The sequence below is a fragment of the Phocoena phocoena genome, chromosome 8, assembly GCF_963924675.1.
Source record: "Phocoena phocoena chromosome 8, mPhoPho1.1, whole genome shotgun sequence".
Lineage (NCBI taxonomy): Eukaryota > Metazoa > Chordata > Mammalia > Artiodactyla > Phocoenidae > Phocoena > Phocoena phocoena.
The window spans coordinates 40476663-40765020 of record NC_089226.1 but is presented as its reverse complement, the minus strand read 5'-3'; the positions used below and the strand labels follow the sequence as shown (position 1 = coordinate 40765020).

At 42.0% G+C, this 288358-nt stretch overlaps 4 protein-coding genes, 10 non-coding genes and 3 pseudogenes across 16 annotated transcripts; 8 read left to right on the top strand and 9 right to left on the bottom strand.

Moving 5' to 3' along the window:
• Positions 1-53576: 53576 nt before the first annotated feature.
• Positions 53577-56604, top strand: LOC136126913 (germ cell-less protein-like 1 pseudogene; annotated as a pseudogene).
• A 60719-nt stretch (positions 56605-117323) lies between these two features.
• On the top strand, positions 117324-120061 carry LOC136126912 (elongation factor 1-alpha, oocyte form-like; annotated as a pseudogene).
• A 38233-nt stretch (positions 120062-158294) lies between these two features.
• Positions 158295-158971, top strand: LOC136127554 (BOS complex subunit TMEM147 pseudogene; annotated as a pseudogene).
• An 8903-nt stretch (positions 158972-167874) lies between these two features.
• CEP295 (centrosomal protein 295) lies at positions 167875-210412 on the top strand. The gene is made up of 29 exons (XM_065882792.1): positions 167875-168003; positions 169125-169325; positions 170481-170605; positions 171313-171406; positions 173690-173785; positions 182371-182511; positions 184916-185099; positions 185312-185479; positions 186987-187208; positions 189463-189555; positions 189704-189807; positions 191885-192022; positions 192438-192535; positions 192793-196270; positions 197337-197505; positions 197642-197785; positions 201859-202011; positions 203806-203909; positions 204405-204501; positions 204883-205131; positions 205938-206059; positions 206954-207131; positions 207735-208333; positions 209144-209284; positions 209551-209644; positions 209769-209933; positions 210007-210106; positions 210187-210286; positions 210374-210412. The coding sequence occupies exons 1-29, from the start codon at positions 167887-167889 to the stop codon at positions 210410-210412; spliced, it is 7713 nt and encodes a 2570-aa protein (XP_065738864.1). The 5' UTR covers positions 167875-167886.
• On the top strand, positions 204033-204112 carry LOC136127689 (small nucleolar RNA U2-19). Its single transcript, XR_010656147.1, has one exon. It is a non-coding gene; the product is annotated as a small nucleolar RNA U2-19 (small nucleolar RNA).
• On the top strand, positions 204246-204317 carry LOC136127688 (small nucleolar RNA U2-30). Its single transcript, XR_010656146.1, has one exon. It is a non-coding gene; the product is annotated as a small nucleolar RNA U2-30 (small nucleolar RNA).
• Positions 210413-210647: 235 nt separating the features above from the next.
• Positions 210648-210774, bottom strand: LOC136127679 (small nucleolar RNA SNORA25). Its single transcript, XR_010656139.1, has one exon. It is a non-coding gene; the product is annotated as a small nucleolar RNA SNORA25 (small nucleolar RNA).
• Positions 210775-211102: 328 nt separating this feature from the next.
• LOC136127685 (small nucleolar RNA SNORA32) lies at positions 211103-211223 on the bottom strand. Its single transcript, XR_010656143.1, has one exon. It is a non-coding gene; the product is annotated as a small nucleolar RNA SNORA32 (small nucleolar RNA).
• Positions 211224-211489: 266 nt separating this feature from the next.
• On the bottom strand, positions 211490-211562 carry LOC136127675 (small nucleolar RNA Z40). The gene has a single exon (XR_010656135.1). It is a non-coding gene; the product is annotated as a small nucleolar RNA Z40 (small nucleolar RNA).
• Positions 211563-211806: 244 nt separating this feature from the next.
• LOC136127681 (small nucleolar RNA SNORA1) lies at positions 211807-211941 on the bottom strand. The gene has a single exon (XR_010656140.1). It is a non-coding gene; the product is annotated as a small nucleolar RNA SNORA1 (small nucleolar RNA).
• A 248-nt stretch (positions 211942-212189) lies between these two features.
• On the bottom strand, positions 212190-212327 carry LOC136127676 (small nucleolar RNA SNORA8). Its single transcript, XR_010656136.1, has one exon. It is a non-coding gene; the product is annotated as a small nucleolar RNA SNORA8 (small nucleolar RNA).
• Positions 212328-212882: 555 nt separating this feature from the next.
• On the bottom strand, positions 212883-212954 carry LOC136127698 (small nucleolar RNA SNORD5). The gene has a single exon (XR_010656154.1). It is a non-coding gene; the product is annotated as a small nucleolar RNA SNORD5 (small nucleolar RNA).
• A 151-nt stretch (positions 212955-213105) lies between these two features.
• LOC136127686 (small nucleolar RNA SNORA18) lies at positions 213106-213236 on the bottom strand. Its single transcript, XR_010656144.1, has one exon. It is a non-coding gene; the product is annotated as a small nucleolar RNA SNORA18 (small nucleolar RNA).
• A 2785-nt stretch (positions 213237-216021) lies between these two features.
• Positions 216022-216148, bottom strand: LOC136127691 (small nucleolar RNA SNORA40). The gene has a single exon (XR_010656149.1). It is a non-coding gene; the product is annotated as a small nucleolar RNA SNORA40 (small nucleolar RNA).
• Positions 216149-216601: 453 nt separating this feature from the next.
• On the bottom strand, positions 216602-219978 carry TAF1D (TATA-box binding protein associated factor, RNA polymerase I subunit D). The gene is made up of 5 exons (XM_065883032.1): positions 219815-219978; positions 218668-219046; positions 217680-217855; positions 217277-217334; positions 216602-216882 (listed from the first exon to the last, which is right to left on the bottom strand). Exons 1-5 carry the CDS (start codon positions 219871-219873, stop codon positions 216736-216738), a joined length of 819 nt encoding a protein of 272 aa, XP_065739104.1. The 5' UTR covers positions 219874-219978; the 3' UTR covers positions 216602-216735.
• A 7226-nt stretch (positions 219979-227204) lies between these two features.
• Positions 227205-246868, top strand: C8H11orf54 (chromosome 8 C11orf54 homolog). Of its 3 annotated transcripts, XM_065882093.1 has the most exons (8): positions 227205-227259; positions 235123-235221; positions 239465-239538; positions 239722-239823; positions 240926-241102; positions 242550-242699; positions 245644-245760; positions 246695-246868. In XM_065882093.1, the coding sequence occupies exons 1-8, from the start codon at positions 227205-227207 to the stop codon at positions 246866-246868; spliced, it is 948 nt and encodes a 315-aa protein (XP_065738165.1). The 3 variants fall into 3 exon arrangements, with proteins under 3 accessions (XP_065738165.1, XP_065738167.1, XP_065738166.1); XM_065882095.1 differs by lacking the exon at positions 240926-241102; XM_065882094.1 differs by lacking the exon at positions 242550-242699.
• Positions 246869-254277: 7409 nt separating this feature from the next.
• On the top strand, positions 254278-277816 carry MED17 (mediator complex subunit 17). Its single transcript, XM_065882316.1, has 12 exons — positions 254278-254527; positions 256937-257103; positions 257834-258053; positions 260927-261063; positions 261154-261238; positions 261586-261738; positions 263462-263592; positions 264455-264639; positions 267381-267518; positions 270709-270826; positions 276251-276410; positions 277605-277816. Exons 1-12 carry the CDS (start codon positions 254278-254280, stop codon positions 277814-277816), a joined length of 1956 nt encoding a protein of 651 aa, XP_065738388.1.
• Positions 277817-288358: the final 10542 nt, after the last annotated feature.

Here is a 288358-nt window from a genome sequence, read left to right as displayed (position 1 = left end):
TTCTCTGCAGAGACTGACGGGCTAACGCACTCAGCCCCCGGAGGGGTCCCGTGTAAGGGAAAGGAGTGGGCAGGAGGCACGGACCCGGCCGCTGCCTCGTTAGCACGGCTACAACCCACCCGGGGTTTTCTTCCTTCTCCTTTTTTTTTTAAGAGATCTACGTGTCTCTCTTTTTATTTATTTATTATTATTATTATTATTTTTGGCTGCATTGGGTCTTCGTTGCTGCGCACGGGCTCTAGTTGTGGTGAGCGAGGGCTACCCTTCTTTGCACTGCGCGGGCTTCTCATTGCAGCGGCTTCTCTTGTAGCGGAGCACGGGCTCTAGGCACTCGGGCTTCAGTAGCTGTGGAGCACGGGCTCAGTAGTTGTGGCTCGCGGGCTCAAGAGCACAGGCTCAGTAGTTGTGGCACACGGGCTTAGTAGCTTTGCAGCACGTGGGATCTTCCCGGACCAGGGCTCAAACCCATGTCCCCTGCATTGGCAGGCAGATTCTTAACCACTGCGCCACCAGGGGAGTCCTCTTTTTATTTATTTATTTGGTTGTGCCGGGTCTCTTAGTTGCGACAGGCAGGCTCCTAGTTGCAGCTCGCGGACTCCTCAGTTGTGGCTCGCCGGCTGCCTAGTTGCGGCATGTGGGCTCCTTAGTTGTGTCATGCGAACTCTTAGTTGTGGCATGCATATGGGATCTAGTTCCCTGACCAGGGATCAAACCCGGGCCTCCTGCATTCGGAGTGCAGAGTCTTAAACACTGCACCACTGGGGAAGTCCCTCTTCTCCTTTAATTTAATCAAACACTTCTCTCGCCCTCGCTACCTGCCAGGCACAGTTCTTCGTGCTCTACAAATATTCTTTGTTGTCGCTGGCTCCCCTGGCCGCACGTGGTTATGGTGGCTTCTAAAAGGAATCTGAGAAGTGGGAGTTTTTGATACTTTTCTCAAAGGTCTAACCTAAACCTAGATGACTGAAATCACCCCCATTTCTCTAGTTCCAACATTTTGCTTCTCTCTCTGAGCTGAGTCCACTTCACTGTCTCCTTCCACAGACCAGAGACAAAGGTTGGTATTTACGACCACTTACAGGGTGCCAAGCTCTTCCTCCCTTGTCTCACCTGATGCTCATGGCAAGCCCTCTTTACAGAAGAGGGAAAAGGCTGAGGGGAGGGGGGAGGGCAGGCAGCTCTCTGGACTAACTCCCCGCTGGTGATCAGCTGAGCCTAGTAGCGAGGCCCAGCCCAGCCGAAGAAGGGGGGCCGCACACTCCCTGCTGCACCCACATTGAAGAGCCTCACTGGAGAGCGACTCTTGTGTGTTGGCACTGGAAAAGCCACCCTTGGCAAGGACACATATGGGCTGGCCCTCCAAAGATTTTTTTACCTGTGGTGAAGTTCACATAACATAAATTAGCCACGGTAAACTGTTCGATTCAGTGGCATTTAGGACATTCACAGTGCCATGCAACTACCACCTCTATCTAGTTCCAAAACATTCTCATCACCCCAAAAGAAAACTTGTACCATTAAATGGTCAATCCCCACGCTCCCCTTGCCCCAGCCCCTAGCAACAACCTGCTTCCTCTTTGTCTATGGATTTACCTACTCTGGATATTTCATATAAATGGGATCATACAACACGTGGCCTTTTGTGGCTTCTTTCACCTACAGCATAACATTTTCCAGGTTTATCCATGTTGCAGTATCTTCCTGTACTCCATTCCCTTGCATGGCTGAGTAACAGTCCATTGTATGGATATACCATAGTTGGTTTACCCATCTATCCACTGATGGACATCGGGGTTGTATCCATTTGGGTATTGTCAACAGTGCTGCTATGGACATTTGTATAAAGATTTGAATCTCTGTTTTCAATTCTTTCACACATATACCGAGGGTAGAACTATTGTATCCTACGGTAATTCTACATTTAACTTTTTGAGGAACCCTTTAAAATATTTTGAAAATATGAAATACTACAAAAAGCCAAAAGGACACTGAAAGCAAAATGCAAAACCTCAGTGAGATCAAAGAAGTTTTTTTAAAAAATGTTTTTCTAGTCTCACCCCTTCTTTCCATAAGTTCAAATCTGGGCAGAAGGAACCCAAACGGTACACTTCTTTTTAAAAGGCCAAAAACACTAAGAAGAGAAAGTTAAGAAATGCAATTCTAGCAAATAACTAACAAGGGTTGCAGTGTCTCCACAATATTTTTAACAACAAAATCACACCTAAGCCAAGGGTCCACTCAAAACCACGAGGTGGGCTCTGAGACTTCTAAACCAAAGAAAACAGCTGAGAGGACCCAGCACAGGCCCTAAACTGGGAAAGCTTCCTGTTATCAGGGAAGACTGGATTCTCTGCTCTGGCTCTCATTTTTAGTAAAACCATTTTTCTTTTGGGAAAGACAAACCCTTGGTGCCAAAAAAAAAAAACCCCAGCACCCTTTAAAAAACCATCTTGCCACATCATTTGTCATCATAAAAATGCAAACTAAAACAACAGGATTCTACTACACACCTATTAAAACGGCCAAAACCCAGAACACTGATAATAACACCAAATGCTAGCGAGGATGTGGGACCATAGGAACTCTCATTCACTGCCGGTGGAAATATAAAGCAGTTTGGATTGGAAGACAGCTTGGCAGTTTCTAACAAAACTACACACATTCTACCAGCAATCCAGCAATCACATTGCTTGGCGTTCACCCAAAAGATGTGAAACTTATGTCCATACAAAACCTGCACTTGGATGATTATAACAGCTCTATTCATGACTGCCAAAAATTGGGAGCCACCAAGACGTCCTTCAGTAGGTGAATGGATAAACTGTGATACATCCAGACGATGGAGTATTATTCAGCTCTAAAAATATATCAGCTATCAAGCCATGGACAGACATGAAGGAACTTTAAGTTCATATTACTAAGTGAAAGAAGCCAATCTGAGATGGCTACATACTGTATATTCCAACCATACGACATTGTAGGAAAGGTAAAACTATGGAGATGGTAAAAAGATCAGTGGTTGGGCTTCCCTGGTGGCGCAGTGGTTGCGAGTCCGCCTGCCGATGCAGGGGACACGGGTTCGTGCCCCGGTCCGGGAGGATCCCACATGCCACGGAGCAGCTGGGCCCGTGAGCCATGGCTGCTGAGTCTGCGCGTCTGGAGCCTGTGCTCCGCAACGGGAGAGTCCACAACAGTGAGAGGCCTGCGTACCACAAAAAAAAAAAAAAAGATCAGTGGTTGCCAGGGGTTAGTGGGGAAGGAAGGACGAACAGGCAGAGCACAGAGGATTTTCAGGGCAATGAAAACATTCTGTATGATACCATAATGATGGATACATGTCATTACTCATTTGTCCAAACCCAGTGAATGTACAGCACCAAGAGTGGATCCTAAGGGAAACTATGAACTCTGGGCAACTATGATGTGTCAACCTAGGGTCGTCAATTGTAACCACCGTGCCACTCTGGTGGGGGAGGCTGATAATGGGGGGATTACGTATGTGGTGGAGACAGGCAGGTAGAATGTGGGAAATCACTGTGCCTCCTGCTCAAGATTGCTGTGAACCAGAAACTGCGCTAAAAAGGTAAAGTCTTGTCCCTTAAAGTAATATTTCGAATCAGCTCTAAACCATGAGCACCACTTTAAGAATGACTCGCTTGAAACTTAGTCTGGGACCAAGGGAGAGTGAAGCGAGCCTGAGAAGCAGCCCAGGGTGCACATATACCCTCTCTCTACATCTGCTTCCAGAAGCTTTTATGAGGCTGATAATCACCAATGATTTTAGCTGGGAGGACAGTAGCAAGATGGGAACGCAGAGGGACTGTACCAAAAGAGGACACGTCGACACCTTTAAGTTAAGTGAAGAAGAAAATAGCTCTCTGAAGGCACAGTTAGCTAACCACAAATGACAAAACCGACTCTTCTGATACAAGCAAGACACCGACATGACTGGGACGGCTGGCAAGTCAGGAAACAGGCAGGCGTGCTGGTAGCATTCGCTGGGCAGGTGTTCGATTAGGAAGCGGGCTGACAACAACTCAATTAATTCACTGTGCACGCCTGTCCCAGAGAACACAAAGATACACCTGAAATACCAGCGGCAGGCCAGAGATTAACTCCACAGCTCCACTTTTGGCAAAAGCAGAGTCTAGCAAAGATGCAGTTGCAAAAGATAAAATCACACCCAGATTAGTTCTAGTAAGCCCTTTGAAGTTTGAACTAAACCCAGGAAGGAAACAAAGCGAGAAGGTAGCTTATTATGAATCAAACAAGTCATGCTTTTCTTGTGAGTGGCTTTCCCTGGTTGCTTCAGATACAGGCAGCCCTGGTGCTTGGACAGGGGAATGTGATAAAGACAAACACAGACATGATTTTAAAACCAACAGCAAAGGGATGGGATCGCCCTTATCTGTAACAACCCTTACATGCAAGGCTCTGTCAAACTGAGACTTGAGAACTCCAGCCCACCAGGCATACGTATGGTCTGAATACACTGGAAGGAATATAGAAAAGCACAAGGAGTCATTTGACAGAAGCTAGGGGAAGAGATATTTGCTGAGAATATAAAATCTAGGAAAGAAAAACAAAGGTTATCAGCTGGCAGAGAGCTACAGTTCCTTCACAGAAAGTGGGATTCTCCTGGCAACCAGCATCACATCACTTGGACCCAAGAAAAAACAGAATGCTTGGCATGCAAAGCCAAGTATTAGAGCTAGAAGGAGTGTGAGGCATCCGTGCCACTCCTTTGTTTTAGAGAAAACAATACCGAGGTACAGAGAGGTTCAGCAACATATCCAGGACCAACTGTTAACAATGGCAAAGCCAGGTCTATAATCCTGGTCTCCTGGAAGGTCTTCCTCTAAACAATATTCATGACGACGATGATGATGACGACGACGACGACGATAGCACCCATGTGCTGAAGAGTTTACGTGCAGACATTACAATGAGGGCTTTACATATATTATCCCATTCAGTCCTCAACAAACTATAAGGCAGTAGTACTATCATTAGCCCATTTCACAGATGAGGTACAGAGAGGTTAAGCTACTTGCCCAAAGTCACACAGCTTGTTAGAAGCACAGGCAGATCTGCAACAGCATAGATGAACCTGGATAGCATTATGTTAAGTGAAATAATCCTGACACAGAGAAACAAATACTGTATGATCTCACTGATATGTGGAATCTAAAAAAGTCAAAACTCATAGAGAAGCAGAGAACAGAATGGTGCTTGCTGGGGGAGCGGGGAGACAAGGAGATGATGGTCAAAGAGTACAAACTTTCAGTTATAAGATGAATAAATTCTAGGAGTGTAATGTACAACATGGAGACTAATTAATAATACTGTGTTGTATGTTTAAAATTTGCTACGTAGATCTTAAACGTTCTCGCCACACACACAGAAAAGTGGTAACTGTGTGAGGAGATGGATGTGTCAATGTACCTAATTGTGACGATCATTTCACAATGTATATGTATATCAAATCATCTCACTGTATTCTTTAAAAATATACACTTTTTATTTGTTAATTATGCCGTAATGAAGCAGGAAAAAATGAGAGGGAAAAAAGGCTACACAGGCAGGATGGAAATCTAGGTCTAGCTGAAATCCGTGCTCTTAACATTTATATTTGACTGCTTCCAAGCAAGGGAGGAAGTCACATTTTCAACTAAAGTATACACCAGAAACTTTCTTTCACCGGATAATTTTTAGTGTCTATCACCTTTCCCTCCAAGACACAAAAAAAAAAAACCAATTAGCACTAAGGGATATAAAGAACAAAAATATTTTTAACTATGGGGAGAAAGAAGGCTCAAGACTCTCCAGCCTAGACAACAGAACTGATCAGACTCAGACCTGAAAAATTAGAAGCTGAAGCCAAAATCGCGTCCCTTTGGGATTTTGCCCAGTGTCTTCAACAAGTCACAGATTTACTTTCACATAGTTAACTCTGACTGGACGGTGGTGCTGCCAGGCCCAGGTGGCGATTTCAGAAATCAGTAGGTACCAGATCTTGGAGCTTCGAATATGACAAAGTGAGAGAGTGGCATGGACATATATACACTACGAAACGTAAAACAGATAGCTAGTGGGAAGCAGCCGCATAGCACAGGGAGATCAGCTCGGTGCTTTGTGACCGCCTGGAGGGGTGGGATAGCGAGGGTGGGAGGGAGGGAGACGCAAGAGGGAAGAGATATGGGAACATATGTATATGTATAACTGATTCACTGTGTTATAAAGCAGAAACTAACACACCATTGTAAAGCAGTTATACTCCAATAAAGATTTAAAAACATTACAAAATCACCAGTTTAATCATATACATGGCTATGTTCAGTTTCAGAAAACAGTTACTTTTTGAAAATTGTGGTTTAAAAAAATAACACTGAGTTGAAACTGATGCTTTTTGATTAAATAAAAAGCACCTGACTTTTCTAAGAAATGCCATTATATTCTCAGGTTTTACAACAATAGTGCCATCCCATTGTATGCGGAAGATGCTTTGTTCTCTCGAAACTATGAAACCAGAACATCTCCCTGCACAGACACCTGCTCCACTGCAACAACCACGTCCTTTTACTACACAACCAAACCACAGGGTTGGGCTGCTAGTTCCGTTCAAGATCCACAACCATCACAGAACTGGAGCCCCAAAAAGGGGCCACCTGCAGTAGGTCCAGCGTGAGTCACTTAATCTCTTAATATGAATCATAGAAACAAGAGGAGCAGATAAGGCTTCCTGCCACTCAACGGATGCCAAGCAGTGTACTAAAGGCCCTCAGCTCAAGTTCTCTTCTCATCCTCACCATACTCTGCGGCAGGTGCCCTCGTTACTACACCCAGCTTAAAGACAGAGAAGGTAAAGCTTAGTAAGAGAAGCTAAGAGAGTGACCCAGGGCCACACACCTGGGCGCTGCACACACAATACGAACCCAGGTTGCTCGGACTTCAGAGCCGAGCTCTAAACTATCACACACTGGGTGGCTCTCTGCTCTCCTCACACACACACAGCCCAGGAAGAACCACCACCGTCATCTCTTCCTGAGGAGAGCGCAGGGCGGGTTCTGACTTCTTCCAGTCTGAAGGGAAAATTCTAACGAGTTCTCCCAGACAGACCAACTGACCAACTATGTACCCAGCACTGGGTTAAGGATGGTGGGAGCATAAAAAGGAAGAGAAAGCAGATCCCTACCCCCAAGGACTTTACCATCTAACCTATACTGATCTAAACGAATCCCCATCTCTCTAGGGCATTTTTGGCCATGAAATGTATTTCCAGTCAGAAATGTATTTCCATCACAATCTGGGACACATTCACATACACTAAGCCTTATCATGTGTGACGCAGTGATATTTTTAATTCTTTCCTTTTTTTTTAAATTGAAGTACAGTTGATTTACAATATTACAGTTTCAGGTCTACAACATAATGATTCGATAGTTTTATAGATTATACTCCATTGAAAATTATTATAAAATATTGGCTATATTCCCTGTGTTGTACAGAATATCCTTGTTGCTTATTAATTTTATACATAGCAGCTTGTATCTCTTAATCTCCTACCCCTAGGTCCCTTTCCTTTTTTTTTTTTAATGTGTCAACCCACTAAACTGATTCTGTGACTATGGATTCTGGATGACAGCTTGAAAAGTCCTGCTCTAGAATGCCCTATTAACTCTAAGTTTTTTTTTTTTTTAAGGCAAAAAATACCAGAAAGTTCTCCCTTACATCTAATTTAAGTTTCTTGGGCTGTCAGGTTAATTAAATATGTATGGCTGGATATGCCTCCAGGGCAGAGGCAGCAGTGTGTCAGGTTAGTTAAGGGCCTGGGATCTGGAATCTGTAGACCTGCATTCAAATGGTGACCGACCTGCCTGCGTATTAGCTGGGTGACTCCTCCAGATCTTGGCCTATAAAATAGGAGATAATACTACTCACCCCTTGGGCTTGTTATAAGACACCTGCCTGGTACCTGGTTCCACGTTCCTCAACAGAGGTGCTATGGGCATGGAGTGGGGAAGGGAGACAAGCCTCTTCTGTAGGACTGGCCTGAACATCAGAGGACTGTCAGCCTCTCTGGGCCCACACAGCTCCCAACGCCCCCTGGTGGTTGACAGCCAATTCTGCAAAATAAACGGCTGCAGTTGACGACTCCCCCGACAGCCTCTCCACCATGTCAAGTGATCCCAACGCCTTCAAATCTTTTCTGTAGGTAACTGCTGTGTCCCACATGAAAGCATGACATGTAAGCTGTAACAGGGCCGAGGCCAAGTGCCTGCCCCTGCAGAGCTTGCCGTCAAGCTGGGCAGATGGAAAGGTAAACAGGTGACTGTAACCCACTGTGCCAGACGGTGTAACTGAAGCCCAGGAGCCCAAGGAGAGAGCAGCTCATGCTGAAAAGTCCACTCCACAATCCTATTTATAATTATTTTAATAGAAAAAAACAAAGCTAACAAATTGCTCATGTATTAAGAATTAGAAACCACCACCACCAAGCCAAGACTCAAGCCTGGAAGAAAAGCATCCTTGTCTGCACCCACAGCAACATCAGGACAGTCACAACTCCAGGGCTGCCCCCCGATGAGACGATAAGTTCCTTAGGCTGGACGTAAGGTGAACTGCTCAAGGTCACATGACAAGTATTCACAAAATTGGAATCCCCAATGATCGAAAATTGCTGACCACTCTTCCAGTTCCTCTGGAACTTGCTCTATACTTGTCTAGAATCAAACTTACAAGAGGTAGGGAGGGTGAGCAGGATGAAAGGCCTCCCATTAGATGGTCAAAAATGTGAGACTGAATCTGCTAGATGCTTAAGTAGGCCTTCTGAGAGGCAAGTCCAGAGGCCGCAAATTTAGACTTTAAAAATCATCTCTAGGAACTTCAAGATGGCGGAAGAGTAAGACGCGGAGATCACCTTCCTCCACACAAATACATCAGAAATACATCTACATGTGGAACAATTCCTACAGACACCTACTGAACGCTGGCAGAAGACCTCAGACCTCCCAAGAGGCAAGAAACTCCCCATGTACCTGGGTAGGGCAAAAGAAAAAAGAAAAAACAGAGACAAAAGAATAGGGACGGGACCTGCACCAGTGGGAGGGAGCTGTGAAGGAGGAAAGGTTTCCACACACTAGGAAGCCCCTTCGCGGGCGGAGACTGCGGGTGGCGGAGGGGGGAAGCTTCGGAGCCACGAAGGAGAGCACAGCAACAGGGGTGCAGAGGGCAAGGCAGAGAGATTCCCGCACAGAGGATCAGGGCCGACCGGCACTCACCAGCCCGAGAGGCTTGTCTGCTCACCCGCCGGGGCGGGCGGGGCTGGGAGCTGAGGCTCGGGCTTCGGAGGTCATATTCCAGGGAGAGGACTGGGGTTGGCGGCGTGAACACAGCCTGAAGGGGGCTAGTGCGCCACGGCTGGCCATGAGGGAGTCCGGGAAAAAGTCAGGAGTTGCCAAAGAGGCAAGAGACTTTTTCTTCCCTCTTTGTTTCCTGGTGCGCGAGGAGGGGGATTAAGAGCGCGGCTTAAAGGAGCTCCAGAGACGGGCACAAGCCGCGGCTATCAGCGCGGACCCCAGAGACGGGCATGAGACGCTAAGGCTGCTGCTGCCGCCACCAAGAAGCCTGTGTGCGAGCACAGGTCACTATCCACACCTCCCTTACGGGGAGCCTGTGCAGCCCGCCACTGCCAGGGTCCCGGGATCCAGGGACAACTTCCCCGGGAGAACGCACAGCACGCCTCAGGCTGCTGCAACATCACGCCGTCCTCTGCCACCGCAGGCTCGCCCCGCACTCCGTGCCCCTCCCTCCACCCGGCCTGAGTGAGCCAGAGCGCCCGAATCAGCTGCTCCTTTAGCCCGTCCTGTCTGAGCGAAGAACAGACGCCCTCAGGCGACCTACATGCAGAGGCGGGTCCAGTTCCAAAGCTGAACCCCGGGAGCTGTGCGAACAAAGAAGAGACAGGGAAATCTCCGCTAACAAACTCAGGAGCAGCGGATTAAATCTCCACAATCAATATGATGTACCTGCATCTGTGGAATACATGAATAGACAACGAATCAACCCAAATTGAGGAGGTGGACTTTGGGAGCAACGATATATATTTTTTTTTTCCCTTTTTCTCTTTTTGTGAGTGTGTATGTGTATGTTTCTGTATGTGATTTTGTCTGTATAGCTTTGCTTTCACCATTTGTCCTAGGGTTGTCTCGGTCCGTTTATTTTTACTTAAAACAATTTTTTTTAATAATTATTTTTTATTTTAATAACTTTATTTTATTTTATTTTATCTTCTTTCTTTCTTTCTTTCTTTTTTTCTCTCCCTTTTATTCTGAGCCATGTGGAGGACAGGCTCTTGGTGCTCCAGCCAGGCGTCAGGGCTGTGCCACTGAGGTGGGAGAGCCAAGTTCAGGACACTGGTCCACAAGAGACCTCCCAGCTCCACATAATATCAAATGGCGAAAATCTCCCAGGGATCTCCATCTCAATGCCAAGACCCAGCTCCACTCAATGACCAGCAAGCTACAGGGCAGGACACCCTATGCCAAACAACTAGCAAGACAGGAACACAACGCCACCCATTAGCAGAGAGGCTGCCTAAAATCATAATAAGGCCACAGACACCCCAAAATACACCACCAGACATGGACCTGCCCACCAGAAAGGTAAGATCCAGCCTCATCCACCAGAACACAGGCACTAGTCCCCTCCACCAGGAAGCCTACACAACCCACTAAAACAACCGTAGCCACTGGGGACAGACACCAAAAACAACAAAAGCTACGAACCTGCAACCTGCAAAAAGGAGACCCCAAACACAGTAAGTTAAGCAAAATGAGGAGACAGAGAAACACAGCGCAGATGAAGGAGCAAGATAAAAACCCACCAGACCTAACAAATTAAGAGGAAATAGGCAGTCTACCTGAAAAAGAATTCAGAATAATAATAGTAAAGATGATCCAAAATCTTGGAAATAGAATGGAGAAATTACAAGAAACATTTAACAAGGACCTAGAAGAACTAAAGAGTAAACAAACAATGATGAACAACACAATAAATGAAGTGAAAAATTGTCTAGAAGGGATCAATAGCAAAATAACTGAGGCAGAAGAACAGATAAGTGACCTGGAAGATAAAATAGTGGAAATAACTACTGCAGAGCAGAATAAAGAACAAAGAATGAAAAGAATTGATGACAGTCTCAGAGACCTCTGGGACAACATTTGAATTATAGGGGTCCCAGAAGAAGAAGAGAAAAAGAAAGGGACTGAGAAAATATTTGAAGAGATTATAGTTGTAAACTTCCCTAATACGGGAAAGGAAATAGTTAAGTCCAGGAAGCAGAGAGAGTCCCATGCAGGTTAAATCCAAAGAGAAACACACCAAGACACATATTAATCACTATCAAAAATTAAATACAAAGAACAAATATTAAAAGCAGCAAGGGAAAAACAAAAAATAACACATAAGGGAATCCCCATAAGGTTAACAGCTGATCTTTCTGCAGAAACTCTGCAAGCCAGAAGGGAGGGCAGGACATATTTAAAGTGATGAAGGAGAAAAAACTACAACCAAGATTACTCTACCCACCCAGCAAGGATCTCATTCAGATTTGACGGAGAAATTAAAAGCCGTACAGACAAGCAAAAGCCAAGAGAATTCAGCACCACCGAACCAGCTTTACAACAAATGCTAAAGGAACTTCTCTAGGCAGGAAACACAAGGGAAGGAAAAGACCTACAATAATAAACCCAAAACAATTAAGAAAGTGATAATAGGAACATACATATCAATAATTACCTTAACTGTAAATGGATTAAATGCTCCAACCAAAAGACATAGACTGGCTGAATGGATACAAAAAAAAGACCCGTATATATGCTGCCCTCAAGAGACCCACTTCAGACCTAGAGACACATACAGACTGAAAGTAAGTGGATGGAAAAAGATATTCCATGCAAATGGAAACCAAAAGAAAGCTGGAGTAGCAATTCTCATATCAGACAAAATAGACTATAAAATAAGGACTATTAGAAGAGACAAAGAAGGACACTACATAATGATCAAGGGATTGATCCAAGAAGAAGATATAACAATTGTAAATATTTATGCACCCAACATAGGAGCACCTCAATACATAAGGCAAATACTAACAGCCATAAAAGGGGAAATCGACAGTAACACATTCATAGTAGGGGACTTTAACACCCCACTTTCACCCATGGACAGATCATCCAAAATGAAAATAAATAAGGAAACACAAGCTTTAAATGATACATTAAACAAGATGGACTTAATTGATATTTACAGGACATTACATCCAAAAACAACAGAATACACATTTTTCTCAAGTGCTCATGGAACATTCTCCAGGATAGATCTTATCTTGGGTCACATATCAAGCCTTGGTAAATTTAAGAAAATTGAAACCATATCAAGTATCTTCTCCAACCACAACGCTATGAGACTAGATATCAATTACAGGACAAAATCTGTAAGAAATACAAACACATGGAGGCTAAACAACACACTACTTAATAACCAAGAGATCACTGAAGAAATCAAACAGGAAATCGAAAGAATACCTAGAAACAAATGACAATGAAAACACAACGACCCAAAACCTATGGGATGTAGCAAAAGCAGTTCTAAGAGGGAAGTTTACAGCTATACAAGCCTACCTTAAGAAACAAGAAACATCTCAAATAAACAACCTAACCTTACACCTAAAGCAATTAGAGAAAGAAGAACAAAAAAACCCCAGAGTTAGCAGAAGGAAAGAAATCATAAAGATCAGATCAGAAATAAATGAAAAAGAAATGAAGGAAACGATAGCAAAGATCAATAAAACTAAAAGCTGGTTCTTTGAGAAGATAAAGTTGATAAACCAATAGCCAGACTTATGAAGAAAAAAAGGGAGAAGACTCAAATCAATAGAATTAGAAATGAAAAAGCAGAAGTAACAACTGACACTGCAGAAATACAAAGGATCATGAGAGACTACTACAAGCAACTATATGCCAATAAAATGGACAACGTGGAAGAAATGGACAAATTCTTAGAAATGCACAACCTTCCGAGACTGAACCAGGAAGAAATAGAAAATATGAACAGACCAGTCACAAGCACTGAAATTGAAACTGGATTAAAAATCTTCCAACAAACAAAAGCCCAGGACCAAATGGCTTCACAGGCGAATTCTATCAAACATTTAGAGAAGAGCTAACATCTATCCTTCTCAAACTCTTCCAAAATATAGCAGAGGGAGGAACACTCCCAAACTCATTCTACGAGGCCACCATCACTCTGATACCAAAACTAGGCAAAGATGTCACAAAGAAAGAAAACTACAGGCCAATATCACTGTGAACATAGATGCAAAAATCCTCAACGCAATACTAGCAAACAGAATCCAACAGCACATTAAAGGTGCATACACTATGATCAAGGGGGGTTTATCCCAGGAATGCAAGGATTCTTCAATACATGCAAATCAATCAACGTGTTACACCACATTAACAAATTGAAGGAGAAAAGCCATATGATCATCTCAATAGATGCAGAAAAAGCTTTTGACAAAATTCAACACCCATTTATGATAAAACCCCCAGAAAGTAGGCACAGAGGGAACTTTCCTCAACATGATAAAGGCCATATATGACAAACCCACAGCCAACATCGTCCTCAATGGTGAAAAACTGAAACCATTTCCACTAAGATCAGGAATAAGACAAGGTTGCCCACTCTCACCACTATTATTCAACATAGTTTTGGAACTTTTAGCCACAGCAATCAGAGAAGAAAAATAAATAAAAGGAATCCAAATCGGAAAAGAAGAAGTAAAGCTGTCACTGTTTGCAGATGACATGATACTATACATACAGACACCTAATGATGCTACCAGAAAACTACTAGAGCTAATCGATGAATTTGGTAAAGTAGCAGCATACAAAATTAATGCACAGAAATCTCTTGCATTCCTATACACTAATGATGAAAACCATGAAAGAGAAATTAAGAAAACACTCCCATTTACTTGCAACAAAAAGAATAAAATATCTAGGAATAAACCTACCTAAGGAGACAAAAGACCTGTATGCAGAAAATTATAAGACACTGATGAAAGAAATTAAAGATGATACCAACAGATGGAGAGATATACCATGTTCTTGGATTGGAAGATTCAACATTGTGAAAATGACTCTACTACCCAAAGCAATCTACAGGTTCAATGGTCAAACGACCACTGGCATTTTTCACAGAACTAGAACAAAAAATTTCACAATTTGTATGGAGACACAAAAGACCCCGAATAGCCAAAAAAATCTTGAGAAAGAAAAACGGAGCTGGAGGAATCAGGCTCCCTGACTTCAGATTATACTACAAAGCTACAGTAATCAAGACAGTATGGTACTGGCACCAAAACAGAAATATAGATCAATGGAAAAGGATAGAAAGCCCAGAGATAAACCCACGTACATATGGTCACCTTATCTTTGATAAAGAAGGCAAGAATATACAGTGGAGAAAAGACAGCCTCTTCAATAAGTGGTGCTGGGAAAACTGGACAGCTATATGTAAAAGAATGAAATCAGAATACTCCCTAACACCATACACAAAAATAAACTCAAGATGGATTAGAGACCTAAATGTATTAGGTCAAGATGGATTAGAGACACCATCAAACTCTTAGAGGAAAACATAGGCAGAATACTCTATGACATAAATCACAGCAAAATCCTTTTTGACCCACCTCCTAGAGAAATGGAAATAAAACCAAAAATAAACAAATGGGACCTAAGGAAACTTAAAATCTTTTGCACAGCAAAGGGAAGAAACCATAAACAAGACGAAAGACAACCCTCAGAATGGGAGAAAATATTTTCAAGTGAAGCAAATGACAAAGGATTAATCTCCAAAATATACAAGTAGCTCATGCAGCTCAACGTTAAAAAAACAAACAAACAATCCAAAAATGGGCAGAAGACCTACATAGACATTTCTCCAAAGAAGATATACAGATTGCCAACAAACACATGAAAGAATGTTCAACATCATTAATCATTAGAGAAATGCAAATCAAAACTACAATGAGAAATCATCTTACACCCATCAGAATGGCCATGATCAAAAAATCTAGAAACAATAAATGCTGGAGAGGGTGTGGAGAAAAGGGAACCCTCTTGTACTGTTGGTGGGAATGTAAATTGATACAGCCGCTATGGAGAACAGTATGGAGGTTCCTTAGAAAACTAAAAATAGAACTACCATATGACCCAGCAATCCCACTATTGGGTGTATACCCTGAGAAAACCATAATTCAAAAAGATTCATGTACCGAAATGTTCACTGCAGCTCTATTTACAATAGCCAGGACATGGAAGCAACCTAAGTGTCCATCGACAGATGAATGGATAAAGAAGATGTGGCACATATATACAATGGAATATTACTCGGCCATAAAAAGGAACGAAACTGAGTTATTTGTAGTGAGGTGGATGGACTTAGAGGCTCTCATACAGAGTGACGTAAGTCAGAAAGAGAAAAACAAATACCGTATGCTAACACATATATATGGAATGTAAAAAAAGAAGAAAAAATGGTCAGAAGAACCTAGGGGCAAGATGGGAAGAAAGATGCAGACCTACTAGAGAATGGACTTGAGGATACGGGGAGGTGGAAGGGTAAGATGGGCCAAAGTGAGAGAGTGACATGGACATATATACACTACCAAACGTAAAATATAGCTAGTAGGAAGCAGCCGCATAGCACAGGGAGATCAGCTCAGCGCTTTGTGACCACCTAGAGGGGTGGGATAGAGAGGGTGGGAGGGAGGGAGATGCAAGAGGGAAGAGATATGGGGACATATGTATAACTGATTCACTCTGTTATAAAGCAGAAACTAACACACCATCATAAAGCAATTATACTCTAATAAAGATGTTTAAAAAAATCATCTCAAGATAATTATACAGTCATTGCATGTGTGTAGGCTAAAAGTATTAATGTGTCCAGTGTGTAAATTTTAAATACCTGTTTCTAAAATCCTGTTTCAGCATTTCTTCATTTTTTAAAATACTGGGCCTGGGCACTTGAGAGTGGCCATGTGGTTATGAATAAGGACTCCTCAGAGCTCTGGTCCCAGCAAATGAAGCAAACATCAGCTACCCCACTCCAAAACCAAAAAGAATAGGAAAATCTTGGAAAAATTCTAGCTAAAATTAGGGTTCTTTAGGGTCCTTATGGTTCATCCTCTCCCTCTTGCTTTGGAGGAGGGAGTTTACAGGAGAGGTCAGTTACTAAGGCTCTTAGGGAGGGGACAGTTTCCCAGGCCTCTGCTCCTATAGCTGAGGGCTGATTTCTCCAAGTCATGCTGGTTTAAAATAAAGACAGAACATGTGTAGAACATGTGTTTAATATTATAATAGATTGCTTATGGTGTCACATAGTTTCTATATCTGCTCAGAATTCTGTAAGAATGAGATCCAATAATTGCCTTACTGGTTGCTTCTGAATTGAATTTCAGGTCTAGAATGCCATTTTCTTTTCTCTTTTTTTAACAGTGTCATTTTCTACATAATGAAGGTAAATTAAAACTCAAATTAACTATAAAATAAAATAAAGACAGAAAATAATAACCTGTTCATTGAGTTCTGGGTGATTTCATGTACACTGTGTCATTTACATCTCACCCAGCTCTTTTAGATATTATTATTATGCCCAATTTATAGGATACAGACTCAGAGGTTAAGTAAAAAGCTAGAAAATGGCTGGGAGGGAAACTAGGTTGGGTCCAGCATCCAACTAGGATGCTGCCCCCAAGCCCCACTGCATACCTGCCAGCGGGGACAGCACTTGAAGGGGGCATGATTTCACTTTCAGAAGACAACTGATTTTATTTTTATTTATTTATCTTTTTAAATTTAGTTATCTATTTATTTTGGCTGTGTTGGGTCTTCGTTGCTGCCCTAGTTGCTGCGAGCAGGGGGCTACTCTTTGTGACGGTGCTCGGGCTTCTCATTGCGGTGGTTTCTCTTTGTTGCGGAGCATGGGCTCTAGTTGCACGGGCTTCAGCAGTTGTGGCGCGTGGGCTCAGTAGTTGTGGTTCACAGGCTCTAGAGCGCAGGCTCAGTAGTTGTGGCACACGGGCTTAGTTGCTCCGCGGCATGTGGGATCTTCCCGGACCAGGGCTCGAACCCGTGTCCCCTGCCTTGGCAGGCGGATTCTTAAGCACTGCGCCACCAGGGAAGTCCCCAGACAACTGATTTTAAATAAACGCCTCCTCTGATGTGTCCAAAACTTTCAGAGGAGGCTATGGCGTATGCTACCTCAAAGTCTCAGGTCTGTGACGTCCCTTAAGAATCCCTGTCCGTGAACTGGGGGTGATGAAGTCTCGCTGGGAACATCAGGTGAGGCCATGTCTGTGCAAAGCACCCAAAACTCCAACACATCTACAAATATAAACAACCTCGAGCAGCGGCATTACTGCCGGGACTCTGTAAGCAGCTTGGGGGAAGAAACTGCAGAGCAAGACAAAGCAAACGCATACCCCAAAGCTTGTATTTCCTTCTCAAAAATGTAGGGAAAGAACAGAGTACTGAAGATAGAGGGATATTCAGGTGGACAGCCCGTGCACGCAGGGGAGGAGGTTTAAATGACTCCATCACCACCTACATTTTCTCATGGACCTCACCCCCTCACCGCGCTCACCCAAGGTCTTAGGCAAGAACACCTAGAGCAAAAGAGTGAAACGGGAGACAAATCCAACAAAGAGTAAAAATTCTGAGGATTCTGTGGTCCAGTTATTTCAGAGTGATAGCCTAAAACATACCTCCATTTGCACCCAGAAGCCCCCTTGAGTTGGGGGGTCTGCATCCTCAACACCCACGGCTGGCCCCTCCTGGGAGGAAGGTCACACCTTGCCTCACAACAGGCCCAGGAGCTGCTACCACACTCCCTACTCCCAACTGGGCACGTCTTCCATTCCCAGGGCTCCCAAGACCAGTGTGGCGTGGTACAAAAGGCCAGACTCTGGTCAGAAGGACCTGGGTTCAAATCTCTGGCCCTGTTACTTACACACCGGGTCTGTTGGCAAGTTACTGCATCACTCTGGTTCTGTTTCTTGACCTACAAAACGGGGACAGTAATCCCCATTTTCCAAAGTTGTTGTGAGGATTAAAAAAAATCATGTACCTAAAAGGTTCAATCAGCAACTAGCAGCTCTTACTAATATAAACAGAAGCCAACCGGCTCTGGGTACTACCTAAATTTCATTCTTTAAAAGAAAAAGATTTCATGAAGTTAGTGAGGACCGACCATTTTCAGAAAATTCAAGGAAGCAGCATGGGAAAACTACACTCCCCTGGCTTCTGGAAGGTTTCTGAAACCTCTCCACCACCGGCGCACCTACAGGAACGGAGAAGTGGCTGGCATGTCTCCCTACCTCCAGACTCTTCACACTTTATAAATATACAACACGACTGACCAGAGAATGCCCGTTGCCAACCTCCTGGGCAAACAAGTCCAACAGGATTTGATCCGGAAATTAAACGTCCAGGCAGCCCAGCCACGCTCAGTTCAAAATAGATCTCCGTGACCTACTTAGTCTTCTAGTACCATTCCCAAAGCCAAAACCAAGCAGGCGGTGAGATGGGACCACTGACTTCCGCAGGGCCCTACACAGAATCCTTGGCTTTCCTGTCATTTGAAATGTGCACTGAAACAGTGATGGCTCAAAAAATTATCTTGGGGGTAGCCAGACAGAAGCCCTAGCTTTAAAACAGCTGATTCAAGTGGTTGTTAAAAAGCAAAGAGTCCCAAAGTCATGCTGACAATTCACCCCCCTGACCAGCCCCTATGATGCATTTTCATTCATTTAGACAAAGGGCTACCACCTCTCTTGACAGTTGCTTTGCAAGCTACCTATCCCTCACCCTCCCAGATGTTTCTGGAGTAGCTGCGTCTTCTCCAGGACACAGTGGGCTCTTTGAGAGCTGAGACCCTGTCTTCTTTATTGCGATAGTCCACAGTGTCTTGCATAGCACGGTGTCTTGGTGCAGGAAGAAGCAAGCACTGCATCCACCGTAAGATGGTGAGAGCCTTCCCTCACCAGCAACAATCCTCCAGGCCCCACCCACTCCTGTGTTTGTCTCCTCAAGATTAGGGAATAGAAACAGACAGACTGGTACTTGCTGTAAAGACGAGGAAGACAGACAAAACTAGGGAAAGTTGCTGCATAGTTTCAACCACCATGTGGCTACAAAATGACCTCCTCCGTTACAATTCATGTCACTAGAGGGATGTGAGTCTTGGGGAGGTTGGGGGGGGGGGGGCGTGGACCAAGGACCTTGGCAGAGTCACATGCCAGTAAAATCCCAGAGCATGCCAACATACAGGCAGGCAATGGGACCCTATATATCACCAACTAAGCAATGGTGGAGGAAGCACGCTGATGGCCCCAACCAAAGAAAACAAGCCAAAGCAAACCTGCCACTCTTCACATCCAAATCCTCCCTTCTCAAGTCTCCGGGGTCAGCCACAGACACTCCTCCCCCCACCACTGAGCACTCAAAATTCCCATCCTAGACATTTCCTTGGTAGACCTTTAGTTTACTTAGCGCTTTTCCCCCATCATGACATTTAATCCTCTGCAATCACGGGAGGCAAGCACAACAAGCATTTTTATCACCCACTTAGAAATACGGAAATTGAGGCCAAAGCATGTCAACCACGTGGTAAAATCAGGACTACAGCACAGAACTTCTAACTCCAAGTGCAATGCCCTTTCTCTAAAATCACCCCACACCGTGCGCCCAGACCTGAGAAAGCCGGGTATCTAAGCTCTAGGCCACTGCTCCTTCCACTGTCCCCCACGGCTGAGCACCTGCTAGAGACAGAACTCTTAACACACAGGCCTCGCCCCCCTGCCACCCCATGTACACACACGCTTCCACGGTTCGAACAAAGACAAACAGGATTACAGAAATCATCAACCCTGGTGTCACTTATGTCAGTCACTCGTGCCCCGAGCCAGGCTCACCACGCTCCTCCCTGTAAAAACGCAAAGCCCAACCCTAGAGCTGTCAAAGGAGACACACACACGAGACACACACAGGTTTTCTGCGATCAAGCGACGATCATGGGGCAGGGTAAGTAATCACAGACTCCAACAGCCACAAACCAGAGATCCCAGACCTCCGAGTATCATCGCCCTGCATCCACATCCCGCCTCTGGAACTCCTTACTCTCTGTGACCTTAAGCAGCTGTGTTTCTCCAAATCTCAGCTTCCTCATTTATAAAATAAGGAGTTTAAAGAAAGGACCTCACGGTGAATGTACTTCATGCCACAGAGCTTAAAAATGGTTAAAAAGGTACGTTTTGTAGATTTCACCACAATAAAATAAAATATGTCAGCATTTGTATTTTTTTTAAAAAGAGAACTTTACAGGTTCATAGTGAGGATCAAATAAGAGTGTAATGGCAAGTTCTGACAGTGTATAGCACATACTGGATCCTAATAAACAGCTATTTATTATTTGTAGCAATTTTGATAGCTTTTATTATCTAGACAATACATGGAAAATGGAAACTGCCGAAAAACAGAAAGATAAAAAACCTCCTGTAATACCAAAATCCAGACACAACCACTGAAATTAAATTCTTTGTAGTGTTTTTCTAATGCAGAGGCATTTCTTAAATTTGGAATATATAGACAACTTTGTCGTCATGATCCGTTCTTTTCTGCCTTACCAATAATTGCAAAAACAACTCTCATGACAACATCCAGAAATACAGGCACTTTGTTTAGCACAAGGATCAAAAGTTGCATGAAACTTGAGACGGGAACAAGGAGCTCACGCTGAACAGCTGGGGACACCTGCCCCCGGAGCCAGGAGGGGGGTTCACATCAAACCCCCCCACCTGTTCCTCCTTCCGCCTCAACGCTCACCCAGAAAGCAAGACCCTGGGGGTCTGGCCAAGCAGGACAAGGGCCGCAGGGAAGCTCCTGGAAGCTCCGCATGTGCCAGGCTCCCACTGCCCTCAGGGAGCTCCCACCGTAGGTGCAGGCAAATCACCCCAGGACCTGTGCAAAGGGCTGCGAGGAGCACAAGGAAGGAGACATGTGTGACGACCATGTCATCCAACCCCTAGGTTAAAGATGCCCCAAGGCTGCAGGGATGAGACCAGTCTCGCTGCGGGGCCAGGAGACTGAGCTCTCAGGGTCCTGAGCTAACTCACAGATGCCCAGTTTAAAAAACCAAAACCAAAACCAAACAAACAAACAAAAATCAGGGCCCATATCCTGTACTTATGTACAAGCACTTCTTTACCAAGTGCTTGAGAGCCGTCAGCACAGAGACAAAGGCCACCTGGGCACAGGACAAGTAGCCTGTTCTGCGAGAACCCTTGGGGCCCTGCCTGGCTCCCACTCTTGGGCATGGCCTCTCTGCCTCTAATGCGGAATCGAGGCCAGACTCTACAGACTCCTGGGGACGCTACCTGATTCAAAGTTTCCTGTAGCGTCTGGCAAACAAGGAAGCTCTTCTGCTGTGCTGGGGAAGCACCCTCAGAAAAGACTCTGGAGAGGAACTACAGTCCCACAAAACACACTCTAACGCTCGTCTCTAGCCCGGCACAGTCTGCCTCACTTTCATTTCGCGTGGGTGTGTGTTTTGCCGGGAGGCAGGGGTTAATGAGTGACTGGTGCCCAAAGGCAGCTCCTGAAATCCTACAGAGGAGCAGCTGCTCCCAGCGCTGGGGAATTCTATTTCCATCTCTGCTTACACGTAATTATCTTCTAAAGCGGTGCTCCCCGGAGGGGCGGCGGCGCCAGGGGCCTCCCGGATCACCTCGCTGGACGGGCTGCTCCTGGCACCACCCTCGCAGGCGGAGACCGGGAAGAGCGCCTGAAATCAAGGCCACCCGTGGCCCGCTCCTCCGGAGCCCCAATCACAAACATGCCAGGCCCTTTCCTTTGGAGGCCTAGGGAGGAAATTAAATGTGAGCCAGATAAGGAGATTCCCTTCAGCTCTGACGCCAGGGAATCCAAAGTTATGATTCCCCCCAGGACCACGCAAACCAAACTGGCCCCGGACCATGGGGCCAGCCACACCTGGGGTGCCTTCTTCTCTGTAATGACGGCGCTCGCATCGCAGGCCTGAATGTTTTTATAGCAAATGTGAATGAGAATGTGAAACTCTGCAGGCCAGTGACAAAGTGGGTGGCAGAGAGGGCCCCGGGCCGAGTGAGTGCAGTGACTGCCCAACAGGTTCCTGGGCTCTCCACAGGTGCTTCTGCAAGTCCCTCCCTGCCCTGTATTTTCCAGGCCAAGTGAGGCCGCTGCCCGAGGCGGCTGACTCACCTCTTTTCACGGCATAGTGACTTGACCCACAGAAGGATGCGGGGAGCTGAGCGCACTGAGCTTGCACTGACCTCGCACTGACCTCAGCACTTTCTAAGTCTGCCAGGTTGAGGAACACCTTCACCGTGGGCACAGCGCTCACCAGATGGCCCGGGGCTGGCGGGAAGGCGCAGCTCCCACCAGGGCTGCCACGCGTGCCGGGCTTCCCAGCAGCCCTGGCCACCCCCAGCCTTGTCTACTTTCTCTTCTTCATGCTTGTGGTTTCAGTGTGGGGAAGCGGGTGGGTGGAAAGGCATCCAGAAGGAACAGAGAACCGACTGGAAAGGGCGGTGGATCAAGGGTCAACAGAGCACTGACGTTTCAAAAAGAAACTGCCGAGTAACAATCACTGCAAAACATCTAGGCGCACGGACGAGGCGCTGCAATGGCCATCTGAACTTGGAAAAATCCTTGACGAGCTGGTCCACACGCCAACGCTGCTGTCGGCATGCTCGCAGACTCAACAGTGGCTCCCATCTCGCAGGGAGCAAGAGGCCAAAGCCTCACAAACACACACACACGACTTCCACGTCACTGTCCCCATACCAGCCTGGCAGGCGCACATGCCCACCTCAAGGCCTCCGTGTTTGCTGTTCCCTCGGCCTGGACCACATCCCCTCCATACCTCAGCTTCTCCACCCCTCACCCCTCCTCCACGTGGAAGCTCAAACACTACCTGCTCAGCAAGGCCTGCCTGCACCACCTTTCAGCACCTCACCGACCCCCTGCCCCAGGCACTGCCCGGACTTTTCAGCAGCCATTACTACCTCGCATACCGTTCTGGGTCGGACAGCGTCCCCTCAAATCCACGTCCACCTGGAACCTCAGAATGTGACCTCATTTGCAGAGAGGGTCTTCCCAGAAGTACATAGTTAGGATGAGGACACACTGGAGGGGGGTGGGCCCTCATAAGAAAAGAGGGGCCACAGACACGGGAAAGAGGCCGTGTGGTAAGGGAGGCAAGAGAGCAGAGCTGTGCAGCCACAAGATCCAGGCACCAAGCACGCCGGCACCACCAGACGCTGGGGCAGAAGCAGGGAGCAGGTCCTCCCTCAGAGCCCCAGGGCGCAAGGGGGTAAGGTCCTGAGGTTTACGCCATCCGGTTTGTGGTCCTTTGTCACAGCGCCCTAAGAAACTAGGACACGTACCATCAACTATAACCAGCTACTGTCTGCTGCCCCTCAGGAGAAAATAAGCTCCAGGAGAAGAAGATTTTGACATCCTTTGCTTGGTGCAAAACGCCCGACACATAGAATAGCATCCAGCTGAATAAAAAAATGTATTTGCTGAACAGCTCTTGAGTGAACAAAGACAAGCCTAGAAGGGAGACAGGGGTGCTATACCCACCCCACAAGAGGGCAAAACCGAGGGGCTAACGTCCCAGCTCTGCTCAGAGACAGCAGAGCCAGGACCAGAACTGAACTGGGACCCAGCCTGCTCCTTTGAGAAGTAACCCTGAGCAACTCCAGGTGCCGAGCAAACAGCTGCTATATGCAGCACTCCGTGAGCACGCGTGTGGAGCGGAGGGCAGACAGGGCAGGCTCCAGGCTCACCTGTCCTCGGCAGGGCCGTGACCCCGAACCACGGAGCTCACCGGCTCTCAGGGTCCGCATCTGCAAATTGAGGGTGGATCACAAGCCAGGTCGACCTGCTCTCCAAGGAGCAAGCAAGGCTTGTTTTAATCTGCGCCGCTTCTGCGAGGCCCTCTCAGACCCCGGGAGCCAAGGTGACGTCTCCGTGCCACTGATGCACACTTAGGGCAGCACCTCCGGCACGCACCACGCGCTACTCTGAAACCTCTCTCACACCGCAGGCCACTTGATCTTGCTTTCGTAGTTCACTTCCACACACACTACTGGACTCACATCTTGGGCCTCTGCACCTGGCATTCTGTAAGCCCTGCAGTCTGCCCAGGCCCTGCCTGTGTCCTCGCCAGCCAGCTCTGGTCCTCCCAGGCCCGCAGACACCAGGCTCCTCCACCAAGCTCCACTCCCAGGAGTGAGGTTTCCTTTTGCCCACCTGCGCCTGGGTGGCCTGGGCGTCTCTGGAGCCTTGAGTACAGTCCTCCCCACACTCAACCCCAGGTCTCTCCAGTTTGGGTAAAAACCATCAGCAAACAAACCAGGGACTTCAAACGAACCTGCCGTTGTACGTGCACGTGCGCACGGTCGGGGGTATGAAACAAGCACAGACAGCATCCCAGGGCCAGCACTGTTAGGGCTGTGACTAGGCAGAAGGTAAAGCGTGAGCCAGGCAGACCCAGGCGTGAGCCCCAGCCCTGCCCCGCTGTGGGTTACACTTCCGTTACCTTCCCTGCACTTGAGCGACCTCAGCTCACAGCGAACTCAGTAGCAGCAGACAGCAGGCTCTGCAAAGCGCCCAACACCGTGCGCTTCTCTTTTCCTGCATCTTGAAATGGGCAGCACGTGGCCCGTTTACCCTGCTTGGAGAGCAGGGTAAGCAGCCTCAACCTCCCAGGGCTTGGAGACCTGGTCCCACCTCTGCTCTGAACGACCAGGCCCGTAGCCGCACCTCAGCTCTCAGGGCCTGGCTCGGCCTCCTCAAAAACAAAAGGGAGAGGCAGCACGAAGGATCCCCAGCACCCAATCTACTTAAGAAAAGGGAAGGCCTCTGCACTGGGGCCTCGGTGTCTCACAGCAGGGCTGGTGTCGGAAGAGGACATCAAATGTGCTCTCCTGCCCAACCTGCCACCTTCGCCAGCTACCCTCCCACAACCCCAGCTGATCCAGGTCTGCCTCTGCCCTCCTTGACATTCGTTACTAGAGGACGTGCATTTTTACATTTACCAAATGTAACGCTCATTCATGCATTTAAAAAACACTTATTAAGGACAGGAGGACACAAATAAGCGTAGTAGTTGCTTACAACTAGGTAATATGCTCAGAGCTTTACAAACATTACTCTCTGAATCCCCGGAACAACCCTGTGAGGTGGGTACTGATATTATTCCTGGTTTACAGGTGAGGAAACCGAGGCCCAGGGAGAAAGGATAACCGTGCTTAAGTCACACAGCCATAAACGACGGAGTGGGAGCTGGAAACGATCCTAGAGTCTCTTCACCACCCCGGGCTGCCCCTCCGTCACTCCTTCTCCCTGGCCCTCTTGGAACCACAGGTAAAGGACGCTGTCATTCAGTAAGTCAGAGCCTCCCAAAACCCACTGGGCTGCTCAGCCTGCAGGGACGGCCCAGGTGATGGCCTCCAGATGTGTCCTCTACCAGATCAGGCCCCTGGAACACCTTCTAAGGAACCCTGCTCAGAGACAAACCATCACAATATTCCCATAACAAACCAGGGAAGTGGGGCACGGATCACCACACTGCTGGAAGGAAAGCCCCACCACACGCAGAATCGCGCTTCACTACATGCATGGAGGCTATTTCAGAAGCAAGAGAGTCTGATTTTCCATCATGTGATCCTTATACGTTCCCCCCAGTTCAGCTCACCAGCCTGGAATCCCTGCCTTGGCTGTGCAGAACAGAACTGGTATCAACGTGCTGCTTATAAGCACTTGCTTGCTCGGGGAGAGGCTCGCAGAAAGACTCTGGCAGGTTACACCAAAATTATAGTGCTCTATTACAGTGCCCAGCCTCTGGGAAAAGCGGAGAGAACGTGAAACCAGGAGCGCTGGCTTCCAGGGCCACGTTGCCACCCCGGGCGGCAGGACACCCTGAGCAGAGCCTTGGTCCTCGGGGGCTCAGCTCCCTCATCCTCCATGGTTATGATAGACACCTCCCCCCGCCCCAATTAAGATCCGGAAGCCAAACGAGTCTCATAGCCATACCAGTGATGGATGAAATGCCTACTAAACACTGTCCATTTCGATCACCTAGCAGAATGGCAGCCTGTGGGAAAATGGGCAGTCTCATACACTATTGGTAGTTTAAACCAGTACAACCCTGGCGAGCACAGTGTGGGGACTTGCTGTAACAGCTTAAATGAGTAGAACCTGTGGCATACTGATTCCACCCTTAGAGAAACACACGCACGTGTGCATAACAGCATGTATGTATGGAGATATAATAGCAAAACTCATGAGTCACTTTATATGCCTATCAATGGGGGACTGACTCATAAATTACGATATATCTATACTATAAAATGTTTTGTAGACAAATTAAAAGAGAGAAGAACTACATGCAAGAAAAGATCTACAAGATCCATTATGTGAAAAGATAAAATAATGAAACGATATATATCACGCAATCAGATTTATGCTTACAAAAGGAACAAAACTGTACGTGTTTGCGTCTGCACAGGCTGATGGAAATTACAATTAGTTAGTGCTGAGGACCCAGCAGGGAGGCGGCACATGGGGGAAGGGTGCCAGAGGAAGGAGGACTCTACATCGGCTGTTCACTTCTCCACTATTTGGATGGGAGGGTGAGGTGCAAGAGCATCATATATTCATGTATCCCCTATATCATCTAGAAAAAAGCCATCGAACTGATTTAAAAATAGCACCACAGCCACCGAAACAGGGTTTCGTGTTCTGGTGTGAAACTGACAGAGCAATCTGGACAAGTTTCGGTGCCATACTCCAAGGTCTTCCCAAGAGTGACTGATAAAGTTCAAGTGCAGTCTCTAAGCCACAGATGACAAGACTGGATCGGGATCAACAGGGAAGAAGGGAAATCCCGGGTGCAAGGAAAACTTTGGGGTAAGCTCTGTGGAAGCTGCAAACCTGTCCTGCCCTGAACCCGCTTGGCTCCAGGACGCACTTTTCTGAGACTCTCCTCCCTCTCACCTCCATAGGATGAGAAGAAAGTAAAAACCAGATGAAGAGAGAATTCCCTTTCCCGTAGCAGAGAGGAGGCCACCTGCTGTCGCCAGCAGAGCTGCTCCCAGGCGAAGCCAAAGGAAAAGCCCGGCCAAACTCCACCTTCCCGACAAAGGCACTGCGTGTCAGGCTCCCGGGGCTGCAGGGACAGCCAAGGCTGGCAGCCTGAAGCCCACCCATTCGAGTCCCTCCACTTCAGCAAACAACCAGGCCAGCCTCTATTCACATTCAACAGTAAAATCCAAACTGAACCAGGATACAAATCAGAGGGTTCTTCCAACAGAACAGCAACAAGGTGGGATGAGGAGAGATAAATCAGTGGTATCCTGGATAAACATATAGCTACTATTTCTGCTTGTCCATAGTAACACTTCTGTAAATTCAAACATTTGATAAATACCTTTTTTGGCTTCCTAGTAATAATTAAAACAAACACGCAGCCCAAACACGCACACGCAGCTAAACATGGAGCAAAAAGGAAAACAGAGGGGCTGTGCTTAGGACATGCTGCTCAGGAGGCAGCCTGACAGTTGACATCTCCACACAAAACGCTCTCCTCCCATTAAATAGGTACCCTGTTAGTGCGCCACACTCACTGGGCATTTCAACAGTCCACGGCTGGGGGCTACCCACAGGTCAAGGAAAAGAAGTCCCATCTCGGAGGGAAAGGGGTGACCATCGAACAGTAGGGGAGCGGAGTCCTTGTGCAGTGACTCACCGCAGAGATGGCCGTGACTGCGGACACCAGGAAGCAAGCAGACCAATAGAGTAACTCTCAGCCTCCTCTCCATGAGGACGCAGCCCAAGCAAAGCCAGAACCCGACCAACTGGCCAGAGCCCAGCAAGAACAAACTATCTGAAGGGCACGGCTATTATGCACTCTGGAAAACGGACGCCTGGCAAGTTTCTTACAGACTCTGGCACTGACTAGGGGAGAGGGCACGGCACCAGCACACTTCTGATGCGGCAGTGGTGCATCCTATGATGGGGACAAGCGGACGCTAGCAACCAGGACCAACCGTGTCCCCTCGCTCTGACTCCGGTTCTCCTGAGTATGGCTCAGCTCCCCACCGAGGCTGCACCCTTCGGGGGAGGGTGTTCTCCCCTGCTTGCAGGGCTGGCCACCACTGAGAACTCGCCCACCTCCACTCCCCGTTCCCGACCAGCCCCTGCATGCTTGGTGACCACAAGTCACCCCCGCCTAGAGGCAGATCAGCCCTTGGGGAACAGCCCGAACTGAGGACCACAGCCACTGTGGTCCACTGGGTCCACCAGGGAACTGTGGGGTGCCGACTGCACCCCAGGGAGACTTCCTCCTTTGGGGGCTTTTCCCCTTCAACAGTTTCACTCTACGTTTGAATGTTCAAACCAGCACTTCTCCGAATGGGGTCTGAGAACCTGACTTCCATCCTGAGATGCTCCAGGAAAGGCAGAAACTAAGGCCAGGGAGGGTGGGCAAAGACAGGGGAAGGCGCTTTGGGGTTTTCCTCAGGCATCTTTCTCTGGCTGTCATGAGAGACCAAAGGAGGCAAATTTGAGTTTCTCCAGAGATGCTTGCAGTCTACAGACAGTATCTCCACTACCCAGCCTGTGAGGATGAGAGGGGCGACAGGGAAGGGGTGAGGAGAGAAAAGAGGGCTTGACTGCTCGTCTCTCAACCCCAGTCCAGAGCACTGAGCACCATCCATGCTGGCCCGTTCCCTCTGCTGCATCACCCCTGCCACCATATTAACGTCTTGAGTTCAAGCCCTCATCCTCTCTCATGCCCATTACCCCGATGGCCTTGTCTCTCTTCAGGGCATTTCATAGTCCACACAGCCTACGGAGCCAGCCTTCTAAACCCCAGCCTCCGGACGGAGTCCAACCCTGGCAGGGTGGGCGCGACTTCTGCCTGCCCAGGCTATGCCGTCACAGAGATCACAGCTGCCGCTCGGACTGTGACACATGCCACCCCGCCCCCAACTATGAGGATGCACAGGCTTCTGTTTCCTCATCTGTGCAATGGGAATAACAGGATTGCCCTCCAGAGCTTCTACGGGGGTTAATCCAAGCTGAGGAGAGCCCGGCTCTCCAAGAATGACCACGACTCTCCCTGTCCCCAAGCTGGCTCCAGACTCTCTGCTCTTCACCACCTCGCGGTGCTACCTCCTCGCAACGAATGAATACGAGTAAACGCAGAAGAAGGCATATCTGAGATCTAAAAATGAAGGGGCATACACATTAGGCTACCAAGATGCAGAGGACACCAAAATTAACTCATTATCAAAATAATGTGAAAGGAATGAAGGGATGGGAAGAGAAGGAAACATTACTTTGGAGGAACTGCTTTTAAAATAGACAGCTCTGTGATTTTTTTTTTCAAAGACTTCATTTTTTTTCCAAAGATTTAGGAAGATTACATTTCAAAAGCTCACAAAGGAGACCCTTCTGGGTTTTTTAAAAAAAACTATTTCTTAATTAATACCTTCAGAGGACTAACAAGTACTTTTATAGACTGACTGAATCTTAATAAAATTCTCAAAGAAATTCTGGCATCAGTCACAACAAACACCCTCCTGGAATTTAATTTCCTTTTCCGCATACAACTTACTATGGCAACTCATTTATGATGCCACCACAACCAGTCAAAATCTGCTTGGAGCATAAAAACTTCCAAGCCCCACAAGACAGCCTATAGCACTCGATACAAATTGGCCCCATATTTAGCCAAATCCTACATCTAAAAGAGACTTCCCCCACACCAAACTGTCCAGGTTTTACTGGCAAAGTCAACTCTTCCATCTCCTTCCCAGCCCACATCTGCACTGCCCTCCCACCTTATACTATAGCTCTAACAGTGCCTCCTACCAGCTCGAAGTCCCCAAACTCAGTATCTTTTCCCTGTCCCACAAAATGAATAAAAGAGGAGAGAAGGGCACACAATGGGCAAAGGGGAAACTAGCTACATCCATCTTCAGCCTCCTACCAAAGACGTGTCCCTTCTGGCTTCTGGCTTGTTTCAAGTCCCTCCTTTTAGATGACGGTAGGTCCTAGAATATTCACTGCATGTGCTGAGGATGGGGTGGGCAGCTAAAAGCTAAAAGAATTATTTATAAGTACAAAAATGTACTTTACAAGCCTTTCTCCCTCGAGGACAATTCCTACTGGAAGACTTAATCCCATTATCCCAAGTGCCCATGGGCGAGGAGAGAGAAAGGGCTGGATGCCAACCGTCACTGAGCACCCACTGCAACTCACAAGTGCATCTCATTTAATGCAAGGCAGATACTATCATCCTGATTTTACACACGGGGAAATCGGGCTCAGAGGGATCAGGCGATGGGCTCAGCATGTACACCAGGCCCATCAGACATCAAGACTCACGGACTCATAAGCTTTACCCTAAGCACCTGGGTGTCCCCAGTTGCTTAGGGTAAAACACTGTCCTAGGTTGGAGGGCGCTTTACAAGTTTCCATATTGCTTTCCATATACGAGATCTCATTCAATATCACAGCCCTGTAGGATAGTTAAGAATTACTTTTCCACTATTGTAAAACACTGTTTGGTTTCAAAGATCATCAGTAACTTGTGAAAGCCAGTGGTAGCACTTAGAGTTGTACCCTGTCTCAGCTTTGTTTCCTCACCTCACAGTCCCTGATCAATGGCAGGGGCTCAAATGACAACTGTTATTAGCAACATGATTTTTATTAATTTAACAGCCCTCAGCTAAAGTAAAATTTATACACACACACACACACACACACACACACACACACACACATATAAACTACAGATATTTTAAAGATTCAACTTAATTACCTGTTAGAGAGGATATAATTTTACCACTACCTCAAACTTAAGAGATAACCACTAACTGTAGCTGCCAAGAAACAGACAGAAAAGGATTACTGAACATGATGTGGTCAAACCCAATACGGATCTTGACAGCTACTAACGGAAGAGAACACGACAGGAGCATTCAGTTATGATAAAACACACAAAAAATCCTCCTCTCCCTCCAGCATCATGGCTTGATCATGAATGTGCTGTTTGACCCAACCATGTCATTTCAGCTCTGTGGTGACCCTCAGCATCCAAAACGAGATGGCCGGCAAGTGACACAGATGCTCTAGTGAGAGGTCGCCCAGGAGGTCTAGGGAATACGGGTGGGGCAGATACATTATTACCTTGAGCTATTTTTAATGTGCTACATCTAATGCACTGTTTGCCTCACTTAATTTTACTCACTTGGAAAGAAACCTGGGAAGTTCAGAAATGCCAGATGCAACAGGGATCAGCTCCCCACTTCTCAAGCTAGAACGGAAACGATGACAGAAGTGTGTTGGTACAAGGATGGCAGCATCAGTCAAACAGGAGGGAAATCTAGGCTACTATGGCAATGAGAGATACTGGGGAGGTTCTTCGAGAAAGGCTGAGCCAAGACCCATCCAACTGAGCATCTACTCCAGGCTTGAAGGTTCAAACAAAAGAATAAAATTCAGGTCCACAGATGAAACATACGCAATTTTTTTAAGCACAGTTAACAGCTTTATGGTAATGACAGCTGGACAGCCATGTACACTAACCGCCTGCATGAGAGTAATATCCATACTGTAAATCTAATACCAATTATTATTAGTTTTGGGGTTTGTTTTACTTTAGGCAGCCTTTCTTGCTTCTTAGCTGTGTTCAGTCCACCCTAATTTCTTTGTAATAGGCTGAGTTTGATTTTGTGTGGCCGATCTCGACTTACAAGGAAAAAGATGTCAGTCTCCCTTAGACACCTTCTCCTGCGCCATCAGACTGTCTAGCTCTTTATTTATACGCTATTTTGCAGATAAGGAAACTGAGTTCCAGAGAGGGGAAGTGATGCATCCAAGGCCATAATCCTTGCTAATATATCTAGGACTAGCACAAGGGCTCAAGGCCTACAATGTAGATCTCCAGCTCTATCACTGTTGCAAATGACCTGGCATACTTGTGTCGTGAATACGAAGTTTATTTGGAAGGGGAAGAAAAAAAAAAAAAAAAGCTAACATGAGTCATCTCCTTTGTCAAGGGGCACCACACAGATTGTTCTAATAAATCATCCAGCATCTCCAGAACCACTTGTTTCTGAAATAGCCAACCTCAGTCCCAGAGAATAAAAGGCCATGTCTTACGCCCCTTCAGGATACCCACGACCCTGTGAGCAGACGCGCTGCAGGGCTTTGGGGATCTGCTAGCCCAGCCCAGGGAATCCAGACGTTGCCGGTACTGGAGAGGGAATGGGGTGGGTGGGTGGCTAGGGGAGGGTCAGAGTTGCGTTTTCTCCCGGCAACAGTTATGATTTCATGCAGCCCAATCTTACTCCCCTGGGAACATCTAAATATCCCATCCACTCAGGGGTCCCTCCTCAACTTCCCCAGGACAAAAGCACTGCAGTCTGGGAGGTGAATCTGGCAGACCGGGAGGGACGGTATTTGACCCAAGCCTTAGAGGAAGCACCGCTCCGCTCCCTCCTCCACCAGTTACTGGAACTCCCCACCGGATCTTCAGACGCCAAGAGGCGTCCCCCACTCTGAGCCCGACCCCTCTTTCAGCGTCTGCCCCAACAGAGGCGCGAGGAGGCAAAGCCCACTGCCCATCGCTCTACCCCGCCACCCACTCGCCTCCGGTCCCCCCAGTGGCTGCCCCCCGTGGGCCTCCCTCCCTCCTCACTCGCGGGGTCTCCGCCGGACACTTGCCTGCTCCAGCCCGAGAATCTGAGCGCACCCCTTCCTCTCCGCCCGCAGAGGACCCGCGTCTCCCGCCTCCGGCCCAGACCCCCTTCTCCCCGCGTCCCTCCGCGCCCCGGGTGTCAGCCGTGCACCCGCACTTCCCTCCCGGCCCGTTGGGGCTCTGTCCGCCCCAACTTTTCCCGGCCGCGGCGCCGGCCCCGCAGCGGCGGGGATCCCGCGTCCCGCGCCGCGAATGGCGCGCGGGCTCGTGTCCCCTCGGCCCCGGCCCGCCCCGCCGGCACGAGTTGCGCTCGGGACTCGCTCGGCGCCCGGGCCTCGGCAGTCCGCCCGGCGCAGAGGAGGAGCCGGCGTGGCGGGAACCGCGCTGTCCCGGCGCCGGCACCCCCGCCCGGTGCCCGGTGCCCGCCCGCGCCGCTCCCTGCCCACTTGCCCGCCCGCGCCGCCGCCGCTCACCTCCTCCCGCGCCGCCGCCGCCACTGCCGGGAAGACGTGGCAGTGGCCGCCGCTCGAGCTCCCCGCCTCGCCTCTTCTCTCGGCGTCCGCGCGGGCGGCTCCGGCGCGCCGGACCGCAGCGCCAGGCGCCCTCTGCCGCCGGGAAGGCGAATCCTCTCGCCCTAACCCTAACTCGCCGGCCGCCCCCGCGCCAAGGCTCGCTCCCAGCCCGGTTACGCTCTGCTGGAGACCCTCCCTTGTGGCGGCCCCGGCCGCGCCGCTGCCTCCGGGGAGCCTGCCCTGACCAGCCAGCCTCTCGGCGCCCTTCCTCCGTGCCCCACCTGGGCCGATACATTTCCTGCTTCTCTAAATCTGAATGCCTCGCCTACGAAAAAGTAAAATAGGGTTGGGGAACAAACACCACGTCTCTCGTGTTCGTCATTCTCTCTCCTAGGGCTAGGTTAGCGCCCTGCCTGGAATATCCAAGGGCGCAACAAATACTTCTTGAAGCAGTGAAAGGGTGAATGAATGAGTAGAGATTTTGGCCGCTCTCCACCCACGTAGGCTTCTAAACCTCCAGAGGACAGATATCCCCACCTGAATTTTTTGTTGTTGTTGTAAATTACACACACACACACACACACACACACACTTGAGCAGCGTTGCATGAATAAATAGGATTCACAATTCCCCACCTCAGACTAGCACCAAAGTTGCACAAGGCCCGCAGCTCAAAGTTGCTCAGGGCCTTTAGTCAAACAGACCTAGGTTTTACATAGATCTACCACTTAAAAGCTGGGAACTCTCGGGAAAGCTAATCTCCCTGGGCAGTTACCTCATCTATCAATTAAGAGTAATAAAATCTACTTCACAGAGTTGTCGTGAGGATTAATTGAGATCCCGCACTCTGTGTAAAGCACTTTGCTCAACCCCTCCACCCCACCTATACTGTATCTAAGTGGTAGCCACTGTTACTATTATTACTAACCTAGTAGGTAATAAAAACTATAGGCAAAAAGTAAAATGATGGCTACCTTTTCATCTGGGGACACCTTAATACCCTTGTATGTGGGGTACTGTCACCTACCCAAGAGAGCCAGCCCCGGGAGCAAGGCCTTCCCCACCCCGAAGAATTAATGGGTCTTGGGTTTTAAGACCAGTTATGAGCTGGTCTTAAGAGCTGTAGAACTGGCTCTCCTGTAGGTTTTCCCCCTGGGTTTCGGTGGCCAATCTCTTAATGAACAAGTGTTTATTTTATTGCGACGGCAGTCAATGTTTAAGGGCCCCTGCGGTCTACAGATTCTTCCTGTTTTCTCCTTGCCCTCTCTCAACACCTTGAGGCCGTCTTTTCATTTTTAACAGTCTCCTTCCTGCTCTGCACATAAAACAGCAGTGAGTGCAATGAAGTGGCATCAGACAGGACTGGGCTGGAATCCCAGCCCATCCGCCTTGGGCTTTCTGCACCTCAGTCCCCTCAATTGTAAATTGTGGAGAATGGTGCTTATCTGTGACATTGAGAGAATTGGTGATCCAGTCTGTGAGTGAAGTCCCTGGAACATATAGGTGTTTAATAAAAGGCAACTATCGATTCATTTATTTAACAAGCATTTAGGGAGCATCCACTGAGTGTTGTAGGTGCTGGAAGTGTGAGGGAAACAAACATTGGTGAGGTACGATTCTTGCCCTCAAAGGAGTCTGAGGTCTAGTGGATGAGACAGGCACCCACATGCTAGGGCAGAGGGGTTGGAAGGATATACATGCTGCTAATATGAAATTAGCAAGCCTCAGTTCCAAATTGGGGCAGTGTTTCTGCAATATACATTGCTTTAATTCATTATAATTGTAAATGCCATTTTCCTCTAAATATATACATAACTTTCTAAGACCACTGCAAAAAATTAATGAATAATTTTGTGAGGCAAACAGAACCATTTGCTGTAGGGTTCAGTCCCTTAATAAGGTGACTCCAAATGCTTTCTTATACTAGAAATAACATGTACATTGTGTGTGAGAGTACCAGAATTTATAAGTTAAAGTTGCATATCTTGCAATGCATATCTAAGAGGGAAAGTCCACATAGTGTGGACCTCTAATGTATCACACTGCCTACCCATGCCCAGGACGTAGCCCCCTCCCATATTAACCCTGGGCTTGGCCACACAACGTGTTTTGGCCACTGGGACATCAACAAACATGGCAAACGCAGGGATGTTTGATGAGCACGTGTGCCTCGCTCCTTGCCTTCTTGAAACACTGTGAAGAAAGTGAAGAAATCTGGTCCAACCTCCTTAAAAATGAAAGACTCAGGCAGAGAGAGGCTCACCATCCCAGCTGTAGCAAACCCCAGCCAACCCACCAGCTGAATGTAGCCACATGAGTGAGCCTAGGCGTGACTAGCCAAAATGACCCAGGCAACCCAACAGTTGTGAGAAATAAAATGGTGGTTGCTTTAATCCACTAAGTGCTGGCAGCAATAGATAACTGAGAGACACATCACACACAGGCGTTTCGACAGGTGCAAGGTCTCGGTGAAATTCAGCCAAGAGTCAATACTCTCACTAGTGTTTTCTGTCATGAAGCATTCAATTGAAGTGAATGTGTCTCCACTTAGCAGAGTATCACACTTTAAGTCATTCCTTCTTTCAAAGTTCTTCATTAAATGGCTACTGAGCCTAGTACCGGTTGAAATCCTTTTGCAGCCAACGGGACAATAAGCTGGCAAAATCAGCTTAAAAACCACGTTAAACATTATAACTCCTTGGAGCACAGCAGGTGTTACAGAGGTTGGGTATTTATCCCTCTCTCTCTCTCTCTTTTTTTTTTTTGGCTGCATCGGGTCTTAGTTGCAGCGTGTGGGATCTTTTGTTGCGGGGCGCGGGCTCTTCGTTGCGGGCGTGGGCTTCTCTCTAGTTGTGCGCAGACTCCAGAGCGTGTGGGCTCTGTAGTTTGCGGCACGTGGGCTCTCTCGTTGAGGCATGTGAGCTCAGTAGTTGTGGCGTGCAGGCTCAGTTTCCCCGTGGCATGTGGGATCTCAGCTCCCCTACCAGGGATGGAACCCGCATCCCCTGAACTGGAAGGTGGATTCTTCACCACTGGACCACCAGGGAAGTCCTTATCTCTCTATTTTATAATAATCTTCTTGATGATGGACACCTTGTCCAATTTGACATGGTTTGACTATAGATCATGAACATCAGAGAAGGAAGGGAAGTTAGATCTGCTAATCTACCACCTCATTTTATAGATAAAGACACTGGGGCTAAGTGAGATTAGGAAAGTCTTACAAATTCCTAGGGTCCTGGAACTGGCTCAGAGCAAAACTGAGATGACCAACTCAAAGATCTTTACACTGTTTCTTGGATTGGATTGTTCGGTGGGTTGTTTTTTCTTTGTGACATTGGTTGCTACCAAAAATATCCTCCCCATGCTCAAAAGAGCTTTACAACTTTCCTTTACATTTAGGATAAAATCCAAAGTCTTCATCTTGCCCCACAGGGTCTGGTGCAGCTAGCCCTCCAGAGGCATTCATTTGGCAAACCCATCCCTCAGAACACTCTGCCCACTCCAATTTTTTTTCTGTCCTTGCATCACTCCACACAAGATTCCAAGCCCTGAATGAAAGCCAGCTTGACCTGGCTTGGTCACATGACCTAGCTTGATCACAACCCCAACCCGAGAAGAATGGGGCTCCCCAAATGAAATCCCCCAAAATTAATCATCAGGTGTTGTTACCAAAAGAAGAGAAAGTGGATGGAAGGTGACCAAAGCCAATGAATGTCCACTGTGTTATCTCTCAGGCCTCAGCTTAAATGTCATTTTCTCAGGGAAGCTTTTCTTAACTACTCCATCTGTGATACTCTTTCATGACACTCCTGATTTTTCACTGTTCTCATCACATTTTATAAATATATATTTATTTGTTTGTTTGTTTCTGTCATGGTCTCCCTCCATGAGAGAAGGGACTGTGCTTGTTTACCCATTACTATATCCCCAACACCTGGTGTGGAGCCTAGGGCATAATCGGCTCTCAATATTTATTAAATGAATGAATGAATGAATAATACGGGCCTTATGATTCTTCTGACTCAGTCCGCATGACATTAGCTTTGTAAGAATGGTGAAAAAAACAAAGAGAACATGAGGGTATAGGTCTGTGGAAGACACACCTTTTTGTGACACTGTGGAGACGACAGGAACTCACACTCAGGATGAAGGAGGAAACACTACCTTGTGCGTTAGATGTGCCATGTTGCGCTGGGCTGTGCCAGTCTTGAGAAATAAATTATAGAAGCAGTGAAGTAAGAAAGGGGAGGTCTAGAATGGTGAAGGCAGCGTGCCTCAGAGTGTGTTTGCAGAAGTAGGAAGCCTCAAAGCTAAAACTGGGTTCGTGGCCTGGCTGCAGCTGCCAGGAGCACAGGTTAGCCGTGTATGTTCATAAAATTGCTCCCTCGGCCCCTTCCGTACCCGGCTGTGTAGCCTCTACAGCAGGGTTCCAGGCTCATCTGCTGACGGCCGCAGGTCCTTGGAGATGTTTTTACTACTCAGGGGCAAAACAAGATCTTATTAGAGCAATGTAAAGCTAAATGCATTCTATTTTTGTATCAATGAATATGAGATTTGTGATAGCTTGGGGTTTTGTTTTCAGCCATTTTTCAGCAAAATAAAAAGTTGGCAATCTCAGTACCCCCCCCAAACGTCTTTGTAATGTTACAGGGCCATGCAATCTGAAAGCCTTGGACGTTACTACCTTACAATCTCAGAGACCTGGGTGACCCCCGCAAAGGCTCAGCGGACTCAATAGACCATCACTCATTCAACTGTTGTTGTTTGAATCGTGCCTCTGTTTCCTTTCCTGCCTGTCGCCTACATGGCAGACACATTAGCTGGTTAGAATGTACAGCCTAAGGAGGCTTCACTCCCAGGACCACGTCTGTGGCCGTGGGTCAGGAGGAGATTGGTGGTGGCTCCGGAGATGTCCGGTCAGGAATGAGGCTCTGGGCTTGGGGTCTGGTCAATGACAGAGCACGTGTGTAGGTGCGTGTGCACGTGTGTATGTATGCATGCAGGCATGTAGGTGTGTGCTTGTGACCAAGGGAGTCCTTCTTAGGTCACCAACACTGTTCCAACAGAGGGGGGCTACTTACTCCTAAGAGGAGATATTGTTTTTAATCCCTGTGTTACAAAGGGGAAAACTGAGACCTAGCACACTTAAGTAATTCACCTAAAGCCCAACTGAATACAGACGTCAAACAGTTAACACCTTTGGCAATGTTTCCCTCCGCAGGTACACAACTGGTGTTAAAGTTAAATCCGATAAGAATTCCCAGAAGCTGACATTCTGGAAAGACTCTTCTAGAACTAGAAAAGGGGTGAAATTTATCTTCCCTAAACTGAGGAAAATACCCAATTTCTTGTATTTGACAAGTGGTGTAGCATTAAGTCCCATACATTTACATTTCCACCAGAAGCTAGCCTACCCATTTCATACACTTAGCTGGAATTTGAATTCCTCAGAGAAGACTACTGCATAAGTATCAAGTATTATAATAAAAATGTCTTCGGGGCTTCCCTGGTGGCACAGTGGTTGACAGTCCGCCTGCCGATGCAGGGGACACGGGTTCGTGCCCCGGTCCGGGAGGATCCCACATGCGGCGGAGCGGCTAGGCCCGTGAGCCATGGCCGCTGAGCCTGCGCGTCCAGAGCCTGTGCTCCACAACGGGAGAGGCCACAACAGTGAGAGGCCCACGTACCGCAAAAAAAAAAAAAAAAAAAGTCTTTTTCTCACTGGTAGTAATATCATACATATATACTTTTTTAAAAAAATAAAGACTTGAAACCAAATTTTATACCTATTCAATTCTACAGTAAAGGGAGACTTGCCCATTTTTATAAAGCTGTAAAATCCCATATAAGGAAAGTTTTAGGATCTCTGTTTTCATTTGTACAAAGACATTGGAGCAGTAATGAAAAGTTCAACCAAGATCTTCATGCTCACTGCTTCTGGGTTTCTGAAATTTAAGTCTTCAGCTAAAGAATGTAAAGGAATCCCTACTCCACCCCACCGCTAGCAACCAAAGCAAACTCTCAAGCCAGCAACACCAGTGGATTCTTTCAACTTAATTTCTTCACAACTTTCTCCCTGCTGACAAGTGTTAAGTTTCTATTTCAACAGAAGTAAGAGCTTCATTAACTTGCCTGTCTTCATGGTCATCTAATTCCGTTCAGTGTTTCATGGCATTTTGGGGGGGGGGGGCTCGGGAAAGTAAGAGCACAGTAACACACAACTCCCCAGAGCCCCGTTAAAGGCAGAACGGTTGGAATGGTTGGCGTGGGTGGAACAGAGCAGGAGACCCCACCTTTTTTGCATAGGTTGTAAGTATTTCACCACAGGTTTTCAATTCCAAACCAAAAAGCAATGTTTCTTAACTACCTTAACTCTCAGACTCCTAACCCTTAAGATGTTCATCAATGACTCATATACCAGCTGCCCCTGTGGTCTGGCACATTTTTTAACATCAAATGGCATTTCCTATCAACTGTGCGCTTGTCCTCAAAGGAGCTTCATCATCATCAGAAAGCACTGATGCGGTTTCTAGCCTATACTTAACTCTCCCATCACTCCACGCGTATTTCCTGAGCACTTCGTATGCGCAGGCACTGCTGTTGAGTTTTGTGAATGCAGAGGCAAGCAAAAAATACACAGTCCTTTCCCTCCCTAGAAAAGCTCACAGACCAGTGGAGAGAAAAATAAACATGTAATTTCAAATGATTTTAAGTGTTTTGAAGAAAAAGAACAAGGCACCTTGAGAAAGTTTAATAACAGGAACTAATTCTAAAGTGAGAGGTCTGGGAGGACCTTTCTGGAAGTGACCTTAAAGCAGAGACCTGCGAGATGAATGGGGGGTGGCTCCATGGGGAGCCCATGGTGGGGGTACGTGGTCCTCCTCAACCAGGGATTCTGTATTTCTTGGATGCTGGCCAGGACAAGGAGTGCAACTCCACGGTACCTCATTGCTTTCAGAGTGGGGTCCTGGGAGACCTGTGGCCTCACAGGTACAGACACAGGACAGGGATGGTCTTCCTTCACTACTCAACCCACACTCTGCTCTCTCAACTCCTGATTCCCGGTGGCGGCACTTGGGTGAGCACATCAAGTGAGGATCACTTAGGTTACCAGTCCAGGTGAGTGGTTTACCTGGTTCCTGTGTGTGTGCAGCCTCTACACCTAAGCTGTAAGCTCTTGGAGAGCAGGTGACTCTGTTTTATTCTCCTTGCACGATGCTCACAGTGCCTAGAAAAGAGCTCGACTCGTAGCTGCTGTTCAGTGAACACCTGCTTAATTGAACTGGATTTCATCTCAGCGTTTACTTGTGTGGTAAACATCTGATATGAAAGAAGAGCCACACTAGACAAAGTAAGTATGCTTTAGAAGAGCAGAGATTAAGAGAAAATGGCGGGCTTCCCTGGTGGCGCAGTGGTTGAGAGTCCGCCTGCCGATACTGGGGACACGGGTTCGTGCCCCGGTCCGGGAGGATCCCACGTGCCGCGGAGCGGCTGGGCCCGTGAGCCATGGCCGCTGGGCCTGTGCGTCCGGACCCTGTGCTCCGCAACGGGAGAGGCCATAGAGGTGAGAGGCCTGCGTACCGGAAAAAGAAAATGGCATGAAGAGTATAGGAATGGAAGCACTTTCTGAAGCTTCAGGAAATCTGGCCTGTATGGCTTTGATTGACTCTGAGAGACCACAGTTCCCTGGTTCTAAGACTCAGCTGTAAGATGCAACGCTGATTTGATTGAACAACAGTTTACTTCTCTGGGCATTGGGAGGAGAGAGCTGCTTTCAGTGTATACACATATTGAGAGCGATATCAACATGTTCCCAAAAAGTATGTCTTATAATAATAATTTTAAAAATCAGTACTCATCATGAGTTTTCATGGGACTTAAAATTTATCTTCTCTCTTGCCTGCCTTATAGCCACGGTAATTTTTTTTCTTTTCTGTTTTCTTCCTTTCTTTTTTGATAATAGTGCCTCAAATTCCTCTGAGAAATTATTCTTCCTCACTAGATACAGTCTGCTGAGGTATTTGATCAAGGTGCCCAGCTCTCCTCTAGTGCAGAGACGGGCACGTGACCTGAGCTAGGCCCACTCAGACATTGGAACAATGATCAAGGGTTGAAAACCTGGCCCCAGATGGAACTTACTTATTCTAGATATGGGATACAGATAAGACTGTCCAGAAGCTTCTGCTACAGAGGTCCTCTAAAACTGCCTGGCTCCAGAGTTAGTTTCTGTTATTTACAGCTAAGAAATGCTAAATCATACACTGCCCTTGACTGCTGTGCTGGTACATGTAGAATTGGAGTTCTTAACCGGGGGTCCATGGTTGGAAATGGTCCATGGATGTCCATTAGGAGTTCCACAAATATGATATAATTTTTATACCTGTAGATAATGCATTTTGGAGGTGAGATGGCCTACAGATAGCTTTCATTAGATTCTCAAAGAATCCGTGGCTGAAAATAGGTTAGAAACCGCTGATTCCAGAACAAGGATTCTTAAGCAAAGTCTGTGGATAAATCTGGTTGGGGGAAAATGATAGCTTTGCTTTCACTAGCTTCCATGCATGTTCCTTTCCATTATGAATATAAGCAACAAACCACAGTATTATTAGCAATATCTGTGACTTTGGCATCAATAGAACTCAGATGTTTTCATATCACATTATAGTGTTGCAGATATCTCAAAATATAATTTACACCTCTCACTACTTTAAAATTACAGTGTTCTTAGATCCACAGCTAGGTTTCATTAGTCAATGTATTAACAAGGTATACATAACACTTGATCACCAAATACTTTAATATTTTATAACCCATGTGCCACAACTACTGAGCCTGCGCTCAAGAGCCCGAAGCCACTACTACTGAGCCCACATGCCACAACTACTGAAACCCAAGCGCCTAGAGCCCATGCTCCGCAGCAAGAGAAGACACTGCAATGAGAAGCCCACGCATCGCAACAAAGAGTAGCCCCCACTCGCTGCAACTAGAGAAAGCCCGTGCGCAGCAATGAAGACCCAATGCAGCCAAAAATAAATTAATTAAATAAATAATTTTTTTTTAAAAATCGATAAGTAAGAGGAAACTCCATTATAAAGTCACCTGGGAATTCAAGGGCCTACTTAGAGGAATGAAGAAAAAAGATCCCTCTCACTTCACACCAGTTAGAATGGGCATCATCAGAAAATCTACAAACAACAAATGCTGGAGAGGGTGTGGAGAAAAGGGAACCCTCTTACCCTGTTGGTGGGAATGTAAATTGATACAGCCACTATGGAGAACAGTATGGAGGTTCCTTAAAAAACTAAAAATAGAATTACCATATGACCCAGCAATCCCACTACTAGGCATATACCCCGAGAAAACCATAATTCAAAAAGACTCATGTACCCCAATGTTCATTGCAGCACTATTTACCATAGCCAGGTCATGGAAGCAACCTAAATGCCCATCGACAGACGAATGGATAAAGAAGATGTGTTACCTGCATACAACGCAATATCACTCAGCCATAAAAAGGAATGAAATTGGGCCATTTGTAGAGATGTGGATGGACCTAGAGACTGTCATGCAGAGTGAAGCAAGTAAGAAAGAGAAAAATAAATATCGTATATTAACGCATATATGTGGAACCTAGAAAAATGGTACAGATGAACCAGTTTGCAAGGCAGAAATTGAGACACAGATGTAGAGAACAAACGTATGGACACCAAGGGGGACAAGCAGGGGTTGGTGGTGGTGGGATGAATTGGGAGATTGGGATTGACATGTATACACTAATATGTATAAAATAGATAACTAATAAGAACCTGCTGTATAAAAAATAAATTAAATTTTAAAAAACATAAATAATAAATTGGGATTGACATATATACACTAATGTGTATAAAATAGATAACTAATAAGAACCTGCTGTAGAAAAAATAAATAAATAAAATTTAATTTAAAAAATAAAATAAAATAAATAATAAAGAGAAAAAAGATCCCAAAGTTTTATGTTATTTTGTTTCCTCTCTCCCTTCCCCCCACAGGCCCCCCGAGTTGTTCACGTACACTACAATGTTAGCTCACTTATGAAATTGCTGATGTGTGCTTTAGCCTACACATTAAATTCCAGTTTGCACTTATGCATATTAAAACACACCACTAAATACTCATCTGACAAGCTGTATTTTAAACCTCAAACAAGATTTTATTGTGCCTGGATGCATTTTAATACACCTGCTGAATTTCTGCTGGAGTGAAAAACGGCTGGCAGTGATGACTGATAAGGGAGGAGGGTCTCTCCTGTCCTATCCCTCACATGCTGCTTCCGCTTGGGGGAACTGGGGGTTGGCAGCCCCTACCGCCTGAGAGCTCTAGAGAGCTTTCGGGAAAAGATTTCCAACATGATCTGATGGCCTCAAGCAGGGTCTGAGAGATCACTGAAAGGCTTCCCATTCCGGTAACTCCAGGACCTCAGTGTCTCCCATTAGAGTTCTCGGTCTCTGCCAGCCTCCGTCAGAGCAGACGGGGATTAACCTTTCACAAGCCCCTCTCACATCCTTCATAATTCCCTCTCTGTCTGGGTTTTGAAATCCTTCTCCTGCTCAGCAGCCCTTGTGTCTCCACACAGCCTGCGGGATAATGCCCAAGCATCTCAGCCCAGCACTGCCGTTTTTTGAGGCCCCGGACAGTGGTGAGTGCTGGGTTAGGGTTTCCCATCAAGTGCCTTAAATGATGCTTATAAGCATCATGGTCTTTTCACGGCCATTTGGAGATGAGGAAATTAGGCTCAAGGTCATTCAAAGTCGCACACTGGTCAAGCCCGCCCCACATTTCCCTGCCACCTTCCTTTCCATCCTTCCTCGGCCATTTCTGTACTCAGCTTCAGCCAGGCTTCTCCTCACCGTCCCCTGACTGTGTCACAAGGGACCTCCACCCAGAATGGCTCTCCCTTCTAGGTCCCAAATCCCCCCATTCCTCAGGGTATGGCTCCCCCTTCTCCAAGAAGCTTTCTCAGCCCCCAGTGCTCCGGCCTCCTCTGAATCCCCGTTTATTACACCACCCACTGCTCACTGACCATGTGCAGGGATCGCCTGGCAGAGAGGCTGTATCTTGCCCCCCTGCCGCCCCCAACCCCCATCCCCTTCAGCAAAAATCCTCTCTGAGCGCAGGGACTGTGTCCTTTTCCTCTTTGTATTTACTGCAGTACCTGATAGGATTGAGAGATGGAAAGTGCTTGATTCTCTCAATCAGCAGGAGATCGATTTTTTTCAGGCCAAAGCATGGAGCCTATTTCCCAGCTTCTGTACCTCTCCTTCCTCCCGGGGAAGCCTGACAAGGTTCCAAGTCATTCTACGCAGCCTGCCCCGCACAGGTGAGCCCGGCCTCGCTTAGGGCTTTTTTCCTGTTCTACCACCTCTTCCAGAGGCAGCCTGTTTCCTTTGTAGCTGGAAGATGAAAAGCGTTCTTTTTCCCCTTTACATGTCTAATGACATCATCCTTCTCAGGCGGGGACATTGGGAAATTCATGGCAAATGAAGTATGGCTGCTTATTCAGAGAATAGCAGGTTGTGCCCTGTCTCCCGGTGACCGAAGGCTGCTGAGGAGGTGGTGTGTGGATCGTGTTGGCAGGAAGAAAGGGTTCCGTAGCATTAAGCACCCACAGGAGAGGACAGGGGCCTTGGGATGGGGGAATTGGATGAAAGCCATAGCTGCCTGTATCATGTGATTTCAGTGATGCTGTAAGACCCCAAGGGTCCCCTACCATGTTCCTTTGAGCTTGTGATGGTTTCTTCGTTCCTTCTGTGTTCAAAATTCCTATCATTTCACTTCTTCTCTGTTTTAGATCATGTGGCTTCTTCCCTTCTACACTGTCTTGCCTCTTAGATGCACATGTTAGGAAGATTAATTAGGGGTGGGGTGGGTATGGGTGACACTGGGAAGATGGGCCCAGCTGGTGAAGGGTAAGAAACACCAGAATGAGTAGGCTTCACCCAATTTCTGCAGAGGACTAGTTGTCACTTTGGGGACACTTTGACAGGTACAGGCAGTCAGAAAAGCAGAACAGGTAAGTCAGGAGTAGGGTAGGAGAGTGAGGAAGTATCTACGAGGGAAAGGGCATAAGGTGAGTGAGAGGAGGACACGTAAAGCATTTGACTCAGGTCAGCCTGACCAGCTCCCTGAGATGGGGCCAGGCCAAGCTGGCCCAGCAACAAACTATGGAAATCCAGCCCGCAAAATGACAGGCCGAAGATGAGCGTTTAGACGGGCAGCAGGTATCAGGTGGAACCAGAGAGATGTAGGAGCACCCAGCCAAAAGCTACAAGCAGGCAGGAAGCCAGAATGAGTGACGTCATAGGTCCCCCGCCCCCCAGGACAAATCTCCAACCCGGCTGTTGCAGGAAGAGGAGAGACGCGGAGGGGTGGCCTTAAAAAGCAAGCAGCCCCTGCAGTAGGGGGACTGGAAGACTAAGCAGTTTCTCCAGAGAGAAATCACCGTGAATCAGGGACGCGGCCGAAGCACATCCTGCTGTATGAGAATAACAAGGTCTTCAAAGATAGATGTGCTGGTTTTTTAATTGTGGCAGGATACACAGAACATAACATTTATCCTTTTAACTGATTTAAAGTGTCCAATTCAGTAGCATTAATTACATTAACAGTGCTGTGCCACCAGCACTACTGTCGAGTTCCAGAACATTTTCATCACCCTCAACAGAAACCCCATACCCATTAGGCAGTCACTCACATTCCACCTGCCCACCAGGTCCTGGCTGCCACTCATCTGCTTTCTGTTTCTCTGCATTTGTCTATTCAGGACATTTTATATAAATGGAATCATACAACAGGTAACCTTTTGTGTCTGGCTTCTTTCACTTGGCATAATGGTTTCAGGTTTCATCCATGGAGTAACCTGTGATGGTTAATTTCATGTGTTAACTTGACTGGGCCATGGGGTGCCCAGATATTTGGTCAAACATTAATTCTGGGTGTGTCTGTGAAGGTGTTTCTGGATGAGATGAACATCTGAATTGGTAGACAGAGTAAAGCTGATTGCCCTCCCCAGGGAGGGTGGGCCTCATCCAATCCATTGAGGGGCTGAGGAGAACAAAAATGCCGAGCAAGGGAAAATTTGTTCTCTATCTCTCTGCCTGTTTTCAAGCATGAACTTGGACTTAGACTGGAGCTTACACCATCGGCTCTCCTAGTTCTCAGGCCTTTGGACTTGGACTGGAACTATACCATTGGCTCTCCTGAGTATTGGCTTGCAGGCTGAAGATCTTGGGACTTATTAGCCTCCATAACCATGTGAGCTAATCCCTTATTATGTATGCATAGTATATTAATATATTTTATATGTCTCCTATTGGTAGGAGATATATAGGTATACCAATATTAACATATTTAATATATATTATAATATAGGTGTTTTATATATATATATACACACACACATACATATATACATATCTCCTATTGGTTCTGTTTCTTTGGAGAATCCTAATACATAACATGTATCAGTACTTCACTTTTTTAATGACTGCATACTATTCCATTGTACGGATATGCCACATTTTGTTAATCCATTCACCAGTTGATGGGCATTTGGGTTGTTTCCACCATGCACCAGATTTTGAATCCTGGTTAAGTCAAGTCACTTAACCTCTCTAGGCACCTGTTTCATCACATGTGGCTTTCTTATGAAGCGTAAGTGAGATAAAGCATGTAGGAGCCTGACATAGATAGGGCAATCCATAACTTGTTTTCCTTACCTGGCATCAGGACCCAGATCAGTGGGCCCAACAGCAGAGCTAACCTGCAATGGATCTGGGTTCCTTAAGTTCCCCCTCAAACCAGAACTGGACCCCAGAGTCGGGGCAGAGGGGACACCTGCAGGTAGAGGACAAGAGGTCTTCGTTGTGAGGGAAGGAAATTGGACCCTCTCTTGCCCTCCTGCCTCTCCCTAGCGCACACACTTAGGGAATGGAGGTTCTGAATCAGGGCCCCAAAACATGTGTATGCCTCTGTTTCACAGCGTCTTAGGCCAATAAATATCGTGAGGAAATATCTCACACTTAAACTGTTAGAAATGCCACACATTTTGCAAATGTTTGAAAGATAAGGCACACACTGCCATCATATCCTATCGGAGAAATAAGTACTCTTCAGGCTTATTTGCAACTGTTGTTCAGATTATTCTATAGCATGCACTCACAGTACATAAAACTTGTGAAAAAATAACACCTATCATTCCCTAAATCACAGTAATTTCAGAAAGTTACATTTACATTCACTTTTTTTTTATGTTCTGTAACTGTAAATGTCGCTCTCCTAGATGTCATAAAAGGCAACTTGAAAAGTGAGTTTAAATGCACTGAGTCTTCTGTGCTAAAGGCACACAGACAGAATAGCTTACTCCACATTCATACATGACCAATTCAATGGCCAACCTAAAAGCACTGACCTGAGTCTCAGGAGGCCCTGCATGCATGCTCCCGTGGGGCTGTGGACATGCCCCTTAACTGCTCAGAGCCCCAGTTTCCTCACCTGTGCCATCCATTCACTCAGCAGCACTCTCTGAGGACCACAGTGAGCCACCCACTGGCCAGGCTCTGGGGTCACAGAAAAGAGTAAGACCTATACCACTTACTCTCAGAAACCCACAGTCAAGCAGGGAAGTAGCTAACACACTCAATGCCTTACTATGTGCCAGGGGTTGTTCTTGCATTTCATACATATTAGCTCATAAGATCCTTCCAACAACCCTACAAGTGGATAGTATTATTCATACTATTATTACCTTCATTTCACAAATGAGGAAACTAAAGCACAGGGTGGTTCAGTAACTTACCTGGCTAGTCAAGAGCAAACACAGGTAGTCTGGTTTAAGAGACCACCCTGCAGCCACTATAGAAAACAGTATGGAGGTTCCTTAAAAAATGAAAAATGGAACTACCATATGATCCAGCAATTCTACTCTTGGGTATAGATCCAGAAAAAATAAAGACACTAATTTGAAAAGATTGATGCAGCGCTATTTACAATAGCCAAGACATGGAAGCAACACAAGTGCCCATCAACACACAACTGGATTAAGAAGATGTGGTACATATACACAATGGAATATTACTCAGCCATAAAAAAGAATAATATACTGCCATTTGCAGCAAATTGGATGGACCTACAGAATATTATCCTCGGTGAAATAAGTCTGACAAAGAAAGACAAATATCAATACTATATGATATCACTTATATGTGGAATCTAAAAACTAATGCAGATAAATGTATATGCAAAACAGAAAGAGATTCACAGATATAGAAAACAAACTCCTGGTGAACAAAGGGGAAAGGGAAGGGGGGAGGGGCAAATTAGGGCCATGAGATCAACAGATATTATTATATATAGAAAATAGGTAAGCAACAAGGATTTACTGTACAGTACAGGGAATTATACCCATTATCTTATAATAACCTATAATGAAATATAAGCTGCAAAAATATTGAATCACTAATGCTGCACATCTGAAAGTCACACAATATTGTAAATCAACTAAACTTCAATTTAAAAAAGAGACTACTATGTTACTCACCACAGATTGTGCCGAGTGCATATTCACGTAATAGACTTCAGTGCGAATGACACAGGAGCACAGAGCAGAGCAATGGGTTTCATCTGAATGAAAGTAAGGAAGGCATCAGACATGACTATGTATCTTGGCCAAGGAAAATGAGTAGGATCTCAGCCAGCAGGGATAGGGGAAAGAAACCATCAGGGGCAAAAATCTGGAGGTGGCAAGCATGTGACATAGTCAGGGAATGTGAAAAAAGCCCTGGTGAAAAGAGCAAGGCTAGGGCTTCCCTGGTGGCACAGTGGTTGAGAGTCCGCCTGCCAATGCAGGGGACACGGGTTCGTGCCCCGGTCCGGGAAGATCCCACATGCCGTGGAGCGGCTGGGCCCATAAGTCATGGCTGCTGAGCCTGCGCGTCCGGAGCCTGTGCTCCGCAACGGGAGAGGCCACAAGAGTGAGAGGCCCGCATACCACCCTTCTGGTTCTTAATGCTGTGCCTTACCTACAATTTGTATCTACAGTCCTTCATTCAAGGACAGACAATGCTTGTCTATACATTAACAGTCACACTGGGGTTAAAGAAGCATATGCCTCTCTATCGCACCACCCAGATTTCCTTTAACCAGTTCATATGATGTGTTGTATATTTCAGCTTGCATATTTTGAACATCTGCCATTTACTGAGCAAACACTTTGAACATTACCTCAATGCCCAGCATCCTCTTCATTCTTACTACACCACAGGCCTCATGTCTTGCCCACAGGCTCTGCTTTCTCTAATCCATGTTCCCTCACCTGTGTGGCATTGATCTAATCACTCTGATTTCCTAAGCTCTCTCCCACTTCCACGGCCAACCATGCTTCCAGCACAAAGTTCGTCCTCTTTAGCATGGTATTCAGCACCCTTCTCCATGGTTTGTGGTCTAACCTTCAACCTAATCTCCTGCCACTCCTCACCCCTCCATCGTTAACCCTCTATCCCAAGGCCCAGCCCACACCAAACCACTCCCCAACAAAAGAGCACGTACCAGCTGACTTTCTGACAGCCCCAGACAGCTCTCACTCCTTCCTCTCACAGTTCTCTGCTCTTAACTGCGTGGCAGTACTCACCTGATCATCCAGTTACATCTGAAACCCTTAGGTATGCTTCCCCAAGGTTCACCTGACCTGCTTTTTGTATGGCTACTCAGGCAACAAATGCATGCCTATCTAGTGACCATACTAAAACCAGGCATGTTAAGTTACAAATATTGACATGGTTAGGTGGTCACTACTTACAAAGAAATGTATAGGATTTTTTTAGAATTTATTACTTAATATTCTTAAGATATCATTCACCAAATACATATTGAGCTTACCAGGGGGGAATGTGGGGAGGGATAAATGGGGGATTGGGATTGACATCTACAGACTACTATATATAAAATAGATGACTAATAAGGACCTGCTATACAGCAAAGTGAACTCTACTCAATAGTCTGTAATGACCTATATGAGAAAAGAATCTAAAAAAGAGTGGATATATATATATGTAAAACTGATTCACTGTGCTGTACAGCAGAAAGTAACACAACATTGTAAGTCAACTATACTCCAATAAAAATTTTTTAAAATACATATTGAGCACTTCCTCTGTTCCTTGCACACACTAGGTATTGGTGACCGAGTAGCGGGCAAGACTGATGAGGAAACTGCCATAAAGAGCTTACAGAATATTCTATGTGGAGAGACCAATCACAAAGTAATAAAATTGAAACTGTGATTAAAAATCTCCCAACAAACAAAAGTCCAGGACCAGATGGCTTTACAGGTGAATTCTATCAAACATTTAGAGAAGAGCTAACACCTACCCTTCTCAAACTCTTCCAAAAAAATTGCAGAGGAAGGAATACTCGCAAACTCAATCTACAAGTCCACCACCACCCTGATACCAAAACCAGACAAAGATACAACAAAAAAAGAAAATTACAGAACAATATCACTAATGACTATAGACGGAAAAATCCTCAACAAAATACCAGCAAACAGAATCCAACAACACATTAAAAGGATCATACACCATGACCAAGTGGGATTTATCCCAGTGATGCAAGTATTCTTCAATATACACAAGTCAATCAATGTGATTCTCCATATTAACAAAATGAAGAAGAAAAACCATATGATCATCTTAATAGATGCAGAAAAATCTTTTGACAAAGTTCAACACCCATTTATGATAAAAACTCTCTAGAAAGTGGGCATAGAGGAAACCTGCCTCAACATAATAAAGGCCATATACAACAAACCCAAAGCAAACATCATTCTCAATGGTGAAACACTGAAAGCATTTCCTCTAAGATCAGGAACAAGACAAGGATGTCCACTCTCACCACTATTATTCAGCATAGTTTTGGAAGTCCTAGCCATGGCAATCAGAGAAGAAAAAGAAATAAAAGGAATACAAATTGGAAAAGAAGAAGTAAAACTGTCACTGTTTGCAGATGACATGACACTATACATAGAGAATCCTAAAGATGCCACCAGAAAACTACTAGAGCTAATCGATGAATTTGGTAAAGTTGTAGGATACAAAATTAATGCACAGAAATCTCTTGCATACCTATATGCTAAAAATGAAAGATCAGAAAGAGAAATTAAGGAAACAATCCCATTCACCACTGCAACAAAAAGAATAAAATACCTGGGAATAAAACTACCTAAGGAGGTAAAAGACCTGTACTCAGAAAACTATAAGACACTGATGAAAGAAATCAAAGACAACACAAACAGATGGAGAGATATACCATGTTCTTGGACTGGAAGAATCAATATTGTGAAATGACTATACTACCCAAAGCAATCTACAGATTTGATGCAATCCCTATCAAATTACCAACAGCATTTTTTACAGAACTAGAACAAAAATATTAAAATTTGTATGGAGACACAAAAGACCCCAAATAGCCAAAGCAATCTTGGGGAAAAAAAAACAGAGCTGGAGGAATTAGACTCCCTGACTTAAGACTATACTACAAAGCTACAGTAACCAAGAGAGTATGGTACTGGCACAAAAACAGAAATATAGATAAATGGAACAGGATAGAAAGCCCAGAGATAAACCCATGCACCTATGGTCACCTAATCTATGACAAAGGAGACAAGGATATACAATGGAGAGAAGACAGTGTGTTCAATAAGTGGTCCTGGGAAAACTGGACAGCTACATGTAAAAGAATGGAATTAGAACACTCCCTAACACCGTACACAAAAATAAACTCAAAATGGATGAGAGTCCTAAATGTAAGACTGGACACTATAAATCTCTTATAGGAAAACATAGGAAGAACTCTCTTTGACATAAATCACAGCAAGATCTTTTTTGACCCACCTCCTAGAGTAATGGAAATAAAAAAAAATTAAACAAATGGGACCTAATGAAACTTAAAAGCTTTTGCACAGCAAAGGAAACTATAAACAAGACAAAAAGACAACCCTCAGAATGGGAGAAAATATTTGCAAACAAAGCAACGGACAAAGGATTAATCTCCAAAATATATAAACAGCTCATGCAGCTCAGTATCAAAAAAACAAACAACCCGATCAAAAAGTGGGCAGAAGACCTAAATAGACATTTTTCCAAAGAAGACATACAGATGGCCAAGAGGCACATGAAAAGCTGCTCAACATCACTAATTACTAGAGAAATGCAAATCAAAACTACAGTGAGTTAGTTATTACCTCACACCAGTCAGAATGGCCATCATCAGAAAATCTGCAAACAACAAATGCTGGAGAGGGTGTGGAGAAAAGAGAACCCTCTTGCACTGTTTGTGGGATGTAAATTGATACAGCCACTATGGAGAACAGTATGGAGGTTCCTTAAAAAACTAAAAATAGAATTACCATATGACCCAGTAATCTCACTACTGGGTATATACCCTGAGAAAACCATAATTCAAAGGCACACGCACCCCAGTGTTCATTGCAGCACTATTTACAATAGCCAGGTCATGGAAGCAACCTAAATGCCCATCGACAGACAAATGGATAAAGAAGATGTGGTACATATATACAATGGAATATTACTCAGCCATAAAAAGGAATGAAATTGGGTCATTTGTAGAGACGTGGATGGACCTAGAGACTGTCATACAGGGTGAAATAAGTCAGAAAGAAAAACAAATATCGTATATTAATGCATACATGTGGAATCTAGAAAAAGGGTACAAATGAACCAGTTTGCAGGGCAGAAATAGAGATACAGATGTAGAGAACAAACATATGGGCACCAAGGGGGCAAAACATTGGGGGGGGGGTGGGATGTATTGGGAGATAGGGTTGACATATATATACACTAATATGTATAAAATAGATAACTAATAAGAACCTGCTGTATTAAAAAAACTAAAATTCAAAAAAAAATGTTCGCCTGCGGTCCGGGCGCGCGGCGCAGGCAGACGCGGGGAGCAGGGCAGAGGATGGAGGCAGCAGCGCCCTCTGCAACGGTCCGGGCTGCACGTGAGAAGGTGGCAGTGTAGGCACGCAGGCCACATGGAGGCCGGCGGTGGCGGCCGGGCCATGACGGGAAACCGCCTTCGTCGGGCTCACTGAGGTGCGCTCTCTGAAGTCCCTGCGAGCCATGACCCATGCGCTCGCTGAGCAGCCGAGTGCTGCGCCACCAGGGGCAAGCCTGAGCCCAGCAGGAGCCGGGCTCTGGGGTTGGGGGCTCGGCCCGGAGGCCGGAGACTGGTGGCGACGCGGCCGCGCACGGCTTCTGTTACTGTCCGGGCAGCCGCAAGCGCAAGCGGAGCAGCGGGGCCTTCTGCTGCTGTCACCCCGGTTCCGAGACAGACGAGGATGAGCAGGAAGGGGATGGGCAGCAGCGACTCCTCAACACCCCTCGGAGGAAAACACTGAAGAGTACATTCAAATATATTTATCAAACATTATTTTTAAATGGTGAAAACAGTGACATTAAGATTTGTGCTCTAGAAGAGTGGAGCTTACACAAAATGTATTTATGTCAATCTGGCTACTTTCCTAGTATGTTCAGTGGTTCATGGAAGGAGTCCAGCATGAATATTATTGAACTGGAGACTCCAGACCAGAATATTGATATAGAAGCACTGCAGGTGACATTTGGGTCATTGTAACGAGATGATGTCTTAATAAAGCCCAGTCGAGTTATTGCCATTTTGGCAGCAGCTTGTATGCTACAGTTGGATGGTTTAATACAGCAGTGTGATGAGACAATGAAGGAAACAATTAGTGTGAAAACCCGTATGTGGCTATTACACATCGGCAGGGACCTGTGGACTGGATTCTGTAAAGAAAAAGTGCCTTGAATGGCTTCTAAACAATTTGATGACTCACCAGAATGTTGAACATTTTAAAGAACTCAGTACAAATGTCATGAAACAACTCATTGGTTCATCTAACTTATTTGTGATGCAAGTGGAGATGGATGTATACACAGCCCTTAAAAATTGGATGTTCCTGGGATTCCATGGTGGTGCAGTGGTTGAGAGTCGGCCTGCCGATCCAGGGGACACGGGTTCGTGCCCTGGTCCGGGAAGATCCCACATGCCGCAAAGCGGCTGGGCCCATGAGCCATGGCCGCTGAGCCTGCACGTCCGGAGCCTGTGCTCTGCAACGGGAGAGGCCCCAACAGTGAGAGGCCCGCATACCACAAAAAAGAAAAAAAAAATATCCCCGGGCTGCTCATTGAAGAGAGATTAGAGCAGGACAAGAGTGGAAGCAGGGAGATGAGTTAGGAGGCCATTCTAAGAATCTGGACACGAGGTTACACAAGGTAAAATGTTTGAACACCCATCTCTTATTTTGATCTTAATACAATTCATGAAAAATGAAATTGTGGGACTTCCCTGGTGGCGCAGTGGTTGAGAATCCGCCTGCCAATGCAGGGGACTTGGGTTTGATCCCTGGTCCAGGAAGATCCCACATGCCACTGAGCAACTAAGCCCGTGCACCACGACTACTAAGCCTGAACTCTAGAGCCCGAAAGCCACAACTATTGAGCCCGTGTGCCACAACTACTGAAGCCTGCACGCCTAGAGCCCATGCTCCACAACAAAGAGAAGCCACTGCAGTGAGAAGCCCGTGCACCGCAATGAAGAGTAGCCCCTGCTCACCGCAACTAGAGAAAGCCCACACTCAGCAACGAAGACCCAACGCAGCCATAAATAAATAAATAAATTTATTTATTTTTTAATGAAATTGTATGTGCTTTCGAGTTGGCTACCCACTTTTGACAGAAAAGTTTGTGTCTTCTGATGTTCATCGCATTTAACGAAGAACAAATTTATGTTGTTCTCTCAAGAATGCCACTGAGGTGCCTTTCCAACACAAGCGACCAGTTCTGATCTCCAGGCACCACCTGGGTGTCCTACAGGTAAATTAAATTCTGACACTACCAACCTGGAGTTACCATCAGATCCCACAAGTTAAAGGGTTCAGTTGCACAAGACTGCCCTCACTTCAGACGCCAGTCACAAGTCCTGAGGCATCTGACAGACCGGCTAGAAGTTGGGAGTTCCCACCACCACCCCCTCAGGTTTGATACTTTGCTAAAACGGCTCACAGAACTCAGGAAGACAGTTCATTTGCTATATTATCAACTTATTATAAAGGCTAGAACTCAGGAACAGCCAAAGGGACGAGATGAAGAGGGCCTGAAAGTGAAGGGCAGTGCATGTAGCTTTCATGCCCTCTCTGGGGATGCCATCCTCCTAGTACCTCGATCTGTTCCCTGAACCAGAAGCTCTCCAAACCCTGTTATTTAGGGTTTTTTTTTTCCTGGATGATTCATCATGTAGGCATGATGGGTTATTGACTCAATCTCTAGCCTCTCTCCCCTCCCCGGAGGCTGGGGAATGAGGCTGAAATTTATAGGCTTCTAATCAAGATTTGGTCTTTCTGGCAACATGCCCCCATCCTGAAGCTATCTGGGGGCCCCACCAAGAGTACCTCATTAGAACAAAAAACATCCTAGCATCCTTATCACTCAGGAAATTCCAAAAGGATTTAGGAGCTCTGTGTCAGGAACTGGAAATAAAGACCAAATATATATTTCTGATTAAGCTACACCCACCACTGGACTAATTTAAGTATTTTATCTGATAATAACACTCTTTTTTATTGCATCTAAGGTAAAATATGTTAATAGTCTATAAAAAAACCTGCTCAGATCTGCTAGCGTGGCATATGTCATGCCAGGTAGACTTGGTTATTTTGTAATAACTCATCGACTTCCCTGGGTATTACCCTCATAGGACTGTTAGCTTCCGAAGAACAGACCTGATGATTTTTTATCTTTGCTTTGGCAAATGCTTAGCACAGTCCCTAGTACATAATAGGTCCTTGATAAATGTTTCCCAAATGCACCAATGAATACTATGTATTATGGACTGAATGTCTGCGTCCCCTTCCCAATTTGTATGTAGAAATCCTAACCCCCAATAGGATGGTATTAGGAGGTAGGGCCCTTGGGAGATGATTATGTCATGATTAGGTCTCATCCCTTATGGATGGGATCTGTGCCCTTATAAGAGGGGGAAACGGTCTCTCTCTGCGTACGCTCCCCAAGGAAAGCCATGTGAGGACATGACCAGGAAGAGGGCCCTCAACAAGGACCTGACCAGGCTGGCACCCTGATCTCCAACCTCCAGCCTGAGAAATAAATGCCTGTTATTTAAACCACCCAGCCTGTCGCATTTTTTACAGCAATACAAGTTGACGGAGACATTATGGAAGCATCTTGGTAAGAAATGGTCCCTTCCCTCAAGGAGCTTGTAATTCATTCAGGAAGAAAATAGAGACTTGAACACTTAAATAATCGTTCTTTTTGCAACCCTCACGGGAGAGAGATGCTGATATGTGGTTAAAGCTCTTAGATTTTGGAGTTAATCTGGTCTCTAAGCATACTCGCTGTGTGCCCCTTGGTGAGTTACTACACCTCTCTGTGCTTTCCCATCACTTTCTGTGAAGGGTGGCTGGGAGAAGTAGATAATCCACATAAAGTGCTTGGTTCAGTGCCTGGAACACAGAAAATGCTATCAATTTAAACCTCGAAGAGGGTATAACTTTTTGTGCTAACACAGATGTCAAGGCTAAAGCGTTTGTTTGGGTTAATAAGAAACAAGATTGATAATGAGACGGCAGAAAGCATGTGTGATTTGGCATCCCGTGAACCCCAGAGCCTTGATCTCAACCCACACAGAGGTATCCGGTCTTCAAAAGAGCAACTGGTGTTGGCAGCCCCCTCCAAGACACTGGGACCTTGGCTGGGTCCTCCACGGGTCCCTGTGGAGCATCAGCTTGGGAACGATCCAGGGCATGGCTGGAACCATCTCCAAGAAGCCAGTCTCTCTGCTTTGGGCTGGAGGGAGGTTTGGGTGGCCACGGCTGCCAATTTTGGCTAGGCGCTGGCCACGTGTTGACAGTGAGGCTCTGGGAAAATGTGACCTCTTATTTCACTCTATTCTGCACGGGCCTGTCTCCGGAGCGGGCTTTTGTCCCCCGCCATGGAGCTGGTGGAGAGCAATGAAGCAGTGGCTACTTCTCAGGCAGTTTGATTCACCAGCCTGGGTTCTACGCAGGTGACCAGTGCCAAGGAGGTTACCCCTGCCCACCTGGCATCCCACCCCTACCCCAGATGGAACATGGTGCCCTCCCAGCACTTCCCCCTAGCGGTCTTGGCAATCCCGAGGATTGAAAACACTTCAACAAGACTCAGAGACAATGGGGAATGCTTCCCCCTCACTCTCACCCCTAACCCCTTCCAAGCATCGCTATCAAAGGTATGACACACTTCAGAAAACCCAGATGGAGAAGCGCAACAGAAAACAAAGATGATGTGTCAAGCCCTTGACACATGAAATTCTTCAGAACTGCACTGAAAATGGTATCTGACACATTGCCGGAGCACGACATTTTTACATAAAACTAGGTATGATTACGGGGCAACGCGCCCATCATCTAATGCTTTTCTTTGCTGCCCAGCATCTAGTTCAATGACACAGTCTGCCGCTCTCCCTCTCAATCGCGTTTTACTTCTTTTCTCTATTTTTTTCAACGTATCATTTAAATTGGAATTTATCCTATATCTTATGTTTATTAGAGGGAGGCAGAAGATTATGGTGATGGAGTCTGTCTGGGTTGAAATCTCAGCCTCACCACTTCCTAACGGGTAACCTGGACCAAGTTCTGTAACCTCTCTGTTGCCTTACCTGTAAAAGTGGGGCTTTTATGAAGCACAGATGAGATCATACGTGTAAATTACTTAAGAGGAGTACCTGAAATGTAGGAAGCCCTCAGTGAATGTTTACCAATAATATTCTTCTTCCCAAAGCCTCTGACCAGTCATTCGTATCATTACCTCTTTTCCTTCTTTAGCTCCACTGATTACAAACATAACAGGCATTTGTTCATTCGGTTATCAGTCTTTTTAATGGAGGAGTTATGTATTTTAATGTATGATGATGATAAAATAATATTAAATAGGAGCAGTTAAACTTATTTAGTGTTTCCTGTGTGCTGGGCTCTATGCTCAGCTATTTAACACATATCATCTCATTTAATCCTCATAGTGAGTGGTTTCCAAAGGCTGGATGTGGACTAGTGCTGGCACAAGACTAAAGTTGTCATCAGTCTAAAATAAAGCCATTGGAAAACATTTTTCTTTAAAGATATCTTCATTTAAAGAAATTAATTCTTCCTATTCTTTTGGTGTTAAAATACTCTTTATTTTATGGTGAGGGTAGATGATCGTTTATTTTTTGGAACATTCCTACATGAAAAAATAAATGATCGACAACCGTGTATTAGTCACTAGACTGTTTTTGGTCCTTTGAATCCAATAGTCTAAAATCTGTTCCTCACTGCAATTCTGATGGGTAGATATTATTAGTCCCATTTTGCAATGGAGAAGCCAAGGCTCAGAGTGGTTATGGGACTGCCCAAGGTCACAGAGCTAGCAAAAGGCAGAGCCCAGAATCCTAGTTCTTAAGTCCTTAATAATAACATTTATGGAGTACCTACTGCATGCAGGACACACATCTCATTTCATTCTCATAGCTGCTCTGTGAGGAAGTGTGATTCCCCATTTTACAGAATGATGGAACTTGAGGAGTTTAGGAATTTGCCAAGGTCATAGAGTCTGAAAATATGAGAGCAGGATTGGAGCACAGAATTCTCTGAATCTGATTCCTGTTCTCTTTGCACCTACCATGAGCCAGACACCCTGAAGATAGGCCTATCACAAATAGGTAAAAAATGTGCTCCAGCCTCAGGGGTTTCCCAGTCTCAACAAGGAGACACTCAAACAACTTATCACAGTGCCGTGAGAGGCACTACATGAAGGTGTGTCCAAGACACTTTGAGAGCACTAATGAAGGAGAACTTTATTTTGAGGCCTTTGCAAACATTTCTGACAATATTGTAGTATCTTGCTATATTGTATTTTAAAGAAGCCCGTATGAAATGTAAGGTTTCATGTGACTACTTTTTATGAACAGTTGACAGGATATCTGTTTCATTACAAGCATATTTCTTTTTTTTTTTTTAAAGAAGATGTTGGGGGTAGGAGTTTATTAATTTATTTACTTATTTTTGCTGTGTTGGGTCTTCGTTTCTGTGCGAGGGCTTTCTCTAGTTGTGGCAAGCGGGGGCCACTCTTCATCGCGGTGCTCGGGCCTCTCACTATCGCGGCCTCTCTTGTTGCGGAGCACAAGCTCCAGACACACAGGCTCAGAAGTTGTGGCTCACGGGCCTAGTTGCTCTGCGGCATGTGGGATCCTCCCAGACCAGGGCTCGAACCCGTGTCCCCTGCATTGGCAGGCAGATTCTCAACCACTGCGCCACCAGGGAAGCCCTACAAGCATATTTCTTGTATTATAATATGTTGCCCTGATTAGTCCTTTGGTGAGGGTTTTCTGGGATCCCATTTTATTTTGAAGGTTGAAGGTGATTTTTTTTTTTTTAATAATAAAAAAGGCATGGAACACTTAAAATCCTGCAGCCTCTATCGTACCCTAAAGTGACAAAACATTTCTCCTTGTACCTTTAACTGTGCCAGTTTGGAACTTTGGCAAAAGACCAAAAAGAATTTCATTCTGCTCCCCTCCCCCAGCCCCAGCTCCACATTTAGATTTTTATTTAATAGTCTGTAAATAATGAAATAGGAAATACAAAGAGCAACTGAAGGTTAAATTACACCACGGCAAAAAAAAAAAAACATATAAAAGCTAAATTTCACTTTAAGCCCCAAAGAGGTAGCAGGTGAAATGTCTTCAGGACAAATCCTTCTCTCCAAATTGCACTGCAGAGGCTGAGTCAGGTGCTCTGAGCCCAAGGAACTCCCGCTGACGTCAATGCATACTTGGAAAACAGTCTATTAAAGCTACAGGCAGGCAGACAGATGGCCCTGACAGCAAATTCGTGTCCTTGGACTTTGGGAATTGCCAAATCCTAACCTTTTGAGAGGAATATATTTTCTGGCGTAACAGGGCACATGCCTCCACAACTTATAGTGTCCTTGAATCTTGTTTGTTCAAAGTTAAAGATTCTCTGGCCCAAGACCTAGAAGCTAGGCTTGCATCATCCTATTTTATTTTGTTTTATCCACTTCCCAGGGGTCTATTCACTCTTTAACAATTACATATTGAAGGACTTGCTATGAGCAAGGTCTAGACACATGGAAAAGCAAACAGAGACATGCATGGTCTAAGCCTGCATGGAGCCGCGTCTAGTTGAAAGCCAGACATTAAATCAATCAAATCAATCACACTAGTGAATGTGTAATACTGAATCCATAGACTCGGGAGTGAAATGATGCTCTTTAAGAGAGAGTAATCAGGGAACCTGACCTAGTTTGAGGAGTCAGGAGTGGGAGGCTGAGGAAGAGATTTCCAGGCAAAGGCTAGGATGCCGGAGGGCCTGAGAGACTGAAGAGCAGAGGCAGGTTGGTGGGAGGGGAGCTGAGAGCTGGGCAGGACTAGACCAGGCAGGGCCTTTAGGGCCTAGTTAAGGATTTGATCTTTATCCTAAATGTAATAGGTGCGTTCAAAACATTCTAAGATCAGGTTCATATCTGATCAGAAAGGCCTTTTGGAAAGATACCCCAGCAGCTGTGTAGAGGAGAGAAGGGGTGGGGGAGGATGTCAGATAGTAATGTAGGAAGACGAGTCAGAAGACCATTGTGGTGGTCCAGCCAAGACCTGATAGTGTCTTGGCTGGGAAGGTGGTAATGAAGATGGAGAGGAGAAAAGAGATAAAGTTAAATGTGACTGGATATAAGCTGAGGGAGAAAGAGGTGTTAAGGATGGTGCCTGGGCATCTAGCTTTCAGAGCTGGGTAGATGCTGGTGCCATTTGGTGAGATGGGGACCCTATAAAAGGACCAGGTGGTGAGGGAGAAGGCCACCTTTCAGTCTCAGCCACAGGAAATGTGCAGTGTCTGTGAGATAGCTTAGTCAGGATGACTAAGTCTGAGCATGGGACTGGAGACAGAAAGGCCAGAGCTGGAGACATAATCTTGGGAGTCACCAGGTAGTCATGGACATTTAAGATATGAATTCCTCCAAACCAGGAAAGTGTACAGCATTAGAAGAGAAAAGGGTTTGGGTGTGTCTTCAGGAATTTTACCATGTGGCTTGAAAGAAGAAGATTAGTGTAAAAAGGCCTGAGATGGATCTGCTGAAAAATAATTCTCTCTCTTGTATGGGCCCCATTCAAGACCTTTTATTAATAATTTGGTATTCTTTTAAAGAAAGCCCCCCAAATTGAAACTCCTTCCGGCTCCACAAAATCCAGTTGCACCTCTGGCATTCTTAGAGGTCGGAGGAAATTTAGGAATACAGGCGACCCACAAAACCAACAGGAGATAGTGTTTCATGCAGGAAGACTGGTTCCAATATCCAAAGCTGCTGAATGATTAGGTAAAATGATGGTCAGGTAGGTAGGAGGGCAGGACGTGAGGGAGAGCTGAGGACCCTTCCCAGGTTTCCAGCTTCTGTGATAGGGCAGGTGGTGGTGCCGAGGTAGCAGTTCAGAAAGAGGAACAGGACTGGCCCAGGCCTCTCTCAGGGCCACACGGAACTCCCTTTCCATCATGGAAATCACACATCAAGATCCCCATGGAGCTCAACCTCTTTTCTTGAAAACATTACCTTTTCCTTCAGCCATTCTCGTTAGTTTCTTCTGCACAAGCTCCACATTCAGAAACTGAAGCCTGCCTTCCGGTAAGGTCCATGCAGCCCTGAGGAGTGTACTCCATCGCCCAACTTCCTCATTCCAGACTCCAGCCCAGTGGTTCCCCACTGGAGCTGCCTTTCACAGCCTTGCTTACTTGTCAATTAAAAAAAAAACCATTTTCTGCTCATGTTCTTCTTCTAAGTCACATCTCCCCCTCTTATATTTGTGCCACTGGATTTTTTTTACCCCAATGCAGCACCTTACACTTGTCCTTGATAAATTTCAAACCTGTAGATTTAGTCCATCTCTGTAGTTTATGAAAGATGCTGTCCAGTCCTGATTCTTAATGTAATGTGTCTTCAGAGATATCTGTACTATACTGTGACATGGTCTCCAGTACGGCAGTCAGCAGAAGGCAGGCTAATGATTGGCAAGTCACATATTGTAGCTGGCAAATTATGAGAACCATGACTGCACAATATAACACGTTCTCTGCTTACACAGTTAGATTACACCTCGTTGAACATTTATGCTAGCATATATATTTTTTTTTTAACGTGTACGTTTATTTATTTATTGTCCGGGCCATGCAGCATGTGGGATCTTAGTTCGCCGACCAGGGATGGAACCCGGACCCCCTGCAGTGGAAGTGCAGAGTCTTAACCACTGGACTGCCAGGGAATTCCCTGCCATATATTTATTATCTCACTCATTTAAATTAGAGTTACAGGTATCAACATGGACAGATCATCATATAATGTTAAGACAAAACAACTTGCAGAATAATATGTGCAGTATTATATTTATTTATATAAATTTTTAAAATCTGTAAAAACACCATGCATTGTTTGTGAATTTGTACGTACATGGTATAAAAATATGCAAAGAAATGATAAACATCAAATTTAAGAGAGTGATTGCATTTTTGTTTTTTGCAGTACGCGGGCCTCTCACTGTTGTGGCCTCTCCCGTTGCAGAGCACAAGCTCTGGACACGCTGGCTCAGCGGCCGTGGCTCACAGGCCCAGCCGCTCCATGGCATGTGGGATCCTCCCGGACCGGGGCACGAACCCATGTCCCCTGCATCAGCAGGCGGACTCTCAACCACTGCGCCACCAGGGAAGCCCAGTGATTGCCTTTGAGGGGAAGGAAAGGGAAAGACATTGGGAAAGGGTCCTAGGAACCTTCAACTATATCTATAAAAGTTATTTTTAATTTTTTAACACATCTGAAGAAAATAGAGCAAAAATGCTAAGATTTGACAAGAATGGGTACCTGGGAGTTTATTGTATTATTCACTCTACACTTTCTGAGGTGCTTAAAATATTTCTAAACTTTTTTAAAGTTCACAATCAAGTGAGGAAATAATAAGTGATACAGGAGAGGCATTGACAAAAGATTATGGGAGGACAGGAGGAGGAAAAATTAATTTTAACAGGAGAATTTATGTTGCTAACTTCATCATCAATAGAAATATAGGCAATGTATGTGCCTGGTTCTTCTAATTTAATAAACATTTATTAAGCACCATCATGTTAGTTGTTAGAGGCACAGGTATGAATACAGCGGTCTGTAACAACAAATCATACCGTCTGAAAAGGGAACAATGGACCTAGAGGCTGTCACACAGAGTGAAGTCAGAAAGAGAAAAACGAATATCACATATTAACGCATATATGTGGAATCTAGAAAAATGGTATAGATGATCTTCTTTGCAAAGCAGAAATAGAGACACAGACGTATGGACGCCAAGGGGGAAGAGGGAACGGGATGAATTGGGAGATTGGGATTGACATATATATGCTCTTGATACTATGTATAAAATAGGTAACTAATGAGAACCTACTGTATAGCTCAGGGAACTCTACTCAATGCTCTGTGGTGAACTAAATGGGAAGAAAATCCCAAAAAAAGGGGCATATATGTATACATATAGCTGATTCACTTTGCTGTACGGTAGAAACTAACACAATATTGTAAAGCAACTATACTCCAATAAAAATTAATTTTAAAAAATTTAAAAGCAAATAAAAAGGGAACAGACTTCATAGACAGTGAAATGATAACCAGGCAATGTTATGTTACGGTTAAGTAAAAGGTTTCGAGACACCTATATCTGCCTGGGTAGGTGGGGGAAAGCTTCACAGAAGGGGAATCTCTAAGAAATAGAAAAAGATAAGAAGAGCGAGAGGGAAGAGCAAAAAACAGGTGAGAGGTACAGAATGTATTAAGATATGGAGTTGTGAAAGTTCCAGGTGACTAAAGGTGAGCCTGGAGAGAGTCTAGTTTGTGAATGGTTCTGCATGGTGTGCTGAATGCCTGTCTCTTGCCAATAATTATTTGTGGGATGAAGAGAGGGAGAGAGGAAAGTATGAAAGTGTATCTCAACCTGTAGACAAAGTGTAGCCAACGGAAGCTTTTCATAAAGGGAATGACAGGATATGATTAGATGGATGAGAAGGAAAACATTGGCTGGAGTTGAGGGGAGAGGAGTGGGGAAAAATGGAATGCTTTCACCTCGGCGCAGGAGAGAGATTGAGGACCCGAACTAAGACCAGGCAATAGAGAGTAAGAGGAGAGACTCATTTGAGAGAAATGTTTGAAGTCAAGGCAGGACAATTGAATAACTGATTAGTTGTAGGAGGTGACAAAAAGGAAGAGAAGGAAGAGGTTGAACACTTTTTTAAAAATTCCAGTTGACTGGTTAAATTAACTTTATAAAGTTATGCTTTACATAAAATTAAAATGTGCCAATTTTAAGTATATAGTTTTGATGTTTTGACAAATATATATACCCATATACACATATATAATATATATATAATATATACATAATATATAATATAATACATATATAATATACACACAACCAAGACATGAAGTATTTTCATCATCTCAAAAGTTCTCTTATGCCCTCGACAGTCAGTAAACAATTCCCCTACACCGCCCAACCCAGATAAACACTGATATGTTTTCTGTCCCTAGAACTTAGTTTTTTCTTTTCTAGAATTCCATATAGGTAGAATCTTACAGTATGCACTCTTTTTTGTGTGTGGTTTCTTTCACTCAGCATAATATTTTTGAAATTCATATAGAATACTTTCTTTGTCAGTAGTTTGTGCCTTTGTTTTGCTGAATAGTATTCTGTTGAGTGGAAGTACCAAATTCTATTTGTTTATATGTACCAATGGTCACCTGTTGATGGATGTTTTTGTTGGTTTCCATTTGGGGCTACCACAAATGAAGCTGTTATGTACACTTCTGTACAAGTCTCTGTGTGAAATGCGTTTTTATTTCTCGTCAGGGAAATAACTAGGAGTGAATTGCTAGAGCACATGGTAAATGTAAACTTAACTTTACAAGAAACTGCCAAACAATTCTCCAAAGTGTTTGCACCATTTTGTATTCCCACCAGCAATATACATTGCTCCATGTCCTTGCCAACACTTGCATTGTTGGCCTTTTCAATTTTAGACATTCTTGTGGATATGTAGTGGTATTTCACGGTGGTTTTAATTTTCATTTATTTGATGGCTAATGACGTTGAGAATTTTTTTCACATGCTTGCTCATTTGTATATATTCTTTTTTGAAGCGTCTGTTCTATCTTTTGGTTGTAAGAGTTCTTTATATACCTTGAGAGATTAGAAAGGTAGAGAAGGCATTAACTGAGATTAGGAGCTGTGGGGAAAGAGCTGGAAAAAGTGTTCTCAAGCCCAGGAGAGAGTGATCCAAAAACAGGTTGAATTTCAGGAAGTAGAGGTCCATCTAACAGTGTCAAATGTCACCAGAAGTTCAAGTGCAAAAAGACTGAAAAAATGGATGGTTGAGTTTTCAGCCATGGTTTTTAAAGTGTGGGTGACTGTCTGTTAGAAGTCAATTTAGTGGAGCTTCACCAGTATTTTTTTTAATGGAATAGAATGGAAAAGTGCATTGCAGTTACTAAGGTTAAGTGTAGTTTCATGAAATTTATTTTGTTATATATGTGCATTAGGTACTGGGTCACAGTGTAAAATACATATTTTACTTTGGATTATGGTAGAAGAAAATCTTGGAAGAAGAAGGGAGACCACAGAAGTCCTTTCCAACGTTATCCTGGTACAGGATGGTAGCAGAGGATATGGACTCAGTTGCCTCTGGGTTTAAGCCCTGGTGTCTTCCTCTTTGTTAGATCTTTGTATAATCTTGAATATTACGGAAACTCTCTAATTCTCACTTTCCTTAAGTATAGGTTGTGAATAATGATAATATTTACCCAAAGTGCTGTTGACACAGTTGCTTTTGTGCACACTGGGGAGCCCAGTGCCTCTCCCACAGGATGGACACAGCCAGTGGAGTCTCAGCTGGATTTCAGTCCCCAGCCCCTCTGCTAGGCTGCCTGGTATAAGACTAACCTGCACAAGCTTTTGCCCTATGAGGATTAAGTGGGGTTATACTTGTAGACCACTGTGCACAATGCTTGGAACAGAGCAAGCTCTCCATAACCATCGGCTGTTGTCGATACTGGCTGTTATTCTTGTTAGGGCAGAAGCCAGACCCCACTAGATTAAGGAGGTGGAGATAATGCATAGGGGCTTTCCTTAAAAAGACTGGTTGATGAACAGGGAATAGAGCCAATATTCTGTAATACCTATAAATGGAAAGTAATCTTTAAAAATTGTATAAAAAATTTTTAAAAAGAAAAAAAAGTCTGGTTGATGGAAACAACCCAATGTTCATCAACTAAAGAACAAACTGTGACACAATGGAATACTATTCAGTCATAAAAAAATGAAGTACTAATACATGCCACAAAGTGGATGAACCTAGCTAAGTGAAGGCAGCTAGTCACAAAAGGCCACAGACTGAATATGAAATATTCAGAATAGGCAAACCCATAGAGAGGACAAGCAGACTAGTGTTTGCCACGTGTGGGGGAAGAGGGAATGGGGAGTGACTACTTAATGGTGATGGAGTTTCCTTTTGGGGTGATGAAAATCTTCAGGACTTGGGTAGTGGTGATGCTTGCCCAGCATCGTGAATGAACTGAATGCTATTAAACTGTACACTTTGAAATGGTTAAAATGATACATTTTATATGTATTTTACCATAATTTTTTTTAAAAGCCTTGTTCAGGGCTTCCCTGGTGGCGCAGTGGTTGAGAGTCCGCCTGCTGATGCAGGGGACACGGGTTCGTGCCCCGGTCCGGGAAGATCCCACGTGCCACGGAGCGGCTGGGCCCGTGAGCCATGGCCGCTGAGCCTGCGCGTCCGGAGCCTGTGCTCCGCAACGGGAGAGGCCACAACAGTGAGAAGCCCGCGTACCGCAAAATAAATAAATAAATAAATAAAAGACAGCTGTAAAAGTCTTGTTCAACTTAAGGATGATTCATGGCTCTTTTATAATCTCCCCCCCAAGAAAAAAACAGTTTGGTTGGGAGCACAGTGAGAAAGATTAGCTCAAGAAGGGAATTTCTTGAACATAGAATGGAACACGAAGGTTGCAGCAGCCATTCAGAATGCAATACAGGGCTAGCGTGTCGTCTATGACGAGAAAAAAAGAGCTATTACCCAGACATCACTGGATCGTTTTTTTTTTTTTTTCAAGAGGGTAGACAGAATCGAATCCAGCAAGGAACCAGAACCTGTACCATCAACATCAGGCGTGAGTAAAATTACAGCCTGGCCTCCATCTCCTATTGCTGACGATACTTCAGCTCTACCATCTCCCACCTCCTCTCCCTCCTCCAGTCAGTAACTCTTCTTGCCTGTTCACTCGATGCCAGCCCCTGTATGCCAGCTGTTGTACTGCACTACTGTACTTTTCAAGGTACTGTACTGTGAGATTAAAGATGTTTTCTTAAAAAAAAATAAAAGGGAATTTCTGTGCAGCTCTAAAGCCTTCTTAAGGAGCTGTGTTACCTGCTGAGTGGTCCTAGGTGCCAACGCAGGACAATCTCCCTGATAGAAGGACCTGAAATAGCGAGGTGGGCACGGATGGATCCTTCGTGCCCTCATTAGATGTGGAGCGTATATTGTTGCTCTTTCTTAGGGAAAGAGGAATAATAGGACATATAATTAATAGTGATCCCCCATGACTGCCTCTCTGGCAGGTAGGTGCTTGGCTATGGCCCCGGGAGCTTGGAAACTAAATAACTCTTTATTATAAACTGATTTCTCAGTGAATGGGACTATTGGTATTAATAATTAGAGTTAATTCACTATTATGTACATTATTGAGTGGCATGACACTGTGTAGAATTTGGAGCACAAGATGATTTTTGTAGATGCTTTGCCTTGTGCTACAGATATTTGACTCCGCTCCAGTACATTTACTTTTTTGATTATGTCTGACTTGGGATAATTTGAAAATCATTTTGCAGTCCCAGAGGTGGGCCATGCAGGCATCCTTCTTCTGGCTTCTTTCTTCCCCCAAACATGCATGGCATTCCCCATTCTAAGAAATTTTAGCCTTAGACTAAAACCAGGGTTTTTTTTTTTTAATTCAGTAAATAGAATTATTGAGAGTGGGCTATGTTAGAATGATCATGGCAATAATTAACGTGTCTCAGTCTAATCTGCCATAAAACATTTTGGCAATATCTACTAGTCAATAATATTTAAATCTCCTTGTTATTCATTCAATTTTTGAGGCCATGTAGCACGTGTAGGAGATGCAGAAATAAATAAGATGTGATTATTTCTCTCTAGGAACCACTGGTATAGTAGAGGAAATAGGCATGGAAACAAATATTTGCTCTTAAATTTAATAAATATAAGGAAAAAGCAATCAACTCAATGTGGGGTTGAGGCCTTCAGTGAAGATATATATGAGCGCTATCTAAAAATATTGCCTCCTTGTAGCCCGAAGATATGATCCCACTTTCATTTAGGTAGATCCAACCCAATCTGAGATTAAAATTCACCTATCTTCAGTGTGCCACAGACTGTGTCTGTTTTAAACTATTGTTGATATTTTTGTTTTTTAATTTATTTTTAGTCTTATTGCATTAATAGTGTTGCTTTTATTGACACAGTCCAGCATCTCTCCATCAAGCTAAAAGAATGACAGGCAATAAAAAGCTTAATTGTTTTCCTAGCAAATGTCTCAGGCCCAAAGTTTATAAAAAGAGCTTTTGGCCATCTGCAAGAAGACGGATGATCACATCTAGATTCCAGTTGGGGACCCATGTGTTACCACCCCAGGCTCTTGAACTCTCTAATCAGTAGAAATTAATAAGGCCAGATGAGAATTTCGGGCAAGGCTTTATAGGGGCTATGCTACAGCACAAGGGACCAAAAACAAGAAGCAGGTGTTCTTTCTCGCTCCCCAACCAGGGGCAGTGGGGAGCTGGTCCCTTAAATGGGGAGAGGGTGGGGGGGATGGGTGGGTTGGGCAGGAGGTGTGGCTTAGGTGGTCTGCCCCCCCTCCATCATGGTGCTGTGTTCAGGGATCATGCACAATACCCTGCTTTTGCTCCCAGCACCTCAGAAATGGCAGTTGGTTTGTGGCCTTTTGGTATCCTATTGTTCATCATTGCCCCAACCATGCCTGCGTGCAGTTACCTTTAGGCCTTTATAGTTTCTTTGTATTCTGTTGCTTGAGGAGACTTTGTCCGGGTGCAAGCACTCTGGTAGAGTGTCCCAGGTCCCAGCCTGTCTCACACGCAGACTCATCCATGCAGGACTTTAGACATCACGGGTGGTGTGTGACGTTTGTTCTTGGCTGATGAGCTGCCTCCCTCTGTCCCTGACCTGTCTCAGGGTAGTACAGTCCGGGTACATTAGATCCAGGGCACTATGAGGACTTTGGTGACTAAGACATTAGTAGGATGATAAGTGTGATTATATCAAGAATGAAGGAATGATTCTCCTTTTATTCCTCCCTCCTTCTAGGCTATGTTTCTGGTTTAAAAAAAAATCTATGAGAGCAACAACAACAAAAAAAAACGACCCATGCATTTACTCACAGAAAATCCATCATGCAAAATGTTAGCTTGTGAGTAATTCTTCAGTCTTAACACATAATTACCAGCTTGTACTGGCCTGGTCTCTCACAGCCTTATGCAGTTCTTTAGATGCCATATTCATTTTCTACCTTCTGATTGCCTTGTCTTTTACCTCAATCTTGTTTTGATCACCTTTCATTATAAAGCACTTTTCCTTTCTTCTAAATAATGAGAAAGTTGTCAGGGGAAACCTGAGTTTTGCTATTTACTTAGCTGGAGCAGGGGCTCCCAGACAGGGAGGAAGGGATCTTCGGGGACAGGAACAGATCCCAGGCACATAAAGCAGCTATGGAAATAAGCAAAGGGCCTGAATGAAATCAGACTGGACCATATTTAAGAATTTACCAAAACACAAGTGTTTCACATCACTCAAAAATGTGTGTATGGGGCTTCCCTGGTGGCGCGGTGGTTGGGAGTCCGCCTGCCGATGCAGGGGACGCGGGTTCGTGCCCCGGTCCGGGAGGATCCCACGTGCCGCGGAGCGGCTGGGCCCGTGAGCCATGGCCGCTGGGCCTGCGCGTCCGGAGCCTGTGCTCCGCGGCGGGAGAGGCCGCAGCATTGAGAGGCCCGCGTAACGCAAAAAAAAAAAAAAAAAAAAAAAATGTGTGTATGTATGTATATATGTATGTGTATAGATATGCACATACATGTGTATAGTTTAACATGGATCTTGGCACACTTAAGTACATGGTAGCAATTAATTATAAGAAGCAAAAGAAGGCAGAGAAGGGAGAGAAGGGGGAAAAGGAGAACATTTTTCCAGGCAGGCAGAGTATGCTTTCAAAGACACTGGAAAATTTTGTTAATGGACTTGACTGTAAGGGAGAAAATGCTTGATTGGGAGGTATTTTCATGGGCCCTGAGCTGTATGAGAGTTGAGGAGTGCATCCATCTAAATGCCTGACCCTTAGGATCAGGAAAGCTAGTAGCTAATATAATCAAACAGTCCTTCGAGAATCAGTTCTGTTCACCAAGAGCTGCCCGGCTGGATCTGTTATTAGCATCACCATGTCAAGATCCTGGTCATAGACTCTCAGAGTTGGAAAGGACTTTAGAAATCACTGCATCCAATATTCCACCCAGATATAATAAAGAGTACTACCTCATAAGACTATCATGAGAATCAGTAAGTTAATATTTGCAAGGCAATTGGAATAATGTCTGACACATAATAAGGCCTCTACGAGTGTCAGTTAAATAAATAAACACCATCTGTTGAGTGCCCTCTAAGTGTGGCACCAGTCAAGGTGCCATATCATTCAACCCTCTCCCCAGCCCTTACTCCGTTTCATACACAAGGAAACTCAGCAAGATTAAGTGACTCATTCAATGCACAAGAAAGTTGTGTTGCTGGGATCCCAGCTCAACTTGATTTCAAAGTCCACATTGCTTTTATGGGAACCATGACGTTCCAGTGCCTTGGACTAGGAGTCCTCCTTGGGCCTGAACACTTCCACAGACAGAGAGCCCATCCTTCTGAGAGCCCGTTCTATAGATGGAAACAAACTCAATTGTTGAAGAAAAATTTAAAAAGTCTCCTCTGCATGGAGCTGAAGTTGACCTCTGGTAGTTTCTTCTCATTGGGCTCCGCAAAGAGAGTTTCTTATTCTTCCAGTCCACCGGCCTTCAGCTACGTGAGAACAGATATCAGGAGAGAGAACAAACCGAAGCCTGGAAATCACTCATCAAACCAGTTTCGCTGCACTATGTCTAAGTGACTGTTCTGGGGAGTTGGGTCAAAACTGGAAGAGAAGGATCTGAACGCCAGACCCTGTGAGCTTTCGTGTTTGCCTTCCAGAGACTCAGGTTTTCTGCAGCTGGTTAGACCTGTGGGCAGAGACTGGCGATTGCTGGTGTGATGCAATAGGGCAGGGAGAGGGGGATCCCTGAGGAGAAGGTTCCTGCCAGGTTTCATCTGCCACAAGCTTTAATGAAAGGGAGCCCTCGGTGGCCCAAGGGACTACTGGTGCTGTTGTGTTGGTGTCCAGTAGGGGTCCGCAGAGAGGACCAGGAGGCCGGTAGGCAAGCATTGGAAACACTCAAAGAAATGAGAGAATATTAGCCTGTGCTGGCTGCCAATAAGATAGGGGTTACAAACAGAAGTCTGGAGACCGACAGATTGGATCCCAAACCCAGCTCTAGCACCTAAATAACCATATGACCTCAGGTGTCTCTGCTTCCCCTCTGCCCCCAATTTCCTCCTCTAAAAAAGGAGATTGAAAAGAATGATTTCTACTTATACAATTTCTGTTAATGATTTACTGAGATAAATACACTTCAGGTATTTAGAAAAGTGCCTGGCATTCCATAGTACGCAATAAACGCTAGCTATTATTAGTTGAGAGTTTCTCATACATATAATTCTCACAGAGACATTGGGGCAGAAGTTATTAGCACCGCCTTTTGCAGCTGAAGCAACTAGGTTTAGAAAATTAGGTAAGTTGCCCAAGGTCACTGAGTTATAGACTAAGGAGTGCTGATTTGCTGTCTCCAAGGCCCTCTTTTCACCTACATTCATAACCAATAGGAAAGCTCACAGCCCAAGGAAATTAGCTCCACCAGGTCACGGGGGTGGAGTGTGGGGAAGACAGGGGAGATGGAAAACGAAGAGCATAACACTGGGGTGGAACCAGGGAGTTCAGTGAATAGAAGCCCAAATTAAAGTCTGATTAAAAGAAGAAGGCAAATTCAACAGCTTAGAAGAAACCATCGCAGAAGGTTTACTGGAGAGTATGCTGTGCAGATAACCAGTAACTTGTTCCAGAAAGAAAGCCTCCACCTTCCTAATGCCTTTATCCAGATGGGGATGTGGTCCCCATCCATTCAGTCTCCAGGCCCCAATATCCCACCCCTTTAATATAAGGAGTCCTTTAATAAGGTACTGAAAGGGGTCAGAATATGCCACTCCAAAATATGCCACTTTGGCATAAGGATTATTTTTGAGCTGAAGAAATTAAGAAGCAGCAAACATGGAAGGAGCTCTTTGCCCTCCCCCTATCTGCCTAAAAGCAGATTAAAAAGTTTCCTTTGGGAACATTTTCTCCTTCCTCTCTCTCGTACAAGGTGGAGAACAACCCTTACCAATGGAGATAGAAAGTCAGCCCCGAGATGGGTCTGCACAAACAAGTCTTACTAAAATAACACTTATCTTCCATTAGTTTTCCCTATATATTTACCTTCCCACAATTTACCGCTCCCAGAAGCCCAAACCCCTTTTCCTTTGTCTTGTCATTTTTCTACAAATATATCGCCCTTTGTTAAAATGGTATATAAGCCCCCAGGTCTAACCACCTCTTTGGGTCTTCATTTCTTTTCTGCGAAGGTCTCTATGCGCTAAAAATTAAAATATTAACATCAAATAAAATGGGTATGACTTTTCTTCTCTTAGTCTGTCTTTTGTCAGTTTAATTCTCAGGCCTCAGACACTATGATAAGAGGGTAGGGAAATAGTTTTTTTACTCCGATTTTTTACAGCTCGAAGCCTTTTATTCTGCAATCTGGGAGAGTTTAAAAGTAGATACCCTGGGGCTTCCCTGGTGGCGCAGTGGTTTAGAGTCTGCCTGCCAATGCAGGGGACATGGGTTCTAGCCCTGGTCTGGGAAGATCCCACATGCTGCGGAGCAACTGGGCCCGTGAGCCACAACTACTGAGCCTGTGCGGCTGGAGCCTGTGCTCTGCAACAAGAGAGGCAGCGATAGTGAGAGGCCCGCGCACCGCGATGAAGAGTGGCCCCCGCTCGCCGCAACTAGAGAAAGCCCTCGCACAGAAACGAAGACCCAACACAGCCAAAAATAAACATAAAAATAAATAAAATTAATTTAAAAAAAAAAAAAAAAAAAAAAAGTAGATACCCTGGGGAAGGCAACACATTGATTTACAGACCATACTCTTGGACTGTAAATATATTTATCTTGTTTATTGGTGAAACACCAGTACCTAGCCTGGCACTTAAAAGAATAGATAGATAGATAGATAGATAGATAGATAGATAGATAGATAGATAATGTTCCCGGTGAATTTGAGGTTCTTGATGTCTTGTCACAGAAAGAATTCAGTGAGAGGCAAAGTTATAGGTAAGAAGTGGATTTATTTAGAGAGAAACACACTCCACAGAGTGTGGGTCATCTCAGTAGGCGAGAGAGAGCCTTGAAATATGGCATGGCTAGTTTTTATGGGCTGGGTAATTTCATAGGCTAATGAGTGGGAGGATTATTGCAATTATTTGGGGAGGGGGTGGAGATTTCCAGGAACTGGGCCACCGCCCACTTTTTGGCCTTTTATGGTTGTCCTCAGAACTGTCATGGCGCTGGTGGGTGTGTCATGTAGATGCTAATGTATTACAATGAGTGTATAATGAGGCTCAAGGTCTACTGGAAGTCAGTCTTCTACCATCTTGGACCTAGTTGGTTAGAACCAGTTTTTGTCATGTCCTATGGCTATGTCATTCTTTTAAAGGTTGTGCCCTGTCCCCTTCCCTCGTGTTTCAGATGGATAGATATTCACTTGTAAGTAAATAAACAAATAAATAAGTAAATAAATAACTGATATCAAAATATTTTCTGAGAAAAGGTTTATTAATGCCTGACAGTAAGTGCTCAACAAATGAGGAAATTAAATGATGTTACAGGAAAGGCAAGTCATGAAAGCAAAGAAAATCAAGTTACCCAATTTCACAGTTTTATTGAATCAGTTTTATTATAGTTACTTTTAGCTGTTTGTGTAAGACTTGACATCTCTGGTTTCCAATTTTTTTAGGAAAAGAAAAGACAGTAATCACAAGGAAGTGGCACACTTGATTAGGGTTATTTAAAAGTAATAAAAATGTAGGCGTGTGTGTGTGTTTGTGTGTGTGTGTGTCTCCAAATATTTTTGGAACTAATTGGTAAGAGACAGTTTTAACAGCGTGCATAGATTGAATAGGCCTACCCTATTTTAAGACTCAATAAATGTCTGAGAAATTAGCTAAACAGAACTGAATATATAAATGGAACCGAATTCTGAAAGAGTTTTCAAGCAAAGGTAAACTTTGCCTTAGGACATAGTTCAGGCTGGTTCTCTGTACCTATTGTGTCGGCACATTATTTTGGTGCAGTTGAAGAGTTTATTTTATCCTGAGCTGAGAAGTAGCTTAATGCGTATTCGCATTGCTCAGAGTGGGGACCTCCTCTTGTTTTATTTAATGTTTTCTTCCTTTTCTTTCTTCTTTGTTTCTCTTCTGTTCCTTTTCCCTTTTATTCTTTTAAATCTATAACATTGCCTCAGTGGTTTTTCTCTGTTTATATGGACAAGATCTATATTAATGACAAAGAGCATTCATTCACTCACAATTAAAATTTTCTCAAAAGAACCGCCTTGGATTGTGGTTTCATTCTCATGGCTACTCCAGAGTTCTTCATTTCCCTTTCATCGGGGAAACATTTCCCCAGATTGCATTTGGATCCTAAAAGTTGCTAGATTTGTGTAAGTGATTTAAGATCAATCGGAAGTCAGACCACCTGAAAATACAGTATTTCCTTAATAACGTCTTAATATAGAAACACCTCAGCCACATCAGATTTTGTTGAGTGGATGAAAATAATGAGCAAGTAAATGATTGAGGAAAAGAATGAATGAAGTAAAAGAAAACATAGTGTTTTTCCATCTCTGTCACAAATGAAATATTCCTCATCAATATAATTTAAGGGGAGAAGGGATAAATTGGGATTAACATATACACACTACTATATATAAAATAGATGAGCAACAAGGACCTACTATATAGCACAGGGAACTATACTCAATATCTTGTAATAATGTATAATGGAAGAGAATGTAAAACAGAACATATATATATATATATAAAACTGAATCACTTTGCTGTACACCTGAAACCAACACAACATTGTAAATCAACTGTATTTCAATAAAAATTTTAAAAGTAAAATAAAATTTAAATGTGGGTCATAGTTCTCTGTGCTATAATATAGAAATACATGTGGGGATTATTGAAGCACTTCATCCTCTACATCAGAGACCCTAGATTGGCAGGTGTTGAGTTTGGACATCTGCTAGACATAGAGGACTATAGCTCTTCCTTCAGTTAGAATTAGAGCTGCCACTAGAAGCACCTTAATGGAACACGTTGCTTCTAATCTCCAGCTGGCTAAGACAGCACTCATTCAAGCCACTTAAAATTGGGTCCGATATAAGAATATATTGATTCTCAGTGAAGTCGTGAAGCTCTACTATAAGAAAAGTGCATGAGTTCAAGTTTGCTGATTTGAGTCCGTTTGTTTTACTTGCTCTGTATTTGATTTGCTTCAGAGTTTTTTGTTGTCTTGTTTTGAGGGACACACGTTTTTTGGTTGTTTTTTCTTCTTTGTCTTTATTCTAGGTCATCTACTTTTTGCAGCGAGTTGAGGCTGCTACCTAAGTGACTCTTGATTACTCTGCTATCTCCTGAGTTTCTTTGGGTCTTTTCAAGGGAGTGTATTTTGATATTACCAGAATTAGATGACTAGGATATTATATTCAAGAATCCCTGGGCTGAGATTTATAAATCCTAGATTCTAATACAAAATCACCTAATTCAGGGTCCGGAACTTGGCATACATTCAAAAAATATCAATTCACCTCCCTTGAGGACCATGCCCTTATCACCATGTGCAGAACTTATATGGCATTGTGGCCTATAACTTGGGATGTCTTGATGTTTTCTTTTTCTCCTTCCTGGGTTAAAAGTAAAATGGCTAAAAACATGCATAGAAAACGTGCACACACACACGCACACAAACACACACAAATAAATCCTCCTTAATTGAGGTCCCACTAAATTTGAGTTCATGGAACAGGGACATGACTAAAGTTTATTTCCAAAAGGTTACTTACTAGGGTAAACAAAGTTACGGGGAGAATATTGAAGATTAAGAAACGGGCTTAAAGACAGCCCTTTAGGAGCACCAACGTACTGCACACACAGTCGCTATGCTAATTACAAAGCATTGTCGGCTGCAGTCTGGGAACTGGCGCTTCCAGGACACCCACCTGGCAAAATTTGTACCCGGTTTGAGTTACCATTTGCATTTAGGTTTGAGTTACTAAGTGCATTTCTTGGAAAACATTCTATAAATCAGACACTTCTCTCCAGTTAGTCTCAATAAGCCAGGTTTGGCAGAGCAGCCCACAGGAAGGAATTTAACCAGAGCGATGCTGAGCATGCGCTTTCTTCATTTTTCCCTTTCATTTACAAAAGGAGAGGAATGCTGACCTTTTGATTTGCTTGATGTATTCGGTTGGCCAAAAAGTTCGTTCAGGTTTTTTCCGTGTAAGATGTTCTAGAAAAACCCGAACAAGGTTTTTGGCCAAACCAATATTTTTGAATGGTCTCCTAGCTGCTCTTCCAAAGATGCTGAGTCCCAGGATGGTCCTCCAATACAGCGATTAGTTCTTCCCCCTACTCCTTCTAAGCATGGCATCCTCCAAAAATAATTATCCTTATATAAATAAAGCAGGCTAGGTTTCCTGGTGCGCGAGGAGAGGGGATTAAGAGCGCCGCTTAAAGGAGCTCCAGAGACAGGCACAAGCCGCGGCTATCAGCGCGGACCCCAGAGACGCTAAGGCTGCTGCTGCCGCCACCAAGAAGCCTGTGTGCGAGCACAGGTCACTCTCCACACCTCCCCTCCCGGGAGCCTCTGCAGCCCGCCACTGCCAGGGTCCTGTGATCCAGGGACAACTTCCCCGGGAGAACGCATGGCGCGCCTCAGGCTGGTGCAACGTCACGCTGGCCTCTGCCGCCGCAGGCTCGCCCCGCATCGTACACCCCTCCCTCCCCGCGGCCTGAGTGAGCCAGAGTCCCCGAAGCACCTGCTCCTTTAACCCCGTCCTGTCTGAACGAACAGCAGACGCCTTCAGGCGACAAACACGCAGAGGCGGGGCCAAATCCACCCCGGGAGCTGTGCGAACAAAGAAGAGACAGGGAAATCTCCGCTAACAAACTCAGGAGCGGCAGATTAAATCTCCACAATCAACATGATGTACCTGCATCTGTGGAATACATGAATAGACAACGAATCATCCCAAATTGATGAGGTGGACTTTGAGAGCAACATTTATGATTTTTTCCCCTTTTCCTCTTTTTGTGAGTGTGTATGTGTATGCTTCTGTGTGAGATTTTGTCTGTATAGCTTTGCTTTCACCATTTGTCCTAGGGTTCTGTCTGTCCGTTATTTTTTTTACTTAAAAAATTTTTTTTCTTAATAATTATTTTTTATTTTAATAACTTTATTTTATTTTATTCTTTTTCTTTCTTTCTTTCTACTTTTTCTCTCTTTTATTCTGAGCCGTGTGGATGAAAGGCTCTTGGTGCTACAGCCAGGAGGAGTCAGTGCTGTGCCTCTGAGGTGGTACAGCCAACTTCAGGACACTGGTCCGCAAGAGACCTCACAGCACCATGAAATATCAAATGGCGAAAATCTCCCAGAGATCTCCATCTCAACACCAACACCCAGCTTCACTCAATGACCAGCAAGCTACAGTGCTGGACACCTTATGCCATACAACTAGCAAGACAGGAACACAACCCCACCCATTAGCAGAGAGGCTGCCTAAAATCATAATAAGTCCACAGACACCCCAAAACACACCACCAGATGTGGCCTGCCCACCAGAAAGACAAGATCCAGCCTCATCCACCAGAACACAGGCACTAGTCCCCTCCACCAGGAAGCCTACACAACACACTGAACCAACCTTAGCCACTGGGGGCGGACACCAAAAACAACGGGAACTAAAAACCTGCAGCCTGCAAAAAGGAGACCCCAAACACAGTAAGATAAGCAAACTGAGAAGACAGAAAAACACACAGCAGATGAAGGAGCAAGATAAAAACCCACCAGACTGGGGCTTCCTGGTGGCGCACTGGTTAAGAATCTGCCTGCCAATGCAGGGGACATGGATTCGAGCCCTGGTCCGGGAAGATCCCACATGCCATGGAGCAACTAAGCCCTTGTGCCACAACTACTGAGCCTGAGCTCTAGAGCTCACGTGCCACAACTACTGAGCCCATGTGCCTAGAGCCCGTGCTCTGCAACGAAGAGTAATCCCCGCTCACTGCAGCTAGAGAAAGCCTGCGTGCAGCAATGAAGACCCAACGCAGCCAAAAATAAATAAATAAAATAAATTTATTAGGGGCTTCCCTGGTGGTGCAGTGGTTGAGAGTCTGCCTGCCGATGCAGGGGACACGGGTTCGTGCCCCGGTCTGGGAAGATCCCACATGCCGCGGAGTGGAAAGGCCCGTGAGCCATGGCTGCTGAGCCTGCGCGTCCGGAGCTTGTGCTCCGCAACGGGAGAGGCCACGGCAGTGAGAGGCCCGCGTACCACAAAAAAAAAAAAAAAAAAAAAAAAACCCACCAGACTTAACAAATGAAGAGGAAATAGGCAGTCTACCTGAAAAAGAATTCAGAATAATGATAGTAAAGATGATCCAAAGTCTTGGAAATAGAATAAAGAAAATGCAAGAAACATTTAACAAGGACCTAGAAGAACTAAAGAGGAAACAAGCAACAATGAACAACACAATAAATGAAATTAAAAATACTCTAGAAGCGATCAATAACAGAATAACTGAGGCAGAAGAATGGATAAGTGACCTGGAAGATAAAATAGTGGAAATAACTACTGCAGTGCAGAATAAAGATAAAAGAATGATAAGAACTGAGGACATTCTCAGAGACCTCTGGGACAACATTAAATGCACCAACATTCAAATCATAGGGGTCCCAGAAGAAGAGAAAAAGAAAGGGATTGAGAAAATATTTGAAGAGATTATAGTTGAAAACTTCCCTAATATGGGAAAGGAAATAGTTAATCAAGTCCAGGAAGCACAGAGTCCCATACAGGATAAATCCAAGGATAAACACACCAAGACACATATTAATCAAACTGTCAAAAATTAAATACAAAGAAAACATATTAAAAGCAACAAGGGAAAAACAATAAATAACACATAAGGGAATCCCCATCAGGTTAACAGCTGATCTTTCAGCAGAAACTCTGCAAGCCAGAAGGGAGTGGCAGGACATATTTGAAGTGATGAAGGAGAAAAACCTACAACCAAGATTACTCTACCCAGCAAGGATCTCATTCAGATTTGATGGAGAAATTAAAACCTTTACAGACAAGCAAAAGCTGAGAGAGTTCAGCACCACCGAACCAGCTTTACAACAAATGCTAAAGGAACTTCTCTAGGCATGAAACACAAGAGAAGGAAAAGACCTACAATAACAAACCCAAAACAATTAAGAAAATGGTAATAAGAACATACATATCGATAATTACCTAAAATGTAAATGGATTAAATGCTCCCACCAAAAGATACAGACTGGCTGAATGATACAGAAACAAGACCCATATATATGCTGTCTACAAGAGACCTACTTCAGACCTAGGGACACATACAGACTGAAACTGAGGGGATGGAAAAAGATACTCCATGAAAATGGAAATCAAAAGGAAGCTGGAGTAGCAATTCTCATATCAGACAAAATAGACTATAAAATAAAGACTATTACAAGAGACAAAGAAGGACACTACATAATGATCAAGGGATCGATCCAAGAAGAAGATATAACAATTGTAAATATTTATGCACCCAACATAGGAGCACCTCAATATATAAGGCAAATACTAACAGCCATAAAAGGGGAAATCGACAGTAACACAATCATAGTAGGGGACTTTAACACCCCACTTTCACCAATGGACAGATCATCCAAAATGAAAATAAATAAGGAAACACAAGCTTTAAATGATACATTAAAGAAGATGGAATTAATTGATATTTATAGGACATTCCATTCAAAAACAACAGAATACACATTTTTCTCAAGTGCTCATGGAACATTCTCCAGGATAGATCATATCTTGGGTCACAAATCAAGCCTTGGTAAATTTAAGGAAATTGAAATTGTATCAAGTATCTTTTCCAACCACAATGCTATGAGATTAGATATCAATTACAGGAAAAGATCTGTAAAAAATACAAACACATGAATGCTAAACAATACACTACTTCATAACAAAGTGATCACTGAAGAAATCAAAGAGGAAACCAAAAACTACCTAGAGGGTTTCCCTGGTGGCGCAGTGGTTGAGAGTCCGCCTGCCGATTCAGGGGACACGGGTTCCTGCCCCGGTCCGGGAAGATCTCACATGCTGTGGAGCGGCTGGGCCCGTGAGCCATGGCCACTGGGCCGGTGCATCCGGAGCCTATGCTCCGCAACGGGAGAGACCGCAACAGTGAGAGGCCCGCATAGGGCAAAAAAAAAACCTAGAAACAAATGACAATAAAGACATGACGACCCAAAACCTATGGGATGCAGCAAAAGCATTTCTAAGAGGGAAGTTTATAGCAATACAATCCTACCTTAAGAAACATCTCGAATAAACAACCTAATCTTGTACCTAAAGCAATTAGAGAAAGAAGAGCAAAAAAACCCCAAAATTAGCAGAAGGAAAGAAATCATAAGGATCAGATCAGAAATAAATGAAAAATAAATGAAGGAAATGATAGCAAAGATCAATAAAACTAAAAGCTGGTTCTTTGAAAAGATAAACAAAATTGATAAACCACTAGCCAGACTCATCAAGAAAAAAAGGGAGAAGACTCAAATCAATAGAATTAGAAATGAAAAAGGAGAAGTAACAACTGACACTGCAGAAATACAAAGAATCATGAGAGATTACTGCAAGCAACTCTATGCCAATAAAATGGACAACCTGGAAGAAATGGACAACTTCTTAGAAATGCACAATGTTCTGAGACTGAACCAGGAAGAAATAGAAAATGTGAACAGACCAATCACAAGCACTGAAATTGAAACTGATTAAAATCTTCCAACAACAGGATAGAAAGCCCAGAGATAAACCCATGCACATATGGTCACCTTATCTTCGATAAAGGAGGCAGAAATGTACAGTGGAGAAAGGACAGCCTCTTCAATAAGTGGTGGTGGTAAAACTGGACAGGTACATGTAAAAGTATGAGATTAGATCACTCCCTAACACCATACACAAAAATAAGCTCAAAATGGATTAAAGATGTAAATGTAACGCCAGAAACTATCAAACTCTTAGAGGAAAACATAGGCAGAACACTCTATGACATAAATCACAGCAAGATCCTTTTTGACCCACTTCCTAGAGAAATGGAAATAAAAATAAACAAATGGGATCTAATGAAACTTCAAAGCTTTTGCACAGCAAAGGAAATCGTAAACAAGACCAAAAGACAACCCTCAGAATGGGAGAAAATATTTGCAAATGAAGCAACTGACAAAAGATTAATCTCCAAAATTTACAAGCTGCTCATGCAGCTCAATAACAAAAAGACAAAGAACCCAATCCAAAAATGGGCAGAAGACCTAAATAGACATTTCTCCAAAGAAATTATTCAGACTGCCAACAAACACATGAAAGAATGCTCAACATCATTAATCATTAGAGAAATGCAAATCAAAACTACAATGGGGCTTCCCTGGTGGCACAGTGGTTGGGAGTCCGCCTGCTGATGCGGGGGACACGGGTTCATGCCCCGGTCCGGGAGGATCCCACATGCCGCAGAGTGGCTGGGCCCATGAGCCATGGCCACTGAGCCTGTGCATCCGGAGCCTGTGCTCCGCAACGGGAGAGGCCGCGGCCGTGAGAGGCCCGTGTACCGCAAAAAAAAAAAAAAAAACTACACTGAGATATCATCTCACACCAGTCAGAATGGCCATCCTCCAAAAATCTAGAAACAATAAATGCTGGAGAGGATGTGGAGAAAAGGGAACACTCTTGCACTGCTGGTGGGAATGTGAATTGATACAGCCACTATGGAGAACAGTATGGAGGTTCCTTAAAAACCTACAAATAGAACTACCATATGACCCAGCAATCCCACTACTGGGCGTATACCCTGAGAAATCCATAATTCAAAAAGAGTTATGTACTAAAATGTTCATTGCAGCTCTATTTACAATAGCCAGGACATGGAAGCAACCTAAGTGTCCATCATCTGATGAATGGATAAAGAAGATATGGCACATATATACAGTGGAATATTACTCAGCCATAAAAAGAAACGAAATTGAGCTATTTGTGGTGAGGTGGTTAGACCTAGAGTCTGTCATACAGAGTGAAGTAAGTCAGAAAGAGAAAGACAAATACCGTATGCTAACACATATATATATGGAATTTAAGAAAGAAAATTGTCATGAAGAACCTAGGGGTAAGACAGGAATAAAGACACAGACCTACTAGAGAATGGACTTGAGGATATGGGGAGGGGGAAAGGTAAGCTGTGACAAAGCGAGAGTGAGGCATGGACATATATACACTACCAAACGTAAGGTAGATAGCTAGTGGGAAGCAGCTGCATAGCACAGGGAGATCAGCTCAGTGCTTTGTGACCACCAGGAGGGGTGGGATAGGGAGGGTGGGAGGGAGGGAGACGCAAAAGGGAAGAGATATGGGAACATATGTATATGTATAACTGATTCACTTTGTTATAAAGCAGAAACTAACACACCATTGTAAAGCAATTATACTCCAATAAAGTTTTTAAAAAATAAATAAATAAAGCAGGCTATATTTTAAGAATTTCTTATGTAGTTCAATTGACATAATGGATATACTGCAGGGGAGATGCATTTTAAAGTATTTTACCAGGAGAGTATTTCCCAAATCCCTAAGTCGTAAGAATAGAGACAGCAGTTTAGAAAGAGTCGAGCAGAAAGTCTCTATATGTGCATTTCATAAAATGGATTGGACTTCATGAATGTCGGTGTGGCAGGATAGTCACTCTGCTGTCCTGCCATTACCAAACAAGATGCTTGCTACAAAAAAGAAATATGCATGACCGGTGAGGATGTTGCGTTATTAATGACTGTGTTCTGCTCTCTGTAAAATACGTTATTGGAATGTTGTCACCTGCACTAAAAGATATGCACAAACTTTCTTACCTAAATTATCTTGCCAAAGACATTCGGAATATGCTAACTCCACAAATCTCCAAATAAAAAGCCAGTTTAACAAGCCCCCATGTCCTTAAATTTAATGTAGGAATAAAATACCAGAACACTGACGTCTATGGATGATTCTTCTCTAGTGAGTTGCAAGATATTTCTCTTTATTAATTGTTCCATGCAGTTAGTTTTAATAAGCAAAAGCCAAGCGACTTACATTTTTACTTTGTGAATGTATGATCAGCTTATGAGGTATTGTTAGTAGTAAAAATGCATGATGCTAATTAGTCTGAGGATAATGGGCATGACCTCTAGAGAAGGAGCCAGGATTTCCTCTGCTGGGAGCAGGGGAGGGGATATGTATGTGTGAAAAGAATACATGTGTCTTCTTTCTGACATTAACCTCTCCTTCCCCTGAGCTCTTGATTCCACCTTTCCAGGCTCTTTCAGGATTTTGTCCTTTTTAATATTGTCAGTCTCTCTTTTTTCCACTGGCTCCTCCTTCTCTATGTACAATTCTGGTCAAATCTGCCTTGGCTGGAGAACCTTTCATTGGTTCTCCATGCGGGTCAGATGGCTCCACTAACCTACATTCACATCCCTCATTTTTGTAACCTGCTGCTCATTTCTTCATGTCCAGAGATCTGCGTTTGTCTCTACCTATCCTTGGAAATTACACTATGCAAAAACACAAATGAGCTTCTAATCCCAAATCTCATGGCAGCTGTGGTGTGTCCTCAGTCTCCTGGCCTCTTTGGAGCATTGATATTGCTGGTGCTTCCTCCCTGAGACTCTACTTTCTCTGACCCTGGTGGCAGCCTGTGATCTTGGTTCTCAATTCCTTTCAATCTTGGAATGGTCCTTCTGTCCCTTTACTCTCCGAGTCCCCCTAGATGTGGGCACAGCCTGGATTAAGTCCTCTCTTCTTTCTCCACTCTCTTAGAACCCACGTATTCTCATGCCTTCCACAAATTCTTCTGCATGCAGGGCCATCCAATCTTTCTCCCTGCACTTTTGCCCAAGAGCCAGTCTAGTGTTTCCAGATGCTTGTTAGATAGTTCTACTTGCATCTCCTTCCAGGACCTCCAGTTCATCTAGAATTGGATTTGTCAGCTGTCCTCCAGACCAGCTCTTGCTTCTAATTTCCTTCTCTCTTTCTCTTAAGGATCCCCAGCAGCCTAGACAAGACACATTTTGACCTTAGTCTTCTATTTGGCCCCTTCATCCATCCAGTCACCATCCTGTCATTTTCTGCCTTAATGAGGCATTTCCCAAGTCCTCTGCTTATCCCTACTATTACCAACGGTGGCCAGTTTGGTTAAGCTGGAACTTAATCCATTCCCTATATGGTTCCAGGTGAGACTTGATCAAGAGAAGAATGTGGTGACCATGAGAATAAGATTCTTGGATTTCTAGCTAGAGGGAGGGCAACTGACTGGCCCCAGATGCTAGACTCTCAAATCTGTCACCATGTAAGCACCCAAGTCACACTTCCCATGGGCCACTCTCAGACAATGACTGAGCATGGCAGGGATACTAAAGCAGGCTTGTACTGTGAGATGGAACATTCCTCTGATGGACTTTCCTCTGATTTTGTTTAAGGACTTCCCAGTGGCTTTGCCAAACTCTCTTAGAACTATACTGATCCACCCAACCTTCCTTTCTTCCCTCTCTCCTTCACCCAGGGCCAGACCTCCTTCATGGTCTGATGGTTCTTTCAGCCTCCCTCCTACCCTGGCTCTCTCTCCATTTTCCTTCACAGATGGTTCCCTTAAAAAGTCTCTTGCAGGGACTTCTCTGGTGGCACAGTGTTTAAGAATCTGTCTGCCAATACAAGGGACACAGTTTCGATCCCTAGTCCAGGAAGATCCCACATGCCGCAGAGCAGCTAAGCCCACGTACCACAACTACTGAGCCTGCACTCTGGGGCCCGCGTACCACAACTGCTGAGCCCACGTGCCACAACTACTGAAGCCTGCGCACCTAGAGCCTGTGCTCCGCAACAGGAGAAACCACTGCAATGAGAAGCCCGCGCACCGCAACGAAGAGTAGCCCCCGCTCGACGCAGCTAGAGAAAGCCCGCGTGCAACAACGAAGACCCAACGCAGCCAGGAAAAAAAAAAAAAGTATCTTGCATTGTTAACCCCACTTTGGCTTCTACTTCCCAGAGGACCTAGAGTAATTCAAAGAATCTGAGCAAGTTTTGAAAGGTGAGGTGAATTAGCAGCCACTGCTCTCTGAAGGTCATAATGATGAGAAGTGAAGACAGACAGATGCAGAGGTGGTCTTTTGGAGGGGGGTTCTTTCTCATCTGGCTGTCTTGCTCTCATCTACTTCATGATTGGCTCTCTTTCCCAGCTGTTGGCCCTTATGACTAACAGTAGCCTGGGCTCACTACCAGACACATGGCTGGAAACCTACAGAAACAGTAGCTACACAGAGATGCAACTTCCCATAGAGATTTCTACCACCTCTCCTTTGTGGTCCCACCCTGGAGGCTACACATACCTATCCTCCAAACTGAAGCTCCAACTTTTCCACCTGTGCCAGTGCTTCAGGGAGACTAGTAAGTGGATTTTTCTCAAATGTTCCAACTCCCCCTTTCAGACGCTTACTTCCATGGCTTCTCTCATGATACTTAAGGTCTGTATCTATAACAAATCCTTATCCCATATATTCAGAGTGGATCTGCTTTCCTGATTGAACCCTGACTGATCCAGCAACCCACCAGTGCCTTTATCATCAAAACTCAAACCACAGCAATAATGGCCTAACTGCTTTCTCTCCCACCAATGCATCTTGACCATTGCTGCTATATATCTTTATCTTTACGCTCCAAAGATGAAAGGTAGCTCTCCATTGCCTATAAAATAAAATCTGCGGCTTTCCTGGTGGCACAGTGGTTGAGAGTCCGCCTGCCGATGCAGGGGACCCGGGTTCGTGCCCCGGTCGAGAAAGATCCCACATGTCACGGAGCGGCTGGGCCCGTGAGCCATGGCCACTGAGCCTGTGCGTCCAGAGCCTGTGCTCCGCAACGGGAGAGGCCACAGCAGTGAGAGGCCCGCGTACCGCAAAAAATAAATAAATAAAATCGGAAGCATCATCAGGATCCTCTCCACAAGCTAACTTTCCAAGTTTCTGTTCCTCATTCCCCCTGCATGAATTTTTCTCTTTTGCCAAATTGATCTACTCACTTCCCCCCAGTACTCCTTGTTTTTACTCATTCTACCTATTCTTGGCACCATATCCCATCTTTCTGTTTTCCTGATCCATTTCTGATCCATTTATTCAAATCCAATACATCCTAGAGAAGCCAGTTCAAAGCCCCACTGCCTCTGTGAAGACTTAGCTGGTAGAGATTGCTATTTCTACTAAGCAACTTCCTAAAGTAATTAGGGATGTCTCTTGACACTTCTCTTCTATCATATGTGCCAGAATGTTGATTTTGATAACCCTTTCTCCATTTGACACAAGATGAAATTCTAAGAAAGAATTTTTTTTTTTTTTTTTACGGTACGCGGGCCCCCCACCGCTATGGCCTCTCCCGTTGCAGAGCACAGGTTCTGGACGCGCAGGCCCAGCGGCCATGGCTCACGGGCCCAGCCGCTCCGCGGCATGCGGGATCCTGCCGGACTGGGACATGAACCCTCGTCCCCTGCCTCGGCAGGCGGACTCTCAACCACCGCGCCACCAGGGAAGCCCAAGAATTTCATTTTTAATAGACCTCAGTCACCGGTAAAATGGAAGTAAGTATCATATACTGTTGAAACGTACACTCAAATCAAATCAAATGTATTTCTTCAACATCTTTATTACAGTATAATTGCTTTACAATGGTGTGTTAGTTTCTGCTTCATAACAAAGTGAATCAGCTATACATATACATATATCCCCTCCCTCTTGCGTCTCCCTCCCTCCCACCCTGCCTATCCCACCCCTCTAGGTGGACACAAAGCACGGAGCTGATCTCCCTGTGCGATGTGGCTGCTTCTAGTTATATATTTTATTTATTTTTTTGCGGTACGCGGGCCTCTCACTGTTGTGGCCTCTCCCGTTGCGGAGCACAGGCTCCAGACGCGCAGGCTCAGCGGCCATGGCTCACGGGCCCAGCCGCTCCGCGGCATGCGGGATCCTCCCAGACCGGGGCACGAACCCGCGTCCCCTGCATCGGCAGGCGGACTCTCAACCGCTGCGCCACCAGGGAAGCCCTAGTTATATATTTTATGTTTGGTAGTGTATATATGTCCATGCCACTCTCTCACTTTGTCAGCTTAGCCTCCCCCGCCCCCCCCCCACAGTGTCTTGGTTCTAATGAACCTAGGAGCAGGACAGGCATAAAGATGCAGATGTAGAGAATGGACTAAAGTGTATTTCCATGTGGAGTTTTTTAAACCCCTATCTTATAAAGTGAACTGGATTCCCCTCCCCCTTGCTCAGTGCTGAGGGTGCAGCTAACACGGGGGGTCCGCAGGGCCAGCGTGGTCCTGGTGTTGGGGCTATGGATGAAGAGGCATCCTGCCTGGTTAGGAGACTGCTTACAGAGGGAGGGATGGAGAAATAAGTGAATATATTGGTGATGGTGGGGGAGGGGAAGACTGGAATAAACCCATGGTGTTTGGTTAGAATTGGAAATATTGGTCTGAACTTATATATTTACAAATGTAGAAATAGGGGTGTGTGTGTGTGTTGCAGATTGGGTTCTCTGGAAGCAAACACTAAGATGAAGATTGGAGTATAGGATATTTACTAGGGATCAAAACATGTGGAAGGAAACAACTTGGGCAGAAGAAGACGTTGAACTGCGATGCCGGCCCAGGGCAGTCTTGGTCACCTCCACTCTGGAGCACACAGGGCCTGTCAGATTTTTTCTCACTGCACCAAAATGACCAATCTGTATCCCTTTCTTCAATCAGTCATTAGATGCGGGCTGGCTGCCCAGGAGAGGGGTGATACTGGGCAAGACATTTCTCCGCAACAAGTCCTTCCTTGTAGGCGGATCTGAGTGGTACATTTTCATGTCTACCACAATGCATATGTGTATGTGTGTGCATGCATGTGGGTGTGTACATAGATTTCCTGGCTCTCTGAGAAGGCCTAGGAGCAATGAAATCCATTCTCTCAAAGGAACCGAGACTACTCAGAACATGGCTAATTCCACGGCTGATGCAGGGAAAGTATAAGATATACCTGGAACATTTTGTGCCATAAAGTAAGAAATTGATCCAAGAATGATGGGTCTGTCAGAAGAACATAGGCACCATCTTAAAAGGGCTCATCCTGGCCAAATCTGCAATATTTCAGTATCAAAATAAATAATGATAGTAACAAATTATAACTCATGGAATAAAATAGAGATCCATGAATCCACAAAATAAAAATAAAGAAATTGAGGGAAAGGGAAGGATCGACCTATTGTAGAATGACAACTGATAATTGTAAAGAGTTCACGGAACTGAACAATTTGGTGATTATAATAGGAACAATTGATCCAGCAAGATTCATCAATGGACGCTAAAACTAGTAGGTAAAATTTTCAGGAGGACATTTAAGTCTAGAAGTATCTCCCTATAAAATGCTTATTGATGACTTATTGTATAAGGTATAAAATGCTTACAGTTTACCTTTACAGTGGAGAAATCTGGTTAGATACTGTTTTACCACATAATAACAGAATGGAATATCTCTTTTATCATCTCTAGTGATGGGACAAATCACCATCGCGTGCCTCCTGGTATAATGCACTGAGAAGAATACAGCATCACTTCTGTGATATTCCTGCCACAAAGTGGATAAACTGAATCTAAACATGAACAAGTATCAGACAAACTTCAAATGAAGGACATTCTAAAAAGTAACTGGCCTGTACTCTTTTAAAAAAAATCATACCGTAGTCATGAAATACAAAAAGACAGAGGAAGTCAGCGGTGTATGGGAGCCAGCTGGTATTGGCTCAGACCCACTTTAGAAAATCAATTGCATGCATCTCTTCCTAACACTGCTGCTCAATGACAGTGATATCAAGCCGGTAACTTGAAATTGGCTAGAATGGGAATATGTACCCCATAAAAATTGGCAACCACTACAAATTAGGGCTTCTTTTTTCTCCCAGTGAGCCAGTTTAGCAGCACAGCCTGGAACTGTTCCCGATTGAAGGGGACAAAGGAGTCACGACAAGTAATGCAACATGTGATCCTGGGTTTGATCCTGGGACAGAAAAGGACATAATTGGGACGACCAGAGAAATCGACATGGGCTCTGAGGACTAGATGGGAGTAGTGTATGAGTGTTCATTTCCTGATTTTGATGACTGTACTGTCGTCATGTAGGAGAATGTCCTTGTTTTTAGGACATGTACAGTGAAGTATTAGAGAGTAATGAGGCATCATATCTGCAATTGATTCTCAAAGGTTCAAAAAAAAACCTGTATGTAAAAAAAAATATGGAAAGAGAGCCAATGACAAGGCAAATGTGGTAAACTGTTAATACCACATTAGGGAATTTGGGATTAGGGAACAGGGTGGAGGCTATATAGTTGTTCTTTTACTATTCGGGCTCTTTTCTGTAAATTTGTAATTATTTCCCCCCAAAATATTAAAGAACTGTATTTTAATCGAATGCTTTTTTTTTTTTTTCTTTTTCCGGTACGCGGGCCTCTCACTGCCGTGGCCTCTCCCGTTGGGGAGCACAGGCTCCAGACGCGCAGGCTCAGCGGCCATGGCTCACGGGCCCAGCCGCCCCGCGGTATGTGGGATCTCCCCGGACCGGGGCACGAACCCGTGTCCCCTGCATCGGCAGGCAGACTCTCAACCACTGCGCCACCAGGGAAGCCCCTCAAATGCTTTTAAGTCAGGCTGTGTCTCCCCTCTTTTGCTGCTGGGTCTGATGGGAGTTCAGCCCCTTTCACATCCCACAGAGTTGGAGAAATATTAAAGGAAAGATAGGAATGCATAAATCGCCGTTTGTGATCCCGTGTAACTAAACGCAATCTCTCCTGGGCTCTTACCCCCTTCTCCTGGTCTGTGGAGAAGTGGAGAAGCTTCTTTTTCACTTCTCAAAACTCAAGGATTCCTGGATACAGCAAGAATGTTACTTCACTGCTATTACAAACAATAAGGATGAGAACACAGTGAAAAGCAGAGCTTTTCCAAGGAAGTACTTTTCTGTTTGTTTTGTTATGAGCAAAATAGGTAGCAAGACATAGGTAGTGTAATGTCTGAACCCACATTACTAGGAATTAAATGCTGGGGTTTTTTTTTTTTAATGCGAAGAAGTTAGTTTTTTAAAAAATTAAGCATTGAACCTCTAATAAATTAATCTTAAATAATTCAGTTTAAAAATAATGATCAGGGATCACTTGGAAAGCAATGGGGTTTGTTTTAAAATTACCTCTTTTTTGATACAGATGAGCTCATTTACAAAACAGAAACAGATTCACAGACTTAGAGAACAAATTTATGGTTACAGAGGGGAGGGTGGGGAGGGATAGTTAGGGTGTGTGGGATTGACATGTACACACTGCTGTATTTAAAACGGCTAACCAACAAGGACCTACTGTAGAGCACAGGGAACTCTGCTCAATATTCTGTAACAACCTAAATGGGAAAAGAATTTGAAAAAGAATAGATACATGTATATGTATAACGGCATCACTTTGCCGTACACCTGAAACCAAAACAACATTGTTAATCAGCTATACTCTAATATAAAATAAAATGTTAAAAATAAAACAAAATTATCTCCTTTTTCCCCTCCTTCCTTCCTTCCTTCCTTCCATCCTTCCGTCCTTCTGTCCGTCCTTCTTCCCTTCCTTCTTTTGGTGGCAAATAAGCACTGTGTGTGTGTGTGTGTGTGTGTGTGTGTGTGTGTGTGTGTGTGACTTTCCCACGCAGACTCAGTGCTCCCTGATGGATTTCACCTTACACTTTTGTTACCCCCACAACACCTACGAGCAGTTCTAGATTTCCCATGTGTGACTGGGCCACTTAATGAGACAATAGCGGTTACTGCCAATGCTGAAAAAGACAGCAAGTCCCTTGCGGATAGTTATCTGAATTGTCATCATACTTGATCTGAGAGTCAGGACGGAACCGAGTCCTGACAAAGAGCCCACGCTGCTCCAACGGAGGTAAAGTTCCTCTCCACCTCTCCTGCTGTCACAAAGCAATTTACAGCGGAAGGCAGGGAGGGAAGGGGCTGGCTGTGAACCCATTTAGCAGCATTTTTCTCTTGGGCTGTTCAGATTTGTCTAAAGCTCTCAACTTGCCATTTTCAAGGGCCCTGCTGTGCTTCTCTTTAGGAAAGGTTAATAATGCCAATCAGGACTTCCTGTGCCTGTTTACTTGTGGTCAGGTGAGTTCCATCTCTTCCTTAAATTCTAAAAGAAGAAAGTTCAGGGCTGGTTACATGAGTAAGTAACAGGGTCTGCTGCACTGTAAGGGCAGTGGTGAGAAAACCACCAGTCATCTAAAGGGACCAAGGAAGGCCTGTCGGACCTGGATGCATGCTCTCTGATTCTGTCAGTGCCTCTTCCCAGCTGTGGGCCTGGATGTGAATAACCAGGTAGCCTCAGGCTTGAGCATCAAGGGTAGTGTTTTCAGCAAAAGCAAATAAAACTCACACTAACAAAATGTATGTGAACTATTTTAAACTCATAAATATGTATATTAAATCAAGTTAATTTTTTTTCAATCTTTAAAGCAAGCTTTTCTCTGCATTTTGGTAACTCCCTAGTGACATTGCAACTCCAATGGTTCTGCAAATAAATGGGCCTTCATGTAAGTATTGCTTAGGGAGCAGGAAGAAGCATTTCCTGCTTCCTCCTTTTCTTTCTCTTAAATGTTTCCTCCTCCCCCACCAAGATATTGTACTCAAATTGACCAACAATTAATATTTATAATTGAGGTATAATTTATATACAGTAAAACCAAAAATTGAAATTTTAAAATTATTAAATTCTATTTGAATGATATTAAATTGTATCAATGAAAAGGGATAAATTCAGGCATATTGAAATTTATCTTCTAAAATTCCATCATTTTGTTGTTTCAAACTTCTCCTTTTCTCTAAAATTTATACACATTAACTGGCAATTTTTGCAAATACAGTGTGCACTAAATTATCACTTCATGTAAATAAGAAAGCAAAAACTGTGGAATATAACCCTTTCAGTGCACCCTAGGGATTTCATTTTAAGTGTTTAATCAGGTGTTTTACACATATTCTAAATGTGTCTAACTTTTAAAAAAATTCCTATATTAAAATTGTTCCCGGGCTTCCCTGGTGGCGCAGTGGTTGAGAGTCCGCCTGCCGATGCAGTGGACACGGGTTCGTGCCCCGGTCCGGGAGGATCCCACATGCTGCGGAGTGGCTGGGCCCTTGAGCCATGGCCGCTGGGCCAGCGCGTCCGGGGCCTGTGCTCCGCAGGGGGAAGGGCCGCAACCGTGAGAGGCCCGCGTATTGCAAAAAAACAGAAAAAAAACAAATAAACAAAAAACAAAATTGTTCCCCTCTGTCACCTTTTTGAAGCTGGTTATGTTTAGTATAACCATTTAAAGCAGCTTTTAATTACATACTGCCAATCAAACTCTTGGCATTACGGGCTGTGTTTTAGTGCCAGGGAAGACACCAGTCTTTAATTACCGTTGCATTGTTTCTAATTCCATTTCCAAAGTATATCTGCATCTGGAGTGACAAGATGTTAAAAAATTCCTACATTTCACATTTTGCCCTTGCAATGGAAACTGCACAGGACAATGGTAATCAGACTATATTGTTTAGGTCTTAAACGTAAGAGTAGCAGGAGATGGGGCTCCTAATGGCAAGAATTAATCATGGGCTTTTTTGATATTCATGGGAGGGGACGATAATCTTGCTGCAGAGTGACATCCTTTTGAGGGAGCCTGGCTTCTCGCTGTGAAAACCATTCCCATGTGATTTCTTTCCAACACGCCAGAAAGCTGCTTTAATCTTTAAACATGAAGCATTGTGCTTATAGTATCAAAGGTAGGCAAGTTCTCCTACTGAGGTTCAAAAGCAGATAATAATGAGAACCTGGTTGTTAACGTCAGGCTGATGTCAGCTCTGAAATCACTTTTCACTTGATTGAGCCATTTTGTCCTCAGAATCACTTTGTTCTATTCAGCCAAATTTCTTCCAGCCCCTAAGAGTGAGCAGCACACCCAGTGTGTGCTTTCCCCCAGGGGCTTCTGGTCAGAAGCGAGAGCCCTACTGCAACAGACATGTTATTTCTCAGCCAAACTCGGATGGCCCTGGGATAGCACAGCAGCTCCCCTCCACCCAGCAGCTCCAGGCTCACTTTTCCAGTGCCCTGACAAGCTCTGACACTTCGCAGCCTGATGGGGGCAGTATGTCCACTCCCAGCAGGCAGAGCCCCCAAGATGCCAGACTTTCCTTTTTGCCTGAAAGAACCACCAAGATACTGGGTTTCAAAAAGATTTGCATAGTGCAGTTGTACCATTTGAGGAGCCATCCTGTAAAAAGTCTCCTGCCACAGAGGTAAGTGAACCAGAGAAAATAACTCTCAGAATGAAGTTCCATTAGATCAAGACAAAGCTGAGAAAAAGGAAAACTTCCACAGACTACTAGCATCTAACGTTTTTACACACACACAACACAGATTTGGGACACTGTACAGTCTGCGGTGCAGGGTGTAATCGAAGTTTGGGGAAGTCCCCGGATTTCTACCACCAGTCTCAAACTCGCCTTAATTTCTTTAGCAATTAACATTATTGGACACAAACAATTAGCCTCGGTTTGTCTTTTGGAGCCCTTAGACTTCCTAATTTGAGGCAGATCCTGGGACAGCTGTGAATCCTCCTTTCTGTGCCCTTATATCAGTTCACTTCACTGTTTGTATTAGTTTCCTAGGGCTGCTATACCAAATTACCACAAATTGATGTCTAAAAACAGTAGAAATGTGTTCTCTCATAGTTCTGGAGGCTAGAAGTCCAAAATCAAGGTGTTGACAGGGCTATGCTCCCTCCAGAGGCTCTCAGGGAGGATCCATTCCTTGCCTGTCCAGCTTCTGGTGACTGCTGGCATTCCTTGGCTTGTGGCCGCATCACTGTAATCTCTGGCCCTGTGGCCACCTTGCCCTCTCCTCTTATCTGTGTCAAATCTTCCTCTGCCTCCCTCATATAAGGATATAAATGATTACATTTAGTGCTCACCCAGATAATCCTGGATAATCTCCCCATTTCAAGATCCTTAATTTTATCCTATCCTATCTTCATTTTATCCTATCCAAAGTTCTTTCTTTCTTTTTTTCCTTTGTGCCATATAAGGTAATATTCATAGGCTCCACAGATTAAAACAAGGAATATCTTTTGGGGGGCCATTACTCAGCCTACCACACTGTTACTGATTGCTAAAACATGACTTGTCTCTCACTTGAAGGCAGGGGTTAGCTAAGAAAAAAGAGCTGAGTAGTCCATTCCAGCTTGGGACAACTTACAGGTCATCCCAGGCTCCTAGGGCCCTCCCTGATTTAAACTAGCAAATAAGACAGAATACTCAGATTTTACTTACGTTGAGAACCTCCAGAGAGTGGAAGTAAATTGTAGGAGGTTTTTCAAACTACCTTAAATTCCCTTTAGGAGGATCCATAAAGAGCTATTTAAATCTGGCCTATGTTTGATTCAAACAAACTTACCATGTAAACTAAAAATGTCATGGGCAGTGTTTATATCTAACACTGTATGTAACTGTACCATATTATTTTACCGTCTTTCAGGTCACCCATTGTTATGAGCAAATAGTTCGTTGGACAGGGCTTCAACAGCCTTTCAAGGGCTGGATCAGAGGTTGGTGGCATTTGAATTTTAGATTTGAGTCTTGAATAGTTTCTAGCATGACCTTAACCTAAAATCCACTCTGACCTAAATCACCCAGCTTGCTGACCTGTGCCAACCAAATACACTGGATAATTATGCAGTATTGGACATTGTCTCAGTTGGGTACACACATTGAGCTTATCTAAGCAAGACCAGCAGTGCAGCAATGCAACTTGGAAAAGCAGAAGCACCGGACCTTGGCTCCAGTGCTGAATTTAATGGACGATGCATAAATAATGAGAAAAGCAATAAGAGAAAAATAAAAGCGAGGGACCAAGAAGCTTTGCCAGTAAGCTGGTGAGACATTGAAAACTTTTCTCGAGACTTCCCTGGTGGCGCAGTGGTTAAGAATCTGCCTGCCAGTGCCTTCCCTGTCCGGGAAGATCCCACATGCCCTGGAGCAACTAAGCCCGTGCGCCACAACTACTGAGCCTGCGCTCTAGAGCCCGAGAGCCACAACTACTGAGCCCGCGTGCCACAACTCCTGAAGCCCGTGCACCTAGAGCCCGTGCTCCGCAACAAGAGAAGCGACGGCAATGAGAAGCCCACGCACTGCAAAGAAGAGTAGCCCCCGGCTTGCCGCAACTAGAGAAAGACCACACGCAGCAACGAAGACCCAATGCAACCAAAAATTCATTAATTAATTAATTTTTAAAAAAAAAGAAAAAGAAAGCTTTCCTCAGAAACTTCAAAGCCTGCTGGTTTGTCTTACTACCTCACCCCACTTTTACTGGTTACCAGTCAAGTTTACTCTGTACTAACTCTGAATACATTCATATTGCAAAATGTCTGTAATAATGATGTCCCTGAGCTGCTAATTGATTGTGAAGTGCTTTAAGAGCTTTATGACAGAAGGAAGGTATAATTGGTTATTCTTAGATTATGCAATTCATTGAAGGGCAAACAAAACCTCAATGGCAAGTGTTTCTATGTATCTCCAGTGAAAAAATAGACTTTCCAGGCCACTATTCTCTGCTATTAGCAATGTCACCTCACCAGAATGAAATGTGTATATTTTGTCACAATATGAAGTTTTCTTATAAATATTGTTGGGAGCAGAGATATAAGCGTTCATTTAGATGGGATGCTTCATTGAAAATATAATCTGGCCATCATATCTATATACTAACCAGCACTCAAATGTAAATGCCTTGTAAGTGTTTTACATATCATATAGTTGAAAGCAAGAAGGGAATTTATTTATTTATTTTTAACATCTTTATTGGGGTATAATTGCTTTACAATGGTGTGTTAGTTTCTGCTTTATAACAAAGTGAATCAGTTATACATATACATATGTTCCCATATCTCTTCCCTCTTGCGTCTCCCTCCCTCCCACCCTCCCTATCCCACCCCTCCAGGCGGTCACAAAGCACCCAGCCGATATCCCTGTGCCATGCGGCTGCTTCCCACTAGCTATCTACCTTACGTTTGTTAGTGTGTATATGTCCATGACTCTCTCTCCCCCTGTTACAGCTCACCCTTCCCCCTCCCCATATCCTCAAGTCCATTCTCCAGTAGGTCTGTGTCTTTATTCCTGTCTTACCCCTAGGTTCTTCATGATATTTTTTTTCTTAAATTCCATATATATGTGTTAGCATATGGTATTTGTCTTTTCAAGAAGGGAATTTATGAGTTAGACACTGTTAGAAGCCCATCAGAGGAACTCCACATCTGTATATAGAAAAAAGGTTCAATATAAAAGTTACTTTAAAGAGAAATATGTAAATGGTACTTACATAATCATAGTTCCTGTATGAATTAATATTAATATTATCCCCTTTCCTGTATCCTGAAACATCTTCTCAGTGAAAGGTATGATATTTTCCTCTGGGAACCACCAGCCCATAGCTATAGGCTAGCTAGTGCTCTAAATAGCCTTGCTAAAAATCGGGGACCCATAAATTGAAAAGGGCCCCCAAGAAACAAACCTAGAAATGAAAGGTTTTGGCCTGTGATTAGTGATCCTATTGATTAGATAGAAAGTTTGCTGAATGTGTTTATATTCCATCTACTGGGGAATTATCTGGATTCTTTGCCAATGACAGATGCCCAATTCTACCACCCCAAACTGGGAGATGTGTCGGAATCCACAGTCATGGATGCAGCTGGTCTTAGGGAGCCCCATAAGCAGGGACTCAAATGCTATGGAGAACTCTGTCTCTCTAATCTGCTCTGCTCCTTTTTGTACTTTGGCTTCATTTATTTTATTGCAAGTGGATTTTCTCCACATGGCAAGGGACATGGCACAGGCTGGTCTGGGCTTACAGCATTCAGGTTTAATGATCTAGAGGAAGGAGGACTCTCTCTCAGATGTGTTTGAAAAATTCCAGGGAAGAGCTCTGGTTGGCTTAGTTTGAGCTACATGACTCTACATGGACCAGTCTCTGAGGACAGGGAAATGGCATAGGGTATATTGTAAATGACCCCACCTAATAGTCCCCATGATTGATAGGGCCAGGTCTGTTTATTTTTAAATAAATAAATTAACAGGGCTTCCCTGGTGGCACAGTGGTTGAGAGTCCACCTGCCGATGCAGGGGACGCGGGTTTGTGCCCTGGTCTGGGAAGGTCCCACATGCCGCGGAGCAGCTGGGCCCATGAGCCATGGCCACTGAGCCTGTGTGTCCAGAGCCTGGGCTCCGCAACGGGAGAGGCCACAACAGTGAGAGGCCCACGTACTGCAAAAAAAAGATCTATTATTTTAAAAAGGGCAGGAGTCAGCACGTGAACTAAAGCAAGCAGTCCATACGTGATGGGCTGGGTGAGGGAGGGGATGGACAGGCGACTGCCATCCTCCAGCATAAGCTCTTCAGAACAATTGGACTTTTTCTTAAAGCACACGCATGTATTACTTTGATTTAAACTGAAGTATAATGGATTGGTAATTGGATGTCAGTGTTATTAAATCCCTGGGCTGCTTGGCAGGTTGACACAGTCACGGGGGAAAAGAACATCTTCTGTCATGGGCTGTAACGGGACAAACCCTACCCCGACCCCTCGCCAGAATTCATATGTTGAAGTCCTAACACCCAGTACCTCAGAATGTGCCTGTACTTGGAGATAGAGCCTTTAAATAAGTAATTAACTTAAAATGAGGTCCCTAGGATGGGCCTGATCCAATATGACTAGTGTCCTTATAAGAAGAGGAAGATATGGGCCCTGGCACAGAGGGGTGGCCATGTGAAGACACAGGGAGAAGATGGCCATCTACAAGTCAAGGAGAGAGGCCTGAAACAGATCCTTCCCTCACAGCTTTCGGTAGGAATCAACCCTGCGGACACCCTGATCTCAGACTCCTAGCCTCCAGAACCATGAGAAAATAAATTGCTTCTATTAAGCCATCCAGTCTGCGGTACTTTGTTATGGCAGCCCCAGCAAACTAATACATCTTCCCACAGTCACCCTTGTCACCAGCAGATGAGCTTCTCCCACCCTTTCCAAGGGAAGAGGAATCCATTCAACAACCAGTTATTGTGCAGGGGCCGGTAAGGCATCAGGCGTTGTGCCAGCACAGGAGCTACCCAGGGAAGGGAAGGAAAGGATATAAGGCAGATTCTTTTTTTTTTTTTTTTTTTCTTAAACCCCAGTGTTCACTGGCTAACATATCCAGGAATAGCAAATTCAAGATACATATATACAGATCATTACCCCCCACTCTCATGACCATGATCAAGATCCATAATCAGCCATTGCACTCTACACGCTGAGCCCAGATCCTTGCCTCAGAATCTTTTTTAACACAGTGCTCTGGGAAATCACTACAAATAAGTTAAAATCGCCACTTGAGTTGAAACTAACTTGCCCTATGAAGCAGAAGCTGCTTATTGCATACCCAAATACATATCTTCTTCTCCCTTACTGAGACAGCCCTGTTTTTATTCAATAAAAGCAATTTTTTTCACCCTCTCTTCTCTCTTATACTGATCAGTGAGGTAGAATGGGAGATATTGGTTGGAAGACTCTCCCAAAGAAGGACAAGTGTCTAGAGTATGCTGTTTTGCCATCCCCCTTCATCCTTCCTGCTTTCTGGAATGAAACTGTGATGACTGGAACTTCAGCAGCCATTTGGTTTATGAGTCCACAATGAAGATGGAAGCTAACACTAAGGATAAAGGAAAAGAAAGATAGAAGAAATCTTTTCTCTCGATGATTGTGGAGCCTCCATACCAGCCCTTGATTGCCTACATCCAGACTCTTATGTGTTTAAACTACTATTATTTTGATTTTCTCAATGCATACTGCCAGTCCTAAAATTTGATCTAAAACAATGGTATTTTAGAGGTATTGTAGAATTGCTTACTCAACACCAATTATCAACTTCTTCTCACATGTGCCCTTCTATTACATTCTATTTTAGAGGCTGGAAAGCTAAAAATACAAAGATCTATGTCCCTTCCTTGCAGCTGGGATGGCCATATGAAATGTAAGCCAGTTCTGGCCATAGAAATCTAAGTAGAATTCTGCTGGTGATTTTTGAAAAAGGCTCTTCCTTTTTCCTCCATCCTCTTTCTGCGTAGAATGCAGATGTGTGGCCGAGTGGCTCAGGAGCCAGCTTCAACCATAAAGCAACAAGCAAGAGGACAAAAGATGCCAACAAGTTAGAGATGGTAGAGTAAAAATATGGAAGGGCCCAGGTCCCCTATGGCATGGGCAATTACAGAAACCCTGACTGCTTATCTCTGAACCTCTTGTTATGTGAAAACAAAGGAACCTTATTTGTTTCAGCCACCTTGGATGGGATTTTTGTTATTTGCGGCTGAACACCTTCCCAGCACCATCCCTATTCTAGCCCTTCTGTTCTCAGCTGAGAAGTCACCTCCACTGGAATCACCCCAAGCCTGTAGGTTGTATTTGTTTCCTAGGGCAGCCATAGCAAATTGTCACAAACTGAGTGGCTTAAACCAACATAAATTTATTTTCTCACACTTCAAGAGGCCAGAAGTCCAAAATCAGGATGTCAGTGGGGGCAGTGGATTCTCCATTGGTTCTTCTAGAAGGTTCTGAAGAGGCCCTCTCCTGTCCCCCAGGCCTCTCTCCTAGCTTTCGGCTGCTCCTGGCAATCCTCGGTGTTCCCTGGCTATAGCTGTATCACTCCAGTCTCTGCTTCTGTCTTTACATGCCCTTCTTTCCTGTGTGTGTGGCTGTGTCTCTTCTCCCCTTCTTGTATGGACACCAACCATTGGATTTAGGGCCCACCCTAATCTAGTATGACCTCATCTTAACTTGATTCCATGCGCAGAGACCCTATTTCCAAATAAGGTCACAGTCACAAGTACTGGGGCTTAGGACCTGGACATATCTTTCAGGGGGATGCAATTCAACCCCTCTGATTGCTCCCTTGGGGATCCATGGTATTACAATACCACATACCACGCTCAGCTCATTATATTGGAAAGAGCCTTAAGCTGTGCCTTCAGAACAGTTTCCAGTGCCGGCCATCTCACCAATCATTTTGATGGCCTAGCCACGTTTTCAAGCTCTTCAATGACTCAGTTTCTTTAACAGTAATATGGGAATAAAAACACCTGCTCTGTCTATAGGCTTGATGTGAAAAGCCACTGAAATAGTAGAGATGACACAGCCTTGAAAAAAAAAGATTTTTCAAGAAGTAAGGCCTTCTGGACTTCCTCTCCTTCTTCAACAGCATCATCATTATTTATCTCTGGTATTCAAATGCCTAACGATGAAACGGAGAATAGGAATGAACTTGGGTAACTGGAATTGATGAGTAGAGACAAGCAAAGACTTAACTTGTTTTCCACTTGCATTGGGGGCGGGAATCCCCAAAGGCAGCTTGGAGACTGGGTCAGAAGAAAGCAGCAGTGGAAGGAGCCTGGAACTTTGGCTGGACCAGGGCTGAGTCTGAAGGATATGGTCCTGGGATGGAAAGCTGACCAGCCAACAGGTACTTCACAAGCCTCCCAGGCAATCTAATCCTCCAAATTGTCTCTCTCATGCCGACCTGGACCTCACAACTTTGCTATCATTCTTTAAGGGCTCTAAAAGCATTAACTTTTTAAAACGTAAGAAAAAATATAGTAATTTAATAAAAGCTCACGTTACCCCTACCTAGATTTAACACATATTAATATTTCACCATATTTAGTCCAGATTATTCTTAAGAAACCAACCATAAAGATACATATGAAGCCCCCTATGTACCATCTTAGTTTCCTTCCTCCTTCCCATTGTTTTCAACTTGGTGTGTATCTTCCTGTGTGTGTTTTATGTTTTTCTACATATGCAAGTAGCTATATTTTAAAATGTTCAATATCATCTCCTACATTTAAGATTTTTCATAAAAGGCATCATTCCATACAAATTTTTCACACTTGTTTTTTTCACTCACCATGATTTTGAGATTTATCCATGGTGCTACATATAAATCTAGTTTATTCATTTTAACTGCTAATATTATTAAATTATATGAATAAACCACAATTTATTTTTCTACTCCCCTGCTGAGGAGCAATTAGGTTCTTTCTCATTTTTTACGTCGTGGTGCTTCAATAAACAACCTTATATTTCTCCTCACACCTACATAGGAGCGTTTCTCTAGATCTACCTGTAACCCAAATAGTTGGGTTATGGGGTATAGGCATCTTCAACTTCACAGACATTCTACATTTTAATGTCATTTGAGTTAACCATTTTCCTCAATATGGTTTGAACTTTAGTGTCTTATTTAAGAAATCCTTTTCTACACTCAAGTTTCTAGAAATAGTTGCATATTTTCTTCACCTGTTTACATGTAGGCCTTTAATCCACCTGAAATTTATTTTTGTGTATGTTGTGAACTAGGGATCTAATTTTGTACTTTTCTGTATGAATGGCTGGTTACCCAGAACCATTCTTTGAAAGGTCCATTTCTTCTCCATTGACTCATACTCCACCCTTGTTGGTGGAACCGTTCTTCTACATGGGATTCTCTGTGTGGGTTGGGGTGGAGCTTCAGCTCTTTATTCTGTCCCAGCTGTCTACTTTGGCGCTAATACCACATTTTTAAGTTAATATAGCTTCATAATAAGTCTTAATAGCTGTAGAGCAAGTACCTTTCTAAATTCTTCAAAATTCTCTTGACTTTTCTGGGCTAAGTACATTTTTAAGAAAAAAGAAAAACTGGCTGAGTCAAGGCTGACAACTTAAAAGAATAACATATTTAATGGAATACGTTTAACTAAAAACCCTTTAGCACTTTTTGTCACTGAGCAGAAAGCAAGTTTGGATAGAGTCTATTCACAACAGACCTTCAGACAGGGAAAGGAGGCAGGGTGTCTGACTGGTATGGCCCAGGCTGGTGAAGAGCCAAGGTGGGGCATTCTGGAGAAACAGGGGGAGGGAGGATGGCAAAGAGGCAGCAGGCCCCATTCAGCATCTTTCACAGCTTGCTACAGGGAACCACTGTGTTACAGAATCTCTAGCCCCAGTTTCCTAATATGTAACACGGATATAATAATACCACCCTTTCAGAGTTGTTTTCTAGAAGACAGAGGTAATGCACCTAAGACCCTGCCTAGCATACATTAAGGAGGTGCTTAATGAATAGTAGCTATAAGTTTTATCATTATTAATTACCATCAGTCTATCCAGCACCCACTCAGCAATACTGACAATCCCCAATTTCCCAGAATATGGAGTTTTTTTTGTTTTTTTTTTTGCGGTACGCGGGCCTCTCACCGTTGTGGCCTCTCCCGTTGCGGAGCACAGGCTCCGGATGCGCAGGCCCAGCGGCCATGGCTCACGGGCCTAGCCGCTCCGTGGCATGTGGGATCTTCCCGGGCCGGGGCACAAACCTGTGTCCCTTGCATCGGCAGGCGGATTCTCAACCACTGCGCCACCAGGGAAGCCCCAGAATGTGTTTTTAAGTATCAGTTTAGGACGCATTTTACCATTGCGGTAGATGTCTCCAAAGACGGCTACAAATAACTCCTCCCCAGCCTAATTGTCCTTGCTGCTTCTCCCACCAAGAGGTAGAATCAGTTTACCTTTCCCTTGAATCGGAGCTGTCTTTGTCACTTACTTTGACCAACAGAATACGGTGGAAGTGACACTGTACCCAGTTCTGGGCCTTTCTCTTAAGCGCTTAAGGGGTCTGGCACTCTGATTTCATGCTCTTGGAAGCCAGCAGTATGTTGTAAGGAAGTCCAAGCTATCCTGCTGGAGGATGAGACCGTGTGCAGAGACAGACCACATGGAGGAGAACAGAGCTATCTCAGCTGACTGTCAGCGCCCAGACCCCAGACATGAGAGAGAGGCCTTCATGGACCTTCCAGCCCAGCCCATCCGCCAGCTGAACACAGTCGTCTGCGTGACCCATGTGGGACTGAAGAACTGCCCAGTCAGCCCACAGAATTGAGGAAAACAATAAATCTTGGTTGTGTTAAGATGCTAAGCTTTAGGGTGCTTTGTCACCCAGCAATAGATAACAAATCATTGTAGACACAACAGCTTAAATATGATGGTTGTATTCCCCCAAGACTAGTAGGAAAGCCTGCTTAATCCATAAACATGATACACGTGCAATGAGAAATAATAGAAAATTTGACAGACTGATCCAGTATACCTAGAAAGTCTAAGAGGGCCCTGAGTATTGACATGCAAATGAAGATAAGAACTCCCCATCAGAATCAGACACACTAGAAAAGGACTCACCTTCTACCTGAATTCCTATTCTTTCCCCTGGGGCAATCTGTTTTTTAAAAAAGAAAGAAGAGAGAAAGGATCATTAAAAAAAGAAAAAAAGAAACCTTCAGTTCCAATCACTCTTCAAACTTAGAACGACTTTCACAGCCTCAGTCAAGTTTGTCAAAAAGTAATTTTCTGCCTAATTTATTTTCGCAGGATGCAGACCTTCTCAGAGGCTGGAGGAAAACATCCCTTTCCTACAAGGGTGAGAATGGAACTAGATTTCTTCCAAGGTTCCCTTCCTTCTGGCCGCTTTGCAAGGGTACCAAGGACAGGCTCTGCTTAACCCAGCAGGTGCCGTGCTCTCAGGAAGCCTGGAGAATCCCTCCCCTCCGTGGCAGCACCAGGAACCTACTTTTGATTCCCTGCCATCCCCGATCTGTTAGCCCCATGGTCACGGTCAATTGGAAACAGAAATCCTGGTTTCTTGGGGGCTGTTACACAGCTAAGAATATGAAGAAACCCATGTGGTTTCTTGTTTACACAGGGGTCAAACAGAGGTGGAAGAAACTGAAAACCAGTTTTGATTTCAGCTTTACTAAGTAATTTACAACAATGCAGGCAGAGATAAAAATCTTCCCAGAAAAGGAAAGCAGGCAGGTAAGTTACTGTGGCTTTCTAAATGATCCCTCATTTTTTTGCTTATCTTCTCTGTCCTTTTTATTTTTTAAAAGGGGCTCCTTTGCCTCATTATTTCTGTATATAAATGAGAAGAATTTTTGTTAGTGAATGGCCCTGTAGTGAATGACACCATTTCCCAGCACAGTATCTGTGTGTTTGGTGTCCCCATCCCATATCAGCGCACCCCCAACCTTTGCCTTTGTGCCCCAAATCCAGTTGCATGCTGTCATGAAACATTAGTGATTTTTAATTACAGAGTCTATTTACCGTGATAGAAATGATCAGGCTAGAGGAGAATTCGGGGCATGAACCGGCACTCTCAAACCATTCCACTGTGCTTCTTTTTGTGCATTCCTGGACTCCCTTATTTTCCATCGAGAAGGTGGCTGAATCCCCTTGCAACTTCTGTAATTAAGATGCACAAACTATGGGTGGTTTTGACATAGCAGAGAAAGGATGATTTTCGCCAGACCCTAAATTCACACTGATCTTGGGGAGATCTTGCTGAGTCCCAGATCGGCCTTGCCACAAAGAAGAAACGAGGGGAGAGAATACAAGAGTTCAAAGGGCAGAATGGGCCCCCTGAACTACCTTTGGTCAGCACCTATCACGGACTGGGCTGGACACCTTATACGTACGATTTTCACCATCCATTCTGACAAGAGCTCTCTGAGTTAGGTGGTCCTATCCCCATGTTATGGATGGTTACCACACCTCCGCCTGGAACGCTCCCCTCCCTCACCCTCTGGTTACCTTCTCTTGCTCCTTTGGGATCACTCAGTCATTGCCTCTGAGAACATTTCCCTGGCCTCCCCTCCTGACCCCCCTCCCCAGGGCTCTGAACTCCCACTGCAGCCTGCTCTTATGACCCTTATTATATGCTGTGTGCTCATCATTTGTTTACTTTCCCTCAGCCTCTACTAGACCCCTGGAGGGAGGAATTTGATCTTATTTATCTCTGTGGCTCTCAGACTTGGCACCATGCCTGGCGTATGGTCTGTGCTTAGTAATTGGTTGTGGAATGAGCTGAGTGAATTGCCTCTGAGAACACAGTAAGGGGTGGAGCTTCTGCATGGGGCAGGTCCTTTTGATTCCGAGGCCTTATCACAATAGCTTCTATTCAAGACTTTTTATTAAGGAGTCATAGTATGCAGAGCATTGTTTCAGGAAAAAAAAAGGAGAGAGAGGAAAACTCATTATCCGAGTTTAAATTGATGTTAGAGGTCATGGTGAATCTTCCGGCATTCTCTGAGAATAGGCACGCGGTGGTATGCTGCTGTAACAACAAGGGGTAGGCCTGCAGCACTGTGTAGAATGAATTCGCTGTTTGTGTAGACACCGGAGAAATCCCACCTCCTTTCCAACCCATCTGTGCCCCTGGGGGTCTCTAGGACTGGGGGATGACAGCACCTCCGGCTGCCTTCCTTCAGAATACAAAGATTTCAGAACATGCTGCAAAATACCCAGCCCGAGAATTGAATCTCGTCCCCTGTTATGAGCAGAATTGTGTCTCTACCTCTACCACCCACTCCCTGCCCAGAATTCATATGTTGAAAACCTAACCCCCAGTAACCTCAGAATGCAACGGTATTTGGAGATGGGGGTCTTTAAAGAGCAAATTCAGTAACAACGTGGTCAGTTGAGTGGGCCACGATCTAATATGGCTGGCTGGTGTCCTTGTAAGAAGAGATTAGGATATGGGTATGTTATCGAATCAGGCCCCGATGCTCACCGCTTACAGAATCAATACTCACAAATGGTAGAAAGGGAAGGTGCCTTTAATCAGAATGCCGGCTATCTGGGGAGACGGTGGACTCAGCATCCCCCAAAAACCACCTCTGAAGATTCTACTTGGTTATGAAAGCTTTTGAAGGGAAACAGCGAAGTGATCTCAGTTAATCATTGAGATAGGGAGTCAGAGTCGGTGACATCCCCCACGGTGTGCAGGCTGGTCGATTCCTCTTGATCTTCCTCTAGATGTTATCTTGTTCACAGTTTGGGCATACAGTTTGTTCACCAGATCACTGAAGGGGAAGCTAGGGAAGAGATCTGGTTATCTGTTGATTATTTATTCTTCATTTCTACCTCTTTGATCTACAGAAAGAACTGACAAGTTAGGCAAAGTATTGTGTGATTAAAAGATTCGAAAGGTGTGCTAGGGCTGGAGATGAGTAGAGCATGGGGTTGCAAAGAGCTGCTTACATGTACACAAGAGGGAAGACAATGTGAACACACAGAAGAAGACAGCAATCTACAAGCCAAGGAAACGTACCTCAGAGGAAACCAATCCTGCTGACACCTTGATTTCAGACTTCCAGAGTCCAGATTGTGAGAAAATAAATTTCCGTTGTTTAAGTCACCCTGCCTGTGGTACTTTGTTATAGCCACCCTAGCAAACTAGGATCCCCAAAAGTAAACACTGAACAAACAACTTTAATTGTCAAGCCCTGACTAGATATTTCTGAGTAGCCAAGTAGTGGATGGTCAAAATGGGTCAGTTTTCCCTACACCAAGAAGGCATGGCAAAAGGAACGTACAGAGACTGACAAAACTCTGCATAATAATATAATGTTCTACTTCTATTACGGTGCCAACGAAAAATCAATTAACAGTCAATCTAAGAAAGAAACAGAGAACTTTATTTGAGCCAACCTGAGGATTATAACCTGGGAGACAGTCTTTCAGAAAGTTCTGAGGACCGTTTCACCCATTAGAGGTCAGAGCAGTCATATACATTTTCGAGACAAAGGATTATACATCAAAGTAACATACTGACAGTTTATATAGTCCAGATCTGCATGTACAAGGTGGGTAGTGGGCCATCGTGACCCCTTACAGGATTGAGAAAGGAGTGTTATCTCCTAAGGGGTTACCTTTCTTGCACCAGGAGAAAATTGCTCTTTTCGGTCGAGCAGGCATTCCTGTGTTTTCTAAGGAGGTCTGGTTAGGTATAAATCAGATACACAGTGCACACCAAAGAGGAGGAGTACCCCAAACGAGCAGAGAGAGAATTTTATGTTTAAAAATTTTCTAGTCCTGCCTTCAAAATAGTTTTATTTTACCGATGGGCCAGAGTACCTCAGTGGACCATGTTGCGGGTTAGAAATATGTTTCGTTTCCTCAATATGGATTTAGGTTGTATTGTGCGTGTGTGCGTGTGTTTTTAGTGTGCCAGTGTGTCCAAGTGCCCTAACAGTTATATCTAGGATCACCCGGAAAGCTGAAGAGGCCCATGTGCACCTCTCCTCAGCTAAGAGACTTTGAAGAGGACAAGTTAAAGCCGATCCTAAACTATTCTGTTACATTTGAGACTTGCTGGTACAACTCAGAGACTTTGTGAAATGTACTGATGGGACTTCTGTGTTCCCAGCGCTTAGGACCAGAAAAAAACCCTGTTAAAAAGAAACAACAGGCCCAAAATGAAGTCACTTGTGTTAAGGTCCCAAGTCAGCAAACCAAGACACAATACCCAACCTAACTACAGCTACAACCTCCCCCCAGATTGTAACCTTTAACCATTCCACCTGGAATTACCTGGTTAGCGCCCAATAGGTCCCTTCCGTTCCCCTTAGGAGGTCGAGCCTGCCTAAAACAATGCATTTTTGGCTAATAGTTTCCCTTTTCTGCCCCTCTCCGCCTTCCTTTTCTACAACTCATTGGAGCTCCTTTTTTATTGCTAGATGGAATGTTGCCTGATTCATCAATCGTTGAATAAAACCAATTCAATCTTCAAATTTACTCAGTTGAATTTTTGTTATTTAATACTCCTAAGGGTGGGCAGCAGGATTTCCATTAAAGGGTGATGGTTCTGTACGCTCTGAGCTTTGAAGAAGAATGTTCTACCTGAGGATGGAGATCCTGGCTGGGAATTGGGGTGTGTCCCCCCAGCCCAGGGTTCCCCTCTGAAGGGTGAATTCTGCGCATGCTTTACCATTGACTTTGAGGACAGCCATTTGGTTTTTCTTTAAGACCCTTTCCCCTCACCCCACCCTCACCCCCATTTATTATCGTTCCCTCTAGTTAAGCTAGCTGTTTGGTAAAGTCTGACACACCCATTCATTGACTCTTGGGTGATGATGTTGTGGGAAGCAAAGGGTTTGGACAGTAAAGGGGGTGTGTGCACTACCCACTTGTACCCCTCCATTGATGCCCCACAAAGGGGCAACTTCCTACTGGGAGCCCTGTGCCCTGGCGGGCAGGCAGAGAACCAAGTGAGAGCTGGGAAGTGGTGAAGAAGCATGGGCAGCATGGAAATGATGATCTCGGTGACTCAAGGACCTTCGGGGAGGATCTTGACTTTGGGGTTATAAGTATGGGTTGCAGATATGGGAGAAAAAGGAATTGCCCTAACAAGCCTTTTCAAAAGTGGGCTAAAACTTCCTCGGAACCCTCAGTCCCTGAATGGAAAGATGGAAAGAGCTGGATTTAAGGTAGATTGTTTCTCCTGCATGTCTGGCAGTCTGCCACCTGGACATTCTCAGGACACAGCTCTGTTTGGGAGAGGACAGAGGCCCCGGAGGCACGCTGCTCCCCAGGACTTGTGCATGAACGCTTGGGCAGTCACAGGTGATCAATAGGGTCCACTTGGAGCCCTTGTCTGAGGCTTATCTGGACTCACTAATGCAAGACACAGGAGAGCATCTGCTCCACAGACACGTGGGCAACGCCTGCAACCCTGACCATCAGGGAATTAGCGAAGATTTATGCTGGCTCACACTGTTGCCCTATTCTTTCTTTCCTCTTTCTACTGCAGTAAACCCTGAGTAGTCTCTTGTAATTCTGGCCCTCAATAAACCATATCTTTTCTGTCCTCCATTTTCAGGAAAAAGAGGCAAAGCACAGGTAAACAAGCTGTGATTAGGAATTTATTATTTTAATCATTTTTTTCAGGGCACAAAGGAGGGCAAAAATAATACCTTACTTTACAAAGTCTTTACTTAACAGAGTGTTTTCATATCTGATAGCTCATGGTCTTCACAGTCTCCAAGGTCAGATATTATCTCCATGTTATAATTAAGGAAATTAGGGTTCAGAGAAACTGATTGATTTGTACGGGCCACACGGTTGGAAAGTGATCAACTGGGCCTCACATCCAGTATTGTGACTCCACATTCCACACTCTTTAATATCATATTAGCATTTAACAAGTGCCTACTATGTTCCAGGCTTCACATTGAAGGGTATGATTTATTATCTCATTAAATTGTGCACACTTCCCATTACAAACAGAACCTCTGATCCACCTCCAAATCAAGGTCATGTCCAAGACAGCAACATTGGAAAAGTGTGCCAGGGTTAAGTCCCTATTCAGAAGCTTCTTTACTGATGGCTCAGGGAAAAGAAACAATGCTGATTATGGTGACTCCTGGGGTTTGGAAATCTGTTCTGGGCATAGGATCTTGAAGTTGAGCTTGCATCTAGACTTTTAAGAGTCTAGACCAGTGCTGTCCAATGGAACTTTCTGTGAGTTCTAGTGGAGATGTCCTATATCTGCACCATCCAGTACAGTGGCCACTAGCCACATGTGGTTATTGAGCACTTGAGATATGGCCAGTGTGACTGAGGAACTAAATGTTTAAATTTCATCTAATATATATATTGCTTTAAATTTAAACACCCACACATGACTGACTAGTGGCTGCCATGTTGGATAGCATAAGATTCTAGACTATCAAATCATGCGAACTTGAATTCAAATCCCAAATCTGAATGTCCTAAATTCCCTAAGCACTGGTACCCTAAACTGGGCATAACAAGATCTACTTAATAGAGATAATGGATGTAAAGTGTCCAGGAGAAGGCCTGGCACCTAAGAGGTGCTTTTTATTTGTCACAGTTGCGATCTCTTGGTTAAAGTCTCCAATCCCTGCCAGATGGTAAACTCCATGCGGGCAGTGACTCTACCTTATTAACATACGCATCCCTAGCAATTAGCACAGCCTGAGATAATAAAAATATATATTGGTGTCTCTTCCCTGGCTCCTGACCCAGGACTCCTGAAACCCTTGTAATTTCCTAAGTGATAAGAGCCCTAGGAGCACCTTTTGTTCTAATATTTGGTGTTTGACCCTGTCCTGACATAGGGCTCCTAAATCCCATGTAAATTCCTAAGTGATAAGAGCAGAGCACTTGGACTATGTTTTGTTCTAATGAGGTGACTCCTGGCTGGGCACTGGGCACTAGAAAGGTCAAGTCATAACTAGAAGCTTGGAATTTTTAGCCCCTTCCCCTTTCTCCAGAGAGGGCAGAGGGGCTGGAAATGGAGTCAATAATAGATCATATCTACGTGGGGAAGTTTCATTGAAATCCCAATTACATAGGATGCAGAGAGCTTCCAGGCTGGTGAACACATCCATACCAGGAGGCTGACACACCCCAACTTCATGGGGACAGAAACTCCTGTGCTCAGGACCCTCCCAGACCTTACCCTTTGTACCTCTTCATCTAGCTGTTCAACTGTATCCTTTATCATATCCTTTTATAAACTGGTAAATGTGTTTCCTTTAGTTCTGAGATGCTCTAGCAAAGTAATGGAACATGAGGAGGGGGGGCGTGGGAACCTCCAATTAGTAGCCAAGACAGAAGTTGTGGATAACCTGGGGACCTGCTATTTGTGATTGCCATCTGAAGGAGGATGGGAACATTCTTGTGGGACTGAGCCCTCAGCCTGTGGGATCTGACACCATCTCCAGATGGATAGGGTTAAATATTGAGTTAAATTGTATAGAACACCCTGCTGGTGTCCTACAGAGAATTACTTGTTGAGGTGGAAACCCCATACATTTGGTGACCAGAAGTGTCAGCTGTGTGAAAGTAACGAAGACTCACAGGAGAAGGGAAAATTGTAGGTTTTTCCAATTTACACAGTATACATAATAGGTATTCAATACATATGTCTTGAAACGAATTGAACAAAAGATGGCAAGCTGGGCTGAAGCAAGGCCAGAAAGGGTGATTGGTGCTCACTGTCTCCTCTGCCCTCAAAGTGCGTTCTTCCTGAATTGCACTTGGAGGTAACACCATCTGCCAGTATTGGAAGATATTACAGGAAATGATAGCACAAAATGTGCGTTCCGCTGTTGTAAAGATGCAGCTGAGGGTGTCGTTCACTCTGTTAAACGGTGAGATTTTTATGAGGATATTTAGGATAAATCCAAATTTTATATTTAGGATAAAATTTAGGATAAATCTGCCTTAGAGTAGATTATCACTACTTGCGCGGTTACATTCTGTTTTATATCGTGACACTCTCAACTACAGAGTGGTGAAGTTTTTGTGTTCGCATTGGGTACCACAGGATGTCTGAAAAGTCTGGGGATGTAAGATAAACTTATTTTTAAACAGCATGTTAGTTACTTTTAACTAACTGACTAATATGGATGTGTCCAAAATAAATGCACCACGGAATTTCAGATTGTTAATCCGAAAAAAAGAATAAATACATTATCTTCCCTGTGTTTTGAAACTTTTATTTTTGCCACTCTGTTTTATATTTATTGTACGTTTTTCAGATTAACCATTAGACCCACTGCTTAAAATTTAGAGGTACTTTACTTGCAAAGATGTCCGGAGGGGAAGCATATGATTTGAAAAAGTAACTGATCTATTGTCTAAAAATAAGCTTGCTCTACGTTTCCTGACTTCGAACATCCTGTAGAAAGCTTGCAGCCAAGCTGTGGGTCAGCTTTAGTCAGGGATTTGTTGCGGTTGTTAAGAACAGAAACCACTAAAAAAAATTTTTTATTACAAATAAATGCATTCATTCATTCATTAAATAGATGAAACAGAATCTACTCAAACTAACTAAACCAAGAAGGGAGGGTGTCTGGAAGAAAATACCATCACACTGACACTGAGAATAGTCTCTCTCCCAGGAGAGAGTCTGATTAGCTCGTCCAGGCAATACTTTGCCCACCCCACTCCCCAATTCCTGGTCCAGTCGGCAGTGGCAGCAGAACCGGGTCCACCACAGCACAGACTAGGCCGCAGCAAGAGGAAAGGGAAGAAGTGGCTGAGACTGATTTATCCTTAAGTGATGTCTCCTCCATTCTTTATGTTTTAGGAGTCCTCATAAGCTATCTTAAATATTTTGTGGAAAGATGGAAAAGAGAGGTGGCGGGAGGGACTGAGGATTTGAGGGAGCAAAGATGCAATTATCATTTATTTAACAAACATTTATCAAGTGCCTACAATATAAAACTGTATAAGACACAGTTCTCGTAAACCCAGTGAAAAGTTACTCTTGGTACCAACTTTGGCACAGGGCAAAGGTGACCAGCACTTGCTTTTCAGCTTTTACCTTTTCAGGCCTGCATGATAAAAGCCAGCATTCAGAGTAACAACCCAGGCACCCCACGAGTTCCTATCATCACAGAAAGATGAACTTTGTATGTTCATGGGAACTGAGGGCAGAAAAAGGAATTTGTTCATTTGGAAATATTTTCAACAAGATCTGGACAAAAGAGGCTTCAGAGTTAATTTTAAGTTAATCTTCTAGTAAACAGAACATTCCATTCCCCATCTAAGCCCTTTCTGTAAAAGATTCATGTCAATGAGTATTGATAAGTAAAGAAGAACTGAAAAAAAAAAAAAACCCACAAAGGAACTCCATGGGGAGCATCATTTAATGGTAGACACAATCTGAGTAAATGCTGCCTGCATGATCTGCAGGTTCCTGTAAAGTGTGCAAAAGATACGTCAAAATAGGGAAGCACCAAACCGAGCCTACTGTTTTTATACATCAGACTGAGGAACTTTGGGAAAATCTTAGAGGGGGCTGCTGTTTGGCAATTATAATAATAGCTAACACATCAGACACCACTATGCTAGGCACTTAGTATACAAGATCTTCTTTAAATAAGATACATACGGACATACATATACATATACACGTGTCTTGTATATAACTCTGAGAAAGAAGTTATTATCACCCCCATCTTACAGATGAAGAAACTGAGTCTTCAAGAGTGAATAAAGCCTTTTGATGACCCAACACAACCCGTTTTTAAGAACTTTTTGTGGCTTAATAAACTAATGTCTAAAGAGCAGAATATAAAGTTGAAAGTATACTGAGTAATTACTCAGTAGTTGTCCAGTTGTCCAGTTGTCCAGAATCTAGGTAATTCTGGCCTGGAAATAGATTTTGGAGGACCTAAATTAGCCATTTACTTAAGTGGGTTTTAATTCTACAATTTAAATCACCCACAACTTCCATCCCAACTCATGCAGAGAAGTGACCACCACATAAAAATCCATAAGGAGTCTGATTCTTTTTTTTTAATTAATTAATTTATTTTTGGCTGTGTTGGGGTCTTCATTGCTGCACACAGGCTTTCTCTAGTTGCAGCGAGCGGGGACTACTCTTCATTGTGGTGCATGGGCTTCTCAGCATGGGCTTCTCATTGCGGTGGCTTCTCTTGTTGTGGAGCATGGCCTCTAGGCGCGTAGGCTTCAGTAGTTGTGGCTCGCGGGCTCTAGAGTGCAGGCTCAGTAGTTGTGGCGCCCGGGCTTAGTTGCTTCACGGCATGTGGGATCTTCCCGGGCCAGGGCTCAAACCAGTGTCCTCTGCATTGGCAGGTGGATTCTTAACCACCGCACCACCAAGGAAGTCTCAGGAATCTGATTCTTGAGTTCAGTTGTGGAACTCAGCCAAGAGGCTTTTTAACTCCAGCACACATGTGATGGGGTAGCGTAATCACATTGAGTCAAGATCAAATCTGACAACAGGGAGGTCATCTATTAAAGACAATCGTTTGAAGATCACCGCAGAATTGCTTGTTAAAAGCGATCATAAACCATGGTGCAAATATTGATATTTTATTAAAATTTTTATTACTGTCATTTTAAGTGAATGGGTTAGCAGACTACTTGTCTGTTCTGGGGCACCCCAACTTGCCTGTAATGAGTTGACCTTATAAAATCAGTGAAATCAGACCGCACTGTAAAAACTGGGGCTGGGCAGCCCTGTGAGGGCTTCTCTGCAAAATCAACAATCGACAACAAAGGCTGTACTATCAGACCAGGACAATGTCACGTGGAACGCAGAAGGAATGAAGCTGCTTTTGGCAAGAATATAAGATCAGTAGATAGTTTGGGAGCAACAGGAGGGGAAATAGCACTTACTTTTTCAGTTTTGTGGTCACCAATGTGGGTGACCCTCTGTCCCCTGGTACCCTTTTACTTTCTAGTTGAGCGTTTCCTCCTGGCCTTACAGGCCTTTTCTCCAGGCTCTTAAACAGAAGGAAACATTCCGTCTGTTTCTCTGTCATTAACTCCTAAGCGTGTATGCTCTTCTCTCTCTTCTCCTAATCACACTGTATTAGTGTAATTCAGCATTATCTTGTTACACTGTGGTCTGCGCTACAGGGAGGGTGGGGATATGACGTGGAAAGCAAATGTCCCCTAAGGGAGAGCAAGTGAGCAAGGCCATTCTAGCGCATGGCGGGGGTGGGGTGGGGTGGGGGTGGGGGCCAGGAGCGGGGTGGGGGGGGAGGGGAGGGGGAGGAGGAGGGGAGGAGGAGGGGAAGGGGAGGGGAGGGGGAGGGGAGGGGGAGGGGAGGGGGGACGCTCTGCTGCTTCACCCCACCCCCCACCCCTGGCTTGCAGCTCCAGGTTTTCACATTGGATATGACAGCCCTGGAAGTTCTCCCCCCAAAAGTATAAAAGAGCATATGTAAATTTAGTTTTTAATGCAGTCTTAAAGGACAAGGGGATATTCTGAAATGGGGTTTTGGAGGTTAAAACATTTAGAATACATGTGAATATATAAGAAAACGGTTGTGGTGGTGGCCTCTGGGGAGAGGAACTGAGAGACTGGGATGGGGATGTATAAATCCTCTTATACATTTTGGATTTTGTATCACATTTTTAAAACAGGCTTTTTTAAAATTGAAGTACAGTTGATTTACAATGTTGTGTTACGTTCAGATGTACAGCAAAGTGATTCAGTTATACGTATCTTTTTCAGATTCTTTTCCATTATAGGTTATTACAAGATATTGAATATACTTCCCTGTGCTATACCATAGGACCTTGTTGTTTATCTATTTTATAGGTAGTAGCGTGTATCTGTTAATCCCAAACTCCTAATTTATCCCTCCCCCACCCTTCCCCTCTGGTAACCATAAGCTTGCTTTCTATGTCTGTGAGTCTGTTTCTGTTTTGCAAATAAGTTCATTTGTATCATTTTTTTAGATTCCACATATAAGTGATGTCATATGATATGCTTTTGTCTGACTTACTTCACTTAATGTGATAATCTCTAGGTCCATCCATGTCGCTGCAAATGGCACTATTTCATTCTTTTTTATGGCTGAGTAGTATTCCATTGTATATATGTACGACATCTTCTTTATCCATTCATCTGTCGATGGACATTTAGGTTGCTTCCATGTCTTGGCTAGTGTAAATAGGGCTCTTTGAACATTAGTCACCCACCATCTCTTCATCCGAATATCCAATCGGTCAGCGAAGAAGTCTGTGAAATTGAGTTTGGGGGAGGGAGTAGCATTTCCTAAACCAGTTCCAGCTCTGGTGTCAGCTTTGGAAGGTCCAGTGCTAGGTTTATAAAAGCAGGAGGCAAGACAGCTGTTGACTATCATCACAGCTGCTGCAGCTCTTGCTGGATCGACCTAGTTCCTTTTTCTCTGGAGGTAGGGACTTGCAGGGGGCAGGGGACAAACTGCAAATTACACAGTGTCAGGGTTTCTTGTATAAGAAGTGGGCCGGGGCTGCGGAGTGCAGTGGGGTGGAGTGGAGGGATGGGAGGGATGGGGAAGGCCCACACAGGAGAAAGGATGGATGGGCCAGGACTGCTTGGAAGTACCAGCTATGGCCCTGGGATCGTGACTCTTGCCAGGGCATGAGCCTGACAAGTCTTTTACTTTTCAGTTGACACTACCATGTCCCAGGCTCCAGGCTAGGCTGTGAAGTGGGGAGCGGAGTGCTGGGCAGGAGCAGAGTGGAGCGGAGGGAAGGAGAGAGGCAGGCCTGGAACGCTGTGGCCTCACCCGCCCCGTGCTCCCCTCTAGCAGTGACTGAAGGAAGGAACCCACCACCATGGGCAAAGAGATGACCCATATCAATATCGTTGTCATCGGCCACGCGGACTCTGGCAAGTCCACCACCGCCGGGCATCTCATCTACGGGTGTGGGGGGATCGACAAGAGGACCATTGAGAAGTCTGAGAAGGAGGCAGCCGAGGTAAGGCACCCACGTGCGGTGTTGGCCTCTAGGAGCTGGGGTGGGGGGATGGATGTCCTGCTTCTCGGTGGGTCCAACGCAGACAGCAGGGTGTGCTGTGAGGTCTAAGGCACCACTGAATTCCCTGGGATGGGTCAGTCTGCTCGCCATCAGTGTGCTCTACTCACTCCCCACCCCTCCCCAGATGGGTAGGGGCGCCTTCAAGTACGCCTGGCTGTTGGACAAACTGAAGGCAGAGAGAGAGCATGGCATCACCATCCACATCTCCCTGTGGAAGTTTGAAACCAGCAAGTACTGCATCACCATCATCGATGCCCCATGAACATGATCACAGGCACCTCCCAGGTAAAGCAGCCCTTGTTCCCAGGGCCCTCCCTTTCGGATGGGGGCGGGGCAGGCGCAGAGGAAGGGTGGAAACTCAGGCTTTATTTCCGGGACTTTGGGAAGGAGGGGATCATAAGCCTTAGAAGGTTTTCCTCATCCATGCCAATCATCAATTCTGAAAGAACCAGAGGAGGACAGACTCTGTGAGGCTCAGATACGGGCCCCCTTTCAGGCTGGGGCGGGGACCAGGTTTTTTGATGCCCAGACAAGTAGATCACTTGGGGTCCGTCTGGGAGGAAGGAACTAAAAGCTCATTTATGGGACTAGGTGAGAGTTTAACTGGGAGGCGGGACCTCTGCGCACAGCAGTAACCAAGAGACCCACGAACTTATCAACTTCTGGGGAGCATCCCGTCCCCGAGCTTTCCCAAGGGGCCCGGGACTGCCCGAAACTCTAGCAGGCTTCCCAGCCCAGTCGGCACCCACTCTCCTAATTAAGCCCTTGACCCCGTGGTGTCTGTGTCCTGCAGGCCGACTATGCAGTGCTTATCGTGGCCGGCGGCGTGGGCGAGTTCGAGGCGGGCATCTCCAAGAACAGGCAGACCCGCGAGCACACACTTCTGGCCTTCACCTTGGGCGTGAAGCAGCTGATCGTGGCCATCAACAAGATGGACTCGACCGAGCCCGCCTACAGCGCCGTGCGCTTCCAGGAGATCACGGAGGAAGTGAGCACCGATATCAGAAGATTGGCTACAACCCTGCGTCCGTGGCCTTCGTGCCCATCTCGGGCTGGCACAGCGACAACATGCTAGAGCCCAGCAGCAGCGTGAGTGCGGACAGGGTCTGCGGGCGGGCGGAGTGGGTCCTGGTCCTGGTCCTGGCCCTGGGGTGGGTGTGCTGAGAGCAATGCCCCAGGCTCATCTCCACTACGTTCTGCATCCTCCCGCAGATGCCCTGGTTCAAGGGCTGGAAGGTTGAGCGAAAGGAGGGAAATGCCACCCGGGTGACACTGCTGGAAGCTCTGGATTGCATCCTCCCGCCCCCTCGCCCTGTCAACAAGCCCCCGAGGCTGCCTCTGCAAGATGTGTACAAGATTGGAGGCGAGGTGACAGGGCTTCTTGAGGAATGTAGGAATTGAAAATGAGGTCCGGTGTCTGACTTGCCAGGGTTCAGATCCTGACTTCTGAGCTGTGATAAAGTGTAAAGCCCCCAGCGTTTCCAAATTATCTGATACACAGAAGAAACAGCCAGTCCTGTAGGTGGCCTTGGTTCTTGAGCCCCAGGACCAAGGGACTCCCACAGAAGCCAGTTCTCACTGGGTGGATCTAGAATCTGTCTGACTGCCCTTCTTCCCATTGGACAGGCATTGACACTGTGCCCTTGGGCCATGTGGAGACCGGCTTCCTGAAACCTGGTATGGTAGTCACCGTTGCCCCCAGCAACATCACCACTGAGGCCAAGTCTATGGAGATGCACCACGAGGCCCTGCCCGAGGCCCTGCCCAGTGACAAACTGGGCTTCAACGTGAAGAATGTGTCCGTGAAGGACATCTGACACGGCAACGTGGTCAGAGACAGCAAGAACGAACCCCCCAGAGAGGCCAGCAGCTTTGTGGTGCAGGTAGGTGCCCAGGAAGCCAAGGGCCTTCGTGCTTGGTGGTGATGGAAATGCTTCTTAGAAATTAGTCCCAGTTCAGCGGAAGCCCCAGGTTGGTTGAGGGTTGGCCCCAGATCACAGGTGCCATCGGATCTCTTCTAATTCCATCCTCCTTCCCCGCCAGGGTATAGTCTTGAATCACCCGGGACAGATCCATGCCGGTGCTGGACTGCCACATGGCCCACGTCTCCTGCAAGCTTGCTGAACTGAGGGAAAAGATTGACCGGCACTCAGGCAAGAAGCTGGAGGACAATCCCAAGCCCCTGATGCAGCCATAGTGCAGATGGTCCCCAGCCAGGCCATGTGTGTGGAGACATTCTCTGAGTACCCACCTCTAGGTGAGCCAGGGACTGGTGGCTGCTGAGTCCTGGGAAGGAAAGCACCTCTGACTGAGGCCAAGGAGCCTTTTTCCTTCAGTGTCACTTTACAGAAACCCCATTCTTCCTTCCTCCTCCAGGCTGTTTTGCTCTGCAGGACATGAGGCAAACAGTGGCCACTGGAGTCATCAAGGCGGTGGAGGAGAAGACAGCCTCTGCGGCCAAGTTCAGCAGTGAAGGCCAGCAAGAAATGAAGCGTGTCCTCGGCAACCTCCACTATGTGAGATACTGCTATTGACAGAATAAAATTAATCAGAAAACTTAAACTAGCTGTCTTGGTTTCTTCCAAGGAGGAAAGCATCAGGTTAATGAGGAAACTCGGGGTAGAAGGACAACTAATTTAAGGCCCATAGGCTTCAAAGTTTTATGCTCTGGGTGGTGAACACAATTCAGGGTCTTACCTCCTTCTCCCACCCAGGGCTCTTTCCCATCCTCTTCCCATTTCCCTCGAACCTAATCACCTCTGGCTGGTCCTCTCTGTGAGGAAGAGGAATTGTTTGGGGATGTGATAAAGTGTATTCACAATGGCGTAGGGTAGGATCTCAGTGCCAATAGGCTAGTTCAGTGCTAACATCCCCTCACCCACCCTCACTTTCATATAGATATATTTTTCTTTTTTTATTAAAGTACAGTTGATTTACAACGCTGTGTTAGTTTCAGGTGTACAGCAAAGTGATTCAGTTATACACACACACACACACACACACACACACACACATTCTTTTTCAGATTCTTTTCCATTGTAGCTTGTTACAAGATACTGGAGTTCCCTGTGCTATACAGTAGGCCCTTGTTGTTTATCTATTTTATACATAGTAGTGTGTATCTGTTAAACCCAAACTCCTAATTTATCCCTCCCCCACCCCCTTTCCCCTTTGGTAACCATAAATTTGTTTTCTATGTCTGTGAGTCTGTTTCTGTATTTTAAATAAGTTCGTTTGTATCATTTTTGAGATTCCACATATAAGTGATATCATATGATATTTGTCTTTCTCTGTCTGACTTACTTCACTTAGTGTAATAACCTTCAGTCCATCCATGTTGCTGCCAATGGCATGATATTCTATTTATGGCTGAGTAATATTCCATGGTATAAATATACCACATCTTCTTTATCCATTCATCTGTTGATAGACACTAGGTTACTTCCATGTCTTGACTATTGTAAATAGTGCTGCTATGAACATAGGGGTGCATATATTTTCAAATTAGAGTTTTCTCCAGCTTATATGCCCAGGAGTGGGATTGCTGGATCATATGGTAGCTCTATTTTTAGTTTTTTTTTTTTTTGAAGATGTTGGGGGTAGGAGTTTATTAATTAATTTATTAATTTTTGCTGTGTTGGGTCTTCGTTTCTGGGCAAGGGCTTTCTCTAGTTGTGGCAAGTGGGGGCCACTCTTCATCACGGTGTGCGGGTCTCTCACTATCGCGGCCTCTCTTGTTGCAGAGCACAGGCTCCAGATGCGCAGGCTCAGTAGTTGTGGCTCACGGGCCTAGTTGCCCCGCGGTATGTGGGATCCTCCCAGACCAGAGCTCGAACCCATGTCCCCTGCATTAGCAGGCAGATTCTCAACCACTGCACCACCAGGGAAGCCCTATTTTTAGTTTTTTAAGGAACCTCCATACTCTTCTCCATAGTGTCTATACCAATTAACATTCCCACCCACAGTGTAGGAGGGTTCCCTTTTCTCTGCACCCTTCCCAGCATTTATTTGTAGATTAACTAGGTTTTAGAGGACCTAGAGGGTCATCTAGTTGAAGATGAGATAAAGGCATGATTTTTTTTAAAGGAATCCTTGACAACTGTTTACCTGCCTCTCCCCTAGACCTCCCTGAAGTCCTCTCACAGGGAAGCGACCCGTCCGCCTATTCCCTCGTTTGCGCACAGAAGTGGTAGAAGAGTGAAGGGCACATGTGGCTAGTGTACTTCATACTCTTTTGAAACATTGCTCATGGGTCTTCAAATAAAAACCACTCCTTCAAAGCTTTTGCCCTCCAGGCAGTAAATGCTAATAATATCTACATTTATTGAGCTTTTATTAAATGTACAGCGTTCTAACTGCTCTGGATACGTAATCTATTATATTCCCATTTACAGACGTCAGTGCTGCAACAAGAGAAGTTAAGTGACTACATGGCTATTGTGTGCTAAACTTGGCATTCAGATCTAGGCTTGGGTCTGAAACCTACGCTCGTAATCCCATCCCAACCCTCCCTTCTCCCTCTGCTTTCTCCCTGTGTCACCTCCTGTCACCTCAACATCCACTGAAGAGTTTTCCATGTGACATGGTATTTGTAGCCTCCCCTTACCTCCCCTTCATCCTGGAGCGAGGGAAGGAAGCTAGGAAGGGCAGGTAGGGAAGGTTAGAAGGCCACTCCAGGTGGGGGCAGGGAGGCAGAATTTAAACCACCGGGGAAAATAATAAGCCTCAGGAAAATCCAAGCTCGGCCTCCTTCTCATTCTCTGTCACCACATCCTCCCCCAACACACACACACACACACACACACACACACACAGTCATAAACACAGACACTAATGCTCTGACAGCTATAGATCCCACTGTTGAGAAGTTTGCTTCTTTTCTTCCTAGGCCCTGAGGTTTCAGCTTTTTATTTCATCTTTTGTCAGGAGCATCACTAAAAGACTCACTGAAAAGGATGCTAGAAAGACCTGCCTGGTGGTGCCTGCTGAGTCGACAGAAAAGAAGGCTTCGTCCTGTGGGGAGGCACAATTCCTAGTGGACCAGGGCATGGAATTGGGACACAAAGGCCAGCCACTCATAGGCAGAAAGCAGAAAAAGGAGAAGACGGGATCCCGGGAGTTCAGGAGGATAGAGAGGAAAAAGGACAATGTTTTTTCTTCAAAATTCCAAAGCAATCAGAGAAATAAGAAAGTTAAACATCTCCCTTCCCTCGCCCCCTGGCTGATCAATGGCCTGAAAATAAATAGCTGAATTAGTGTCCTCTGTACCATCCACTAAGCCATCACAGCGAAAAAACAAACTACAAGCAGAGCCTGTGCTTCGGGAAGAGAAGAGAGAATTCATCTTTGGTTTTCAAACTCAGAAGTGGTTGCCATAGCCCTACTAAGGGACAGAGAGACAGACACACACACACACACACACACACACACACACACATACACCCTAAGTAGGAAAAGAATCTAGGTAGGTGTCTTTGTGTCTTTTCAGTTTCCTACAGCTTGTATCCCAGGCAGAAAAGATGTTGTTTCAAGTTCTGACAGGGGACTAGCTTGAAAGAGAAACTGAAGAATTAAACTGCTTTCTGAATAAGGCAAAACTCAAACTGTCAACAAATTTATATTTTTTTTTCTTATTTTCCCTCACCCTTCTATTTTTTTCTTTTGCTTTTCTCCCTTGATGCGTCCCTGATCGTTTCCTTTTTTCTACCCTCCCACCCTTTTTTCCCTTCTTCACAAAAACTATAAAGCCAGAACGGCCAATAAGAGTGCTTTCACTGTATCACAGTGTTTGGGGAATTAGGAAGAATAAATGTCATGTCTCTTTAGAAGATTGACAGCCCAGAAAAAAAACTCAAATAAGAGAACTGGAGCAGAATGCCGGGAGCTACCAGAGAACAGCTCATAACCAGTGGGATGAGAAGAGATGCATCTTTGGGGCTGGTTTTACAAAATCAGCTGCACTGATGGTAACTTTGACTAAGGTTAGCACCATAAGCACAAGGCCAAGGCTGCCGCAGTTCTCAATAAATATTACTTCATTAGGATATTTTGATGGAACATTATGCCACTGTTTTGCAAGCCAGTATGACCCTTGTGTCAGAGACACGGTGGCAAAAAGGACCTGGGTAATTGTAGAGATGTCATTTCTATATGTTTGAGCATCCACGTGGAAACCTCAGAAGGTCAGTAAAGAAACTTGCATTAGGAATCAGGTAAAGCCAATAACACCTACTGTGTGCCAAACCTATGTAAGCAAGTTTGCAGCCCCTGCCCTGGAAGCCTCAAAGTCTGCTGGGAAAGCAACATTTATATATATAAATATATATATATACACACACACATAAATCCAACAATAAGGCTAAGAATATATACGGAAGGATTAATTCTGCTTTAATGAATAGAAACAGCTTCCTAAGAACCTATAGCCTCTACTTTCCTCTGCCCTAAGCAGCTACCTTCCTTTCTCACCTCTTGGCTCCCATCTGTGCACATATACCCACCCAAACATTGACCTTACTCCTGCCAAGATTCCTCACCTCTCAGAACTCCTAGTCTGACCCTGACCTTGACAGGAAGGAGTGCCTTGGCCCTTAGTGATTCCCCAGCCCTCTCGCTTTTAGTCTATTTCTGACCAGAAAATTCACCCATTCACTCCTTGGTTCTTGCCTAGACATTTTTTTTTTTTTTTTTTTTTTTTTTGCGGTACACGGGCCTCTCACTGTTATGGCCTCTCCAGTTGCGGAGCACAGGCTCCGGACACGCAGGCTCAGCGGCCATGGCTCATGGGCTCAGCTGCTCCACAGCATGTGGGATCTTCCCGGACCGGGGCACAAACCCATGTCCCCTGCATCGGCAGGCAGACTGTCAACCACTGCACCACCAGGGAAGCCCTTGCCTAGAATTTTGAGTCACCTGACTTCTGTCTGTTCCTGTCCACTGATATCCCACTCTCATGGGTCTTTGGCTCACCCCCAACTAGTGATCTGGTTAATGCCCAGGCCCCAAATGTTTCCTACTTTACCCTCCCTTTGGCCTGATGGAGTCCTACTCTGTGTTTCTTGTTGAGTGGAAGGTCAAGACCCAGCATTCTTGCCCCAGTTAAGTGAGTTACGTTATAATGATGGAAAAAAGGGAAAGTGGTAGATTTCCTCTTGCTATAATGTATTATCCTTATCTAGGTGAAACGACCCAACCAGTGCCTGTAAGGCTTAGGATCCATAAAAAGGTCTCTGTGGCTTTAAGAGACCAAATAAGGGGTCCTTATAGCAGAGTGAGCCTCTTCCCCTTCCTCCTTAAGACATGAAGTAAGTCAGAAAGAGAAAAACAAATATCATATATTAACACTTATCTGTGGAATCTGAAAAAATCTACAAAGCAGAAAGAGAGACACAGACATAGAGAACAAACATATGGATACCAAGGGGGAAAGTTGGGGGGGGTAAATTGGGAGATTGGAATTGACATATAAACACTACTGATACTATGTATAAAAGAGATAACTAAGAGATAACTACTGATAGCACAGGGAACTCTACTCAATGCTCTGTGGTGACCTAAATGGGAAGAAAATCCAAAAAAGAGGGGATATATGTATACATATAGTTGATTCACTTTGCTGTACAGCAGAAACTAACACAATATTGTAAAGCAACTATACTCCCATAAAAATTAAAAAAAAAAAAAGTGAACTGCAGAACTGCACAGAAGAAGTCGGCAAGTATTATCACTACCTTCAAGAGCTCCAAACAGTGCTGTGGCTAAACCCTCTCATCGTCAGGAGGTACCCATATGCTGGGTTTATTACAATCTGCTTCCTTGTGTGTCTTGGGTCTGCAGGAAGAGGGAGCAGTGGAGCGCTAACACAGTGGACAGCCCATGCCAGTTGCCTCTCTTCTCTTTCTCTTGATCTGTACGCCGGATGTGGAAATACTGCTCCTACTTTTCTGGCGAGGCTGAGGAAATATCGTGGGCCTCTTGGACGGAGGCAGCAGCTTACTTATCTTCATACCCCCATGTTTAGGCCAGAACTGGGCACATAGTAACAGCTTGATTAACGTTTGATGAACACATGGTGAGGACTCTGCTTTACTACACTTGGAATCTTCTAGTTCAATATTCCTTCAATTAATAATTTTTGGATTCAATTCAAACATCATTAACAGAGGTTAGAGGACCTTCCTGAAATGTTGGCTTAGGAGACTCACAATGTTTAACTGAAGCAATGATTCATCTTCTGTTTAAGCAGCATATAATCTTTGGCCCAAATCAAATTCATTTGGACCCAGTCTAATCTGGTTCTTAAGGTTACCTTTCTCCAGGTTGGCGTCACTCAGCTGTGACCCTCAGTCTGTTATTGAAAGGCTGGAGTCTCAGGTTCAATGAAGGTTGAGAGCAACCAGTTGAAGGCAATTGACTAAGAATTTTGCCTTTGGGGACTTCCCTGGTGGCGCAGTGGTTAAGAATTCGCCTGCCAATACAGCGGACACAGTTTCGATCCCTGGTCTGGGAAGATCCCACATGCCGTGTAGCAACGAAGCCCATGCGCCACAACTGCTAAGCCTGCGCTCTAGAGCCCGCGAGCCACAACTACTGAGCCCGTGTGCCACAACTACTGAAGCCCATGCGCCTAGAGCCCGTGCTCCTCAGCAAGAGAAGCCACCACAATGAGAAGCCTGCTCGCCGCAACTAGAAAAAGCCTGCGTCCAGCAACGAAGACCCAATGCAACCAAAAATAAAATAAATAAAAAGAATTTTGCCTTTGGACAAATTTCAAACATTGATGTAGAAATTTATACTGTGTTTTCTTCTAACATGGTCGGAATACTAGCGGAGAGATGCAAGTCTCTCCCACCCCACCCCTCACAGGGGTAATTCTGAAGCACTTAATTGTAATCTTAAATAACAATGATGACTTGGCTATGGCTTTTGGAAGCAGTGGCAGTGCCTGAGAATCACTTTCCCTGAGACTGAAACCCATGCAGTGTTGCTTGTGCACGTGGGGCTCACTGAAGGTTAGTGGAGCCAGCACCCAATCCAAGGGGAAAATCTGCTGTATTTCCCTCAATATCCAAATCCATTCTCCCAGAGATAATGCCAGGATTCAGGGAGTTAATAAGGTGTTTCTTAAACCCCTTAATGATCTCCCAGTCACAGGGCTATTCCCTATACAGTTTGGTCTAAATTATCACATCTGCTTAGCAAGACTTGGCTGCTTCCTAGTGTAGACTGACTCCAGGTAAAACTGTAAAGATGTCCAAGTTTGTCTTTGTGACCCCCAGCTCAATTTTCTGCACTTTCCCCTACCCCCTCTGTGCCACTTCCCTCTGCCCAGCCACGCTTGAGGTACCCAGGCCCTTGGGCACAACTTCTCAAGAAAGTCTTGACAATTAATGTGACTAGATTTCCTATTCTAAAAAGTGTTCTCTGGGCTTCCCTGGTGGCGCAGTGGCTGGGAGTCCACCTGCCGATGCAGGGGGCGCCGGTTTATGCCCCGGTCCGGGAGGATCCCACATGCCGCGGAGCGGCTGGGCCCCGTGAGCCATGGCCGCTGAGCCTGCGCATCCGGAGCCTGTGCTCCGCAACGGGAGAGAGGCCACAACAGTGAGAGGCCTGCGTACCGCCAAAAAAAAAAAAAAAATTGTTCTCTGTGGAATGAAAGTCTTTATCCCTCCTAACTTGGGGTGGAGGGATGGAGATTGACATAGCCCTTCCCCAATACCTTTCAAGTTCAACAAATGTACTCTAAGCACTTTGCAAAGGCCGAATAGTGCGGGGCAGAGATTCTCAGCCTTGGCTACCAATTAGGGTCACCTGGGAGGCTTTTGAAATAGACCAATGTCTTGCCCTTACTCCAGTCCAGGTAATCAGACTCTCAGCAGGGGTTTTTTGTTTGTTTGTTTGTTTGTTTGTTTCATATTCTTTTCCCTTATGGTTTATTACAGGATATTGAATATAGTTCCCTATGCCATACAGTAGGACCTTGTTGCTTATCTACTTTGTAGACAGTAGTTTGTTTTAGCTAATCTCAAACTCCTAATTTATTCCTCTCTCCCCCTTTCCCATTTGGAAACCATAAGTCTGTCTTCTATGTCCATAAGTCTGTTTCTGTTTCATAAATAAGTTCATTTGTGTCGTATTTTAGATTCCACATATAAGTGATATCATGTGATATTTGTCTTTCTTTGTCTGACTTGGTTCACGTAGTATGATAATCGCTGGGTCCATCCATGTTGCTGCAAATGTCAGCCAGGGTTTAGATCCACCGGCATGGTGGGACACACTTAGGCTTTGGCATTGACAGATGTAGGTTAAATCCCAACCCTGATACTTACAAGTGGCATGATTTTGAAAGAATTACTTAACTTTGGTATGTCTCAGTGCCCTCCTCTGTCAAATGAGGTAGTAATACCAATCTCACTGAGGTGTAGGGCAGTTAAATGACCAACACAGCACCTGACCCATAATAGGGATGCTGGAACTTTGGTTTCTTTCCCCCACTCTGCCAGACCTTGAGAGAGGTGCCAGAAATCACACATACAAAGAACCAAGTACATGCTTCCCTGGTGGCACAGTGGTTGAGAGTCCGCCTGCTGATGCAGGGGACACGGGTTCTTGCCCCGGTCCGGGAGGATCCCACGTGCCGCGGGGCGGCTGGGCCCGTGAGCCATGGCCGCTGAGCCTGCTCACCCGGAGCCTGTGCTCCGCAGCGAGAGACGCCACAACAGTGAGAGGCCCGCGTACCGCAAAAAAAAAAAAAAAAAAAGAACCAAGTACTACGACAATATCTAGCCCTACATAAACAGATACCTTCCTTTTGACAAAAGAAAAAAAATTTCCTCTAGCAGTTCCCACAATGTCTTCCCGAGAAGTGATTTCTCACTTTTGGAGGCATGTTAGAATCACTCTCAGAATTTTTTTTTAATGCAGATGAATTTTGTCTCCATCCCAAAGATTCTGATTTAATTGATCTGGGATAGGACCTGGGCATCAGTATTTTTTAAAAGTTTCTAGTGTGAGTCCAGGATTGAAAAGATACCTTTCTAGAATAAGGTTAGATATATTTTTGTGGAAAGAGCAATAAATAACTGGTCAAAAGATGGTTTTGCCTTCGAGCTCTGCCACTTTCAGTATGATCCTGGACACATCATATAAATTCTCCAAAACTGATAATGGAGATAATATTATCTGGCTTAAAGGAGAGTCATAAGGATCAAATAAGATAATATAAGTGAAATTGCTTTCTAAACCGTAAAGCACTATGCAATCTTAGCTTATCATTCTGAAGATGACAAAGTCTGGGGTTGGCAGCATTGTTGGTCTACAACCCTTCCCAAGATTGTCCAGTGCCTGGGGGTGGGATGGAGAATTTGGACATGGGAATACAAAGGAATATGGTGTTGACTATAACAAGATTTTGCCCAGTTTCTCCAAATGAGAAAAGAGAACGTTTTCCTCTAGGGCAAAAATCCATCAAACTTTAAGGCAAATTGAAACAGCAAATTTCTCACCATATTTCTCACCATCCCAAACAACAATTTATCTGATATGTAAACAGTTGGTAGGACTTATTTTTGAAATAGTTTCTGCTTTCCAAATTTGTCTTCTTCCTGCTCCTACGATACTCCCCCCCACTGACAGGTCTTTGAGGTAGATTGAAATAGTTCATTATTCTAATCACACAGGTCTTGGGTATTGAGTTTAATTTAGCTGTTTGTGCAGTAGGATGCTGGGATATTATCAAACCTTTAGCCCCTGGCACTGTAAATCAGTGTGAATGTCAGCCAAAGTGTTAGGATGTGAGTTAGCCTTGTGTCCACAAATACCACTCATTATTTCTGTAATAAGAAAATATAAAAAATAAATGTTGCATTTAAACACTACTTTGTAGCAGGTCTTAAATATGAATTGGGGAAGCTTTACCAATGCTGCTCTGATTCCCTCTCCCTTCAGCGTTCAGACACTCGTGGGTGGCTGTGGCCACGTGCTGTTGCAACATTTCTTTAGACGGTGGTTCTCAACCTTGGTCCCATCATTGGAGAGTCTGGTAGAAATCAGATTCTCAGGCCCCACTTCAGACTTAATGATTTAGAATCTGCACTTAATCTGCATTTCCCACAGGTGATTCCTCTGCACGTTAAAGTCTGAGAAGCCCCATCTGACAAATCATCTCATCGAATCCTCCCAAATCAAAACAGCCGTTATTATGTCCCCGTCTCAGGAATGAAGCAGCCGAGACTCAGATGGGAGCAATTACATGACTAGATCAGGACCACACAGCTAGTTATCGTCAGAGGCCCATCCACGCTCTGCTGATTCCAAGAGAAGAGCGCTACCCGCACCCCCCAAGACATTGACATTGCTGTAGAGGTTCTTGGGTTTCCTTTAACTGTCACTGAGGACACAGGGTCTGTAATTTATTCTACATCCTCTTCTGCACCAAGCAGCTTCTCAAGGATTATTCTTTTTTCTTTTTTTTTATTAAAAGAGAAAGTCACAAAAATTATAATCACCCTCATCAGTTCTCAAGGATTATTCTTAACAAATTAACTGCAAGAAGAAATAAAACAGGAAAGTTGTGAGAGACACACCATCCAGAAAACAAAGGTGGAGGAAAGTAAGATTTCCACTGATAAGGACTTTGACAAGAAAGCCAGAGAAAGGCTTCAATCTATGGATTTCTGGTAACCCTGGAAACCTGCACCTCTACGGAACAGGGATAAAAATCAAAGGGCTGGGATGAAGATTAGTGACATAATTAGATAAAAGGCAGATGGAACCCTTTGAGAAGGAAATCAATACCCATACAGATGCAGAATACCAATATAGAAAACAAGGCCCTGGCCCTGTTCCCCCACCCCACCCCCATTGCTGAGGTGATGCCCAGCTGCAAAGCACTGGCCTGGCGGGGGTGGGGCTGAATATCCGGGGCTTTGACTGATGACATTGCCTGTTACCAACTTCTACTTTTGCCCTGCCTGGTCCAAACCCCAAGTGCCCACAGTCCAGGCAGTTCCAGAGGATGAAGCAGCACTACATGAAGGAAATGCACTGGAATATGTATGCGGAGAGTAACTAGCTGTGTGACTTAGATAAGTCACTTAACGTCTCTGAATCTCAGTTCCCGCATCCATAAAATGGGGGTAACAAGCCTGGCCTGCCCCCATCATGGACTTTTTAAGGATTAACTCTGTTAATCCATATGAAAGTGCTTAGGAGCTCATGATTTTCTCGTCGTGAAGCCTGATGATATGTATGGTGTTATAATTACTAGCTTCTTCCTGGCCATGCCGGCATAGGCACTTGAAATTCACACTATCTGGCTGAAAGTAGCCCAGTACTCTGCAGAAGCCATCAGCTTCCCAGCTGCTTGAATGGTGTGTCAAGCTGGGTGCCAGCAAATACTGGAGGGTACGATAAATACAGGTTGTTCAGAAGGGACTGGGAATAATCCAGAAAAGTCCCCCTAACAAAAGAGCTCCCCCACTGGCAAGCCACACTGCTTCATATTTCACTATTATGGCAGTATGTGCTTAGTCAAAGCATTGCCCTGGGAAAGCTTTGAGATGCAAATATTCCTAGAAAAGGTTAACATATTGACTGGTTACCAGTCTCTCACACTTTTGTCTGAATTAGTCTATCTACAGATTCATCAGGTATTGCTGTTAAGCAAAGTCCCCAACCAAGGGAATTGAATGGAAATCTTGATAGTGGAGAAAAGAGAATTTTGGAGACTGAGACTCTAACTTGAGTGGCAGAACTGGGTAGGGTGCTGCAGGAAGATGCAAGAGGGCACTGCTGGGGGGGAGGGGGGGCGGGCGGGACGGCGTGTTGGGGGAGAGGTGAAAGCCCCAGACTAGTGAGATGAACACTAAATAAGGGAATGGTAGAAAGTGCTGACTGTAGAGCACAGGGAACTCTGCTCAATATTATGTAACAACCTAAATGGGAAAAGAATTTGAAAAAGAATAAATACATGTATAACAGAAATAATGAATGAATGAATGAATTTTTAAAAAGGAAAGAAAGTGCTGAACCAAATTCACTTTCTACTTTTTCTCAAGGTCTAGAAGGACAAGAATTGGATTCCTTTGCCTGATCTGACTATCTCTTTGCCTTTTCTTCTTTGTAGCAGAGTATACCCATTGCTCCAGGTAATGGGAAAACAAACCAAGCTAACTTAACAATATTGACTATTGCTCATTGTAAATCACTATTTATCCCAGACAAGTTGCTATCTGCAAGGCTTTCCTAACTTCACCAACTTGTTACCAAAAGTCCTTTAAAGTGAGTTGGAAGAGTTTTGTACAAGTTACTTCGTTTAAGAGAAAAGCATTCAAGCGTCCTAAAAAGGATCTTCTAAGCCTGTAAACATGGGAAGTGTTCTAGAACCCATCACTGGTGTAGCAGCCTGCTGCCTCAGTTTCTCCAGGGTGATCAGACTCTACTAAGCTGAAGACAAGATAATGTGAAGGCAACTCTGATCCAGTCAAACAAAACGGATAACTCACACCACTCTGATGGACCCTAATGAGTTCTGTTCCCCAAGCCTGAACATTCATGAACCTTTACATCATCCAGTTCATCTGTGTCCCAGCCTGTCACAGGTCAGTGGATGAAAACCACCCAGGGTGTCCACCCTTGAGCCCACCCTTGCTCTGAATCCCTGCATTCCTTCAGTTCTGGTAAATTCTAGTCTCACTGATCTTCCTTTCCAATTCAGCCTCCGCTTTCATCCATCGTACTTGACTTCTGAATTGAGATCCCAAATTCATTCCTCAGAACCTTTGACTCATCGTAGTAGATTGATTTACTCATCACCAAATGTTCTGATCCTCCTCCCTGTGAAAGGATTATAAAAGCCTGCACTGCTGAACTCCAGAGTAGCTATGTGCTCACTTGGCCAATGAAAAGTGGGCAGAAGTGACACTAAGAACATGGTTTCCCATCTTTCTTTCCCTCTGTCTCAATGACAGGAAGTGTTCCCAGAAGAGGCTACTCCATCAGCTTGGTTTCAGTACGGAGATACGGAAGAGAGTAGCAGCTGAGCCTTTGTGGGACTTAAGAGTGAGAAATATACCCTTATTATCATAAACATGGAGATTTGGGAGTCTTATTTGTTACTGCAGCACAACTGATTCACACATCCTTGGATTCCTACCACTTCTAGCAACTTCAGACAGACAGACTGTTAAACTTAACTCCAGCCCCAACTTGCCATGATGTTCAGAGTGGGAGGACAGACACACCAGCCAGGGAGAAGCCACATACTCAGGTATCCTATGACAACGCAACACCTGGATAGAAGTGTGTAATCTGAGTCCCTTGATTTCATCGGTGTCTCTGGGTTTAAGGCTCTTAACAAAATCTCATACCAAGATCTAGCATCCTATATGATACCAGGGTCCCCTTTGGGTAAACTAAGCATTAGCATCTGAGAAGGCTGGGGTGGAATCTCATTACAGGGTCTCTTCCAGGCCTTGTAAGAGGAAATCACCCATCTGGCCTTGACCAGGCCATCTACTCATCCCGAAAATCATTAACCTCTATCCGATACCACAGAATTGAATTTCTAAAACCTCAGCAGTAACCATTAGAGGTGTTACTTTCTAAGTTAGATTTTCTTCACATGTGGATTTTCCTTTCTTCTCTTTATCACATTCTCAACTATGGAAATAAGGTGGTAAGTTCAAAAAAGCTCTGCTCTGGGGTCTGATTATGCCAGGTCCTGGTCCTGATTATGCCACGTTCCCCCAGTGTAACCTGCGGAATATTCTTACCATCCCGGAGCTTCCCCTCCTTGTCTATGCATCAGAGATAACTATGCAGAGATGGCAGTGCTGAGAGGAGTGTCTGACATGAGTAAGTAGCCCTTCCCCAAATCACGGCTTACTCTCTGTTAATCACATTTCCCAAGGCCTGGATTTCTTCCTTATTGATAACAGATATATTCCAGGGAGATATATTTGGGGGGAGGCATTTCCTTCATTAAGTTAATGTGATAAAACTGTGTGTTTCTGTTTTTCCTCCTATTCTCCCCCCACTCCTCCAGGAGACTGTGGTACCTTGAGGGTAGAAGCCATGATAGAATCAAGTATCTACCATAAATGGCCCGGTGTGTGATAAATGTTCAGTACAGGCTATTAACTAAAATAATGAACGAACGGATTCAAAATGGGGAGTCAAACAAAGACAAATATCATATGACATCACTTATATGTGGAATCTAAAAAAATGATACAAATGAACTTATTTACAAAACAGACACAGACTTCGAAAACAAACTTATGGTTACCAAAGGGGAATGGTGCGGGGGAGGGATAAATTAGGAGTTTGGGATTAATATATACACAGTACTATATATAAAATAGATAAGCAACAAGGACCTACTGTAAAGCACAAGGAACTCTACTCGATATCCTGTAATAACCTATATGGGAAAATAATCTGAAAAAGCATGGATATATGAACATGTATAACTGAATCACTTTGCTATACACCTGAAACTAACACAACATTTTAAATCAACTACACTCCAATATAAAATAAAAATTAAATTTAAAAAAATTTTAAATGAGTGTTACAAATAACTACTATTTATTCTTTCCAGTTCCTTCCCCTTAGTTCCCCTTCTGTTCATACATCAATCCTACTGTTCATACATCAATCCTAGGTTCACTTGTAGCAATCATCAAATAAAGGGAATGTGAGTATGCTTGTGTGTATGTGTTACACCCTGAGCTCTTTGGAAGGACAGTGTATGTCAAAAACATACATATATTCAAAAATGAACTCTGTTGAAATAAAACAGGAGAGGAGAGCTCCTGCCCCTTTGTGGCTAGCTATTGCTCATCGTTCTTTAACTCTGCCACGCCCCAAGGGGTTCAACAATGAACAGACCGATTCTGCTGTGCTGGTTGATTTTTATTGTGTTCAGGGTGTACACAATTTATTAGCAGGAGCTACAGCCATCCAGTGATCTAAATTATACATGAAATCATAATAAAAATTTTAAAAGGTAACCAACATCCCTGCCTGCGTTCAATTTTGTAGACTGTGAAAAATAACAAGCTTTTGGTTTTGTTCTTAAATGGATCCTGGATCTTTCCTTTACCTGGCCGTAGTGTCTGTCTGGTACTCAATCAACCCTTATTCAGCTGTGGTGGATCTCCTCCATGCTCTCTCCCAAAGCTTGGAATGGTTTCCAGAGGCTGCCAGGGGATCTGGGTCCATCAAGGTGGGGAAAGTCTTTATTACTATCAACCAAGCCCTCATTTGGAAGTGCTTTGGAAATATAGGGTAGTTTTCTCCCCCAACAGTACATTCAGAAAGTATAGTAAAGTGCTAGTACTTTGCAAATTGTAACCACTTGCCTCAAAATCCCCAGGATGGGTGGGTTAAAATGCTGATTTCCGGGGCTTCCCTGGTGGCGCAGTGGTTGAGAGTCCGCTGCCGATGCAGGGGATGCGGGTTCGTGCCCCTGGCCGGGAAGATCCCACATGCCGTGGAGTGGCTGGGCCCGTGAGCCATGGCCGCTGGGCCTGCGCGTCCGGAGCCTGTGCTCCGCAACGGGAGAGGCCACAACGGTGAGAGGTCCGCCTGCCGCAAAAAAAAAAAAAAAAAATGCTGATTTCTAGGCCTTGCCCTAGATGGGTTGGATCCAAATTTCAGGAAGGAAGCACAAGAAACAGTATTTTTAATAAGCTCCTCAGGAAAAATCTTCCACATATGAAACTGTGAGAATCACTAGTATACCCATTAAGAGCATGGGTTCTAGAGTCAGATGAGATCTAGTCTGAATTCTTACTAGCTGTGTGACCTTAGGCAAGTTACTTCCCTAGACCTCAATACCCACACATGTGAAAAACTAACCCACAGTGTGTTGGACAGATAACAGGAAGTGAGATTATGCATGTAAAGACTGTTTCTCAAGCTCCATGTGCATAGAAATCACCTGGAGATCCTGGTAAAATGGAAATTCTGATTCAGTGGATGTGGGTTGGAGCCTGAGATTCTTTTTCTAGCAAGATCCCTGGCAAAGTCAATGCTGTTGTTCCCCTGTCCACACTTAGCAAATTCTGAATAAATGTTATCTATTCCATTAAAAAAAACCGGCTGGACCATACAACTCAACATTAAAAAGAAAACACCCAATTAAAAAAATGGGCAGAGGATCTGAATAGGCATTTTTCCAAAGAAGACATACAGATGGCCAAGAGACACATGAAAAGATGCTCAACACTGCTAATCATTAGGGAAATGCAAATCAAAATCCCAAAGAGATATCACTTCACACCTGTCAGAATGGCTATTATCAAAAAGACAACAAATAACGAGCGTTGAGGAGGGTGAGGAGAAAAGGGAGCCCTGGTGCACTGTTGGCAAGAATAGAAATTGGTGCAGGTACTATGGAAAATGGTATGGAAGTTCCTCAAAAAATTAAAAATAGAACTACCATACGATCCAACAATTCAACTCCTGGGTATTTACCCAAAGAGAACGAAAATACTAATTCAGAAAGATACCCCTATGGTCATTGCAGAATTATTTACAATAGCCAAGATATGGAAGCAACCTAAGTGCCCATCAATAGTTGAGTGGATAAAGAAGATGTGGTATATATATATATATATATATATATATATATATATATATATATATATATAAAATGGAATATTAACCATAAAAGGAATGAAATCTTGCCATTTGCAACAACATGGATGAGCCTAGAGAGTATTATGCTAAGGAAAATAAGTCAGACAGAGAAAGACAAATACTGTATGATTTCATTTATATATGGATTCTCAAAAACAAGACAAATGAACAAACATAACAAAACAGAAACAGAGTCATAAATACAGAGAACAAACAGGTGGTTGCCAGAGGGGAGGGGTGAAGGGGAAGGAAAGAAATAGGTGAGGGAGATTAAGAGGTACAAATTTCCAGTTGCAAAATAAATGAGCCACAGGTATTAAGTGTACAGTATGGGAAATATAGTCAATAACTGTATAATATCTGTGAATAGTGACAGATTGTAACTAGACTTACCATGGCGATCATTTTGAAATGTATACAAATACTGAATCACTATGCTGTGTAACAGGAGCTAACACATCATTGTAGGTCAATTATCCTTCAAAAACAAACAGAAGATGGCAGAGTAGGAGGGTGTGGGGTTCATGTCTCCTCACAGCTGAGGCACCTACTGGGAGCTGGAAGGGGTCCTCGGGTGCCTAGGGAGACGGGAGGAACCCCCACTCAACCAGTTAGGATGTGGGAGGGAAGGAGGGAGGGAAGAAGAGTGGAGGCAGGATGGGACCAGCGCCACTTAGGGGAGGCTGGGGGAGGGGAGTGGTTCCCAGGCTTGGAGTGGCCCACTGGCGGTGGGTGGCAGGGGATCAGCAGGGACAGAGAGAGACCTTCAAGGGCTGGGGATCAGAGGGAAACGTAGCCAGAGCCTCCCCCAACTGTTCAGGTCCCAGCAAGCCTGCTGGGGTCCTGCGCCTGAACCCTCTCACCCCCGTCGGGCTTCTTCTGGCCTCGTGGGTCCCCAGGCCTGAGCCGACACCCCAACCAGACCCTCTTCCCGCCAAATGGGTCACTGGGCCCAAGCCCTGAACCCGCCAAAGCCTCCCCACGAGTCCTGGCAGCATGAGTGCCACCCCTGACAGGGCCTCCTCTGGCCAAGTGGATCCATGCAGCCGAGCACTGGCCCACTCCAAAGCCTCCTCCTGCTGCGCTGGCCCCTGCAGGCACTGGCCTGGGCCCCAGCTGGCCTGCATGGACACGTGTGCTCCGGACCAGCTCCAGGAACAGACGCTGGTGAGAGAACACACACAAGGGTGGAGCTGGCACAGGGGGTCTAGAGAACTACCTAGAGGCCTCGGAGACCTACTGGGGAGGCAGGCGTCTGCTGTAGCTCACTGTGAGGGCAAGAACACTGAGAGAGGAGCACCAGGGAACTTCTTTTAATTTTAATTTTTTTTATTGTTTTTATTTTACTTTATACTTTTGTTTTTTGCTGTTGTGGTTCTGTTTTTGTTGCTGATTCATTTTTATTGTTATCTTTTCTAGGATATTTTTAATTTTTTTTAATTAATTTTATTTATTTATTTGGATTTTACTTTCCTGTTTCATTTTCATTTTTTTTAACATCTTTATTGGAGTACAATTGCTTTACAATGGTGTGTTAGTTTCTGCTTTATAACAAAGTGAATCAGCTATACATATACATATATCCCCATATCTCCTCCCTCTTGCGTGTCTCCCTCCCACCCTCCCTATCCCACCCCTCTAGGTGGTCACAAAGCACTGACCTGATCTCCCTGTGCTATGTAGCTGCTTCTCACTAGCTATCTATTTTACATTTGGCAGTGTAGATATGTCCATGGCACTCTCTCACTTCGCCCCAGCTTACCCTTCCCCCTCCCCGTGTCCTCAAGTCCATTCTCTACATCTGTATCGTTATTCCTGTCCTGCCCCTAAGTTCATCAGAACCATTTTTTACTTTTAGATTCCATATATATATGTTAGCATACATTATTTGTTTTTCTCTTTCTGACTTACTTCACTCTGTATGACAGTCTCTAGGTCCATCCACTTCACTACAAATAACTCAATTTCATTTCTTTTTATGACTGAATAATATTCCATTGTATATATGTGCCACATCTTCTTTATCCATTCATCTGGATATCCACTCTTGCCACTATTATTCAACATAGTTTTGGAAGTCCTAGCCATGGCAATCAGTGAAGAAAAAGAAATAAAAGGAATCTAACTCGGAAGAGAAGAAGTAAAACTGTCACTGTTTGCAGATGACATGATACCATACATAGAAAATTCAAAAGATGCCACCAGAAAACTACTAGTGCTAATCAATGAATGTGGTAAAGTTGCAGGATACAAAATTAATGCACAGAAATCTCTTGCATTCCTATACACTAACAATGAAAGATCAAAAAGAGAAATTAAGGAAACAATCCCATTTACCATTGCAATGAAAAGAATAAAATACCCAGGAATAAACCTACCTAAGGAGGTAAAAGACATGTACTCAGAAAACTATAAGGCACTGATGAAAGAAGTCAAAGACAACACAAACAGTTGGAGAGATATACCATGTTCTTGGATTTTCACAATATTGTGAAAATGACTATACTGCCCAAAGCAATCTACAGATTCAATGCAATCCCTATCAAATTACCAGTGGCATTTTCCACAGAATTAGAACAAAATTTTTACAATTTGTATGGAAACACAAAAGACCCGAATAGCCAAAGCAATCTTGAGAAAGGAAAATGGAGCTGGAGGAATCAGGCCCCCTGACTTCAAACTATACTATAAAGCTACAGAAATTAAGACAGTATGGTACTCACACAAAATCAGAAATATAGATCAGTGGAACAGGATAGAAAGCCCAGAGATAAACCCACGCACCTATGGTCACCTAATCTATGACAAAGGAGGTGAGAATATACAATGGAGAAAAGACAGCCTCTTCAGTAAGTGGTGCTGAGAAAACTGGACAGCTACATGTAAAAGAATTAAATTAGAACACTCCCTAACACCATACACAAAAATAAACTCAAAATGGATTAAAGACCTAAATGTAAGACCGGACACTATAAAACTCTTAGAGGAAAACATAGGAGGAACACTCTTTGACATAAATAACAGCAAGATTTTTTTTTTCTTTTGCAGTACGCGGGGCCTCTCACTGTTGTGGCCTCTCCCGTTGCGGAGCACAGGCTCCAGACACACAGGCTCAGCGGCCATGGCTCATGGGCCCAGCCGCTCCGCAGCATGTGGGATCTTCCCGGACCGGGACACAAACCTGTGTCCCCTGCATTGGCAGGTGGATTCTCAACCACTGTGCCACCAGGGAAGCCCAGCAAGATCATTTTTAATCCACCTCCTAGAGTACTGAAAATTAAAATAAACATATGGGACCTAATGAAACTTAAAAGCTTTTGCACAGCAAAGAAAACCATAAATAAGACAAAAAGATAACCCTCAGAATGGGAGAAAATATTTGCAAATGAAGCAACTGACAAGGGATTAATCTCCAAAATATACAAACAGCTCATGAAGCTCAATATCAAAAGAACAAACAACCCAATCAAAAAATGGGCAGAAGACCTAAATAGACATTTCTCCGAAGAAGACATACAGATGGCCAACAAACACATGAAAAGATGCTCAACATCACTAATTAGAGAAATGCTGATCAAAACTACAATGAGGTATCACCTCACACTGGTCAGAACGGCCATCATCAAAAAATCTACAAACAATAAATGCTGGAGAGCATGTGGAGAAAAGGGAACCCTCTTGTACTGTTGGTGGAAATGTAAAATTGATACAGCTACTATGGAGAACAATAAGGAGTTTCCTTAAAAAACTAAAAGTACGCCATTCCGGGAGGATCCCACATGCCACGGAGTGGCTAGGCCCATGAGCCATGGTCGCTGAGCCTGTGCGTCCAGAGCCTGTGCTCCACAACGGGAGAGGCCACAACAGTGAGAGGCCGGTGTACTGCAAAAAAAAGTAGAACTACCATATGACCCAGCAATCCCACTAGTGGGCATGTACCCTGAGAAAACCATAATTCAAAAAGAGACATGTACCACAATGTTCATTGCAGCACTATTTACAATAGCCAGGACTTGGAAGCAACCTAAGTGTCCATTGACAGATGAATGGATAAAGATGTGACACATATATACAATGTAGTATTACTCAGCCATAAAAAAAAATGAAATTGAGTTATTTGTAGTTAGGTGGACAGACCTAGAGTGTGTCATACAGAGTGAAGTAAGTCAGAAAGAGAAAAACAAATACCATATGCTAACACATATATATAGAATCTAAAAAAAAAAAAAAAGTTCTGAAGAACCTAGGGGTAGGAAAGGAATAAAGACGTAGACGTAGAGAATGGACTTGAGGACACGGGGAGGGGGAAGGGTAAGCTGGGACGAAGTGAGAGAGTGGTATGAACATATATACACTACCAAATGTAAAATAGCTAGCTAGTGGGAAGCAGCGGCATAGCACAGGGAGATCAGCTCGGTGCTTTGTGACCAACTAGAGGGAAGAGATATGGGGATATATGTATATGTATATTCACTTTGTTATAAAACAGAAACTAACACACCATTGTAAAGCAATTATACTCCAATAAAGATGTTAAAAAAAAAGGCATGGTACATATATACAATGGAATAATACTCAGCCATAAAAAAAGAATGAAATTGTGTCATTTGTTAAGACGTGGACGGACTTAGAGTCTGTCATACAGAGTGAAGTAAGTCAGAAAGAGAAAAACAAATACCGTATATTAACACATGTATGTGGAATCTAGAAAAATGGTACAAATGAACCTATTTGCAGGGCAGAAATAGAGACACAGATGTAGGGAATGGATGTGTGGGCACAGGGATGGGGGTGAATTGGGAGTTTGGGATGGACGTGTGTGCACTGCCATGTTTAAGACAGATAACTAGTGGGAACCTGCTGTATAGTGCAGGGAGCTCAGCTCAGTGCTCTGTGGTGACCTTGATGGATGGGGGTGGGTGGGAGGGAGGTCCAAGAGGGAGGAGATATATGTATACATATGGCTGATTCACTTCATTTTACAGCAGAAACTAAGATAACATTGTAAAGCAACTATACCCCCCCAAAAAAACAAACAAACTCATAGAAAAATAGATCAGATTTGTGGTTACCAGAGATGGGGTGCAGGGGGAGGGAAAATTAGATGGAGGCAGTCAAAAGGTACAAATTTCCAGTTATAATATAAATAAGTACTAGTGATATAATGTACAACGTGATAAATATAATTAACACTGCTGTATGTTATAAATGAAAGTTGTCAAGAGAGCAAATCCTAAGAGTTCTCCTTACAAGGGAGAATATATATTTTCTTCTATTTCTTTAATTTTGTATCTATATGAGGTGATGAATATTCACTAAATTTATTGTGATAATTATTTCGTGATGTATGTAAGTCAAATCATTATGCTGTACACTTTATACAGTGCTTTAACTCACACAGTGCTGTATGTCAATTACATCTCAATTAAAAAAAAAAAAAATGACTTGAGGGCTTCCCTGGTGGCACAGTGGTTGAGAGTCCGCCTGCCAATGCAGGGGACACGGGTTCGTGCCCTGGTCCAGGAAGATCCCACGTGCCGTGGAGCGGCTGGTCCCGTGAGCCACGGCCACTGAGCCTGCGTGTCCGGAGCCTGTGCTCCGCAATGGGAGAGGCCACAGCAGTGAGAGGCCTGCGTACTGCAAAAAAAAAACTGACTTGACAAGGATGGAAAGATAGAGAGAGTAATCGTTTTTTAAAATCCCAATCATTCATTATAATCACCTATGGTGCTTCAAAAATGTAGATGGACTGAGCTCCCATGTCCGAAGATTCTGACTTTAGTGTCTTTATAGTGAAGCTCAGGAATTTATGTTTTTAAAGTTCCACAAGTGAGGTAGGATTGAGAGCCATTGGATATAAAGTAATTAGTATCTTGGATGAAATTTATTTTGTGGCCACTAAGAAATGTCAAAATGGCCCCCTAGTACGAAACTCTTACTTACCATTGCTAGTGAATAAATGTTTGTATCTCCCCAAAATTCATATGTTGAAATCCTAATCCCCAAGTTTTTTGGAAGTGGAACCTTTGGGAGGTAATTGAGTCATGAGGGTGGAGCCCTCATGAATGGGATTAGTGCCCTTATAAGAAGAGGCCCCAAAGAGCTCCTTTGCCCTTTTCACAATGTGAGGACACAGCAGAAAGACAGCCATTTGTGAAGCAGAAGAGGGGCCTCACTGGATACCAAGTCTGCTGGCACCTTGATCTTGGACTTCCCAGCCTCCAGAACTGTGAGAAGTAAATGTCTATTGTTTATAAGCCTCCTAGTCTATGGTATTTTGTTATAGCATCCTGAATGGACTAAAGTGTACTGCCTAAGTCATGGTCATCAAAAAAGGAAACAAGAGAGTGAGAGAATACTCTGGTCTTAGCCCCTAGACTGCTCTAATCATTCATTATGGGGCCAGTCTCAACTGCTGCTCTGTATCTTATTGCACAAAGGAAGAAGGGTTTCAAGAGGCAAACACCGCGGGGGACCCAACTCCATCACTTACTAGCTGTGGGATCACAGGCATGGTACTGTAACTCCCTGCTTCTCAAAAGCCTCATCTATAAAATGGGGATAACATCTAGCCCACTTACCTTATAAGCTTGTTATGAGAGTCAGATGAACACTCTAAAACCTTGACACTCAAAGTGTGGTCCATGGACCAGCAATATCAGCACCATCTGAGAGCTTGCTTGAAATGTAGAATCTCAGAGCCACTGAATAAGAATCTGCCTTTTAACGACACCCCCACTCCCGCCACCATCCACTCAGTGATTCCTATGCAAAGTTTGCAAAACACTGCTTTATGGCACTAAAAAAAAACTGTAGGGAAGTGTTATAAGGGTGAAATAACCCTTGTCATTTAGGATCCTACAGTCTCACTGGAAAGGAGCAGGACTTGTATCGTACACGAACAATTAGATATGGGGACAAAGCCAACAAAATCAGGTGCTAAGTAGTGTCCACACTTTCCCATTAAAAAACACAACAGCAGCAGCAGCGACATTATTTGCCATTCTTTCTAGCTCTGTTTATAATAATCAGTGCTCTCCAAAGGTTTTCACAATCAAAAAACAAATAACAATGTTTACAACAGGATGGGGTTGTTCAAGACCAGAGTCCAATGTTATGGGCACTGTTTATGAAACTTCAATGAGCAGACAATCACCTGGGCATCTTGTGAAAATGCAGATTCTGAAATGAGGACTAAAATTCTGCATTTCTAACAAGCTCCCAAAAGATGCTGCTTGTCTATGGACAGTAATTTGAGGCATAAGAGTTGGAGATTCAGGCCCCCCAGGCCCTCTACCAGCAGCCCAGAGGGCCAGGGAGGAATAAATATCTTAGGACACCTCAACACATCCGTGGCACAATGGATGGAAAGTGCTATCCTCACGCATATTAATTTGAGTGAACTCATCATATATATTGGGACCAGACGGTGTTGTTTCTAGACCTGGGGACATCTTCAGTGCCTGATGCACATGGTGTCGGGGTGGATGGGAAGACATCTGCCTCTGTACATAAATATACCACTTTGTGGTGAGGTATATGTCAGCCAATACCGCTGACAAGGGAAGGGAAATAGCTGGTGATTATATAGTTCTGAAAGCAGGGAAACCTGTCAAGGTAAACCTTTCTGATTCTCCGGAACTCTGTAGCTCTGTTCCTTTGTGTGTCTCTCCCTGGAGCAGAACAATGTGAGCGCACAGTTTCCAGGAGCTACACAATGTTCCCTCTCTGGCACCTACTCTATGGATAGGTGTTTAGCAGCTGTAGTCAGCTCGCCCTTCCGTGAACTTCCCAGAGAATTGGGTTCATGGCATTTTGCCTTGGTATATAACATTCCTACACCACCACCCCCAGATTCCTGGGACTATACATTTGATGGGTTAGGTAGTACTATACCACTTCCTTCTACCTGGACCCATAATATAATACTTTAGCAGGAAATGTATCCACAAGAAAAGAATATACTTAGTAAAGAGTTCCAAGAAAGCCTGAGCAAGCTCAATATTCTAGCATTCATTCATATAACTATATTCTTATTGGAGAAATAAAAAATCACCAGGGGAAAATGAATAAATTTGACTGCATAATATACTGTTAACTTCTTTTTGGCAAAAACACCAAAAACAAGGTTGAAAGACAGATGAAAAACTGGAAAAAAGATATTGGCAATTTAAACAAAGAGTTAATACACAAAGAACAAATCAATAAGGGAAATAACCATAATAGAGAAGTAGACAAAGAACACAATCTAGGAATTTGCACAAATAATGCATGTACAAACAGTCAATAAATCTATACATAAAAACACGCAAATAATCCCAAAATGCAAATGAAAAGAAAATTTTTTGCCTGTAAGATTACTAAAGATGAAAAGTATTGACAAAACCCTTTTTGGTGAGCATTGAGTCAATGGCACTGTCATGTACTCTGCTGACAGGAATATAAATTGGTCAAATATGTCTTTTAAAATTCATAACCTGGGAGTCAGTAATCCCACTCCTAGAAATCTACCCGAAGGAAATCATTGCACTAGAAGATGCATATTCATTCATTCAACAGATATGTATTGAGCCCTTATAGGTGTCAGGCATTAGATTAGGAGTTAGAGGTACTGCCAAGAACAAAACAAGTAAAATGCCTGCCTTCACAAGAGCATACATTATAGTCATGGGAGACAAAAGACAAATATAGTGTGTGTGTGTGTGTGTGTGTGTCTGTGTGTCTGTGTGTCTGTGTAGTGATAATGGTAAGAAAAATAAAGCAGGGGGGTAAGGGCAATAGAAAATGGAATGTGCTGTTCTTAGCAAGGTGATTAGGAAAGCCTCTCTGATAAAGACACTGAGCAGGGACTTGAAGGAAGTAGGGAAGCAGGGCCTAGGGATACCTGCGGAAAGATGATTCCAGGCAAAGGGATGAGCAGGTGCAAAAGTGGGGTCAGGGAGGAGAACAGTGAGACTGAGCAGAATGAGGGGTGGGGTTAAGTGGTAAAAGCCCAGGGCGCGGTGCTCTGAGACCACACAGGGCCTTGTCAATCTATGATAAAGCCACTGGGTTTGACCATCAATGAGACAGGCAGAATTGGAGGGCTTTGAGCAGAGCAGTGATGGTCGATGACTTGAGTTGGTAAAGACTCTCTGACTGCTGGGTGGAGAGTAGGCTGGAAGTGGGCAACAGTGTGAGCAGGAAGACCACTTAGGGTGAGATTACAATCATCTACATGAGATCTGATGGGGAAGGGGGACAGTGATGTGGTTGAAAGTGGTTGAGTTCTAGACATGTTTTGAAGGTAGAGCCAACAGGATTTCCTGACAGAGCAGATGTGAGTTGTAAGAGAAATAAAGAAGCCAAGGATGACTGAGACTTGGGGCTAAGAAGTATGATATTTATTGAAGTGAGGAAGTCTGTAGGAAGAGGGTGAGGTGAGGTCAGACAAATCGCGGCTTTCAACTTGCCACGTTTGAGATGTCTGTTAGACATCAAAGTAGAGCTGTCAGGAAGGCGCTTGGATATGAATCTGGAGTTCAGGGAGAAGTCTGGGCATATAGATAGTTCTTTGTCCTGAGACCAGATCTACACCATGAGTGTAGATAGAGAAGAGAAGAGGTTTGAGATCTGAATACTGGGATGCTCCAAAATTTGGAGGTCAGGAAGACAAGGAGAAACAAGCAAAGGGGACCGTGGCCAATGAAACACGAGAAAACCCAAGAAAGTGGTTTCCTGGAAGGCAAGTGAAGAATTCCAAAAAGAGAAAGGAATGGCCAATATGTCAAAGGCTGCAAGAAAGATGAAGATGGAGGATGACCATTGAGTTTGACATCCTGACAGTCACAGTGACCTTGACAAGAACTGTCTGTGGAGGACCGTGGGTGAAAATCTGATTGGAGAGAAAGCAGAAGTGGAGAAAGTGAGACTGGCAAGTCTAAGCAACTTTTCAAGAATTTTAGGTGTCTGGAGAAACAAAGAAAATGGGCTACAGCTGGAGTGACATCAGGGAAGTTTTTTTTTTTTAAGATGGGAGCTATTATCTGATACCTGTTTGCTAAAGAAATGGTATAGCAGAAAGGAAAAAATAGCAAAGGGATTTAGGGAGATGAGATGGGATCTAGTTAACAAAAGAGGGGGATGATTTGGATAGAAGCAGATACAAAGAATTTTATTTGTTCTAATGGCAAAAAAAGAAACCAGAAATTAATGAAAAGTTTATCAACAGAAACTGGATAAGGGATTTTACGGATCTAAGTACAATAGATTAAAACACAATCATTAAAATTGATAGTGAAGATTCTGCATTTACCTATATGGTAATGTATCCATGTAGTGACATGGATCCATAAAAAAACAAAGCAAAATAAAAACAGTATCGTAGGAGCCTGACTAAAAATGGTTAAACACGCTTTATCTAGATGATAAGATTTGAAGATAGTTTTTACTTTCCTTTTTAGATATTCCGTGTTGATTTTGGGGTTTTTTTTACAGTGAATATACAAAATTTGCTTAAAGGTATTTTCTCCACTTAGAGCAGCTACCATAAGACAGTGTCCAGCCCAGAAGCCCTCTTGGAGGCTTTGAATTGTAATTTACCACTTAATTTCAGGCCCTTTCAAGACTCCCCCTTTCCTATCAACCCCCTCCTTCATAAAAATCAACTCAAACCCCACATCCGTCACTTGTTTTTGAGTAATATATTTAACTTTAACAAGCATGTCTCTTCACCTGTAAAGTAATGATTTAAAAAATTTGCCTCAGAAGGCTGTTGTGAGGATCAGAGAAGATATTGTAGGTAAAATGCCTAGTAAGGTGCCTCGCATATAACAGGCCCTAAATACTAAGCTGTTATTACCCGGATGTACTCCCTGTTTGATTCCCTAGGGCAGGTCTAGCATGTTGTACACACGTAGAGAAGATGAGGAGGACCCGCTCTTATCAACAGCAGTGGCACTGCCTTTGCTTTTTCCTATTTCTGGTGACCCTTGTCTCTCTTCTCTTGTCTAATGGTGGGGCGGGGCAGAGGGTGGAGGGGATGTGAAACAAAACACATTCCCAGGGCTTCTCGATGGCCAGCCGACATTCTAAAATTTGACTAATCTGCCCTCTAGTGGTAAACATAATAATTTCCACCACTTTTCCCCCAACTGGAGTTGAAATAGAAAATGCCCATAAAGGCATAAAGGACAGCATCTGAGGTGCTCGCCTCACCTCCCACTACTGGTTCTGCCACCACCATGTAAAGAGAGGAAAGTGCCTAAAAGTAGCCCATTGCTCACTTACTTGTATTAAGGTTTTGACGGTCCTTCTGAAAACACACACCTGTGCCTATGCCTGTGCCTGGGAGGAGTGGTCTGCCTGAGAATCCTTTAGCTTGAATGTAGCCAGCCTGAGGAATGAGACTCAGTGGGATGAGGTCAAGAAATTCCATGGGAAGTCAGCCAAAAAGTGAGCCATAAAGGGGTCCGCTGGCTATTCCAAATGTAAAGAGCAGAAGACAAGATGTGTAATACCAGGCACAATATTTAGTCTCTCTGAGCATGAGTTTTCCCATCTGTAGCACAGGCATGATGGTGATAATTCTGCTCTCAGTGAAATGCTTGCTAAGCCATAGATCATGTAACAGTTTTGTTATTTTAAGTCTCTCTGAACACGGTATATTGGGACTGGTGTTGAAGGTGAAAGAGGGGCACGTACTTAAAACAGACACCCCTCATCTGAGCTGGGCTTTAGGACATCAGGGAATGGATTATAAAGTCATTAGGCTCTGTAGTAAAAGCTGCGGAGAGAGAGCACAGTATGAGTAGATCCCTACTGGAAGGTCTGAGGGAAATTTCAGTTGTGGAGTTCTAATAGTGAAGTCTTAGGAGCAAAGATGGAAGAGGAGGGAAAGAAAAGGGGGAAAAAAAGAGCACAGAAACTTGAAACCTGAGAAGGCCTATTGGAGATAAGAGATTTAACTCACAGAAATAAGACGGGATTTTTCTAAAGGAGAAGAGTCAACAGGAGCCCAAATGTGGAACCCACCCTCATGGCCTAATCACCTCCCAAAGGCTCCACCTCCAAACACCACCACAGTAGACGTTAGGACTTAATATATGAATTTGGGGGGGAGACAAACATTCAGTCTATACCTGAATTGTCTGCTTGGTCATCTGACCACAGATGGGGAAGTGATCATCATCCCTACAGAGAGGGCTCTGCGTCTTGTATCTCTTTATTCTCATGGTCTAATAAGGAACCTGGTCATTACAGGTGTTCATTAAATGTTGAATTAATGCATCTAACGAGGTAGGACAATCACCTCATGAAATAATAAACAAATAGTTAACCCATGTGAAATAGCTCTACGTATAACATTTTATAGGCAGGAGAAAACCAAGGGAGAAGACTTCATGGATGAGGCAGGACATGAAATAGAACTGGAAGACATGGTATGGTATGAAAAGCACTTGCTACAACAGTGCCAGGAGTGATGTGACATGCCAAGCACGTTCTAGGGGCTTTACCCCCAGGAACCCATTTAATCCTCACTACAGCCTTGAGGGCAAGTACTGTTATCATCCAGATCGCAGCCAGTCTGGCCTCAGGGTGGGCTCTCTTCCCCACTGTGCTGGGGACTGGTATGAGCCCCAAATCAGAGACGGGAGTGGTCACAGCACATCGTTGTCCAGCTGAAGAGCAGTGTGAAGGGTGTCATGAAATAAGTTTGGATGGATAAGAGCCCCATCATAATAATAATCACATTTGCTTAGTAACATTGCGTTGGTGTTTTGCAAAGTGCTGTCAGATGCATCAGTTTGGTTGACTCTAACACGTGAGTTTGGCATGGTGGATATTATGATTCCTTTTTTACAAATAAAGGAACTAAGGCTCAAAGCTATTAGTGACAAACTCAAACCCTGAGCTCTGCTCTTTTTAGTGCCATATTTTGGAGGTTCTGGAAAGCTATTAAGAGACACTAGGGGGAGATTGGTTCAAGATGGTGGAGTAGAAGGACGTGCTGTCACTCTCTCTTGTGAGAGCACCGGAATAACAACTAACTGCTGAACAATCATCGACAGGAAGACGTTGGAACTCAGCAAAAAAGATACCACACATCCAAAGACAAAGGAGAAGCCACAAGGAGACGGTAGGAGGGGCTCAATCACAATAAAATCAAATCCCATAACTGCTGGGTGGGTGACTCACAAATTGGAAAACACTTATACCACAGAAGTCCACACCCACTGGAGTGAAGGTTCTGAGCCCCACGTCAGGCTTCCCAACCAGGGGGTCCAGCAATGGGAGGAGGAATGCCTAGAGAATCAGACTTTGAAGGGTAGGGGGATTTGATCACAGGACTTCGACAGGACAGGGGAAAACAGAGACTCCACTCTTGGAGGGCACACACAAAGTAGTGTGCACATCGGGACCCAGAGGAAGGCAGTGACCCCACAGGAGACTGAACCAGACCTACCTGCTAGTGTTGGAGGGTCTCCTACAGAGGCAGGGTGTGGCTGTGTCTCACTGTGAGGACAAGGACACTGGTAGCAGAAGTTCTGCGAAGTGCTCCTTGACATGAGCCCTCCCAGAGTCCACCATTAGCCCTACCAAAGAGCCCAGGTAGGCTCCAGTGTTGGGTTGCCTCAGGCCAAACAATGAACAGGGAGGGAACCCAGACCCACCCATCAGCAACCAAGCTGATTAAAGCTTTACTGAGCTCTGCCCACCAGAGCAACACTCAGCTCTACCCACCACCAGTCCCTCCCATCAGGAATCTTGCACAAGCCTCTTAGATAGCCTCATCCACCAGAGGGCAGACAGCAGAAGCAAGAAGAACTACAATCCTGCAGCCTGTGGAACAAAAACCACATTCACTGAAAGATAAACAAGATGAAAAGGCAGGGCTATGTACCAGATGAAGGAACAAGATAAAACCCCAGAAAAACAACTAAATGGACTGGAGATAGGCAACCTTCCAGAAAAAGAATTCAGAATAATGATAGTGAAGATGATCCAGGACCTCGGAAAAAGAATGGAGGCAAAGATCGAGAAGATGTAAGAAATTTTTAACAAAGACCTAGCAGAATTAAAGAACAAACAAACAGAGATGAACAATACAATAACTGAAATGAAAAATACACTAGAAGGAATCAATAGCAGAATAATTGAAGTTGAAGAACGGATAAGTGACCTGGAAGACAGAATGGTGCAATTCACTGCTGTGGCACAGAATAAAGATAAAAGAATGAAAGGAAATGAATACAGCCTAAGAGACCTCTGGGACAACGTTAAATGCAACAACATTCGCATGATAGGGGTCCCAGAGCGGAAAGAGAGAGAGAAAGGACCAGAGAAAATATTTGAAGAGATTATAGTTAAAAACTTCCCTAACATGGGACAGGAAATAGCCACCCAAGTCCAGGAAGCACAGAGAGTCCCAGGCAGGATAAACACAAGGAAAAACATGCCGAGACACATAGTAATCAAACTGACAAAAACTAAAGACAAATAAAAATTATTGAAAGCAACAAGTGAAAAATGACAAATAATATACAAGGGAACTCCCATAAGGTTAACAGCTGATTTCTCAGAAGACACTCTGCAAGCCAGAAGGCAGTGGCATGATATATTTAAAGTGATGAAAGGGAAGGACCTACAACCAAGATTACTCTACCCGGCAAGGATCTTAATCAGATTTGATGGAGAAATCAAAAGCTTTACAGACAAGCAAAAGCTAAGAGAATTCAGCACCATCAAACCAGCTCTACAACAAATGCTAAAGAAACTTCTCTAAGTGGGAAACACAAGAGAAGAAAAGGACCTACAAAAACAAACACAAAATAATTAAGAAAATGGTAATAGGAATAAACATATCGATAATTACCTTAAACATGAATGGATCAAATGCTACAACCAAAAGATACAGGCTCGCTGAATGGATACAAAAACAAGACCATATATATGCTGTCTACAAGAGACCCACTTCAGAGTTAGGTACACGTGCAGACTGAAAGTGAGGGCATGGAAAAAGATATTCCATGCAAATGGAAATCAAAAGAAAGCTGGAGTAGCAATACTCATATCACATAAAATAGACTTTAAAATAAAGAATGTTACAAGAGACAAGGAAGGACACTACATAATGATCAAGGGATCAATCCAAGAAGAAGATATAGCAATTATAAATATATATGCATCCAACATAGGAGCACCTCAATACATAAGGCAACTGCTAACAGCTATAAAAGAGGAAATAGACAGTAACACAATAATAGTGGGGGACTTTAACACCTCAGTTACACCAATGGACAAATCATCCAAACAGAAAATTAATAAGGAAACACAAGCTTTAAATGACACAATAGACCAGACAGATTTAATTGATATTTATAGGACATTCCATCAAAAAACAGCAGATTACACTTTCTTCTCAAGTGCGCATGGAACATTCTCCAGGATAGATGACACCTTGGGTCACAAGTCAAGCCTCAGTAATTTAAGAAAATTGAAATCATATCAAGCATCTTTTCTGACCACAATGCTATGAGATTAGAAATCAATTACAGGGGGAAAAAAACATAAAAAACACAAACACATGGAGCTAAACACTGCTTTACTAAACAAGCAAGAGATCACTGAAGAAATCAAAGAGGAAATCAAAAAATACCTAGAAACAGACAACAATGAAAACATGATGATCCAAAATGTGGGGATGCAGCAAAAGCAGTTCTAAGAGGGAAGTTTATAGCAATACAATCCTACCTCAAGAAACAAGAAAAATCTCAAATAAACAATCTAACCTCATACCTAAAGGAACTAGAGAATGAAGAACAAACAAAACCCAAAGTTAGTAGAAAGAAAGAAATCATAAAGATCAGAGCAGAAATAAATGAAATAGAAACAAAGAAAACAATAGCAAAGATCAATAAAACTAAAACCTGGTTCTTGGAGAAGATAAACAAAATTGATAAACTATTAGCCAGACTCATCAAGAAAAAGAGGGAGAGGACTCAAATCAATAAAATTAGAAATGAAAAAGGACAAGTTAAAAAAGACACCACAGAAATACAAAGCATACTAAGAGACGACTACAAGCAACTCTATGCCAATAAAATGGACAACAAGGAAGAAATGGACAAATTCTTAGAAAAATATAACCTTCCAAGACTGAACCAGGAAGAAACAGAAAATATGAACAGACCAATCACAAGTAATGAAATTGAAACTGTGATTAAAAATCATCCAACAAACAAAAGTCCAGGACCAGATGGCTTCACAGGTGAATTCTATCAAACATTTAGAGAAGAACTAACACCCATCCTTCTCAAACTCTTCCAAAAACTTTCAGAGGAAGGGATACTCCCAAACTCATTCTATGAGGCCACCATCACCCTGATACCAAAACTGGACAAAGATACTACAAGAAAAGAAAATTACAGACCAATATCACTCATGAATATAGATGCAAAAACCCTGAACAAAATACTAGCAAACAAAATCCAACAACACATTAAAGGGATCATACACCATGTTCAAGAGGGATTTATCCCTGGGATGCAAGGATTCTTCAATATACATCAATCAATGTGATACACCATATTAACAAATTGAAGAATAAAAACCATATGATCATCTCAATAGATGCAGAAAAAGCTTTTGACAAAATTCAACACCCATTTATGATAAAGACTCTCCAGAAAGTGGGCATAGAGGGAACCTACCTCAACATAACAAAGGCCATATATGACAAATGCACGGCAAACATCACTCTCAATGGTGAAAAACTGAAAGCATTTCCTCTAAGATCAGGAACAAGACACGGATGTCCACTCTCACCACTGTTACTGAACATAGCTTTGGAAGTCCTATCCATGGCAATCAGAGAAGAAAAAGAAATAAAAGGAATACAGATGGGAAAAGAAGAAGTAAAACTGTCAGTTTGCAGATGACATGATACTATACACAGAGAATCCTAAAGATGCTACCAGAAAACTACCAGAGTTAATCAATGGATTTGGTAAAGTTGCAGGATACAAAATAATGCACAGAGATCTCTGCATTCATATACACTAATGATGAAAAATCTGAAAGAGAAATTAAGGAAACACTCCCATTTACCATTGCCACAAAAGAATAAAATACCTAGGAATAAACCTACCTAAGGAGACAAAAGACCTGTATGCAGAAAACTATAAGGCATTGATGAAATAAATTAGAGATGATATAAACAGATGGAGAGACATACCATGTTCTTGGATTGGAAGAATCAATATTGTGAAAATGACGGTACTACCCAAAGCAATCTACAGATTCAATGCAATCCCTATCATATTACCAATGACATTTTTTACAGAACTAGAACAAAAAATCTTAAAATTTGTATGGAGACACAAAAGACCCCGAATAGCCAAAGCAGTCTTGAGGGAAAAAAACAGAGCTGGAGGAATCAGACTCCCTGACTTCAGACTATACTACAAAGCTACAGTAACCAAGAGAGTATGGTACTGGCAGAAAAACAGAAATATAGGTCAATGGAACAGGATAAAAAGCCCAGAGACAAACACATGCCCCTATGGTCAACTAATCTATGACAAAGGAGGCAAGGATATACAATGGAGAAAAGACAGTCTCTTCAGTAAGTCATGCTGGGAAAATTGGACAGCTACATGTAAAAGAATGAAATTAGAACACTCCCTAACACCATATGCAAAAATAAGCTGAAAATGGATGAGAGACCTAAATGTAAGACTGGACACTATAAAACTCTTAGAGGAAAACATAGGAAGAACACTCTTTGACATAAATCACAGTAAGATCTTTTCTGATACACCTCCTAGAATAATGGAAATAAAAACAAAGATAAAGAAATGGGCCCTAATGAAATGTAAAAGCTTTTGCACAGCAAAGGAAACTACAAACAAGACGAAAAAATAACCCTCAGAATGGGAGATAATATTTGCAAGTGAATCAATGGACAAAGGATTAATCTCCAAAATATATAAACAGCACATGCAGCTCAATTTAAAAAAAACAAGCAACCCAATCCAAAAATGGGCATAAGGCCTAAATAGACATTTCTCCAAAGAAGACATTCAGATGCCCAAGAAGCTCATGAAAAGCAGCTCAACATCACTAATTATTAGAGAAATGAAAATCAAAACTACAATAAGGTATCACCTCACACCAGTTAGAATGGACATCATCAGAAAATCTACAAACAACAAATGCTGGAGAGGGCGTGGAGAAAGGGGAACCCTGTTGCACTGTTGGTGGGAATGTAAATTGATACAGCCACTATGGAGAACAGTATGGAGGTTCCTTAAAAAACTAAAAATAGAATTACCATATGACCCAGCAATCCCACTACTGCATATATACCCTGAGAAAACCATAATTCAAAAAGATACATGCACCCCAGTGTTCATTACAGCACTATTTACAAGAGCCAGGTCATGGAAGCAAATTAAATGCCCATTGACAGACGAATGGATAAAGAAGATGTGGTACATATATACAATGGAATATTACTCAGCCATAAAAAGGAACAAAATTGGGTCATTTGTAGAGACGTGGATGGATGTAGAGACTGTCATACAGAGTGAAGTAAGTCAGAAAAAGAAAAACAAATATCGTATATTAACGCATATATATGGAACCTAGAAAAATGGTACAGATGAACCGGTTTGCAGGTCAGAAATTGAGACACAGATGTAGAGAACAAACGTATGGACACCAAGGGAGGAAAGCAGCAGGCGAGCCAGGGTGGTGGTGGGATGAATTGGGAGATTGAGATTGACATATATACACTAATATGTATAAAATGGATAACTAATAAGAACCTGCTGTATAAAAAAATAAATTAAATTAAATTTAAAAAAGAGAGAGACATTAGGGTTGATGTATTATGTAAAGAGAACCACTGTAAGTTTTAGGCAGGGCAGGAATGCTTATAAAGGTCTGTCTGGCTGAAAGATTGTCCCATGTCATCACTTTCTGGAATGCTGAGGAAAAATACAAGTCTAACCATACAGAGATTGCAACAAGCATAAATTAATTCTCTCAGCTGTGCTTGGCTGTATTATAGAAGTGCAGAATTCTCCTCAATATGCCTGTTTCAACACATTACAAGCATTTAAATAAATATTTTACTCCATCAACACACAGTGACACCATATGCATTATATTATCAATACTCTGCTCCCTTTAAAATTGCTAGAATATCTTAGATCCCCACCTGTCTTCTTCCTGGTGCCAAAGATTTATAGCTGGGTTTCCTCCTTTCTGGAAAGTGTAACGGGTTTACCATATGTGTTGGATCTCTGGGGTAGCAGACACATCAATCGTCTCCTCAATAGTCATTTCCTCCTTCTTTCTGCTAATTTAAGCCCTCAGGAAGCCCACAGACTTCTGATGGCCACCTCACTAGCTCACCACTTATGTGGCAACCACACTTTAGACTCAAACAGGGCACTAGCTGGGAATAAAAGCGAGCAAGGAACGTGCAGGCTGTTGCACTTAATATGAGGTATTGTGAGAGGCTGTTCACATGTCTACACTGCCTTTTCAAGGGTAGGATCATATCTGTCCTGTGCATTTGTTATATCCTCAATATCTGGTTCATCACTGTATCCTCAGTCAAAGTACTTGGTTGGCACTTAGTAATTGCTCAATGAATAGTCAATGAATGAATGAATACAACATAGCCAAAATGCTTATAAGTGGATAATTACCATCTTTGGGGGGAAGCACGCCATGCAACTTGTGGGATCTTAGTTCCCTGACCAGTGATTGAACTCAGGCCACAGCAGTGAAAGCGCCAAGTCCTAACCATTGGACTACCAGGGAATTCCCAATTACCATCTTATTAAGATGCCCACTATGTAGATACATTCCCAAGTTTCTGGGTGAGAGCTAATCCATCATAAAGATAACACCAACCCATCCTATTATTACCCTCCTGGACATGCTCCATCAAGGGAGATGAAAGGAACAATGGTTTCTCAGTTCTGTGCTCAATGCTTCATGTAAATTATAGATATTATAATTCCCATTTTATAGGTAAGGCAATTGAGTCTCAGAGTGACTGATATTCTAAATTCGTAAGTGGCAGAGCTGGAATAAGAACTCCAAATCCAGTATACTCTTTCAACCACACCATAAACCTATACCACAAAGTGGCCATGGTCTGTATTAGTAAAATGTAGGGCAGTTGTCCCCAACCTTTTTGGCACCAGGGACCAGTTTTGTGGAAGACAATATTTCCACGGACGGGGTGGGGTCTGGTTTAGGTGGTAATGTGAGCAATGGGGAGCAGCAGATGTAACTTCCCTCACTCACCCACCACTCACCTCCTGCTGTGCAGCCTGGTTCCTAACAGGCCATGGACCAGTACCAGTCCGTGGCCCAGGGGTTGGGAACCTCTGATCTAGGGGGTAGTATATTTTTCCCATTCCCTCACTTTTAGCCTGTGTGTGTCTTTAGATCTGAAGTGAGTCTCTTGTAGGCAGCATATATTTGGGTCTGGTTTTGTATCCATTCAGCCAGTCTACATCTTTTGATTGTAGCATTTGGTCCATTTACATTTAAAGTAATTATTGATAGATATCTATGTATTGCCATATTCTTAATTGCTTTTGGGTTGTTTTTGTAATCATTTTTGTTCCTTTTTTCTTCTTTGGCTCTCTTCCCCCATTTTAGATAGTGTCCTGGTCTGCCTCTGTTACTTATTCATATTATGATTCATTTATTTCCCCTTTTCTATTCCTACTTGGCAATAAATTACTCTGTCCTAAATTTGCCTCACATGGGGCTTTGTGTCAAGCAGTGTTTCTCAAACTTTAATGTGTGTATAAACTGTCTGCAAATCTAGTAAAAATGCAGATTCTGCCTCAGCATACCTGGGATGGAGCCTGAGAGTCTGCATTTCTGACAAGCTCCCAGGTGATGCCAATGCTTCTGGTCCTTGGATCACACTTTGTGTGGCAAGGGTGTAGATTATTGTTATATTCATAGGGAAATGGAAATAATTTTGGATGAAGAGCACTATGACCAAAAAATGCTGATTCTTGTTGTATAAAGGCTGGATCAGTTAAAGCAGGTCAAATGGCAGTAACAAACAAACTGCAAAGTGGACATTGCCTGTCCGGAGTCTGCACAGGTGGTCAAATTGTAGTATGATCTTTTATAGTTATGTATATATTTTTATGTAGGATATTTACAACCTTTCCTAGTTGGTTTTTATAACTTAACTTTTTAAAATGTAGTCTTTACAACTGTTCTATAAGATAGGAAAGGTATTAGCGTCCCTGGCACATGGAGTGCCCAATAAATGTTGGGTATTTTCATCCCCATTTTATAGATAAAGACGGAGCCTCGGAGAGGTTAACTGTTGGTCAAGCAGATGTCCAAACCTATATCTTCTGACTCCAGCTGCAAAGCTCTTCCCCAGCCCACCTAATCCTCCTCAACTGCTGTGTACATGTCTGGGTTGTAAACAATTTCCTTTTTTCCCGCTTTTCATTCAGACTTCCCTGTCTTTTTTTTAAGTATGTAACTCATGGTTTACACCCTCATGGCTTAATAAATATTAGTAATATTAATAAAAATCATATTAGCTGAAAAAGATTTAAAAGATGAAACAAAATTAATTTCCCTATTCTTTCCTCTCAATTCTCACTCTCCTTAAATAAATGGCTCAATTCCTCCCACCTCCGGATCTACCCACACACATTTTAAAAAAAATATTTATAGCTTTTAAAAGCCTTTCCCAGCCCATCTTTCCTCTCCTGCTGAGCACTCTTAATCTCACTTCTGTTACTGGCTGTAAATTATTCTGAGATACTATCACTTGTTAAGCTCTTGTGGTGTTTATGCCAGAGAGAGAGAAAGACTAGTTGGCAGATGGTCAGATGGAAGTTTGATTACTTCTCTTCTTGCAGTGATTCCCTTTCTTCTGGACTTTATACATGAGAATTATTGAGGGCCCCCCCTACTCCAACTTTAATGCCAATCTCCCATATTGAATGTGGATAAAGATGAAAGGAACTCAGAAAACAGTGCAACTGGCCGGTGGGCGCCAGGCCCGGGCTCGGGCGCCAGGACGCCGAGGCAGAGAGGCGCTCTCCGGCGAGCCGGGCGGCCGGCGCCATGACGCTATTCCACTTCGGTAACTGCTTTGCCCTGGCCTGCTTTTCCCCTACTTCATCACCTACAAGTGCAGCGGCCTGTCCGAGTACAACGCCTTCTGGAAGTACGTCCAGGCCGGGGTCACCTACCTCTTCGTGCAGCTGTGCAAGATGCTGTTCCTGGCCACTTTCTTTCCCTCCTGGGAAGGCGGCATCTATGACTTCATTGGGGAGTTCATGAAGGCCAGCGTGGATGTGGCAGACCTGATAGGCCTAAACCTTGTCATGTCCCGGAATGCCGGCAAGGGGGAATACAAGATCATGGTTGCTGCCCTGGGTTGGGCCACCGTCGAGCTCATTATGTCCCGCTGCATCCCTCTCTGGGTTGGAGCTCGGGGCATTGAGTTTGACTGGGAATACATCCAGATGAGCATTGACTCCAACATCAGTCTGGTCCATTACATCGTCGCATCTACCCAGTTGTGGATGATAACACGCTACGACCTGTACCACACTTTCCGGCCAGCAGTCCTCCTACTGATGTTCCTTAGCATCTACAAGGCCTTCGTCATGGAGACCTTCGTCGATCTGCGTTCCCTGGGCAGCTGGACGGCACTTCTGGACCGAGCGGTGGTGATGGAGCTGCTGGCCCTCAGCACCCTGGCCCTGTATGTCGCTGTTGTCAACGTGCACTCCTAGGCTTGGTGGCCCAGACTTTCACGTACCTTTTCCCTGTCTCCCGGTTTCAGTGAAGTAAACAGTATTTGGAAAAAAAGAAAAGAAAACAGTGAAACTGTTACCATCAGAGAAACATCTTAAACTGCTCCAATCCTGAACGGCTTCCATTGCTTTTTAAGGGGCAGCACTGCATAGCGACCAGTCACACTAATGTTGTTACTGCCTAGGGGAAACTCTTCCTCTTGATCATTGCTTATTAATGTTCATTCCTAGTGGGGTAACAACACTAGAAGCTAAACCTATATACCTATCCCTAAGCCAATAAAATACAAAAGGACCTAATTAAAAATTAAACCCTGACTATATTCAATATCTTGTAATAACCTAGGAAACAAAAACAGAAATGTGAAAAGATATCTGCACCCATGTTCATTGCAACATTACTTACAACAGCAAAGATATGGAAACAACCTAAGTTGGATAATGCGACTATAATATATATATATATATGAAAAAAATTAAACCCCAAACACTAATAAACACATTTCAAAGGTTTTTTTGTTTGGTTTGGTTTGGTTTTGGTTTTGCCTCCTGCAGTCTGAGATGAATGTATTAAAATAAAAGCCACAAAAGATAACATTTATGGCATGCTTTGTGCTAAGCATTGTCTTAGGAGTTTTAAACCTCATAACCTTTTGAGTACTTTTACTACATCCCTTTTAAAGATGAGAAAACTGACTTCTCAGGAGGTTGAGGAACTAACTCAAGGTCACAGAGTTGCTAAGCCAGAAATTTAAGCCCAGGCAGTTGGACTGTAGGTCCAATATCTTAACTTTGATTCTATGCTATTTCCCAAGATGCCCAGATGTCGTTTGCCTGTGAGGATTTAAATGTAAACCTACAGCCTCTTTCAATTTGCAAAAATAAGAGAAACTCCCATTCAAAGCAGCTTAAGTAAAAGGTCAGGGAGAACTTAATGGCTCCTACCAGTAAGCTTTAGAAAGAGCTCACATCAGGGATGGCTGGATCCAGGCACTTGACAACTGTCAGGATTCTCTCTCTCTTTGTTCCTGGCTGAGTGTCAAACTTATTCTTTCAGACCAGCTTGTGGGTGACCACATGGTGGGAAATCTTGCTGGGGAATCTCCAGCTTCATATCATAACATGAGCTCAGAGAGTTAAATATTCATCCTGCTGACTCCAGTAAGAAAATTCCTGTGAAAGACTCTGATTGACCCAATTTAGATTGTGTTCCTATCCTTGGGTCAATCTCAATGGCAAGGGAGATAGAGAACTGTGATTTGCCCAGTCTGGGTCACATGCCTGCCCCTGTGGCCTGGAGGGCTGGGTCTGTATGAGAACAGGAGAGGGAGTTTCCTATATATAAAATAGCTGCTAATGTATCTAACATGGTTTTGGAGTTTGTAAGTGCCTTTTTTTTTTTTTTCTTTTTTGCTGTACGCGGGCCTCTCACTGTTGTGGCTTCTCCCGTTGCGGAGCACAGGCTCCGGACGCGCAGGCTCAGGGGCCGTGGCTCACAGGCCCAGCCGCTCTGCGGCATGTGGGACCGGGGCACGAACCCGTGTCCCCTGCATCGGCAGGCGGACTCTCAACCACTGCGCCACCAGGCAAACCCTATAAGTGCTCTCTTTGATTCATGCCTTTCAGTCTTACAACCAGCCTGTGAAGAGGGCTGGTAAAGTATTACTAGGGAAACTGTGGTGAATTAAAGATGGCCGCAGATTTTTTTGTCACTTCATTGAGAGATGGCTTTTGTTTCCCCTTCACTTGAATTTGGGCTGGCCCTATGAAATTTAATCAGTACACTGTGGCAGAACTTACTATAACTATTTCTCAGCCTTGCCTTTAAAAGGACTTGCAGTTTTCACTTTCTTGCCCTGGAAATACTTATTCTTTGGACACCCTCTTGAAACTCAGCTAGTAAGAAGTCCAATCCACATGGAAAGGGCACATGAAAGCACTTCAGTCAACAGTTGCAGCTAAGCTTTCAAATGACAATCAGGATCAACTGCTAGTCATAATGAGTGAGCCATTCTGGACATTCTGGGTTGGCTTGGTTGGCAACAGTAGAGAATCAAACTAGAAACTAGGGCTCATTGGCTTGGTGTCCTACAGCTGGAAAGTCTCAGAGTTATGATGCTAAACCAAACACTCTGACTCTAGGCCCACTGGGCTTTCTTTGATTCCTCAGTGCCTCCTATTAAAACCATAACAAGTCGTAATTCAAAACCTTCAATTGTAAGATTTCTGCCCAGGTTGGAGGTAGAAGAAGTGATGCATATAATTCATTCATTTATTCATTCATTTAACCAACATTTGAGAAGCTCTATGTGGCAGGCAACTGAACAAAATGCACTCCTGGTTCTTGAAGAATTCAGAGTCTAATCAACAGAGTGCCTAATAAACAGGTCATTTCAATAAGAATTGATAAGTGCCATGATGGGGAATGTGCAGGGTGCTCCTGGAAAACATGGTGGGCACTAAAACTAGCCCAAGGCATGAAATAATGGGCACACATTTTGTTGGGTGTGGGAGAGTATCTATGAATCTGTGTTGAGGATGTTGAAGAGGTATGTTTAGAATAAATACAGCTATTCATTAAGATAAATGTGACAGGAAATGGATAGGGAAGCAGGGAGGAAGAACCCCAGTATTGGGGATAAATACATGAACTCTAGTCTTGGTTGTACCCTTCCCTCACATGTGCTCTTGGCCAGGTCACTGAATTTCTCTGTAACTCAGCTTCCTTGTCTGTAAAACCAAGTTGGATCACACTATTTCTTCTTCATCTTCTTCCTCTTTTTTTTAACATAATGGTTTCTCTTCTTTCTTGATATTTTAAAAAAATTTATTTATTTGGTTGCACTGGGTCTTAGTTGTGGCAGGGAGGCTCCTTAGTTGCAGCACATGGAGTCCTTAGTTGTGGCATACGAACTCTTAGTTGCAACATGCTTGTGGGATCTAGTTCCCTGACCAGGGATCGAACCTGGGCCCCCTAGATTGGGAGAGCAGAGTCTTATCCACTGTGCCACAACGGAAGTCCCCACACTATTTCTTCTTTGTGTACTTGACAGTTCCTTTCTCCAATTCCTTTAAGTCTTGGTGTTCCTCAGAGTTTGGTCCTTAGTTCATTGCTCTTCTCATTCTGCAAATTCTCCCTAAATGATCTCATCCACTTTTATAGCTTTGGTTATAACTCATATGGAAATGAAACCTGAGTCTATACGCTAGCCCAGTTCTGTGGGCTGTCTACCATTGTATTCCTCTTCTTGCTGCACGTCATTCCACAGGCATATGAAGCCCAACATGTCCAGAGCTGAGCTCATCACCTTGCCCACTAAACTGACTCCCACTTCTGACTCCTCCCTTGGTTACTGGCGGCACCATAATAGTGCTCCTCAAGCCAATGACCGTGAGGTTAATTTCACTCTCCCTTTTCCTTTAAACTCACAAGCAATTGTTTGTCAAGTACTGCTTATTTTGCCACCTAAACATTTCTGGAATTCATTCTTTTTTCAAGATATCCCAGAAACGGCTCAAATTTAAAATGTTCAAAACTTAACTCATTTTCCCTTCCCAAACCTGATCCTCTTCCTGTGTGTTCTAGGAGAATGTTATCCCCATCCACTCAGTTGCTAAATATAGAACTTAGGCATCACCATTGATTTCTCCCTCTTTTTTGCCTTCCATAACCAGATAACCATCAACTCCCGATGTCTGACCTCCTATTTGCCTCTTAAGTCTATCCACTTATCCATTCTTATTGTGATCATCTTTCACTTCCTGCAGCAGAATCCTAATTGGCTTCCCTGCCTTGGCTTCAGTCTTAACTTCCTCTGACTTCTTCTCCACAATGAAGCCAGATCTGATCATATCAGCAACTTCCCTCTCCCCCACTCCCCATTTTCCAATTCTTTGATTCCTGGCATGTTTCACCCTCTAGACTACAAAATCTAGGATGGGGTCATAATCCATTCACCCTTGTCTCCCCTGCACCTAGCACACTGTACTTGGCACAGAATAGGTGCTCAATAAATATGAACCCGCGCTCATCCCCCTTTCTGACTCTCCGTTATTCACAGCAGATAAATCCTTGACATGTTCTAGGTGTGGCAGACCTCTGGAGGCACAGAGTATCATGATACGGTTCACTGTTGCACGAGTTGAAAGCTATCAGAAAATAACTGCAAAATCAACGTATCTACTAAACAAAAACAGACTCACAGATATAGAGAACAGACTAGTGGTTGGGGGGGGCAGGGTAGGGGAGGGAATGAATGGAAATCTGGGATTAGCAGAGACAAACTATTATATATAGGATGGATAAACAACAGGTCCTACTGTATAGCACAGGGAACTATATTCAATATCCTGCGACAAAGCATAACGGAAAAGAATACGAAAAAGAATATATGTGAATAACTGAGTCACTTTGCTGTATAGAAGAAATTAACACATTGTAAATCAACCATAGTTCAATAAAATTTAAAAAAATAAATAAATAACTGCACCGTAATAGTACCACATGAATTGCACAGCCAGTACACAAAAGGATGCATATCCCAAGGAATCTTCATGATGGCACTAAAGACTAACGTCACCCTCATGGCTCTGGGTAAACGTGTTCCCCTTTCCGGACCTCTGTTCGCGATCTGCAAAATGAGCACGTTGTGAGAGGTGAGGTAAAACCCATGAGCCGCCCCCGGTGTGAGAAATTACCGGGCCGACGGAGGGCCTGCGCGTGCGCGTGCGCAGGGAGCGGGCTTTCCGGCGCGGCAGTCCCGGCGGCCCCCGGAGGAGGCGGGACGAGGCGGGTTCCCGCGGTTCCGCCGCGCCATTGGCGGGCGGTTTGAATGACGGAAGTGACGAGAGCTCGGCGATGGCCGCCACGCAGGCGCACAAACGGCTGTTGGGAGGCTGGTGTGTGGCGGCCGCCGAGACCTTCTCTGTCTGAGCCGCGGTTCCTGAGTCCGGGGTCCTGTTTCCCGGGTGAGTGACGGCCGCGCCGGCTCCCCCGCGGCCGCGGGCGTGCACGACTCCCCGAGACCGGGAACCGGGAGTGTGCTTCGGATGAAGGGGTTGCTGCGCACGCAGCACGGCCCGCGGTTCTCCGGCGTCGGCGGACCGCGGGCCCCGGCTGAGGTCGGGCTGGGGTCGGGCAGGCGGCCGGGAGGAGCGCCGACGCAGCGGGCACGCGCGTCCCGACCCAGACCCGCCTGCTTCGTGCGAGAGGCCACTCCGGGGCCTTTGGCGCGGGTGGCTTTGCGCGTCCTCCCGGGATCGGGTCTCGCGGGGTCCCTGAGCTTCCAAGTCAGGGCGGCCGGGAGGGCCTTCGCGGTCGCTACTGTGAACGCTTCTGGCTGCGTCCTGCCCACCCTGTCCCCCGGTCACCTGCGGAGTGGCCTCAATCCTGGTAGCCGTTTAAGAGCACTGCCTGGAATTGTTTCATGCGGAGAGCGTACTCTTTCTCGGTGTCTCTCACCTTTAATTTCTTAGATATTAAGTCCTGCCACAAACCCAAGCTTTTACAACAGTGGGGAATTTTGAATCTTTAATATTTAGAAAATATTTGGCAGTTTATATTCATTAAGTCACATAATCATCAGAACAACCTGTTGGACACGATATTGTGATTCCCCTTATATAGTTTAAGGAAACGAGACCAAAGTGACTTAAGGGTCTTTCTTCTTTAAAGTGGTAGTGTTGGGCCTTGAACCCAGATCTTATAAGTCTGGTATATGTGATTACGATGTGCCGGCTGCCATTTAATCCTCAGGACAAAGTCTTGCAAGATAAGTAGCATCACCTTTATTATTTGTCAGAATACATACAATTTGAAAATCCATATTGATATGAATAAATATTAAAGTGAGGGAATGGGGGAAACTCTTTCTTACAGTAGGATTCCAGTTGGTAAGTGTAGAAGGAATAATGGAAATAGAGAATACCTTTTGACAAATGCCTTAGTAATTGTTTCAGGCAGTCATCAATGGATACTAAACTCAGTTGGTAGAAGTATGGTGAGGAACATGATATTTATATAGCCCCAACTATCTCCACCAAATACTTAAAAAGGAAAAGTAGTATCTACAGTGGATAAACCTGTTAGACACCTCCTTAATCAAGTGATCAAAATTTGCATCATGTTAACATCATTTACCTCCTGGTGTGATGCACTGGGAAGGGTGCCTAGTGACTTCTGCAGTGGTCTTGGCAAAAATGCATAACCTTAGTCCAAACACAAGAAGGGATTAAACACATCCACATTGAGGGACAGTCTGAAAAATGACTGGCATCTTTTAAAAATGTCAAAATCTTGAGGGGGAAAAAAAAAAACAGACTGAGGAAGGTCTCGGATTAGAAGAGTTGAAGGAGGCAGATCAACCTTGGCAGCCATTAGAACGTAATTCATAGACCCTCAGCCCCGGTGTTCTGAAATCTGTTTGCATGGATGCCTTCCATGGACTGCTCCTAGTTAATGACTGAGCCTGGTGTGGATGTGAAGGCAGGCCTGTTCCTAAGACACAAGGGATTCTGGCTTAAGGACTCCCCAGAAGTCTTGCTGAACCTTCCTTAGACTGCATGGCAGTCTAAGAGGCATCTGTCCAACTTACCCTCTCTCCTTCACTCAGCGTCTGATTTGCATGGAAGTCAGAAATGCTGCCATCTTTTACCAGCTCCCTCCCCATTTTCCCTCACACAGAATTTCCCCTAATAAAATGTTTGTGGGTTTCATCCCATCTTGGCATCTTGGAGGACCCAGAGTAACACAACAGTCAAAGGATATGTTTCCCTTGGCTTGGGTCCTGGTCCAGAAAATGGACCTTAGTGGGATAATTGACGAAATTTGAATACTGTCTGTAGATTAGTTAAAAGTATTGTGCTAGTGTTAATTTCCTGGTTTTGGTCATTGTACTACGGTTGACATTTAGAGAAGCTGGGAATTCTAAGATTATTTCCAAATAAGTTCAAAAATTAAGAAAATGATATACAAAAGAAAACAGTTACTCTATCACATGTTAGGAGGTAAAAATAACAAGTGTATTATGTTTTCCTGTAATCCTCTAGGAAATGAAATGGATGGATACTCAAAACACTGAAAAGTTAAGTTTTTTTCTTTTTCGTTGAGGTTTAACTTAGAATTAAATACACAAACCTAAGTGTACTGTTTGAGGAATCCTTACATATGTATACACCTGTTACACTTGTGTAAAACCATCATACGGATTAAAATATGGAATATTTCTAGTACTCCAGCAGGCTCCTTTGTGCCCCCTCCTTCTCAGTCTCAGAAAGATGACTGATCCCTATTTTAACCTCTTTCATCATGGATTGGTCTTCCTTGTTTTTGAATTTCATGTAAATGGAATTTTATAATATGTCTCTTTTTTGCTTTTTTCTCCTTCGGTACTATGTCTGTGGGACTTATAAGAAATTAGTTTTAATAGTTTGAATATGAGTGATTTTTCAGAGACCTTCAGACAAATGAATAAAGATGCATTGTGAAGACAATTTAATCTTGCTCAATTTTTTCTTCTTTGTTTAGTTCTTACCTGTTTTTCAGTCCCCACTCGCAAAATATACTGGCTTAAACAGAATTTTCCTCACTCCATTTATTTTAGCATTTCAGAAAGTTAGGAGCCATATGGAGTAAGAAAATGGGATTCTTCCCTTGGTTCTGCCAGTAGATATTGTCACTTGGGTCAAGTCCTTTAACTTAAGAGGCCTTTGTTTCTTCTTGTCTAAAATAAGGAGAACAATTGGCACTTTTCCAAAGTTTTGTGAGTACATTACCAAAGCCTGTGAGTATCAGCTGAGTGGGATGCATTGGCAAAGATTACTCCTTTTTTGGCATCAGATTGTAACAGTGACCACATATATGTATGTAGCACTTTACATGAATTAACTCATTGAATGAGTCATTCATTCATTCAGTCAACACACTGAAGGACCTGCTTACATGCAAGGCACTGTTTTTAGGCTATGCACATAAAACCATGAATAAGATCATTCCTGCCCTCATTGAGCTTACATTTTGGTGGAGAATTCATTGAGAAAGTATTAGTTGCTATTCGATAACCCCAACTTCTTCTGGCTGCTGTTTTTACACCTGAGTGAAAGCAGTATCTATCCATAGCGTGTGAAATAATGCCTGGTAGTTGTTATTCATTGTTATTATTTTAATTTGAATACTAAAACTAAAAAAAAACTAGAGCCTCGGTCCTTTAATTGTTAGGAATCTAACTAGAAAGGGCAAGCTGTAATTGATGAAAAACGAGAGGAAGGTGATACCAAGATAGCATAAGGTTAGTCCCCATATGAATGTGAAGGTAATATTCATTACAGGTGGGCAAGTCAGGAATGAGTGGTAGGTGGGTGGAACAAGAATCACTGAAGGGCAGCTTCAAGGGGAAGTGGTGCTTAAGCTTCAGAAAGGGAATTCCCTGGTGGTCCAGTGGTTGGGACTCTGCACTTCCATTGCAGGGGGGCCCAGGTTCGATCCCTGGTCGGGGTACTAAGATCCCACATGCTGCGGTGCAACAAGCCCACGTGCTGCAATTACTGAGCCTGCGCGCCACAACTACAGAGCCCTTGCACGACATCTGCTGAGCCCTCACTCTCTGGAGCCTGTGCACTACAACTAGAGATAAGCCCGCACGGCACAACAAAGAGCCCTCACACTGCAACGAAATATCCCATGTGCTGCAACTGAGACCTGATGCAGCCAACAAACAAATTGCTATTTGTAAATAAGTTGGACTTAGTTTACCCAAATTATTTTATTTGCAAGTACACAGCCCTTTAAATGGTAAAAAATATTAATATGAATTTTAAAAATTATTCTAATCTTTGCTGCCCTACTTTAATAGGTATATATTTTTTAAAAATCAGAACCTTCATATTTAAAGTACTACATGAAAATGAAGAGAAAGGTGGTGAATGCCGCCGGCAAGCTGAGATTGAGTCCTAATGAGGAAGCCTTCATTTTAAAGGAAGATTATGAAAGAAGACGAAAACTAAGATTGCTACAGGTAAGATTTATTTGGAACATAGTGTCAAATTCTTTGTCTTCCCCAAATTATCAGTATTTTTTACATTAGAGTGTTTTAAATAAAATGTCGCATTTAACAGTCTTTTCTGGCTGTACGAGAGCCCTGGTTCTTGTGTATTAACTAGTTTTGGAACATTTGAAAAGTATGATGAAACAGTAAATAAATTGAAGAAGAGTTTGAGGATAAGGACTGACTCAGTAATTATTAGGAAATAGTTCATTTTTTGAGATTATTAAATATTTAGCAATATTTTTCTTTTCTTTTTTCTTTATATATATGTATGTGTGTGTGTGTGTGTGTGTGTGTGTGTGTGTATATATATATATATATATATATATAAAACGTATATATGCAATACTTATTTCCCAAGATCCTCCCCCAATAAATTTGCAGAATACATCGTGTGACATAAAGGCAAAAAAAAAAACCCCAAAAAACAAAAACAACCCAAACAAAAAAACCTATGAATCAATACAAAAACATAGGCCAACATCCCAACCCCATTGCTGAAAATAGTTCATTTTAAAAATCATATGTAACTGATGAAGATTCGAGCAAGAATATTTGAATGACTTTGAAGAAGATTTACTTCTTCAAAGATAATTAGCTACTGAAATAAATTTATTCAGAAGTTGTCTATTCTTCGTCTCTAGAAGTCTTTTTAGAGTTACGTAGTTAAGTCTTTGTGAAACATTTTAGGTGCCGTTCTGTCTAGAATTGGGGATGATGTATCACAGATACGGAATTCTCATCTAGATCTTTCTGTACTTGTCTGGGCTATAAATTTTATTGAATCATGCTTACCAATTTAGCCTCTTGTATGTTATTAGAATGATAATGGCAGTCTGATTAGATCTCTGGGGAGGGAACGTAATTGCTAATCATGGAACTTGAGAAGTAGTCTTGAGATTTTAATTTTTCCTCCATCACTTGGATTTTCTGCTTTAAATAGGCCTTATCTAATATAATATGAATATTCAGGAGAATTGATGTAGCTAATACCTAAAGAGAATTCATTTAAGTTCCTGTTTCCAAATAGCTTTTCAAAAAAGTTGAAGGAAGCCTCTTTTCATAAAATGTGTTAAATACTCATCCTTCAGGTTCGAGAACAAGAAAGAGATATTGCTTTACAAATAAGAGAAGATATAAAACAGAGGAGAAATCAGCAACTCACTCGTTTGGCAGAAGAACTAAGGACAGAATGGGAGGAATCACAAACTCAGAAAATAAAGAACTTGGAAAAACTGTACTTGGCAAGTTTAAGAAATATGGGAGAGGGGCATCAACAAGCCAAAGAAAATGTAAGTGAGCACTTATTTGACTACCTTCCTGTGGTAGTGATACTTGTTAAAAGCAGATTACAGTTGTTAGACACTTATAAAAATGTTTTCGTGTATAGAATTTGCTGTGGGCAGCCTGAACTTTTTTGTAAATTTAATATAATTTAAGAATTCTGCTAGGTTCATTTCCTAGTAAGAGTCATGTCAAGGATAATCTATTTCCAATGATGTTTAAGTTAACATTATTCTCTAACAAATTTATGGTTACCAAACAGGGAAGGTGGGGGGGATAAATTAGGAAGTTGGGATTAATATATACACAGTACTATATATAAAATAGATAACCAACAATGACCTAGTGGATGGCACAGGAAACTATATTCAGTATTCTGTAATACCCTATAAAGGAAAAGAATCTGAACAAGAATATATATATGTATATAACTGAATCACTGTACTGTATACCTGAAACTAACACAACATTGTAAATCAACTATACTTCAATTAAAAAAAAGCAAACATTATTCTCTTCCAGTCCTTAACTGTCTGTGTAAATAAAATAACAACCTTCAGAATTAGAAGTTGTTATTCATTTCAAGGATTTTGGACAGATTCAGTGGAGTGAATTCAGATTTCTGGTTTTATTTTCATTATCATTCATTATTCCTCATACCTCCAAAACGGGTAGTGGAGTGTGTATACACTTGAGTTCATTCACAGACAGTAAAAATTCTTTGATGACTTTCACAAAGGCAAAGTAGAACTTAACTCAGTATTTAAGACTGCTCTCTGACCTTATTTTGTTGTTTATTGTGCTTTATGGTTGGAAAATGCTAGATTGTGGTCCCAGAGGTAGTCACACAAACAAGCTGGGTTCCAAAGAAGGCACGTCTTTGTTACCAAACTTTTAGGGAATAAGAGAACTCTTTAAAGAATGTGGCAATCAAAATATTCTCGGTCCCTGGTTTTAGTTTGTGTTTTTTAGTAATAGCCATAAGTTCTGACATCAGATTTTTGTAGCTTTATTTATGCCATCATTAATTTTGTGCTTTAGTGCAGTGTTTCATTTGAATACACCGTCATGATTTTTGCCCTTACTGGGTACCACCCATATTATCATATATTTGACATTTTAATCCTGTTTAACATGACATTTTAAGTAATATTTGTTTTTAGGAGCCTGATTTAAATGCTCTGGCACACCGGGCAGCAGAAAGAAAAAAAAAAGCAGAAATGAGGCATAAAGAGGCCCTGAAAGTACAGAAAAATCAAAAAGAAATGTTAATGAAACAAAAAACCTGGTAAAGTAATAGTGATTTTTACCATATTCTCCACTGAAACTGATGTGGCTGGAAGTAAAGGGTACATTGGATACTTTTTAAAAGTCAGTATATCCATTGTGTTTGTTAAACTTGGTTTAAAATAATGCAGTGGGGGAGTGGTTGCTTAGATGGACATACTAACAAATGAGCTTTCTCTTCTAGTCTGACTGTAGTGGCAATTACTAAGTTTCTGGAGAAATGTATTACTAGTTTAGAATGCAAGTCAACCAAAATCTGTCTGCCTCCGACATAAAAAGAAAAAAATCAGTGCAATTATGAACATTAAAAGAGGTTGTAGACTCTGCAAGTCATTGATGAGATTTTTGCATGTTGTAAAAATGAAAGAGCATGTTACTAGTCAGCAGTGGTCATTTTATACAGTGGCCCATCTTTATCGATAATTTCTAGTTTTTTTACTCTAAATTATTCTCAACTAAAGAACATTAGGTGTTTGTTGGGTCACTCCCCATTGTGGAGCTTTATATCTTTAGATATACCTCTTCCACTTGGTAAACATCTTTTTACCTGTTCATTGTGTATAGACTCTTTATTAAACAGCATATTGAGCCTGTGGGATCAGACTGGAGGATTTCTTGAGATTGTAATGGCTTTTATATTCTTAACCCTAAGAGTTGTACTGTAATATTATCTGAAAGATTAATTTATGACATCTTGTGTTTTTTAAGGCATATAAAAGCTCGAAAAGAAGCACTGCTTGCGGAAAAAGAGAGATCTGCCAAAATTACAAGTCTGCCACCTCCTCCTCCGACTCTTTTTGAGGTGAATTGCTTTGAGTATTCGAGCTAGGTTATAATAATTCTTCTTTACTATTAGAATTCAGTGTAGGTCAAAATACCATTTGTATTAATTTTTAACTGTACAGGTAACACATATCTGGAATATTTAAAAATAATCCTAGATATCATTTTACCTATGAATACTTTAGTATGTATCTCGGATGTTTAAGGACTTTTTAAAAAGCACAATACTAATATAATATTGTTCTCAATATAATCTAATACCCAGTCTGTGTTCAGTTTTCCCCAGTTGTCTCAAAAATTTCTTCTGTTGTTTGAAAAAGTGTAATGTTTTTTATTTTATTGGGAAAGAAAAGGATTATTTGCCCTAAAGACTTTCCTACATTCAAGATTTTACTATTGTAAATAGTTACCATTTTATAGATAAAGAAATTAGGTTCAGATAAATTAATAAATTTACACAAGATTATGTAAAGTGATAAGAGAGGCCTGTTTCTTTATGGGAGTAAAATGTTTGATTTTGTGATTTGGAGCTTATTTTTTTTAAAAAACATTTAACTTATTAAGCAGAAATTAATTTTGAAAGGTCTTGCCTCTCGTTCAGATTATCTTGTTATGGTTATTAAAATGGCTAGTTTGGATGATTATCAAATTTACATAGTTATTTTTATTAAAAAAAGTAGAAGTAAAAAAAAATACACATACAGGGATATCTAATTTAGTTGTATAGACAAGTGTATTTTATGTATGTATGATCAGCCTAAGTACCAGATATTCTTGTCTTAAGCCTCTGGTTTTGTCAGCCTTCCTGCTTTTATGTTGAGCCATCTGCCATGTGACATTTGATCCAACAAGATCCAAATGGAAAAGGCAAATTTTAGCCACTCCCTCAGTACCTTGTTAAAAGGCAGGCAGTATTTTATCCATGTTTTTTTGATTACTTTTGTCATAATTCCTAATGTTCCTAACAAGCCAAGGTCAAAATTTTAAAGCAAGCAAAACATTGTCTGTGTGAGTGATTTGGCAAATATGCATTATATGTAAAAGTGTGGTTGTACATTTTTCCCCCAACTTTTTATTATGAAAATTTTCAAAATACAGAGAAGTTAAAAGGAGAGTACAAAGGAACAGCTCTTTGCATTGTGTGTAGATTTCAAATGGTTGTGTATACATTTGAATGAATAAATATATACATTTGAATATAGATTGTAGAGATTGCGTTTCACCCTGTATACTTCAGCATGCCTCTGCTAGAATAAGGACATTCTCTTATGCAACCACAACATCACACTAAGAAAATGTACCAGGATCCAGTCAAGGTTTACCTGTTGCTTCTGCTTGCTTTGTCTCTTGGTCTCTCTCAATGTGAAACATTATCTCCCCCAACCCTAGCCAACATTTTATTTCAGAATTTTTGAATAGACTAGACTAGTTTCTTATATTCTGTATTTGTCTCATGTGGTTATGTGACTACAAAAGATCTCCATTATAAAGGTATATTTTTCTCTTTTCAATTGCCAAGTAATCTGGGAAATGATACTTTGGCACCAAATAGGTATCTATCACCCTTCTACATTTATTCATTGGCCTACTTCTGTTAGACAAAAGAAGAGAGAACTTTCTCTTATCATTGATTATGAACCACCATAACCAAATGATCAAACTTAGAATCAATAATAGCAGAGCACCTTGCCATCATGTGCCTCCTAATACAATGTAGTAAACTGTACAGCATCACCTATTCAGTATTCTTGTTGAAATATAATCTGGGGATTCCCTGGTGGTGCAGTGGTTAAGCATCCACCTGCCAATGCAGGAGACACAGGTTCAAGCCCTGGTCCGGGAAGATCCCACATGCCATGGAGCAACTAAGCCTGTGCACCACAACTACTGAGCTTGCGCTCTAGAGCCCACGAGCCACAGCTACTGAGCCCATGTGCCACAACTACTGAAGCCCACATGCCTAGAGCCCACGCTCCCAAAAGGAGAAGCCACCACAATGAGAAACCTGCGCACTGCAACGAAGACTAGCCCCTGCTTGCCGCAATTAGAAAAAGCACGCACGCAGCAGCAAAGACCCAGTGCAGCCAAAAATAAAAATAAATAAAATAAATTTATTTTAAAAAACAAAAGAAATATAATCTGGCTTTTAAACCTAAATTCCAGCTTAATGGAAATACAGTGCATGATCTCATAAAAAAAAGAATAACTGATTAAAATACAAAATTAATTTTTCATTGGATCCTGCTTTAAATGAAAATTAATACTTTTAACCTAACAGTCTATTTTCTGTTTCATTTTTCAGAACATTGAAGTAAAGAAAACTTCTAATGTGAAAACCAATAGTTCTACCTACCATCATCTTTATACTTTTGTTAATAGAGAGGTGGACACAAAACAGGTGATTGACTGTTTTTTCATGACCCTCACTTTATTATTTCTCTGTTCATTGAATTGAGTTACACCTTTGCTCTACATTTATTGTTCTCAGATGTCAAAATTTGAAAAGCTCTACCAACCATATTAGGGTAATAGTGATAAAAAAAACTTTTAAATATGCTTTGACTTATGATGTCATGTTTATTACGAATGCTGATTTAACATGAAAGAAGAGAGTTGGCTACTTAAACAGTTATATTTTAAAATATATTTTTTTTACCATAAAACTTTTTTTAACATAAAAATAATACATACTCTGTGAAAATTTGAAACTATACACATAGGCACAAACTAGGAAAAACACCCATGATTCCATCACCAAAAAGTAATGCAGTTAATACATTAATGGATTTGTTATAGTGTTTATGTATAAACATATATACATACTTTTCAAAACATGATTTTTAATAGCTACTTAATATTTCATTATAGAATTTATTTAACCATTCTATTGTGTGTTTTGTTTTTGCTTCATAAATGCAAACATAATCATCTTGCACATTTTGTCTACAGCTCTGACTGTATGTTTAGAATAGATTCCTAGAGAGAAATTATAGGTTCCAAACTATAACATTTGATAACAGATATTTAATACAGATCATTAAATCGCCTTTTAAATAGCATCAGCAACATATGGAAATGGCCATTTTATCATACCCTTGTCTGTATGAAATGTTGTGGTTTAAAAATTATTGTCAGTCTTAAGAGTGACAAATGATTATCACTCCTTATTATAATCGCTATTTCTTTGTAACAGTGGGTTTTTACTTTTTTCGTATTAGATATATCTGTCTACTAGGAAAATAAACTTTCATAGTATAGTATTCATGTGGAGGTTAGAATTCAACAAATTCCGTAATAGCAGGTCAGTATTCAGTCAAGACATGAGATGAGTATTATCATAGAATTAACTTCTCTTTTTTTTTTAATTCTTGAATTTTATTTATGTTTTTATACAGCAGGTTCTTATTAGTTATCCATTTTATACGTATTAGCATATATATGTCAATCCCAATCTCCCAGTTCATCCCACCACCCCCATCCGCCCGCCACTTTACCCCTGTGGTGTCCATACGTTTGTTCTCTACATCTGTGTCTCAATTTCTGACCTGCAAACCAGTTCATCTGTACCATTTTTCTAGGTTCCACATATATGCGTTAATATACGATATTTGTTTTTCTCTTTCTGACTTACTTCACTCTGTATGACAGTCTCTGGATCCATCCATGTCTCTACAGATGACCCAGTCTCATTCCTTTTCATGGCTGAGTAATATTCCATTGTATATATGTACCACATCTTCTTTATCCGTTCGTCTGTTGATGGGCATTGAGTTTGCTTCCATGATCTGGCTATTGTAAATAGTGCTGCAATGAACATTGGGGTGCATGTATCTTTTTGAATTATGGTTTTCTCAGGGTATATGCCCAGTAGTGGGATTGCTGGGTCATATGGTAATTCTATTTTTAGTTCTTTAAGGAACCTCCATACTGTTCTCCATAGTGGCTGTATCAATTTACATTCCCACCAACAGTGCAAGAGGGTTCCCTTTTCTCCACGCCCTCTCCAACATTTGTTGTTTGTAGATTTTCTGATGATGGCCATTCTGACTGGTGTGAGGTAATACCTCATTGTAGTTTTGATTTGCATTTCTCTAATAGTGATGTTGAGCAGCTTTTCATCTGCTGCTTGGCCATCTGTATGTCTTTGGAAAAATGTCTATTTAGGTCTTCTGCACATTTTTGGATTGGGTTGTTTGTTTTTTTAATATTGAGCTGCATGAGCTGTTTATATATTTTGGAGATTAATCCTTTGTCCATTGATTCATTTGCAAATATTATCTCCCATTCTGAGGGTTATTTTTTCTTCTTCTTTGTAGTTTCCTTTGCTGTGCAAAAGCTTTTAAGTTTCATTAGGGCCTATTTCTTTATTTTTCTTTTTATTTCCATTATTCTAGGAGGTGTATCAGAAAAGATCTTGCTGTGATTTATGTCAAAGAGTGTTCTTCCTATCTTTTCCTCTAAGAGTTTTATAGTGTCCAGTCTTACATTTAGGTCTCTCATCCATTTTCAGCTTATTTTTGCATATGGTGTCAGGGAGTGTTCTAATTTCATTCTTTTACATGTAGTTGTCCAGTTTTCCCAGCACAACTTACTGAAGAGACTGTCTTTTCTCCATTGTATATCCTTGCCTCCTTTGTCATAGATTAGTTGACCATAGTTGGCATGAGTTTATCTCTGGGCTTTGTATCCTGTTCCATTGATCTATATCTCTGTTTTTGTGCCAGTACCATATTGTCTTGATTACGGTAGCTTTATAGTATAGTCTGAAGTCAGGGAGTCTGATTCCTCCAGCTCTGTTTTTTTTCCTCAAGACCACTTTGGCTATTTGGGATCTTTTGTGTCTCCATACAAATTTTAAGACTTTGTTCTAGTTCTGTAAAAAATGCCATTAGTAATTTGATAGGGATTGCATAGAATCTGTAGATTGCTTTGGGTAGTATAGTCATTTTCACAGTATTGATTCTTCCAATCCAGGAACATGGTATGTCTCTCCATCTGTTTGTATCATCTTTAATTTCTTTCTTCAGTATCTTACAGTTTTCTGCATGCAGGTCTTTTGTCTCCCTAGGTAGGTTTATTCCTAGGTATTTTATTCTTTTTGTTGCAGTGGTAAATGGGAGTGTTTCCTTAATTTCTCTTTCAGATTTTTCATCATTAGTATATAGGAATGCAAGAAATTTCTGTGCATTAATTTTGTATCCTGCAACTTCACCAAATTCATTGATTAGCTCCAGTAGTTTTCTGGTGGCATCTTTAGGATTCTCTATGTATAGTGTCATGTCATCTGCAAACAGTGACAATTTTACTTCTTTTCCAATTTGTATTCCTTTTATTTCTTTTTCTTCTCTGATTGCCGTAGCTAGGACTTCCAAAACTATGTTGAATAATAGTGTCAAGAGTGGACATCCTTGTCTTGTTCCTGATCTTAGAGGAAATGCTTTCAGTTTTTCACCATTGAGAATGATGTTTGTGGGGTTTGTCGTATATGGCCTTTAATATGTTGAGGTAGGTTCCCTCTCTGCCCACTTTCTGGAGAGATTTTATCATAAATGGGTGTTGAATTTTGTCAAATGCTTTTTCTGCATCTGTTGAGATGATCATATGGTTTTCATCCTTCAATTTGTTAATATGGTGTATCACATTGATTAATTTGCATATATTGAAGAATCCTTGCATCCCTGGGATAAATCCCACTTAATCATGGTGTATGATCCTTTTAATGTGTTGTTGGATTCTGTTTGCTAGTATTTTGTTGAGGGTTTTTGCATCTATATTCATGAGTGATATTGGTCTGTAATTTTCTTTTCTTGTAGTATCTTTGTCCAGTTTTGGTATCAGGGTGATGGTGGCCTCATAGAATGAGTTTGGGAGTGTCCCTTCCTCTGCAAGTTTTTGGAAGAGTTGGAGAAAGATGGGTGTTAGCTGTTCTCTATTCTCTCAGTGTTTGGTAGAATTCACCTGTGAAACCATGTGGTCCTGGACTTTTGTTTGTTGGAAGATTTTTAATCACAGTTTCAATTTCATTACTTGTGATTGGTCTGTTCATATTTCTTATTTCTTCCTGGTTCAGTGTTGGAAGTTTATACCTTTCTAAGAATTTGTCCATTTCTTCCTGGTTGTCCATTATATTGGCATAGATTTGCTTGTAGTAGTCTCTTACGATGCTTTGCATTTCTGCGGTGTCTGTTGTAACTTCTCCTTTTTCATTTCTCATTTTATTGAATTGAGTCCTGTCCCCCTTTTTCTTAATGAGTCTGGCTAATGGTTTATCAAATTTGTTTATCCTCTCAAAGAATCAGATTTTAGTTTTATTGATCTCTGCTGTTGTTTTCTTTGTTTCTTTTTCATTTATTTCTGCTCTCATCTTTATGATTTCATTCCTTCTACTAACTTTGGGTTTTGTTTGTTCTTCATTCTCTAGTTACTTTAGGTGTAAGGTTATATTGTTTATTTGAGATGTTTGTTGTTTCTTGAGGTAGGATTGTATTGCTATAAACTTCCCTCTTAGAACTGCTTTTGCTGCATCCCATAGGTTTTGGATCGTCATGTTTTCATTGTCATTTGTCTCTAGGTATTTTTTGATTTCCTCTTTGATTTCTTCAGTGATCTCTTGCTTATTTAGTAACGTATTGTTTAGCCTCCATGTGTTTGTGTTTTTTAACTTTTTTTCCCTGTAATTGATTTCTAATCTCATAGCGTTGTAGTCAGAAAAGATGCTTGATAAGATTTTAATTTTCTTAAATATACTGAGGCTTGATTTGTGACCCAAGATGTGATCTATCCTGGAGAATGTTCCATGCGCACTTGAGAAGAGAGTGTAATCTTTTGGTTTTGGATGGAATGTCCTATAAATATCAATTAAATCTATCTGGTCTATTGTGTCATTTAACGCTTGTGTTTCCTTATTAATTACCTGTTTGGATTATCTGTCCATTGGTGTAAGTGAGGTGTTAAAGTCCCCCACTCTTATAGTATTACTGTCGATTTCCTCTTTTATAGTTGTTAGCATTTACCTTATGTATTGTGGTGCTCCTATGTTGGGTGCATATATATTTATAGTTGTTATATCTTCTTCTTAGATTGATCTCTTTATCATTATGTAGTGTCCTTCCTTTTCTCTTATAACATTCTCTATTTTAAAGTCTATTTTATCTGATATGAGTATTGCTACTCCAGCTTTCTTTTGATTTCCATTTGCATGGAATTATCTTTTTCCATCCCCTCACTTTCAGTCTATATGTGTCTCTAGGTTTGAAGTGGGTCTCTTGTAGACAGCATATATATGGGTCTGGTTTTTGTATCCATTCAGCAAGCCTGTGTCTTTTGGTTGGAGCATTTAATCCATTCACATTTAAGGTAATTATCGATATGTATGTTCCTATGACCATTTTCTTAATTGTTTTGGGTTTATTTTTGTAGGTCCTTTTCTTCTCTTGTGTTTCCCACGTAGAGAAGTTCCTTTAGCATTTGTTTTAGAGCTAGTTTGGTGGTGCTGAATTCTCTTACCTTTTGCTTGTCTGTAATGCTTTTGATTTCTTCATCAAATCTGAATGAGATCCTTGCTCGGTAGAGTAATCTTGGTTGTAGATTCTTCCCTTTCATCACTTTAAATATGTCATGCCACTCCCTTCTGGTTTGTAGAGTTTCTGCTGAGAAATCAGCTGTTAACCTTATGGGAGTTCGCTTGTATGTTATTTGTTATTTTTCACATGTTGCTTTCAATAATTTTTCTTTGTCTTTAATTTTTGCCAATTTGATTACTGTGTGTCTTGGTGTGTTTCTCCTTGGGTTTATCCTGCCTGGGACTCTGCACTTCCTGGACTTAGGTGGCTATTTCCTTTCCCATGTTATGGACGTTTTTGAAAAAAATCTCTTCAAATATTTTCTTGGGTCCTCTCTCTCTCTCTCTTCTCCTTCTGGGACCCCTGTAATGCGAATGTTGTTGCGTTTAATGTTGTCCCAGAGGTCCCTTAGGCTGTCTCCATTTCTTTTCATTCTTTTTTCTGTTCCACAGCAGTGAATTCCACCATTCTGTCTTCCAGGTCACTTATCTGTTCTTCTGCCTCAGTTATTCTGCTATATTTTCCTTCTAGTGTATTTTTCTTTTCATTATTGCATTGTTCATCTCTGTTTGTTTGTTCTTTAATTCTTCTAGGTCTTTGTTAAATGTTTCTTGCATCTTCTCGATCTTTGCCTCCATTCTTTTTCCGAGGTCCTGGATCATCTTCACTATCATTATACTGAGTTGTTTTTCTGGAAGGTTGCGTATTTCCACTTCATTTAGTTGTTTTTCTGGGGTTTTATCTTGTTCCTTCATGTGGTACATAGCCCTCTGCCTTTTCATCTTGTCTGTCTTTCTGTGCATCATAGAATTAACTTCTAGGAAATAAGAGAAAATCTTGAAACTTGTTTAAAATATTATTACAAGGTCAGTATTTTATAATACAGAAATAATAACTTCCATCTATTGCTAACTTGCTTTTGTCCTATATGTTTGTCCACTTCACTAAAACATTGTTTTTACATATGTTTTTACAGTATTAAATAGATGTTTAATACTAAGATTGATGAAGAAAGACAGTTTTCTTCTAGCTCTAATATAGGGTGCCGCTGATGGTATCACAGTAGGTTATTAAACTTTCCTGTTTAACAGTAACTAAAAGATGTACCTTCTCTTCAATTTCTGGACTTGAAGATTATATCAGTAGTTATAATGCAGTTTTATAAAAACAGTCACACAAGCTGAAGTATTCTGGTATTTTCTTTTATTTGCTTCCTCACACCATCACTTAGGAAAAATCTGTCCTTAAACCTTGGGTTTAAAATGGGACAGTGGAGCAGTGTACTTGGTTTTCCATATAACAAATCTCTGCATTTTCATCTGCATCTAAGCTTATTTCACATGCACTATAATTTAGAATCTTTCTTGGAGTAGAATAATAGGATTTTTACAGCGGGTATTATATAAAAAATACTTGCACTCTTGGCATACATTTTAGTTATTCCTTCAGCTGCTTTCTCTAAATAAGCTAGTTCCTTTTTGTTCAGTCAGCCTTTTAGCATGTAAGAGTTGCTATCATTTTTTGTTTGAATATCTTGATAAAGTGGTTCTAAAATTTCTTGTATGTTATAAAATTTGTCTTTGAAGAAGAGTGATGAATTTGACCTGCTCTGTTCCTACATAGAGCCAGTTATTCTCTAAATTTTGTTTTATGCTACATTTACATTCTATGCACACAGTTAAACAAAACTTCGTATGCTTGAAATTTCTGACTTGCTCGTGCCCCTCATCCTGTTTGTTCCTTTGTCAGCAACAGTTAACACAGCACTTGTTAAAATGGACTTTTCATCCTAGAAATATTTTTCCAATCAGATCCATTGTATTATTTGTTGTGAGGCCCAGAAATGTCAGCAGACAAGCAGAAACACTTAAATTCAATTTACCGTCATACTTAAGATAAGTCTGACGTAGAAGATGCAGAAGTAGCATATTTAGTAATCACTTGTTGTTTTGTGCACTGCAGATTACAGTTCACGGGAAAGATTTTCAGAAACATGTTTTCTAGAAAGAATTTTTTGCTTGGGATTCACGGTTTTTGCAAATTTCACATATCTTTTGAGTTCAACTGCTAAAAATGGAATCTATTATTTCAACCAGATTTTTGTTTAAAGTTTTAATTGTATTGACACATTTTTAAGGGATTGTCTTTCTAAAACATTCTTGTAAAATCTTGTTTTGACATTGGGCAGTCAGATTAAAACTTGTTTGGGGTACCTAATTTTTCTCTAACCCTTTATTTACTTGATATTCTTTATGTACTTCATTATATCTGGACTGAACGTGTTTATTATACACATTGTATGTTTTGAAGTTTTTCCTTCCCTTTAAATTTTGGTTTACCAAAATTGACATTCTGCTTTTAATTCACCCCCACATGATGTGAAGAATTCCCAAATAACGTTTTTTTGAAAACCTCATGGCCTAAATGAAATGAAATGTTGCTCCTAAAGATTATTTTATTTAATGTTATGCATTAATGCAATCTGACCTGTGTTTATTTAGATTTGCGTAAATATTTATTAGCTCCAAAGGTATTTAATATTTTTCATACACTTGTTTGGCCAGTGCACTCTTTTTTCTTTGGCCGCACCAAGCGGCATGTGGGGATCTTAGTTCGCCACTCACACCCCCTGCAGTGGAAATGTGGAGTCTTAACCACTGGACCACCAGGGAAGTTCCTACTCTTTCTGAATACGTTAACTGTCTCTTTACCTATTTATCTCACTGTTTGAGAGTTATAAATAATTTTAGATATATAGTTAACAGCTTTCATGGTCATTATTGTTTCACTTGACTAATTGTCAACATATAAAATATATAAGATTTTTTACAAAGTGAATGTTTATGTGTAATACATGTTGTGTCTTCTCCCACATTTGATATTATTGTTACATCAATGAGATGATGGCTCACTGTGCAACCACATAATCATTGATTATGCACAAGTTTTAGGAAGCCAGAAATTATATTAAAGTAGGCGTTTTGGTGATTTGGCTTTCCTGAGGCTGAAGCCAAGCTGTACATTTTGGCTAAAAACCAAAGACAAATCTTAGTGCTTCCCCAAATGGCTTACATGACGTCACCTTCAGTGTTTGTGGTTTCTTAACTACTAGCTTTGCAGGTGTTTACCTTTCAACACTGTTGTTTTAATAGAATTTCTTTTAAAAATGGTGGAAGAATATATTTGGATGAGTATAGTTTACTCTGCTTTAAAATGAACAACTTGTAAAACTTCACACTAACAATTTGACTTTTTTCATAGGTACATGCTATTGGTAATTGTAGGCATTTAAAACTATAACTTGTTATCATTTAATTCGATATAAGTAGAAAAACATGATTTTAAGGTTGTTTTGTTCTTTAGTTATCACTTTGTTTCACACTTTATTTAATTATCTAAAATGTTACTGATTGACTGCTAGCCAGATCCTCATTTGGCTGCTAAAGAAGAGGCTAAAAGATTGGAAGAACTACAGAAACAAGCAGCAGAAGAGAGAATGGAGCAGTGTGAGAAGGCACATGTACGGGGTTTCCAAGCAATGAAAAAGATCCATTTGGCTCAAGTAAGAATTAAATTCTGGCTGTGACCACTACTGATGGCCTTAGCGATGGCACTGTAAAACTTAACTGATAGTGAACAGGCTCAGAGGACAGAGTTGTGAAGAATGGGAAAATATTTTCTCTGATTCGTGTCATTTCAAGCTGCCCAACTTGCTTTTACCTCCTGTTTCAAATTCACATTGGGTGAAGCTGTTCTCATTTCTCTTCTAAAATTTTTACTGATGAATGTATTAAAAGTTTAATATTTTAATCAGTCTAAAAATAGCCCAAGAAGAAATCAATCACTTTTCTAATTTAATTATTTGACTTGCATTTGTGCTCTGCAAATTTTAAGATTCAATTCATTAAATATTTATTGAGCAAAGCACTTGTTGGCTTTGCAGAATATTGATTCAAAGGTAGAGTCATGATCCTTGCTGTCAAGGAGCTTTGACTTTGTTGCAGAGCTGTAAAATATGTATCGTGCAAACTGGCTTTGTAGTCACAGCTTTACATCTGTCTTGCTTATTGTTCAGTGTTTATTCTTGAAACAGCATAAAAATGATTCATCTTTTTAGAAGTCTGAATTTGACTAATGCATTTAGATGTTTTAAACATTCATCTGAAGAATGAGTTTTTAAGTACTTCTATGGGAATTAAATGCCTTAAAATTCTTTTGTATGGTTTGAACTGAATTATGACCTTCTCCCTTAAATTTTTAGTTCTTATAAACTAAGGGTAAGTTATGATTATCATAACTTACCCCTAGTTTATAAAAACTAAAAGATGAAAATTATGGGTAGTAATTCAGACATTCATTTACTTACTGAATGTAAAATAACTGAATGTCTGAATTATAACCCATAATTTTCATCTAAGATTTAAACCTATAGGAAAAAAAAAAACATGAATAAAGCAGTTGGTAAACAGAGCACATTCTTCCATAAATCAGAAGTGTTTAGTGGTTAAGAAAGTGGACTCCGTGGTCAGTGTTCCTGGATTTTCCTCCCTCTTCACTGCTTAGCTGTTTGATCACAGGCAGGTTACCTAACCTCTCCAAGTTCTGTTTCATCATGTGTTTTATGAGGGTTAAACGAGTTTAGTAAAGCCCTTAGAATTGTGCCTAGAATTTCATAAGCTCACAGTGTCAGTGGTCATAGTAGTTGTTATAAATAATTCAAGTAGAGTACTATGCCACACTTTCAGTGAGCCAGAAATAGTATGCTTATTCAAATAACTTTGAAGTTAATTTAATGATATGGTTTGAATCTTAATATAAAAAATGAATTTGTTCATAATTTGATTCTTTTCAAGGTCGGGCAAAAAAATCTCATCTCCAAATGACAAAATATTTACAAATAAGTAGTGTGTAATCACTTAACAAAAACGTTGTTATACAGGCTCTCTACCTTTTTCTAGACTGTATCTCTTACACAAGAATGGTCTGCAATACATACAGAGGATTTCCCTTCCCCTGTTTGAACCTTTTTGCTGCAGACCCTACTGTGCCCTGGGATCTTCCTGCTATAGTGTGTTTGGCCTCTACGTGCCTCTCCAACTTTATCTTTTGTCCTTAACCATCCCTGCCCTCCATACCCTATCTATAATGAACATTGTACTCTCCCTGACTGCCCATGCCTTCATCTGCATAATTCCGTGCTGGAGTTGTTATTTCTTACTTGTACTCCTCCTCCTTCACCCACTTATATCTGGCTAAATCCTCATCCCAGGGGTGAGAGGTTTTCCCTTATCCCCCCCTCCTTATCCTCCACCACCAAAATTAAGTTAGATGACTTCACTAAAACATTGTGCTTAAACTTTCATATTTGCCAGACTCTTTAAACTTAAAAGAGATATGTACAAATCCCCTTTAATCTTGAGGACTCATAAGAGTGTGGAGTAACAAGAAATATCTGTTAAGCCACAGTTACCCTGGCTGGGTCTTGGTGCTCACCTGAGACTGGCCACTGCTGCTGGCTGTGTGGAGAGCTGAAACAAAGTACACTGCAGGAGCGGTGGCAGCTTAGTTAGTATGTAGCTTCATAACTGTCCTGAGGAAGAAGACCTGTGCCTGGCAGATACTTTGAAGCCCTGTGGCCTAACCAGAGCCGTCTTCTCATAGTACTTACTAACATCATACGGTTGACCCTGGCCCTGTATGGGTCCACTTATACCCACATATTTTTCCATAGTAATACTGTGGTATTGCATGGTCCATGGTTGGTTGAATCTGGGATGTAGAGGAACCGCGGGTATGGAGGGCCGACTCTTAATTAGTGTCTTTGTGTTTGAATAAATGGTAGAGGAGGGGAGGGTACTAAAGTCCCTGTCTTCATGATTTCTCCACTTTTCCCTCACTATTCACGTTACTATCCACTGTCCAAAGTGTGTTACTCAGTTGTTAATTAATTCTCTTTATTCTTGAAGAATCAGGAGAAACTAATGAAAGAACTCAAACAGCTACAACAAGAGGACCTGGCACGCAGGAGACAGATGGTAGCACGGATGCCACCACAACTAGTTGAACTTCCATACAAACGCAGTGAAATGAAAGATGATTGGCAGAGAGAGCTAGAATTTGCCTTTGAAGACATGTACAATGCAGACAGGAGTAAGATATTTTCAGTAAACTTTCAACAATGCTTTGAAACGTTTTGGTGGGAAAATACATTTGTCTTGAAGCAGTTTTTATTTTGAAATGAGTTCTCAGTTTGAAAGAGGCTCTCATATTTTAGACTTTAAACTCTGATGGTCTTTAAAATTTTATGCTCAAGTTCTTAGTCATTTTGGAATGGAAACATTTCTCTCTATTTCTTTATTGAGAGGTGAAAGGAAACCTGATTTTGCACCTTGAACCAGAGCCTCTGCCCACTGTGACTGATCAGATCCAAGATGAAGAACTGGACCTTTCAATGGAACAAGAAATTTCAGGGGAGACTGAAAACATTCCAGTGACAGAAGCTGAAACAGTACATTCTAGTGAAGCAGACGGTAAAAACTTCTGAGCTGACTATTGCAGTATTTCATAGGGAAAAAATGCTAATCATTTGCCAACACTTAGGAAAGTCTGGTCTGTTCTAAGTGCAAACAGTAACTAATACTCATGGGAGTGATGGGAGGAGGAAACTTCAGATTTCCATCACTAAAGATCCTTTTCATATACATAGGAGGAATGTTATTTTATTTATATGTACATATAGTCTAAAGATTTCTAGGTTATTTAAGTTAGATGATCAATTTTGAATTCATTTGAAAGGTCAGCATTTGTTTTTTTTAAGACTTTGATCAAATCACCAGAAATCCTACCGTATTAATTACTGCTAGGCACTTCATGTATAATGATGATCAGCACAAACTTTGGTCTCTCTTCTAAACTTCATCTCTATCTCCACCATTCTGAATTTTTTCGCTTGGCTGTTGCACAGGTACTTAGAACTTGGTGTCTGACAATAAATTTATCATCTTCTCTTGCCTACTGAAACCTTGTCTTCCTGCCTTCCTCACGTTAGTGATGATATCACAATCTGCAGTAATCCAAGCCAGAGACATGAGAGGTACCTCTAAAAAGATAAAGGTGTCTCTTACTCCACGTCTTTTTAGAGACCAAGTCCTCTTCCTTTTGACTTCTTTTCTCCCCATACCTATGAGTATCGCCTTTGTTCAAAACCACTCTGGCTTTCTTTTCATCTTCACCCTATACTGTGGATAGGTAGTCCTTGGGGTTCCAATTTTATGTGGGTCTCCTCTTAGACTCCTTGGGTGAGGGCTCTAAGCTTTATCCCTGTCTCCTGTGCCCACACTGCTGTCCAAACAAAGTGTAAGCTTCCTGTGGTTTGGCATAAACTTCAGAAGATGGGTTTAGGGCTCAATTGCCATGAATTCCCCTTGAAACTTCATTTCTGGCCTCTGTAGAATCTTTTATTTTCTTGGGAACCTTACAGCACATATTTTGAATGCTAGTCTTACAGATTAAGAGATATGCATTCTGTCCTCATTTAGCAAGCAGAATAAACATCTTCCTGATACATTTTTATGCTTGAAATTTATGTTGCTGCCTACTGTTGAAAAATGCAGTTGACCCATGAACAGCAAGGGGTTAGGGGCGCCGACCCTCCATGCAGTCGAAAACTCTACATATAACTTAGAGTCGGCCCTCTGTATCCAATGTTCCACATCTGCAGATTCAACCAACCCTGGATCATGCAGTCCTGTAGTATGTATTTATTGAAAAAACTCCTCAAATAAGTGGACCTGTGCAGTTCAAGTGTATGTTGTTCAAGGGTGAACTATAGTTGAATTTTGGTGTCCTTATTTAAATTTAAGTTGAAATAATTATTCCTGGTTATAAAATTGTGTTAAATTTTAAATATTGAGGAAAATAAAGTTGTGCTTTTGTTTTAACCAGTGGTTGTTATAGTAACTAAGTATAAAGATAGAATAATTTACCTGGTTTGTAACAGATGCTGAATAAATTTTTTTTTCTTTTCTTTTCTTTTAGTTCCCTTGGCAATGAAGACCCACCAGATTCCTTCAAAAATTCTTTTTAAAAAATTATTAAATAAGATCCGAAACCAAAAGTCTCTCTGGACAATTAAATCCATGTCTGAGGATGAAAGCGAAATGATTACAACTGTTAGTGAAACTGAAAGTAAAGCCCTGACAGTTGAATCAGGAGCAGCTGTGAGTGAAGACAGAACATTATCCTCTGGGCAGAAACAAGGTAGTTCTCTCCAGTCATCTCATTTTATAGCACATAAACCCTTTCTAAGTTGTTCAAAAATATGCTCATTTCTGAAAAACCGAAGAATAGAGGTCAAAAGGAAGAAAATATTTTAAAGCCCATAGTGCTGCCACTTAAAGGCAATAAATGTTAGAAACCTTAGTGAATCTCCTTCCAGAGCACTTTAAGTGTAGTAGAATTATATATATCATCTTACATATTTCAGTAAGTGGCAAAAAATTCTCTTGCTTAAGCCAAAAACCTTGCCATTCTGGTTCTGCTCTTCTATATCCTACATCCAAACCATCATCAAATCCTGTCGGTCCTACCCTCAAAATATATCCAGAGTCCAACTGTTTCTCTCCACCTACTATCCTAGTTTAAGTGATGTTCATTCTCTAGTGTAGATTCTTGCCTGTATTAACTGGTGGCCTCCTAACTGGTCTTCTATCCACAGCTTTTGCACCTTCCTGCAATGATCTGTTTCCAGAGACATCCTGTTAAAACATACCAGCTTATCATTCCTCTGGGAGAAGCCCTCCAACAACTACCCACTTCCCTCAGGAAAACCATTTTGCTTACAGTGGCATCAAAGCTTTACATGATCTGTGCACACACCCCTCCCCACTACTTCTCTCTCTGACTTCATTTTCTCCCCCATCACTGCACCGTAGACACTGGCTTCCTGGCTATTTTTCCAACACAGCAGATACGAATCATATGGTCTTTGCAAGTGCTGGTCTTGGTTGGGGGAGGGAGGAATGCTCTTGGATATTTTTATGGTTCACTGTCTCACTGCCTTCAGATATTTGCTCAGATACTGCTTTCTCAATAACGCCTTCTCAAACCACTCTAGGTAAAACAACAAACTTCTATGCCTTCTCCCACCCCCACAATCTTCACTCCCTATCACCTCTACTCCATAGCTCTTATCATCTGTTGGACCATAAATTTACTTTCTTGCTTATTTGCTTCTTGTCTTGACACCTACCCCTCTCCACCTTCCTCACCCTCCAGTCCTGGAATATAGGGCTTGATTTTGTTCATTGCTGTATCCCCAGAGCCTAGACTAGTGCCTTATACATAAAAGGTGCTCAGTTAATATTTGTTGAATTAATTGACTAGCCTAAAGCAAAGAGAGGTAAGTTTGGAAGTCAGATATACATATGATATTCAAGCACATGGGCATGGAAGAATTCTTTAGGGGAAAGAATTCAGTGAGAAAAGGGCTTATAAGACCATCTGAAGGGACTGCATCATTTAGAAGATGGCTAGAGAAGGGGCAAGCAGCAAAGGCAGTAAAAGGGAGTGAGAAGAAGGAGAGAGAGTATGGTGTTGGCATTTAATACAAAGGAACACTTTCATCTTTAATCCATAGCCAAGTTATTTTGGAAAAGGCCCTGTGTGAGTAGGCTTTCTCAAGCCTCATCTGGCTTCATTCTTCTCCTTGTCTGAGCCAAGTTTTTCACTCCTCACAGGGTCTTAATACCTGCTGATCTGTCTGGAAAGGTCTCCTGTACATCCCCACAATCTTTACCTGCTTGATTCCTCCTTACCTTTCAACTGTCCACTTAAATGCCATTTCCTAAGAGAAATCTCATCTGAGTTCCTAGTCTAATTCAGACTCCTCTGAAATACTCTATTGTGTAACCCCCCTTTTTTCTTATATAGTACTTAGCACCGTTTCTAATTTTACAATTTTTTCTAGGATAATTGTATAATGTTCTGTCCCCCACCTACCTCCTTTGAGGCCTTTTCTTGTTGACTATGGTAGATGTGCATACAGCACATAAGTAGGTGCTGAACGAATGAGGTGACTGAATGCTCCGTTCAGTTTCTGGCTACCCTGATGTGATCAAAGTGTACTGATTTAACTTCCTTCTCTGCTCTGGATTCATAAATAATAAAAATCCTAATACCTAAGTATGTCAAAGATACACTTAAATTTCTTCTCTTTTTACACGTTGGTGCCTTGCTCACTCTGCTCTTTTTATGCTTTCCCATTGTGTTTGAAACACTGTCAGCCTACCTTTTAAGTCAGTTCTTCGTTTTTTCTTTATAATTTTAGTCTTAGGTCTTTTTGTATTAGGCTAGAATTTATTGGATAAAATATGTGGTCTCTGGAAGGTGACTGGATCTTAACTAAATAAGACATTCAGGTGGACCAATGTTAATCTGAATGTAGATTTTTGTTACATTTGTCAGATTTAAGTTTGACAGTGAAAATATGTTCATGATGAAGTATCTATTACAGATGTTGAAAGTGACACGCTAACAGTTGACTCTGGACCACTTACTAGTGAAGATAAACCACTTTCATTCAATACAGACTCTGAAAAGGAACAAGGTATTTCTTTTATCATATTCTCAAATTAAACTTGCTTGATTCTTCACATCTTTTTCCTAATAAAATTACATGTAATGAACAAAAGACATTACAGTGGTATCAAATTCTAAATTATTGCAACTAATTATTGCTTTGGGGATTCTCTTAGAAATGAAAGAGACTCAGCCTATCACAGCAGTAGCTCAGAGTTCAGTTCTACTTCATCCTCAGGAAGAAGCAGCCAGAATTAGAATGGCAGCAAGGCAGAAACAGGTAATTTGAAATTTTTATTTTTTTATTTTGGCTGCACTGGGTCCTTGTTGCGGCGCATGGGCTTCTCTAGTTGTGGTGAGCAGGTCCTAGAGTGCGCAGGCTCAGTAGTTGCAGTGTTCAGGCTTTGTTGAGGTAAGTGGGATCTTAGTTCCCTAACCAGGGATCGAACTCAGGCCCCCTGCATTGGGAATGCAGAGTCTTAACCACTGGACCACCAGGGAAGTCCCTGAAATTTTTATTTTTAAAGGTTTCTTTCTTCCCCTATGTACTATAGTTTTATTTGACTGGTGAAATTTGTCTTAACATCTGGCTACTTTTGATACCATTTCTTCTGCCTTGTCTTACACATTCATTTGATAGAAGGTACTTCATCTTTACTTGTACTATTCATTTGACCCTATTGCATTCTGCTTTGTATTTTATACTCTGGTATGTATCTTATCTTCCCTATAAAATTCATCAGTTTTTTAAAGGCGGAGACTGTCTTTTTTTTTTGCCTCACCATGGGCATGTGGAACTTCCCCGACCAGGGATCGACCCGTGCCGCCTGTAGTGGAAGCATGGAGTCTTAGCCACTGGACCACCAGGGAAGTCCGAGAATGTCTTTTTTAAAAAGTCAATTTATCCTACATAGTTTCTTGTACAATGCTTTATACATAGTAGGTACTCAATAAATACTTGTTGAATAAATGAGTCCCTGTCATAATATTAAACATTGATCTGGGCTTTGTAATCCCAAAAGTTTTTTTGAAAAACTGTATTTCAAAGAAAAATTTTAAATTCAACTTCCGTAACTGTAATATTTGTCCCTTCTACTTTAATGAAAGATTTTCTTAACACAGATTACCTCGAAAGAGGCTAATAGTTACTAAGCCAGTCAGTTTATAGTCATAGTTTTTATAAAAATGCAGCTGAGGGATGACAGTTCTATGAGCCAGTATTTTTAAAGTCTCAGATAAATGCTTTCTAATCAATATTCTAAAGCAGTATTGTCCAATAGATTTTCTACAGTAATGGAAATGTTCCATATCTATGTTCAGTATGGTAGCTGCTACCTACATGGGCTGTTGAATACTTGAAGTATGAGTAGTGCAACTGAGAAACTGAATTTTAAATTTTATTTGTTTTGGGTTGATGTAAATTTTAATAGTCACATGTAGCTAGTGACTACTATATTGATAGTGCAGTTCTAGAGTTACTACAAAACTGTAAATGGTTTAAATTCCGTGGCTCCTATGAGTGAAGGAAAGGAAGATGAAGATAGGAACTAAGCTATAGCCACTATTGCCTGATTAAGAATAGGTAATATCATATTGAGACATTTTGAAAACAAGATCATTCTTCATTATCTCTAGTAGACGTATTTCTCCTAATAAAACTTCACATACATTCCCTTTTCTATTTATTCAGTATATGTTTCTTATATATGTTTCAAGGACTACTAGGTGTTGGATTTAACAGGCAACCAGACAGACCAGTCCCTGTCCTCAGGAATCTTACAGTTACTTTAACACATGTTTTTAGTTCTTGGATTTAGTGTATGTGTTGGTATAATTTTGAGTTTATTTGTCATCACTCTGCCATTATTTTCCATCTCTTTAATGCCTGACAGTAAGGACTGAATGTTGCTCACTGTTCTTTTATTTAGCTTGTAGATAACTGCACGCTTTTATGAGTATGCCTAAGAAATCAAAGTGTTGTGAGCATTCTCGATATTTAATTTCTTAGGCGTTATTCTTACTGAGAACAAGGTAAAATTAAAGATGTGAACACAGAATTTGCTACTTCTCTGGAGGTGATGCTTCAGTGGTGGTCAAGGTTTCCCTGTGCTCCCAGGAAATAGAAATAGTTAATATGTTTATTTTTACTTCTCTTCCTTTTCCTCCTTTCCCCTTTTCCTGTCTCTTGCTTCCGTCCTCCCTCTGGCAGTGGCAATAACAGATAAAACATCACCACTTTCTTCTTGGATAATTGGTGCTCTTGGTGATGAGACCTGTTTCTTTTCATTGTAATGCATATAAACTTTTCTTTGGCATGAGTTTGTTGTTAATAAATCAATAGTATTTTTGTTATTTAGATAATGGAAATAGAAGAACAAAAGCAAAAACAGTTGGAATTACTTGAACAAATTGAACGACAGAAATTAACATTAGAAACTGATTGCTTCAGAGCTCAGCTGGAAGAAGAAAAAAGAAAAAAAACTCAACAGACTGGGGTACGATGCAGGAAATCTAATCCCTACATAGATTGTTGGGGGATAAAGAAGTGTGGGCAATCTTAGCATTCAGAAAAGTAAAGTGCATTTCTAATTTGTATTTGATAATTTTTTTAAAAAATAATGAATATGTAAAAATAACTTTATACAAACCTAATGACTTTCATCTTTCAGTTTCTAGAGGGTGCTAATATATGTGACCATGACTTGTATGTAATGTGTATGTTGAGCTCTTGGGCTTGGCACTAAAGGAGAGTGGTAGATTACTTCATTTCTTAGCAATGGAAATGCCAGTCTTTTTTATGAAAAATAAAGCTATATGGAAGTTTACAATTATAGAACATCAGTTTATGTAAAGTACTTTAGTACTTATTTCTGGATTTGCCTTTTAGTTAGTATCTTCATCTTTTATTAGGTTGGCACTGCACCAGCATCATGCACCATAAGTTCTGATGAAGATAATCACAGGCAGATGATTTATAACTATCAACAACAGCTATTACAGCAAAACAGGTATTATCTAGGGTACAATTTATATGTGATAGTGTGTGGCTACATTTTCAGGATTTATTATTTGGTTTACATAAAGGTCTTATCAGGATTCCCTTTAGAACTATGGCATGTAGATTTCTCAAAGAGCAATGTTAATAACATTGTTCCATTTCTGCCTTGATTATGGCCACCCCTAGATTGAATTTAATGTATAAACACTTAAGAATGTGCGGCATTTTTTTTAATCAAAAAGAATAATGCTTGTTTGTTTTGGGTAGGCTTCACAAACAGTCTGTTGAAACAGCCAGGAAACGATTACTCGACTATCAGACTATGTTAAAAGGAAAGTACCTATCCATGTCAGCTGCACCATTGATACCTGGTTCTGTTACATCAGTACCACCACAGAAATCTGAAAGACCCGCTGTTATATCAGAACATGAGGATCAAGGTCAGAGACCCAAGTTGAGTCCTAACAAACAACCTATGCAACCCGTACAGATCTCCAAATTAGAGCAAGATTTTCAGGTTCCAAGACAACATCGCTTTCCACAAAGACAGGTAGAAACAACCAAAACATTAGTTACTTCAGATATTTTAGCCGAGCAAGCTGTGGAATCACAGGAACAGCCAAAGCAACTCTTACAGACTGAAACACAACAGAGAGACTATAAATTGGTCCCTAAAGACTCTCATATACTTTCAAGGGCTTTGTCACATGATAAGCCACTGATAGTACAGGATGCTAGAGAAAGAGCTGAAACATCTGGGGCAACAACTTTTCAAACTTTAGACTCCCAGCAAATGTTCTCAGAGAACAACGAAAGTATATCGTCTAAGTTAATTGAACCTTCTTCATTCCTACCATTGGTAGCTGAGCATTCTTTTAGTTCTCTGCCTACTAAAGTTGAGTCTGGAAAAATCCAGGAATGCTTTTCAACTGGGAGCAAAAGTGTAGTTTCTGTAAGCCATTCTGTAGTTGGCCAAACGCAGGATAAGTCTTTGCCATTCTCAGAGAATATCATAGCCCAGCAAAGTAATTTGAAGGCTCTCCAAAAACAGTTAGACCTACAGAAAGAAGTTCTTCGGTTAAGACAGGAAGCTCAGGAACAATTGCTTTTGTGCAAACAGAAAGCATTGGAAGGGCAAACTGGCCTTTCTGTATTCCTTCCATTGGTACCTCTGGATTCGTTTGCTTCACTGCCTTCTGCCAAAGCTGAGTCAGGGAGAATCCAGGAATCTTCTCCAACCAAGAAAGAGACTACAGTTTCCTCAGGCCATCCTGGGGTCCCACAACTTCAGGATAGGCTTAATTTTAAATTTCTCCAAGAACAGTTAAATATTCAGAGGGACCGCTTTCAGGCTAGACGGGAAGCCCAGGAAGTATTATGTGTACATAAACAGAGTGAATTGGATGGAAGAGTATGGGCTGAACAGACTGAGCCCCCTTCTGTCCCATCTCAAGGAGCTCAGCATACATTTACTTCACTACCTTCTGCTGGTACTCAATCTGGAAAAATCCAGGACCAGTATTCATCTAAGAGTGAGAAGGAAATTCTCTCAATCCAATCTGAAATCCCAAAATTTCAGGATGGGTCTTCAAGTTTCCTACAGCAGTTCCACCCTTTGCATGATAGTTTGAAGTTGCTCCAAGAACAGCTGACTGCACAGAGGGATGCTCTTCAGGCCAGGCATGAAGCCCAGGCAGAATTACTTTTACGTAGACAAAGGGATTTGGAAGACTCTGAGTCTGTGCAGATGAGTTCTTCATTCCTGCCAGTGGTCACTCAACGTTCAGTTGCTTCACAAGCTTCTTCTAAAACTGAGCCTAGAAGAATTCAGAACTTTTATTTCTCTGAGAAGGAGAGTGTTACTCCCTCAAGTCATTTGATAATGCCAGCATTTCAGGATGAGCCTCTTAGTTTTCCACAGCATAGCCTGCCACAGCAGGAAAATCTAACAACACTCGAAGGTCAGTCGCACATTCAGAGGGTAATACTTGGTGCTAAACAAGAAACTCAGGAATTTGTACACAAACAAAGTGAATTAGAAAAAAAAATTCCTTCTGAACAGACTGGCACCTCTTTATCTCTGTCTCAGGGAGCTGAATCTGAAAAATTCCAGGACTATATGTCATTCAGGAGTGACAGTACAGTTCCCTTAAGCCATTGGAAGATCCCAAGATTTCAAGAAAGACTTCTGGCGTTTTCTCGACATATACAACCTCTACAAGATAATTTGGAAGGACACCAAGAATGGTTAGACACAGAAGAGGAGGCCCTTCAGTTTAGCCAGAAGACCCAAGGGAATGTATCTTTTGAACAAACTGGCCCCTCCTTCACACCCCAGTTAGAACAGCTTTCTTTCCCTTCATTGCCTTCTGCTGAATCTCTTACAACCCGGGAACCTCTTTCAGCAGAGAGTGAGAGTAGAATTCCTTCAAGCCATTTTCAGATCCCAGAATTGCAGGATAGACTTTTGAAGATATCACAGCTTATCCAGCCTCAACAAGATAATTTGAAGGCACTTCAAGAACAGTTAGCTACACAGAGGGAAGCCATCATTCAGTCTAGACAGGAAGCTCAGCAAGAATTACTTCTGCCTAAACAGTATGAGTGGAAGGGAAGAATATCTCCCGAGCAGGTTGGCACCTCTTCCTTCCTGCCCCTAGTTGTACAGCATCCTTTTGCTCCATTACCTCTTAGTGAAGCTGGTAGAATCCAAGAACCTTGTTCAACTAAGGATGATAATATAGTCTCCCCACGTCATTCTGAGATACAAAGGTTGCCTGATAGGCTTTTGGGTTTACCACAGCCTGTTTTACCTCAACAAGATTATCCGATTACATTTCAACAGGAACACGTGTATACACAGACAGGTCCCCTTCCATGTAGCGAGAAAACCCAGAAAGAGTTGGTTTTGCCCAGACAATATAAATTTGAGGAAAAGTCATCTGAGCATTTTATCCAACCTCTCCATGGTGATTTGAAGGCACTTCAAGAGCAGTTAGACATACAGAGGAAAGCCACTCATTCTAGACAGGAAGTCCGAGAAGAATTGCTTTTGCAAAGACTAAGTAAATTGGAGAAAAGGGTCTCACCTGAGCAGACCAGCACCTCTTCATCCTTATCCCACATAGCACTGCCTGTTGCTGACTCTGAAAGAATCCAAAAATCTCTTCCAACCAGAAGTGACAATACTGTTTCCTCCAGTCATCCTGAGATTCCAAGGTCTCAGGATAGGCTTTTGAGTTTATCCCAGGCTTTTCTGCCTCAGCAAGATCATGTGTCAGCACAGTTGGGCTTACAGAGAGAAGTGCTGCGTTTTAATGAAAAAGCTCAGGAAGAACTGCTTTTAAACAAGCAAGCAGAGCTGATTGAAGGTGACTCTTCTGAGCAGCCTGTTCCCTCTGTGTTTCTACCCAAGGAAAGAGAGCATTCATTTATTCCACTACCTTTTGCTGAAGTAAAATCTAAAAACGTTTGTGAATTGTATTCAGCCAAGAATGAACATGCAGCTCCTTCAAGTGCTTCTATGAGCCCAAGACTTCAAGATAGATTTTTGAGTTTTTCACAACCTCTCTTAGCTCATCAGCAAGATAATTTGGGACTTCAGAAGCAGATGGAGCTACAAAAAGAAGTTCTGCATTATGGCCAAAAAGCCCAAGAAGAATTGCTTGTACAGAGACAAACAGCATTGCAGCAGCACATTCAGAAACATCAGGAGACCTTGAAGGATTTCTTTAAAGACAGTCAGGTATGTATTAATCTTGAATATCTAAGAATTAAACATCGACAATAACCCTACTCGGCCAAGCTAAATACTTGTTTCAATCCTAGGTCAAAATAAGTTCTTAGTTACTGAGAATAAGTGGTTTGACCTTAACTGTGCTTTAATTTTCTACCTTAAACAACGTGGAAATTAAAAGGTAAAAATTGATCCACCTTGCATGGCGTTTATGAAGTTGATAGTTATTTGAAGCCCAACTAATTTCAGCCACTGGTTTGATACAACCAAACTCAAACATCATGGAAAATGTAGGTTGCCTTTTGAAGTTTTGTTATGAAGGATTTTGAGCTTACCACATGATGATTAAATTGTAAAATAACTAGTTAGCAGAATTTGTCTTAGGCAAATGGCAGACTTTGTGCTTTCTGTATAGCACTTTGTTGACATTTGTGTAGAATCAAAATCAGTACCATCTTTTTCCATAAGTGACAATATTAACATCTGTTATAAAAGTGGTGCGATTTTAGGCTGATGGACCGCCAGACCGGCTGCTTGTGCCTGAATTGTTGAGAGGACTCTGATGTGGTCACTCAGATGACTATTCATAGCTTCTCTATATGGGAGACAGTATATTCTCCTATATATGAATGTATCCATTTTATTTTAAAAGGCCACTTCCTAAATTTATGAGTTAGCCTAAACAGAATTCTACAATCCTTTGATGCTCAGGAGAAGCTTGAGTTGCGTTCATGAGAACTTGAGTTCTGGGGATTTACTGGTCATTTTAAGGAAAAGGAATGGGAAAAGAAAAGCAGAGAGGGATACTCAAGTATAATCTCTTATTGAAAGGTGCAGTGGAGGCTGTATGTAAGGTCCGAGGCTGTGACTGGTTGTACTTTTCAATGGAATTATTACCCTTTCAATATTAGAAGTACTTCTCATTTTTTTATCTATAGATAACATTGTAATAATGTGGTTGATGGAGCTGTTCGTGTGGTTGATGTTCTAACTGAAGAAGGGAGATATAAATCTAATGACTTCTTCACATGATCTTCATTTTGTCATCCCCACCCTCGTCTGTCTACTTTTTCAGACAAGTAAGCCCACAGTTGAAAATGATTTTGAAGCTAAGAAGCTCAGAGAATGCCTTGTTCATCTCCAAGATCTAGCCAAAGACAATCAGGAAAATATTGGTACTGCAGGCAGGAGAAACTGTGATGATAATCAGCTCCTTTCAGAAGATAGTAATGCCCAGCAAAGTGGTAAGATAATTGCATTTTATTGTACTGATTATCCTGATGATGATTCTTTATTTTAACCTCCTGCAATTTGCCGGTTGAAGAAGTTTGTTTCGTTAACAGATTTGTATTGTGCCTAACTTTGTCTTTGACTTGATAGGGGAGCATCAGGACAAAGAACTGGGTGGGAAATCCTCAAAACCACCTGTAGCAAAAGTTAAAGGTGGATTGGACTTGAACCAACATGAACTTAGTGCCATACAAGAGGTAGAATCACCAGCAAGTGGCAGAACTTCTATACTAGGTAAACAGATGGTTTGATAAAATATGATTTTTTAATATTTGCCAGTTTTCTACAGTTTTTTCAGGATGCTAAATATTTTGTTGTTGAGGAAACTTAGACTGTGAGTACTCATGAAGGGGAAAAAATGGTTTCTACAAACTATTTAAAATGTGGACTTAAAGAAATATGTCATTAGGTAACTAGTTTCTTTATATATGAGGAAAAGCAATTGATAGTAGACAAAAATTCTTTGCTATCCATTATTCTGACACTTTTGCTTCCCTCTGCTTCCTTTCTAAACCAGTTTCTCTAGGATATAACCCAGTTTTTCCTCTTCTGCCTTGCTGCTCTTTCACTTCAGTACCTTCACTGCTCTTTTCCTGTATCTTTCACAGGATAATCATGGTGCTTAAGACCCTGGCTTTAAGAGCAGTTGTAACACGTATATTTCTTCACTGTACTTCTTCCTAGATTCAATTATCTAGAAAAATTCCTCCCTGCGATCCTTAGTAAATAGCCCTATTTTCATTTTATAATTATTTCTAGATTTCAAACTCAACCAGATAATTCTCTTGATCAAATCTATCAAAGCAAATTCTTTTTTTTTTTTTTTTTTTTTTTTTTTTGCGGCACGCGGGCCTCACCGCCGTGGCCTCTTCCGTTGCGGAGCACAGGCTCCGGACGCGCAGGCCCAGCGGTCATGGCCCACAGGCCCAGCCGCTCCACGGCATGAGGGATCCTCCTGGACCGGGGCACGAACCTGCATCCCCCACATTGGCAGGTGGACTCCCAACCACTGCGCCACCAGGGAAGCCCAAAGCAAATTCTTTTTTAAGGGGGAAAATAACTTTGTCAGTAGAAAGGTACTTAGAAATGTAATGTTAATATTAGCTATTTTGGTCTTAAAGCCATAAAATATTGTACCTTTGTTTTGGGCTAAAAGAGTTCAAGAAGGTAGAGATTCAGAATAGCTCTTAAGAATCATTCTCCTTTTTACTTTCTCCTTATGTCTTATGGAAATTATAACAAAGTAATGATTCTATTTATTACTAGGCTTTGGAAGCTTTTCTTCATTTTGCACTATTTGGTAAACACAACTGTTCAGGAATTGATTGGTGCTTTCCCTAACTCAGAATGAGCATTGGGAAATTCTGACCATTGATTCCTATAATTTAATGAGTTGTGTTTGAGACTGCAAAAATAGCCTATCTAAAAGGGAAAGCTATATATTCCCTCACCTCCACCTCCTTATCCTTCAGCCTTTTATCAATGAAAAGAACCCAGATGTAAGTCTTGACTGTTTCCTTGTCTATACCTCTGCGACACCCTACAGAGTACCAGTTCTTCTCAGTTCTAGTTGGTCAACTCTGGAATCTGTCCATTTGTTTCTATTCCCACTACCACTCTTTTAATTCAGGCTGTCATTTCTTTCTTGAAGGGCTGCTACAACTTCCCATGTCTCCCTGTTTCCAGTCTAGCATTACTCTCATTCATTTTCCCATGGTGTACTCAGAGTAATCTGCCTCTATTGCTCCATGTTTAAATTCTTCATTCGTTTCCCTTTGACTGGAGGAATAAGTCTAAATGAAGTCTTAAGTCCCTAGCTTCACCCACAAGGCCCTTCATGGTCTCACTCCCTCCCTTCAGGGGTGAGGTAAGTGCCACTTGTGTGGCATAAACTTCCCATGAGCTATCAGGCATCCCTCTCATATGCTCTTTGGGAGCTTTCATCATAGCCTTCATCACACTTCTTTGGGTAATACTTTTAGTCAAAATATTATAGGCAAATAGTGCTAAAAGGTTACGACATGAAACAGCATTTCTTTCTGCCCCTACACCCCCCCCCACCCCTTGATGCTACTCACCAGACACAGTCACTTTTCAAGTCTCCTAGGTGTTTCTTCTTGTATTTACTTCTGTAGTTGGCAATGGATTTTAGCAAAAATTAAGCCAAATATTAAACACTGCTAAAATAATTTGAGATCACATCATTTTCTCTGTTTGTGAGAACATCTTTTAGTGCAATATTGGATGATACATTCTTAACAAGGTTATTATTTTCCCCAAAGGGGATGAAAATTGCTTCTCAGGGAGATGAAAAAGTCTTACTCTTTATGTACCAAAGCACAAATGTACATAAAAAGATATACAGTATTAAAAAAAAAAGATACACAGTATATATAGTTATTAAGTTTCATGGAGTTAGGAGGCAATTAGGAAAAAAGTCTTGAAAGGGCTCCTTAGGTGGGTGATGATAAAGTTAATATTGAGAAACACAGCTATAATATTCCAATTTTCTTCTCTGTATTCTACTTTTTTTTTTTTTGGCTTCACCGGGTCTTAATCTTTTATTTTTTAGTTGTGGCATGTGGACTCCTTAGTTGCAGCATGCGAACTCTTAGTTGTGGCATGCATGCAGGATCTAGTTCCCTGATCAGAGATCTAACCCAGACCCCCTGCATTGGGAGCATGGAGTCCTACCCACTGGACCGCTAGGGAAGTCCCTGTAGTCTTATTTCTTCCCTATAGTCTCATTTCTTTAGGCTTTACTTTCTGGGAGAATTTTCTCAGCTTTTTCTTCTAACATTTCTTAGGAATTTTTATTTGGCTCTCAAAGTATAGTTTCTAAAAGCTTGCCCTCTTTTCTGGTATTTTCTTTTTGTAGCATCCTGCTCTTGTTTCATGGATGCAAAATACTGCCTACTTTGAATATTTATAGGTTTTTGCTTGTTTGGGGTCCTGTATTTTCTCTGTTTGTCTGGGTTCTTCCTTTTTTTTTTCTGTCTGAAATTTTAGAGGCTTTTCTCTAATATCTTGCATATTTGAGCGGAACACTGAATGGCTAATTGGAAATTCTATACGTGGGGACCTTATTTACTTCTGGATTTCACTGGAAAATGTGGCTTTTCCTTGAGGATCCTCAGCTTAGTAGCTGTGGTTCTTTTCCCTGAGCAATTTACAGTTTAGTTTCTTCAAAGAAAGATCCTCCAAGTTTGATACAAGCCTGGCTGTTGCTCTTATGGAGCCAGACCTGGGGGGATCTGAGTCGAGGGTGCAAACTTTCTTTTAATACCTCTGATTTCCTTATGGCATTCTTTTTCTTCCCTCCACCCTTGCCCCTTTCAGTGCCTGATCCCCCTAAATTCAGAGTGTATTGGATTCATGTAGTTGTGGCGAAGTGGTTAAGACGATAGACTAGAAATCCATTGGGGTTTCCCCACACAGGTTCAAATCCTGTCAACTACTGCACCTTTCCCCTTAGAAAGGTAATCCTTTGACACTTTACCAGTTTGAGAGTCTGCTATAAATTTGATTGCAGAGTGTATAGGATTCAGTTTCTCTAGAGGATAAACCTTTAGTCTTCTCTGGGGATGATGTTGAGAGATAGGAATCTCAGGTGATGGGAGGGATCTTTTCCATGTACATGTTTTTAAACATTCTCCTGTTTTCAGTTCCCTGATTCACACCTTCCTTTTGTAATACCTCTTGCCTTTAATTCCCAAGTTTTTCTGGGGCTCTGCACAGTAAATTAGCTTCTACTTCTGAGTGTCTCCCACTCCTTTGTTTGTTTCATGAGTGTTTATTTCAGTCATAAGTGTTTATTTCAGTGATTATTACTTTGATAATCACCCTCAGGTAAACACCATCCAGGTCAGGAACTGGAATGTTAGAGAACTACATAAACCCTTTCTTCATACTCTTGCAATTACTCTTCCTCCTCTTCTCCCCAGGGTAAACCCCTATCTTGATCTCTAATACCACAGATTAGCTGTAGCTGTTTTTGAACTTTATGTTATGAATGTATATTATTCCTTATAAAACTTAATGGTTAATAATTTTTCCAGGCATTTTTCCTGTGATTAGTCGGTACTGAAGCATTTTCTATCATTAGGAAGTAGGAGTTTCGTTAAAAACTTAGTAAAATTGAAGTGAAATAATTAAAGGCTGTGTGAAAGTCAAGCAGTTACTATTTTCTTGCTACACTGATTAAGTCTTTAAGACTTTAGGTTTTTACCCATAATCTAAATTGCCATTTTAGTTTTAACTAGAAACGTAAGTGGAAATCCAGTGAGTCAATTTCTTTTCCCTCCCAGGTAAACCAGACTTTTATGAAGACAGAGACCCACTGAGGGTCTCAGTAAGCCGAGAACAGAGTTTTCTTGGGAGCCCCCTGGACTGTGATCCATTTGGTCATCTTCACCCAGTTGCCCAGGAGAGCATCTGTAGTGATGACTCTCATAAAGCAGGTGAGAGAGAAAGAAGTTGAAACTGGAATTGCTGTGCATAAGAATATGTGGACAAAAGATAGTTATTGTAGTATTATTTGTAACGAAAAATGGTAAATAACTTGAGTGAAACTGCAGTTTTGTGAAAGTGTTAAAAATGAGGGGAGAAAAGTCTGTGTTCATGCATTTGAAAACTGTCTGGAATAAGAATCACCAAAGTTTAGGTATGGGTTAATCTTTGTTGGAGGTTGGGTTTCACACTTCTATTTCATATGTTTACATAATGTGAAATTTTTTTTCCATAAGAAGCCTATATTATTTCTGTACACAAAAAGTTGAATGAGGGAAGTGAAGTTTATTTAGAGAATAATTAATTACCCTTTTAAATTGTTTCACTAAATAAGTAAATGTTAGTAGGAGGTATGTAAGGGTATGAGGTTTTTACAGTTGGCAAACTCTACACATTTTGTGTTTAAGCCTATTTGTAACAATCCACATTTAATTAAATACTACTGAGTATTATCTTTTAAAAATTCTATCTGTGGCATTCTAAACGAGCTGTTTTATGTTTAGTTTTAAATATTTGGAAAGTATTAAGGAACAATTACAAGGAAAACAACTTTAAATCACTTAATTCTGCCACCCAGACAACTGATGTTAATTTTCTCGCTTTTGAATTTGTGCATATTTATAACAAGCTATTTTATATGTATAATATTGACCCTGCAAAGCATAGTTCCAGTACTGCTTCATTAGTTCTAAAGCACCTTTTAAGTAGTTGCCTTTTCTAACCAGATTTTATTTTAGCTGTCACATATACTTGGATAATTGTTATCTTAGTTGTATCTAGAGTTTAATACAATGAGAGATGAGCAAGGTCTATTTTCTTTTTGAGAGTTTATAGAAAAATTGACTTTAGCTTCTCCTTTTTTAATTGGAGATTGAAATAACTACAAAATATAATTTCCAATGAATTGTAGTTTTTGACATTTTAAAATAAAAACCATTACCATTTTTTTAGATTTAGCCAGTGAATACTCGCATTCCTTTTTATTCTACCTGTCAATGTCCTCTAGCCAAAGACTACCAAGAACACACATGTAATTGAAGAAAGCTGGGTGCTTTGACTTGTAGTGAGGGAGAATGCACACCGTGGGGAACCATGAGGCCAATGAATTAGTGAGAGGGTATTAGAAGGGACTTACTATAAGATTTGGGCTTTATTAGGTGATTTTGAGGAGGGTTTAAGTATTTTGAAATAGGGCTTTGCTTGTTAGTATTGGATATTATCAGGAAGCCAGGGTGATCCTGTTATTGGATACCTACAAAATTCTTCCCTAGGAGGTAGGAATAATGGAGTTAGGCTAAGTAAAGCTGTACTTGATTAAGCAGCAGTCACTCATGTTAGCCAGGATAAGGAGATGATAGGTCATTTTTTTTTTTTTTCCGGTACACGGGCTTCTCACTGTTGTGGCCTCTCCAGTTGCGGAGCACAGGCTCCGGACGCGCAGGCTCAATGGCCATGGCTCATGGGCCCAGCTGCTCCGCAGCATGTGGTATCTTCCCGGACCGGGGCACGAACCCGTGTCCCCTGCATTGGCAGGTGGATTCTTAACCACTGCGCCACCAGGGAAGTCCTAAATGCTTTTAATGAATAATAACATGAGTTCTTTTTTTTTCTTTTTGGTCTAAGATAAGGCAACTCTACAAAGCAAAATATGAAAGAAAATTGTAGGAAAGCAGGAAATTATGCCTTCTGGTGCTAAAAATTTGATTTGTCATAATCCAGACCTTCCCCCTCCTTCCTCATTTTAGTCAAGGTCAGTGAGGCTGTGGTTGAGAGTCATGCAGTATTAAGTCACGCTGCGGAGGAAGAAGACCATACGTACATGGGTCCAAATGTGAAGCCAGATGATAAGGTTAGTCATGTCTTGATGTGTACTGCATTGTTAGAGTTGCTTGGCTTCATATTGTCTTTTTAGTTTACAGAAGTTGTGAAATATTAAAGTCCATGTTCTCTGAGATCTGCTCTTACTGGAGTGGATCAGTGATGAAAACAGCCAAATCTGAGCATCAGAAGACCTCTTAGTCTACCTGATGCATGATCTCTATAGTTCTGAGAAGCAAAAGAATTTAAAACAATAAGGGGTGTGTGTGTGTGTGTGTGTGTAAAGGTGACAGTGGATAACTGAGGACTTATTGATGGGGGAGTGAGAGTGGGCTGGGGGTGTGTGTATGAAAGGCTGATCAGTTCTGAGCAATGATGAAAAAAGGCTTTACTACGGACCTTTATAACTATGAAGGTTTCTACACTTGATCTGAGCTCAGAATAAATAACTGCTAATGTTGGTGATTTGGGTTTTTTCTAGATATTACTTCCTACATTGTGGCCTAATGTTCTCCTTAATTTTTAGGCTGAAACACAAGAAATTTATCATGAGCCATTATCGTCAATAACTGTTTCTACTGGGAGCTTTTTAAGTTATGAAAACACAGATTTGAGCCTTACAGGTAAGAATATCAGAATGTTTATAAATAAATTGAAAGAGAAGCACCAGTTGCACTGCAGTACAGCGGTGAGAGCCAACATTGCTTTTCACAAGGTGCTGAGAGGGATTGTTCTTTAAATCTCAAAAGTAATCATGCCTTTAGAATATTGGACAGTATGACCTTCTAATCGTGATTGAAGTCACGGGGCTGCAGACGCAGAGACACTCTGCCGATCTCCAGTAGCACGTTGAGGAGGGTCTGCTAATGTTGGTGGGAATCTACGGAGCACGTTTCTTGGCTGCACTGATTCCTTGTCGATGTGTATTGCTATGCCTCTCTGCTAAAATCTGTCTCAAAGGAAGTACCCAGACACTAAATATTTTCATTAAACCCAATTTTCAGAGTCGTTTTCAGAGCTTGTGGACCAGAGGGAACAAGAATCTCCCACTAGTAAAGAAGAGGAAACAAATGTTTTAAGTTCTGTAGTTCCTTCAACACAAGTTATTTATCAAAGACAGGACCCTCAGGACGCCCTTAAACCTCTTTTACCTGCATTGGAAACATTTACATCTGGTCAGACACATATTCAGCAGATGATAGACAAGTACATAAATGAAGCAATTTTGATGACTGAGAAAACAGACTTGTGGGGTAAAATTATTTGTGAACAAATACTTTCATGTAAACTAAGTGTTTTTAACTTTTAACCTTTCATCCTTTTTAGTTGAAAGTAGTGATTGTTTGAGCTTTGTGTTTTGATGGCTTGCTGTAGCAGTTATAACATGGAAAACGCTGAGGAGGGCACTTAGTGAGAGAGGGGCTTTGGAAACAGACTGACTGAGACAGTGTAGAAGAGATGAGCAGATCTTCCTTCACCTTTGCAAAGTTAACTACAGTAGCTCAGTATTGCCAATACTGAGCACAAGAACTCAGAAATCAGACCTCTTGACCATTTCCTAACTGTGAAACCACAGGCAGCTTACTCTTTCGTCTCCAGTGGAAGGAGGGGTGTTTGGGATAATGCACATAAATTGCAGTGTCTGGCGTGCGGCAACACTCGGTACAGTGAGCTTTTCTTCTTTTTTTCAAATCATTGATCCTGAAATGAAGTAATTGAGAATAACAAAGCTTATTGTAACAAAGCAGTGACCATGATGGCATCTTACTCCTAACTAACCCCATAAAGACCTTGAGGCTAGTAGAAATGGAAACTTGCATTTGTCAAAGGTTCTGGTCAAACCACTGCCACCACCCGCCCCTTTTGTACATGAGAGATAATGGCAGGACTTAATTTGAAAGCACCTGCTGGTAATGAAAAAAATGCAAGTAATTTTGTTAAATTGGAGTTATCTTAAAATAACCTTTATGAGTATGTTCTTAGTACTACTTTTCTAGGCTTCATTTTTAAAATGTGTCCTTTTTCCTTAAAATTCCAACAGTTGACTTCGACTTTCCAGAACTGGAGCAGAGTTTTCCAAATTTGCATCGTCAGCTGTTTAAACCCTTAGAACCACATCTAGATTTTGACTCGTCATCATCTTTCTCTGGGATTTCTCAAGACAGCAAAGACTTTTACCAGGTATAATAAAGTAGATGCTTCTTTGCAGTGAATTTCCAAAAACTGTCTTTTCTTCTGTTAGAACAGAACAATGCTTCTTAGCCTTGGCTGCCAATTAAAATCATCTGATAAGCTTTTAGATACCAGTGCCCAGACTGTACCTCAGACCAATTAGAATCCCTAGGAATGGGCAGATACAGTGATTATAATGCAGAACCAAGATTGAAAACAGGTGCATTAAAATTCTGTCCCAATAGTTTTATCTCCAGCTATGATGACCCATAAAAACTTGTCGGGCTTCCCTACTGGCACAGTGGTTGAGAGTCCACCTGCCGATGCAGGGGACACAGGTTCGGGCCCCGGTCCGGGAGGATCCCACGTGCCGCGGAGCGGCTGGGCCCGTGAGCCATGGCCGCTGAGCCTGCACATCCGGAGCCTGTGCTCCGCCACGGGAGAGGTCACAACAGTGAGAGGCCCGCAAAAAAACCCAAAAAAACAAAAAAACTTGTCTTCAGGGTTTCAGGGGGTGGGGTTACTTCAATGGAATTCAGTCTTAAACAGTCAAGTAAACAGAATTTTGCAAAATTTAAAGTCTCTTCCTATACAATAAAGGAGCTAAGATTCAAACCTGGGTCTTTCTATTTCCAGGCAGCTCTGCGTATTTCCTGCTTATCAGAAAATTATATATTCTGGATATATTCTGAACATACTCTGAACTCTGTCTTGTTAATTCACAATTTGTTTTCTAAACAAAGTCTGTTTCATATTTACTAAAGTGAAAGAATTGGGTTTGAATAAGCAAGTGGTTTATGTGGTAGTAAAGTGGTAATTAAGAATAATATCAAAGAAACATAAAAGATTGATTCAACATAGTAAATACTAATATTTCAGCCTTTCCCGGTTGTCTTCCATCAGAGGTCGCATTCCTCCTGTGAAAGCCTCCGTTCTAGTCTGTCACCCAAAAGTACAGCTTCTTTTACAGCACTGAGGACCAGCCTGCATTCTTCTCTTAACACCAGCGTGAACCAGCAGCCTGACCCTAACTGGGCTCGTGAGGAAGCTCAGAGTTTTGCTACAGAAAATGTTACTGAAGGTATGTAGAAGTTCAAAAAAGTTAAATAAAGCTCAATAGTTTTTCATGGTTGTTTATATCAATTTTCCTTGGAAATTGTACCTAGTAGCTCTTGGTTTGTCTCCACTCACCAGTTTCTCTGTATATTTATTTAAATAACAGAAGTAATATATGGTGTTTGCATTTTATTTTGATAAAATAAAAAGTGCTGCCTCTTGCTCAACTTCCCTACCTCAACTCTTAGTTATCAGTTTAAGTATCCTTCTAAAACTTTTTATACAAATTTTATATATATGCACACATCACAACATACGAGATGCACATGCATGTTTAAGTCTTCTGTTATAAAGTCAGTATTCTGTTATGGGGGGGAAAGCCCTCGTGTTTAATAGTCATAGTTCCTTTGTTAACTATTATAGGAGAAAATACATGGTGTGAGCAGTAGTTATTCGAAAATCGCTGTGACATCCTTTAACTTTCTATTCACGTCTGTGTATAGCAGTTTTCATTCCTAAAATTTTAAGTAACCTGACTTTATTATTTGCAATGTTCTCAGCAACTGTGAGAGACTATCTCTATCGAAGGTTTTACAACATATAATTATGATCAACTGATTTCTTATAGGGTCTGAACAATCTTTTCAACAACTTCTGCCAGAATTTTCTTCACAAGGAAGCCAGCATGCTGACTTACCAAGTATTTTTAGCAGCATTGAAGCAAGAGATTCTTCCCAAGGGGCAGAAAATCAATACTCTTCCTCTGAACAGAATGAAATATTACAGAACAAGCAAAAAAGTGTTCATTTCCAGCTCTCTGAAGGAAATGTGCAAAGTTCAGTCTTCAGTTCATCTGGTGAGGCTAATGTATTTCATCAGTTAAATCTACAGCATAGCACTCCATGTGGTTCTGCCTCTAGTGAGTGCTCAGTAAAAGACAGACTGGGCTTTGAAGAACTGTCAGAAAGAGGAGTTGGTACAGTGTCACAAGGTCAAGGGCTCACTGATGATAAAGAAACCTGTGGCGTTTTAAATATAAATCCACAATTATGCGTAAGAACTTCAATTCAGACACCATATTCAGTCACTGTTCAGAATGAAAAATGTCTTGAGGATTCAACTACTGCAGAAACTCCATCAATCATAGGAAACCAAACTCAACAAGCAGAGTCAGAGCTCTTTGTAAGTTCTGGATCGTTTTCATTACAGAACTCTATTCCAATCTGGGTAAGTGAAATCTGTGTTGTATGTAACTTTTGTTTTCATTTTCGGACTTTTTAAACAAAATTGCAAGAGATGCAACAGAGCTACTATATGAGGTATAGTCAATCTCATAATCGTTGGAAATCTCCAATGAAATGCGAAAGCAAATTTTTAAAATTTGACCTTCCTCTGAATTTTACAGATCTTCCCAGTTCGCATTTTTCTCCAGCTTTCCTGAAAAATGGCGGCTCAGCCTGTGCTTCAGCACATAAGTGTTGAACTGCATTGTGTGCTGCACTGGATTAATCTCCTTGGTTTCAGCTTACCTTCTAGTACTATTGGTCCCTCCACAGATAAGCAAAATAAGGTGGCTTACTTGGCAGCTTTTGGTTTTTTGGTTTTTTTTTTGTAAATTCTTGTTCAGTATTGAAAGGGTTTTTCCTTAATAAAGTGTGGTCTAGGGACTTCCCTGGTGGTCCAGTGGTTGAGACTTCGCCTTCCAGTGCAGGGGGTGTGAGTTCCATCTCTGGTCAGGGAGCTAGGATCCCACACGCCTCGCAGCCCAAGAACTAAACCATAAAACAGAAGCAATACAGCAATCAGCTGCAGCCCAACAGCCATTCAGATAGGTAGGGGATACACACACTGCAGTTCTGCACAGCCCCCAGTCAGCAGGCACTTGGCTCTGTAACCCACGGAGTAGTTTGTCTTCTCCATTATCCTTAGTTCAAGAACCTGTTGTTGTTCTTCCATAATGAACATATTTTTCACATTCTGAGTGTTTCTGAGGCTATGATTTTTGAATATTGTTTCCCTTTTAATTTTACTGTACAGGAGACAGAATGTGGCCATGGTATAATGGAAGAACCAGAACTTACGTTGATAAGCAACAGTGATATCAGTATTGCTGAAATGGATTTTGCAAACTTAACTCTAGAAGAAAAGAGAGAAAATGAGGCAAAGAGCTGTTTTCAGGTAAATTCATAGCTCTCATTTTATACAGCAACCCATAGTTGAGGATTAGGGAATAGAAAAGGATAGTTTTACTTAGCTTTCTACATTGGCATTTCTTACATTAGAATCGTGTATGAATGTGCTCACAGTGGACAAGCTGACAATTGAACTTTCTAGAAAGGCAGTTCCAAAAGACCTAGGGTTTAGAATGGGTAAAGTTTAGAACCTTTGCTGTGAATCTGTACAGTGAGGTAAAGTGGTAAAGTCTGTGACTTTCTCACAATTAGGTGAGTGAATTTCTGCCTCTTCTATCAGAAACACAAAACTCAGATTGTCCAGCTGCATCAGAACATCCTGTGGAGAAACCAGCTGTGTGTGCAGGTATGTATGCCCTGGGCATCAGATTAGAGCCCAGGAGCCAGTGGGGTTCCCCCTACTTGAGCAGAAACCCCACACATTTGTATATTGCTGACATATAGCCTCGATTTTTTTTTTTTTTAAACAGAAACCCTTTCAAAGTTTACAGCTACTCCAGGGAGCTTACAAGAAGCATTTATGAAAAGAAAAAAAGCATTTATGGAGAGATCCTCACAGAGACAGAAAGAAATAAGGAATAAAATTCGTGTCTCTGGAAGTTCTCAAACCAAAATAGTAAAGGAGAAACCCACAGGTATACTCTCCACATCAGTTTTCAAAGAGAATCTGGCATTACATATATATTAAATGATTTGTTCTCCGCTCAGGTTCATTTGTCAGTCACCTAAAGGGTGTGAACAAGGTTAGAGTGTCTCTTCCTGAAGACAGAAAGACTGCACAAGCCCATATGCACCAAAGGGCTCTAAGGTATGTATGTGGATATATGAAGATATATGAATTCACATAGCTTAAGTGTCTGTCTTTAATTCCATATAAATTTCTTGCAGATTATACCATCAGTTACCTGAAGTGAAAAAGCAAAAGGAAGAGAAAGCAAAGCAAGACGCATATGCCCAAAACAGAGCAAGGGCAAAAGAATTTCATAAGGTGAGCAGCCACTGCCCTCCCTGCCAATTTTTCATGTCTAAGGCACCTCAGAACTACAACTGATAAACGTTATTATTCCCTCCACAGAAAACATTAGAGAAACTTCGAGCCAAAAATATATGCTGACTTCCCACACAAAGTGTAAAGTAAAGGGTTTTTTTATTATGTGTAACACAAAGTTATTTAAGTCAATAAATTTTTAAGGAATTTCACACATTCTGATTCTTTCCACTGCCAATCATCTTAGTTCCTCCAAACTCATAAATCTTCAAGATAAAATAGCCCTAAAGAAGAGAGTAAAAGTTGGAAGATATTTAAATTTATTTTTACTTTCCCACATCACTAATCATGGGTATGAGTAGCTTGTATCTCCATCTGGAAAACATAGCACTATCAAGTTACTATTATATCCAGTGGAGAACTCAGTCTTTGGTCACAGCGTAAAGAGCTCCTGGATGTGGTCCCATCAGCCCTCTTTGAAATGACCTATAAAATTATTTTTAATGTGTACATACCTTTCAAAAAGAAGTTATCATGTGAGTCAGCCCTGTATAACAAATATAAAGATAAGGGTCCATTTTCAGAGGTGCTCATGTAAGCCAGCCTCCCCTCTAGTAACCAGGCAACCTGTAATGTAATAAACTAAAAGCCCAGGATTAAACAAAGAACTCCAGCAATCTAGGCACACACTTGTTCAATATAATAGTCACTACCCATGTATCAGTATTGTAAAATCTAATTAGAAAAAAATGGCTTGTGTTCTTATTTATACTGGAACAGTGCTGACCTAGGCAATGGAAATACAAGTACATAATAAAATGTTCCCAACAGGCTGAATGCTACAAAGTAGCAGAAATAAAACCTAGTGGAAAACTTTTTTTATGGTCATGTCCACAGCAAATGAGAAACTGCATTCTAAAAGCCTTGGTAATGACCATTAAAGCCTGACAGATAATTTTGGTGTGGTAAAATAAAAATAATTACTTACCACAATTCTTTTAGTTAGGCTTCTTTGATCTCCAATCAAATATGGACACACTTCAAAATTCTTCACCTACAGAAAAAGATTGTGATGGCAACTGGGACTGATTAGGTTCCATTTTCATTCACACCTAAATTTAGCTGATTGTTTCCAAACATGCATGTTTCAGGCAACTTTTATCTTAGAGCTTTCATGTTTTAAAACATAGCTTTATGTAAGATGGATGTTCAGAAAGGCTATTTTCATTCAGCCCATTCAGAGCAGTTGAACATTTTGCCCATCATCATGACATCATACATTACTGGTAAATAGTAAAACAACTAATGGCCTTTTTAACATCATAGTCTTTTTCATTAAATACAAGGGAAAAAATGAAATTAAAATCATACCTGTAATCTTTAGGATCCAATTTCCTCAAGTGATTTACTTTAGGACCCTAGAAATTAAATATAGCAAGTATGTTGCTATTTATCCCTTCATCTTTTCTAATACTGAAAAGCCTTGTTATATCCAATTTTTACTCATGAGCCTAGCAAAAAAATGTTGCAGGTCTCATTGTCACCACCGCAATGAAATTACAGTGATGGAAGCAAAACCTGTGTTCTCAATGTAGCCACATTAACAATTTATGGGCACCGTGAACAACAGTGCCCATTTTCAACTGTATGAGGCTTTATAAACATTTCTCTCAAGCTTGTATATACACTGTGCAAAAGACTTCTGCACTTGTGTAGAAGTTTTGCTGTTTTGCTAACAATGCTATCAATGAAAGGAAAGCTACTAGAAGCAACAGAAATAGAAATCCTTACATGTTTAGGGTCAGGAGACGGATCTGCCTGGTTCTGAATTTGACACCCTAGAAAAATAGTATTAGTTACTACTGAAGACTGTCAAACTGAACAGTGTGAGAAACTACAGGAATACTGTATCAGTAGAAATACCAGGTCTAACATGCACAAAGCCAAGAAAACCAACGATGCCAAATACTGAATTTATATTGCACTGTCCTTTGAACACTCAGCAGGAACAAACTGCTGAATGCAGATACCATGCAGTGCAATTATGACTGAACCAGAAAAAACCCTCAACCTCAAGTTTGTAATGTTAGTATCTGAGAAATATCTTCACACATCTCTAAAAATTTAAGTTCTTATAACATGTTTATTTGTCATTCCAATGAGACAACTACATTAACTCCATTTTAAACTATAAACCTAGCCATTGCTACCTTTACCCTCTCTATACCTATAGAACTTACACAGGAAACTATCCGATTATAAATATTTACGTGTCAGTGCTGTCTCTTCATTTTCCAATTCTGTAAACACAATTACAGCAGTATTTTTGGCCAAAATCCTGATAATTGTTTTATACCTAATTAGCAATCACAACAGTAATGGAATGCTATACTCAAAATTTACATTCTTTTCAGAACTTCTGAATCAATTTGAATAGAAATTAAATATTCCACTTACCTCTAAAAATGTATTAGGTTCAAATCATATTCACTCCTGCAAATAAAATATCAAATAAAAGATGGATACCATACTCATGTGATTAAAAATTAAAACCTCAATATATAACTTAAAATATTTAGATATTAAGCATACTCAGCTCTATCAGAATTAAGTTTTAGTTCATGTCTGTATCATTCAGCAGTTGAACGGTTAAATTCATCATCTGAACTGGAATGGTCCCCCCACTACCCCCACACAAATTACATTGTCACTGATTAAAACTTACCTAAGCCATCACACCCTAGAACAGTACAGATCATTGGGATATGCCAATACCTAAGATAAAAAGTTCGTTAGGTTTTTCATAGTTTACTTGGCAGCTCTGTCTTGTAGTTCTTTCCCACAGATCTAACAGGTAGTTCTATGAGTAAAGGAAACCACACAGTTAATCTATGAGGCGTTTCCAACGATGTAGGTTTACAGAAAAAGCCCCATCGGGATAGACCTCAACCACTGCTTGCTTTTAAAAAAATATAAACAAGTCCACAAGAGAACAATTATTTGAAAGAGCTCCAGTCTCTTAGATGAGTTCAAAACTGTGCAGTAACAGACACCACAAAGGATGTTTTAAGAAATTTAAGGAAATCATCCCATGAATTAGTCACATGGTAGATATTTTTACAATGCTTAGAAAAGATAGCGTTATATTAACAGGTAAAAATATGCAAAGTACTTATTAGCTATTATACATGAACCAAACAAAGGAAGAGTTCCACATATAAATTTAAGCTTGATTTTAAGAACTTCATTACTGCAATGTATTTTGCCTATGCAATTCCCAGATTACTGCAAAATTTTTACTTTGACTGAATTTTTGCCTTAAGAACTATATAAAGCATTTTCTCATTAGTTGATATCAATTATAAAAATACAAAAAAAAAAAAGTTCTGACCATTGGGGAATCGTTGAAGACAAATTGGGTGTATTTAATTAAACTTTATATCATTCAGATTCATGAAATTTTGTGTCCTGTGTAGTCATTTCTAGCATTATACTTTTAAATCTTCTACCTCATTTTAGATTATGCATTCATTAAAAACACTGTAGGGACTTCCCTGGCGTACAGCCGTCAGGACTCCAATGCTTCCACTGCAGGTGACACGGGTTCGATCCCTGGTCTGGGAACTAAGATCTGCAATCCACTCGGTGCAGCCAAAAATAAAAGAATGCACTGGCCAAACAAGTGTATGAAAAATATACCCCTTTTGCAAATCTAAATAACAAAGGTCAGATTAAATCAAAATTGTAATTATTAAATCATTCAGCATATTAACATGCATAACATTAAATAAAATAATCTTTAGGAGCAACATTTCATCTCATTTAGGCCATGAGGTTTTCAAGAAAAAAGTTATTTGGGGATTCTTCACATCACGTGAGGGTGAATTAATAGCAGAACATAAATTCTGGTAAACCAAGATTTGAAGGGAAGGAAGAACTTGAAAACATACGACATGTTTAGTAAACACGTTCAGTCCACATGTAATTAAGTATATAAAGAGTAGCACCATGGCCAGAAAATTTAAAAAATAAAAATAAAACTACTGGATAGTACAATTCAATAACAAAAAAACTACCCAATCAAAAAATTGGCAGAAGACCTAAACAGACATTTCTCCAAAGAAAGCATACACATAGGCACATGAAAAAATGATCATTACTGATTATTAGAAATGTAAATATAATGAAGTACTACCTCACACCAGTAAGAATGGCCATCATCAAAAAGTCTACAAATACATGCTGGAGAGGGTGTTGGAGAAAAAGGAACACCCCCCTACACTGTTGGTGGGAATGTAAACTGGTACAGCCAGTATGGAGAACAGTACGGCAGTTCCTCAAACTGAAAATAGAGCTACCATATGATCTAGCAATCCCACTCCTGGGCATATATCCAGAGAAAAACATGGTTTGAGAGGATACATGCATTGCAATGCTGTTTACAGTAACCAGGACACAGAAGCAACCTAAATGTCCATCAAGAGATGGATAAAGATGTGGTATGTACGTACACGTACACACACACAGTGGATTATTACTCGGATAAAGATGTGGTACACACACACACACACAATGGATTAGTACTCGGCCATGAAAAAGCATGAAATAATGCCATCTGCAGCAACATGGATGGACCTAGAGATTATCATACTAAGCAAAGTAAATCAAAAATAGAAATACAAATACCACAGCATATCACTTCTTTGTGGAATCTAAAACCACACAAATGAACACATCTATGAAACAAACAGCCTCAGACATAGAGAACAGACTTGTGGTTGCCAAGGAGGGGGATGTGGGGGAAGGATGGACTGGGAGTCTGGGATTAGCAGATGCAAACTACTTATATACATAAGTACAGATAAACAAGGTCTTAACTACATAGCACAGGGAACTATATTCAATATCCTGTTATAAATCATAATAGAAATATATGTATAACTGAGTCTCTGCACAGCAGAAACTAATATTGTAGGTCAACTATACTTCAATAAACTTTTAAAAAATATTGTATAGGGCTTCCCTGGTGGTGCAGTCGTTGAGAGTCCGCCTGCCGATGCAGGGGACACGGGTTTGTGCCCCGGTCTGGGAAGATCCCACATGCCGCGGAGCAGCTGGGCCCGTGAGCCATGGCCGCTGAGCCTGCGCGTCCGGAGCCTGTGCTCCACAACAGGAGGCCACAACAGTGAGAGGCCCGCGTACAAATAAAAAATATATATATTGTATAAGGGTGCGGGGAGATTAAAAATATGTTGTGTACGCTTGAAGCAGGAATATCCAAGATTCTGACTATAACTGCCTAATTTATAGTTCTGGGACCCTTTCATTCAAGCAAAGTGAGACTGGCACAATGTCACTATAAAGCATGTCAATCCTGAGATTCATTTTCTGAAATTACCTTATGAACAGAAATTTAAAATTGGCAAAAATGCCTTTCAATAATGAAACCTATGGAGGTTTTAAATTCTCACAATTTATCACATTTACACAAATTGTACCCAAACTCACCTAAAGCATAAGACATACCTTTTTAAATTATCCAGACACTCTGACCAAGATAAAAGCCTAAAAAAAGAAGCCATCTTTGTTTCATGTCAACGTTAAAATTAGAGTACTAAATCATTACAGCTGATAATTTAAAAGCTTAAGATATGAGGGAAATTATCAGCTCTATAGTCCTGTAAGCAATCTTTATGTTTATCAATACACCCCCATCACTTGACTCTCTTAGGTATCATGTTCCTTCTTATCTGTATCAAAACTCATACTGAACAATGAGCTCTGGGTTGCAAAAGAGGATTTATTTGTGCACCTGTCTAGAAGTCTTTGTCCACAAATTAAACAAAAACAAACACAAGTGCTATGGTAAAATGAAGTATATAGAGTGGCATAATCTGCAACATACAGTGGTGATGAAAATGATTATAGGTAGTTAGGAAAGGAAAATATTAAGTTCTTATTACATTAATAGGCATTTCACACTAAATTTCTCTGAAAAAAATAAAAATGGAGTTGCCAGGTACTCTAAGGAGAATATCATTAGTGGTTATTGCTGTCAATCATTAGTGGTTATTGCAACTAAGATTTTCTTTTCAGGATTACAATCTTATTTCTTTGATTCAAAGCTCAAATGGCACCTTTAAGTTCTCTTACCCAGAAATACACCACCATATGCAAAAACAGTAGGATGTCGTTTATTTTTTGGGGAAGTGATTATATCTGCTGTAACAGCCTCAATGTTTTTTCTACATAATCTCACTGTTTTAATTATTTTTCTTACAATTACTACTTCAGGAGTTTTATAAATGTTTATTCTTTTTGTTTTCTTACAAGGTTCTTTTTTATCATAAGGCTAGCATATGTATTCACATTCATCATCTTTTCTTTCTATAAAGTTCCTTTTCCTCTATTCTGTTTACCTTGTCTGGTAGTCATAATCCTATCTATTTTCAGGCCATTCTGTCCTCTGTCCAGTGTTTTTTGGATTTTGATGCTGTCTTTTTAGGCAATGCAGCTTCTTCAGTATATTCCTCTTGTTCCAAATATACATTCTTCTTCTTTGGTATTTCAGAGCTTATTATGAAATAATTATCCTCCTGCATAAGAAATAACAATACTAAGCAATAACTTGAAACTTTACCGCGTTAGTAATTACATATAACTAAACTCTAGGTTACTTAAAATAACCTGGATACTACATCTGGATGTTAAAAATTCAAATTAACTTCTGCTGCTTTTCTCATCTGATATCCTAGTATCAACACCACACATGAAAACTTACAATAGTATTGTTTTTACTGATATAGTATTGATAATTCATGTTCTCAGCAATTATCCATAAAATTCTTATTTTTATTCTTGCATTTCCTGCACCAAGGGCATTGAACCTTTCAAAACTTAAATACAGATAGTAACACAACAGGATAAAATTCTCCCTTTGTCAACAGCTGTCCTCCCAAAATTCTGAAGTGGGATAAAATTGTCACTTACCACCAATTTAATATCACATTCATCATGTTCAAGATTTGTTGCAATCTCCTCCTCTGCTCTGCAATATTAAAAGCATATCACTCAATGTATATATATAACTGATTCAACTTTGTTATAAAGCAGAAACTAACATACCATTGTACAGCAATTATACTCCAATAGTTAAAAAAAAGTGTATCACTCAGATGACAAATCTTTTATAACCCAATGAGTAGTATACTGTCATGACATACAACTGAAACAGCAATACCAGTTAAGTCTATTAGTATTTTATCTGTGTTCACATTACTATTAAATCAAAGTCTAAACAAACTGATAGCATATGGAGCAACATTAAAATTTAAAAGCACTTAATCTTATAAAACCTATGTCCAAAATTATTCCAATCCATGATAGAACTTACGCTGACTCTTCAATAGGAGAGATAGATCCATCATCATCCAAGTATCTGTATCTACGACTATCAAAGTCTTCTTTTTCTAAATCTTCACCAACATTCATTTGTTTCAAGGATTCCTTGAGATGGTATTCATACTTCAGTTTTTCAAGGTAGTTAAAAAATCCTCTTGCCACTGCTTGCTATGTACCAAAAACACCATATTTTAAGTCAAGGACTTAAAAAAAATTTCTTCCACTCAGCAAATGCCTATGTTCCTCAATGACAAGGATCCCCATAACAAGGTCCTTAGTGATCTTGATTTAACTACTCTGCTATATGGAGATCACGTGTATCAATTCACTGTTCTACCTAGCAAGTTATCAAAGTTAGTACCAAGAAAAACAAGCATAAATCTTGTATCGTTTGGGCATTACTTAAGACATTTTTTAATGCAGAGAACTGTCTATTTTAATCACCTTAAAACATAAAGAGGTTAATGAGTATTAATCCTTTCCAATAAATCAGATTCTAGAACAAGTGACTACAAATTATACAATCACTTATCTCAAATATTTCAGAGTCTACTGCTAAGTACTGGCGTTATTTGTCTGGTAATTCTGTCAGAAATTGAAATATCTGAACAAAATGAAATCCTAAAGCCACTGAACATGAAAGGTAGGTGTGGGTTTCACTTCGGTTACTATAAAACAACTGGGCATTTGAGTTTTAGGAATGGTGTTTACAGCCCTGACAGGATAAGATCAAGGTATAAAATCAGCCTTAGAGCACTTCATATACAGGTACATTCACCCAGTGTTACCAGTGCAAGATTCCACCCAGAAGTCCAAGTGAACTTTGAGCTGAAGGAGGGGGATGGAATTTAAGCGGCAGTATAGAGAAGTATTATAAAAGTTGAAGACTGTATGATCCAGGTACATCTAAATTCTAAAAGCGACCAACAACTCATTTGAAACATTTTAAGCTATGTGCATCAGCATACATAAAGACTCACCTCAAAGGTTAAAATTTTTCTCCAAGGTAATGGTTTTCTTCCATTTTCTGATTCTAAAAATGGGAAGCCAGGTCCTTTGTCTTTAAATTGTTTCTTATTTATTTGTGAGCTTCTAGTGTTTCTCCTTCCTTTTGGTCTTCCCCTTGATCTTCCCGTTGGCTTGTATTTCCTCTTTTTACGTTTCTTTTTTTTGAATCTTTCAAAAATAGCTTTTAAAGTCAATGGTCTTGGCTCTACAGATGAGTCACTAGATGAATCTCTTGCTTGAGTACTTTCAGGTGTGTGAACAAATTTTCTAATAGGGTTTCTTTGCCTCCTTTTAGGTGGGATAGGAACATGCTGAGTTTTAAATAAGCTGCTACCAGAGGAAGAGTTATCACTAGAAAACAGGGAAAGATTAATTGTACCCTCATATTACTGTTTATTACCAGTAATATACTTTTCTTTTACAAATGGAAGCAGAAAAACATGTTCAAAGTAATTTTTTAAAAGATGGGCTCAGTACTAGCCAATCACTTAGCTCTGACCACTCTACCACAAGTGGCCCATAATGCCATGTGCCATAGCACTTAGCCAAAAAATCATCTTCCTTTATGTAAGTTCCACAAAGGCAGGCTTGTTCACTGCTAGAGGCTAAACTAAGACAAAGCCTCCTCTAAATAAAACAAGAGTATCCTAGCGGAAAGATGAAGTATACTAGAAATGCTCATTTGTTTTCCCAGTGAGATCAACAACAATTAGGACTAGATACCTCTCATCATATACATAAGCCCAGCATCCCTGATAATGTGGAATATAGGAACAAGTTGATTTTAAAACAAGATTCCCTACTGACATCCATTTTCTTCTTATAAAATGAGGATGATTTAATGAGGAAGATAGCAGTTTGGCCCGGAGAATATACTCCTGTTTCCCTGAGTTAACGATGTGTCCCACAATTATAAGTAAAGTTTGAAGTTAAAACTTCAAAGGCCTGTGCACACCAGGTTTTCCTTTTCTGTTCTAACGCATGAAAATTACCATTACCACCACTCATTATCTACAATGATTTATGCTTTCCCGGTAATTCAAATACAGTAAAATTACCATCTAGTCTCTTTTCCAGAAAAATCTGGTGATTGTTATTTAAAAAAAAGAAAGCACTTACCTTTGATTCTCAATTTCCACAGCTGAGTCAGATGCCGTTACATAGTTGATAGAATCCATTCCTGGTAGGTGTTTTCCAAGCCCCTCTCAAATTTGTTGTCAATTGTCCTTTGATTTAAACAGATTTCTGACCATACAAAATTCAGTAAATGTGATGTTGTTTCCCTGAATAAATGCAAACAGCTAGTATCAGAGTAACTTTTCGATGAAAGGCTTACAAATTAAAAAAAAAAAAAAGACAAAGGGCACTGTTGTAATCTCCTTAGATACAATAGTTTGGACAAATTTTTTAAAAAGATCATGTCTAATTTTACTTTTCCATCTCCCTTATCGGAGATGCCATCATTCTTCCTATTTGTATATTGTTCTTAGTCTTTAGCATTCTTGGCAATGACAAATGAGCAACGATGAAAGAAATCCTACAAGAACAATATACTTCGAACATAGGAAACCAATAAGGTCACAGAGATCTCAGATTCGCAAAATATCCAACGGACTCCTGGTAATTTCATGATGTTTTATCGTAGTTTTCTAAAATGCAAAATCTAAGAAATAAGTCACGAAATAACTGCCCAAAAAGAAATTCAACAAGTGGATCCAATGGCACCGATGGTATACCTGATATTAAAAAAAAAAAAAAATCAGAGCGTATTATCAAAATTAAAGTTGACTCAAAACCTCTTTTTCGGAAACTAGAAAGCATTCCTACGGAAGTGTGGCTTCCAATTCCGAGATTCTGCGAGGAGGAGCACATGGCAATAGTGCCCTTCACTGGCTCTAACAATTCCCCTTCAGCACTTTGTGCGATTTTGGGGCGAGCGTCTCCAGGAAGCGCCTAACCTCGTACGTCAGCAATGGTTACCTCGCACTTAAACCCTATTAATTCAGAAAATGTGTATTGTATGTACCACACTTTAACATCTACGTGCCAGACAACGGACCACGCCCATGCTATAATCGTGTACTGTGGGCCGCAGTAAAGCCACTAGGTCCGAAGTCCACAAAAACCACGAGCCCTCCGCCCTCGGGGACTGACTTTCGCGGCTGGACCCCAATATGCCACGCAGGGGCCTGGGAAAAGCTACAAGAAGAAACCCTCCCCCGCCCACAAGGCCCGGAAGCCCCCGTCCTCTTTCCTACCCGTCGAGACGGCAGACAGCTTGCACCAACCAGCGCCGGCTCGGCATGGGCCTCAGCTGCGTACCAGATACCCGCCAGCCCTCCCTAGGAAGTCCGCATTCAGCAACCTCCGGAAGCCCCCCTCACTCCAACAAGTTAAGAACCACCTACCTCCATTACCGCGCTGGAGAAAAGAATGAGCGGGCTGCGTGCCCCAGCTAATAGGGAGACCGAAGTCTCGCGATAACAATTTGACTCCAGGAAGAAGGTGAGAGGTGGGAAGTGGCGACCCGCGGGGCGCCATTTTGATCTCCGTGAGAGGAGGAGCGATTTCGAGAGGGCGGGGTCTGATCTCCCGGATCCAGAGGAGGCGGAGTTGACTGAGGCAAGATCGGGTTTCAGGTGTAGGCTTCCCTCACCGATGAGGTAAGTGGAGTAGAGAAGAATGTTTCGGCAAACTACAAGAAATAAATTGTGGGGTCAGGTGAACGGAATGACTGTGAACTGCAAGGAAACAGGCACTCCACCTGCTTTGCTTCCAGTGGTCTCGCCTTGGTTGAGCTGTCCTCTGACTTCCCAAAATCTGATCTCGAGTGTGTGTGGGGGGGGGGGGGTGCGTGTGTGTACGGTGCCAGGTGTGTTTTGTCATATTATGTCTACTTTTGCCTTCAGAAATCTCCTCTGCGTTAACTTGTAAGACGATCATGCTTTGACCGAGACTCAAAATGTGTAACCTTTGTACTGGAAGCCAGTGTTACCCCGTAGTACATCCAGGTCCCCTATCCCCTTCGGACTTTTGTTAACTAATCTTTCACTCAGAGCTAAGTGTCAGCCTCCCAGGGGTTGGTTAACATATCACAAGAGATAGCAGCGGCGAATTTTTTTGTTTGTTTTCTCCCTTAGTTCCCTGAATGATTAATGAATGTTAAGATAAAAGTTTAAACTTGTTTAGTTTTGGTATTTTGGGGGTTTTTTTTCCCCACAGTAGTTACAAAAAGGAATGAGCTGGCTTGATTTGTCCACTTTCAGACCTCTTGTATCATATGAAAAAACCAGGAAAGCCATCTAGTCTTAATCTGTGGTTAGTGTCATCTTCGGATTGGACAGACCTGGAGGGTAATCTAGCTTCTTTACTCAATTTTGCTCTAAATGTTGAACAATTCCAGGCACAGACAGTCTAGTCTTCTAGGCATTATGAAGTACCGTTAGTTCCAGAACAGGGATTGCATGTCTTATTCACTGCCATGTTCCATAACATGCCTGCCTATGTAATTTGTGAGTCTCAGTACGAAATGAAAATGCAGGGCCCCTTGTTCAAAACGCAGGGGGAAAGTGCCATTAAAGGTACTAAAATATAAGCGGTCTCCTTTCTTCTGTAGTACCTCTTTCCACTTGTCATGATGTTTTAATTAATAGCATTAATTTGCTATTATTAATTATTAATTCTATTTTATTGATTTATTATTAATTAATAACTAACTATACTATTATTAATTAATAGCATTAATTTGCTATTTATTGTCACTCTAAGTAAAGAAAAATTGAGTTTAACTCATTAGCATGAGATTTACCACTCTATATTCTGCAATACCAGTTTTAAATAAAAACATAAGAACATTTAGCTTGTACGCAGAATTACTGAAATTTCACAATTCATACTATGTAGGCATATGTATTTTGTTCTTACTAGAACACTGGATACTGCACAAAACTAGCACCCCTGTATTTATTTTACTTCTCCATGCGTGCACATTCTACCGACACTATGGAATCCAGGGAATTTGAGTCTCAATGAACTCCCTTAGACTGTGCATCCACCAGCATTCTACACTCACAGGACTTAAACGCTTTTTGTGAATGGGAAGCAAGAAGTGGTGGTGGACATGCACATAGACCCTCTCTCCTCTGATGCCAAGCATGTTCCATTGTCCTATCCATCTTAAAAGTTCAAATATAAAGTTAAGAATTTTTAAAAATATTTATTTTATTTATGTATTTGTCTGCACCAGGTCTTAGTTGCAGTATACAGGGTCTTCATTGTGGCATGCAGGCTCTTAGTTATGGCGTGCGGGATCTAGTTCCCTGACCAGGTATTGAACCTGGGCCCCCTGCATTGGGAGCGTGCAGTCTTAACCACTGGACCACCAGGGAAGTCCCTAAAGTTAAGAATTTAAAGATGGTGGCAATGGAGCATAAACCACGTGCTATTCTGAGCACATGGTCCTGTGTAACTTCACTAGTTGCACATCCATGGAGCCAGCCGTGCCCCAGAGCCTTATGAGTCTGGAATATCATAAATGTTCAATAAAAACAACTAAGGCTGAACTGGTATCCATTGTATGCTAGGTACTTGGAAGACAAATATGAGAAATACAGTCCTATCTTCAAAGAGATCACAGTCTAAGGGACAGAAACAAAGCAAACAGATGACCACAGGTATACTGAGTGCTAGAAGGTTGCTCTTGTGAGCTGAATTGTATCATTCCCTCACCAGTTAATGGCAAGGTATAATGTGATGAGTTCTGGGTTTACAGTGGGCTAGATTTGGTTTTGAATTCTGTTTCTGCCACTTAATAGCTGAGTGATCTGGAGTAAATAATATATTCCTCTTGTAAAATGAGAAGGATAATATGTCATTGTGTGAGGTTTTGAAGGAATGTCTGTAAAGTGTCTAACATACTGTTTGGTTTACAGAATGCAGTTTGTCAATAGTTATCGGCCATAGTTGGTCCACCCCTTTAGGCATTGCCTCTGCAGCTCCATTTATCCTTCTGCCTCCTATCTTCCATTCTTCCCTTCTCTAGACCCTGCTTCTGGGCCACTGACTCCCAGCAGTGGAATCTGGAGAGTAAATGTTGTTTGCCTCCATGTGGCCCAAAGCTGTCCTCCTAGAGCCACTCTGGATTTGTATTAGAACTTTTCTAACCCTTTTCTCTCATCACTCCAACTCCAGCCTCCTCTTCCCTATCTCTCACTCACACAGAAACACACTTATACACAACACCACGCTGCCTTCTGGGCTTTTGGCTTGCATTTCTGAACCAGTTATTCAGGCTGTAGCCTCCTAGGGTTGGAATTTGTTTCTGTTTTGGTGGGGAAAGAAAACAAAAACCTGACCTTTGAAAGATAGTAAAGGGTGTAAAATTAGTGATGCAGGAGATGTAGATGGGCCGCAGGCTGAGCAGCTGAAATCTGTCCTGTGTGGGCAGCTACTCCAAGATAAGATAATGCCGGGAGCTGGGAGGAGCTGAGTCCCACCCAGAATAAAGATAAAGAGACCACAGATTTCTCATTCTCAAGGTCAAGGAGATCTTCCCAACTATACAGGTACAGAAAGGCTGGGGGTGTAGGGAAGGGAGGGGGCACCACCCCATAGTAGGTGATGTCAACCTTTCCATAGGTCTCTGCATTAAGAGATGTGCGCACATACAGGGGAGAACCCTGAGTTATACCAAATACGGCCTCAGAGCCAGGCAAAGCAAGACATTGGCCAGAGGAAACCCGCAAGAAATGCCCCATGTAAGTGATTTAAACTACCACGAAGACGCAACTCTCTTAGTCCACCCCTGTGTGTCTATTGACATGTACTTTTTTCCCTCCTAATAAACACTTTGCTTGTTTCACTACTTTCAGTCTTTTTGTTGAAATTAACTTTTACAAATAAGACAAGCCAGGGGCCTTGTCACTAGCCACTGGCGCTCGTGGTGTAGGGGCTAGGATTCAGTGCTCTCACTGCCATGGCTGCCATGGCCTGACTTCGCTGGGGAACGAGATCTTGCTTCAAGCCCCTGCAGGCCGAGGCCACCTGAGATCATTAGGATTGTATTTAATTTAAACTTGAGTCTTTATTATTCCTACTGTAAGTAGAAATATCTAGAGTGCTTTTATTGTCTTCATTTTAAATAAACATGGTATTCACTGAGCAGATTTTCACAAGTTCTTAATTAGTACTTGCTGGTTTCTAATAAAGAAAATATAAGATGATGGGCCTTCCCTTGTGGTCCAGTGGTTAACACTCCATCCTTCCACTGCTGGGGGCACGGGTTCCACTCCTGGTCTGGGAACTAGGATTCTGCATGCCTCGCAGAGCAGCCAAAAAAAAAAAAAAAAAAGAAAAAGAAAGAAAGAAAATATAAGATGTCAACATTTAGAAAATCTAGGTGAAGCATATATGAGATTATTTGTACGTATTTTCTGTCCATCTGAAATTATTTCAGTAAAGTTAAAATGGCTCATTCCTAAACAGTTATAGCTTATTCAATTCAAAAATATATTTTCGGGAATTCCCTGGCAGTCCAATGGTTAGGACTCTGTGCTTCGCTTTCACTGCCGAGGGCCAGGGTTTGATCCCTGGTCAGGGAACTAATATCCTGCAAGCCGCAATGCACGGCCAAAAAAAAATAAAATATATTTGAGATCATCTAAATATGATTATATAGGGTTTTGGGCCCATTATCAACACTTTACATTTTCTTTGGGAGACCAAATTATGCATATTAAGTAAATAAAGGGTAATAAAGTATTATCTGATAAAGTACTAAAGAAATGTCAGTCTTAAATGTATGTTTGTGGAGGATGTGTTATTTGATATCATCAAAATTAGAAATCCAGTTTCTAAGAAAACTGAATCTTTGGAAAATTTAAAAAAAAATTTTTTGGAAGAGTATTTCAAGTGATGTTGAAGGACCATCTTTCACTTACTAAGTAATGGTATATCAGAGATTATTCACATTAATGAGGTATTTCATTAACAATTTTAATGAGAACTCCAACAGTGTTCTTAGAAACAGCCTTAAGAGTTTTGTCTTTATTCCTTGTTGTGATTGGCCTCCAGTGGGATTCCCCGCCCACCTCATATTACTTTTGTTTGTTTGGGTTTTTTTGCTTGCATTTTATTTAACTCTCTCTGCTTGCACACCTCATCACCTGTACACTTGAGGTAAGATACTAATCTCTGTGCATATATGTCTACTTATTGTAAAATATATTTAGCATATATTTTTTAAAAATCAAATTATAATTGGTTAGGTTATCAGAATAATTGGACATTGAAGCTGTTTACCAAGAAAATGTTTATTTGTAAATGAAATAATTTGAATTTCAAAAGCTAGTAATTTGTAGGAGTTCCCATTTCTCTTAGTAATTTAAATTTTCTCTTGTAAAAGTGATAGTCTAAGAAACTTGTTTAACTTTTAGCCTAAATGTCAAATATAGAATAGAAAACACAAATGATCTATTATAGAAGTACCTGAGCATCCTGTACTGTTATCTACAACCATTTAAACACTTATTCATAAACCTTAATAACTACCTTTGCTTCAGGATCTATATTCCTTAAATCAACCGTTAGAAAGCTGCATGTTCAATCCAGATACGTGACTGAAGAAAATGAATCATGTGCCCTCTTGGTTTGGTATTCCTCTTGTCTATTTTAAATGTCAGCTATTTAAGGTACTAGTATTAAAATAGGTTACTTGGACATTTCTCACTTGGAATATTAAATACAAGAAGTTATGGTTGCCTTTCTGTGACGACACCTAAATGCCCTTTTGCCCTCTTTATATAACTGAACTCTTTCATTTCCAGAGCAGCAGCTGTTCATGCTTGGTGCACTGCAATAATTAGCCTACAACTGCTTTATTTTGTACATCCTCGTGAAACCTCAAAACTCAGATTGGGACTTGAGCCCATGGGCTGAGACTTGACCCCAGCCAAAACTCAGTACTTTGAGATCTGTACTTTGAGACCACACACTCAGGACTTAACGAAGCTCAGGTTCTTTATGTCTCATCACAGAAAGAATTCATTGAGAGACAAAGTGATAGGTAAGAAGTGGATTTTTTTAGAGAGACACACTCCATAGACAGAATGCGGTCCATCTCAAAAGGTGAGATGGCCTTGGGAGAAACACACTCCACAGAGTGTGGAACATCTCAGAAGGTGAGAGGCCCCGAAATATGGGGTAGTTAGTTTTTATGGACTGGGTAATTTCATAGGCTAACAAGTGGGAGGATTATTCCAGCTATTTGGGGGAAGGGGCAGAGAATTCCAGGAAGTGGGCCACTGCCCACTTTTGGCCTTTTATGGTCATGGCACCTGTGGGTGTGTCATTTAGATGCTAATGCATTACAATGAGCATATAATGAGGCTCACGTTCTACTGGAAGTCTACCATCTTGGACCTAGTTGGTTCTAACTAATTTTTGCGTCCCCCAACAGCTATGTCATTCTTTTAAAGGTTGTGTCCTGCCCCCTTCCTGTTTCAGAAAGAAGATGTCTTGTGCTGAGTATTCTTTTCATGTGCCAAGTCTAGAGGAGCTTGTTGGAGGTAAATGCAATACTGAGTTTTTTAAATTATCCTAAGGAAAAAAATTTTTAAATAAAAACATTCTAAGATAAGCTTTATGCAATAGCACTTTCGATACAGAACTAATTTTCCTTTTCTGTATTTGTTCTGTACTGTTTTTATTGAGAGAGTCCAAAACTCTGCCCCTCAAAAAAAAATCTAAATTCACAATTCAAAGATTCTTGATGAGATAAGAACTTTACAGAATGAAAATGAATATGGTAATCCACGATTTAAATATGTGTGGTGCCCAAAGAGTTGTATAGTATTGCTTTATTAACTTTTTTTTAAACATCTTCATTGGAGTATAATTGCTTTACAGTGTTGTGTTAGTTTCTGCTGTATACCAACTGAATCAGCTATATGCAAACATATATCCCCATGTCCCCTCCCTCTTGCGTCTCCCTCCCACCTGCCTTATCCCACCCCTCTAGGTGCTTGCAAAACACCGAGCTAATCTCCCTGTGCCATGCAGCTGCTTCCCACTAGCTATCTATTTCACATCTGGTCCTGTATATATGTCAATGCTGCTGTTTTACTTGGTCCCAGCTTACCCTTCCCCCTCCCCGTGTCCTCAAGTCCATTCTCTACATCTGTGTCTTTATTCCTGTCCTGCCCCTAGGTTCTTCAGAACCTTTTTTTTTTTTTTTTTAGATTCCATATATATGTTAGCATATGGTATTTGTTTTTCTCTTTCTGACTTACTTCACTCTGTATGACAGTCTCTAGGTCCATCCACCTCACTACAAATACTCAATTTCATTTCTTTTTATGGCTGAGTAATATTCCATTGTATATATGTGCCACATCTTCTTTATCCATTCATCTGTCAATGGACACTTAGGTTGCCTCCATGTCCTGGCTATTGTAAATAGTGCTGCAGTGAACATTGTGGTACATGACTCTTTTTGAATTATAGTTTTGTCACTGTATATGCCCACTAGTAGGATTGCTGAGTCATATGGTAGTTCTATTTTTAGTTTTTTAAGGAACCTCCATACTGTTCTCCATAGTGGCTGTACCAATTTACATTCCCACCAATAGTGCAAGAGGGTTTCCTTTTCTCCATAACCTCTCCAGCATTTATTGTTTGTAGATTTTTTGAGGATGACCATTCTGACTGGTGTGAGGTGATACCTCATTGTAGTTTTGATATACATTTCTCTAATGATTAGTGATGTTGAGCATCCTTTCATGTATTTGTTGGCAATCTGTATATCTTTGGAGAAATGTCTGTTTAGGTCTTCTGCCCATTTTTGGATTGGGTTGTTTGTTTCTTTGATACTAAGCTGCCTGAGCTGCTTGTATATTTTGGAGATTAATCTTTTGTCAGTTGCTTCGTTTGCAAGTACTTTCTCCGATTCTGAGTGTTCTCTTCGTCTTTTTTTATTGTTTGCTGTGCAAAAGCTTATAAATTTCATTAGATCCCATTTGTTTATTTTTGTTTTTATTTCCATTTCTTTAGGAGGTGGGTCAAAAGGGATCTTGCTGTAATTTATATCATACAGTGTTCTGCCTAAGTTTTCCTCTAAGAGTTTTATGCTGTCTGGCCTTAATTTAGGTCTCTAATCCATTTTGAATTTATTTTTGTATATGGTGTTAGGGAGTGTTCTAATTTAATTCTTTTACATGTAGCTGTCCAGTTTTCCCAGCACCACTTATTGAAGAGACTGTCTTTTCTCCATTGTATACTCTTGCCTCCTTTATCAAAGATAAGGTGACCATATATACATGGGTTTATCGCTGGGCTTTCTATCCGGTTCCATTGATCTATATTCCTGTTTTTGTGCCAGTATCATATTGTCTTGATTACTGTAGCTTTGTAGTATAGTCTGAAGTCAGGGAGCATGATTCCTCCAGCTCTGTTTTTCTTTCTCAATCTTGCTTTGGCTATTCAGGGTCCTTTATATTTCCATACAAATTGTGAACTTTTTTGTTCTACTTCTGTGAAAAATGCCATTGGTAGTTTGATAGGGATTGCATTGAATCTGTAGATTGCTTTTGGTAGTAGAGTCATTTTCACAATGTTGATTCTTCCAATCCAAGAACATGGTATATCTCTCCATCTGTTTGTATCATCTTTAATTTCTTTCATCATTGTCTTATAGTTTTCTGCATACAGGTCTTTTGTTTCCTTAGGTAGGTTTATTCCTAGGTATTTTATTCTTTTTGTTGCAGTGGTAAATGTGAGTGTTTCTTTAATTTCTATTTCAGAGTTTTCATCATTAGTGTATAGGAATGAAAGATTTCTGTGCATTAATTTTGTACCCTGCTATTTTACCAAATTCATTGATTAGCTCTAGTAGTTTTCTGGTAGCATCTTTAGGATTCTCTATGTATAGTATCATGTCATCTGCAAACAGTGACAGTTTTACTTCTTCTTTTCTGATTTGGATTCCTTTTATTTCTTTTCTTCTCTGATTGCTGTAGCTAAAACTTCCAAAACTATGTTGAATAATATTGGTGAGAGTGGGCAAACTTGTCTTGTTCCTGATCTTAGAGGAAATGGCTTCAGTTTCCAAAAACCATGGTTTCACCATTGAGAACGATGTTGGCTGTGGCTTTGTCATATATGGCCTTTATTATGTTGAGATAGGTTCCTTCTATGCCTACTTTCTGGAGAGTGTTTAGCATAAATGGGTGTTGTTTGTCAAAAGCTTTTTCTGCATATATTGAGATGATCATATGGTTTTTATCCTTCAGTTTGTTAATATGGTTAATATCACATTGATTGATTTGTGTATATTGAAGAATCTTTGCATTCCTGGGATAAACCCCACGTGATCATGGTGTATGATCCTTTTAATGTGCTGTTGGATTCTGTTTGCTAGTATTTTGTTGAGGATTCTTGCATCTATGTTCATTAGAGATATTGGCCTGTAATTTCTTTTGTTGTGACGTCTTTCTTTGGTTTTGGTATCAGGGTGATGGTGGCCTTGTAGAATGCGTTTGGGAGTGTTCCTCCCTCTGCTATATTTTGGAAGAGTTTGAGAAGGATAGGTGTTAGCTCTTCTCTAAATGTTTGATAGAATTCGCCTGTGAAGCCATCTGGTCCAGGGCTTTTGTTTGTTGGAAGATTTTTAATCAGCTTCAATTTCAATGCTTGTGATTGGTCTGTTTATATTTTCTATTTCTTCCTGGTTCATATTTGGAAGGTTGTGCTTTTCTAAGAATTTGTCCATTTCTTTCAGGTTGTCCATTTTATTGGCATAGAGTTGCTTGTAGTAATCTCTCATGATCCTTTGTATTTCTGCAGTGTCAGTTGTTACTTCTCCGTTTTCATTTCTAATTCTGTTAATTTGAGTCTTCTCTCTTTTTTTCTTGATGAGTCAATTTTATTTCTTTTGTCAAAGAACCAGCTTTTAGTTTTATTGACCTTTGCTATTATTTCCTTCATTTATTTCTGATCCGATCTTTATAATTTCTTTCCTTCTGCTAACTTTGGGTGTTTTTTGTTCTTCTCTCTCTATTGCTTTAGGTGTAAGGTTAGGTTGTTTATTTGAGATTTTTCTTGTTTCCTGAGGTAGGATTGTATTCCTATAAACTTCCCTCTTAGAACTGTTTTTGCTGCATCGCATAGGTTTTGGATCATTGTGTTTTATCATTTGTTTCTAGGTACTTTTTGATTTCCTCTTTGATTTCTTCAGTGATCTCTTGGTTATTTGGTAGTGTATTGTTTAGCCTCCACATGTTTGTATTTTTTACAGTTTTTTTCCTGTAATTGGTATCTAGTCTCATAGCATTGTGGTTGGAAAAGATAGTTGATATGATTTCAATTTTCTTAAATTTACCAAGGCTTGATTTGTGACCCAAGATATGGTGTATACTGGAGAATGTTTCATGGGCACTTGAGATGAAAGTGTATTCTGTTGTTTTGGGATGGAATGTCCTATAGATATCAATTAAGTCCATCTTGTTTAATGTGTCATTTAAAGCTTGTGTTTCCTTATTTATTTTTATTTTGGATGATCTGTCCATTGGTGAAAGTGAGGTGTTAAAGTCCCCTACTATGATTGTGTTACTGGCAATTTCCCCTTTTATGGCTGTTAGTATTTGCCTTACGTATTGAGGTGCTCCTATGTTGGGTGCATAAATATTTACAATTGTTATATCTTCTTGTTGGATCCCTTGATCATTATGTAAGTGTCTTTCTTTTTCTCTTGTAATAGTCTTTATTTTAAAGTCTATTTTGTCTGATAGGAGAATTGCTACTCCAGCTTTCTTTTGATTTCCATTTTCATGGAATATCTTTTTCCATCCCCTCACTTTCAGTCTGTATGTGTCGCTAGGTCTGAAGTGGGTCTCTTGTAGACAGCATATGTACAGGTCTTGTATTCGTATCCATTTAGCCACTCTATGTCTTTTGGTTGGAGCATTTAATCCATTTACATTTAAGGTAATTATCAATATATATGTTCCTATTACCATTTTCTGAATTGTTTTGGGTTTGTTTTTGTAGGTCTTCTCCTTCTCTTGTGTTTCCTGCCTAGAGAAGTTCCTTTAGCATTTGTTGTAAAGCTGGTTCGGTGGTGAACTCTCTCAGCTTTTCCTTGTCTGTAAAGGTTTTAATTTCTCCATCAAATCTGAATGAGATCCTTGCTGGGTAGAGTAATCTTGGTTGTAGTTTTTCCCTCTCATCACTTTAAATATGTCCTGCCACTCCCTGCTGGCTTGCAGTTTCTGCTGAAAAATCAGCTGTTAACCTTATGGAGATTCCTGTGTATGTTATCTGTTGCTTTTCCCTTGCTGATTTCAATATTTTTTCTTTGTATTTAATTTTTGATAGTTTGATTAATATGTGTCTCAGCGTGCTTCTCTTTGGGTTTACCCTGTATGATACCCTCTGTTCTTCCTGGTCTTGATTCACTATTTCCTTTCCCATGTTAGGGAAGTTTTCGGTGATAATCTCTTCAAATATTTTCTCAGACCCTTCCTTTTTTCTCTTCTTCTTGTGGAACCCCTATAAGTAGAATGTTGGTGCATTTAATGTTGTCCCAGAGGTCTCTGAGACTGTCCTCAATTCTTTTCATTTTTTTTTCTTTATTCTGCTCCCTGGTAATTATTTCTGCCATTTTATCTTCCAGCTCACTTATCTGTTCTTCTGCCTCAGTTATTCTGCTATTGATTCCTTCTAGAGTATTTTAAATTTCAGTTATTGTGTGGTTCATCACTGTTTGTTTGCTCTTTAGTTCTTCTAGATCCTTGTGAAATGTTTCTTGTATTTTCTCCATTCTGTTTCTGAGATTTTGGATCATCTTTACTATCATTACTCTGAATTCTTTTTCAGGTAGCTTGCCTATTTCATCTTCATTTATTTGGTCTTGGTGGTTTTTACCTTGCTCCTTCGTCTGTAACAAATTTTTTTGTCATTTCTTTTTTTTTTTTTTTTTGGATGGGTGGTACTGTATTCCTGTCTTATTGGTTGTTTGGCCTGAGACGTCCAGCACGGGAGTTTACATGCAGTTGGATAGAGCTGGGTCTTGATGCCGATATGAAGATTTCCCAGAGGTGTCACTCCAATTGATATTCCATGGGGTCTGAGGTTCTGTGTTAGTCCAGCGGTTTGGACTCAGAGCTCCCACCAAAGGAGTTCGGGCCCGACCTCCAGCCTGGGAACCAAGATCCTGCCTGCTTTGTGGCACAGTTAAAAAAAAAAAAAAAAAAAAGGGAAGAAAGAAAGAAAAAATGGAGCAGTACAATATGAAAGAATAAAAAATAAAATAAAATTAGAAAGATAAAAAATATGTTAGAAAAATAAAATAATTGAAACAACTGCAACAAGGTAAAATAACAGAAAAAAGAAAAATAAATAAAGGTGGGGGGGAACAAGCCAAAAGGAGAGATCACTAAGAAAGTATAAAGAATAAAATATAATTAGAAAAATAAAAGATTAGGAAAAAATAAAAATATAAAAGAATCAACAACAATGAATCTACAAGGTAAAACAGAACCCCAATCTAAAAGAGGAAAAAAGAAAAGAAAAATTTTAAAAAGCCTTGGCTATAGGGGTAGAGTTTAGGCAGGGGGTGGAACTTAGGCAGAGGTGGGGTTTTGGGTGGGGTCGGACCTGGACGGGTGGGGGTGTGACATTTGAGCATGGGGCGGGGCCTAGGCAGGGTGATGTTCAAGCGTGGGGCGGGGCCTCTGCTTAGAACCTGCGCAGAAGGGGAGAGGCAGCACGTCGAAAGGAGGCCCTCTGGAGTGTGGAGTTCTGCAGAAGGGGAGAGGCAGCACGTCGAAAGGAGGCCCTCTGGAGTGTGGAGTTCTGGAGTTTGGAAGTAGGGCCCTGAGTGAGGGTGTGTGGGTGGGGTTTAGGCCCAACACATTGGAGGGGGTCTCAGAGGGGGTCTCTGAGTGTAGAGGTGGGGCCCTGGGTGGGGGTGTAGGGGTGGGGCTTAGGCTCTGCTTGGCAGAAGAGAGGCTCCAAGGGCAGAGGATTAGGCCCTGGAGCCCAACAGGCTCCCTGGTGCCTAAGAGGACAGGGAAAGCACTGGCTCCGTTCCCTTCCGTTCGTTTGTGCCCCTCCCTCACTGTCTCCCCCACGGTCTCCCCCGTCACTGCTGGATCCCTAACCATGACTGGGTCCCACTGGGCGTAGTAACTCCTTCCCTCCGCTGGCCACCCCTCAGGGGTGCCAGTCCCATAGGTCCAGCCTTTACTTTTGCTCCCCCTTCCCTCCCTCTCACTCCCTCAGGATCCACACAGCTAGAGGGGGCCTAGCTGGGCAGAGGATCAGGCCTGGGATCTAAATAGGTTCCTGGGGGTCCAAGTGGGCAGGGGAAACCTGGCCATGCTCACTTTTGATCCTCTGCCCTCCCAGTGGTTCCCCAATTTCCCCCTTCGTGTGTGGGATCCCTTCCCCTCCCCCAGCCGCCCAAGAGGTGCCCACTGTCTGACCTGTTAGAACCCTAGATTAGCTGCCTGTCTTTGAAATACATGAGTCATATAACACATACTTTCATGTCTTACTTTTTTTTTTTTTTTTTTTTTTTTTGCTGTATGCGTGCCTCTCACTGTTGTGGCCTCTCCCGTTGCGGAGCACAGGCTCCAGACGTGCAGGCTCAGCGGCCATGGCTCACGGGCCCAGCCGCTCTGCGGCATGTGGGATCTTCCCAGACCGGGGCCCGAACCCGTGTCCCCTGAATCGGCAGGCGGACTCTCAACCACTGCGCCACCAGGGAAGCCCCATGTCTTACTTCTTTTGCTCAACATTTTTTCTGTAAGCATTAATGAAGGTGTTGCATGTAATTGCTTACTTTCTAGCAGTTTAAATATTTACATTTCAATACTTGGAATCCTCTCCCTAAAAGAAACGTAGTCCTCACCTGAGTGCAGTGTTTATCTTCAGTGGTTTCTAACCACTGCAGTTTACAGTGTTATTTATGGAAGTATTTATGTACCTTAATATATGTATCTTGTGATTATGTGTCCAGTTTCTGATTTTATTCATTAATAAGACCATTTCCCCCTCCTTTTGTTTGTTTGCTTGGCTGCGCTTCACAGCATGTGGGGCGCACCCCTTGCAGTGGAAGTGCTGAGTCTTAACTGCTGGACCATCAAGGAAGTCCCTTATCCCCCTCCTTTTAAGTTACACAAGTTTAGGGACTTCCTGGCAGTCCAGCAGTTAAGACTCCATGCTTCCACTGCAGGGGGCGCAGGTTCCGTCCCTGGTCAGGGAACTAAGATTCCACATGCCATGTAGCGCATCCAAAAAATAAAAGTAAAAAAATAGTAAATTACACAAGTTTAGTTTGGAAGTATGACACACAAAACAGTTGAGGGAAGACTTGATATGTGATGACAAATTTCTACCTAATGTTTAACCCTTTTCCTTGTCTTTATTAGTTCTGCAGAAGGGGCTAAGGGATAACTTTGCTGATGTCCAGGTCTCTGTAGTTGATTGCCCTAATTTGACCAAGGAGCCATTTACCTTTCCCGTAAAAGGTAAGCAATATCTCCAAAGGATATTTCCCCAACTTTTAGATTAAATTGTGCTTAATTTCTGTGTTTTCTAATATTGGACAAATTTCATTTTATACCCTTGTAGAAAAATATGGTGTTTTATGTACTTTTGTAGCTTTCACAGGTTATATAATAGATATTCAATAGGCTAGAATCCTGAATATCACATGAGAGTTTTGTTTTTAATCATTCAAGTGACTGTTATGGAAACTTACTGTAATTTTTATTTATTCATTTATTTATTCATTCATTCATTCATTCAAGGGATCTTAAAAGCCTTGTATTTATTTGAATCATCTATTAAATACTAATATCCCGTCAACAAATTTGTCAAGTGATTATCCAGCCAGTGTTTAAAGTGAGAAGGGAAATTAATATTGATGCTGAAACTCAGCCTCTGTGCAGCACTGCCGAATTGTATCTCAGAGACGAGAGTTTTGGGTGAAGTAGAAAAGAATACTTTTATTACTTTGCCAGGCAAAGGGGGCCACAGAGGCCTAATGCCCTCAAAACTGTCCCAAACTCGGGGAGGGGGGTTGTGGGGAGTCTTACAGTCAAGGGGAGGGACTTCTCATAAGGATCAGAGTGCTTGCAAGGCTTGCATTCCTTCAGTCTAAGGATCATCTCAGGTGGTCCCACCATCTATGGTTCTCTAGGTTATTGAACTGTAACCTTCTCTCTGGAATGAAGAATGTTTCATCAAGTAGTTAACATCTTCCATGTGGTGGGGGTTTTAGTTCTGCAGAAGAGCTCAAAGATATATTTATGTATATCTGGTGAGGAGGAACCAGGACCCTGCCCCAAGGCTACACTATTGTTTCTTAACTGCTCCTCCCTTGTCTCTTCATCCCCTCCCTTCCCTGATTAGCAACTGTTTGAACTTGCCCTTTGGAACTCAGGGAAGGTCACAGAAGCTGAATGAAGCCTATTTCCTACCAACAAAAAAACAGGGGACACCAAAAGACTTTTGTGCCCAGGAGCCCCACAGGGTCCTGCTCAGTTTCTTTTCTTTTTTTTTTTTTCATTTTATTTATTTTTTTATACAGCAGGTTCTTATTAGTTATCCATTTTATACATATTAGTGTATATATGCCAATCCTAATCTCCCAATTCATCACACCACCACCACCACCACCACCACTGTCCCCCACCGCCCCCCCTACCCCCGCACCACCACTTTTCCCTCCTTGGTGTCCATACGTTTGTGCTCTACATCTGTGTCTCTATTTCTGCCCTGCAAACAGGTTCATCTGTACCATTCAGTTTCAATATTAAGTAAATATAATTTGTCAGACAGTATGATGGATATCTATATTTGATGTCTTAATTTTTATAATAACACTGCAAGGTAAGTACTAGCCCCAGTTTATAGATGAGAAAACTGAAGCTGAAGAGAGGCTAAGTAATCTCAGTGTGAATCATAATCAGGATTCAAATCCAGATCTGTCTGCTTCCAAAGTCCAACATTCTCTTATTATACCCTACTGTGATGAGGAATTTGGAGAGAAACAGTCACATTTACTCACTCTTTTATTATGTAATTGACATCTTTATTAAAAAGCAGTTTTATGTAGAAATCCTGGACTCTAGTTCTTTCTCTGCCACTTAAGGTTTCATTACCCTGGGTAAGCCAATTAATGTATCTGGGCTTCAGATACATTAAAATGGGGGTGGGGGGAGTGGGATTTGGGTTAAATGTTCTTTTTGGGTCTTTCTAGTTCAAACAGTCTTTGATTTTAAGTAGACCTGTAAATTCTAGAAGTTTTATGTATGAGATGGCAATATCTCTTCACACCTTAAAAGCATTTATCATAATACTTTTTTTTTGTTTTATGTTTTGGTTTTTTTGGCGCCAAGGCATGTGGGCTCTTAGCTCCCCCACCAGGGATTGAACCCACACCCCCTGCATTGGAAGGCAAAGTCTTAACCACTGGACTGCCAGGGAAGTCCCTATCATAATACTTTTTTATAGCTATGTTTCTTCCGATTATAAGGGTAATATATTTTACCCCAAAATAAATAATTGATTAAATAATTAAAAACCAGAAAACACAGAAGAGTACAAGGAAAAATAGTTAATCTTAATTTTGTCACCCAAAGGGTTGGTTTGAAAAAGAGTTTTCTAGGTTCTTGTCAATAATTTGTAAGTCTTTAAATTACATACTAAGGAAGCCAGATATGTATGCATATGTTACATATATGATCTTTCATAAACATATTTAGGTACTTTCTACATGAACTGGTCTTGTTACTAGTGATCTTGGCGTGTTTACTAGTATTATTTCGTCGTTTTACCCGAAAACCAGGTTCACTTCTTGGTGGGTGTTGAGCCAATAGACCCAACCAAAGCACTAGAGAAGGAAGGACTTATTGTCACTTGCAGCAAGTAAGGAGAACACTGGGGGATCTTTCCCAAAGCAGTGTCTTCCCGGCAGCAAAACTGGGAAGTTTTAACCTAAGAGTACATGCATATTCATGACGGGGCTTGAGCAGAGGAGAATTCAGCATAGAATTGGGGCAAAGGTCTACAGAGTCCAAGCTTTAGTTGACTGAAGTCTGGAGGGTCAACATCATCATTCCATCTTCCACCTGGGTGGGGGCCTTAGTTCCTGCAGAACTCCAAGATTTATTATTATTTATATCCCTTGAGGAGGAAGTAGGACTCTGCTTTATCACTGCACTATTGTTTCACTGCCTTTTTTCTGTTCCTGCATTCCTTTGTTCCCTTAATATCATTAATTGCTGAGACCTGTTCAAGGGCAAGCATTGTGGCCAGGCTTAGATCACAAAATGGCTTAGGCCAAAATGAGTTCTCTTATGTCAAGAAAACCATTCCTGGTTCTCTTTCTCCAGGGCCTCCTACCCTATCTGCTTACAGTCTCTCTACACATTTCATACTGGTTGGCCACTGCTGCCTGATATTATTTCTCCTCTTGGTTCTCCTCTCTCCTTGGTTCTTTGCCTCTTCTTCCTTGGTGCCTTTCCTTCCTCCATGATGTTCTTTCTTCTTCATTTTTACTGGCTCCTTTCTCTTTCTGGCAGGCTCTTAAATTTTGATCTTTCCAGAATTCTTTCCTCATCCTCTCATTCTGTCCAATCTCTCTGGCTTTTCCATCTACTCCTGTGGTTTTAATTCTGCTCGGATACAACAACTTTAAAATCTGTGTATCTCACCTAGCTTTCTCTTTTTCTTAGCTATAGGTCAATAATTACAATTCATTCCTTCACCGTAGCTGCCTATTCTCCTTTCTTTGTTCTTTTTCTTAATTTCCTCATCTGTTTTTAGCTCATTACTTGTCTTTTCCCTGGACTACTAAAATGGTCCTAATGGCTTCTGTAAACTTTAATGTTACTATCATTTATGAGTCTTACAAGTAAGTAATTTCTGCCGATCCCATGGAAAACATTTCCAAAATCCCTAATTATAAATGGAACCTCACAGAATTCTGTACATGTGTCCTCTGCATAGCTGAATTGAGCAATTATATCTACATTTATTATGGAATGATGTTAGTATAAAATTTATAAGACTACTTTTTCTCAGATAAAAGGTAATGATTTTCCACCTTACATTAACAAAAAAATGTGCCTTTTCCGAAACAGTGTCTAGCTGTACCTGTGACGTTTAATTAAAACTGTAAGTAGAAAGTTCCTAGCATCTGAAGTTACCTAAAATTACTTGTCATTTTTATTAACAACCTTGGAACAAACAACTCTAACAAGAGGACTTCTCAATATGGATTTTTAAAAGAAGTAATATTTTACCAAAATATTTTAAATTAAAATATAATTTTAGCTAAAACCCTCCCTCCCCCAAAAGAAAGATTTTTAAAGGAATAAGTCATTATAGACTAATTCTAGAAACCTCATCCAATCCAAACATTGGCTCCAGTTCTAGCCCTTGCCCTATCATCAACTTTCTTTTTTTTTATTATTAATTTTTACTGGAGTATAGTTGCTTTACAGTGTTGTGTATCATCAACTTACGATTGCCTTTATGCTAACTAACTATAACAAGTCATGCTTGGTTATGACAGTATTAGAAACACAGGAAGTTAGCATAGGACAGGGATCCTAGCTACTTACATTGTCCAACCCCTGCTATTTGTAAAACTATGAACTGAAAAGTTATATACTCTTAATAAATTAATGTCTTCTGGCATTTTATACTTAAATTAGATGTTTGCCTATTTTTAAGATGGCTTGTTTTATTTATTTTTTTTAGGTATCTGTGGGAAAACTAGAATTGCAGAAGTAGGAGGTGTGCCTTACTTATTGCCTCTTATAAATAAAAAAAAAGTAAGTTTCTTTTACTTTTCACATTCACATGAAGATTATGAAAATTGGGTTGATTCCTATTTTTATTATTAGAAGGTCCATTGACCAATTTGACAAGGAAATGTTAATGGATGTAGTAATAAAAAGTAAACCTGGGAATTTATATAAGTAAGATTTAAATAATATGCGTTTCCTCTTGTATAGGTTTATGATCTAAATAAAATCGCAAAAGAAATCCAGCTTCCTGGAGCTTTTGTTCTTGGAGCAGGAGCAGGCCCATTTCAGACTCTTGGATTCAATTCTGAGGTCAGCATATATATAATTATTTTACTTTATTGATTTGACACTTAGTTTGCCTTTTTCCTTTTACTGCCCTATCAGAAATCTTGTCTTCTGAATGAATTGTAAGTGGTTGATGTCATACCTCTCTACAGATTTGTTACTGTTTGATACAATTTGGAGTGTAGCACATGCTCCAATTAGTCCAACTGAAATGGAGCACTCATCTCTAATTTAGATTTTCTTATGGCACACACTCAGTATTTGAGGAGTCCATCGAAGGTCCTACTGTGATTTGCTGAGGACTCTGGACTGTGAAAGATTTCAGTCCTTACACATCAGAGGATTCCTAACTTCTCTATGATCTTTGCTGGTATAAGGGCAGCTTTCAATCAGAAGATGAATGAAATATTTAATGATCTAATCAACTCCCTCTTTCAGACCAAATTGCGGGGACTTACCCCAGTAGTATGATTATTGTTTACAAAAGGTAATATCTATCACTATGTATGTTAACACATTTCCAACATAAAAACATCACTGTTTCTTCACATCTCACAAACAGGAGAATAACCTGCTCAGTCTGCCCATTCTCTCACAGCCTCTTACATCTGTGACTGTTGGTCAATAATCATACAAGTCCTTTTACAGAAACATTAATATAATTTGCCTAGTGTTCAAGACAGAAAAAGTTTAAAATTTAAGTGAGAAATTTTAAGGGCGTCTCTGGCGGTCCAGTGGTTAGGACGCGGCGCGGCACTTTCACTGCCAAGGGCCCGGGTTCGATCCCTGGTCAGGGAACTAAGTAAGTAAGTAGGTAAGTAGGTAGGTAAGTAAGTAAATAAGTAAGTAATAAAATGAGAAATTTTGATGCAAATGTCACAATCTTATAGAAACACTATAATACTGTAAACATTTTCTAAAATTTTTTTTCAGTTTCTTTGATATTTGTAAATCTTTAACATTTTGAATCTGACATTAAATATTTTATTTTTCATGTTTTATTATTAGATCTTGAAATAAAATGTCTTAAAGTCTAGGATAAAATATTTTGTTACATTATTCAAGAGCTTCTCTTTGCATAGAGATACTAGGCTTGACTAATTACCTTATTTACTTTTCTTTTCAGTTTATGCCAGTTGTTCAAACAGAAAGTGAACACAAACCTCCTGTGAATGGAAGTTACTTTGCTCATGTTAACTCTGCAGATGGAGGGTGCCTACTTGAGAAATACAGTGAGAAATATCATGATTTTGGGTTTGCATTACTGGCTAATCTTTTTGCCAGTGAAGGCCAACCTGGAAAGGTGATTTTGTTCTAAAAATGCAGTATTCTCCAAGAGTTCTCAGATAGCTAAAAATTTGCATGCTTATTGCTACTACTGTAGTTTTCTTAAGAAAATCCAAAGCTACCTAAGTCCCAAACCTCTTTAAATAACCCAGTTATGAAAGATTCAGAAAGTACTACCGGCAGAGTGAAAGTCTCATTTAAAACTAAGGTTAAGAATAATACTTTGGGCTTCCCTGGTGGCGCAGTGGTTAAGAACCCACCTGCCAATGCAGAGGACATGGGTTCGAGCCCTGGTCTGGGAAGATCCCACATGCCACGGAACAACTAAGCCCATGCGCCACAACTACTGAAGCCAGCACGCCTACAGCCCACGCTCTGCAACAAGGAAGCGATCGCAACGAGAAGGCCTAGCACCGCAACAAAGAGCAGCCTCCGCTCTCCTCAACTAGAGGAAGCCCGCACGCAGCAACAAAGACACACGCAAACAAAAATTTTAAAAAGAAAAAAAAAATAATACTTAGTAAGCAATAGCTTTTTTTCCAAGGAACTAAAATAGGATGTTCCTGTGGGGAGTGAGTTAGTCAAATAGATGAACCATGCAGCTAAAGTAGATAATGTCTACCTATATAGTTAGTATATATGTAACTTACTCATTTCAGACTGATCAGACATTGATTGAGATAGAAATGATGGGAGCAAAAAGTTATAGAAGAGGTGAGGAGAATTAATGCCTCACTTCATATTTACTTCCTGTTAGTACAAAACAAAAGGATGATTTCATGTTCCAAAATTGTAATGATGGTTGCGCAACTCTATACATATACTGAAACCCATTGAATTGTACACTTGAAACAGGTGGATTGTATGGTATGTGAATTATATCCCCCATAAAGCTGTTATTTTTTTTTAAAGATGACTTCAGTTTTAGCTGTTGTGAGAACTCCCAGACCTTGTAGAGATAACTACTTCAGCCACTTTGGGAAATGAGATAGTGAAGCAAAAATACCTAATAAAGTGGAGGTAACAGAAGTCCAGATTTTTAAAGGAAATGAGAAAACATAATCATTTCTCCTCCCTCCAGTTATCAGAAGTTAATCCCTTTAAACCAAAGGATTCTCAGTCTTTTACCACCTTGACATATAAGAATCTCTAGAGTTCAGTGTAGAATTTGGCTATAAATTTATAAAATTTAGCTATAACTCTCTTTCTCAGTCCAAGAAAGCACGGATACGACATTATTAGAGTAAATGATACATAATTCATATATATATATATATATATAATACTATATATATTATTAAGACTTAGAGGATTGAGACACTTCTGCTCATATCTGGGTGCTCGTAGCAAACAAGTGAATATTTGCTTAATGGCACTGAATTATATAATGTTTCACTTGGGTAGTTATTTACATAATATTTTGCAGCTTAGAACAATGGTATGTATATTTATGTCCTCTCTAGGTCATTGAGGTGAAAGCCAAAAGAAGAACTGGAAAACTTAACTTTGTGACTTGTATGAGACAGACTCTTGAAAAACATTATGGAGATAAGCCTGTAGGAATGGGAGGTACTTTCGTGATTCAGAAGGGAAAAGTGAAGACTCATATTATGGTAAAGGCCTGTGTGTGTGTGTGTGTGTGTGTGTGTGTGTGTGTGTTTGCGCACGTGCGCGTGCATGTGCTTAAGATCGTAGGATTTTTTTTTAATATACATTGAGAATTTAACCTTTTTTTAAAATTTTTTTTTTTTTTTTTTTGGTTGCATTGGGTCTTAGTTGTGGCACGTTTAGTGCGGTATGCCGGCTTCTTAGTGGACTTCTTAGTTGCAACATGCATACAGGATCTAGTTCCCTGACCAGGGATTGAACTTGGGCCTCCTGCATTGGGAGCACGGAGTCTTACCCAGTGGACCACCAGGGAAGACCTGAGAATTTAACTTTTAAAGACACCCTGAACAAATCCTTTTACTGTGATCATATTGCTTTCAAATTTAAATGACAAACAATACTGTAAAGCAACTTGTATGATAATGTCCAGCTGGAGTCCTTTTTTCATATTAATATATTAGAACTTTCTTCTCAATTTGTATTAAAGATTGAGATAGATGTGAGTATAAGCCTTAGAAACTGATTATTTTCATTGCTAGAACACCTATATAGACTTTGCTATTAAGATGGTTGTGGTTTTAGGGAAAGAACTCACGAAAATTATTATCTTATGGGCTAACTATAATAAGTTTATAAGACATTAATGACAGAATACTATATGAAGACAGACCAGGTCATCTAGGACTTTTAAAATAATTTTTGGTAGGTGAGTGAACAAATAAATGAATGAAGTGTAAAAGTGTTATAACTTAATGTCCTTTTTGTTTTAACAATGAAGCCATTAGCAAATGTATTGTTTTGATGTTTTTTATCCTGATAATTTTAAATGGCAAGCCAGCTGATTCTGCATAGAAAGACACAACATTTGTGAAACTACTTTCCCAATTCACGACAAAATTTTAGCTAAATCTATTTGTAAATACCAAAGGATTATAGGATTTCTTAAAATTCAAGTAAACAATACTTTATTATTAACTACAGTTACCATGATGTGCATTAGCTCTCTAGAACTTATTCACCTTATAACTGGAAGTTTGTACCCTTTGATCAACATTTCCCCATTTCCCCCACCCCCTCATCCTCTGGCAACCACCATTATACTGTTTCTCTAAGTTGGACTTCTTTAGATTCCACATATAAATGATATCATGCAATATTTGACCGTGACTAGCTTATTTCACTTAGTGTTGTATAATGTCCTCCAAGTTCATCTATATTGTTACAAATGGCAGGATTTCCTCCTTCTTTTATGCCTGAATAATATTTCATATACATATCACAACTAAAAAGATACAGATAACAATTTCTTTATCCATTCATCTGTTGATGGACACTTAGGTTGTTTCCCAATCTTGGCTAATGTGAATAATGCCACAGTGAACATAGGAGTGCAGATATCTCTTCAAGGTAGTGATTTCATTTCCTTTGGCTATATACCCAGCAGAATTGCTGGATCATATGGTGGTTTTATTTTTAATTTTTTGAGGAACCTCCATAATGGTCATGCCGGTTTACATTCCCACTAGCGGTGTACAAGTGTTCTCTTTTCTCCACATCCTCACCAACACTTTTCATCTCTTGTCTTTTTGAGAACAGCCATCTGCACTAGAGTGAGTGATATCTCATGGCTTTGATTTACATTTACCTAATGAATAGTGATGTTGAGTGCTTTTGCATATACCTGTTGGCCATTTGTATGTCTTCTTTGGAAAAATGTCTAATTCAGTCCTTTGATCATTTTTTAATTGGGCTTTTTTTTTTGCTATTGAATTCCTTATATATTTTGGATATTAACCCCTTATCAGATATATGGTTTGTAAATATTTTCTCTCATTCTATAGGCTGCCTTTTTTATTTTGTTGACTGTTTCCTTTGCTGTGCAGAAGCTTTTTAGTTTGACGTAGTCCCACCTGTTTATTTTTCCTTTTATTACCTGTACTTTTGATGTCATATCCAAAAAGTCAAATTCAATGTCATGAAACTTCCCTCCTATGTTTTCTTCTAAGAGTCTTTGCAGTTTTAGCTCTTATATTTAGGTGTCTGATCCATTTTTAGTTAATTTTTGTATATGATATAAAGTAAGGGTCTAACTTAATTTTTTTACATGTGGATATCCAGTTTTCCCAGCACTATTTGTTAAAAAGACAGCCGTTTCTCCATTGAATGGTCATGGCATCCTTGTGAGAAACCATTTGACCATATATGCAAGGGTTTACTTCTGGGATCTCTATTCTATTCCATTGATCTGTATGCCTGTCGTTATGCTAGTATCACACTATTTCGATTACTGTAGCTTTGTAGCAAGTCTGATATCAATAAGTGTGAGACCTCCAACTTCCTTCTTCTTTTTCAAGATTGTTTTGGCTGTTTGGGGTCCCTTGAGATTCCGTATGAATTTTAGGGTGGATTTTTGTATTTCTGCAAAAACGTCATTGGGATTTTGACAGGGAATGCAGTGAATCTTTAGATTGCTTTTGATAGTATTGACATGTTAACAATATTAAGTTGTCCAATCCATGAACACAAGATGTCTTTCCACTTACTGGAGTCTTTTAAAATTCGTTTCAGCAATGCTTTGTACTTTTCAGTGTACAAGTCTTTTGCCTCCTTAAGTTTATTCCTAAGTCTGTTATTCTGTTTGATGCTCCTACCCCACTTTCAATGTCTTCCTTTTTTTTCATTTACCAGTATAAATAATGACATTTAAGACTGGGATGAGGATATACTCATAGGAAAACTGAGAGACTCCTTTATTTATTCATTCATATCTTTTAGTGTGTACGCATTGATTGGTGGTCCTTTTGAAAACTAGGGTATATAACTTCTCTTGGTGCCAAAAATAACAATAGAATGTATAAGAAGGCTTAAAGGTTTTAAGAATGAAATTATATATAAATTTTTAGCTCAATAATATTCGATGTTTACTTGTTTAATGTCCTTTTATTGTAGCCAGCAGAATTTTCTTCCTGCCCATTGAACTCTGATGAAGATGTGAATAAATGGTTACGTTTTTATGAGATGAAGGCTCCTTTGGTTTGTCTGCCAGTTTTTATCTCCAGAGACCCAGTAAGTCTATGTCTGTCTTTTACATTGCAATAATGCTTGATTTTTAGAATATTCTTTTAGAATTAGGCACTTTTTGTGTTCTTATTTAAGAACTAGAGTAGTCTGTAGAATTGTCTTGAAAGGTAAGGGAGCAAGTATCTGACCACCTATGATTTAGGCAGAGCAGATTTTACCTTTGGAGAATTGAAGGCACAGGCATTTAAATAACACCCAAAGTCACATTATTAAATAGTAGAATCAGGACAGGATTCAGGTCTCCTATCATCTTATTTGCTGTTTTATATACTGTTCATTATATTCTAATATTCTACCCTAGAAAAATAATATAGACTAATTTAAAGCAAATATCTACCAAAATACTGACTATATCTTTTGATCCAGTGATTACATATCTAGGAATTTATCATTAAATATATGCTTATGTGCATAAAATGACTAGTTAAAAGGGTTATTCATGACAGCATTGCTGTAATAGCAGAAGAACTGTAAATAATCTAATGTCAGTTGGAAAGTGGTATGCACATACAGTAGAATACCATAGATATAAAAGAATTAGGCAGCTCTTTTATGTTCTGATATACAAAGATCTGAAAGCTATACTGTTAAATGAAGAAGAGCAACATACAGCACAGTAGGTGCAGAGTACTACCATACAAGTAATAAATTAAAAATAATCCTTTTGGAAGGATATAGAAGAAGCTGCTTACGTTGGTTGCCTTCTAGGAAAGGAAGTGAGGGCAGGAGATGGAAAGATACATTTTACTGAATGTATGCTTTTGCACTCTCTGAATTTTGAATCATGTGACTGTATTACCTACCAAAAAAATAAAAATAAAAATTATTGTAACATAAATTAAAAAGGTCTCCCATCCCCTTAAACAAGTTCTATGCAAAATAATTGGAATACTAACAGATAGCTTCTCTGTTGTCCTAGGGGTTTGATTTGCGGTTGGAGCACACTCATTGTTTTAGTCATCATGGAGAAGGTGGACACTACCATTATGACACCACCCCAGATATAGTGGAATATCTTGGATACTTCTTACCTGCAGAGTTTCTCTATCGCATTGATCAACCAACAGAGACCCATTCATTTGGGCGAGATTAAATCAACTGATTACTCGTTTGACTGATTAACTCATTAATTGATACTAATATAAAGCCTAATAGAAATGATCTCACTACTTAATAAGCCCTATTTTTTTTGGCCTTTGAAATGAAAGGTATGTCGACACTGTGCTCTGTATTACTTCACAGATCTATCGGAAAGGGATTATTGGGAACAAAGACACATGATGGAGATGTTCTTCATTCTTTTTATTCTAAAAATCGGCCTTGGGCTTCCCTGGTGGCACAGTGGTTGAGAGTCCGCCTGCCGATGCAGGGGACACGGGTTCGCGCCCTGGTCCGGAAAGATCCCACATGCCACGGAGCAGCTAGGCCCGTGAGCCATGGCCACTGAGCCTGTGCGTCCGGAGCCTGTGCTCCGCAACGGGAGAGGCCCATGTACCGCAAAAAAAAAAAAAAAAAAAAAAAATCAGTCTTATGTTTATAATTAAATATAAACAGGATTAAGAATCAAGTGATGATTCCTACTAGCTAATGGCAATAATTTACATTTGTATATTCAGTTTTTCAAGTTAGTCTTACAACTGCTAAGTGGATGTTTCTGGGTATTAGAAAAATCAGTGCTGGAAATGTTGATAGTTGCTAAACCTTTCTACTGAATTTTTAAAATCCATTTTAGAAGTCAAAGTACACTTTTTTCATGGAATAAGGTGGTCAGAGGGAGCAACTTTACTCCTTTTGGTGATGTTGAACCATACTCTGAAGTTTGCAATTTGCCTTTAACAAGTATTAGCAACCAGACGGTTAGCCATGATTCCTCCTTTGTTTGGACTGTCAATTGGAAGCAGTTTGTGCCTTGTTGGTTATTTGCAAGAAGTGAAAAGAAACAGCATCAAAATACAACCTCGAAGTGAGTATACTTTAATTTATAAATGAGGCTATTGCCAAATATGACTACTATCCTTCATGAAATGTAAAGTTATACCTTTACCAATTGTAATGACTGAAGTTTTCCTCAGTGTTTTTCTATAATAATCATGAGCCCAAAACAACAACTCTCTAATCTTGTAATGCCAACACTGAGTTAGGAGCTTTTTAGTACTAAGCATATAAAAAATTGTCAAGAAATATTTTTTGTCTTTGGATGTTAACTATAACATGTCCTGTGAGTATAAATTCCTAAATATTCACTAGTTTGTACCAAAAGAAATGAATAAAAACTTTACATTCATAATATGATATTGTGTTTCTTTTTAATATCCTACCTCCAGACAAAAATAATATTAGTATTGATTCATTTAACAAATACATACTGAATGAACACCTACCCTGCCCTCTGGAATGTAAGCTCCATGGCAAGGGCTTTGATCACCACTATAGCACTATTGCCTTTAAGAGAACCTGGCCAAAGTGGGCACTCAAATATTTGTTGAATGAATGATTACGACAGATACTTCACTAGATGTTGGGATCTATCATTCAGTCATTTATATAGTAGGGGAAGGCAAATACATATTATGTCAGGTGGTACTAGTGCTATGAAGAAAAAATAAAGCAGAAGATGGACTGTGAAGGAGGATGTTATTTTGTTGTGGGCATCCACACTGAGAAAAGGTGGACTCCCACCCAAAATTCAGCTCAGATGTTGAGACTGATGAAGTCACACACATACCAAGGGTGTATGAAAGACTTTATTATTCCCCTAGTAAGGCTTTCTGGGGAAAGCAGGGCAGCTCCCAAGCAAGTCCAAAAATGGCCTGAGAGAACAGAGAGAGGAGACTGGCTTGGGGGTTTTATGGTGGTTAGGGGGTTGGGCCAGGGTGATGGTTCTGCATGCAGTTTGAATTTCCCACAGGTGGCAAAGCAAGAAGCAGCCAGGCTTTATTGCACAAACGTGGGGCAGAAGGGGAGGAAGGAGTGGGGTAAGGCTTAACAGCTGTCAGCAGTCAAACATCAAAGGTGGACTCAGACTCTATATGACACATTTTATAGAGAGAGATGGGGGAAAGCCTCTGATAAAGAGACATTTGAACAAAGGCCTGAAAAAACTGAGAGAGTGAGCCATTATTATGGAGTTATTTGGAGGAACATCCTTTCCAGCAGATTTAAAGGCTCAGAGGCAGAAGAGGACTTGGTATTTTCAAAAAATGGCAGAGGCCATTGTAAACAAAATAGGATCACCTGAACTCCATGAAGCTAACATCTAGCGCATATTGTGAGAAGCAATTTTTAAAATGCTAGCTAGCTAGGTAGATATTTGCAAAATTATGTTAATACCATATTCACTTTAGGAATGTGACAAGGATGCCCAATATCATTAACTATTGGAGTTTCAACCAGGAAAAAAAGACAAAGACAGAATAGGTATAACAACTGAAAGGGAAGGAAAAAATAATTTTTTCAGCAGAAAACATGACTGACTTCTTGGAAAACCCAAGAGACTCTATAGCTAAATTAACAGACTGAGTTCAAAGAGGTTCCTAAATATAAATATTACTCAGCCATAAAAAAAGAATGAAATACTGCCATTTATAGCAACATGGATAGACCTATAGAATATCATACTAAGTAACTCAGACAAAGACAAATATATGATTTCACTTAAATGTGGAATCTAAAAAATACAAATGTGCTCGCTTCGGCAGCACACATACTAAAAAATAATACAAATGAATCTATATACAAAACAGGAACAGACTCACAGACATAGAAAAGAAACTTACGGTTACCAAAGGGGAAGCGGGTGGGGGAGGGATAAATTAGGAATGTGGAATTAACAGATACACATTACTATACGTAAAATAGATAAGAAACAAGGATTTACTGTAAAACACAGGGAACTATATTCAATATCTTGTAATCTATAATGGAAAATAATCTGAGAAAAAAATATATATAACTGAACCACTTTGCTGTACGCGTGAAACTAACACAATATTGTAACTATACTTCAACAAGGGGAAAAAATTGCTAACTGTAAAATCAATGTACAATAATGAGTTGTATTTCTGCATACCAACAAAAAATAGGTTAAAAATGTAAATTTGGCAGGAATTCTCTGGCGGTCCAGTGGTTAGGACTCCGTGCTCTCAGGGCCAAGGACCGGGATTAGATCCCTAACTGGGGAACTACGATCCTGCAAGCCTCAGTGACATGGTCAAAACCAAAAAAAAGGAAATCTGAAAAGGATACCAATTACAATGTTACCAAAAGTACACAGCAGTATTTTTATTTAACAAAAATTATATATAACCTTTATGGAGAAAATTATAAAACTGTTGAAAACTCAAATAAATCAAAATAAACATGTACATCCAGGAAGATGCAATCTCATAGAAGTATCAATTCTCAAACCTATAAATTCAATTCAACATCAGTCTAATCCCAGTAGGGCTTTTATAGAGCCCTACCAGTTCATTTTAAAATATATGGGATAGGGGGACATCCTTGGTGGTCCAGTGGTTAAGACTCCGCACTCCCAACGCAGGGGGCCCAGGTTCGACCCCTGGTCAGGGAAATAGATCCCATGTGCTGCAACTAAGACCCGGTGCAGGCAAATAAATAAATGAATATTTTAAAAAATAAAAGCAGACTCTCATTTGCTTTCGGTTTTAAAAGCCCAGCTTCCTTTTAGGTTCTCTGTGATGCCTCCGTGTGGCTTGTTCTACCATTCATTCCAGGACAATTTACTGAACACCATCAATGTGCCAAGCATTGTACCAGGCCTACCCCAGTCAGCTGGGGACACTGACTGACATATGAACAAATAATTAAAGTAAGAAAGGATAAGTCCTATCAGTATTACCCTGTAAGGTATTGTACATTAGAGGACACTTCATATCACAAACACAAAAATAAATTTACTAAAGAACACATGAATTTCCGGTACTGGCCAAGATGCAATAACACAACAGGCTATTTCTTCCACAATTCCAAAATACAAAATCTTGGATAAAATACAAAAAGCAACTCCCAGAACACTGTTGAAAATTAAACCATTTTGACTGAATGGTTGAAGAGGGAAGTCAAAACTTGAAGAATGAACAATACTGATGATGAGTTTCCTGATTTTTCTTTCCTCTCTTATCTGAGGCGGTCTGGGTCACAGAACTACGCAATGGGCATGGACAGCAAAAACTCCCAAGAGACAGTTCTTTTTGGCCAGAGAACCAGGAAAGGGAGCCTCAGCAGGCCACAGTGTGAAAGTCTCCATTTTTTTCTTGTTTCTTTTTTATGTCTTGGCTCTGCCCAGAGGCTAGTCCCAGTGCAGTCAGAGCTGCACTGCTGTACCAGTGGTATCAGGGTAGCTGTTACCTAAAACACCAAGGAAAAATGATTCCAGAGGAATCAGGAAATGGGTTTCTTGTGGTCCCATTTTTCTCTCTCTTTTCTCTTGGTGCTTCATCTGGAGGGTGGCCCCAGCTGTGAAGAACTACATTACAGTCTGGGGTGTAGGGCACTAAAACTAAGAAAAACTGGTATTTGTGCCAGAGGAAGCAGGAAAAGGGGTGATATTCACAGTATTCCCTTATTAGCTTATTAATGACTGTAAGAATTTTGAATGTGTATCCCAAATTATCTTACACTCCGTTCTGTGTTTTGGACTTTTCCATTGTCCAATCTTTGAGTTCACTAATACTTTGCTGTGTCAAATCTCTTAGTAAACCTTGGGTTATTAATTGCATCTAGTTTTTAGTCTAGAATGTACATTTGATCTTTTTTTTTTATAGACTGAAATTTTTCTGTTGAAACTGCCCATCTTTTCATCCATTTTGTCCATTTTCCTTTTTTTTTTGGCCGTGCAGCATGCAGAACTTCCCTGACCAGGGATTGAATCCATGCCCCCTGCATTGGAAGCACGGAGTCTTAACCACTGGACTACCAGAAAAGTCCTCTATTTTTTCTTTTTTAACATACTAATCTGTTAAAGTCCTTGTCTTCCATCACCAATGTTTTGATCATCCATGAATTAGTTCCTATTATTTGTTTTTGCTTATGTTTTATCAGTCACTTTTTCCTACCCCTTACTACTGCTAAGATGGTATCTTTCACCAGTGAGGATTTCCACCTTTGTTTTGCTAGGCAGATGAAGTGTGAGACTGATTAGCTCATTGTAATCGGAGAAGGAGCTGGGTTGGGGCTCAGTTGCATTTTAAATAAAACTCAGGCCACTTCTACCTAGAGTCTGTTACTCTGTTACTTCCGGGATTTTAATTCAGAGCCTGGCAGATCTCTGCCTCCTCAATCCTGAAAGATGGTGTGGGGTTCAGTTCTTCCCTTTCGTAGATTTGAGTTCCATAAACCCTCAAAATCTGACAAAATTTTTTTTGCGGTATGCGGGCCTATCACTGTTGAGGCCTCTCCCGTGCGGAGCACAGTCTCCGGACGCGCAGGCTCAGCAGCCATGGCCCACGGGCCCAGCCGCTGCGCGGCATAGGGGATCTTCCCAAAACAGGGCACGAACCCGTGTCCCCTGCATTGGCAGACGGACTCTCAACCACTGCGCCACCTGGGAAGCCCCCTGACAAATATTTTTGTAGAACACTTCCCTCTAAGCAGGACTTAGGTATGTATATACCTTATGTGTATCTTAGTCTGCAGACGACTTCACTGTTTTTTATACTTAGATCTTTACTCCATTTGGAATTTATTTTTATTTAGGATGTGAGATAAGGGAATGCAACTGGATTATTTTCCATATGTGACTGATGGTTGGCCCTGCTCCTCCCATCATCCACACCCCTTTCTATGTAACTCTGCAGTTTCTGCAACTGAAAAAGCTGAGTGTCACCCCTCTCCCACCCTTGACTTTTGGGTTTGGCCATGGGATTTGTGGATTTTAGACATGTAATGCAGGCAAGGCTTACATCTTGTACCTCTACCATCTCCATGAGAAGGACATACCCTGACCAGCCTGCTAGTACAAGAAGAATGAGACACACATGGCACAGTCTTCTAAATGGCCTGTAGACCTATAACTTGAAGTAGAACCACCCAGCTGAGCCCAGCCTAGATCAGCTGACCCTCAGGTCAAGCCCAGCTGAGACAGCAGACGCCCCAGCCAAACTGCGTAAGTATGAGCCCTTATAAAGATTAAAGGAGAAATATGTTTAAAACACTTAGCACAGTGACTGGCACAAATAGAGCCCAAGATAAATATTAATCAAATTTTGCAATAAGGTATTAAAATCTTTTACAAACTTATGCATAAAGTACAGTATTTCTCAAACATGACTGTCCAGCAGGATCTGTTGAGCTTGCCAACGTTGAGCTTCCTCCCTCGAAAATTCACACACACCCCCAACAAACACCCCACATGTATTGTTTAGCTAGAGACTGACACCATGACAACTGTATTTTCCTAAATACCTTAGAAAAGGAGTTGAAAAACTTAAATATACCTTATCACAAAACTTGGAGAGACTCATGATAAATGATATACATAATTCCTTAAGTAGAGTTTTGTAACATAAAAGAATTCATCTTCCCCTGTGGAATTACTACTGATGAAATACTTTCTCAGGGACTCAACGGTGCTTCTTTTTTTTAAAAATATTTTTTCTGAATTTTATTTTCTTTATACAGCAGGTTCTTATTAGTTATCTATCTTATACATATTAGTGTATATATATACGTCAATCCCAATCTCCCAATTCATCCCACCACACCCACGCCCACATCAGTGCTTCTTAATCTTATAAATATTATTTTAACTCAGGCATGAAAGAAATATGCAAATATTACACGTCAGAGATAGTCTCCGTCATGGAGTTTACCACTAACGGGAGTTTAGATAACAAACTAATTATGCAGTATAATTTTAAGTAGTGATAAGCACAATTAATTGTTTTCCTCAAACTACGCCCTTATTTTCTAACTCTTCAGACATGTTGTTTCTACCCCAGGTGTAAGCCCTCAAATCTCAGCATTCTCAGAGGGCCTCTCGTAGCTAGGATCCAGGGGCCCATTCATCTCCTTTTCCCTGCCTCTTTTCGGTCGTCTTCATCCTTCTATCCAACATTACTTTCCAACAAGCAACACTTAAAACAGAGGTAGACACCAGAGACCCGCCTCCCCAAGCTCTCTGCACCCGAATCCCACCCTCCCACCGCCAGCCACGCCTCTTACAGACCAGGAAGCTTCTCCGGACGACGTAGTGGGATTCACCGGAAGCGCTCGTCCGGAAGTGCAGAGTTCCCGCGTCCGCCGGTTTCCTTCCGCGAGACTCCAACGAGGGGGGAAGGGGGAAGCGCGAAGGGGCCTGCAGTGCATTCTGGGGAAGTCTCAGGGCTCTCGGCTTTGTTTCCGGCTCTAGAGCAGCGTTTGGTTTCCCAAAAGCTCCTCCAAGGTGCGGTTCTTGGGTTCCCGGGTTCCCGGCTCCTCACAGAGGCGCACATACTTCCTCCCTCGGTTTTCGGTTGGCGCTGGGGTCCTGCCAACGCCGCCAGCATGTCTGGGGTGCGCGCTGTGCGGATCAGCATTGAGTCGGCCTGCGAGAAGCAGGTCCAGGAGGTGGGCCTGGATGGCACTGAGACGTACCTGCAGCCGCTGTCCATGTCCCAGAATCTGGCGCGTCTGGCCCAGCGGATCGACTTCAGCCAGGGTTCGGGCTCCGAGGAGGAGGAGGCGGCGGGGGCAGATGGCGACGCGCAGGACTGGGCGGGCGCCGGGTCCAGCGCGGATCAGGACGACGAGGAAGGTAAGGCCCGTGTCTTTTGCTCGAGTCTGCTGGGCGGGTCTGGGGGTCCCGGTACCCGCCCAGGTAATGTCACTCTGCCTCTCCTGCGGCAGGTGAGATGCTGTGCGTGGAAGTACTTCGAACGCAGGTACGCGAAACATTAATTGTGCTCTTCGTCACCTGCACAATTTAGGGCACTGCATGACTCTTAATACTCCTTATTCTTCTGCAGGTTTGCTTGAGTGGGAGCGCTTGAGGGACACTGTCACTGGTGAAGTGTTTACGTTTTTAATAGAGCGTCTGTAATGTGGCACACCCTGGTTCAGAGCCCTGTAGTTCACATCTCGGCTGTGATACGTATTAGCTATGGGACCTTGGACTAGTTACTTTGTTTCCCTGTACAAGGTGGATGATTATAGTAACACCTACTGAAAAGAGATTTGTATTGGCTGGAGTATGTGATAAGATCTAAGAGGTAGGCAGAGGCCAAATCATGTAGAGCCAGTAGGCCAGGATAAGCACTTGGTTTTTATTAGAACGACAGCTGAAAATTTGAAGGATTTTAAGTAGACAGATGATTTTGCTTACAAAAGATCACCCTGGATGCTATATAGTAAATGGATTATAAGGAAAATAAAACTAGTTAGGAGAGAATTATAGAAGAAGTATGTGTGGTTTTTGTATTCTTATTGTCAAGAATAGAAAAACATTAACAGTTCTTGAATTAGTTATGTGAAGAAACCCTATGTAAATGGGCATTTAAAGATGGCATTTCAAGCCAGTCGTGTTAGGACAATTAGGGATCCGTTTGGGAATAAAAGGTAAATACTACCTCAGACCTCACATAGAAATATTTCCGCAAGGATTGAAATGCAAGTGAAGAGAATAAAACAAAATATTGGAAAGAAGTTATAATCATATAACTTCAGGATTAGGAGAGCTCTTCTTAAGCAAGATAGGAAACACAGACATTATAAAGGAAAAGATAGGTATAATAGGTATATTAATTACATAAAATTTTAAACTAATAATGGAAAAATATGCCATAAACAAAGTAAAAAGATAAATGACAGACTGGGAAAAGTATATGCAACACATATGACAAACAACTGGTTGATACCCCTTATGTTCAAAGAGCCCCTTGAAACTGAAAAGAAAAAGACAATTCATTGGAAAAATGGGCCAAAGATATAAACAGTTTGCTCGCAGAGGAAAGACTTCAGATCTCACACTAGTAGGGAGAAGCAAATGAAAATATCATTAAGATACTGTTTTCATACATAAGATTAGTAGCAATTTTAAAAGATTGTTAATATCTCGTGTTGGGAATGTGAATTTTTAGAGCCTTTTTGGGTGACAGTTCGGCAGTTCAGTATGTATCAGAATCTTTAAATGTTCATCTCTTTTGTTTGTTTGCTTGTTTTTGTTTGTTTTTGGCCACACCTCGCGGCTTGTGGGATCTCAGTTCCCTCACCAGGGATTGAACCCGAACCACGGTAGTGAAAGCCGGAATCCGAACCATTAGGCCACCAGGGAACTGCCAGTGTGTATGTCTTTTGAACCACTAATATCATGGCTAATGATTTAACCTACAGAAAAAGTTGACGTATACACAGATGTGTGTCCAAGATGTTTACCACTGCTACGTTGTTGCAACCAATCTCCATGACCATTAAACAGAAATGAGTAAACTTACTGTACATCTATGTTCCAGAATATCATACAGTGTTAAAAGAATGAAGTAGATCTGGAAGTGTCTCTAGGACATATTAACTTGGTGGGGTGGCGGGGAGAAGCAAGCAATAGAAAAATGGGAGTATATGTATGTAAATGCATAGGAGAACATTTGGACAGGTACGCCCCAACTGTTAATGGTGACTGCCTGTCAGCAGGGGAGAGAATTAGGGGTGGGGAATAAAGGGAAACTTTCACTTTTTACTCTATAACTCTGTTGTTTGAACTCTGTACAATGAGCCTGTATTCATGAAATTTAATTTTTAAAAGTGATTAAGAGGTTGGAAGATGTGTTAATAGTGTTTACTTCTGAATGCTGCCATTATAGGTCATTTTTATTTTTGTACTTTTCTGTGTATTGGAAACTCTCTGCAATTACTTGTTCCGGTTTTGAAAGCTGGAAGAAAAAAAGGTTATTAAGAAGGCTTGCATAAATTTTAAAAGTTGTTTGAAAGCCTATCATGTTGTAATGTTTAGAGTTAACTTAGGAAATTAGATATCATGCTTGTTTTGACATTGTAGGAATACTAACTTAAATGTTAACCAAGATTCAAGAAGGGGTGGAGAGAATGGGATAAAATAGGGAACAATTTAAAATAGAATTCATTATTTCTTCTTTTAGTACTTTTAAACCTCTAAATGAGCTTTCTATAACTAATACCTGTGTATTTCTCTTTTTTTCTTTCTCTTTTTTAGGGTTGGTGAAATTTCAGCCTTCCCTTTGGCCTTGGGATTCAGTGAGGAACAATTTGAGAAGTGCCCTGACAGAGATGTGTGTTCTCTATGATGTTCTCAGTATTGTTAGGGATAAAAAATTTATGACTCTTGATCCTGTCTCTCAGGATGCACTTCCTCCAAAACAGGTATTTGTGGGATTTGATTGAATAATGGTGCCGTTTTCATAAGTCCCAGGACCATCTTTTAGACTGTGTGCCCATTGTTTCCTTTTCCTTAAATGCAAAATTAAGTCCAGATGAAGATTTAAAGATTAACTCTCTTGAGTTCTCCAAAAACTCAAAATCCGGTTCTGTAATATGATCAAAAAGTTGTGACATTTTTATGAAACTATTATTTTGACTCTCATGCAGCAGCCAAGAAAACTTCTATTAAACTTGGCTTTTTGGAAGTATGTCTACATGAATTGGTAGTGATTGTGGATATATATAATACATAGATTTTGATTTCTCATCAGTTTTCCAGTTATGGACTTTGATCTGAAGTGTACTGAGTGCCTCGAAAGGGTGTACGTGTGGGTGGGGGGGGGAGAGTGGCATACATAGGAGAGGAATGGCAGTACAGAGAGTGGAACCTAACCTAGGCTGGGCCAGGTTGATGCAGTGTTAAGTTCTGATATATAGTCCACTGTGGTGATTTGGTTGAACACAAATCATTATTTGAGTTGACCAAAGAAATAGGTTGCGGTTATTTAAAAAAAAAAAACATTATTATATGTGCTTTTCGCCCTTCTCCATGCTTTTCTTTAATTTTTAAATTTTCCCTTGAGTAGGTATTTTATTGTTGAGAAAAGTGTATCATTTTAAAAAATCATTTAAAAAATAATACAGAGCTACACTTTTGGATTGTTTTTGATAGAATCCTCAGACGTTGCAGTTGATATCCAAAAAGAAGTCCCTTGCAGGAGCAGCACAAATCCTACTGAAGGGGGCAGAAAGACTGACTAAATCAGTCACTGAAAACCAAGAAAATAAGCTACAAAGAGACTTCAACTCTGAGCTTTTGAGACTGAGGCAACACTGGAAACTTAGAAAAGTTGGAGATAAAATTCTTGGAGATCTGAGCTACAGAAGTGCAGGTATAGATTATTGTTTAAAATATAGTTTTTCAAAAACTATAAATGGTAGGTTGTAATGTTACCTTTTTGGGTGGGAAGGGGAGCCGCACCGCATGGCTTGCAGGATCTTAGTTACCGGATCAGGGACTGAACCTGGGCCCTTGGCAGTGAAAGTGCCAAGTCCTAACCACTGGACTGCCAGGGAACTCCCACATAGTCTTCTGTAATAATATTATTTCTCAGTTACATGTTACGTATTGAAGTTTGAATTTCTGTGCTCAAGCCTGAAAAAGCTAAAATTACCCTTATCACAACCTATCTAAATATGTATACAAATAGTTTATATTCAATTTGTCAACATTTTAGGTACATTTAATTGAAAGTTCAGAGATAGGGTTTATGTGCTTATACACCCTGAACCATAATTGACATTTTAAGCAGAAATAAGGAGGTAGGGTTAGAGTCCTCAATCAGAGATTTACCAGTAACCCTCAAAAACTGGGCATAAATGGAGAAAAGAAACTGCTCTATTCTTCCTTATTGTTTTTCTCCCTAAAGTCTGCTAAGCTGTTTTCATATCCTGGGTGAGGAGAAACAGTGGTGAAAACACTTCGCCTTCCTTTTTCCATTCAGCCAAGGTTGCAGCACTAACTTAAGAAATATACTTTGTTGAAGTATATCAGAGTTTAATATCTTGAATTCACATCTTTTGGTATAAATTCTTTGTTTTTTTTTAACATCTTTATTGGGGTATAATTGCTTTACAATGGTGTGTTAGTCTCTGCTCTACAACAAAGTGAATCAGTTATACATATACACGTGTTCCCATATCTCTTCCCTCCCGTGTCTCCCTCCCTCCCACCCTCCCCATCCCACCCCTCCAGGTGGTCACAAAGCACTGAGCCGATATCCTTGTGCCTTGTGCCATGCGGCTGCTTCCCACTAGCTATCTACCTTACGTTTGTTAGTGTATATATGTCCATGCCTCTCTCTCGCCCTGTCACAGCTCACCCTTCCCCCTCCCCATATCCTCAAGTCCGTTCTCCAGTAGGTCTGTGTCTTTATTCCTGTCTTACCCCTAGTTTCTTCATGACATTTTTTTTTTCTTAAATTCCATATATATGTGTTAGCATACGGTATTTGTCTTTCTCTTTCTGACTTACTTCACTCTGTATGACAGACTCTAGGTCTATCCACCTCATTACAAATAGCTCAATTTAGTTTCTTTTCATGGCTGAGTAATAGTCCATTGTATATATGTGCCATATCTTCTTTATCCATTCATCCGATGATGGGCACTTAGGTTGTTTCCATATCCTGGCTATTGTAAATAGAGCTGCAATGAACATTTTGGTACATGACTCTTTTTGAATTTTAGTTTTTTCAGGGTATATGCCCAGTAGTGGGATTGCTGGGTCATATGGTAGTTCTATTTGTAGTTTTTTAAGGAACCTCCATACTGTTCTCCATAGTGGCTGAACCAATTCACATTCCCACCAGCAGTGCAAGAATGTTCCCTTTTCTCCACACCCTCTCCAGCATTTATTGTTTCTAGATTTTCTGATGATGGCCATTCTGACTGGTGTGAGATGATATCTCATTGTAGTTTTGATTTGCATTTCTCTAATGACTAATGATGTTGAGCATTCTTTCATGTGTTTGTTGGCAGTCTGTATATCTTCTTTGGAGAAATGTCTATTTAGGTCTTCTGCCCATTTTTGGATTGGGTTGTTTGTTTTTTTGTTATTGAGCTGTGGTATAAATTCTTTGTTGTTGAGCTATGATATATAATAGCAGGTTTTTCGAGGTAATTATGGTACTGTCTTTAAGCTGTTGAAGTATATTCAGAGGATACAGTAAAAGTTTATGAGTCACAGCTCAGTGGGGTAAAAATTTTGAATGTCAAGGGATAAAAAAGCAAGGAGCCCTGGCTGTGATCACTGGGGTAACAATAGTAGAGTGATATTTTAAAAGGATTCATTTGTCCGAGGAAGCCATCATTATCCCAAAATTAAAGGAAGGTAAATTGAGGTAGTTAAGTACTGGAGGACCTACATGCCTTAACGTTGATGTGAATTGGGAAATCTTGAATTCTGAAGGTAAAGTTCTATCACAAAGATGAATTCAAGATGACAAAGACATTTTTACATTTTAATAGGTAGTTTGTAGAAGCAGTGCTTTCTGGCTTTGAACACTGTAAGCTCTTCCCAACAAGTAATTATGTGCAAGAACTTTACCTAATTTCTCTCTATGGGATAGTCACCTGTGTTATAAAAGGATTTGATTACATTCTGGTTTTAATTGCAAGGAAATCTTGAACATCTTCCCTTGTTATAAAACAGCAGTTACATTTATCTACCCACTCCTCTGGTAATTCAGCAGCCCAAAACAACTATCCCAAACTTATGCACTACATAAAAAGACATCACATGAAAGTCTAGGAATTGGTTGAAAAAACGGTGGTATACACACTTTCCTTTTGTCCTTCTCTTACTGAATTCAGAACCCTTTAATTGCAACCGTATTACAGAGACTGAGCTCCAGAAGTTTTTAATCTCCAAAGTTTAAATTTATGGAAGTATTTTCTAGAATTATATTCATTTTGTCAAAACTCCATTTGAATAAAACTGTTTGGATGGCCTGTAGAGTTCATATTATTATGATACCATTAGACTAAGGCATGTTATTTTTTTAAGGTAAATAACTCTTTTCTCTGGCTTCCTTACTTCCTTTTGTTTACCACGCCTCTCCCTTCCCCCAAAACACACGTTTTTCATAGGAACTTAATTTATGCTTCAGTGATGTGTATGTGAAATATTATTATACACTTAATAATTTGTGTTAAATTAACATGTTAACTGGTTTTCATTTTACTATTTTTAATACGCCTTTAGGATCTCTGTTTCCCCATCATGGTACATTTGAAGTAATAAAGAATACAGATATTGATCTGGACAAGAAAATACCTGAAGATTACTGTCCCCTTGATGTCCAGATTCCTAGTGATTTAGAGGGCTCTGCATATATCAAGGTATTTGTCAAAGTATTTTTCAAGTAATTTCTTATTAATAGCCCAGAAGCTAATTTGCTAACATTTTTTCATGTTATTATCGTCACATAGGTTTCAATTCAAAAACAGGCTCCAGACATAGGTGATCTTGGCACAGTTAACCTCTTCAAACGACCTTTGCCTAAATCCAAACCAGGTATAGTTACGTTCTATCCTCTAACTTCTGGTCTTATCTAAGCTTATATTTACAAATGAACTGAAGATAAACCATAGATAGGAAAAATAGGTACTTAGGAATAAGAGCAATTGGAAATGTAAGTATTTATAATTTGTTAATTAACCATTAGTGAATAGCTGTGTGATCTTTTTTTAAAGATTGAACTTATTTACCAGTTTTCTCTGTGTAAAAGAAGTAAAATATTTTATATACCATAATGTACTGTTTTCTAAACTTTTGTCATATGTATCCAAATCATCATTTAAGCTAGTTAATACCTAATATAATTAGTTAATTAATATATACGTATGTCCCCTGTCTTTCAGGTTCCCCACATTGGCAGACGAAATTAGAAGCAGCACAAAATGTTCTCTTATGTAAAGAAATTTTTGCACAGCTTTCTCGGGAAGCTGTTCAAATTAAATCACAGATCCCTCACATTGTGGTGAAAAACCAGATAATCTCTCAGCCCTTTCCAAGTAAGTGCAGCCTACCCTTTTGAGATTTATAATTAGGACTTTGTGGTTTGGGGAACAGGACAAAGTGGGTAGCTATTTGGGTGTGCTGAAGGAACAGTTAGAGCAAAGAGGTAGTGTGAGGTCCATAATAACAGCCAATGAAGTATGCAACACAGTCTGCACTGCTGACTCTGTTCTGGGTCCTCAGTAGTGTCACTCCTGGGCTTTAAACAATATATGTTAAAGTTTGTCCTAGCAAGGCTGTTATTCAGAAACAATTGCTTTGAGGTGTCTATGCCAGCACCATTTGTGGAAGATTTCTCAGGGATCCTGTCTTATTGTCTGAATGAGATGTCAATTAGAAAATGCTTAGTTTTTAAAAATTTTTTTTATTTTAATTATTTATTTTAAAAAATATTTATCTTTTTATTTGGTTGTTTGCGCTGGGTCTTAGTTGCAGCAGGCAGGCTACTCAGTTGTGGCTTATCTGTGGCATGCGAACTCTTAGTTGCGGAATGCATGTGGGATCTAGTTCCCTGACCAGGGATCGAACCCAGGCCCCTGGCATTGGGACCATGGAGTCTTTGCCACCAGGGACGTCCCTATTTTTTATTTTTTTATTGAGGTGTAGTTAATGTATAATATTATATAAGTTTCAGGTGTACAACATAGTGATTCACAATTTTTAAAGGTTATATTCCATTGATAGTTGTTATAAAATATTGGCTATATTCCCTGTGTTGTACAATATACCCTTGTAACTTACTTATTTTATATATAGTGGTTTGTACCTCTTAATCCCCTGTCCCTATGTTGCCCCTCCTGCCTCCTTCTCCCCACTAGTAACCACTAGGTTCTCTCTATCTGTGTGTCTATTTATTTTTTGTTATATTCACTAGTTTGTTTTATTTTTTAGATTCCATATATAAGTGATATACAGTGTTTGTCTTTCTGTGACTAATTTCACTTAACATAATACTCTCAAACTCCACCCATGTTGCAGAGGACAAAATTTCATTCTTTTTTTATGGCTAAGTAGTATTCCATTGTATATACACCACATTTTCTTTATCCATTCATCTGTTGATGGACACTTACTTTGCTTCCATATCTTGGCAATGGTAAATAATGCTGCTGTGAACATTGGGGTGCATGTATGTTTTCCAATTAGTGTTTCTGTTTAGACAATGCATAATTAAATATCCATAATATTCCTAAATTTGTGGAGATTGAATTTAAAATATTATTCAAAAGCAGTTAGACACCTAGAGATCAATTTGTAATTAGCTGCACTTGTTTTTTACATAAATTCTGAGCATCTTCTTAGATCTTGTCAAGGGAATAGGTATTAGGAGTGAAAAATTTCATCCTGATTCTCATGGGAACAGGGAACGATATGTCTTCTAGTCAGTAAGACCAGATGTTAACTCTGTGTTTTGTTTCGTTTTTAATTTAACATCTAGAAGAAATAAATCAACATATAGTTTCTGTTCACCTGTCTTTAGCCACAGCTCAAAGTCAGCAGCCACACTGTAGGTGAACAGAATTTGAATTGTTAAAATATATGGTAGTTTATTATATTCTTGAGTAGTCATTTGGTGTAAAAATGTTGATCACGAAAGCCCCCTCTTAAAGTTCAGAATGTATCTTTTGGGAATGGGCTGTGATTATACTTTATGAAAACAGTTTGTGCCTTTCCATATTATAGGTTATTTATATCTGTCCTACTTATTTTTATAAATAGGCTTGCAGTTATCTATTTCTTTGTGCCATTCTTCAAATGATAAGAAATCCCAAAAATCTGCTACTGAGAAGCAAAGTCCAGAGGACCATCTTTATGTCCTAGAGCATAATTTGCATCTACTGATTAGAGAGGTAATGAAGTAAATGTTTTTCCTTGCATTGTGGTAAGAGTATCCACAGCAGTGAATGTACACACACTCCCCTCTGCTGAGTCCTCATTATTCATATAGCGATGGCGTTCACTAGCTGTGCTGTGAAAGATCCTTGCTATGGGCTCAGGGAATACAGAGTTAATCAGAATACAGTCTCTATCTCCAAGCATAGCTTCTAGTGGCAGAAATACACCACAAGTTTTATAGAGAGGTGTAAGAAATGCATGCTAGAGGGTATTCTGATTGGGTAATCAGGGAAAATATCTTGCCAGAGCCCGTGAAAAGGATTACTTGAGTTATTTCAGGATGTATTCTACTTACACATCATCTAGAACTATGTTTCCAGAGTGCTGGTTCACAGTTTAGGATAATTTCAGAAGACTCCCCTGAAAGTCTTTTAATAGAAGTACATATTCCAGCCTTCTCTGCCTCACCCCAAAATCTGGTTCAGTCATTTGTGGTGGTACAAGAATCAGTATTTTTTTATGTTCCTCAGATGGTTCTGTTGTAGCCAGGTTTGGGAACCTCTAATCTAGGGTGTGGTGGAATAATTATCTATTGATTTCATGTTTTCTGTCAATGGGACTTATTAAAGAATATTTGTTTTTCTACTTTAAAACTTTTAAAATAAAAACAGCAGCTTGAGAGGGACCCTTCTCTTTACAAACTCACATTAAATGTGGCCTAGTAGATGTTAACATTTATCTGTGTGCCAAGACCGCCTTTATATGTGGTTCTGATCCATTGCTTTCATGTTTCCAAAATGTGAGCCATGTTTTGATCGAACATTGTGTAGTTAATATGTGGGTATTGGCTGTTTAAAACGGCTGTTCTTGTTACAGTTTCATAAACAGACCTTGAGTTCCATCATGATGCCGCATCCAGCAAGTGCACCTTTCGGCCACAAGAGAATGAGACTTTCGGGTCCTCAAGCTTTTGATAAAAATGAAATTAATTCAATACAGTCAAGTGAAGGGCTCCTGGAAAAAATAATTAAACAAGCAAAGCATATATTTCTGAGGAGTAGGTAAGGACAGAGTTACTATTTTTCTTTGAAATTGCAGTCCTTTTTCCTTTGTTAGTCATCTTTATTAGTTACATTATTTTTGGCATGCTTTAATTTTTTTTCCGGGGAGATGGAAGTGGCTATGGTAGAAGAGTTTATGGTCTTAGATGGTCCTGTCAAGTTTGGGGAAGACTTAGTTAGCGCCATCGCCCATGTAACTTAATATATTGTTTCTAACACTGGCACTAATGTTTCCAAAGACAACTGACTAGGAACCTGCCGTGGGACACCAAACTTTCTTCAGTAACCCGTCCATGGGATGCTCTTCCTGAACTGATTTAAACCTTTTTTGAAGCTTTCCCTATTTTTTGGTTGTCACACATTTTAGGACTTTGGAAGGCACTTTCCTATATGTTGGCTTATTTAATCCTTAGCTCTGGGGCAAATCATGTTAACCCATTTCTACTGATGAGAAGATTGGGGTTTAGAGAAGTTGTGCAACATGCTGAAGGTTACACAGCTAAAAGGTTAGCAAAATCAGGATATATGCCCACGTTTATGTAACCCCAAAGCTCATTTTCTTTCTTCCATACACATCATTTACCAAAAAAACTTGCATGATTGGACCTAAATGAATGTCTCACTTCCAAATGCTAAAGGGTGCTCTTCTATTTTATTATTGGCGCTTAGTGAAGAGGTCTGTTTTTACTTCATTCATGATTGCGCCTTGGTGGTACTCAACAGGCGTGGGCACACTGTTTTTGTGAATGACATTTTATTTTTGATTTTTGTTTTTTTCCTGTTAATACAGTCATGGTTTTATTAGCATATTAGTCTTTGGTCTCAGAATGGAAACTTAGTAAAATGAATTAGGAAGACATGTTAAAGACAACAGCATGATACAGTGAAAGGAGTAAGGAGTTTAAGGTAAAAGATGCATTTAAGCCAGGGCTCAATGACTTGCTAAGTAACTTTGGGCAAGTTAGTTAATATCTGTGGCCCTCTATTTCTCTGGCAACTGGGGGTATAGGAGTCTGGTCTTAGGATCAAATTGAATAGTATATATAGAAGTTCCTTATAAGCAGTAAGAATGTTATATGTTAGATTATTGTTACTTTCCATTATAAAAGCTATTATTTTGAGTATATTGTTAATCTTGCAAATTTCTGATTAACCATAAAGTTAAATATTCCCTGAAATAAATGAAGGGCATGGAAAAAGTTATCTTTAGAACGCTTATAAATTTCTGAATAGTAGTTGTAATCTTGGAAGCAGCAAAGTTTTAAAAATATTCCCTTTTCTCCCCTTATATATAGAAATAATGTTCCAAATGTATCAACCCATCTGTATAATTCCATACAATTAACATGTTCATATATTTTTACATACATTTGAGCCTTGAGCAACACGGGGGTTAGGGGTGCCACCCTCTCTATACAGTTGAACTTACAGTCGGCCACCAAATAGGCAGTTCCTCCTTTTCCCAGGTTTTGCATTCGTGAATTCAACCAACCAAAGATTGTGCAGTATTGTAGTAATTATTTAGTGAAAAAAATTCTCTTACAAGTGGACAGTTGCATTTCAAACCTATTGCTCATGGGTCAACAGTATTTGTGTCAGGGCATGTGTATCTTTTTTTAATAAATCTGGTATCATAAAGTTTTATACCCTGCCTTCAGAGATATTTTAATAGCTATGTAATAGCCCATTGTGTGACTAATCCATGATTTCTTTTAACAATTCTCAATTGCTAGATACTTTTTTATTCCCAGTTTGTTGATAGATATAATACTGAGATCAAAACTCTCACATACATATTTATCTGCTGTAAAAATTTTTGAAGCACTGCCAGGGAAACAAATCACAGAAAAAGAAGGTAAAGTTAAAAATGGATTGAAAGAAACCAATACTAGAGCAGAAGCAGGATAAAAGAGCAAAGCCCAAGCCTGTTGGTGTAAAAACCCCTTGTCCTCAGTGGCTATTCTCATTTCTTCCATTTCCTTCTGGCTTTTCCTTCTCTTTCCAGTGAAGTGCTAGAATCAAATTTTAGAAACTGAGGATCTCAGTAATTTGGTTAACTCACATATTTGATGCTTTCATTCTAGGCAGTGGCTTTTCATTAGTGTGTATAAAATATAAAGGAAAGATTATTGGCTCTGGAGTTAGACTTCCAGGTTTTGTGCCCCAAACAGTTACAAACTTTGGGCAAGTTACTAAACATTGCTAAACTGCTTTTGTTCCTTCTGAAAAATGGAGGTAATAATAGTAGTGTCTACTATTGTTAGTAAGGTTAAAATAATTCATGAAAGCACTTATTATAGCAGTTGGTACATAATTATCTTATTTTTCATTTATACTTACCGTATTTATCTTTTATCACTTGAAGGGTCTTATTTTTCATTTATGCTTACCATATTTATCTTTCCTGGAGTATAGTGAGTAATTTATATTCTTTACAGAGCTGAGGTTAGTACCCTGGAAGAATACTTCTCACTTGTGTTCTGGTAAGATTTTCTGAGTGGCAGAAAACAGATGGAGTTAAAAGGAAATCAGTGTGGCGTGAGAATGTTCCATGATGTGAAACAGAACCAGCACATCAGAGCTACATCTGACCTTCCTTTCAAATCTTTGCTTTTCAAATGATGGTATTTTCAAAAAGTAGTCATCTGTTTTTCAACTAATCGTAAAACTGATAAGTGATTTGTCATCTTATTATTTTATATGGTAACTTTATAAAAATGTTAACTTATTTTCTTTAAAAGAACTGCTGCAACCATTGACAGCTTAGCAAGTCGCATTGAAGATCCTCAGATACAGGCTCACTGGTCAAATATTAATGATGTTTATGAATCTAGTGTGAAAGTCTTAATCACATCACAAGGCTATGAACAAATATGCAAGTAAGTATCAAAAAGAAGTCGTTTAATATGTTAAGTTGCTTTTTATGTATTGATGTTTGCTGAGTGATTATATCAAGATTTCGGTTTTTATTTGCCAGGGTGGCATAACATTCCAGTAAATTATGTCAGCTGTAGAGTGTTTTTAAGAATGAAAGGTAAGGACTTCCCTAGCAGTCCAGTGGTTAAGAGTCCACGCTTCCATTGCAGGGGGCGTTGATTCTATCCCTGGTTGGGGAACTAAGATCTCACATGCCGCGTGGTGCGGCCAAAATACGCAGAAAAAAAACAAATAAACAAAAAAAAAAGATGTAAGAATGTCTAAAATAGTCTCTATTAGGTAAATGTCACATATTTGAGCTGTGGTAAAGAAGGAACCCCAGCTTTGAGCGGAAAGCTGCCACGCTTCCTCAGACTCCGATCCGCTTCAGTTCTTGCCTAGAGGCTGTGGCTAGTCTGGGGTATTTGAGGTGAGGAGGGCCGTTTATATTAGAGCCTGTCCTTTCCATAGTGTGCCTAAAACAACCCCCTGTGTCTTAATCCAGTTCATGATTATGCCCTTAATGACTTTTGTCCCCAGCATTCCTGGAGGAGCAGTCTACTTGATTTATATTCATAAATCACAAGTTAATATACAGATAGTAGATTGGTGGTTGCAGTGGTGGGGAGTTGGTGAAGGTGGTCAAAAGGTACAAAATTCCAGTTATAAGATAAATTAAGTTCTGGGGAAGTAATGTACAGCATGGAACCTATAGTTAATAATACTCTATTGTATATTTGAAAGTTGATAAAAGAGTAATCTTAAAGGTTATAATCACAAGAAAAAGAAAATGGGTAACTATGTGAGGTGATGGATGCTAAAAAAACTTATGGTGGTGATCATTTTGCCATATATACAAATATCAAACCAGTATGTTGTACACCTTAAACGAATACAATGACATTGTCAATTATATCAGTAAAACTGTGGGCAGTGGGGAGGAACACGTTAATATAATTAGCTGGTGGCCATGAAAGACATTTTGGGCTTCCATTTCAGCCTCTTTGAAAATTAACAACTAGAAAGATGGAGCTGAGTCCCCTCCTCCAGGTCAGTCTGAGAGAGTGAGTATGTTTATCAGGGTCTGTATGTTTTGTTTTTCAAGCTTTAGTTGCTTTATTTCAGGCAGACGTAACTAGCCACAGCGGTCTCTCAGTGAGCAAAACACAACTGGAAACGAAATCACCACCCTCAGGAGTCGGGGAATATAATAATATATACTATAATAATGTGTAGTATAATAACACTATATTTTAATAGGGATGTTTTCTCTTTTTTTATAAAAATGAAAGTAGACGAACATGATTTAGAGATCAAATAGAGAAGGGAAAAGAGTATACAATGCAAAGGAAATCAGTCTTGAAACTTCTTGGAAAAGGTTGGTGGAGTGGATCATGGCTTTCTTCCCCCTCTACCTAAAGAAATAATGAAATAATTGGGGTGCCTTGGGGGTGTGGTGGGAGAGGAAGTGTTGAATATATGAAACAAAGTTAGTGTACATTTTTAACTGTTCAGGCTAGGTGACGGGGTCATCGGCTTTCATTATACTATACTTTTGTGTGTGTTTAAAATTTTCCATAATAAAAACTTAGTGAGCACAAAGGAGAGGAAAAGAAAAAATTGATCAGCATTGAATTATTTACATCTAGAACTAAGACCAAACAACTATGGGATTATGGTTATAGAATCCAGTGTAAACGTTCTAAACTTCTGTGAAGAAAGGTTTGTGATAATGTAGCCTTGATAGAAGCAGGACAGGAGAGGAAGTAGAAGGAAGTGTAGAATGCCCTTTTCCCCATCTTCTGTAGTGGGTGCGGTCATCTTACGCTATTTAAAATTGAAAGTAATTGTCTTTCTTAAAGCTCCCCAACTTTCTATTGTTGACCATTTTAGTTGGACGCCAGCAAAATAATTTGTACATATGTAAGCATATCTGTAGGATAAACTCCTCCAAGTGTAACTGCTGTGTCAAAAGATAGGGACATTTAAAATTTTGATTAATGTTACCAATTTGCTTTTCAAAGTGGTTACAAATCCCTCTTCCTCTTTTTGTTTAGAAAAGGAGAATTTTTAAATTTCGTTAGATTTATAAGTCTTTTCCTTTAAGCCTTCTGAATTTTTGTGTTTTTTCTTGGAAAGAAATACGTACACTTCATCAAGATTACAATTTTATATAGGTAGTTGCCAAAATGCTTTATTCTTAAATATTTGCTATAAAACAAAGTTAGGAAAAAAGAGGTACTGTCAAATGTGGAAAGAAATAATGCTATTTTTTCCCACATTTGTTCATCTAGATTATTTGATTTGGAGAGTTTTGTGTTTCATGTACATGTCATATGCTAAAAATTTATAAATTAGCTTGGAAGAGTTTTGTGATCTGCGTATATATTCATTGGCTATTTTACGAGTTTCTTTGTTTGACCTTAGCTTAGTTTATAGAGCGTACGTATTTTGACTTGTTTGCTGATTACTTCAGGAGAGTGACGTTAACAAACCCTATTTTCCTTTCTGTATGAGAATTTGACCTTTGGTTAACTCTCGCTCTAGTCTCCTAGTAACTTGATAGGGAAAGATGCCATGTGTGTTACTAGGCAACACTGCTTATGGCAGAAATGATCCCAAATTGGTAAAATGGTTCTGGACTTGGAGAAATTATAAATCCCTGATGGGGACGGCTTTGGATTTCCCAGGATGGCGTGACTTCTAACAGTGGGCAGTGTCTCTGGTGGGCACCCTGGAAACCATGCCTGTGGAGCTGTTAAGGGTGTGTGGCTCCTGTGAGGAACCAGGTTGTTGCGTCAAGGCAGGTCCCACGTATTCTCAACGTGGATCTCATTTCATTGCAGCAGTGGTGTATTGCTGCAGTGTTGACAGCTGAAAGGCCTGCCATAGAAGAGGAGCAAGGGCTGTTGGCCTGCTGGCAAGCCGTGCTTCCCCCGCCGTATCCTTCTGAGTAGACTGCTGCTTAGTGGCCTACAGTAGTTTAGAGAGAGTCTGATGGTTTCCATTGAACCTAAGAAAACTCTCCCCCGTGGGTGTTGGTGTAGGTTACCAAAACTGTCTGTTATATTCTTTTTCTTTGACGTTAAGGTTTTTGACATTGTATAAGGTAATTTGCAACATTTCTGATGTTTAGTATATGTGTCTCTAAAGGTCCATTCAGCTGCAGTTGAATATTGGAGTTGAGCAGATCCGAGTCGTACACAGAGATGGAAGAGTCATCACTCTGTCTCATCAGGAGCAGGAGCTGCAGGACTTCCTTCTGTCTCAGGTAACAGTTGCAGCTACAGGTCTCGAGCCCCTTCCACTCATAACTAGTGAACTAACAAAGTGGGGAAGAAGTACAGTTATTTTTAAAAAGCCATTTCTTCCTGCCACCTAATGTCTAGTGCACATTTTACAACCTATGGGCTAATTGAAAGTGTTGACAGACTATCCTAGATTTGTTTCTACTCTTAGTTTGTATTTAAGATGCAGGACCAGTTCTGAGACTATCGGACTTTTTTCATTTCTCATTTTAGCCAAGATATACCACCCCTCCAGGACCATGTGGAAGTTTAGAATTACTAACCCAAGAAAACCAGAGAAAGGGAGATCAGATACGAAGCTATAGTGTCCATTCTCCATAATGATAAATGGAATGCTTTCCTCTTGAGCCCTAAGCAAGACTTCCTCTTATTAAGGGACAGTATGGAGAGTGCTGTCACAAACCTTCTTTGTGACACTGGACAATTTTCTGGACCTTACTTTCTTCATCTGTAAAGTAAGAACAGTATTTTTCCTACCTTCTTCATGGAGTTTTGATGACCCATTAAAATATGAGTTATGGGAGAAAGGGTAGGTTTTGAAATGCTAATGAATCTTTCACATAAAACACATATTTATGTTTCACATAAAATTTTTTGAAAATACTGACACTCCATCCTAGAAGCAATAATCTTTTATACTGATTGCTTACGTGGTACCAAGGAAATAAAATGCATTCATGAAGTATGGCACCTCTTGGTTGATTGCACCTAAAATGGCTTTGGTCGGCTTTCGCATACACGCAGAACATACTGAAAGCCTACTGAATAGCTTCCAGAATTGATGAGAAGTCTAGAGAATAAGACTTGCAAATGGATCAGGATCAAAGGAAGCTAGATAGAACCACAGCCAGGGCAATGCCACTACTGATGCCATCCCAGCACTACTGCCTTCATCGCTGGGACAGAATGCACTCTGAATTGCCCCATGTACCTGTCGGGGTCTTAACCAGAAATAAGTGGCACATTCAGGATACTTTCAGGAGTGTCTGTTTACCAAGGACCTAGTTATAAAAGCTGGTAGTGTAGCCATATGGATCGGCCTCCCAGGACAGCGCAGGGTGGAGAGTGGACTTGGCCTCCCAGGACAGAGCAGGGTGGAGAGTGGACTTGACCTCCCAGGACAGAGCAGGGTGGAGAGTGGACTTGACCTCCCAGGACAGAGCAGGGTGGAGAGTGGACTTGGCCTCCCAGGACAGAGCAGGGTGGAGAGTGGACTTGGCCTCCCAGGACAGAGCAGGGTGGAGAGTGGACTTGGCCTCCCAGGACAGAGCAGGGTGGAGAGTGGACTTGGCCTCCCAGGACAGAGCAGGGTGGAGAGTGGACTTGGCCTCCCAGGACAGAGCAGGGTGGAGAGTGGACTTGGCCTCCCAGGACAGAGCAGGGTGGAGAGTGGACTTGGCCTCCCAGGACAGAGCAGGGTGGAGAGTGGACTTGGCCTCCCAGGACAGAGCAGGGTGGAGAGTGGACTTGGCCTCCCAGGACAGAGCAGGGTGGAGAGTGGACTTGGCCTCCCAGGACAGAGCAGGGTGGAGAGTGGACTTGGCCTCCCAGGACAGAGCAGGGTGGAGAGTGGACTTGGCCTCCCAGGACAGAGCAGGGTGGAGAGTGGACTTGGCCTCCCAGGACAGAGCAGGGTGGAGAGTGGACTTGGCCTCCCAGGACAGAGCAGGGTGGAGAGTGGACTTGGCCTCCCAGGACAGAGCAGGGTGGAGAGTGGACTTGGCCTCCCAGGACAGAGCAGGGTGGAGAGTGGACTTGGCCTCCCAGGACAGAGCAGGGTGGAGAGTGGACTTGGCCTCCCAGGACAGAGCAGGGTGGAGAGTGGACTTGACCTCCCAGGACAGAGCAGGGTGGAGAGTGGACTTGGCCTCCCAGGACAGAGCAGGGTGGAGAGTGGACTTGGCCTCCCAGGACAGAGCAGGGTGGAGAGTGGACTTGGCCTCCCAGGACAGAGCAGGGTGGAGAGTGGACTTGGCCTCCCAGGACAGAGCAGGGTGGAGAGTGGACTTGGCCTCCCAGGACAGAGCAGGGTGGAGAGTGGACTTGACCTCCCAGGACAGAGCAGGGTGGAGAGTGGACTTGGCCTCCCAGGACAGAGCAGGGTGGAGAGTGGACTTGGCCTCCCAGGACAGAGCAGGGTGGAGAGTGGACTTGGCCTCCCAGGACAGAGCAGGGTGGAGAGTGGACTTGGCCTCCCAGGACAGAGCAGGGTGGAGAGTGGACTTGGCCTCCCAGGACAGAGCAGGGTGGAGAGTGGACTTGGCCTCCCAGGACAGAGCAGGGTGGAGAGTGGACTTGGCCTCCCAGGACAGAGCAGGGTGGAGAGTGGACTTGGCCTCCCAGGACAGAGCAGGGTGGAGAGTGGACTTGGCCTCCCAGGACAGAGCAGGGTGGAGAGTGGACTTGACCTCCCAGGACAGAGCAGGGTGGAGAGTGGACTTGGCCTCCCAGGACAGAGCAGGGTGGAGAGTGGACTTGGCCTCCCAGGACAGAGCAGGGTGGAGAGTGGACTTGGCCTCCCAGGACAGAGCAGGGTGGAGAGTGGACTTGGCCTCCCAGGACAGAGCAGGGTGGAGAGTGGACTTGGCCTCCCAGGACAGAGCAGGGTGGAGAGTGGACTTGGCCTCCCAGGACAGAGCAGGGTGGAGAGTGGACTTGGCCTCCCAGGACAGAGCAGGGTGGAGAGTGGACTTGGCCTCCCAGGACAGAGCAGGGTGGAGAGTGGACTTGGCCTCCCAGGACAGAGCAGGGTGGAGAGTGGACTTGGCCTCCCAGGACAGAGCAGGGTGGAGAGTGGACTTGGCCTCCCAGGACAGAGCAGGGTGGAGAGTGGACTTGGCCTCCCAGGACAGAGCAGGGTGGAGAGTGGACCTGGCCTCCCAGGACAGAGCAGGGTGGAGAGTGGACCTGGCCTCCCAGGACAGAGCAGGGTGGAGAGTGGACTTGGCCTCCCAGGACAGAGCAGGGTGGAGAGTGGACTTGGCCTCCCAGGACAGAGCAGGGTGGAGAGTGGACTTGGCCTCCCAGGACAGAGCAGGGTGGAGAGTGGACTTGGCCTCCCAGGACAGAGCAGGGTGGAGAGTGGACTTGGCCTCCCAGGACAGAGCAGGGTGGAGAGTGGACTTGGCCTCCCAGGACAGAGCAGGGTGGAGAGTGGACTTGGCCTCCCAGGACAGAGCAGGGTGGAGAGTGGACTTGGCCTCCCAGGACAGAGCAGGGTGGAGAGTGGACTTGACCTCCCAGGACAGAGCAGGGTGGAGAGTGGACTTGGCCTCCCAGGACAGAGCAGGGTGGAGAGTGGACTTGGCCTCCCAGGACAGAGCAGGGTGGAGAGTGGACTTGGCCTCCCAGGACAGAGCAGGGTGGAGAGTGGACTTGACCTCCCAGGACAGAGCAGGGTGGAGAGTGGACTTGGCCTCCCAGGACAGAGCAGGGTGGAGAGTGGACTTGGCCTCCCAGGACAGAGCAGGGTGGAGAGTGGACTTGGCCTCCCAGGACAGAGCAGGGTGGAGAGTGGACTTGGCCTCCCAGGACAGAGCAGGGTGGAGAGTGGACTTGGCCTCCCAGGACAGAGCAGGGTGGAGAGTGGACTTGGCCTCCCAGGACAGAGCAGGGTGGAGAGTGGACCTGGCCTCCCAGGACAGAGCAGGGTGGAGAGTGGACCTGGCCTCCCAGGACAGAGCAGGGTGGAGAGTGGACTTGGCCTCCCAGGACAGAGCAGGGTGGAGAGTGGACTTGGCCTCCCAGGACAGAGCAGGGTGGAGAGTGGACTTGGCCTCCCAGGACAGAGCAGGGTGGAGAGTGGACTTGGCCTCCCAGGACAGAGCAGGGTGGAGAGTGGACTTGGCCTCCCAGGACAGAGCAGGGTGGAGAGTGGACTTGGCCTCCCAGGACAGAGCAGGGTGGAGAGTGGACTTGGCCTCCCAGGACAGAGCAGGGTGGAGAGTGGACTTGGCCTCCCAGGACAGAGCAGGGTGGAGAGTGGACTTGACCTCCCAGGACAGAGCAGGGTGGAGAGTGGACTTGGCCTCCCAGGACAGAGCAGGGTGGAGAGTGGACTTGGCCTCCCAGGACAGAGCAGGGTGGAGAGTGGACTTGACCTCCCAGGACAGAGCAGGGTGGAGAGTGGACTTGACCTCCCAGGACAGAGCAGGGTGGAGAGTGAACTTGGCCTCCCAGGACAGAGCAGGGTGGAGAGTGGACTTGGCCTCCCAGGACAGAGCAGGGTGGAGAGTGGACTTGGCCTCCCAGGACAGAGCAGGGTGGAGAGTGGACTTGGCCTCCCAGGACAGAGCAGGGTGGAGAGTGGACTTGGCCTCCCAGGACAGAGCAGGGTGGAGAGTGGACTTGGCCTCCCAGGACAGAGCAGGGTGGAGAGTGGACTTGGCCTCCCAGGACAGAGCAGGGTGGAGAGTGGACTTGGCCTCCCAGGACAGAGCAGGGTGGAGAGTGGACTTGGCCTCCCAGGACAGAGCAGGGTGGAGAGTGGACTTGGCCTCCCAGGACAGAGCAGGGTGGAGAGTGGACTTGGCCTCCCAGGACAGAGCAGGGTGGAGAGTGGACTTGGCCTCCCAGGACAGAGCAGGGTGGAGAGTGGACTTGGCCTCCCAGGACAGAGCAGGGTGGAGAGTGGACTTGACCTCCCAGGACAGAGCAGGGTGGAGAGTGGACTTGGCCTCCCAGGACAGAGCAGGGTGGAGAGTGGACTTGACCTCCCAGGACAGAGCAGGGTGGAGAGTGGACTTGTCCTCCCAGGACAGAGCAGGGTGGAGAGTGGACTTGGCCTCCCAGGACAGAGCAGGGTGGAGAGTGGACTTGACCTCCCAGGACAGAGCAGGGTGGAGAGTGGACTTGACCTCCCAGGACAGAGCAGGGTGGAGAGTGGACTTGGCCTCCCAGGACAGAGCAGGGTGGAGAGTGGACTTGGCCTCCCAGGACAGAGCAGGGTGGAGAGTGGACTTGACCTCCCAGGACAGAGCAGGGTGGAGAGTGGACTTGGCCTCCCAGGACAGAGCAGGGTAGAGAGTGGACTTGGGGGGTTAATGGAAGGTACTCATCTGCACACCCTGCTACTACTTAAATGTTGCTTCGTAATCAGTGATCCAGGTGGGAGGTTCCAGTTGGCCAAGTTCAGGTTGTATGCCTGTCTTCCAGCTGCCAGTGGACAGGAAAGCGAGTATCAGGCTGTTTTAACTTCTGCAGTAGAAGGTGGGGTGCTGTTCGCTTCCCTCAGTGGTCACACAGGAGGATTCCTCAAACATAAGACAGGGTTCCTGTGCTAGGCACTGAAAACCCCTACAGAAGCTTATTTTACAGTCACGATGTCAAGTCACTGCAAAGTAAATACCCATGCTGATTGTCAATGAAGTTTCCTTTTTCATTCACAGATGTCACAGCATCAGGTGCATGCAGTTCAGCAGCTAGCCAAGGTTATGGGCTGGCAGGTCCTGAGCTTCAGTAATCACGTGGGCCTTGGGCCCATAGAGAGCATTGGCAATGCCTCTGCCATAACAGTGGCCTCCCCGAATGGTGACTATGCTATTTCAGGTACTTCCTGCTTCTCTGAATGTGAAGAGACCTTTGGAAGTTTGGCCTTAACATTTAGCTTTAATAGTTACTGTATTAATAGTAATTTATCTCTGCAGTAGGTGAGTTCATGCAGTAATTATACTGAGCATTTATCTCATCATAGCCGTTATTCAGAGCAACAGGTTATTCTCTTTCTAGTAGCTATAAAAAAATGTCTCGCTTGGCAACACATTTTCCTAAGAGATTATCTGAAAAGTGCTATCAGCATTGTTGCTCCTGCAGTTCAAAACTTTTAATGGATAAATTCTTTTTAAAAATACACTGCTGGGGAGTTCCCTGGCAGTCCAGTGGTTAGGACTCAGTGCTTTCACTCCATGGTTTCACTGCCATGGACCCAGGTTCAATCCGTGGTCAGGGAACTAAGATCCCACAAGCCACATGGCCAAAAATAGATAGATAGATACATAGGTAAAATATCTATACTGTTGCAAATATGCAAGAATAATATTTGGTCCTAAAGATGGTCAAGGGATGGAACAGAGAGGTGTTTTATGAAGCACCTACTATGCGTGGGGCACTTTGATAGGCATGTATACATACTGTCTAGTTGAAAATCATACATGGTTTTAGTGTGATCTTTTCTAATACCTGCTCTAAATATTTGAAAGAGTGGATAATTAGAAATTCTTCCCCACAGGATCAGAGCTTGTGAATCTGCAGGCTTGATCATTGCTAGGCCCTTATCGATAATTTATTTTCTTCTTTCCTGGGTTATAAAGCCTCGTTAAAACCTAAAGTTCATATTTGGAATAATCTTTCCTCCATTCTTTCCAGTTCTGATTTTGAACATTTGAGTTTATCACATAGTAGGTATATATTAACCAAGTTATTGAATGATTGGATTGTCAAATATTTTAGAAAAAAATAATGATGTTCTGAAAATGTATAGGACACTTGACTTTCCTAAACCAACATTCATATTGCCACATTTTTATAGTACAAATGGTAATTCATGGATATTTATACCAGCCTAGTATCTATAAATTAGTAAATTTTATTTTAGCATATTGAACCTGAAATGCACTTTTAAATGAGCACTTTCAAGTTGATAGACAAACAAGGTTTTTATACTCATGGAAAATGAAGTTGTGTGATCTTTGTTGTCTCTAGCTTGGAAAATGAGTATATTGAATTTCTGGTTTTGTTCCACAGTTCGTAATGGCCCTGAAAGTGGCAGCAAGATTATGGTTCAGTTTCCCCGTAACCAGTGTAAAGACCTTCCAAAAAGTGATGTTTTACAAGATAGCAAATGGAATCATCTTCGTGGACCGTTCAAAGAAGTTCAGTGGAATAAAATGGAAGGCCGGAACTTTGTTTACAAAATGGAGCTGCTTATGTCTGCACTTAGCCCTTGTCTACTATGATTTTCTTCCAGACCAGTTTCCAGATATTTTTTTCCTAAGAAGTTTCCAGAAACTTTGAGAAATGTTTGCAGATCAGCTATAAGCACAAGGAAGAGGAATCTTCCAAAGGAGTATTGTTTTTAAAAAGTCATAATTAGCAAATGTTTACCTAGCATTTTGAAAACTTTCACTTTATAAGTGACAAGTGCTTTGAAATGCAAAAGTTTATGTACAGTTATAGGGTATACAAGTATGGAGAGATGTAAATACTTATTTTTTTTTTTTGCGGTACGCGGGCCTCTCACAGTTGTGGCCTCTCCCATTGCAGAGCACAGGCTCTGGATGCGCAGACTCAGCGGCCATGGCTTACGGGCCCAGCCGCTCCGCGGCATGTGGGATCTTCCCGGACCGGGGCACGAACCCATGTCCCCTGCATCGGCAGGCGGACTCAACCACTGCGCCACCAGGGAAGCCCAATACTTTTTTTTTAAATGCAGTTAACTTGAACTGTTACTAACTTATGGATTTGAATTTGCTTTTTAAAATATTCCTTTGATGTTGACATCAAATAAAGCATATGGTTACAAATTCCAGACAGTCTGAACTCAACCTCAGTGAACTGTGTCTTTGACTTGTCTCATTCCACTATTATTGCTTAAGAATCTTTAAACACTCCTAAGACCCAGCTTTCATACAGTTTTCCCTGCAGTTGAGAGAAGCACATCCTTTCCCTGAAGTGCAACAAAGTACTCTCCAGCCAAAGGAGCCTGTTCTCCACTCCCTACCAGAGCTATTAAACCGAGTTCTTGTATTAGTGGATAAAAAGTACCTCTTCCTCTGATTGTCTTTGTTATGCATGCCTGGGTCTACTGCTTTGAGAAATTCCTTGGAGAGTTCCAGCTGAAGGCCTGGGAGGCCAAGTGCATCTTTACTGTTTCCTCAGGTCCCTCCTTGGTCTGTTTTCCCACTTGAAAGACCTCATTTGCCTTGCCACACGAGGCACCTGCTCCTGCCTGGCGCTGCCCCTGGCAGCCCCCAGCTTCAGCCAGCAACCCTGGATTGCTTCTTCCGACTAAATATTTGTCCTTTCTTACTCCATTAGCTCTCTGCATTTTCCCAGGGAAGATACAAATGGAGTAATGGAATACATTTTGCAAAGAATAAATAACATGAACTTCTTGGAAATAGTGCCCCAGTCCTAAAATGTGTCTGAGGAACTTCACTTAATAATGTTCCCAGTGAATTTGAGGTTCTTGCTTTGTCGAGAAAGAATTTGGAGACAAAGTGATAGGTAAGAAGTGGATTTATTTAGACAGACATACACGCAGACATGTGGACCATCTCAGAAGGCGAGAGTGCCCTGAAATATGGCATGGTTAATTTTTATGGGCTGGGTAGTTTCATAGGCTAATGAGTGGGAGGATTATTCAAGTTTTTGGGGGGGAGGGGTAGAGATTTCCAGGAAGTGGGCCATCACCCACTTTTTGACCTTTTATGCTTAGCCTCAGAACTGTCATGGTGCTGGTAGGTGTGTCATTTAGCATGCTCATATATTACAATGAGTGTATAATGAGTCTCAAGGTCCACTGGAAGTCGAATCTTCTGCCATCTTGGATCTAGTGAGTTCTAACCAGTTTCATGTCCTATGGCCATGTCATTCTTTTAAAGGTTGTGCCATTTCTCCTTCCCTCCTGTTTCATTCCCCCCTCAGAGATTTTACTCCCATATTCTTAGGGGAAGCCTGTCAGGGAGTAAAAAAATCTCTGGATGCCTGATCTAGGGGCCACAAGGGCAGGACAGCTTGTTTTAAGTCCGTATGGGCCGTCATCTTGATGTGGAACTGTTGTAACTGTTTCCTTAGCCTTCCTATGAATCTTCTTGATGATGAAGCACATTTTGTAACAGTGTCAGAGTACAAAAATATCTATAAATGACAAAAGACTTAAAAGGCTTGATTAAACCTCTGACTACATTTAATTTAACATACAAAATAATCCTAGTTAAATACTTCTCTTTGAGATACCTCAGGGGCCCTCTAAAGTATCCCAAAGTTAGCTGGAAATCAAAAGAACTTTAATTAAAATTTGGTATTTGGGAAGTTTGTCAAAAAGATTTAAAACACTTGGTCAAATAAGATCATAGTTGTGAGACAATAGTTACTTAGCCAAAGTGACAATAAAACATTTCAAACACAAATACAGAACAGATCACTTAGAAGGTAAAGAACTTAAAACCTGTTACCAGAGATAGTTCAACATTTTAAGAAAACTTGTCCTTTTAAAGAGAGAGAAAGGCCAAATTCAAATGTTGCACCAGCTTACTTTTAAAATTCATTTACTCAATTCAGTTTATTCTAAACTTAGTCAATCCTGACCATGCAGAAAACCCTTTTCTCAGGGTCCACTTTCCAGAAACCTTTTATCACCTATATCCATCACTTCATTTTTTTCCATCCAGAAACAACCAGAAGACAGACTTTCTTTTCCCTTAATTAAATGCAATTCCATTCCTCACACTTTCTTTTCTGAAAACACACAACAGTCTACTTTCCTTAAATGTTTTTTTCACATCAGTTGCTTTTCTTGTTGACAAATCCGTAACAGAATAAGGTCTTATTTGACCTCTAGTAAACCTGGGTACAACAGAAGTACTATACTTAACACTGATGACTCTAAAGACATGTCTATATTAATCAGACGAACCAGCTTAAGCCACCTTTAATACCAGATATCAGTTTAGTATTGACTATTTCCCAGATGACGGGAGCCTGAAATTCATTCTGGCCAGTTTTATATTTCTGAGTATTTATATAAACTATAAGGACTTAATTTCCTTTAAGCCAATGAAACAGAGCTCTTTTATGAATTAATTTTGGTAATAGCGTACATCTACAACACACATAGATACATACGAACACACAAACACAGAGACCTCATAGTTCCCATTTCAAAATTTCAGCCCCGAGTCAGGTACAGTAATATAAAACCCATCATTTACAAGGGGTTGGATTCAAATTGGGCTTCTGGCAGATGGAACAAATCCAAGTCACCTGTCTAGATGGCTAAACCCTCTTTACTAATATTTACAGAAAAGACACTTAGGATTTCTATTTGTCCTTGACAAGTCAAGTTCTAAATTACCTTCTTTCAAAATTTGCATTTTAAAAAGATGGCAGAGATAAGGGTTCCTGAGAAGACCTTTACCCTCTTTCAAAATTTGCATTTTAAAAAGGTGGCAGAGATAAGGATCCCTGAGAAGACCAGGTAGGATTGGAGTATTACAGGGAGATTGGCATGGCACCAAAAGCCCATAATTAATGAATTTTGAGATTAGGGGTTGGAGGCCTCTTTGAGCCTCTGGTTTTATGGGGTATTGGCGCCCGGAAGGGAAGTTGTTAGTTTCCTGTAAGGTGATTTTTATAGGAGTGACAAATTTGTTTTCCCTGGGATTCCCTGATCCCAGACCTGTGGATCTGTAAGTTTTTCAATTTCTGGGGGGAATATTTTGGGTTGGACTGTCCATGTCTTGTATAATACATAGTCCAGCCAAAAACACTCCTTGGCTTTGGTCTTCAGGGAGAGTAAGAGTTGCCCCCAAGACTGAGAAAATCCCTTCCCAATAATGGGCTGGGGCATTCAGGCATGACAAGGAGCTTGTGAGTTTTAAGACCCTTTCCCCAGGTGCAAGTTGGAGGGGGGGTAGAATGTTTTAATTTTGGCTTTCCTTCAACCCCAACAATAGAGCAGGGGCAAGGGGCAAGGGGCCCAGCACGAGAAGTCAGGACAGAATAAGTGGCTCCTGTGTGCACTAGAAGTTGGACAAGCTTACCTGCCACATCAGTGGTCACCCGCAGTTCCTCCCGTGTATGATGACTGTCTTCTCAGGAGCCCTGGGAGGTCCCAGGTCCTGTCAATCAACCACTGCCATGACTAGCATGGGAGAATATCCTCACTCCCTTTGGAGCTGGGGGCAGTCCTTCTTCCAGTGGCCCATCTTCTCGCAGAGTGGTCATGGCGTTTTGGGTGTAGGCTGGGACCTGTTTCCTGAGCATTCCTTGCTCCAGTGTTCAGGACTCCCACAGCTGAAACTGGCTCCTTTCCCTGGTGGAGGTCTTCTAGGGGTACTTTTGGGGTGACCAGGAAGGAGGTGGCTTAGGTCTCGTCATGACAGCTGCCAAAAACCTGGCTTGCTGTTGTTCCTTCCTTAAATCATGCTGTTCCTTCTTTTCCTCCTCAGCCTGGTCTCTATCGTTAAAAACACTGAAGGCTGTGTCAATAAGAAGGTTGAGAGGGGTTTAGGGCCCCATGGCAAGCTTTTGAAGCTTCCGACAGGGTTGATTGGCTAATGAAGTGGGCTGCAAATACAATGTGTCCCTTGAAAATATTTGGGTCTATATTCGTATATTTTCTGAGGGCATCTACCAATCGGGGCTGAAATAGGGCTGGATTTCCATCTTGGCCTTGGGTGATCTCTTTAACCTTAACATAGTTAACAGGTTTAATTACGCATCATTTCATCCCTTCAATGAGGTGAAGGATCATGTGATCCCTACTAGTGATACCAGGCTGGCCTGTTTGATAGTCCCAACTGGGATCCATTAGAGGCACTGCTGTCAGGCCCAAAGGATATTGATGTGGTTGGGCAACCTGTAATTCATCAGCATATGTTTGAACCTGTGCCCAGATACGGGCCTTTTGCTCACTAGTGCAGCAGTGGGAAAGGACAATATCTTCATCCTTCCAGGTAAGGTCAAAGGAGAGAGTCAGTGCCTGGAATTCTTCGGTGAACTGGCTAGGGTCGTCCAAGAATCTGCCTAAGCAGGTGTGGCATTGGTTAAGGTCAGACAAGGACAAAGGGGTGTGGACTCTGGTAATTCCCTGAGGCCCACCTACTACTTCCTGAAGGGGGCAAAGAGGCTCTGGCTGCATTTCTGGTACGGAAGGGTGAAGAGGCTTATAGAGCGGGGGAGAGGCTGAAGATGGTGGAAGAGTGTTGGGGCTCGGGTCTTCTGTCTGGGGCTCCTGTTCGTCCAGGTGTGCCACTACAGAGGGCTTTTGTGTAGCCTAAATGGGTCCCAGCCGGCCAGGTTCCCTAACCTAGGACTTGCGAAGCTCCGGGTTTTCTCTCAGGGCCATAAGAGCCTGTACATAAGGAACTTCTGTCCCATTTCCCCTGCCTTTTGCAAAAGATGTCTAACTGTAGGACTGGTACTATAGTTGAGGCTCCCATTTGCTGGCCAGGCCTCATCGGCCTCAGGTTTATACTTGGACCAGGCTTCATTACAAAAGAAAATGAGCTTTTTCGTTTTAAAGAATCTAGAGAAAACTTGTCCCAGTGACTCAGATTGCAACCAAGGGGTGAGTCCTTGAGAATGGAGGAGGTGTTTCCCATGGTTCCTTCAGGGAGAGGATGGTCCTGTACCAGAGAGGAGCACTAGGGTTGGGAGGTCCCATGGGGGCTCTCTAAGACAGGACTGGTTCCAGGCATCCCCATCCACCTAGTCCTGTTGACTTTATCCACAATGGGGGTTAGCTACTCCTCCATGTGGCGGTCCTGTTGGCCCCAAAGTCCTGGGGCCTGTATCCTATCCTGGCGTCTGTGGTACCCAGGATGAGTGACCTTCCCAAAGGTTTCTCTATACAGTCTATAGATTAATTCCTGTGTTCTGGGATATGTTCCCCTGGAATGGACATCCTCATGGCTCTAAGACTTATTTAAGTCCCAGCCTTTTTCCCTAAAAAGGTGGTAAGTTTCAGAAAACAGGCACTGGCCATTAAGGCAGATGGTTTGTGAGAAAGAAAAAACTTCTCTTTTCCCTTCCCTTTTGTGGGCAGCACCCCTGGGACCTTAGTGCCATCCTCCCCCTCACCCCCTCCCACACATGCTCTGGCCAGCGGGCAGTGGGGCTGGGTGCAGGGGCTGACATGGCAGCCAAGGCAGAGGCACCGTGGGATGGAGGGCCCCTGCAACCCTAGAAGAACACTCCCAATCACATGACCTCAGGGAGGTAAGCACGGCAGATGCGGGTCATTGCTCAGGCTTGTATCCCTGGGGCGTGGTCATGCAGTTTGAGTCGCCTGCCCAGCCCTAACAGGGCGTGGTGGCAGTGGGGTCAGGGTGGACTCTGGAGGGGGCCGGACAAACGCCAGGAGGCAGGTGGTGAACGATGGTCCCACCACTGTGGTGGGGAGGAACGATCCCCCTCCTAATACCCAGGGGTATGCGCACAGACGGCCTACTGCTTCGGGGAGCTCCCAAAGGGATTGCAGCTGCTGTAACCATGGCACAAACTCTAAGTAAGGTTGTATTCCGTATTTTTACACAATTGGACCTGTTAACAGTTAATTAAATGGTGGATGAGGCAAACCCAGAAGGCAAAGATCCTGTGGTTCAGGTCCCTAGATGCCTGTGAGGATGACTGGCAGTAAGGCTGTGCCTCTCAAGCCCAAGGGAGGTGAGAGGCTCAGTCCAAAAAGGCGACAGAGAGTAAGAAAGCAAAAGAGAGAGAGTAAGGGAGAGAGTAGGAGAGAACAGGAGAGTAATGGTGGGAAATAAAGTAGTCCCTCTCAAGCGCAAGGGAGGCGAGGGGCTGAGGCTTACCGAATTCTCCTGGCTAGCTCACCAGTATGTTCCCAGTGAATCTGAGGTTCTTGCTTCGTTCTAAAAGAATTTGGAGATGAAGTGATAGGTAAGAAGTGGAGTGTGGACCATCTCAGAAGATGAGAGGCCTTGGGAGAAACACACTCCACAGACAGAGCGTGGGCCATCTCAGAAGGCGAGAGAGAGTCCCAAAATATGGTGTGGTTAGTTTTTATGGCTGGGTAATTTCATAGGCTAATGAGTGGGAGGATTATTCCAATTATTTGGGGGAAAGGGGCAGAGATTTCCAGGAATTGGGCCACTGCCCACTTTTTGGTCTTTTATGGCCTTTTATGGTTAGCCTCAGAACTGTCATGGTGCTGGTGGGTGTGTCATTTAGCATGCTAATATATTACAATGAGCATATAACGAGGCTCAAGGTCCATTGGAAATCGAATCTCCCGCCATCTTGGATCTAGTGAGTTCTAACCAGTTTTTGTCATGTCTATGGCCATGTCATTCTTCTCATGGTTATGCCCTGTCCCCTTCCCTCTTGTTTCAGTAAGAGATTTAGCCTTATGGGCCTTTTGGTGCCGCTATAAACGATCTATAAGTAATCTGTAGCTTTCAATTTTTAAAAGATACCTTTCTAATCATTTATGACTGAAGTAACTTTTAAAAAGCCCTTTGTATTTCTCTACATTTTTTCTTTTAAAAGATAAATAGAGCTTGTAAGCCATAAAATACCTAACACCTTTCTGTTTCTGTTTGCTTTTTCTTCCTCCTGATTAAGGTACTACATCTTTCTACCCATGGAAATTGAAAGATTGGTATGAATCTGCAGTCATTTTAAAAATTTCTGTGCTTCATAAGTTATGGTGGACCAAAAGTAGCCTTAGCTAATCTTACTAAGCTAATCTGTACCTTTCTACTCACATAAGGAGTCTTTTAAGGCTCACACTGCAGTACAGTGATTCTCAAGCTTTCACCAAAGGACTGTTTTTTTTTTAAATTTCCATCCATTGCAGATTGATACTTTGGTAAAAGACAATAAAAATTAATTACTAGAAAAATTTTGAGATACAAAATAAAAGCCCCATTTATTATAATAGACATAAAATGGCTGTCAAATATAAAAATGTTTGAATGCTTTATTTTCTGTTTCTATGATTATCTTGTCATAAACCAGTAAAAGGGCCACACTTTGAGTAGAGCTGATGAGAATACACGCACAGACATTACCACCTGCTCATTTACGCTTCATCTGAGTGGACCGGGATAACTTAAGACCAACAAGATCTCCAAGTGCCTTCCTGTCCCCATTATCTTAAGTCACAGTTTAGAGAATAGCCACTTCCCACTTGAAGAATAGTGAAAACTAAAGTAAATATGGGGGAAATGGCAGGCAGCTCAGCTGCTGTGGCAGCAACCCTACATTTTCCAGCTTAATGTTTCAACCTGAACTACCTGGAGTTGGAAGGATGTGCTGTGGAATTTGGGAGAGAGTCTGGAAGAAAACCAATTAGTCCCTCACCAAGTATTTAATAGGCTGGCAAAGGAGCTGTGTTGGAATGTTGGCTCTACATCTTCTCAGCTGTGCCTGCTTGGCAGGGTTACCCTCTCTGAAGCTGTTTCCATGAATATAAAATGGGGACAAGGATGCCTCTGGTAACCGTAGCGGTGGTCCAAAGGTTTCAATATGGTTGGTAATGGATGTTAAATTCTAAAGTGTTGTGCGAATATAAAGCATTAAGCAACTTTTTCTAAAAGTTGAGCTAATTAGAAGTTGGAAAAATGGTTAAGACGTCAGCTTTATGTTTATTTATCATTAGGAGAAAATGTTTTAGCATGTCCTATATTCAAATTTACAGATGGTAAAGACAGGGCGCGCATTTGTGGGTGGAAGATTTGTTTTCTCCAGTTTATTTTTAAAGCCACTCTCTGTGGTTGACCTCTCTCTACACCCTCTCTCTTGGTCTTTCACTCACTTTTACTTTCCTACTCCTGTTCTTTGTTGATACCTTAAATACTTGGAGCTACATTCAAGTCTCTGAATCTCACTTTAGGATGGGAACTAAGAGGAAGTTCACCATGGAGAAACCCTGTCTCTTTGAAGCAGCAAACAGAGTGACACAAGTGCTACTCAAAAGTCAGTGACCAGGGCTTCCCTGGTGGCGCAGTGGTTGAGAGTCCTCCTGCGATGCAGGGGACACAGGTTTGTGCCCCGGTCCGGGAAGATCCCACATGCCGCGGAGCAGCTGGGCCCGTGAGCCATGGCCACTGAGCCTCCGCATCCGGAGCCTGTGCTCCACGACGGGAGAGGCCACAACAGTGAGAGGCCCGCGTACCGCATAAAAAAAAAAAAAAAAAAGTCAGTGACCAGAGCTGGGTCTTTGCTTTAAAGTTTGCTGTTTCCTTTCTGCAAGTTCACTTCCAGAAATTTATCCTATAGACATACTTCACAAAGATCATTGTGTAAGGATTATCAAGGAGGTCTGTAAAAGTGAAAAACTGAGACCAATCTAAACATCTGAAAGAATGACTAAAATTATGCTAGAGGGGTCCCAGACGCAGGCACTCATTTTTACTTCTCTAAAAGTTGAGCTCAAATGGCTGAGGAGTTTTTCTACTCCCGGTATTCTGGCTTCCCTAGCTTACGCACCAGAAAAACTTCCATGTTATACTGTCTTTGTTTCCCTATTTACTGATTTGAGCTTTGTAGAACAGACTACACTTGGCCTGAAATTTGGTAGATGAGGGAGAAGTTTGAGATAGAAAAGTAACATACAATCTGGAAAACTTCCTGATAACTTAGTGAGTATACCAAGGAGATTAGGCCAGGGGTAGAATCTCTTCTTCCACTCTATTCATGGCTTCTCTTTTAACCTTCTTTACATGTAGTCCCATCCCCATCCCCTTGAGACCCAAAGAGGCAGTAAGAGAGAGCTCTGATCTGTGGTAACAAGCCTAACAGAAATCATATATTTACCCTTTAAAACTTCACCATCAGGGCTTCCCTGGTGGCGCAGTGATTGAGAGTCCGCCTGCCGATGCAGGGGACGCGGGTTCGTGCCCCGGTCCAGGAAGATCCCACATGCCGCGGAGTGGCTGGGCCCTTGAGCCATAGCCGCTGAGCCTGCGCATCCGGAGCCTGTGCTCCGCAATGGGAGAGGCCACAACAGTGAGAGGCCCGCATACCGCAAAAAAAAAAAAAAAAAAGAAAGAAAGAAAAAAAAAACTTCACCATCAGATTTCTTTGCCAGAACACCATGAAATCAAAGTGGTATTCCTGATAATCTCATGTTGACCGGGAATTCTAACTGGCATTTATGCATTGTTATTGAATAAAAACAGGAAACTGAATTATTATTTAATAAGTTCACTTTGTTTAGTAAGAAAAATTCTTTTCAAACCATGAGGTACCTGAGGGAAAAGTACTTTCTAGCATATTTAGGGACAGAACTGCCTGAACAACCAGGAGTCTTGCATCAAAAGAATTTAACCTACCTGTGGGTGCACTTGATAAGGTCAAATCTGAAGCTAAATCTTTTTTTTTTTTTTTGGTACGTGGGCCTCTCACTGTTGTGGCCTCTCCCGTTGCAGAGCACAGGCTCCGGACGTGCAGGCTCAGCGGCCATGGCTCACGGGCCCAGCCGCTCCGCGGCATGTGGGATCTTCCCGGACTGGGGCACGAACCCGTGTCCCCTGCATCGCAGGAGGACTCTCAACCACTGTACCACCAGGGAAGCCCAAGCTAAATCTTTTGATTGTACATTAGTAGTGCTCTTTGTCCCTCTCCCAACATTCAGTCTTTGCTAAACTTTACATAAAACCCACCAATATTATAAAACATTCAAAAAACAAACAACCCAATCAAAAAATGGGCTGAAGACCTAAATAAATTTCTTTAAAGAAAACATACCAATGGCCAACAGGCACATGAAAAGGTGCTTAACAGCGCTAATTATTAGAGAAATGCAAATG

Excerpts from the sequence above, each read along its gene's own strand:
- CEP295 (XM_065882792.1), top strand. The coding sequence starts at position 167,887 with ATGAAAATGAAGAGAAAGGTGGTGAATGCCGCCGGCAAGCTGAGATTG. Across the intron at positions 169,326-170,480 it reads ATCAACAAGCCAAAGAAAAT|GAGCCTGATTTAAATGCTCT; the intron begins GTAAGTGAGCAC and ends ATTTGTTTTTAG. Across the intron at positions 205,132-205,937 it reads TGAGAAAACAGACTTGTGGG|AACTGGAGCAGAGTTTTCCA; the intron begins GTAAAATTATTT and ends TCGACTTTCCAG.
- TAF1D (XM_065883032.1), bottom strand. The coding sequence starts at position 219,873 with ATGGATTCTATCAACTATGTAACGGCATCTGACTCAGCTGTGGAAATT. Across the intron at positions 217,856-218,667 it reads GAAAAATTTTAACCTTTGAG|CAAGCAGTGGCAAGAGGATT; the intron begins GTGAGTCTTTAT and ends TTTGGTACATAG. Across the intron at positions 217,335-217,679 it reads TCTCCTATTGAAGAGTCAGC|AGCAGAGGAGGAGATTGCAA; the intron begins GTAAGTTCTATC and ends TTAATATTGCAG.
- C8H11orf54 (XM_065882093.1), top strand. The coding sequence starts at position 227,205 with ATGTCTTGTGCTGAGTATTCTTTTCATGTGCCAAGTCTAGAGGAGCTT. Across the intron at positions 239,824-240,925 it reads CTCTTGGATTCAATTCTGAG|TTTATGCCAGTTGTTCAAAC; the intron begins GTCAGCATATAT and ends TTTTCTTTTCAG. Across the intron at positions 241,103-242,549 it reads GTGAAGGCCAACCTGGAAAG|GTCATTGAGGTGAAAGCCAA; the intron begins GTGATTTTGTTC and ends TGTCCTCTCTAG.
- MED17 (XM_065882316.1), top strand. The coding sequence starts at position 254,278 with ATGTCTGGGGTGCGCGCTGTGCGGATCAGCATTGAGTCGGCCTGCGAG. Across the intron at positions 261,064-261,153 it reads AGGGCTCTGCATATATCAAG|GTTTCAATTCAAAAACAGGC; the intron begins GTATTTGTCAAA and ends ATCGTCACATAG. Across the intron at positions 261,739-263,461 it reads AATCTCTCAGCCCTTTCCAA|GCTTGCAGTTATCTATTTCT; the intron begins GTAAGTGCAGCC and ends TTTTATAAATAG.